Source organism: Lynx canadensis, chromosome B4, assembly GCF_007474595.2.
Source record: "Lynx canadensis isolate LIC74 chromosome B4, mLynCan4.pri.v2, whole genome shotgun sequence".
NCBI lineage: Eukaryota > Metazoa > Chordata > Mammalia > Carnivora > Felidae > Lynx > Lynx canadensis.
The window spans coordinates 77,681,131-77,961,481 of NC_044309.1; the positions used below are offsets into that span (position 1 = coordinate 77,681,131).

The following is a 280,351-nucleotide window of genomic DNA, read 5'->3' on the forward strand; positions in this document are numbered from 1 at the left end:
TTCGCTGATACCAACTGACTACTGTAGCTTTATAGCAAGACTGACAATTGTGTGGTGTGAGCTTTCTAGCTTTCTTCTTCTTTTTTTCAAAATTGCTTTGGCAGGGGCGCCTGGGTGGCTCAGTCGGGTAAGCGTCCGACTTCAGCTCAGGTCACGATCTTGCGGTCCGTGAGTTCGAGCCCCGCGTCGGGCTCTGTGCTGATGGCTCAGACCCTGGAGCCTGCTTCCGATTCTGTGTCTCCCTCTCTCTCTGCCCCTCCCCCGTTCATGCTCTGTCTCTCTCTGTCTCAAAAATAAATAAACATTAAAAAAAAAACCTGATATTCAAAATTGCTTTGGCTATTCTAATCCTTTGGTCTTTCCATATCAATTTTAGAATCAGTTGGTCTATATGTTGCAAAAACTCCTGCTTGCATTTTGATTGGAACTGCATTAAATCTGTAGATAAGTTGAGAGTTGATACCTTAACTATATCGTATATTCCAATCAATGAACATGATGTATATCTTCATCTATTTAGGTTGCATTTGATTAATCAGCATTTTATTGTTTTGAGCATACAGATTTGCACATTATTTTGTTAGATTTATTCTTAAGTATTTTTTTTGAGCTATTTTTAAAGTTTTTGTTTTAGACTTCAATTTCTAATTCATTCTTAGGGTATAGAAATATGATGAATTTTTTATGTTGAATCTGTATTCTACAACCTTGTTAAACTCACTTAATAGCTCTAGAAGCCTTTTTATAGATTATGGGGACTTTTATATAGACAATTATGTCATCTATGAATAGTGACAGCTTAATTTTTTCCTTTCTAATGTATATGCTTTTTATTTCTTTCTCTCTTCCACCCTTATTATAGACTTTACAGGCTTCCAGTAGGATATTGAATGAGAGTAGTGAGAGTAGATATTCATGCTTTCTTCCTGTTCTTAGGGAAAAAGCATTTAGTCTTTCACCATTAAGTATGATGGTAGCTGTTGGTTTTTGTAGGTGTTCTTTATAAGGCTTGGTTCCCCTCTATTCCTAGTTGCTGAGAGTTTTTTCAGGAATGGATGTTGAGTTTTGTCAAATGCTTTTTCTGTATCAATTGATATGATCATAGGATTTTTTTTTCTTCTTTAATCTGTTAATGTAATAGATTACACTGATTGATTTTTAATATTGAACCAGCCTTGCATTCTTAGGGTAAACATCACTTGGTTGTGATGAGGTACTCTTCTATAATGTTGATTTGCTAATTTGTTGAGTTTTACATCTGTGTTCATGAGGATATTATCAGTCCGTAGTTTTGTTTTTTTCTTGTGATGTCTTTGTCTAGTTTTTGGTATCAGGATAATGCTGGTCTTGCAAAATAAGTTAGAAAGTATTTCTGTTGATATTTTTTGGAATAGAATGTGTAGAATTCCTTCTCTTAAGTATTTGGTAGGATTCTCTAGTGAAGGCATTTGTGCCTAGGATTTTTTGTGTGTGAAGGTTTTAACTGCAAATTAGATTTCTTTTTTTTTTTTTTTAATTTTTTTAATGTTTATTTACTTGAGAGAGAGACAGCGTGCGGGGAGGGGCAGAGAGAGGGAGACACAGAATCTGAAGCAGGCCCCAGACCCTGAACTGTCAGCCCAGAGCCCAATGCGGGGCTTGAACTCATGAACCATGAGATCATGACCTGAGCCGAAGTCAGATGCTTAACCGACTGAGCCACCCAGGCGCCCCTAGATTTCTTTATTAGATATAAGACAACTCAGGTTGTATATTTCTTTTGGGGTGAATTTTGATACTTTGTGACTTTGAAAGAATTGTTTCATTTCATATAAGTCGGTGAAATTAACGTACATTCCATGTACTGTTCCCTTGTTACCCTTTAAAAATTTTTTTTACATTTATTCATTTTTGAGAGACAGAGACAGAGCACAAGTGGGGGAGGGGCAGAGAGAGAGGTAGACACAGAATCCGCATTAGGCTCCAGGTTCCCAGCTATCAGCACAAAGCCCGAAGCAGGGCTCGAACTCACAAATCGCGAGATCATGACCTGTGCCGAAGTCAGATGCACAACTGACTGAGCCACCCAGGCACCCCCCCCTTATTATCCTTTTAATGTGTGGGGGTCTATAGTGATATTCCTTCTTTCCTGCCTGATACTGATAATTTTGTGTATTCATTCTTTTCTTTTTTTCTTTCAGTAGAGGCTTATTAATTTTATCCACCTATTCAAAGGACCAGCTTTTTAAAAAAATGTTTATTTTTGAGAGAGAGAGAGAGAGAGAGTGTTCATGAGCATGTGCAAGTTGAGGAGGGGCAGAGACAGAGGGAGACACAGAATCTGAAGTAGGCTCCAGGCTCTGAGCTGTCAGCACAGAGCCTGATGAGGGGCTTGAACTCATGATCTGTGAGATCATGACCTGAGCCAAAGTCGGACACTTAACCAACTGAACCACCCAGGTGCCCCCAGAAAACCAGCTTTTAATTTTATTGATTTTTCTCTACTGTTTTTCTTTAAATTGTTTTCTGTTTATATTGTTTTTCTTATATTTCTTTTCTTCCTTCTGTATGCTTTAATTTACTCTTCTGTGTTTGTTTATAAGTTTTTTTGTTTTGTTTTTTTTTGTTTTTGTTTTGAGAAAGAGAGAGTGCAAGGGGAGGTGTGGCAGAGAGAGGGAGAGAGAGAATCCCAAGCAGGCTGCATGCCCAATGCAGAGCCCGACTCCGGGCTTGATCTCACATGAGATCAAGACCTGAGCCAAAATCAAAAGTCGGACACTTAACCGACTGAGCCACCTGGCCACCCCTCTTCTGTTTTTTTTTTTTTTTTTTTTTTTTTTAAGATGGAAGTTTAGATTGTTTGAGACTTTCTTTTCTAATAGAAGTTTTTAATACTATAAATTTCCCTAATTTCCCTGTAAACACTGCTGTGACTATATTTTACAAATTTTGGTATGTTGAAATTTTATTTCCCTTGAGACTTCCTTTTTGAGCAGTTAATTATTTGGAAGTGTGTTGATGTGAGGTAGTCCAGCGTCTTTCATTCATTGATTTCTAGTTTAATTCCATTATTGTTAGAGAACATACTTTGTATGATTTCAGTACTTCTACAATTGTTGAGATTTGTTTTACCAGCCAAGATATGGTCTATCTTGGTGAATGTTCCATGTGCACTTGAAAAGAATGTATATTCTGCTGTTGTTTGGTGGAATGTTCTATAAATGTCAATTATATCAATTGATTGATGGTGCTGTTCATTTCTTCTGTATCCTTAATTTTTTTCCTCCTCTCTCTCTTTTTCTAAAATGGTGATTTGATTATTTAATTGAAACATTATATTCTACCTTTTTATTTTTTTTAGTTTTTTGAAGTATAATTGACTAATAGGAATTGTGTATATTTAAGGTATACAACTTTATGTTTTGATATTCTTGATTGGTTTTTATTTAGTTGTCCGGTTGATTACTGAGAAAGGAAGATTCAAATCTCCAACTGTAATTGTAGATCTGTCCATTTCTTCCCTTAGTTCTATCAGTTTTGTTTCATATATTTTGAGTCTCTTTTGTTGGGTGTATATACATTTAGTGAATTGACCCTTTTATCGTTATTTCATGTTCTTTCATTCCTGGTGATTTTCCTTGCTTTGAAGTCCACTTTGTCTGATATTAATATAGCCACTCCAGATTCCTGTTGATCATATTTTCATGTATATATTTTCCTCTCTTAAACATTTTTTAATTTTGAAATAATTTCAAATTATTAAAAGTTTCAAAAGTAGTACAGAGTTCCTATGTGCCCTTCACTTAGCTTTCCCTAATATTAACCTCTTATATAGCCTTAGTACATTTATCAAAACTGAGAAATTAGCATTAGTATGAGTACTCTATTAAGTAACCTCAGGATTTTATTTGGATTTCGCCAGATTTTCTAGTAATGTCCCTTTTCTGTTCCCATAATCCAATTCATATTGCATTTAGCATCCTTTTTCTTTTTTTGAGAGAGAAAGAGAGCATGAGGGAGGGGCAGAGAGAGAGGGAGAGAGAGAATCCCAAGCAGGCTCTGCACTGCCAGCGCAGAGCACGACATGGTACTCAAGCTAATGAACTGTGAGATCATGACCTGAGCCGAAACCAAGAGTTGGACGCTTAACCAACTGAGCCACCCAGGTGCCCCTGACAATCTCTCTTCTAATTGATGTGTTTAGACCATTTGCATTTAACATAATTATTGCTTTCGATTCAAGTCTGCCATTTTATTATTTATTTTGTTTGCTCCTTCTGTTTTGTATTTACTTCCCTTCTGTTCTTTTGGATTATTTGAATATTTTTTTTAGTACTCTATTTTAGTTGACTTATTAAGTTTTTTACTATCTTGTATAGTTATTTTAGTTTTGACTGAGGATTACAATATACATACTTATTCATTCTACTTAGAATAGGTATTAACTACTTACAGTGGAATGTAGAAACTTTAGCACCATTAGATTTACCTCTTTACCCTCTTCCTTTTATGTTGTAATTGTCATATGTATTACATCTACATTCATTGAAAGCACCATCAGACATTGTTTAATTTTTGCTTTTTACCATCATTTATATTTTAAAGAACTAAAGAGGAGTAAAAATGTCTATGACATTTACTCAGATATTTATCATTTCTGTTTTATTTTTTTTTTTAAAGTAATGAAGTAATTCTTTTTTTTTTTTTTTTAATTTTTTTTTTTTTTCAACGTTTATTTATTTTTGGGACAGAGAGAGACAGAGCATGAACGGGGGAGGGGCAGAGAAAGAGGGAGACACAGAATCGGAAACAGGCTCCAGGCTCTGAGCCATCAGCCCAGAGCCCGACGCGGGGCTCGAACTCACGGACCGCGAGATCGTGACCTGGCTGAAGTCGGACGCTTAACCGACTGCGCCACCCAGGCGCCCCCATTTCTGTTTTAATGCATTCCGGAAATTCCAAGTTCTCAAGTATCATTTCCCTTCCTGAAAAATTCCCCTTAGCTTTTCTTTTGGCAGATGTGCTGGTAATGTCTTCTGTTGGTTTTCTTCATGTGAGAATTCATTCCTTCATCATTTTTGAAGGCTATTTTCCCTGGATATAAAATTTTAGGTTGACAGTTGTTTTTTCCCAGCACTTAAAAATCTTGTTCCATTGCCTTCTGTCCTCCATGACACATCCAGAATCATTCGCATTATTGTTTCTGTATAAGTAATGCATAATTTTTATGATTATTTTCAAGATTTTTTTTCTTTGTTTTAGTTTTCACCGGGCAAGAATGTCTTTAAGTTTATCCTATTTGCCATGCACTAAGTTTCTTGAATGTAGTTTATGTCTTTTACCAACTTTGGGAAGTTTTTGGCTATTATTTCTTCAGATATTTTTCCTGGACCACACTCTTTCTCCTTTCCCTATGGGCCTTTGATGATTAAGTGTTAGGTCTTCTGTATTGTTCAGCTTGGATAATTTTTGTTGGTTCCATCTTCAAGTTCACTGACTCTTCTGTCATCTTAATTCCACTTTTGATCCCACCCAGCAGATTTTAAAATTTCTGTCATTGTATTTTCTAATTTAAAATGTTCTATTTGGGGGTACCTGGGTGGCTCAGTTGGTTTAGTGTTCAACTCTTGATTTCAGCTCAGGTCATGATCTCACAGTTTGTGAGATCAAGCCCCATGTTGGGCTCCATGCTGATGGCATGGAGCCTGCTTGGGATTCTCTCTCTTTCTCTCTCTCTCTGCCCCTACCCTGCTCATGTGCGCTTGCTCTCTCTCTCTCTCTCTCTCTCTCAAAATAAATAATTTTTTCCTGAAAATCCGGCCCACCTTGGAGCTCATGGGTCTCCTGATTTTAGGCTGGTCCCAATGCTGAGCCCACAACACTAGGGTGGTCAAGCCACGATACCCAGGGAAAGGCTACTATTATTCTGAGGTGGCTTGACAGGGATGAGCCACTAAAACCAACCTTAGCTTTGGAATATACATATGGAAGAAAAGTAAAAGGGAATAATATACCAAAAGATATTGCTCACTTTTGGAAACTAGGTGGAGGAACCTCCTTATAGGACTTAATCAGCATACTCATCACAAGTGACACTTTATGGACGTTTTCTATTGTTCTTGTTTTGGATCTTTCAAAACCTAATGACCTTTGGCCCACCATGGAAAATGTGTTGCAAGCCACAAAAAGCCACGTAGATAAAGTGATGATGAAACCGGGGAAGACAAATTCTAAAGAAGCTTCTGAAATGAGACAGAAAATATGGAGTAATATGCAGAAGGACCATCCAGTGAGTTGCTGGTGGAATTATTCCCGGAATTCTTAGTTCCATACATAGTTAAAGGTAATAACATCACAAACAACTTCCTTAGATTCTTATGTGTGATTGGAAATTCAATTGATGTAGATGAACTTGTTCACTGGAAAATTATAGCAATTTAATAAAACCTCAGTGAAAACAAAACTGTAAAACAAAAAAAATTTTCCCCCCAATTTGGTTCCTGTGTGTGTGTGTGTGTGTGTATGTTCTATTCCTTCGTTGAGATTATGTTTCCATTTACTTCAAGAGTGTTTGCCTTTATTTCCTGGTGTATGATTATAATAGCTGCTTTAAAGTCTTTGATAATTTTATATGTTGGGGTTGGTGTCTGTTCATTGTCTTTTCCCTTGTGTGAGATGTTCAGATTTTTTTGTATCAGTTTGGATTTGTATCTTGGGTATTTTGAATATTATGTTGTGAGACTTTGAGTCTTGTGTAAATTTTATAGAGAATGTTTCTGTTTGCTTGTTTGAGCAGTCCACCAGTCTTGTTAGGTTCAGGCTATAAGTACTTACCTGTCTTCTATGGGCTGGTGTTCAGTATCTGTCCACTTTTCAAAGTATTTGCAGTGCTATTTGTGTCTGTTCCATGTGGGTACCAGTCAGTGGCCATTCTCAGACCTGGGCAGTCGTATACCATTTATTAATAGATGAGTTGTCAAAGCCTTTGGTATGTGTTTAGGGTCAGATACATGCCATGTGCAGCTTAGGGATGAGCCCTGGAGTTCACATCCAGCCTTATTGAGCTCCCTCCTCTTCCTGTTCTCTCAAACTTTCCAGGTCCAAAGCATTCTCCTTTTTGCTCCTCTCACCAAAAAGCTGAAACTTTAGCTTTCTGCTCTGCTTTGAACTTCCTGGAACTACATTTCCTTGAGAACCAAATGGCAAGGGGGTAGAGAAAGAAAACAAGAGAATGGAGATACCCTCTTTGCTCTTGGGATTGCAGTTTCTCTGGTCAGAGAAAAGCTTTTCCTATTCGGCTGCTGTTGTCATTGCCATCACTGCCTATTTGTTTGGGGTAAAGCAGGAGCAAACAAAAGAGAGGAACAAAATCGGGATTTCCTCTATTTCTTTTGACGTTTAGGGGCTCCCTTTCCTGTTGTTGTTTTTGTTTTTTGTTTTGTTTTGCACCAAAAACGGAGGTCTTGGAGCTCTTTCTGTCTGCACCTGGTATACAGTTCTGGGTTTGGGCTGCCTTTGAGTTCAGTCCAGGAAGTCCCAGAAGAAGAAAAAAGGAAAACTCTCTGTTGATTTCATGATACTTTGAGTTTTGGTTTCTTTTCCCAGTCCTCTGGCGATCAGTGACTTTTAAATCCTCAGACAAAGCATGGAGTAGCTGTATCTAGGGATTTTAGTTGAGTTCAGTGGGAGAGAGAGGGTGGAATGGACTTTTATTCCATCTTAACTGGAACCAGAAATTTGGCTTATTTATTAAACACATGCTGAGATGAGGTGAGAAAGGTGGTGGCTTCAAGGAGGGTTATCAGTCGCAAAAGATCAAATGACTGGGTGAACAGGCCTCACGGTCCCTGGTGGAGGAGGTGCCTCAGGGTAAGACTGCAGCATTTTGGGCGTGGTATGCTCTCTCCCCCGTCTTTTTAATTTTAAAATTAAAAAAAAATTTTTGAGTAGATAATGTATTTGCAGGGGAACAAAGAGAGAGAGGTAAGTTTCCTTCACTTACTCTAGCCACCAGTCCCTTCCCCTGGAGACACCCAGTGACCAGTTTCTTTTGTATCCTTGCAGAGATATTCCACACATTACCAAACAAAGTGGGAATAAGTGTGCATATATTAACAAATGTTCTGTACACACTGCTCCATGCCTGGCTTTCTCACTTGATATGTCCTGGAGACCTTTCCATAGCAGTGGCTGTAGAAGGCCTCATTATTTTTAGCAGTAGTGAAGAATACTGTTGAGTGAATATAATATGATTTATCACTAAGTCATTATTAGTGGGTGTTATTGCATCCATAAATGTACATTTATTTTTTTTATTTTTATTTATTTTTAATTTTTTTTTAATGTTTATTCATTTTTTTGAGACAGAGAGAGCATGAATGGGGGAAGGTCAGAGAGAGAGGGAGACACAGAATCTGAAACAGGCTCCAGGCTCTGAGCTGTCAGCACAGAGCCCAACGCAGGGCTCGAACTCACGGACCGCGAGATTATGACCTGAGCCGAAGTCAGATGCCCAACCGACTGAGCCACCCAGGCGTCCCAAATGTACAATTTATTTAGTAAATACATACTCTATTGATTTCAGTCCTTTTGTTATTATAGGAAAGTTGCATTGTATATCCTTGTACACACATTTTATATATGTGAAACAGTACCTAGGAGTAAAGAGTATGTATGTTCATTTAAAATTGCCAAATTTTTGGGGCGCCTGGGTGGCGCAGTCGGTTAAGCGTCCGACTTCAGCCAGGTCACGATCTCGCGGTCCGTGAGTTCGAGCCCCGCGTCGGGCTCTGGGCTGATGGCTCGGAGCCTGGAGCCTGTTTCCGATTCTGTGTCTCCCTCTCTCTCTGCCCCTCCCCCGCTCATGCTCTGTCTCTCTCTGTCCCAAAAATAAATAAACGTTGAAAAAAAAAATTAAAAAAAAAAATAAATAAAATTGCCAAATTTTTAATAGCATGTTGGTGTCTTATTTCATGCTACGGCAAATAACCCATCAACATTTTAAGCTTTGGTGAGTAGAGGCATATTAGAATAGGTAATAGAAGCCTTCATATAATCTTAACTTTAAGTTTTCTAATTCTGGTTAACATCTAACTCTGGTTCTGCCAGGTAATTTACCAAAATCGTGTGGGGAGCAAAAGAAAGCAGATTAGTTGGCATTTACCTTATTTCCTCCTTCTATTTCTATTAAGAGATGTGCCAACAAGCTGTGGAGAAAATAGTGTAAGATGGCTATTTAGTAAACAGCCAAAAGGAAAAATAAATATGACAGTCAAGAGGACTTGGATGGCCCATGATTAGTCAGTTCCTAATCCTCGCATGTTGGTTTGAATTCAGGCCTTTCTTTTGAAGAGCATTTTGTCCACCATGTATTTTCACCTGCACAACCATGCCTATCTATGTCCATGGAGCAGGCTGCTGTCATTTACTATATTTATGGGGGAACAGAAACCATACAAATACAATGATAATTTTTTTCTGATCTCTAGATCAGCCTATGTGATGTGAAAGTTTTATGGAAGAAGCGGTCTTGGAGACACAGTTAATATCATGGGGACCAAAGTGTCATCAGTTAGGGTTTGTTTGTTTGTTTGTTTAGAGGGAGTGTGTGCATGCGAACAGGGGAGAGGGGCAGAGGGAGAGAAGAGAATCTTAAGCAGGCTCCATGATCAGTTCTGAGCCCAGTGTGAGGCTTGATCCTACAACCCTGGGATCACAACTTGAACTGAAACCAAGAATTGAACGTTCAACCGACTGAACCACCCAGGCACCCCAGGGTTTGTTTTTTTACTGGTTTATGGTGTTGGTTTGAAAACAAGGGTTTCAGGTGTAGCATTTTTCTAATAACAGTCTTTGTGACTTTGTATGTAAGACTAAAAATCAGATCAATGAGATACTTAAAATTTTTCATGTTTACTTAGCTTTAATTGTGTTAGTATCTGCTTCAATTAATTTTTTTTTTTAATGTTTATTTTTGAGACAGAGAGAGACAAAGCATGAATGGGGGAGGGTCAGAGAGAGGGAGACACAGAATCTGAAACGGGCTCCAGGCTCTGAGCTGTCAGCACAGAGCCCGACGCAGGGCTCGAACTCACGGACCGCGAGATCATGACCTGAGCCGAAGTCGGCCGCTTAACCGACTGAGCCACCCAGGCGCCCCTGCTTCAATTAATTTTAGTAAATAATAAAATTAGCTAGAACATTAATATGAAAAAAAGACTTTTTAAAGGGAATGAATGGTGTGTTCTTTCCAAGTAGGGACCCTACTTGGGTAAATTATTAAGCAATAAAACTGGTTTGGGTGGCTCTTCAAATAGTCACCTTATTTTAATTTTTTAGGTATTTAACCTCATATTATCTGAGAGATAAGGATGAGCATGTATTCATTATTTGAAGAAATACAATGCAGTAGAAAATACAAAACAAAAACAGTTATCTTGGGAGACCATACACTTTAATACAGTAAAGCAATTATTACATAAAATGTTGTTGGAATTTTGTGTTTGATTTGCCTTCTGAATCTGTTCCATATCAGTCAAATAAAAAAAAAAAAAGAAAAAACAAAAAACCCACTCTCTATGATCAGACACCACTATGGGGCAGACTGGGAAGGAAAAGTCGATGGTTCTTATAATGACTAGCAGGCTTACTGGAAGATACTAAGAAAGGACTCACACACGATATCCTTGGTCTTATCTCACATTGTGGTTTCATAGAGTAATGTGACAGAGGAAAGACTGTCAAGAAACTTTTTATTGCTTAAATGCTGTATCTTTTACTTTTTATCTTCATAAAGTTCTGTGACCTCTGTTTAGCATATAAAGCAAGTTAAGCAAGTGTGGCCCTTGCCAACTATAAACTTATCATATGTCTTTGGGTCTAGAAATTCCCTTTTGAATGCTATTTTCTGACTTTGGATTAGAGATCAGAGCCAGTATACATCTTTCCCAGAGGGCAGCCAATTAATTCCTAGAATTTCATTTTATTTACTAATGTATCTTTTTTCTTTCTTTTTTTTAAAGTTTATTTATTTATTTTGAGACAGAGAGAGCTCTTGCATGCACAGGGGAGGGGCAGAGAGGGAGAGAGAGAGAGAACTCCAGGCAAGCTCTGTGCTTTTAGCATGGAGCCTGACTCAAGGTCTCGAACCCACAAACCGTGAGATCATGACCTGAGCTGAAACCAAGAGCTGATTGCTTGACTGACTGAGCCACCCAGGTGCCCTGAATTCTTAGAATTTTACATCATTACCTTAAACATGTAGTGCTGATTTTCATCCAGGAATACAAAGTGCATTGTATTGATGACCTCTTTTAGATGGTGAATTCTCAAAACACTGATAGTAATAGTATGAGTGTCAGGTGTTACTCACCAGGGCTGATATCTTATGAAGAGCCTGTACAGTTATTTGGCTATAGACTGGGACATTGCTGTTGTCAGTTCATATACACAGTGTTGCTTCTGGAATAATTTAATCTGGAAGTGGAGATACTGGGGTGGTTCAGATCTCTTTCGTTCTATGTCAGAGCCAATCGCAAGTAAGAAGGAAGGGACAGAGTCTTAGCCATGGCCCTTGGCATTTTAAAGGCTGGCCAGTGTCCAGACCAGACAAGGTGAAAGTCCCAAGAGAGGCCAGAGTTCTGCTATGTAGGCCTGAGAAGCCCAGTTAATCTCATCTGAAGGCATGGAAAGGAAGGAAGAAGTCCTCATCAAAGAAAGAGCATGTAGTTCTGTATTTTATGGATTCTACCTCTGGTAAAGAAGCATCTGACCAGGAATGTGCCAGGGGAATGCATTATCTTCATCAACAGAAGTATTATTACAACAAATTTAGTTTACAATAGATAGTAGGTCAAGTGCACTTTATTCCCTCTCTGTAACAGGTGTGCCTAATACTGTGATCCTATACTTTTGTCACACAGAAATTTTGCAGATAAAATATTAATTAGTTTTCACACTAGTTTGATCTTAAACCAGCATTATATTATTAAAAAATCAACTTTTTATTTTGGAATAATTTTAGATTCACAAAAAAGTTGCAAATACAGAAAGTTCTGTATATGCCTTACTCAGTTTCCCCTAATGTTAACACCTTACATTACCATGGTATAATTATCAAAAAACTAAGAAACCAAGACTGGTGCATCATTGTGAAATTCTGGACTTTCTTTGGATTTTAACAGTTTTTATTTTTTAATTTTTTTAAAAAAATGATTATTTACTTATTTTGAGAGAGAGAGAAAAAGCACCGGTAAGTGGGGGAGAGGCAGAGAGACTCCCAAGCAGGCTGTGCTCTGTCAGCGCGGAGCCCAATGCAGGGCTCAGTCCCATGAACTGTGAGGTCATAACCTGAACCAAAATCAAGAGTCAGGTGCTTAACCAACTGAGCCACCCAAGTGCCCCCGGATTTCACCAGTTTTTGTATTAATGTCCTTTTTCTCTTGCAAGATCTAGTCCAACATATCACATTGTATTCAGTCATTACGTCTTCTTAGTCTCTGGTTCCCTCAGTTTCTCAGACTTCCCTTGTTTAGTATGACATTGGCAGTTTTGAGGAGTAACTGGTGAGCTATTTTATCCCTCAGTTTGGGTTTGTCTGGAGTTTTAGGATTAGACTTAAGGTTATGGGTTTTGAAGAATACTGTAAAGGTGAAGTGTCCTCTTTATCACATCCTATCGGCAGTATATGGTATTAACATGACTTACCACTGGTGATGTTAACCATAGTCATTTGGTTAAGGTAATGTTTGCCAGGTTTTTCCACTATAAAGTGACTGTTTTTCCATACTGTATTCCTTGGAAATTAGTTACTAAGTCCAGCCTGCACTTGGGGGGAGGAGGGATGAAAATTAAGTTCCACTTCCTGGAGAAGGTAGTATCTACATACATTATTTGGAATTCTTCTTTTTTTTTTAAAAAAAATTTTTTTTAACGTTTATTTATTTTTGAGACAGAGAGAGACAGAGCATGAACGGGGGGAGGGGCAGAGAGAGAGGGAGACACAGAATCAGAAACAGGCTCCAGGCTCTGAGCCATCAGCCCAGAGCCTGATGCGGGGCTCGAACTCACGGACCGCGAGATCGTGACCTGGCTGAAGTCGGACGCTTAACCAACTGCGCCACCCAGGCGCCCCGAGGAATTCTTCTTTAAAGGAAGATTTATTCCTTTTCCCCTGTTTTTTTATTGTCATTAATTTATATCAGCACAGACTCACGTATTTAGTATATGTTTTGGGTTATAATCATGCTGTGTATTTGGTTGCTCAAATTGGTCCAGTTTTGGCCACTGGGGTCTGTTCCAGATTGGCTTCTGTCCCTTTGACACGCCCTCATTCTTCTGTTACTTGAGCACTTCCTTACTTTCTGGAACTAGAAGAGATTCCGGGCCCATCTTATAGTTTCCCTGTCCTTACTCTAGAATCGGCATCTTAGAAAGGAGGGCTGGTTCTTTTCACTGGAGAAAGCGAGATCTGATAGGGTGTGTGTATCACTAGTAGGTCCTCTCAGAGGATAGAGCTAGGAAGTACACATGTGTATAACCAACCCATGTATGTATAATATTTATAATTATTCCTGAATTGATTCATCTGTGCGTGTGTATTTGTGTGTGTGTGTGTGTGTGTGTGTGTTAAGCAGTTAAGCATAGGTTCACGCAGATATCTGTAACACTCAGCTTATCAAGTGACTGCTGTGTACATAGCATTAAATTTGGTGAATAGGTGATACAAGAGAAGATCTTGTTTAAGCCTTCAAAGGAGTTTGCCATCTTCTAAGGAGGGTAGGTTTTTATAAGCAGTGGTGTAAGGCAGCATTTAGGATTAGCCTGGGTTCTAGTTCTTTGTGTCTGGTGGTGATGATAATGACGGTATCCAACTGATTTGTGTCTGGGTCTTAATCTATAAAGGTGACTGACAACACGGAGAGGTAAATGCCATTAAAAGAAGAATTTATTAACACTTCCTGAGTGGAGGGATGCCACACCACACAGGGCTGCGGGGGAAGCGCCAGGTTTGGTCAGGAGGAGAGAGTGATGAGAAAGCATGGCCCAGAGCCTTTATTGTGTTTTCTATGGGAAAGTCAAGGCAGAGCAGGGGAAGCGACATTGGATTAGCTAGTTTGAATAATTCTGATGGGCTTGGGGATAGAAGGGCCATTCCTCGTTGTCTGGTACCTGGACCTGAGTTGATTTAGGGCAAGGAGAATACTGGCTTGGTGTGTGAGTTGATAAAGGATGTAGCTCAGAGTATGGGCTCTGGATGGCAGGGAGGTAGAAACAACTCTGGTTGTTAGTTTGGCCCTGTGATTAATGGATGACAAGTAGACAAATACAGAATCTAAGAAAACACAGAATACCAACACAACCTTCCTACATGGAGCTCTCTGTGCTTTCCAGCTGAATACTTTAATTCAGTGTGGTACTGACTGCCTACTTTGAAACGGGTATGTAAATGTGTGAGATGAGGTCTTTGCCCTCAAGGAACTCATGATATCAGGGAAAACAGATTCATTCATTCACTACGCATTATTGGACATCTACCATGTGCCAGGCACTTGATAGTCTCTGAAGATACAGGGTTTAATATAATAGATGGAAAGTGCATAACCAAATAGAGTCGGTTTCTCTCCCTTATAAATGTTACTATTTAATACCAAAATACATATTCTCATTTTGTTGTTTCTATTTCCCTCTTACCCCCCCACCCCACTTTTCAGTTGTTTTCTAGACCATACATTTAGATTTAGAGGAACTTAGATTATGGATTTGAGTTTTTACATTCATGAAAAGTATAAGAAAAGGCATATGACAGGTTCTTTTAAGGACCTAGAACAGATTTTTTTTTCCTAGAGCAGACATTTTATTTTATTTTATTTTATTTTTTTAAATTTTTTTCAATGTTTATTTATTTTTGGGACAGAGAGAGACAGAGCATGAACGGGGGAGGGGCAGAGAGAGAGGGAGACACAGAATCGGAAACAGGCTCCAAGCTCTGAGCCATCAGCCCAGAGCCCGACGCGGGGCTCGAACTCACGGACCGTGAGATCGTGACCTGGCTGAAGTCGGACGCTTAACCGACTGCGCCACCCAGGCGCCCCTAGAGCAGACATTTTAAAAATGCAAAACTTTGGGGGGCACTCAGCTGGCTCAGTCAATAGAGGATGTGACCCTTGATTTCAGGGCTATGAGTCCAAGTTCCATGTTGGGTGTGGAGCCTACCGTTAAAAAAAAGAATAAAAATGCAAAGCTTTGTTTAGGTAGTTGTCTTGACTTTATACTGCTGTGTCTCAAAAGCAGTAATGGGCAAGGTTGCACAGTCATATGTGTGGCTAAAGGAGGTGGGAGGAGGGGCTGTGGGAAGAGAGTTAGAAGCTGTAGGCTGTGGGTGGCTCGGTGGGTTAAACATCCAACTTCAGCTCAGGTCATGATCTCGCAGTTCGTGGGTTCGAGCCCCGAGTCGGGCTCTGTACTGACAGCTGGGAGCCTGGAGCCTGCTTTGGATTCTGTGTCTCCCTCTCTCTCTGACCCTCCCCCGTTCATGCTCTGTCTCTGTCTCAAAAATAAACATTAAAAACAAAACAAACAAAAAAACAAATGTATATGTTGTAATGTCTCATACATAAAAAGCCTCAAAATATGGAGAGAATGAATGAAAATATCCCTTTTTGTTTGTTTCTGACATTTCACTCTAAGAAATGAGAACGGGGAGAGATCTTGAACTTATTTTCTGAACTTGTGTAGTATTTAACATCTATAGCCATAACTTAGTAAATACATGCTTTAAGTTTAGTGATGGTTTTGAATGGGTTAGTCTTGGCACTTCACGGAGCATAACAAAAGAGTATCCGTATTTTCTATCTCCTGCAGAACCAAGAGTACATTGTAAGAACTCAGTACATATTTGTTGATTGATTGATACTTGTTGAATGTTTTGCATATCTAAATAAAACCTTTGGGGATTCATTCTAAAGCAGAATATATATAAGGGGACTGAGGAGTTGGTATACAGACTGGGAGAGATCATCATGGAATGGAGTTAATAAAAAAGACTTGATAGAAGGTTTGAGAGAGGTCCTGATGTTCAGCTTAAAGTCACAGTAGGTTTTGTTTGGGAAAGGAAAGAAGAAAGATATGCCTGGATAGGATTACAGGGAGGAATGAGAATGGCACACGAGAAAGTGAATGAACTGGTAGAACAGGAGTGAAGGCCAAACTGGTGAGTTGTTAGAATAATTTTTAAATTGCATTTATTCCCTGGGGCTATACATTTATCAGAGTCAAGCAACCTTCCAGCTTTGTTCTGAAGTGAGTCCTTGTCACTGTGTAGACTAACTCTGCAAGGTTGAGACTTAATGCTTACAAAGCATCTTTCTTCTGTAGAGCCAGTCTCTTAGGCTGCTGATGTCATTAATACTGTATGCAGAACGTCAGAAGTTTTTAGCAGCTTCGTAGCCCAGCTAAGCACCTAGGCGAGGAATTAGCATCCTTTTATGGAGCTGTGCCAAAGTTTGGGTTACTTTCCTTCTAGAGGATAAAGAGGATTCTTACTGTGTAGGGATTCTCACCAGCTGGGGTGTGTGTGTGTGTGTGTGTGTGTGTGTGTGTGTGTGTGTGTGTGTGAGAGAGAGAGAGAGAGAGAGAGAGAGATGGCATGCTGGCCCCCATCTATAGGTGGCAGGTAGAGACCATTTAAAGTGGAAAGAAGGGGCACCTGGGTGGCTCAGTCGGTTAAGCATCTGACTTCAGCTAAGGTCATGATCTCACAGCTCGTGAGTTCAAGCCCTGCGTCAGGCTCCGTGCTGACAGCTCAGAGCCTGGAGCCTGCTTCTGATTCTATGTCTCCCCCTGTCTCTGCCCCTCTCCCACTAGTACACACACTCTCTCTCTTTCAAAAATAAATAAAACATTAAAAAAATAATTAAGTGGAAAGAAGAGCTGAGTATTGGTATCAGCAGACTTGTGTTTGTGTGGAATAGTGATGGCACTTCTCCCCTAAAGAAAATGTTCTATTCTTATCTGGGCACTACAGCAGGTTGGCAGGTGCCCATCTCCTTCATGTTCACCATCAACCTAGTTCTATGTTAGTAAGTACTAGTTATATACTATTAAGTACTAGTCTGGATGATATTTTTGCTGGCAGTCTGGGCAACGCAATGTAGGCAATGCTGCCTGCTCTTGAGAATTTCAGTGCAGGGCTCTTAAACCTAAACATAAAAGCATGTCAAGACATTTCTATAAATGCCCATCTCCTGTGTTTATAGCATAAGATGTTGTTGCTGTCTTCTGATTTTGAAGAGCTGTCTCGTACAACAGGGATATTTGACTGTTGTTGGACCTCAGAATTAGCGTGAGGACTGATAGGCGAAAGCTCGCAGAGGCAAATGGTGATCAAATTTGAGGCATCCGCTTACTTGTTAACAGATGTTAACTGCCTCAGACCACAGTCCTCTGTCCATCGTAGGTATCATAGCAGAGGCTGTCTTCTCTTGGTAGTTTGTAAAGGAAGCGCAAGTGTCATGTGAATGGCTGGGCTGCAGGGTGTCTCAGCTTTGGCACCGTTGACTTTTATTTTTAAGTTTAGGTATTTATTTTGAGAGAGAGAGAGAGTGCGAGCAGGGGAGAAGCAGAGAGAAAGAGATAATCGCAAGCAGTGCAGGCTCTGCACACCGCCAGTGTGGAGCCCAACCTGGGGCTCGAACCCGTGAACCGTGAGGTCATGACCTGGCTGAAACCAAGAGTCCGATGCTCGACTCAGTGAGCCACCCAGGCACCCCAGCACTCTTGACATTTTGAACGGAATACTCTTTGGCATGGTGGGCTGTTCGCATTATAGGGTGTTTAGCAGCATCGCTGGCCTACCGCTAGATGCCAGCGGTACCCCCTCCCCCAAGTGCGACAGTCAAAAATGTCTTCAGACAGGGGCTCCTGGGTTAAGTTGGTTAAGTGTCCCACTCTTTCTTTCTTTTTTTAAAAATATTTATTTATTTTTGAGAGAGAGAGAGAGAGAGAGAGCACACAGGCAGAGAAAGGGCAGAGAGAGGGAGACACAGAATCCGAAGCAGGCTCCAGGCTCTGAGCTGTCAGCACAGAGCCCGACGCGGGATTCGAACCCACAAAGCGTGGGATCGTGACCTGAGCCAGACACTTAACCAACTGAGCCACCCAGCTTGGCTTGACTCTTGTCTCCTCCCTTTACTAGCTTTGACCTGGCCAAGTTTTTAAATCTCACGGTGCCTTACTTTTTTTCATTTTTAAAAATCGTGGTAAAATATACAACGTATAATTGACCATTCTAAGTATGCGCTTCAGTGGTATTAAGCATATTCACGTTGTGGAGCTGCCATCAGCACCCCCATCTCGAAAACTTTCTCTCCTCCTCGCCTCCGGCCGCTGGTGACCACCATTCTACTCTCTGACTCCTCTAGGCGCCTCTTACAAGAAGTAGCAGACCGTATTTACCCTCTTGTGCCTGGCATATTTGAGCATAACCTTTTCAAGCTGCAGCCCCAGTAGCTTGCGTCAGAATTTCCTTTCTAAGGCCGAACAATATTCCACTGTCTGTACGTGCCACAGTGTGTTTATCCATTCATCTGTCAGTGGACACTTGCGTTGTTTCTCCTTTTTGGCTACTGTGAATAATGCTGCTGTGGGGGTTGTTTTCGTCTTTTTGTTGTTGTTGTTCTTTTCATTTAAAAACGGCAAAAAGCGCTTCCTTCGTAGAATCATGGCAGCTATCTGTAAAGGTTCCCCGAGGAGTGCCGGACATTAGCACGTCATAAGTGGAACTTTCCTTCCTCACCGTTTTTTATGCAGCTTTTTCGCTTCTGCTCCTTTCATGTCCCCCCACCCAGTACTGGTAACCAAACCAAAACAGGGGCTAATGGATTTTTTTTTCCTGCCAGTTAAAGTCCTTTCTCGTACTGACATTTTGCAATCAATATTCTCTGAACCGTTTGTGTTATTTCAAGACTAGTGAATCTCCGGAAATTTGATTCTAAGGTTGCCTTAAGAGTTCAGGTTTTTTTTTTAATGGCTCTGAGAGTCCTTCACTAAACTCATTGTCACACTTTTTCCCTAAGATAATTTGTTCCAAAACCTTGCTAATGACAGCTTGCTGTGCCCAGGGTCCTGAGGTCCCTTCATCAAGGGTTTTGATTCATTTGTCATTCAAAAGACTATTGATATCCTGAGGGTGAGTTTTAGATACACTTGGTGAATTTCATTGCTTTGTTCTTTTGACTCCTGCTTTTAAACACCCAGGCTCCCTCCCTCTGTGGGAAGGAATATTTTTGGCTGGCCCTTTTCTGTCTGTGCTGTGCCATCTGTCACAGGGGTCATTGCTCAGAGGCTAGCTTCTTCCCTGCCGGGAGCAGGTGGTCAAAACCCACGGCTATTGACAGGGTCAGGTTGGGGCATCTTACCAATATGCCCCCAAAGCTGTGTGTATAGCCGTTACCCTTCAGAGGAATACGAGAAGGAAAGACCACAAAGTAGGTCTTTTTCCGCATTAAAGAAGAAGAGATGCAGATGTGATCCTAAATTGTTAGTTAATTCCTGTGGTCCAGCCGCTTGTCCGTCTGGTCTATGCTCTTGCCTGTATCTGCCTCAACTGGTTCTGGACTCTAAGACTACTACCTGCGCAGCCTACAGTGTACAATGAAAGAAACATCCATGAAAATTATGGGCGATATAATTACTCAAGCTGATTCATGTCTAAGGGGCTAGAGGTGACATCCTGATCCTTGTCCGAACAAAATAAAATACTCCTGAAATCTTTCAGGGATCTTGGGTGGTAAAGACCTTGGTTTTAAAGTCTTATTTAAAGAGATTGTGCTTCCAACCACTCAAGATTCTGGGCCTGACTCACAGGGGAGCCAGCCCAGTGCTGAGTCACTTAGCCAACTTCATTCATTGATCATGTGCTTGTGCACAGCTTGGTTGCAAGGTGGGAGAGAATTACTATTTTCAAATGTTCCTTCCTGAGGTAGCATGGTCCAGAAGTGAGCCGAGAGACAGGATGCTGGAGTTCTATTCTTGGCTCAGCTATGCACCTTCAGCAAGATACATCCCTCTCCCTACCCCAGTGTGGGGATTAGGGAAATAAAACCAACAAGGCAGATAAGAACAGAGTTGCTTCTAATGGTTTTCCCAGAGAGATTGTAAGGAGGTATGGCCCACAAACCCGTGACTCCCTGGTTGGCCGAGTTGTGTCACCACTGTTTGCTCAAGTAACTTGCCACACACAGCCTCTGCTTGTAAGATAAAGAGGAATTTCACCTCCAAAGATAAGCCCCAGCATTCCTAGTCTTTGTTCTTTTTCAAACCCATAATGCCTGTTTCCCATAGTACTCACTGCATTGTGCTTGGGTACATTCATCTGTTTTAAAAAGCAAAAACGATTTTTCTGTTAAGTGGGGGAATTACTTCAGACAGTGTATAGAACGAATCAGGCCTCAGGTGTGTGGTCTCAGGTTACCAAGATCAGATCCACCCGGTGTAAGGTACGTCGGTTTCTCTGGGGGCTCCCTAGTTCTCCCGTAGATCTGGCGTTTCCACGGCACTCTTCCCCCATGCGGGTGTGCTCTTGTGTCTGGCAGTCCAGGCATAATTCTGTCTCTCACCTCTTCTGATCCCTGGAAAAGTAAACTCTTTTCTACTTAGGCCTTGGGTATTATCCACTCCTTGGGATCCTAACCTCAATATGATGGCATCTCTAAACTCTGCCAAAAGAATTTTTATTTTTAATATGAAATAGTTTCGGCATACAGAAAAATATAGAGAATAATAGAATATTTGCCTTCGCTCTTTTTTGCAATGTAAGAAATCACCATGGATTCATTTGAAGCCCCAGAAGCACCATGTTCACCCCCAGTCCCAACTTTTTTGTCTAAGGCACAGTGCAGAGTGCTTGGCGTCCCTGGAGGAGGCCTGCCTTCTGCGACCTATATTCAGTATTCTGTCTCCTCAAGTGCTTTCACAGCTTCCCTCCCCCGCTCACTGTGACCTTGGGTAAATTGCTGTACCTCTGTGAGCTTTCTATTATATTTCTCATCTATAAAGTGAGAATAATAGCAACGCCTGCCTTTTCCAAGTTATTTTGAGAGCCGAGCGTGGTAACGTATGTAGAAGTGGTTTGTAAAGCACCACGTTTTACATGTGGCGTCAGTCGTCCATATGGAGTACCTACAGCGGTGTTTTCCAAGGCTGTGGGAAAGGGTGCTGGGGGGAGGGAGATGGCCAAGGGAAGGGATGTATCAGGATCCCCAGGGGCTTTTCCAAACTACGACACATCTGCCTTTCACTTGTATGTGTATACACGCACATATGCACACGTACATATCATTGGAAATACTTTGAAGGTGCGGGCCAGGGGAAATCCTCTCTATCTGGACTCCTTTCTTCTATCGTTTACAAGCTTCTCTGTTATTTTCTGACCTATCTCCCACGTTGTTTTGCACTGGAATGGCCATTTAAAAAAATCAATGTCTTAGTCTGCCTCTGCTGAAAGTTCAAATTTTCAATAAGAATCTTCATCAGCTGTTTGGCTACAGAGGTTTGCTTTCACCAGCATGCTTTGCAAAATTCCTGCCAACAATTCTTTATTACCCTGGAATATGTCTTTCTCTCCCTTGTGCTCTGTCTCTTCTACTGAATGGAGTCTGAAGAGGGCTCTCCTGCTGTGCAAGAGTTAAGGATGCCTCAACAGTTCCTTTATAGCACATTAACCAGAAGACAGTCAGGTGTAATTACTGTCTGATCATTTCTGTGCCACTGTGTGTAGGTTTCTTAATAGATCCTTCTTGCTGGTCATTGTCTCTCAGCCTTCCATATTTACTTAATCATTTGATTTTATTTAATTATGGTACTCTGGCCCAAGGTAGAGAAGGGGTACATGGGTGAAGATATTCCTGTATAACTGTAGTAATAATTTCAGTTTTATTATTTAAAATGTTTAAGGGGCCCCTGGGTGGCTCAGTAGGTGAAGTATCCGACCTCAGCCCAGGTCATGATCTCGTGGCTTGTGAGTTTGACCCCCGCATCGGGCTCTGTGCTGACAGCTCAGAGCCTGGAGCCTGCTTCGGATTCTGTGTCTCCTCATCTCTCTGCCCCTCCCATGCTCATGCTCTGTCTCTCTTTGTCTCTCAATAATAAATAAACATTAAAAAAAAATTTTGTGAATGTTAAGATTCAAGTGTGGAAATTAAACATGCTTGTGCTCTGGAACCCAGTAATTGAACTCCTAGGTGTATACATGAAAGGAACTTCCTCATTTGAGCACATGGTCACCTGGACAAGAATGTTTATGGTAACATTGTTGACAATAGCATGCAATTGTTGAAAACAAAGGTTCAGCAACAGTAAGAAGGATAAGTTATAATATCGTCAAACAGTGAACTACAACTGTGAAGCCATGAAAATGCATGAATTAGGGAAATATGTCAAAAGGAATGTGTCATAATGTGAGGTGGAAACATGCAAGTTTTAGAATATCAGTATTTTGCATTTATACAAAATATCAGAACATGCAAAACAATATATTATAAGGGATACATTGTTTAGAGGGCAATAATATAAAATAATGTAAGAAGTGCAAGAGTGAGAAACACCTAATTCAGGATCGTGGTTGCCTTCGAGGAGGGTAGAGAGGAATTGTATGGATAAGAATACAAAGGGGTAACCCAGCAATTGCACTACTAGGCATTTATCCATGGGATACAGGTGTGCTCTTTCGAAGGGACACATGCACCCCCATGTTTATAGCAGCACTATCGACAATAGCCTAAGTATGGAAAGAGCCCAAATGTCCATTGACGGATGAATGGATAAAGAAGATGTGGCATATATATATACAATAGAGTATTACTCAGCAATCAAAAAGAATGAAATCTTACCATTTGCAACCACATGGATGGAACTAGAGGGTATTATGCTAAACAAAATTAGTCAGAGAAAGGCAAATCTCATGACTTCACTCATATGTGGAATTTAAGATACAAAACAGATGAACATAAGGAAAGGGAAGCAAAAATAATATAAAAACAGGGAGGGGGACAAAACATAAGAGACTCTTAAATACAGAGAACAAACTGAGGGTTGCTGGAGGGGTTGTGGGAGGGGGGATGGGCTAAACGGGTAAGGGGAATTTTAAGGAATCTACTGAAATCCTTGCTTCACTATATGCTAACTAATTTGGATGTAAATTTTAAAAAATAAAAAAATAAAGTTAAAAAAAAGAATACAAAGGGGTAAGATTAAAGTTATCTGTAAAGTTCTATTACTATCTGTATGTTTTTTTAATGCCTGAAATATTTCATAAAACAAGTCAACTGTAATAAAAAGAATTCAAAATGTACGTCTTATCTCATTTAGGTTCCTATAATAAAAATGCCCCAGACTGGGTGGCTTAAAGACAACAGACGTGTATTTCTCGGTTTTGGAGGCTAGGAAATCCATAGATGAGTGTGTGGTGAGGGTCTCCTTCCTTTGGTAAAAGGCCATCTTTTCGCTGTGACCTCACACGGTGGAAGGGGCCAGGGAGCCCTCTGGGCTCTCTTTTACAGGAGCCTCTGTCTTTTATAATGAATTGGGGCGGGGTGGGGGGACATATTCAATCTATAGCAATGTATAAAGAGTATGGCCCCAGCTTTGTAAAATTATAAGCAAAGGAAAGATTTAACGGTAGTTCTCTGGGTATGAGGCTCATAGATGGTTTTTGTTTTTTATATTTTCCTAGTTTTCTGCAGTGAAATCTGTATTATTTGTATAACCAGGAAAATAACAATAAATGTTATTTTTTAAAAAAGAGGTCACAGGATATCAGCATAAGACAGTAAAGTAGAACTGACAGCTGCTCAGAGCTTTTGCTCCAGTCTGGGCCTGAAAGCATTTTACAGTGACTTTAACTGGCTGCATAATTTTCACACACTTTCATGTGATGAGTGTTTTCCTGCTCTCTTTGCTTTAAAAAGTTTTCGTTTTTAAGGAATTAGGTTTAGAGGAAAAAACTGCTAGGATTTTTAAAGCCAAAGGATGCTATTTAGCATTGTATACAATCATGTTAAGACAAATAATGATTCTCCAAGACAGACAGCATGGTTAACAAGCTAACCACTTCCTAGTGGGAAGAAAGTCTCATGGGGTTAGAGATAGGCTGAATCAAACCAGAGAAATAAACTTAATGTTAAACTTTTCCGTTTTCCTTGTCCCTGTCACCCATTTCACATGTTCGTGGAACAATCCACCCCATCCCCATCCCCCTCCGCCCCTCATTCTGGGTTATGTGAATCTTTGGTACCTAAGGTACCTGGTATTTTAATGCTGTTGTGTCCCTGCATTGTAATTGGCTGGTAATCCATCTGTCTCTACTGCAGTGTGAGTTCCACAGGATAGGATGCAGGGATTTTGTTCATTATCGAATCATTCCTTGGGTTCCAGCACAGCATCCGGCAAATAGAAGAAAGCACGTAGATAATTCTTGAATGAACAAATGGATGAAAAGGTCACAGCTGAGGGGGACCTTCTGGAAACTGACCCATTTGATGGAAAACTTTAAAGTAGGTTTTTTTGCTCATAGGTACAAGAGAAATAATTGAGTAATAAGAATTTCAGAATTCTCCCTGGAATCTCTAAGTAGAGAAATGAAAAGCCAGAGTTTTAAATGCCAGCACCTTACTAGAAAATAACAAAGGAGGAAGTAGGGAAATGATGAAAGTGCACCCAGGATTGAGATAATTAACAATTAAAAAATTGTTAAATTGGTTGTTCCTTCCTCTTATCGGATTTTAAGTGCAGTTTTTAACTCTTGCTTTAAATGGTCTGATTTCTTAATATAGGTCAGTTGTTTTATCAGTATTCATTTTATAAATACTTCTTATTGAAATACAAGATGCATACAGAAGAATGCAGAAATCATGGGTGTATGCTGATCAAGTTTTGGTGAGTACACCTGTGTATGCAGCAACCCAGTAGTCTCCTCCTGCCTCTCCTGATCACTTACTACGTTTCTCCAAGGGAACTACTATCCCGAGTATTCATTTTTTCACACAGTTTTTGTAGAATGCCTCAACCTATCATAGTCCTGTTAATATGAGGACTCAGTTCAAATTGTTGCCATCTTCCACCTGGTGGTCTGAATGAAGGCATGGTAACTTTAGCCCGAGTGGATGCTTCGTTTTATTGACCACAAGTCATATTCCGAAATTATCACTTAACCTTTAGCACAGAGATCATTGACTATGGTGTGATTAGCAGAAATTTAGTTCAATAGTTGATTTGAGCTGTGGTTCCCTTGATTACTGAAGATCTCAAAACTGTTAGATGCATTATTTAAGGGGTATCAAAGTCAATTTGCCTTCTAATATAGCTGTTGTCTTACTTAAGACAAAAGCTGAATACCATTCTTCCATTTATGCCGCAAACGCTTATCCCATGTCCTACTCTGTTCTTTGTGGACAAAGCCCAGTGCCAGGCAAGGCATTGAGAGGATGCCGTGGTTAATAAGCATCACCTTTGCCCTTGAGGCACGTATAATTAAGGAAAATGAAACACAGACACATAAAATACTATTTGAGGAGAGGATATAAAATACTGAGGGGCAGGAGAAGTTGTCTTGAGTAGGGGGAATATGAACCGCTGTCCCCAGCAAGGTTAGGCATGATAGCATTCTAGGCAGAGGGGACAGCGCAAGCAAAGGTGTGGCAATGGAAAAGTACAGTAGGAGCGAGGGGTGGTTTCGTGAAGCAGAAGCTACAAGCAGAGAATAGCTATTAATAGGCTGAAAAGGGCCCTGACTGCTCATTTAAAGATTTAAATTTTAATCAAAAAGCAGTGGAGAGTCTGAAGATTTTTGAGCAGAAGGGAGCCACGGCCATCAAAGCTAAATTTCATTTCAGTTTCCGATTGCGTCTCTAGTTTAGAACGACTGTACTGTCCCTGAGGCTGCCTGGGTTGTGCCAACAGCTGTGAGGATTAGTCAGTTCATTTGTCGTTGGTGAAGTGGTTAACAATAGTCGGGGTATCATAACAGTTATGAACAATTTTCTGTTTTAATGTCTCCTACAGGATGTTGGCTAGTCCCACCTCCTCTGAGTAGATAGAGAGAACTTGGGACATCTCAGGGAAAAGTGTAAGATTAAATTTTGTTAATGTTATTAGAAATGAGATTAGAAATAGATTTCTCATCTTGCTACCACTGTGCTTGTCCCATTATAACGTTCTTTTCCCGAAACGTCGCACTACAGAAGAATGCAACTGGATGAAGGGCCACACCATGAGTTTAAGTCCTGACTGTGCTACGTGCCGTCTTTGTGACCCCGAGCAAGTCACTTCACCTCTGTGGGGCTGCCATAGGGCGGTTGTGAAAGTCCAGTTGGAAAGTGGTTGTGAAAGCATTACTAACAGTATTCCTAACACGGTGAGCTGCTGTGCTTTCTATTTGGAGGTGATGTTTCATGTGGGCCGTGTTCGTGGATGCTTCTGTGAAGTCCCCGCCCACGTGGTGTCCACAGTGCCTAGCGGCAGTGTGTTATCGCAGGGGAAAAGCAGTGGGGCAGAAAGAAGCGCCCAGTGCCAGGCCACGCCCTGCCGCTTGCCCATGTCCCTCGGATGTAACTGCCTGCTTTTGTAAGCTACCCTGCATTCGTCTTAAGGCACCCAAAAAACTAAACCATACAACCGCAAAACAACAGAAACAAAACACTCAATTCCAAAAGACTTCATGAGTAATGCACATGTTTACCAGATGATTCTTAAAGAGATGAGCAGGAAGAAAGAGGTGCCTGGGTGGCTCAGTTGGCTGAGTGTCCAACTCTTGTTTTCTGCTCGGGTCATGATCCCAGGATTGCTGGATCCAGTCCTGTGTCCAGCTCCTCCCTGAGCATGGAGCCTAAGATTCTCTCTTTCCCCCTCTGCCCCGCCCTGCAAGGGTACGCTCTCTCTCAAAAGAAAAAAAAAATTTTTTTTAAAGATTAGCAGGATGTATCGGACATTAATTCACTAGACTTGCTTAAAGATATTCGTTAGCCACTCCATATAATCGCTGTCCTGTCTCCTGCTTTCTCCTTTTTGTTCTGTCTGCAAACTTCCCAGCCCCAGCTGAAACCCATCTCCTGCATCAGCTGTATTCCCAGAGCTTTCCTGCCTGGCCTCTTTATCATCACCACCATTATCATTATTATATAGTTTCCCCCTTTCCCTTCTTACTCCTTGTTCTGTTCAGCAGTGAGGAAGATAGCTAGTCTCAACAGGAAAGAAATTCTCCCTCCTTGGAAGATGGACAGGGGACCATTTGCTATTTTGTCCCTGGCCACTGGCTGTTGGATACAAAGAAAGTCAGTTAACCTCTCTAACCCTGGATACCTTTTTCTGGGAAGTGGGGTCTAGCATTCGTTTCTCCTTGAACCTCACAAGCGAGGATGAGCTGAGGTAAAGATGAGAAAGTGCTCTATAGATGTTAGAGCGCTATGCAGATAAGAGGTGGCGTTCGTTTGTAGCCTCAACAACTGTTTGACAGTTTATCACTGTCAGCCCGGTCTCCTGAGACTCCTAACAAGTCTGAAACCTTGTTCAGGAAAGATCTATCCTGTTTTTAATCATGGCTGACCACGTTGGCTTGTTTGTTGCGATGATTTCCTCACAGCTCACAGCCAGGCTGCAGCGTATTACTGTATTGTCATTTGTACGACACCGCGAGCTCCTGATATTCTCTCTTCTGCTCCTTGCGGTAACCCTGTGTGAGGAAGATGATTTTATTATCCCCATGGCCATCCCCTTGTCTGTGTCTCCCTGTTTGTAGTCACCATGTGTGAGTGCCAAAGTGGCTGCTTGAGTGGCCCATCTTCCCTTCCCCTGACATCCTCGAAGGAGAGTGAGCGATGCTTCTGAGTTTGGTCAGCACCCTGTCTTCTGATAACCATGTAGTGGATCTACCCTGCTCTCCACTAGTGACGGATGCAGCAAGTGAAGAGCAAAAACCATAGGAGCTCGGCAAGATGTTTGTGGTGCCTATACTCTGACCTCTTAGCCACAGCCAAGGCCTTGGTGCTCCATGCCTTTTGAATGCCATACGGTGTGACCCAGTTTGGGTGTCACCCTTTTTGGCCAGCGAAGCAACCTGTGTGTTGCCTGAGTAGCAAAGCTCCGTGGAAGCTGTCAATTCTCATGGTTTCGTTAAAAGTCTTCCTCTTGTTTGTAGAGCTCTTTGGAGTAGGCGAGTGCTTGACCTTAGTCATTGTCAGAGGCACCATGGTACTGGGGAAAGCATGTGGGCTTTGGAGGGAGGCTACTTCCTGTGTGACCTTGGGAATTACTTTTTCTTTCTCCTTTGAGTTTCTCTTTCCTCATTTGTAAAATGAAGCTGACAATATTTGCATTACTAGATTGTTGTGACGATTAAAGGTAGTGTTCATAAAGTGCCTGGCAATATATATTATCCCAATCTTTATAGTTACTACACCAGCTTTGCAGCTTTGCACATAACCACTTTCATACATTTTTGTATGTCCGTATCAAGTGAGCTTTATTAGTGAATAGTCCCAGATTCATTGTGCTTGTTGTCCAGTGAGCTCTGGATTTGAAAGACACCCAGTCATTATTTTGAGTAATGGTTTTGGGGCCATCCTGGCACTCTGCAGGGGTGATCCGAGACGAGTGAGGTGGACCTTGTGCCCACTCCCTGCATCAGTTAGAGCAGAGATAGTTTTGTCTGTGTTATTGATGTTTCATCTGAGATTTTATTTGAAGAAGACTTCCGATGATTAAAAGCGAAAAGCTTTAACATTTTAATCCAACTTTCTACCGTCCGGTGCAGGAATCTCCTTTACAACAGGAATGACAGATAGTGACTTGGGAGAATGTGTTGTGATACCAGTTTTCTAAGTTCTAAGCTTTCCAGTGCCACATAGTAGACACTCAAGAAGTGCTTAATTGAAGGAGTGAATTCTGGGTCATTGTTGTGGCAAGGATCAACCGAATAGCACTAGACCTCTTCTTAGCCTTCGTGTTCATTCCTTTATTCGACATATAGTTATTTGATGCTAGGTGAGTCAGGACACAGTTCTTTCTGATTGAAGCCTATATGTTCAGAACCTCAGTAATTCTCTCAGAGAAGCCAGCTTTGCTTAGCCTGTCAGAGTCTACAGCAGCTAATTAATTTATGTTTATGGAATCATAGAACTGAAAGGGATCTTCGAACAGGTTCAGTGAAGGGAGGAGAGTGCTGATAAGAAGTAGCATGGTGAAATGGTTAAGAACACAGACTCTGAAGCCAAGCAGCTTGGGTTTGAGTCCCACTCTGTGATCTTGGGCAAGTTTCTGAACCTCTCCATTTCAGTTTCCTCGTCAATAATGTGGGATTGGGGGCGCCTGGGTGGCTCAGTCGGTTAAGCGTCCCAACTCTTGATTTTGGCTCAGGTCATGAGGTCATGATCTCACAGTACATGGGTTTGAGCCCCACATCAGCATCTGTACTGATGGTGCGGAGCCTGCTTGGGATTCTCTCTCTCTCCCTCTCTCTACCCCTTCCCCGCTCGCTCACCATCTCTCAAAATAAACATAAAAAATAAACTTAAAAAGATAATGTGGAATGATAACAATAAGTACTTCACAGAGTTGTTGGAAGGATGAAAAGGGTATAAAAGCTCTTAGAACTGTGCCTAGAGGATGTAGTAAATGCTCCGTGTTAACTATAATTATCAGTAGTATTATGATCATCATTATTTTTTTTTTTAAACTTTTTTTTAACGTTTATTTTATTTTTGGGACAGAGAGAGACAGAGCATGAACAGGGGAGGGGCAGAGAGAGAGGGAGACACAGAATCGGAAACAGGCTCCAGGCTCTGAGCCATCAGCCCAGAGCCTGACGCGGGGCTCGAACTCACGGACCGCGAGATCGTGACCTGGCTGAAGTCGGACGCTTAACCGACTGCGCCACCCAGGCGCCCCTATGATCATCATTGTTTATTGTGGCCTATTTCACATGCATTATCTCATTTAACCCTTAAATGAGGAACTGGAGGCTCCCTAAGATTATGTAATTTGCCCAAGGTCAATTAGTTGACAAACTATAGCACTGGCTTTATGAACCCTCTTACTTACCTCCCTCCTTTTGTAAATAAGACCAAGGCTTGGATAGGTGAATTGAATTATTAAGGGTCATACAGCTGGTCAGTGACAATATCCAAACTGTAATCTCAGTTTCTCACTCTTGGCCTAAGATTGTTTCTCTTTTGGGGGTGTAGTAGAGGTCTTGATCTGATGTCATAATTTAAAAAAAAAATCTCTATAGCAAAGGTAACGTTAGCTGTCCAGAAGTAGTATGATTGGAAATTGTCAAGCGCTATAGAAGCATGTGGGTGAGGGTCTTAACCAATCATGGAGAGCAGAAACCTCATAACCCTTATTATATTCAGATGCCCTAGTTCTGAAGATGGCAAAGATAAGGCCAGCTGTGAAATATTGTGACTTCTAAAATCTGTATAACAAAAAAGTATACGCAGACAAAAGCACAACACCCCTACAAGGCCGGTGTTACCCTAGTCCGTACCTTCATCCTCACTTGTCAAAGTTGTTGCCAAGTCCCTCAAGCATTTCTACAAAAAAGTATACGCAGACAAAAGCACAACACCCCTACGAGGCCGGTGTTACCCTAGTCCGTACCTTCATCCTCACTTGTCAAAGTTGTTGCCAAGTCCCTCAAGCATTTCTACCATCTCTTTCTCTGTTGAGAGTGAAGTCCTCTTCGTCCCTCAGCTGACCTTGGCAGGCATGCCTCTGGCTGTATATAATCTATAACGGAATGTAGATATGCCTACATATTGATCCTCCTTAGCCACCTTTTTATTATCCACTTTTGCCTTTTTTTGGTATCAACTGAAAAATGAACATTTATGAATAGTATTTTGTGTCACTGACTGCCCACCAAAAATTTATTTCCACAGTGATGCCTTTGTTCAGCAAGATTTAGGCAATGATTTTTCAGACATTGTTTTGGCTTTTTATTTATTTTATGAAGATTGAACAAAGTGAGAAAAAAATTAAACTGATGATACAGGTGGTATTAACTAATATTTACTGTGCACCTTTTACTTGTTAGACACTGTGTTTATCCCTGTACTTTCTTTGTCATTTTAGTAGGGCTGATAGTCATTATATAGTAGAGATAGAGCTTAAAACCATTGGATTTTGGGTCAGAGGCCGTGAATCTCTAACCCAAATCGTATATTCAGTGGACTTGAGCTGATGAACTCTGTCCAGTTGTAAAGGAAAAGAACAACATGAACCATGAGATGTGTTGACTTCTTATCCTCAGTTATATAATAATTTTTAAAAATAATAATCTTTTTGTGTGTACAGCTACCTTCTCCCTCCACCCCCAACCATATTTCTTCATATGGAAGGATTTTTCCTGTTCCCACCTGGCCCAATAAATGCTGATGGGAGAGTGTGTAAAGTGAGTTTCATATCTGGGCTCTAGAGTTGTACTGGAAACCTAAGACACTTGGAATGAAATACAGCTTCCCAAATGTTTTGGTCTTCCTTAGAAGTATGAGCACCTTTTAAGTGACATTTCTTTTCTAGATGCTTAACAAGTATCTATAGTTTAGTTCTCTGAAAAACATGGAAGCAATCCAGTGGAAAATAAGACAACATCTGCTCTTTCTTTGGACCACTGGGGATGGGAGGAAGGATCAAGTGAGTGGAGAGGAGAGTCTCAATATGACTATGAAAGGAAGGCATAGGAAATTGAGGTTAAAATCTAACGTGCATGTTGGAATTGAGACCAAAAGAAGTAGAGAGCCACCAATCGCAAATTTCAATTGTAATGCCATGAACAAGAAAAAAATTGTTTGCACTGTCACTTGAATCAGGAGACTAGTGAAGGGAATGGCGATAGATGTGGGGGCAACAACCACAATCTACAAAGGGTTTAGTGTGTGGGGTATAAAGGGAAAAGGCTCCTGTGCCTTGTGGAAGAAATAAAGGAAACATGGAAAGCCAGTTAAATTTGAAAAAAAAAAAAAAGGAAAGAAAAGAAAATTGGCGATAGGGGATAAGTGATGAAATTGAGGAAAGTTTTGACTTGTAGTGTCTACAGGGCCAGAGAGGTGAAGTCTAATGACCTCTTGATTGGGCCATAGCTTGAGAAGCAGAGAGAAGAGTAGGCTTTATGGTTGTATGGATCTATAGACATGGCGGAATCCTGTCTTCATTTTGGGCTGATGGGACCTGCTCCGAGAAACATTTGGATCCATTTACAATCATGGTAATAATTGGTTTTGACCTTATTTAAATGCCTTTTTACATCAAGATATTCAAGTACTCAAAGTGTAAGTGCTTCACAAGCCTTTCCTGGTAGAGTTATTTATGAATCCTGGATGTATTTATCATGGTCAATTTTATGTTTATATCCATATTAGGCCTCTTTCAAAATATTCTGTAAACAGACCGTTCAAAGGGTATCTGCTGGAAGACATAGATGCAAATCACAGAAGGGTGACTGTCTTAAAGGGATTAGGAAGACACCAATTATTGAGAATCAGAGGCAGAAATAGGTCAGCTTTGGGAGAGTTTGATGAGTGTGAGGCTTAGGAAGAACAAACCTCAGAGTGGCCTCATGAGGTGGAAAGCCTGTGTGACAGAATGCTCAGGGCCGCTCTCCGTTAGCACGGGTGCTGACTGTCACCAGGGTGAGCCTGGGCTGTTAAGATCTTGTAGGAGGGAGAGCCAGATTTTGATGCCATCAAGAGAGGGTTAGGACTGCAATTTTTTATGTTTCAAATGAGTAAAATGAAGGTTTGACCAAATTGTTTTTATTTCAATTTCTAGAACTGTTATATGAGTTCCCAAAATGAAATCTGTAAGTGACAAAGAAAATTGGCAGCCTAGCATCTAGTTGTCACTTGAGGAAGGAGGGGCCTAGGGAGTGGGGACAGTGTAAACTCCATCCATCTGGCTGCATTTTTCTCTTGGGTGGTTAGAGCCGCCCACCTTCCTCCCAGTGCAGTGCTGCAGTGCTCCTCTGGCTCATCCCACCTGCACCATACATCAACATGCGGAGAGCTGGCTGGCAGTCCTCGGAGGCTAGCTCGTGTTCTCCACCACACTCCTCTTCTTTTAGTTCGTGGGGTTAAGTCTTTCCCTTGAACTTCAGAACTGCATATCTACTGCCTATCAGTGTGGCTCCATTTGGATGTACCAAAGCAACTCAGACTCAACTCTTTTAAGAGTCAAATCATCATCTCAACCCCCAAGGTGTGCGTCACATCTTATTCCCCATCTCACTGAATTTTACTACCTTCCCTCCATTTGCCCATGACAAAACTCTGGGCCTCTTTCTTGATTTTCCTTCTCCTTCACTTCCCACTTCAAGTAGTCGACAGGAGTGTGGAGTATCCTCCCTACTGCTGCTGCCTGATTCAGGCTGCCGTTGTCTCCCACCGGAATCACTACAGCAGTCTACGTGGTCTTCTTCACTCAGATCATGCTCCTCCCCCACCCATCTCCCCACTGCCCACCTCATTCTATACACTGTAGCTGGAATAATCTTTCTGAAATGCAACTTTGATCAAGTCATTCCCCATTTTAAAACCTTCAGCATCTCCATATTGCCTTCAGGATAAAATCAGAACTCCTTCCCATGATAACGTCTTTGCCTTCCAGATGTGGCACCTGCTTATCTGTTAATTTTCTGAAGCCGGCCTACACTGAACTGTTTGCAGTACCCAAGTGACTTGCTCTCCCTTGTCTGAGGTCTCTGGTACATGCTGTTTCTTCTTCCTGCAAAGCTTCTCCATTTTCCTGTCACCCCCTACTCCACAAGCCATCCTTCAGGCTTTAGCTGAGATATCACTTTCTCCAGACAGCCTTCCCTCATCTCTCCAAACTAGATTAGGGGTCTCGCTTGTGTGTGTCTATAAAAACCTGCTTTACTTTATTGGATTTATCATATGGTACTTTGTCTGTTTACTTGTCTACCACCCCCAGAAGACTTTAAAGGTCCCTAAAGGCAGGGAGCTACATTGATCATCAGTACAGTTTCTGGCATATGGTAGGGAGCACAGTAAATTATCATTTGCTTTTTTTTTTTTTTAAAAAAAAGTTGTGATAATGGGGTGTCTGGGTGGCTCAGTTGGTTAAGTATCCAACTCTTGATTGCGGCCCGGGTCAGGATCTCACAGTTTGTGAGTTCGAGCCCTGAGTCGGGCTCTATGCTGGCAGTGCGGAGCCTGCTTGGGATTCTCTCTCTCTCCCTTTCTCTCTGTCCCTCCCCTGCTTGCACTCTCTTTCTCTCTCTCTCAAAATGAATAAATAAACTTAAAAAAATAAATAAAAATAAAAAGTTGTGGTAAATACATGTAATATGAAATTTACCACCGCAAATGTACAATTCAGTGGTGTTAAGTACATTTACATTGTACGACCATCACCACTATCCATCTGCAGAACTTTTTCATCATCCCAAACTGAAACTCTGAACCCATTTACATAATTTCCCATTGCCCCCTTCCCGTTGCCCCTGGTAACCACTATTCTACTTTGTCTCTATGTATTTGACTGTAGGTACCTCATATAAGTGGAATCATACAATATTTGTCTTTTTGAGTCTGGTTTATTTCACTTAGCATGATGTCTTCAAGGTTCATTCATGTTGTAGCATGTGCCATAATTCCCTCCCTTTTTAAGGCTGAATAATATTCTATTGTACGAATATGGCACATCTTTTCTGTCCATTCATCTATCCATGGACATTTGGGTTGCTTCCACCTTTTGGCTATTGTGAGTAATGCCACTGTGACCATGGGTCACAGAAAGAAGAAAACTATTTGAGTCCCTGCTTTCAATTCTCTGGGTATAATCCTACAAGTGGAATTGCTGAATCTTGTGGTGATTCTATATCTAATTGTTTGAGGCACTGCCATACTGTTTTCCACAAGGTTTCCAGTTTTTCTATGTTCTTGCCAATTCTTGTTAGTTTCTGTTTTGTTTTGTTTTGTTTTGTTTTGTTTTGTTTTGTTTTGTTTTAGAACAGCCATTCTAGTGAATGTGAGGTGGTATCTCATTCTCATTGTGGTTTTGATTTGCATTTCTGTAATGATTAGTGGTGTTGTGCATCTTTGCATGTGGTTATTGACTGTATGTCTGCTTTGCAGAAATTTCTATTCCAGTGCTCTGTCCATTTTTTTAACCAGGTTGGTTGCTTTGTTGTTGAGTTGTAGGGTTTGTTTGTTTTTTTTTTTTTTCAACGTTTATTTATTTTTGGGACAGAGAGAGACAGAGCATGAATGGGGGAGGGGCAGAGAGAGAGGGAGACACAGAATCAGAAACAGGCTCCAGGCTCTGAGCCATCAGCCCAGAGCCCGACGCGGGGCTCGAACTCACGGACCGCAAGATCGTGACCTGGCTGAAGTCGGACGCTTAACCGACTGCGCCACCCAGGCGCCCCGGGTTTGTTTTTTTTTAATAAAGTCTGAGTGTTAATCTCTTATGAGATATATGGTTTGCAGATACTTTCTTCCATTCTGTGGGTTGCCATTTCACTCTCTTGAGTGCCCTTTGATGCACAAAGTTTTTTATTTGATGCAGTCCATTATATCTGTTTTGTTTTTGTTGCCGTGCTTGTGGTGTCCTATGCAAGAAATCCTTGCCAAACCCAATGTCATGAAGCTTTCCCTCTACATTTTCTGCCAAGAGTTTTATAGGGTTAGCTCTTACATTTAGATATTTGATCCATTTTGAGTTAATTTTTGTATGTGATGTAAGATAAGGGTGCAACTTCATTCTTCTTCATGTGGGTATCTAGTTTTCCCAGCACCATTTTTTGAAAAACCTCTCCTTTTCCTCATTGAAGGGTCTTGTCACCCTTGTTGAAAATTATTTGACGATATATATAAGTGTTTGTTTCTGGGCTGTATATTTCATTGGCCTATATGTCTGTCTTATGCCACTACTGTTGCGGGATCACCCCCTGCAACGGCCAAGAAAGAATTCTTGCGATGTTGTATGGTGCAACTTAGTTTGTTTAAGTAGCATGAGGACAAGAGTCCCTTGGACAGAAAGAGCTGCACTTTTGCTCAGTGAGGCTTTGCTCACGAGGCTCTGTGACGCTTCATGCTCAAGCAGATGGGGACACGCAGGGAGTATTAGATCATAAATGTCTTCTTCGAATTTCTACTCATGAAACTACTTTCACAAGATTTCTCTGGTGCTTATCGTTCAGTTCAGTATCAGCTGTCAGTGAAATTTACAGGCTGTCATGAGACCCTTTAAGAATGTAGCAACCAGCATATATGTGATCCTTATCAGAACTGTGCAGGCTGTAAGTCAGCCTTCAGGGCTAAAGATGAACATTTTTCTGCTTTTATCCCTCATCAGTACCACACTGCTTTGGTAACTGTATCTTTGTAGTAATTTTTGCTATCAGAAATTATAAGTCTCCCAACTTCGTTCTTTTCTTTCAAGTCAGACAAGTGTTTAATACTATTTGCTATTTGGCCCTCCTCCTAACATTTTTTTCTTGTGTACCCTTGCCTGTGGTGTTTCCATTAGCAACTCCTCCTGCATGACTTCTCTTCCTTCATCCCTGTCACAACCACTCCAAAGCCAGTTTTCTCTCCCTCTCCTATATCCCTCTCCCCTTAATTTAGATTCATTTCTATTTGTAGTTACAGACCACAGCTAATGTTTTAAGATCTTAATCCTACTGGATGACCAAGAGAAGGGAATCCTAACCGTCTCTTTCTCCCAACTTTGAGTCCAGTTCAGTCTCTTTCAGAACTCTTAGGGTTAAAAGTGGCTTTTCTTGTTCCTTTGTCATCTGGGCTGGCTGTCTCATTGCATCACTGCCAGACGAAGAAAGCTGAGGCTGGGGTGGTCTGATGGGCAAGGTGTGCTACCCAGGAGACTGTGCTATGGTGAGAAGAGTGTTGTGTTGGAGGCCAAGAGACCTGAGTCCTGGCCCTACATCTGTCACTAATTAGCAGTTAGATAACTCAGCCTTTCTTGCTTCTTGCAAAGTTCTCTTATCTGTAAAGTAAGGCAAGTTGGACTCGCTGGTCTCTAAGGTTCCTTCTAAATCCAAAAAGTTTATTTTTACTTTTTGCAACACAGTTTCCTCAGGAGAAGGAATTTAAGCTGGTTTTAAGGGACAGCTAGAACCTTGAAGAGGAGGAAAGAATGACTTCAGGAGATTTAAAACAAGAAAATGAAAAGTATATTTAAGAGTCAATGAAAATAAGTGACCAGTCCTTTCTTTTTTTTTTTTTTTTTTTTTAATGTTTATTTATTTTGAGGGTGTGTGAGCAGGGGAAGGGCAGAGAGAGAGGGAGAGAGAAAATCCCAAGCAGGTTCCTCTGCACTGCCAGCACAGAGCCTGTCCTGGGACTCAAGAGATCATGACCTGAGCTGAAGCCAAGAGTTGGACGCTCAACTAAGCCACCCAGGCTCCCCAGTGACTAGCCTTTTATTGAGTGATACTGGGTCAATGAGATATCCATGTAGGGAAAAAAAAAAAAAAAAAAAAAAGAACCTTGACCTCTAGCTTATATGTAAAAAAAATCAATTCCAAATTATTTGAAATCTAAATAAGAAAGGTGAAACAGTGAAGCTTCCAGAAGAAAACATAGGCTAATAACTGCATGACCTTGGGATAGGCAAAGATTTCTCAGAACAAAGAAAACATGAAAGAGAAGATTGATAGGTTGGATTTTAGCAAAATTAAGAACTACTGTTAATCAAAAGACACCATTAAGAAAGTAAAAAGGAGAAAAGCATTTGAAATATATCTGACAAATGACTTGTATGGAAAATATCCAAAGAACTCCCACAAATCAATGAGAAAATACAGATGATCCAATAGAAAAAAGTGGCCAAAGACTTCATTTCACAAAGGAGGATATCTCAATGGTCAATAAACATATGAAAAGGTGCTCAATACCATCAGAGAAAAGCAAATTAAAACTCCACTGAGCCAACAAACACGAAAAAAATGCTCAACCTCTTTAGTCTTTAGGGAAATGCAAGTCAAAACCCGTAATCAGACACCACTCACACCCACTAAGATGGCTGTAATAAAAAAATTTAGAAAAGAATTTAAAAAGGAAAATAACAAGTGCTGGCTAGGATATGGAGAAATTGGATCCTTACATTGCTGATGAGAATGCAGAATGGCTCAGCCACCGTAGGAAAAGTTTGGCATTTCCTCAAAAAATTAAATATACCGTTACCATATGACCCTGTAATTCTACTCCTAGGTGTATACCCATAAGAGTTGAAAACAGGAACTAAAAGAAGTACATATGTACACACTATTCACAATAGTCAAAAAATGGAAAGACCGCAAATGTCCATCAATGGATGAATGAATAAACAAATTATGATACGTGTAACGAAACATTACTCACCCATAGAAAGGAGTTGAAGTCCTGACACATGCTACAGTGTGGATGCACTTCAAAAACGTGATGCTAAGTGAAAGAAGCCAGACCCAAAAGGTGACTTATTATATAATTCCCATTTGTATGAATATCCAGAAAAGATCAACAGAGACAGAACACAGACAGACAGCTCCTGTTGCCAGGAGCTCAGGACAGGGGTGGGGGTGGGGGGGTGGACAGGGAGAGAAATGAAGAGAAACTAATAGGGTAAAGCGTTTTACTCTGGATTGATGGAAATGTTTTGGAACTAAATAGACTTGGTAATTGCACTACACTGTGAGTGTATTAATTGCCACTGAGTTGTTCACTCTGAAATGGTTAATTTTATGTTATATAAATTTCACCTCAGTGAATTATTTTTTACGAAACTGCAGTACCTCTATATATACACATTAGAATGGGTGGAAATAAAGAAGACTGTGATTTTTTTTTAATGTTTATTTATTTTTGAGAGAGAGCGAGAGAGAGCGCGCACACATGGGAGGGGCAGAGATGGGCACAGAGGATCCAAGCCGGCTGTGTGCTGACAGCAGAGATCCTGACATGGGGCTTGAACTCACGAATCATGAGATCATGACCTGAGCTGAAGTTGGATGCTTAACCGACTGAGCCACCCAGGCGCCTCACCCTCTTACATTTCTATTGGGAGTATCACCAAAGCTAGACACACACATGGCCTCTTCTGACCCCAGCATTCTACTCCTGTTTATATGCTAAAAAGAAATGAACACATATGTTCATTCACCAGAAGACATGCACAAAAACATCCTTAGCAGCTTTTGTCCATAATAGCCTAAAACCATAAACAACCTAACTGTCTATCAACGTAAAATGGATAAATAAACCATGCTGTGTTCATATGTGGAATACTACCCAGCAATAAAAAGAATGAACCACTGGTACATACACAACGAAGATAAATTTCACAGAAATGTTGAGTGAAAGAAGGCAGACCCTGAAGAGTATTTTATATTCTACTTATATGAAGTTCAAGAACAGGCCAAACTAATCAATCTATGGAGATAGATGTCAGAACAGCCTTTACTGGGCGTGGGTGGTGATGGTGGTTATTGACAAGGGAGTTCAAGAGAGCTGTCTGGGATGCTGGAATAAATCTTCTATTACTTAAGCTGCATGGTGGTTACACAGATGTATACATCTGTACAAAGTAACCAATCCGTGCACTAGAGATCTATATACTTTATTATGTTCCACCTTTAAAAAAACCCTAGAAAATCAAAACAAAAAACAGTCACCAGTGTAGATGTTCTTGCGGGGAAGCAGTAGAAGAGAATGTTTGAGAAGCGTAAGGTTGTAGAAGACCTTGAATGGCGGTGGAGTGGCATGTGTGGGTTGTCTCCTCTGACAACCTGAGGCCTGAGGGAGGGAAATGACATAATGGAAGCAGAGATGTGCCTGTTGGACTGAGGCCTGGTCTACAAGTGAGGCTGTTGCATTAGGACCCCGGTGAGGGTGATGCTGTTGAAAATGGAAACTCAGAAGAAAGAAGGATTAGTAAGGCTGGTGACTGGTTGGGCAAGGACAGCAAAGGGTGACAGAGCAGAGATGACAGATTCCGTGCTAGATGGCTGGAAAAACGATGGTTCTTTTTTGTTTGTTTGTTTCTGATTTGTTTTTATAAACATCTTTTTAATTAATTTTTTTTTTTTTTGAGAGAGAAGAAAGCGCACACCAAGTGGAAGAGGGGCAGAGACATATGCGTGAGAGAGAACCCCAGGCAGGGTCTGCACTGTCAGCGCAGAGCCCAACGCAGGGCTCGATTTCAAACCCTCAGTGAGATCATGACCTGAGCTGAGATCAAGACTCAGATGCTTACCTGACTGAGCCACTCGGCCCCTCTTGTTTTGCTCTTTAAAACGATGGTTCTCATAACAGAATTAAGAAAGCCAGGAGAAAGAATCAGTTTGGGAAGTCAAGAGATGAGTGGTTTTATATACTTTAATTTTGAAGTGGTGACAGGCAGCTGTGGGGGTCAACAGAGCAATTGGGACTGGTGCTAGAAATCTGAAAATCACCCAGGTACAGATTATTTGGAGTAGATGAGATCCCTGAAAGAGTGTTGCAGAGAGATTGCAGAAGGCTAGCCCCGAGAGAAGAGACTGTAGTTGTGGGTAGAACCAAGATAACGTACAATGAAGATCACTTAAACCAAATGGAGAGAGAGCAGGGCAGGAGATATAAAGGGAGAAGATACAGAAGTAGGAGAGGAAAAGTGAAGATTGAGAATGTGAGGGGGAGCTGGGATCATTGAGGGACCATGGTGTTGGAGAAGCCAGGAAGAAAGGTGGAGAACTTAGCCTTGGATAGGGTGAGCGGTGAAGAACCCAGGTTGTGCAATGCGGTCACAGAAATTGTCAGCATTCAGTCACTTCTTGCGTATTTGTTTTCAACTGAAGAATAGTTGATTTGCAATGTTAACATTACTTTCAGGTGTACAACATAGTGATTGGACAAATCTATATGCTCACCATAAGTGTAGCTACTATCTCACCATGCGATGCTATCATAGTGTCACTGACTATATTCCCTATGCTGTGCCTTTCATCCCCATGATGTATTCATTCCATAGCTGGAAGCCTGTATCTCCCCCTCCTTTTCATCCACCTTGCCCATACCCCCATTCTCCTCCCCTCTGGCAACCATCAGTTTGTTCTCTATGGGTCTGTTTCTGCTGTTTCTTTAGATTCTATATATGAGTGAAATCATATGGTATTTGCCTTTTTCTGTCTGACTTAATCTCACTTAGCATTAAGCCCTTTGGGTCCACCCATGTTATTGCAAATGGCAAGGTATCATTCTTTCTTAGGGCTAACGTTACATTATATATATAATACGTATATTATATATATCAGAATATGTTTATATATACATATATATATATATATATATATATATATATATATATATATAAACTTCTGTATCCATTCATCTTTCGATGGACACTTTCCATTTGGGAGCAACTATTGCAATATTTGTCCTCCAGGTAGGAACCAGAGTTCAGAATGAGTGTGACTGTGGGAGCCAAGAGGTCCCAGGTATTTAACCTAATTATGGGTTTCAAGAATAGTCCCATTTTTTGTGAAAGGGATACAAAAGTAGTTTAAGGCACCCTCCATGCTCTCTGGGAATTTATATGGTGCAGTTCAACAATGACTAAGAGCCCAAACAAGTATGAATAGGATGTTTTGAATCCTGATTTACCCGTTTCTAGCTATGTAACTATGGGCAGGTCTCTGTGTCTCTTTTCTCATCTATTAAAAGGGGAGAATGATGATATCTACCTCGTATGTTGTTCTGGAGATTAAATGAGTTAATATAAGTAAGGTGCTTGGAACAGTGCCTGCAACATAGTAAGTAGTGGATAAAGGTTAGCTAAGATCATGGTAAAGCTATAGCAGTCAAGGAGGAAAATTCGTGTGGAGACAATTCAGGGATAGAGAGGAAGGAAGGAATGAGAGAAAAGGAATTCTAGTTTGAGGGAAACATTGCGAATAAAGTCTTAGAGCAGCAAAAGCATTGGCATTTGCGTGTGATTTACTCCATGATCCAGACCGTTCCCGCTGGGGAGTAGCGGGGGTTGGAGTAGGACAGGAGGGTGGGTGACTGACACTGGTCATAATAAAAGTGGGAGCCGGAGAGTCAGAGCTCTTTGGCTGTGATTTCTATCCTGGCCCTGTGACTTTGAGCAAGTTGTCTCATCTCTTAGGACCCCAGGGTTCCTAATCTATAAAATGAAATGGACTGTATCTCTAAAATCCTTTGCATCTCAGGAATCCTGTGCTTCACACGTGAGAATGATTTCTTTGACCCCATGGTCTATGGAATAGTGGGGTTTTTTTCAGCACAGTGTGAGGCTCTCTGGTGTGTGTGAGGGCGGACTTGTGGTTCTGGCCTCATTAGTCCCATGCTGTAAGGGAGTGAGCTGACCAGCCCGTATATAGACACTACACACTGCCTCTGCAACACTTAGCAATCACCACCACTAGAGAAATCTGGGATCTCTGCGGGTGTATTTATGAAAGGAGCCCTGGGGTATTTCACTCTCAAATTATTTAGAGTTAACTCTACTACCATCCTCTTGAGGAGCCTTGAGTTTTATGGGTACTTGCCTTGAAGTGGACCCTGAGGGCTAAGTAGGAGGGAGAGAACAATCTTTAGCCTTTCTAAAAGAAGTTCCCCGATTGTCTCTGTGGAGCTCACAAAACTAAAGGGAGAAAGCAGCACGAGGAACACCAGATGAGATGCAGGTACAACCCTAAAGCCTTCGTGGTAAGACTCACCTGCTCAGGTCCTTTTGTGACAGGCACCAAGCATGCGTACTTTTGATGTTAGGGATTCCCCTGTTTCAGGGCGTGTTTTAAATGACCCAGGACTCTGTGTAAACATGGAAACGGACTTTTCAGATCCTGTGCTTAGATATCACTGGCTCTCGTGTGGCATTACTTCATTTTTCCTTTTATTTTTTTTTTTAATTTTTTTTCAACGTTTATTTATTTTTGGGACAGAGAGAGACAGAGCATGAACGGGGGAGGGGCAGAGAGAGAAGGAGACACAGAATCGGAAACAGGCTCCAGGCTCCGAGCCATCAGCCCAGAGCCTGACGCGGGGCTCGAACTCACGGACCGCGAGATCGTGACCTGACTGAAGTCGGACGCTTAACCGACTGCGCCACCCAGGCGCCCCTCATTTTTCCTTTTAGAAGAAAAACTTGGTTTGTTCTGTTCTTACTTCTGTCCTTCCTGGCTTGAGCCCCTCTGGGCTGCGTGCAGGCCTTTCGGCCATCATTCACCCTGTGGCAGTGTGGTGCTGTTGTTTCAGAGGAAGTTCTCTGAGATTCCTCCACCAATTGCTCCCCTCATCCCCACCCCCCACCCCCGGTTGTCCCTGGCAGGATCTTGGTCATCAAAGCACGCACTTCTGGACTTCTGTACCAGATGGATTTTACACAACTTGGTGGATTGAAAAATAACTCGAAATGGAAGAGCCAAAGCAAATGGGAGCTATTTTGTCTGTATTTTGTTGTGCCTCCAAAGTTTTGAAGGGTTTAGTGTTTTCAGAACCCGGAATCTTGAAAGAGTGACAGTTTGCCCTTGCGTTGTCTTTGGAAGAAAGAGTATCTCTGTAGGGAGTAGACTTCCAGGACAGGAGGGTGACTTGAGCATCATAGGAGGATTCCAAAGCTGACACATCCCCCTGGGTAATGTCAAATATGCCTTACTAGTTTAGATTAGAAGTCCGTTGAGAGTATGGGATGTATGTTTGTGGTTGTGTGTGGTTTACAAACAGTGAGTTGCATGTAAGTAACAAACACAAGCAATTTAGGAGCCTCCCATCTTTGGATCTCCCTGGCTGACCATTCCCCTGAGAGGGGCTTATGAGCATCATCTCGCCCATTCCCGCCACAGATTTTCTGAAGAGCAAAACACCCGTGTCACAGAAGAAACTATGTGTTGCGGAGGTTGTGAATAAAGGTCGAGAGGGAGATGGTTTGGTCTGGCCTCTTTTTAGAGCAGCGATTGATTACTGCTGTCTGTGTTGCCGTTTCTTCCAGAGCTGACCTGTCCCGGACGCAGCATAACTAACGAAGCTGCTGCAGGATGAGAAGATGGCAGCGCGGCTGCTCGCACCACCAGGCCCTGATAGTTTCAAGCCTTTCACCCCTGAGTCACTGGCAAACATCGAGAGGCGCATTGCCGAGAGCAAGCTCAAGAAACCGCCAAAGGCCGAAGGCAGTCATCGGGAAGACGATGAGGACAGCAAGCCCAAGCCGAACAGTGACCTGGAAGCGGGGAAGAGTTTGCCTTTCATCTATGGGGACATCCCGCAAGGCCTGGTTGCAGTTCCCCTGGAGGACTTTGACCCATACTATTTGACGCAGAAAGTGAGTTGGAGGAGACGGCAGTGCGGCTTCAGACACCCCTTTCCTAACAGGCTTAGGGGAGACGGGGGAGGAAGAACTGTCCCTTTGCCAGAGTTTGGATAAGTAGTTAATCCTTTGTTTCGGTTCTGGTTAATGGGGTTTGTTTTTCAGTGTCATTGCTGCTCAGGCTCATTTGTGGGCCTTGACGCTCCTCGAGTGTGTTAATAAGGCTTCAGTTTTTGGCTCCAGGCCAGATCAGAAAAAGATGAAAACAGATTCGAAAACAAAAACAAAAGAGAACATAAATGAAACGGGACTATTTAATAGAGTCCAAGAAAGATGGCGTACCGAAAGATGATGCAGCCAGGTAGAATCTGTCTCCCACACCCACTCAGAATTCCATCTTTACATATAAAGATGATGTAACTGTTACAACATCAGCAAAGCCTACTGTTTTGAAGGAGATGATGGATTTGTACTCTGTCGGAACTTCCTCTGTCCCTTGGTGACATTAGATCTTAGCTGCTGGGGACAGGAATAGTAGAGGGTAAACCAAACTGGGCCCGTGAGGAGACCAGGTCTTTGGCCTTGTTACTCAGTTGTCCGGCTTGAGCCAACACTCATTCTTACATTAGAGTCAGCTCTGTTACTCTTGCCCGTAAGAAGCACAAGTGAAATAAATACTTGTCTTCATTTGGCCAAGAGTTTCAAACTCCTCTAACAAACATTTGACCCAACCGTGGGCTTCTTTCTCATGATTCTCTTTTGCAGCAAGGCAACAGGTGGAGAAGCAAAGCCCCCTGGCTAATCCGCCAGCCAACTACTTAGCCATTGCATACTGAGGACTGACGCCAAACACCGTTCTAGGGATCCCCCATTTGACAAAGGTCATTTAAAGAATTAGATTGAGAGGTGTTTCCAGATGAGGGGAGAAAAGGCTGTGTGTGATAACATATTCACAAATATAAAGCTTAACTCAACTATCTATATTAACAAAACTGCCCCATAAGCTTCCCTTAACTAAATTGTCCTTCAGGCTCATAATTTGGAAGAAATTTTAGTTTCTTGGCTTAATAACGAGACAGAAGTAAGATGAGACCAGTTGATCTCTTGACCCAGCTGTAGTTGTGAAGGCGTTTTTGGCTCAGGATGGCAAAGGCAGTTATGACGTTGTCTACACAAGATGGTCCTTCACTCACTTCTCTTGCAACTCAGGATATAAGTGCCAACAGTGGCCTGTATCCTCCACTGGGAAATATAGAAAGTTTAAGAAACGAAGCATGAAGTGATGTGAATAACAGTCAACCAGAAGTAAGAAATCCTGACTCTACCATAATGCACCATGTTTCTGATCTATATTTCTCTTTTCTCATATGTGTATTGTTCAAGATGCCTCAAATAGTTTATGGGAAAAGCAAGTTATAAATAAAACAACTTCCCAAAACTAGTTCATGTCCTTTTAGCAAGATGTGTCACCTCTTTGGGCCTAAATTTTCTCATCTAGAACTGAGAAGTTGGACAGACTTTCTAAGGACTTCTTCACATCTCAAGTTCTGGAGCTGAGTAGTTTTCATAAACTTTCATTGATTTGCTCAGTTACTCTTCCCTTCTTTAAAGTCTGGCTTTGTAATGTGGGCCTTTGCCGAGTGGGGTAGATGGGTGAGGGAGGAGGCAGGCTTTAACTTTCTGGGTTAGTGAACAAGGGAACGTGGAATCTTGGGCTATTTTTAGAAGAACATTTCATCCCATTGTAAAATTTTGAAATATTTTTAGAAATGTCTTCTTACACTTTCCTATCCTTGCATCCAGTATCTTAGTAGAGGTACAAAGCAATGACAAATCACAGGGTTTAGGTTGTGCCTATTTAGGTGAGTTGGCCAATGGTGTGACTTTTTCAGAAAGTACTCTTAGTGCAATAAATAGATATGTAAAGCCCTTTGGACCCTGGCCTTTCAGGCAGCCAGAACTGTTTTGCTTTTATTTGAACTGTTTATCTTTCCAACTCAAATGCAGATTCAATCTCCTTTTCTTAAACCCGACTTAATATATGAAGAATACACATCAACAGGGCCCAGTTTTCCTTTGCATGCCTTTTCCCCTGGTGTCTGCCCTATAGGTAGCCTCTTTTCTCCTAATGCCTCAGATTTCAGTGACCCTGGATTGGGAGTGAGGCCTCAGAGAGGGCAGATCTCTGGCCCTGATTGGGTGTCATTCCCTGGGTAGGAGTGTTGGTGGAGCTCCATCAGGAGACTGGTTCTTCATGATAGACAGGATGACTTCAGGCTTTGGCCTCACCACAAGGGTATATAGTTTGTGGAAAGGATAACTTTAATTGTATTTTTTTTTTTTTTTTTGGTGATCATTTTTTTTATTGTGAAATATACCACCATGCAGAAAAGTTCATAAAACATAAATGCATAGCTTAATGATTGTTATGAAGCAAACAAACTAACACTTGTGACAAGAAAGAACATTAGTAGCACTTGGGAAGTATTAATTGTCCTTATAAGCAAGGGATGTTTTTGTTCAAGATTTTATTTTTAAGTATTCTCCATACCCAACAAGGGGCTCAAACTTACAACCCCAAGATCAAGAGTCGCGTGCTCTACCGACTGCGCCAGCCAGGCACTCCAAAGCGAGGGATTTTTTAGTTGATTAATAATGTGCTGGCTCAAGTTTATTTGCAGGTCTTCCCTGGCATTACTAATACTTCTTACTAACTAGGCCTTTCACTAGGCCAAATTAGCAAGGTCTCCTCTACAAGGAAGCACACTGGGAACTAACCCACAAATCAAAAAATCCTGAGAGTAGAAATGACTTTAAGAGGACATTCCCTTATGTTTGTGTTTCATGGGCTGCCTTAAATAATTCTTCCCAAATAGAATTTCTTTGCTAAATGATAAAAGTGGATTTCTTTCCCGTTTCCTCATAGGTCTCCTTTTCTACCTAATTAATCACTTTTATGGCTCTCATTGACACCGGTGTCTCATTTCCTTCCCTCTGTTTTAGAGGGTGAAGGAAAACTACTTCCCCATTCGTAGAGTTCTCATTTTTACCCCCTTGCGGATTTCACACTCTTCCAGGGACACGGGGACATAAACCTGTGTGTCGTATTTTTTAAGACACTCTTGTACCAGCTGGTGCTGGTTTGAGCTATCATAAGCTACTTCAGGCCCTCAACAGTGTTGTGCATGTAGCATTTCACTGACTTTCCCAGCTGGTCCCTGAAAACAGTCTAGATGATTCTCTCTTTGGGTTTCCTCAGACCTCCCAGTGTTACAACATTTTCTTTGCCTCTTGGGACTTTGTTCTAATGTCTCCTTTGTTTGGCTTTCTTGTTTTTCAACAGTTGCTTGCAAAAAATAGAATTTCGGGGATGTTTATATTTATTTATTTGATTTTTAAATAACAATAAGTTACTTACCTACATGGTTAAAAAGTCAATTAAAGATATTTGGTAAAAAGTCTCCCCTAATCTCTCCCTCATCTGCTCACTTCTGTCTCCCTGAACAGGTGACCACTGTTTTAGTAGGATCTTCCCGAGTTTCTTTATATATGTATATTCAAAACCAAATAGGTACTCTAAGAAGCTTGAACTTGCCAAAATGTCTTTGTTCTTGTTTTTTTTCTATTTTCTTAAGACTGTTGAAGTCTTTCTTTGTTTTTTGTTTTGTTTTGTTTTGTTTTTTTTTTTTTTAATTTTTTTTTTCAACGTTTATTTATTTTTGGGACAGAGAGAGACAGAGCATGAACGGGGGAGGGGCAGAGAGAGAAGGAGACACAGAATCGGAAACAGGCTCCAGGCTCTGAGCCATCAGCCCCAGAGCCCGACGCGGGGCTCGAACTCACGGACCGCGAGATCGTGACCTGGCTGAAGTCGGACGCCCAACCGACTGCGCCACCCAGGCGCCCCTGTTTTTTTTTTTTTTGAGAGAGAGAGAGAGAGAGAGAAGCACACAAGTGAGCAGGGGAGGGGCAGGGGGAGAGAGAGCATCTTAAGCAGGCTCCACAGCCAGCACAGAGCCCGACATGGGGCTCCATGTCACGAACGTGAGCCCGAGCCGAAATCAAGAGTCGGACGCTTAACCGACTGAGCCACCCTGACGCCTCTCTCCAGTTCTTAATAATAACTTAGTGAATTTCAAATGGCTACATCTATTCCAATAACCATCTTAAGTGGGGCAGCAAGAAAGTGTATGGATTAAGTTGAAAAAGGCCTTCAGAGTTGACTCCTACTCCCTTTCCCATTTCTTAAAATTGGTAATTGCTCTGTGTGTCCTTTTCTGTTCAGAAATATAAATGTAAACAAAAATCGAAATTATAGGATGGACTGATGTGCCTTTAAATAGGGCTCGTTCCTATTGCATTAAATTACATGTTGTTTCTCAGAGTTCAGTGTACCTTCAACTCTTCCTGTCTCTTTTCCTGCAAATTGGAGTCTACCCAGAATCATAGAAAATTAGAATATTGTAGCCTTAGATGTAGGCTGGTTCATCATCCTCCTCTTATAAATTTAATGGGGTAAAGTTCTTGTCAAAAGCCAGCACCCGTGTTGGTGGTAGAGTCAAAACTAAAACCCATGCCTCCTAACTCTCAGTTTATTACAACACGTTTCGAGTTCTCCGCTTTTCTCATGTTTTGTTCATCGATACTCCACTCCATTGGCTGAGTCCTTCTGGAGCTAGGTAGGCAAATTTAGAGACAGGAAGAAGAACCTGCTTTTTCACCCACATCCCTGATCATCCCTGTGGTTTTATAACCTTTTTCAGGATGGGTCCTGACAGGTACAGTGCTTCTGAGGGGAAGGATGGCCTTTGTATTAGCTCCAGGATTTTACCTTCTCCAGTGAAGTTGCTAAGTCGTGCGGCGGGTCTCAGTATCAGCACTGCTGCCACTATTCAGCTGGACATGTAATCTAAAGGCAACTCATTTAACCTCTCTGTATGTGTTTACTTTTAAAGGGAAGAAGATCTCCCACCCGTCCCCAATGACAGAATGGGACAATGAAAACAGCACCTAGCTGGAAACATGAAAACTTCCATTTTAGTTCTTTCTTTGCCCCTTGTTTGCCTTTGGGTAAATCACTTAAAATCTCTGGGGCTTCAGTTTCCTTACCTATAATAAATACAAGATAAGAGTTGGGTCTATATCTATATCCTTCTCATTGTGTTTCACACATGTGTCTGTCACTGTTATGTTTTAACTGGAGCAGACTGCTTTCTGTTTCCCTAGTGCCCCCTGCCTCCTGGTCTCCATTCCCTCCTCTCAGAATGTGGGACTCAGAATGTGGTCTCCATTCCCTCCTCTCAGAATGTCCTTCAACTTCATGAAACTTTTGACCCTCGACCCATTCGTCCAAGGCCCTCTTCTTCCTTACAGCCTGACTTGATTCTCTCTACCAGAACTGATTCTACCTTCTGAATTCCTGTGCTACATTAAGATCTTTAGCCCTACCTTTACTAAGAAGTGGCTTTTAGATTTAATTCAGGTTAGATATAGGAGGCATCCTGTTCCCAGCAATGTTTACAATTTTCTCCTTACCCACACACACACAGGCACACGCACATGTGCGCGCATACACACACACACACACACACACGCGCAGTCCCATGTGCTCTTGGCAGAAAATCCTTGCTGAATCTATTTTCACACACTTTTCAACAGGTGTGCAGAGCAGAGACAGGCCGCTAAAGGAGAGTTTACGTCCATTAGGTGTGGTTTGAAATTTTGCTAATGAAGTGTTGCATTGCCTGCTCTTGCACAATAAGGCTAGATGCACCTTTCCATTCTAAATAAAAACTGCATGTTTTCAAACTTTATTTTGCTCAAAAAAACCATTTTGCCACGATATTAAAAAAAAACCAAAATGGTGTTTCTGTTATTTTATTCACCGGACCAAAGGGAGGCAAATGCTTATGCACCCGTGGGAGGCAGGCCATTCTCAGGGTGATGGGTTAATGATGTGCATGTATGGGGCTCTTTTCCACTCTCCAAGCAACATTCTCTAGAGGGGAAGGAATTTAGTTGAACATTCCCAACTCTAGGTCCTCTTTAAAACCTTAGCAGTAGGGGCGCCTGGGTGGCTCAGTCCTTTAAACATCCAACTCTTGATTTTGGCTCAGGTCATGATCTCATCATTTGTGAGTTCGAGCCCCGTGTCAGGCTCCACGCTAACAGCACAGAACCTATTTGGGATTCTCCCTAGCTCTCGCTCTCTCTGTCCCCCCCCCCCAAAAAAATAAATAAATAAGGTTTATTTTATTATTTTTTTTAAAAAACCCTTAGCAATAGACCCAGTGTTGGGAAATCTTATTTCTGACCCCCTGCCCGTCTAATTCCAGGTTAACATGTATGTAACTTAACCACTCAGGGAATCAGTTTCCCTAATCCTGGAAATTAAGATTATAGTATTGCACCTATTTCGCCAGGTTGTTGTGATGATCTTGACTACCCTTTACAAAATGAAACAGCCTGTTGCTCCTACCCCGCATCAGTTTTCTCTGTAGCACTCAGCAACACCAGCCATATGTTTATTTGTTTGTTGTTCATCCTCTTGTCTGCTCATCGGCCGGAGTAAGTGCTCAATCCCTATCTGTTGAATAAATTAATCTTAGGAAACATGCCTACGAAAACACTATGTACTTTTCTGAGTGCTTTGAACATGAAAGGTGACATTATGATGTTTTCTCTAATGAAAATTTTCCCATCTACCAAAATGAATTGAACTCTATAGGGAGAAGAGGCTGATTACCAGTGTATCTTTTCCTTTCCCAAAGAATTAGTTTCCTTTAGGGGCTGAGGAAGTAGATCCTGACATTTTAGAGATTTTCAAAGGGCTGGATGACTATTGTTCAGCGCCACCAGTCTTATCTCTCCTCTTGTAGAAACTCAGAATTGGAAGGAACTTTATCAAAGGTCATGGGTTGATAGCCTCCTCCTAGTGCTTGAATCTCTTCTTGGTTTGTTGGTATCAAGTGTGTATTATACAAAGGATGCCACTTCCTGAATATTCTAAGTTGTCCTGTCACGTCTGCCTTTACTAAGTGTTCTTGCTTCTTTCTTGGCTGGGTGACTTGTGTCACCCTCCGTGTATTCACTGACTATAAAGGAAATGAGAGAAGCTGACATTGGAATATATACTAGTTTGGGTTGCCTCATAAAAGAACAACCCGCTTATTCAACAAATACTTCTTGAGTATTCCTATATGGGAGGCATGGCAGGGGTGGAGCAGTCTGTTCGATTCTGTTGGGGAAACAAAGATTCATGAAGTCCACTCTTCACCCTGAAGTAGCTTATAACATGGTAGTGTATAATATACTATTTTTGATAAGGGAGCCCCAGAAAGGGCCTTACTTACCTCATTGTAATTGTAGTATTTGAATCAGGCTTTGGAGTTTAGAAAAGAAGGATAGACTGAAACATTGTAGGCAGAAAGAACAATATGAGCAAAGGCTCAGAGACCAGGGTGTAGGACAGTGGAGGAGAAAGCTGAGGGGTCTGATTGGGCTGGAATGTGGGGAAATGAGTGAGGAGCCTTGGGAGATGAGGCTGGGAGGGGAGAGCTGGAGCCAAATCACGGTGGACTTAGTGTGAGACCAGGAACTTTGGTCTTTACTTGACAAATAGTGGAGAGCTACTGACGGTGTCAGGGACTGAGGAGATGTGATTGAAGCTGTGCTTGGGGGAGGTGAATGTGGCCGTGGTACGTACGGTGGACCAGATGGAAAGAGAACTGGGACAGAGACCAGCCGTGGGGTAGTGAGGGTCCAAAGTGTGATGGTGGAAGTGAAAAGTAAAGGGAGTGGATGAAGTCAAGAGGTGTTACAGAGATAAGTTGATAGGATTTTGTGATTGATTGTGGAGGGCTAAGGAAGAGTCTAGCATTCAGTCATTCATTTGATAATCTGATAAATTGTTATTGAGCGTTTTCTATGTGCCCAGGCTCTGCTCCATGCCCTTGGGAACAAAACAGACGATCTCTTTATGCTACTCCGGAAACTTAGTTTTTGTTGGGGAGACAGATAATAAACAGGTAAAGAAATCCATCATTACATATAATGGTGAGTGCATTAAAGATAATACGGTCCAGGTACTTGAGAGGTTGTGGTGCTCTAACTTGGTATGGAGACTAAACTTGGAGAATCCAGAAGAATCAAAGGCTACATGCTGTCTAAATACTCGGTGTCTTAAATGGGCCTTTAGCAAGCACTAAATTATAATCTTTAAAAGGACCCATAATGCCGATCTTCTGAGTTACTTAAAAGCCAGGATTGTCACTCTGTTGAGACATTTTGCCAGTCTTCGATTTTTACATAGGCAGGGGTCCAGTACATTTCAGCATCAGTGTGAGTCACCGGGCCATCTGCAGATAGAACCTAGCATTTTCTCCAGAAAAGAGCCTCAGGTCTTCTCAAGTCCTTGCACCAGTAGCCACATTAGTGAGAAAGACACCTTTTACCTGAATTCTGGAATGTGTGGTGTGTTATTAGCTAATCACCTTAGTGATAAAATTCCACGTGATTGATTGATTCCACTATCAGAGGGATTAGTCTCTGATAGTTTTTTCCAGGGTGTGAAACATTTTTGTTTTAATAAAAATTGACCCGTCAAATGACTGATTTAGTAATGACCATTGAAATGTTGGAGGATGTCTCAAAATCAAGGTGATATCGATCATCTTCTGATGATAATTAACCATATTTTAAATCCTTTCTTCGTCAGAGAGTAAGCCCGTAAAGTCCTTATACAGAGGAACGCTTCTCTTACTCATTGCTTCCAAATTCATATGAGTTGTAAATTCTTTACATATTGTTCGTTACATATAACCCTGTTTGACACCATTCAAGATTAGGATTGCCCCCTTATAGGACAATTTCTGCCACCTCTGAATCTAGCAGTAGAATGTTCCATATAAGCTCTGGAGAGGCACTCCTGTTCCAGAGACTTTGTTGGGGCTACAGACTTTGGCCTATGGATTCAAGTTTAAATAAAAGATTCCCCCAATTTCAGAGGATGAAATCTCCTGTCTGCTGTTCAGGGTCAGTCCCCATCCAGGGGACTTTCTCTAGAACTTTCTTTAGAACTTCCCTCTCTCAGTTTTCCTCTCACTGTTCTGTGCTGTGACACTGTTCTGTCAGTCTTTCCCTTTTCACACATGCTCCTTCCCCTCAGCTTTAAACACTGTCAAAGCCTCTCGCACTGTAATGAGCCCTTACTTGACCCCACATCCCCAGCTAGTCTAACCACTCTTCTCCTGCCATTGAAACTTTCAAAGAGTAGCCTTTACTCAGCATCACCACCTACAAACCTCCCACCCGCTTCTTCACCCGCATCCTCCCTCTCTGCTGGCATTCTCAAGATAAGATCCTCTGTGATGTCAAATTGCCAAATTTATCGGATGTTGTTTCACTTCTTATCCCACCAGAGCTCTGTGCTGTGTTGGATACTGTTGATTGCTCCCCAATTCTTGCAGCTCTTTTCTTTACTTCCTGCATTCCTGGCTGCATTCTCCTTATATCTCAGACTACTCCTTCTCTCCCATTTCCCCCTCCTCTCCCTTAAACGTTGGTGTTCTCCCGGGTTCCGTACCTGGCCCATGTTCCTGGCACACTCTCCCTGGGTGATGTCACCTATACTCTCAGTACTCCTGAAACTGTATTTCCAGCCTAGAACGCGCCTTAATATTCAACACCTTGCCAGGCATCTCTCTCTGGATTTCCTGCAGGTAACTCAGTGTGTTCAAAATTGAACTCCTTTCTCCCCTTAAACCCACTGCTTTCATCTGCTATTTTAGTGGATGACACCAGCTAAATTCTGGATATCATTATTGATTCCCCAATTTTCTGCAGTCCTTAAGGGTGACCAGTGTTAGGGAGCTGTCAGTAGAATGTTGCATATTTTTGTAAGTAAGAAAATATGGTGGCTCAGAAATCGTAATTGTTCACATTTCCTCAGCTGGTGTGTGGCAGAGCCAGATTTAAGTTCCAGGGATGTAGGATTTAATATTCACGGTCTTTCTACCACACCATGCTGTCTCTATGGAGTATATTACAGACTGAGTTTTTGTTTTCTACTATCATTTTGAGATAATTTTCTGTCATTTTACATTGCCACAATATGAAGCTAGTATGTGGTGTTTTGGGCGTTTTTTTAAGTGTATTTGTTTACTTCATGCTATATCTTTAGCATTGTATCTAAAGACATAGAAAAGATGAGAAGACTTTTCAAACTAAAACAATTCTTACGGGAGGATGAGCTAAAGGGTGGAAAAGGTCAATTAGGCACCTAGCAGAAAGTTGTGTAAAGTTATAGGTTTGTTGTATAGTTAGTATGGTATCCTTTCCTCAAGTCTAAGAGATTCATTCATATGCTCAGTAAACACATGTGAGCTCTCTACCTTATGCCAGATGGGCATCGTATTCTGCACTCTGCTTGCTGAGCTGAGAAACAGTGGTTGGAAGCTATAGCCCTGCCTTTAAGGATCTCAGGGTCCAGCGAGAGACAGAGATGTGTAAACAAAAGCGACAGTACCATATTAACTACTCTAACAGGAGTAGGTGTGGAGTGGAGACACATAGGAAGGAAGGATAATTCTGTTTGAGACAGTGGAATGGGGCCATCTTCAGAGAGGAGGTGATAGTTAAGCTGGACCTTAACGTATACCATATAAAATATGGTTTTAAAAAATCCACCTGTTGGAAAAGAGAAGAAAGAGTAAGTTTGGGTATAAAGACCGGTGCCTGAAGAGGCAGAGAGGCATAGGAAAGGCTGAATTGTTTCACACCGTGAGTTTACTTGTGACTAGAGCACTACTTTGGCTATGACAGGAGCCAAAGGTGGAAAGGCAGGTTGGATCCCAGTGTGTGCATACTAGGCAGCTTTTATTTTCTCCTCTTTCCAGAGTTCCTAGGTTTGACATAAGCTCTGGGGCTTGTTTTGAACCAGTGCAACCATACAAGTGTCTCCTAGTGACTCTGGAGAATTGCTCTACCTTGTCCTACTGGCTTCTGCCAAGTGTGTGAATACCAACTAATGTGAAAGTCCTTAGACTCTCCTTTTTTTTTCTTTAATGTTTTTTTTTATTTTTGAGAGAGAGCAAGACAGAGTGGGAGCAGGATAGGGCAGAGAGAGAGGGAGACACAGAATCCGAAGCAGGCTCTGTGCTGACAGCCCAGAGCCTGGCATGGGGCTCGAACCCACGAAGCATGAGATCGTGACCTGAGCTGAGACCGGACGCTTAACCGACTGAGCCACCCAGGCACCCCTCTCCTTTTTTTTTAAAGTTTATGTATTTACTTGAGGGAGAACGTGCATGTGCATGTGCATGCACACACTAGCATGGGGAAGGAGCAGAGGGAGAGGTAGAGAGAAAATCTCAAGGAGGCTCTGCGCTGACGGTGCGGAGCTCAGAGTGGGGCTCGAACTTGTGAACTGTGAGATCACGACCTGAGCCAGAATCAAGAGTCAGATGCTTAGCTGACGGAGCCCCCCAGGTGCCCCATGCCCTTCAAGTCTCCTGACGGCCAGCCCGTGTTTGTAGCCAAGGATCAGGAGTGGCAGTGGCAGCATCATAGTCACGTTTATTGTGTGTTTATTCTGTGCCGGGTACTGTAGTAAGTACTTTTTGTGACTCTGTATTTCATTCTCACAACCTGATAAAGTAGCTAGTGTCGGTCATTATCCCTGTTTTATCAGTGAGAAACCTGAGTCTTAGCAACCTAAATAAGTTGACAAAGGCCCTGACAGCTAATAAGCAACAGAGCTAGGTCTTGAATCCAGGTCTTTGTTGTATCAAAGCCTCTATAGAAACCTCTCTGCTGCTTTCTAAGAAAGAAGAGAGCGAGAATATAGAATATTCTGGAATACGAATACAGTGACTAGAGGGGTTAATACACTTTACATAATAAGCATGCATTTTGCTTTACCCCAGAGCAGCTGCAGTCTGTGTCCCCTAAGAGGGTAAGGGGGAAGAAGATCAAAGGCCACCTCCTCTTGAAGGGCAGTGAGGAAGAGAGGCCATGTAGGAGGTTCGGAGCTGCCCGGCCTTGGGGAGCAGCATCATGCTGGCTCAGCGCTGGAGCAGGTACACAGCACTGCTGTTGTGCCAGGTATGGCTTCCTGCGACCAGGATATGGGCAGGAAGGGTGTCAGCTGCTCCCAGTGTGGGTTGGAGGGCACGAGGTTACAAGGTCAAACCGAATGAGAAAGTGTATACAGAAGCACCTGGAAAACAGCAAAGCCACAGATAGATGTGGCACCAGCATTGCCTTCATCCGGCTTCATTTGGGGGAAAGACCCATAACCAGCTGCTGTGATCTCTGAGGCACATGCAGGGGCTTTGCTTTTTGCCGGAGTTAAAGGTATTAAGTAAGAGAGATTCCTTCGTTGACCCAAGGATTGGACTAGATGACTTGGGGTGGTGAAAAGCGTTCAGGACCAGACGCCGGGAGACCTGGGACCTGGTAAACCTCAGCTCTGTGGTGTCAGTGTGCACAGAGCTCTCTCTGCTTGCTTTCTTGTCTGTAAAGTGAGGAGTTAGATTTTTTTGAAGCTTTTTAAAATTGCCGTACGGTATGACAATTAAGATCAGAGACTCTGGAGTCAGATCGCCGCAGTTCGATTTTAAGTTTTGCCACTTAATGAATAATTGTGCGGTCTTGGGAAAGTGACTTGACCTTTCCACCTCAATTTCATCATCTGTAAAATAGTACCTACCCATTGCTGGGTGACAGATACTGTATAGGCATCTTAGTAGGGTGCCTGCCACATAGTAAATGCTTAATGCGTATTCACTGTTACTCTTCAGGTAAGTTCATGGTATAGTTATCAATGACCCAAAGCAATAAAAACATAAATTTGGGATTTAGAGGTCTCTCTTGCTCAATCCTCAGGGTAGTGGAATAGAGACTTGGAAGATGAGGGCTCTAAATATTCATAGTTCATTTTTTTTTTTTCAACGTTTATTTTTATTTTTGGGCAGAGAGAGACAGAGCATGAACGGGGGAGGGGCAGAGAGAGAGGGAGACACAGAATCAGAAACAGGCTCCAGGCTCTGAGCCATCAGCCCAGAGCCTGACGCGGGGCTCGAACTCACGGACGGCGAGATCGTGACCTGGCTGAAGTCGGACGCTTAACCGACTGCGCCACCCAGGCGCCCCTAAATATTCATAGTTCAAACAGAAGTACAAGCCTAATCAGAATTTGTCCGTGTCTCATGTCCTGCTTGAGTTCAGTATTTCTAAAGGCAGCTTAGTACCAGGACACAGGTACTGAAAAAATTCAGGCCAGCCGTGCCTTTGCTGGAGCCTTTCCTGAGGCATACTGGGACTAAAGTTGTGATTTCACCTGAGGGGCCCGCTAAGCAGATTGGGATTAAGAAAGGCATCTGGGGGCGCCTGGGTGGCTCAGTCGGTTAAGCGTCCGACTTCAGCTCAGGTCACGATCTCACATTCCGTGAGTTCGAGCCCCGCGTCAGGCTCTGGGCTGATGGCTCAGAGCCTGGAGCCTGCTTCCGGTTCTGTGTCTCCCTCTCTCTCTGCCCCTCCCCCGTTCATGCTCTGTCTCTCTCTGTCTCAAAATAAATAAACGTTAAAAAAAAAAAATAAAAAAAAAAAAAGAAAGGCATCTGGACTCTTTTCAACATGAGGTAGTTGTTTTGACAGTACAGGCCATTTACTTCTGAACACCTTCCTGGTCTGAAGTAGAATCTGTTTATTTTTTTATTTTTTTAAAGATTATTTGTTTATTTTTGAGAGAGAGAGAGAGAGAGAGAGAGAAACAGGAAACGAGCAGGGGAGGGGCAGAGAGAGAGGGAGACACAGAAGCAGGCTCCAGGCTCCAAGCTGTCAGCACAGAGCCCGACGTGGGGCTCGAACCCACGAACTGTGAGATCATGACCTGAGCCAGAGTCGAATGGTTAACCGACTGAGCCACCCAGGCGCCCCTAGAACCTATTTAGATTCAGCATAATATTTTCCTTTATTAAAGCAGGGAAACTTTGAGAGGACATTTGCTTGTTGCCTGCCATATTGGCTCTATAGCTAGAAGTCAAATGCCAAACCACCGTTGACCAGCGGATACCTGACTCCTGCCCTTACTACTGCTGTAGCTGCCCTGCAGATCAGCTGTATTTGTATTATTATTGGATAGAAGACCACTCTGTGCATGCACACTCTGAAAGCAATAGGCAGAGAGGATTTGCCCCTGGTAGAAGTTACCGGAATTAACAGTTTGAGTTAGGCAGGAAGAGCTAACAACTACTGTAAGTCAAACTGGCCACTTGCCTGGTACAGAAGAGGTACATAGGTCTGGGAGAATAAGGTATATATGTTAGGTTTAGGCAGGCAAGAATTGAAGGCTAGAGAAGGCAGCTAAAAACAAGAGGGTTGGGCAGTGCCAGAGATCAAAACAGTTAAGATCTACGGCCCAAACTCTGGGAGACAGTCATAAGTCAGTGTCAGTAACAGCTATAGCTAGATAGACTCAGAGGACATTGGTTTTCAGCTGCCTTCTTGTTGGCTCAGTCTCTGGGCCCCTCAGTGTTCATTACAGCCAGAAGGTCATCAGGTACCTGCAGGTTACCTTTGCCTTAATTGAGATGATGACCTCACAGGAGAGGGAGAACTTGGTTGAGTGGAGAGCCACTCTCCTGAGCCGTGTGTCCCACAGCAAACCAGGGGCTGGGTAATAAACCTGTCTCTCTAAGAAGCTTTCTGTTCTGTGATATAGTCCACCCTGTGTTGAGCACTCTTCTCTGTAATGTCCTTTCAATCTATACTTTTTGTGTGATTAAAAAAGTTAATCTGATCCTGGGGTGAGGGTGAGGAAATGCTAATAAGTTGGCTGCACTGCAGTGCTTTGGTAACTGTGTAGATTTATTGTATTGCATTTGCAGTATGCTAGGATTTGTGTGGCATGTGTAGGAATGGGCTCGTACCTGGTCTTACACAGTGTCCCTTTCCCTTATCGTAGACCCGGAAGAGGATACATCTTACCCTGAATTAGCAGTCGTGAAGCTCCTCCATCCTGCGCTCCAAGCCCCACGTTGCTAATTGGAAATGAAAAGCCTGTGCTTTTCAGAAGGTTCATTTTATGCCCGAATGACATATTTATTAATTCTCCATGCCATAACTCGTTAAGAGCTGTTCCACTGCTCTTAATGGGCCTTGTGTTCAAACGCATTCAGTGGCTGTTTTTATAAACTGATATTTCCCCTTGGGCAGTAAACCACAATTCAATTTCAGTTTTCCTTTTAACTCGTTTACTTCACAAAGATCTAATTTAAGACAGATTAGGTAAAATATTATTGGACTGCATGGACACCAAGTTATTCTTGCTTAAGAAGTATTCTTGTAAGAATCCAACGCCTGCTTTTCCTTTCCACTCATCCTGGGCTTTGAAGAATCCAGTGTTTGAACAAGGGACGAATCTCCTTTTCTGGATTCTCATCAGCAGTTTAATGATGATTACTGAGATTTTATTAGCCACGCATGGGGCATGCTTTAAATATATATATTGTTTTAGTTAGCCCGTCACCAGTCAGTCCGCTTCATTTTCTCTCTTGTATGCTCTGTCCTGCCGAGAAGAGGGCCTAAAAGCCTGGCAGATAGGGCAGGGGAATGCGGCCTGTGGGCAGCTGTGCCGTGGGGCTGCTCCCTGCTGCCCCCTGCCCACATAAGTGTAGTTCTCAAGATAGTATCAAATGCTGTTGACCCTGAACTTGACAGAGTATCCCATGAAGGAGCAAAATAACCAATTCAGGAGAGTTCCACCAAGATGTAATGTGAAAGAATAAATAATAATAGGCTTTCTCCTCCAAAGTATGGTTTGCTGCTTTGTTATACTTAATCTTGGATGCTTCTGCGTATTTTCTAAATCAGAGTCACAGATGTCAGAGCAGGAAAGGACCTGGGCACGCCCATCAGGCAGCCCTCTCTCTCATATTATAGACAAGGAAAATCGGATCCAGAGAGATGCAGTCCAGGCCGTACAGCAAGGTAGAAGCAGTTGAAGCAGGAGAACTTAAGTGTTTTAAGACAAGTGTTTTGAAACCCCACTGTTTTAGGGACCTGGGAGGTGACCTGGTGGTTCCCAAAATCCTGGTGAGCACAGATTCCTCTGCAGCTTATTGCATCAGAACCTCTGGGGTGGGACTTGTGAATTTGCATTTTTTAAAAAAGCTACTCACATAATTCCTATGCAGCCAGTCTGGCCTAGGTCTGGAACTGGTGTTAGTGTATAACAGGGATCAATCGCCTATGTCCCATGGGTCAGGTCATCTCTGCCATTTGTTGTTGTGTGGCCCGTGAGTTCACAAGGGTTTGTACATTTGTAAATGGTTATGGAAAAGTCAAAAGTCACAATATATTGTGATGTGTGAAAATTACATGAAGTTTAAATTTCCTTGTCCATAAATAAAGTTTTATTGAAACACAGCCACTCTTACTTGTTTACATATTGTCTGAGGTTACTTTTGCACCACAGGGACAGGGTTGAGTTGACTGTATGGCCCACAGAGCCTACGGTATTTACTGTGTGGCTCTTTACAAGTCAAATTTGCTGACTTCTGATATATACTATTCTATTTCTCATATAAGCACCACACGGACCAGTGTCAAAAGGGAGATTCCTAAACTTCGAGAACTTGTGTTAGTTCAAACACCATATTGTTTTATGCTAAATATGCAGTTATGAAAAACTGCATATAAATTAAGTATATGTAAATAATTATTTTTTTTAAATTTTTTTTAACATTTATTTATTTTTTGAGACAGAGAGAGACAGAGCATGAATGGGGGAGGGGCAGAGAGAGAGGGAGACACAGAATCCGAAGCAGGCTCCAGGCTCTGAGCCAGCAGCCCAGAGCCCGACTCTCACGGACCGCGAGATCGTGACCTGAGCTGAAGTCAGACGCTTAACTGACTGAGCCACCCAGGCTCAGTAAATAATTATTTTAACAAAAAGTGTGTTTTATGGTAATACAACTCGCTACTTGAAGTATGGAAGATTCCTCTTCATTTCAGGAAATTTAGTGTGGCTTATGTGTTTGTTTCTCTTTGAATAGAAAAAATACCTTGTTTTTCTACTTGATGAAGATCTAGGATGTAAATATTTAGAAAGGAGTGCTGATAAACTATTTATTCTGTGTGCAGTGTTCAGTACGATTCATTATGAAATTTCTACTTCACATTTAAAACATTCTTAATAAAGCCCATATACCTATAAAGCTGTAGTTTTAAAATTCACTGAAGATCCCTACTTTCCTCGCCAGCTCTTACTAATTCAGGATCTTAGCTGCCTCCTGGTTTTTCTTCAACCAAAGCTAACAGTTTCAGTGTCTTACTGTCTTCCTTTTCTTTTGCCTTTCCTTCTTGTCCCTCACCTCGCACATACAAGCATTTGTTCATTAATCAGGCAGCAGAGATTTATTAATGTGCAGATGCTGACTCTGCGATAGGAAGTCCCCTCGGTGGCACCTCAAGACCTGTCTTTCCACCACGATCAAACTAAAAGATAAGAGGAACGGAAGGTGCAGGGGACGTTACTTTTAAAAGTCCTCTTCCCTGTCTTCTTCTAAGGCAGGTGGGTGATGTTGTCAAGGCCCGGCCTGGTGGTTTTTAGATCCTGGGACATGGGCCAGCACTTCTTTCATTGTTGCTTAGGCTTTTCTGTAGTGTACCCCAGGGGCTCACATTTCTCATTCACCAGAGAATCCATCCCCCACACCAGTTTCATTCTCTGCCAGATTGCCGCTAAACTGCCTCTCAATCTGGCACAGTAGAAGCTGTAAAGAGGCTCTCAACTTGGCATAACATGCTGCTCTGGGCTGCGTGACCTTCAATAGGTGGTGTCCCTCTCCTGAGCTTTTGTAAAATGCATAGAGGATAACAATCCCTCCTCAGCCATACTTCACAGGAATATTATGAGGTTGAATGGGGAGGTTATTTGAAAGGCTTGGCATTTTCATAGAGGGAGTTGCTATAGAAACAGAGGCCTACAAGTACTTCAGAGAGGGGGTTTCGGGAAAGGCCCCGGGGTCTTTGTTTCTTTGGGTAGCCAAAATATGGAAGACCCAGCCTCTGACCTGTTTTCAGCCTAACCCTGGGTCTACCGCTCCCTCTTGCTTTTAGGATTCGGCTTCCCTGCAGCATGCCCTGCCGGAGCCAATACCCTCTAGTAACAGGAAGAACGAGTTCACACTGCAGTCTCTAGGGATAGTGAATTGAGCATTTCCAGAGTGTACGTGGCTCAATACCAGCACTGCTTTTCTACTTGGGAGAGAAAGGCGTGACTGCCAGATTACCAAAGGAAAGAACAGAAGATGAGAGGAAAGGATGTTTTAAAAAATAATAATCTGTCAGCAGCTGTTTATTGGGAGTGCGTGGCATGGGTTGAGCCTTCTCCTGGAACCGTGGGAGGAAGTATGAGATTGATTCCTGCCCTCTAGTTTCAGGGGTAACTGTTGGGGGGAGGCGCCGGGAAAGAAGGGTTAAAAAAAAAAAAAGGCAGCCCAGTCAGTTAAGTCAGTTTGAATTTAGCTCAGGTCATGATCTCATGGTTCATGAGTTCAAGCCCCACATCAGGCTCCACGCTGACAGTGCAGAGCCTGCTTGGACTTCTCTCCTCCTCTCTCTCTGCCCTTCCCCCACTTGCGTGCTCTTTCGCTCTCTCTCAAAATAAATACTCTTAAAAAAAAAAGTTCAGAAAAGGGAGAGGTCAGAGTCATTGGGGATATTTCATTAAAAAGTGGGACCTCAGGGGCGCCTGGGTGGCGCAGTCGGTTAAGCGTCCGACTTCAGCCAGGTCACGATCTCGCGGTCCGTGAGTTCGAGCCCCACGTCAGTCTCTGGGCTGATGGCTCAGAGCCTGGAGCCTGTTTCCGATTCTGTGTCTCCCTCTCTCTCTGCCCCTCCCCCGTTCATGCTCTGTCTCTCTCTGTCCCAAAAATAAATAAACGTTGAAAAAAAAAAAAAAAAGTGGGACCTCAGGGTGAAATTCAAAATCACGCCTCCTTTCTGGGAAGAGGGGGTATATTTGGAGCGTGTGCCGGAAGGAGCAGTATTGGTAAGGCCTTAGCTCTTCAGCTCCTGATGGGTACATAGATAGATGTTAGTGGTATCATTCTTTAGACCTTTTTATATGTCTTACACTTCTTAAAATGGTTCACTGTTTTGTTTTGTTGCTGTGGTGTGTTTTTTACTGAGATATCATTCACAAGCTAGACAGTTCGCCATTTTCAAGTGTGCTTTTCATTGGTTTCTTGTTCACGGGTTGTGCAGTTGTCACCACTATCTAATTCCAGAACATTCTTGTCACCCCAGTGAGATCCATTAGCAGTGACTCCCCCATTCCCCTCTCTATCCAGCCCTAGGCAGCCACTGACCAACTTTTTGTCATAGATCTGCCTATACTGGGCCTTTCATATAAGTAGAATCCTACAATATGTGACCTTTTGTGTCTGAATTCTTTTCAGGATTTTCAAGGTTCACCCATGTTGTGGCATGTATAATCCTTAATTTCTTTCTGTCTTTCCTTTTTTCTGGGTCCAGATGTGTTTAGTTTCCAAAAAGCTCCTCAAATCACTCTGAAGTTCAGAATGGGTTAGGAACCACTTTTAGCTATTACTATTCTTAATTCTACTATTTGGCTTGGAATAAAGCTAATTTTTAAAAGTTTATCAATAACACCTTACTAGACACTCTTCAGGTAATAATGTATGTATTTTTATTGTGGTAAAATAAATGTAACATAAAATGTATCATTTTAACTATTTTTTATTAAAATTTTTTAAAGTTTCTTTATTGGGGCACCTGGCTGGCTCAGTTAGTTAAGCGTCCGACTTCAGCTCAGGTCATGATCTCACCGTTCGTGAGTTCGAGCCCCACATCGGGCTCTGTGCTGACAGCTAAAAGCCTGGAGCCCACTTCAGATTTTGTGTCTCCATCTCTCTCTCTGTGCCCCTCCCCGCTCACACTCTGTGTGTGTGTGTCTCTCTCAAAAATAAACGTTAAAAAAGTAATAATAAAGTTTATTTATTTTGACAGAGAGATAGTGCGAGTTGGGGAAAGGCAGAGAGAGAGAGGAAATGGGAGAGAATCCCAAGCAGGCTCCATGCTGCCAACACAGAGCCTGACGTGGGGCTTGAACTCATGAAACCAAGAGTCAGATTATTACCTAAGCCGAAACCACAAGTCAGATGCTTAACCAATTGAGCCACCCAGGCGCCCCTTAACCATTTTTAAGTACCCAGTTCAGTGATATTAAATATATCCACCATGTTGTACAATCATCACCACCATCCATCTCCAGAACTTTTTCAACATCCCAGAGAGAAACTTGTATCCATTAAATGGTCACTCTCCATTTCCCCTCCTCCAGCCCCTGGCAAACTCCATTCTACTTTCTTTCTCTGTGAATTTGCCTATTCCAGGTTCCTCATAGAAGTGGAATCCTATATCTGTCCTTTTGTGTCTGTCTTATTTCACTTAGCATGATGTCTTCAGGGTTTATCTGTGTTGTAACATGTATATGAATCTTATTCCTTTTAAAGACTGACTGACATCCCATTATATAATGATAGACCACATCTTGTTTATTCATTCATCATTGATGGACATTAGGGTCCTTTCTGCTTAGTAGAATTTTGAATAGTGTATTAATGAACATTCATGTATGAGTTTTTGTGTGAATACCTGTTTCTAGTTCTTCTGGTCATACACCTAGGAGAGGAATTGCTGGGTCCTACGGTAACTTTGTGTTTAACTTTTAAAGAACTGGCAAGGGGCGCCTGGGTGGCGCAGTCAGTTAAGCGTCCGACTTCATCTCAGGTCACAATCTCGCGGTCCGTGAGTTCGAGCCCCGCGTCGGGCTCTGGGCTGATGGCTCAGAGCCTGGAGCCTGTTTCCGATTCTGTGTCTCCCTCTCTCTCTGCCCCTCCCCCGTTCATGCTCTGTCTCCCTCTGTCTCAAAAATAAATAAATGTTAAAAAAAAAATTAAAAAAAAAATAAAATAAAGAACTGGCAAACTGTTTTCCAAGATGGCTGTACCATTTTACAGTCCTGCCAATAATGTGTGAGGGTTCTAATTTCTCTATATCCTTGCCAGCGCTTTTTCTTTTCTATGTTGTTGTTGTTGTTGTTGTTCATTATATTCATCCTGGTAGGTGTGAAGTGCTGTCTCATGTGGTTTTATTTTCATTTCCTTAAAAACTTTTGATGTTGAACATCTTTCCTTTTGCCTATTGGCCATTTGTCTGCTTTTTCTAATCTGTTTTAACACTAGATTGTCTTTTTACTGCTGCTGAGCTCTAAGAGTCCTTTTCTATTTTGGCTGCTAGATCCTTATTAGATTCACAATTTGCAAATATTTTCTCCCATTATGTGGGTTTTTTTTTAACTTTCTCGATAGTGTCATTTTGCACAAAATTTTGAATTTTAATGAAGTCCAATTTATCTCTTTTCAGTTTGGTTGCTTGTGCCTTAGGTGTCACAAATATGACACCATTGCCTAATCCAAAGATGTGAAGATTTACACTTTTGTTTTCTTCTAAGAGTTTTATCATTTTAGCTCTTACATTCAGGTTTCCATTCCATTTTGAGTTAATGTTTGTATAAGATGTGAAGTACAGGTCCGGATTCAATTCTTTTGCATGTGGTTACCCAATTGTCTGAGCGCTAATTATTGAAGGCTACTCTTTCCCTTTGAATTACCTCGGCACCCTTAAAAAAAATCAATTAACGTAGATGTATGGGCTCATTTCTGAATTCTCAGTTCTGTTCTATTGATAGATATGTCTATCCTTATGCTAGCACCACAGCCTTTTTTTTTTAATGTTTATTATTTTTGAGAGAGAGAAAGAGAGGGATAGAATGCAAGCAGGGAGGGGCAGAGACAGTGAGAGAGAGACGCATAATCTCTGAAGCAAGCTTTAGGCTCTGAGCTGTCAGCACAGAGCTCGACACAGGGCTTGAACTCACGGACCGTGAGATCATGACCTGAGCCGAAGTCAGACGCTTAACTGACTGAGCCACCCAGGCACCCTGCTAGTACCACGGTCTTGATTACTATAGCTTTGTAGTGAGCTTTGAAACAGGGAAGTGTGAGTCCTCAACTTTGTTCTTATTTTTCAAAATTGTTTTGGCTATTTTGGTTCCCTTGCATTTCTATAGGAATTGAATATGGATTTTCAACTTGTTAATTTCTGCCCAAAAAAAGCAGTTGAAATTTTGATTGGCGTTGCATTGAATTTGTAGATTAGTTTGAGGAGGATTGCCATCTTAACAACATTATGTCTTCTAATCCCTGAACACAAGGTGTCTTTCCACTGGTTTGGGTCTTTTTAAAAAATTTCTTTGAATGATGTTTTGTAGTTTTCAGTGTACAAATCTTATACTTCTTTTATTAAACTTATTCCTAGGTATTTTGTTCTTTTGGATGCTCTTGTAAATGGAGTTGTTTTCTTAATTTCTGGATTGTCTATTGCTAGTGTATAGAAATACAACTTACTTTTATGTATTTATCTTGTATCTTGAATCTGTGCTGAACTTGTTTATGAGCTCTAATAGTTTTGTGTTTTGTTCTTGTTTTTAGTTTTGTGTCTGTGTATTCCTTAGAGTTAACTGTATACAAGACCATTTCATCTGAAAACAGAAATTGTTTTACTTGCTTACTTGCCTTGCCTAGAACATCCAGTACAATATGGAATAGAAGTGGTGAGAGGGACATCCTTGTCTTGTTCCTGCTCTTTGGGAGGAAGCTTTCAGTCTTGTCATTAAATGTGATGTTAGCTGTGGTTTTTTCATAGATGCTCTTTATCCGGTTAGGGAAGTTCCCTTCTATTTCTAGTTTATTGGGTGTTTTTATTATGAAAGAGCATTGGGGGGGCACCTGGGTGACTCAGTCAGTTAAACATCTGACTTCAACTCCAGTCGTGGTCTCATGGTTCGTGGGTCCAAGCCCTGTGTCAAGCTCTGTGCTGGCAGCTCAGAGCCTGGAGCCTGCTTTGGATTCTGTGTCTTCCTCTCTCTTAGCTCCTCCCCTTCTTGCACTCTGTCTCTCTTTCTCTCTCTCAAAAATAAAGTAAACATTAAAAAAAATGAAAGAGTGTTGGATTTTGTCGAATGCTTTTTCTGCATCTGTTGAGATGATCATGCAGTTATTGTCCTTTATTTTATTAACGTGTTGCATTACATTGATTTTTCACATGTTAAACCGTCTTTGTATTTCTGGGATAAATCCCACTTGATCATGGTGTATAATCCTTTTTTTAATGTTTATTTATTTATTTTGAGAGAGAATGTATGAGCACAAGTCAGGGAGGGGCAGAGAGAGAATCCCAAGCAGGCTCTGCACTGTCAGCTCAGAGTCCGACACGGGGCTCAGTCTCACAAACCATGAGATCATGACCTGAGCTGAGATTGAGTCAGATACTGAACCGACTGAGCCATCCAGGCAACCCCTGTAATCCTGTTTATATGCGGCAGGATTCAGTTTGCTGGTATTTTGTTGAGGCTTTTGTATCTATATTCACAAGGGATATTAGTCTTTAGTTTTATTTTTTTTTCTTATGGTATCTTTGTCTAATTTTGTATCAAGGCAATACTGGCCTTACAGAATGAGTTGGGAAGTGTGTCATCTTCTGTTTTTTTGGAAGAGTTTGCGAAGGATTGGTATTAATTCTTTAAACATTTGGTGGAATTCATCAGTGAAGCCATCTGGTCCTGGGCTTTTCTTTGTGGGGGATCATTTTTTTAATGCAAGGTGCAGAAGAGTATTTATAGTACAATCCCATCCAAGAGAGAGAGAGTCTTTTTAAGGCTGTATCTGTGTGCTTGTATTTACACAGAAAAGTTCTGAAAAGACATACAAAAAAAGATATATAAGCAGCAAAGCTTATCTTTGGGTAATGAGATAGAACTTAAGTCTTGTGCCTTGTATGTAATTACAAGCATGGACTGCTCTACGTTTTTTAAAAAGCCTACTTAACATGGCCAACATTTGACCATCTGCCCTTTCATCCGCTAGTGAGGTGTTGGTGCTGTGTACTTGCCCCCGGCCTTGTCTCCTTAGGAACTCAGTCTGGTGGGGCCCCTGTACCTCCGGCTTCACAATCTGCTGCACCCCTTCTCTGTTTATCCTCCAGCAACCCTGAATTACTTGTCAGTCCCCCCAAAACAGCCCGCGGTTGTGTGCTACTGTGCCTCCATACATACTATGCTGTTCCCTTTCCCTGCCAACCTTTCGCCCTTTATCTGCCAGCCCTTCCCCCGTTATCCTTTAAAACCCCTTCCAGGAGCTCCTGGGTGGCTCAGTCAGTTAAGCATCTGACTCTTGCTGTCAGTTCAGGTCATTCCAGTTCCGGAGATCGAGCCCCACATCGGGCTCAGTGCTGAGCATGGAGCCTGCTTGGGATTCTCCCTCTCCCTTTTTCTCTGCCCCTCCCCCGCTTGCACTGTCTGTCTCAAATTAAGTAAATGAACTGAAAAAAAAAAAAAAGAACTTTCCAAATACTAGTTACCTTCCTTTGTGAACACCTTCCAGCTCACTCTCCTCCCTTTCATTCCCTACCCGAAGGGAGAGAAAACCCTCCCTCCTGTTGCCTCTCATACATTACACGTATTTTTGTTATTGAACGTTGTGTTTACCCTGCATCATAATTACTAGCTCACATGTATGTCTTCTCTAAAAGTACAACTTTATACAGTTTCACACAAAATAGATGCTCAAAAGTATTTTGATTGAATTGAATTCGTGAGACGAGAAAAGCATTCTGGGTCGGACAAGCAACGTGAGCAGAGGCCAACATTTCGAGTTATTGTAATGTGTACTCATTTGGCCAGACAGGAAGATTCGTGGTGGAAAATATGGTTGAATGAATTTGATAAGGGTGATAATAGAGGCTCTTCAAAGGCAGATGGAATTGGGGCACCCGGGTGGCTCAGTCAGTTAACGTCCTACTTCGGCTCAAGTGGTAATCTCACAGTTGGTGAGTCCGAGCCCCGCGTCGGTCTCTGTGCTGACAGCTCAGAACCTGGAGGCTGCTTCGGATTCTGTGTCTCCCTTTCTCTCTGCCCCTCCCCTGCTCATGCTGTCTCTGTCTCCCAAAAAATGAATAAACGTTAAAAAATAAAAATAAAAAAGGCAGATAGAGCAGACTTGGTAGGTATATATTGGTGGAATGAAGAACTCTTCTCACTTAACTTCAAGTCTTTGCTTACATCTTTTTTCTCAGTAGGCGTACCCTGACCATGTCCTTTAAAACTGTCACCTCTGTGTTCCCTCGTCCCCTGACCCCAGCACTCCCCTTCCTTCATCTTCCTCCTTCTTCCATAGCACTTGCACTTGTATATAATTTACTTGTTCATTGTGTTTATTTGTAGTCTGTCTTCCCCATTGGAATATAAGCTCCCCACACCATGGTAGCCTTGTTCCCTGCTGTTTCCCAAGCCCCTAGATCGTTGCCTGGAACGTAGTAGGGACTTAGGAAACATTCGTGGAGTAAATAAGTCCTATATTAATGAACTTCAGCACCTTGTCCAGAGCTGGCCGAGATACAGCCCTAGTACAGTTCAAATGGCTTATTTCTGAAAGAAGGAAAGAAGTTTACAGAAATGTATGAAACTGCTAAGACAGTGCCCACTGTGTATTATGTATATAATCTGGGGCAGGGCAGGGGAGGGAGGTGAAGGTAAGAGAGACGTGGAGCTTTAAGGTTTCTTGCCTTAGAAACCAAATTGGGAAGTCAAAAGTGTAAGTATATTTGAGTTTATTTATTTCTTGCCTAGAAAAAAATGTTGTTTCATGTGGTGATTAATTCCCATGCTTTAATAATTTCTCTTTTTCTTTCTCCACAGACCTTTGTAGTATTAAACAGAGGGAAAACTCTCTTCAGATTCAGTGCCACGCCTGCCTTGTACATTTTAAGTCCTTTTAACCTGATAAGAAGAATAGCTATTAAAATTTTGATACATTCATATCCTTTTCACAAATGTGGAGTGCAGAAGTTGCATGCTCACTGCTACACGTTTCTGAACTTTGACAATCGAATTGTATATTAAGTATTTTATCAGTAGTGTACTTGACTATCCCACCAGTCAGAAGTGTGAGTGAACTTCTTCCGGATCCTGAGCTGAGCTTCAGTAAATTCTTTTTTCCTAGGATGATATCATGGGAGTCTGGAATTTCGTTGGTATCGTGAAGAGAGACAAATTAAGATGATAACCTGTAACTTTTTAAAGCGCTCAGGCTTCAGTAATTTTATCCTGAGCATATGATTCAGTTCTTTAGCGTAAGTCCGATATTAGAATTTTTGGGAAGGCTGCTTCGTTGAGCGCAAATAGTTGAATGAATGCTTTAGAGATCTGCCTTGTATATTTCTGATCTCTTGAGCAGTGGGTATGGAAAGTGTCTGAGATAGTCTCAGATTAAATGGCCTCCTCGGTACAGAGGTTTAGATCTAGATTGTAAGACTGATATGCATCTTTCTGGTATTTTTACTGCCCTTAAATAGAAAATGCCAATTTACTCATGTGGCCTGCCTTTTTTTTTATCTTATTAATATAGGAGAGCATATGACAGATAAAAAATTATGTGATGGGTTTAGCTACTTTGCATAACTTTAAAATTTTATGGTTGGTGTTGAATCTGTCAGTGCTTAGTCCTGTGCTCCCAAGGATAGTGTATCCTCCAGGTAAGATGAGGAAGCAGCAGTTGCAACTTGGGCAGATTGGTTTGCTAATAAGCTTTTGCCACATTTTGTTAACTCTAAGAATTTAGTAGCTTGATTCTGAAATCAGTGGTTTACAACTAACGTAGTTCTGAAATCTAAAGGTTTATAAGAAATAAGTAATTCACAATGGACTTCTTCCATTTTTGCTGGTTTAGAAGACAATGTCTTCTGTTATGATTCCCGGAAGAAAAACCCAGCCGTAAGAAGTATTTTTTGTTTTTGCAACTCCATTAGTAGAATGAAGATGGTGAATGCCATTAGCAAGAGAGAGTGAGTTAGCAACAAATGAGATATGGCTTCTCTGCTGGGTAAAGTGACAGTTTGAGTTTGAATAACTCCCATGCTGACCTAAAGGAGTTTATTTTTTTCTCAGTAGACAAGAACAGAAAGGGCTGAGAAAAATCTTGGGTGGACTGAAAAGACATCAAAGTGGTTTGTTATCCATAAGCATTCCTGGGCGCTTTCAAACTGATCAGATGAATTTACCCCATTATCTAATTTTTAGGGGTACAGCAGTACAGATGTCCTTGAAATCCTTGCCCAACAGGCCATAACTGGTTTCCCAAATTGTGCAAATGCCACACATAGTGGCTGTAGCATTGCCCTCCAAGGACAACTCAGCCCTTTGGAGAACTAGGGAGAAAAGCGAACTGTTACGTTCTAAACCCGAGCTAACGTAACGTTGTATATATCGACTATACTTCAATTAAAATTAAAAGTAAACCATTAATTGCATGTAGATTTTCAAGTAAGTAGTTACATAAGGTAAATTAATAAATGAGTACTGAATAATACAGGTTCGATTCAATTTACTTTGTCACCTGATGACTTTGGCATCCAGTAGACGGGTAGATTTCAGGTTACTGTGTATAAAGGTATTTGGAGGCTTATTCCATAGCTGAGGCTAAAGTGGCAAGAGGGGGGAATGTTTTATCCAAAAAGGGTAGAGCAGTGACAGGCTTTTTGAAAGTGGCCTTCCTGCTGTGTCCACCCACAGTTCTCTGGTCAGGTGTAGATACATATGGTGGCATTCTCCTTTCAGGTTACCGATTTAATTCTCATGATACCCAGTGTGAAACGTGTTTGCTTTCTGAGGAAGAAAACAGGCCAGATTTTGTACATTCTCCCTTGACTCTTTTCTACAGTATTTAGCATGATCATTATGTGCACTATTTTGACCAACTGTGTATTCATGACTTTTAGTAACCCTCCTGAATGGTCGAAGAATGTGGAGTAAGTAGCTCATTTATTAACTTGTCTGCCTGCTTGTTTCAAGGATTTCTACTCACCGAATCTTGCTTTGCACAGTTTAAAAAATTTTTTTTTTTTTTTTAACGTTTATTTATTTTTGAGACAGAGACAGAGCATGAACGGGGGAGGGGCAGAGAGAGAGGGAGACACAGAATCAGAAACAGGCTCCAGGCTCTGAGCCATCAGCCCAGAGCCCGACGCGGGGCTCGAACTCACGGACCGCGAGATCGTGACCTGAGCTGAAGTCGGACGCTTAACCGACTGCGCCACCCAGGCGCCCCTCTTTGCACAGTTTAAACGTCAAGGGAAAAAAATTGTTGTTGCTGTTTTTTTTTCTCCCCCCCACTCTTTACTTCACAGAGAGGGGGGAGGCCTCATGTGGAATTTAGGAACTACCCTTAGAGGCAAACTCTAGAAAGAGAAAGAAGAGAAAGTGTGCTCTGGAAGTTACTGCCCTTCACTTCCACCCCCTGCTGTGCTGGCCAGAGCCTTTGACCTGCTGCCCCAGTGCCATCTTGTGCCCTCAGTTAGTCCCTCGTGGCACTGCCTTCTTCTCCAACATGAGGTCTCCTTTTTTTTTTTTTTTTTTTTTTTTTTGACTTGTCTAAAGTTAAAAATAGCTCTGGGGCCTCCTCACCTGGTTCAAAATTATCACCTACTAGATGGTACCCACAACATTCCAAAATTCTTGGTTTTGTGTTTCGGTAAGTTTCCTTCAAAAGCACCCCTTCCCCTTCCTGCCATTCTTTCTGCTGCACTGGCCGTGCCTATTCTGTTTTCTCTCTGTCGGTCGAAGCTGCACTTTAGGCACCGTTACCTTAAAAGATTCATTCAAAGTTTCTGTCTGTTCAGAACTTACCTCGAGCTATCCGTTTCTTTGACAGGTACACATTCACAGGGATTTATACATTTGAATCACTAGTGAAAATCATTGCAAGAGGTTTCTGCATAGATGGCTTTACCTTTTTGCGGGATCCGTGGAACTGGTTAGATTTCAGCGTCATCATGATGGCGTAAGTTGTCTGCTTACTTTATTGACTGACATTCAGGGTGTGATTACGTCTATGTGGTTGTATGCGTGGTTGTGTTGGTTAAGGGCACGTTTGTGGCCAGCTACAAGCAGAGTTAATGGGTAACCATGCAAGGCCACACAGGCTTATGCCTGGGATTCTTGCTTGTGAGGGCTGGGCAGTCTAGGCAGTGACAGCATGTCTATATGGAAGAAGGTAAGCCAAGGCTTTACAGCTTGGAAAGGAAGTAGGAAGTGATTTTTCCATTGACATGCTCTCGTATTTTCTTCCCCCTTATAACACTAACCAAGGTTTGCACGCTGATCACTATGGGGCCTTAGTGAAGACTTGAAATGTTTTAGGTGTAAACCTTAATTAAGCTGAAAATCCATTTCCTGGGTATGTTATATCGCATGTAATTTCGTGAGGCTGACCCAGATGTTGGAGACTTCAGAGCACATTTTAGAGTTAAAACATGAGCCAAGGTATCCAAACTGGTCACTTCCTAAGGAAGTACTGACCAGAACTTCAAACTATTGCGAGATAATAGTATAATTCCCCATTAGTATGCTAGCTGCTCTGGGTAACTTGTTCATTGTTGTTTTAACAGTGAACACGTATCTCTTTGGGAAACTTAGCTGATGATAGAAGAGTGATAACAGACTTTATTATTTTTATCTTCAGGTTGGGAAAGCACTCTCTGGTAGAGTAGGGTATAAGAAGGGTGTTGTATAGGCTGTGTGTGTGTATGCAAATGTGTGAAAGGTTGAGTGTGTTTGTATATATACGGGCCTGAGCATCAGAAAGATGTATTTCACCTGGAAAATGTGAATGAATGAATGGTATGCATTGAATATTTGAAACTGCAACTTTGACTTTCTGTTATTTTAAGGCAACTTCTAGCTTTCCAACATTATGAGTACACCTTGGTGTTCATTTAAAATTTAAGTGTCTTTTGCTAGGCACAGAGCTGGTGACAAAACGGGCGCTTAACACACTCTTTGCTTTGATCCCATGATCCTGAGCCCTGCTTTTGTATGTCACAGGCTATAACTTCATCTGTAGGCATGACTGCAAAGATAATGCATACAACTCTTGGATAAGTCATATATATAGACAGGCACTTTTGCCGTTGTCATCGAGGGAGTTATTTGAATGTAAATTTGTTTTTATGGGGATTCTGCTGCAGAAATTTGTCTCCTTTTTCTAAGAAATTGTTCGCAAAGCTTGGGGACATAAGCCTTTGATACCTCCTGGCCTTCCTTTTTGCTAAACATAATGAGTGGACTGAGAGTAGTCATTCTGATTGGGATCTACACAGCCCGATGCTGATTAAGAGAGTAAGCCCCCCAGAACCTCCCGGTTGTATCGGTTCTTTCAAATATTCTTTTGAATTCTCCTTGCCAGTTGGAAAAAAAAAAAAAATGTGTTCTTTAAGTGTTTATATTTTGAAATTTTCTTTTTCAACAACAACAAAAATTGAAATCATAGCTTGTGTGTAAGACCCTTTCTTCCCCCCCATTGTCAAACCCTCGCCCAGTGGTACCATTACAAGTTAACTTTGGTTTGATTCTGCAGGTATATAACAGAGTTTGTAAACCTAGGCAATGTTTCAGCTCTACGCACTTTCAGGGTACTGAGGGCTTTGAAAACTATTTCGGTAATCCCAGGTAAGATGGCCCGGGGTTGGTGTTAGGTGTGGGGTTAGGGCCCTGACGTGACGTATTGTACTTTTTGTTTTGTTGTGGTTTTGTTTTTTTCCTTCGGTGTTTTGTGTTCGTGTCTGTGTTTGTCATTTGTGTCTGTGTGTGACCTCCCTTACTACAGATATGTGACAGAGTTTGTGGACCTGGGCAATGTCTCAGCGCTGAGAACATTCAGGGTTCTGCGAGCTTTGAAAACTATCTCTGTAATTCCAGGTGAGAAAATTTACACACAAGACTGACTGCCTCATCTCCTCTTTCCCCTCCATTCATTTGTCCACCACATTCTAAAGCTGGCGTCAGCACAATTGGTATGGCCTTGCACTCCGCATGTTTCTCCTGGGAGACGTTCTCTGGGATGGCCCTTTGGTCGTAAGGCAGTTTCAGTGATGACGCTTTGCCAGGCATGCAGCCCCCATTCCATGCTTTGAAAAAGCACGTGCTTCGACATCATTTGGATCTTACAATATGTGAAAAAATTGTCACAGAGCTAGCTGTCTCTTTGAACATAAATCATGTGCTTCCTGGCCTCATGGAATTACAGTAATTTAACATTCACTGTCATCCCATTGCTTGTGATTTCTAGGCTTCCTGTCGCATGGTTTGCTGATGGGATGTTCTTCAATGAACTATACTTTTACTGTTACTGTGTTAATGGAATTATTTAACCCCAGAAGAGACTTACCCGTTGACTAGTCCAGTATTATAGCCAAATTAAAGAGCCTTGGAGTTAGGGAACTGAACTTTAATAATCACTGTCTATCACATTCTGTCGCTGTCTGTTTCACTGGAGTAAGAACCAGTGAATACATATATATTCAGAGACCATTTTCAAACACAGATCCCCATGAATGCTTGTGCAGATGCTGTTAAAAACAATCCAAGGTAAGATAAGATACATACATCTGAATGTCTGGGCAAACAAAAAGGACAGAAACTTGAGAAGAAAAAAAAGGAATCAGTGGGTGGTTGAGAGGTAGTTAATCGACAGTCTTTTTATAATTTTTGCCTTTTTCTTTTTGGTGCTGTTTGCGCTGGCCCAGTGGTTCTTAACCTTTGGAAGGGTTTGGATCCTTTTGAGAATCAGGGGAAAGTTTGCAGGCCCCTCTGAAACCCATCTGCGGACCCCAAGCTAAGGTCCTTAATTTAATCTAAATCCTTACTACCGAGTAGCACTTAACTGTTTTTTCTAAAGACTGGTTTTGACTGGAAGGAAAGATATTTTAGTTAGTCTTGCAAGCCTGAGATATACTGGCAGTAACACAGCAGAAATCAAGACTGTATGGTTGCTGATTGGACTTTGGTTGTGTCCAGGGGTTTTCAGGGAAGATTCCCAAGAGACCAAGCTTTTTAGTGCAGCTTTGTAGGAACAGGGACGTGAAGAACAGAGGCGTCCCATTCCTGGTGTCCCGTGGCTCTTCTTGTGGCTGACTCAGAAATATTCCTCTTTTCCCCTTTTCAACTTTATCTAAATATCAGACACAGAGAGAGGGAAGCACAAAGGTAGAATCCTGGAGAAGGCTGACTTGGAATGTGGCTTTCTGAGAACCTCAAGGAAGGTAAACCTCAGTTTCCCCATTTACAAACTTGGGCCACGAAGTGGGCCAGTAAATTCGGGCCCTACTAAAAATGAATACCTTTGTATTTAGCAATGGGAGCTTTCTCCTTATCAACTAGAGGCTGGGTGTCCATGAGAGTATATTCTTCGTGGCAAAAAACCACAACCCCGACTTAGTCAAGGTTCGGTTCCTAGCCTGCGACAGAAAGCGCAGTTCATTCTGTGGGCAGCCTCATGAAGCTCATTGATGGTGGTTTAACCCTTAGGCAGGTGTTGTCTTATTTTTTAAGGCATCTGGAGCACCAAATCTTTACTTTCATTTTTCCTTTGCTCTCTTTCGTCTCTGGCCTCTTTTAAATATGATCCCATGTTTTCTGCTCACTTCCCCCAACGTACTCTGCAAGGCATCTGTCTCTTTATGTTCTTGTGATCTCAAAACTTCTCTTCCAGAATTAAATTGGAAAGCTGCATTCTGTTCACTAACTAGGGCAGCAGATGCTATCTCTGGTCTAGCTCTTAGCTTCTGTCTCTGCTGTATGGGTAGCTTCTGACCACAGCATTTCTGCAAGATAACTCTTGACTGGCCTCACATTATTTATCCTCACTATTAATCAGTCTATCTATAAAATATATTTATAAGCACATTTCTGTAGTGTTTATAAGTACTGGTAGGGCTCCATAAATGATTTTGTGTAACAATTATTATTTAAAGAAGAAACCTAAACTCAAAGAAAGGGCTTGTGTCAGCGTTTAGACCTCAGCTTGATGATTTGAAATAGATTCCCAATTCCTGTTTCTAGAAGCACCGCCACTCAAGCTGGCTTTGTGAAGTTAACTGGGATGGAGAAGGACTTTAAGGGATAATAAAGCCAGTAATAGGTCTCTGTCAGTGAGTGGTATAACTGATACTTGAATTAAAGTGTGACTTTTTGTCCCAAATCCTTTCGTTCCCTATACTACTTATCGAGGGCTATTGTCCTGTTCCTACCTGCCTGTTACCCAGGTCTCCTTTCAAGGTGGGAATACCATTGTATGAGTTAGTAGACCTGACACCATTTCTTGACTGGAAATCTCAGTCATTTTTTACTCTATTGTAGAGCCAGGCCTCAGTTCCCTCTTTGTGAAAGCCATCGTCCTGCACACCAAGTCTTCTCCGGGATCACTTCAGTGGGACTGCTGATATTTTTGCCTGTTCCTGTTCCCAGTTTGACTGTAGGCTTTTGCTGAAGCTGCCAGAAACAGCAGCAAGAGCAACCACAGAACTGACGTGGGGTCTGCAAGATCCCCCAAAGCCCCTGGCTCCCTTCATGAGAGTTTTCCTGGAGAACTCACCCACTCACCTGGGCTGCCACTGCCTTCCCTCTTAGCACCTTTGGTAGATATTCTGACTGTGTCAGAGCAGTCAGGACTCCCAGGAGATGGGGCAGTGCACTGCCTCAGTTAGCTCCAGCCTTTTGGATAAGAGGTGCTTTGATTTAGAGCCTTTTCGTGGCTTAGAAAACACCAAACCCACATTCTCACCCTTTTTATTTGCTGACTCAACATCTAGACATGCATCACACATGGTTTGCCTTTTGCTTCAGAGAGCTTGGCTTCAAGAACAGTGCTTGAAAACTGCATGCTGGAACGGTCAGTTACAGGAGGAGACCCTTCCTTTCCACATTTCCTTTGGTCTGGAATTTGCCACATTCAACTTGACATTGAAGTATACTATGTAGAAATTTATGTCTTAAAACTTTGTTTTTGCTCTATATTCATTTGGGGCCCAGGCGGAAAAATGAGCTTCTGAGTGACTTTGTCAGAAGTTTCATCTTCTCCATTCTTTGACCGTGTGCCACAGGACTGACCTGCCCAAAGACAGGGTGGCCATCTCAAAGCAGGCGTCTGAGGTTTTGCCTACAGAGTAGCATTTAATGGTGTAAATAAAATGGGTTGGGATGGCCTTATTTACCAGTTGCTTCTCATTTCTAGCATCATTTCAGTGACTCCTGAAAAGCACTACGTCCCTATTTGCCCACACTGGTTTAATATCATTTTGCTTTCTTTAGAGTTGTAATTTCTTGATTACTTTTCTCTTTGATTTTTCATTTCTGTGCTTTCGTTTCTGTTACTTTCTCTCCTTACCTGTGGTATCAGAGAAGAAGTAGGAAAAATGATGGGCCCTTTTTCCTCCCACCCCAGTATTCACAAAGAAACCATTTTCTTTAAGTGTATGCATTATGAATATGGCAATTTCTGATGCACAGTGAAGGGGGAAAGTGTTTTCAGACTATATTTAGCCTCATTGTTTCCTTTACAGTATTCTAGTTATTAATCCAGTTGCTTTTATGTTTCTCCCTTTCCCACATTGCTTCTCAGAAAAAATAGCCGAAGTTTAACATAGTGGCCCTAAGTGGGGAAACACTGAAGTCTCGTAGGATCCCACCGATCCACCTTTGGGAGCTAGTTTAAGTTTTGTTGAGACCTTGTGATATAAATCTGGTGTTGAGTAAATAAATCTACTGCCTCTAAATCTCTCCCAATTTATTCCTGATCTACAGAACCTTCAATAATATCATTGTAAGGCTTGAACCTGCGGCAAGAAAACTGACCTGGCACAAATTTACCCTAGGACTTGTCTGGACCAAGCCAGACTTCAGGAATTGGGGAAACTTATTTCCCGTGGAGTGAGAACTCCTCGTTACCGCTCTAGAGACCCGTGCCGGTGTGAATTTTGTAGAATTAGCTCGCGTTGCTTCAAACCAGATAGATTTTTCAACCTGAGCCACAAACCAGGAAATAGAAATTTACTTTATTTACAATCTGGCATCACCATGGTGGAAGATTTTGATCCTAGCATGCATGGCTGATTTCTCTGGACTTGGCACGTAAGCAGGCTTTGTTCACTTGTTCAGGAGATGGCTGGACGTCATGAAAGGTAACAGGAGGTTCAGCGGTGCCTTTGGACATAGAGGCTTCATCTTCTCCTCAAAATTCTTTAAATGGCCCAAATTCCTCTCTGATAGCTGACATTTCTGTACATTGGGTCCAGCTGTCTTTTCCTGATTTACAGTAAATGTATTAACTGCTTCTGCTCAAACACATCCCAGTGCTAGTTAAAGTTAGCCTTTTCCAAGAGTTCTCGCTGTCCAATTTGCCCCCACGTGGCTTCTGTTGTGCACTCTGTTGTGTGGGAGTTGTTTGAAGGAGCATTCTGCTCTGTTTTGGATAATCAGTTTTCAGTCAGTATCTTGCTTGTTCTAGTATGTGGTGTTGTGAGCCAGTAGAAGAAGCAAAGCAACTTCTCCTCACAGCCAGCACAGTGGCATTTTCCATTCTTACGTGCATCAGGTTAGAAATTCCACCAGCAGCTTCTTACTTCAGTGACCTGCATTGGTGATAGCAGGACGCATTTTTGCCTGACTGCATTTACTAGAGCGTATCAGTCACTGCTGGCAAGACTGTAGAGCTTGAGTTCAAGAAATGCATTCTGTGAAAGCCTATCAGGTACATGAAAAGACGCTCAATATCACTAATCATTAGGGAAATGCAAGTTAGAACCATAATGAGATATCACCTCACACATATTAGAATGGCCATCGTCAAAGAGACAAGAGTTAGCAAACACTGGGCATGGATATGGAAAAAAGGGAACCCTTGCACATTGTTGGGATTAGTAAAGTGGTGCAGCCACTATGGGAAACAGTATGAAGTATCCTCAAAACTTAAAAATAGAACTACCATATGATCCAGCATTTCCATTTCTGGGAATACATCCAAAGGAAACGAAAACACTAACTCAAAAAAGATATCTGCACCCCATGCTCATAGCAGCATTATTTACAATAGCCAAGACATGGAAACAGCCAAAGTGTCCATGGATGGATCAATAGATAATGTTGTGAGATACACACACACACACACACACACACACACGCATACACACACACACACATACATATATACACACACACACACACACACACACACACACACAATGGAATATTATTCAGGTATAAAAAATGAGGAAACCGTACCATTTGTGACAACATGGATGGACCTTGAAGTATTATGCTCAGTAAGATAAGTTGGACAGAGAAATGTATGATCTCACTTATGTGTGGAATCTAAAAACAAACTCATAGAAAAAGAGATCAGATTTGTGGGTACCAGAGGCAGAGTGTGGGAGGAGGAGGAATTGGAGGAAGGTGGCCAAAAGGTACAGACTTCCAGTTATAAGAGAAAGGTAAGTACTAGGGATGGAATGTGTAACATGATGAGTATAGCTAACACTGCTGTGTGATATATAGGAAAGTTGTTAACAGAGTAACTGCTAAGAGTTCTCACCACAAGGAAAAATGTTTTTCCTTTTTTTCTCCCCCCACCCTCTTTTTATTGTACCTATATGAGAAGATGGATGTGAGCTGAACCTACTATGGTAATCATTTCACATCATGATGTATGCCTTAAATTTCTACAGTGATATATGTCAATTATTTCTTAATAAAATTGGAAAAAGAAAAAGAAATGCATTGACAGCCTCATCTCCCTAACTTGGCACTGATTTCTGCAAATATGGTCATTCACAGTCATCAACCCTAATGGAAGGAAGAAGAGTCTTGGCTGAGGCCAGATGATCCAGTGACCATTTACATTTAATATTGCTGTGTAATTGTGTGTCTGCCTCGGGATGCTAACATCACACTAAATCACCTTTCTTCCTGTGGGACCTGGATGAGAATCTTGGAGAGTAAACTTTTTAGATGGCCATCGGTAGTGTTATTTAGTGATTATTGTTGCTTAATTAAGATTTGTTTCTCTGATCCCCTGTATACCTGAATGCCATTTCCAACTTGAGTTTCTACTTGAAACTTCTTGAAAGCTGAAAGAACTCTTACCAAGGAGTTGATCTAAAGCTCAGACTTCAAAACAAAACACTTGAATTTTTTTTTTTTTTTTTTTTTTTTTTTTTTTTTTGCTTTCTTGACTCATGTTTACAGACTTCTTCGGCAATGACATCTGGTTTATGGAGAAAAGATTTGAAACCAGCTGAGTGAGAGCATGTAGGTCTATTCCCAGGAAAGTGATGAGTTCCACGTATGGTTGGTGTATTAGTTGAACATCTTTGGTTGCAAATGAAAGGATATATGAGTACTTCAGGGAATCTAAGGGTTGGAATGCTTTTGGGCTTCTGGAAGCCCGTGAAACCAGAATGCAGTCAGAAAGCTCCAGATACCAGGAAGTACTTTGTCTTAATGTCTTTTTCTCTCCCTGTGTCCATTTCCTTTTTCTATCTCTTAGCTTACTAACTGCCTTTACTTCTCAGGCATATCCTAACATAATGACAGAATAAGGCTACCACTTAGTTCCCAAATTTATGTTATCATTCCTTCTACTTGAAAAGGCTACTGGACTATCTCTTGTCCCATTCTAAATTCCAGGAGGAGCGGTGCCTGGGTGGCTCAGTCAGTTAAGCATCCAACTTCGGCTCAGGTCATAATCTCACAGTTCGTGAGTTCAAGCTCCGGATCAGGCTCTCTGCTGTCAGCTCTGAGCCTGCTTGGGATACTCTGTCTCTCTCTCTCTCTCTCTCTCTCTCTCTCTGCCCTTCCCCACCCCCTCAAAAATAAACTTAAAACTGATTGAAATTAAAAATAAATGAATGAATAAATGGAGAAATCAATCAATCAATCCTGGAGGAAACGATTGGGATTTAGATCAGATGTCCACCCTGACGTCTATAAACTACTAACAGAAGGTCACTTCCTACATACAAGATTGCTGAGAGCCCAGATTCAGAAACGGGATTGTTTGAGCCTCGTGGCCTGGAATTTCCTATTATACAGGCCTGGAACTGTCCAGAGAGTCCCAGCCCAGGAAGATCAGATTAGACTCATGCTAAATTGTATGATTTTTAAATTTTTATTTTATTTTATTTTATTCATTCATTCACTCATTCATTCATTCACTCATTCATCGAGAGTTCCCAGCCCAGGAAAATCAAATTAGACTCATGCTAAAATTTTATGGGTTTTTAAATTTTATTTAATTTTATGTATGTATTTACATCACAAATGCATTGGTTTGATTATTTTTGTAGTATTTACTCATGTCACTAATATGAATGACAGCTTACAGCTCTTTTCTCAATTCATTTAAAATGGAAATAGAAATGACTTTGAACAATCATCCCATGTTCACATAAGTGTTTGTCTGAACCATTCAGGGGAGATATTCTGAATGATATTAAGCTCTTCTTAAAGAAGTCCAGGAAGAGAAACTACAACCATTCTTCAGTGACTTATTCAACTGTTTTTTTTTTTTTAAATCATGCTTTGACTTTGAAAACAGAGCTTTATAATTTTAGGAACCTAGAATTGAATTATTGACCCAGTATAGACCCACCTCAACCGAGCCAAATACAGTGAAGGACTTTTCTATTCCTCAGCAACTTATGAAAATAAGACCCATAATACTGCAGCAACTTTTACATCTTGATGGTTGCCTTCTATTTTATACCACCAGTATCTTCTTACTTGCCTGTGTGACTATGATACAGTTTCTTAGGGCCTTCAAATAAAAGGTTGAAATTTCAGCTACTTAGTCTGAAAGAATAAATATCTCTCCCCTATTCTGAAAGACTTTTCAAGAAGATTCTTCAGTTTTTCCTCCACTGCCCACTGCCACATACTGTGTATGGAAAAATGAGACTGAGGTGGAACCTTGAACTTGTTCTGATGTACAGTGGGTTATAACTAGTGGCTAAGCCAGGACCAGAATTCCTGGTTTCTGATTCCCTATCTGGTGCTCTTTTTGCACAGCCTTATGAGGAGAAAACAATCAGGTTAGAAATGTCCTGTGTCCTGTGCCTTGAATGCAGACAAGCTTTTCCTAATCCTTTCGGTGGCCACAGTCTTCATGGAAGGTCTGTTCCGTAAGAAAGCACAGGCCTTTGCACACTTTTGTATCTCTGCAATCTTAATTTGTAGCTCTTTTTTCTTTAACATCTCTTAGAATCCTTTCAGGTTATCTGTGTGAGAGGAAAGAAAACTTATTCATTTGCTCTTTCAATGAAAATATATTAACTGAGGGGTGCCTGGATGGCTCAGTCAGTTAAGTGTCCAACTTCGGCTCAGGTTATGATCTCATGGTTCGTGAGTTCGAGCCTTGCGTCAGGCTCTCTGCTGTCAGTGCAGAGCGCACTTTGGATCCTCGGTCTCCCTCTCTCTCTGTCCCTCCTCCACTTGCATAACTATTACTGGACTTGTATAGAAAATTCTATCAAATCCAACTTTAAAAATTCCAGGTGGTTACTTGCAAAATACAGCAGAAAAACCCAATCATGCTCCCCCCCCCCCCCCCCATTCGGTCACCGTACGAGGTTAGCCACGTAGTGTCATTATCCCAATCATATCTTTCTGAGGAGGGCACCGCATGTGTAACAGCGATAGCTTGCCAGTGTCAAGTGCCAGGCACTGTACTTGGTATTTTACATTCATTTTCCTATTTAAACCTCACAACAGCCCAGTGAAGCGTTTTGGTAATACCTTTTTATAGATGAGTAAACTGAGGTTCAGACAAAAATAGTTAACATTTGCGTCTTTGCCGTGTGCCAGGGGCTATGTTAAGTACTTAAATGAATTATGCTCAATCCTCACAACAGCCCTAGAGGTTCAACTATAATTATTCCCATTTTAAAGATGAAAAACCTAAGATTCCAAAAGGTTAGGTATATTACTCAGGTCACACAAGTAGTGGTATAACTTAGTCAAGAGCAGTAATTACATACCTCACTTCCCACTCCACAGCCAAGATTAGGATTTCTCTTGAATTTCAGTCTGGTTTCCTGCCTTTGGAAGTGGATCAGGAGTATGATCCCTCTCGAGGCCTATGTGTCAAGGCACTGGGTTTGCTTCCCATCTGTCCTGGTACACTGGCATCCCTGGAGTGCTCAGTATATTTTTGGCTATGTCCTATGGATGGCCCGATGCCTAGACGTGCCCGGGAGAGCCTCACACAGAATCCGTTTTGACCCAAACATCATGAACCCACAACCATGTTCTCCTGTGTCTCCTATCATTAATAACTCCATGTGCAGTTAAGAAAGCTACCTGCAGGTTTAAATTTGAACCAGTGGCTTGCAGTTAAACCTCAAATTCAAGTGGGTTATATGTTTTTTATTTTGTTGTCAATCTAGGACAGAAAAAAAGGTCAGTTGTAGAGAACAGGGCATATGTGTGATACAGAGAAGGTATATTCGTAAATGGAAAGACGAACCATAAATACTGGGTTGACAATAACCTTTTCAATATATTGGCATTACCAGAGCTCTTGGGAAAATATTTATCGTACTTTCTTACTACTTGGCTTTTAAACTTTCCAGTAGTTCTCTGTCCAACCAGGAACCCTCCTCAATCCCTGTTTTTCCCATTTGTTTATTCAGCAAATATTTACTCAGTACCTGCCATGAGCTAGGCAGTCTAGATACAGCTGTGCATGAGACAGACATAAATAATTAATTATAACCGTGATAAATGCTACAAAGTATGAGGTATTATTAAATTATTAATAATAATGGAGGAGGGAGAAGAATTGTAAAGTCCAGGAAGGCTTTCTGGGGGAATTGATATTTAAGCTGAGCCCAAAGGATGAATAGGAGTTAGGCGGGTAGGACAGGGGAATGGAAAGGATGAATAGGAGTTAGGCAGGTAGGACAGGGAATGGAAGGAAGCATTCCAGGCATAGGGAACAGCCTGTAGGAAGACTATGAGGCAAGTAAGAGCCGGATTCATTCGAGGAGGTAAGCAGCAGTCAGACTCAGGAAAGTATAGGAAGAAAAGAGTCGCATGTTGGAGAAGGAACTTTCTTTTTCTTTTTAAAAATTAATTGACTCAAGAATTGATACTTCTGGAATGACTGATTGTTGACCCATTGTTATTCCCATGGCATAAGAGATAAAGTGGCCATGGTTCAAGGGTGGTGCTGTGGGGAGGAGTAGAAGCCAGTAGCCAAGAGGGAGGCTGGGGGAGGTGGGGAGGGGTATGGGGTGACTCTGATTCTGAGGCTTCTGTCTCCACAGGCCTGAAGACCATTGTGGGTGCCCTAATCCAGTCAGTGAAGAAGCTGTCAGACGTGATGATTCTGACAGTGTTCTGCCTGAGCGTTTTTGCCTTGATTGGACTGCAGCTTTTCATGGGAAACCTGCGAAACAAGTGTGTTGTGTGGCCCATAAACTTCAATGAGAGCTATTTGGAAAATGGCACCAGAGGCTTTGATTGGGAAGAGTATATCAATAATAAAAGTAGGTGGCCCTTTTCCTGCAAGAAGTGAAAGACCAGTCTTTCTGTAGTTTATGTGGCTCAAAGCCATCACTGGGCTTTAAAAGTAGTTGGGCTGGAAAGGAATCCAGTGCTACTGAAGCAACCTGAGGAAGTTATTCCCTTTCCTCGGGGTAGGACTGTGTTCAGAAACGCGCTCTGGTTTGTTTGTTTTTTTTTTCTCTCCTTTTAAAACTGAAAATGAAACTATAGCTTTTTTGCAGGCACCCCTAAACTTTTGCTTTGAAAATCAGGCTCATGAGTTTGATAAAAATACCATTTGCTCTAGTTCAGTAAAACCTCAGATATTTAAACATTTAGTTCAGAATATGCGTAGTAAGCTCTCTTAATATTACTAAGACTGTCATAGTTGGTCTGGTGTGGGGAGTCAGGTAATCTGTAAGTAACGATTTGAGCCAATTATAGTTGAGGAGTTTTAATAATTTCATTTCAGGAACCAAAGCACTTGGGTCTTACACTAAGGAACATTTGGTGTGATGGTATTTCTATAAAATGGGGAGTGGGGCACCTGGGTGGCTCAGTCGGTTGAGTGTCTCACTTCGGCTCAGGTCGTGATCTTGTGGTTCATGAGTTTGAGCCCCACATTGGGCTCTCTACTGTCAGTACAGAGCCTCCTTCAGATCCTTTGTCTCCCTCTCTCTCTGCCCCTCCCCTGCTCACTCATTCTCTCCCTTTCTCTCTCCCCCTCTCTCTCTCTCTCTCTCTCTCAAAAATAAATAAACATGAAAAAATTTTTTAGTAAAATAAAATGGGGAAAAGTTAACAATACCACTATTAGTCACTCCTGAGAAATAAAGGCAGTTAAGTAGCTGTAAGAAAATGTTGCAAAGGGAATTTCAGGAACACATACAGGAAAGGGAAACATGGCTGCTAATTTAATATAGGACATGGTAATGTGATCAGTGAGGATTTTCATTTGTCTTGGGTACAGAAGAAGGATGGAAGGCCAAAGTTGTACAAAGGAATAAAGAACTCAGAAGACTCACTTCTAGACCCCTTAATTTCAAGTCCCAGAAACTAGCATGAAGATTGGAGATATGAGGGGAAGTCAAGTGTCTGTGAAAAGAACATTGTATTAGGACTCCTAGTAGCATTTTTCATTTTTAAGTATATATATGAAAATGATTAATGGGAAAGAATTTTTATCAGGTTTTCCTCTGTCAGAAAAGATTTATATGAGCTAAAATCAATAACTGTTTCTGCTGGGGCTAATTAGGAACAGTGAAACTTTATTCTCTCATTCACTTGTATCTGCCTTATTCATTTCCTGCCTCTTCAAACTTTTCTAGCAAATTTTTACACGGTTCCTGGCATGCTGGAACCTTTACTCTGTGGGAACAGTTCTGATGCTGGGTAAGTAGCTCACCTCATTTTGTTCTTGTCCCTTGAAATAATGTGTCAGATGAAAATGGGCAATATTTTCACTTTTCTTTGTGCTCATATAGTAGATCCTAACTAGGTCTGACGTATTGGTTGACTCAGATTTTCTTTCTGTTTCGTATTTGTCCATCCAAAATTGGCATTTCACTAGGAGGTGAATGTGCCTATAGTCTCAAGCCAAAATAAGAAATGTAAAAGGCTGAGAAGGATAGAGTCTGCAACACCAGATATCTTGCCTGTCTCTTGTAGATTTCCCCTCATTGTCTTATGCCACAATTAAGAACATCTATAGAAGGGACACTGTCTTGGTGACAGATTAGTACCAAGGATGACCTAAAACATACTAGGCCTGACAGCGTGGGGAGGGAAAAGAGTAGCAACATAGTCTTTTTTTTGCCATTTTTAAAAAATTGTGAGAAAGTACACAGAACATAAAATTTACCCTCATAACCATTTTTACGTGTTCAGTTCAGTGGCATTAAGTACCCGTTAACTACTAACTCCCCATTTCCCCTTCCCCTCCCATTCCACTTTCTGCCTCTATTATTTCGACCACTCTGAGCCTCTCATGTCAGAGGAATCATTCAGCAGTTGTCTTTTTGTGACTGGCTTTTTTCGCTTGGCAGGATGTCCTCAAGGTTTACCCATGTTATTGCATGTATCAGAATTTCTTTCCTTTTTCATGTTGAGTGATATTCCATTGTCTTTAAAAACCACATTTCGTTTATCCATTCGTCTGTCGGCAGACACTCAGGTTGCTCCCATATTTTAGTTATTGTGAGTAATGCTCCTGTGAACACAAGTTGCCACCAACATAATGCAAATCTTGATTCTGCTACTTTCAGCTCTAAGACTTTTGGCAAGCCATTTCACTTAGGGGAGCCTCAATTTCTTCATCCATAACACGGAATCAATAAGTCCTGTGCTCGCTTCCTTCAAGGGCTATTGCAATGATGCAATTAGATGACATACATGAAAGTGCTTTGGAAACAGAAAGTCACATAAATGTGAGGGTGTCACATCATTATCCAGGGTGTATTGGCCCTCTAGGAATTGGTGTTTTAAGATGACCGTGACAACTAGATGTCCATTTAATTTCTGTATCTAAGTCAATACCAGAAGTTCCATTGAAATACATATCAGGTGAATCTAAAAGCAAGAGAACTGGTAAAAACGAGGTCACTGAGATTCCCAGTGTGACATAGGTTGTCTTGGTGAGTATTAAGAGAACAAAGGTGATGAAGAGGAACTTCTAGCTAGCCATTTGTCATTTGGGATCATAGCCAAAAGGAATTTGCTTGAATTGCACATTGGTATGAATCTGGGACAGTGGTTCTCAAATTTTGGTGTGCATACGAATCACCTGGCGTGCCTCTTTAAAATGCAGATCCGGGAGGGTGCCTGGGTGGCTTAGTCAGTTGAGCGTCGACTTTGGCTCAGGTCATGATCTCATGGTTTGTGAGTTTGAGCCCCGCATCGGGCTCTGTGCGGCCCAGTGCAAAGCCCGCTTCAGATCCTCGGATCCTCTGTCCCCCTCTCTCTGCCCCTTCTCGACTTGCACTGTCTCAAAAATAAATAAACATTTTTTTTTAATGCAGATTCGTGGCTCCCATATCTAGAGCTTTTATACCTAGGTCTGGGTAGGACATAGGAATCAGCATTTTCAAGAGGGAAACCTGGCGATTCTGATCCTAGGCTGTCCCCAAGACATCGTTTTTTGAAACGTTGACCTTTTCTTTTTTTAACACCTATATTTTGGCCTGACTTTCTAGATGGTTATTTGTTATCTCCATAGTCCTAGAGATGACTTATAGTTGATGACTGGGTAGAATGATGTTGAAAAGCCCTGAAATTCCTTTTCTTTTCTCAGACAATGCCCAGAGGGGTACCAGTGTATGAAAGCAGGAAGGAACCCCAACTACGGTTACACAAGCTTTGACACGTTCAGCTGGGCCTTCTTGGCATTATTTCGCCTTATGACCCAGGACTACTGGGAAAATTTGTATCAGCTGGTAAGTAGTACTACCTCTCTTTTGAGTGCTTTTTCTCTTTGGTGACAGGATTTGTATGAGGGTATGGGGTTGGGGACATTCTGTGTAAGAGACCTTCAGGGAAGGCATTGTACAGGATCTTAGGATATTATTTCTCGGAGTCAGCTGACTTACAAAATTAAGTGAATTCTCCCAGCTCTTGCCCCTGTTTCTTTAGTGCCCAGTCATGTAAAGCTTGTAGAGGCTCACAGCCTTGACAGCCTTTTGCCTGGCCTGGGAATCTGCTATCTCGGTTTACTTCCTGTTGTTTCACCAGACCATCTGCAGTGTTTCTCTGCTCAGATTTTTGGCTTAGGGTGTCTTTTTAAGGCATATCAATTAAACATACTCTACAAAGCACCATGCTAGACATTAGAAAGATGAGATTTCTATCCACGAAGACCTTGGATTCTAAACATAACATTTTTGAGATTTGTAACATATGTGGACATATGTTATACAGACAGGTTGTGACAGATTAAAAAAAAGGTCTGCCATTCTGTTGGGCTATATTGGTGACTAGGCAAGTCATTTAACTTTGCTGGTGGTGATGGAGAAGTAAGTCTAGGTGATTGCTAAGGGTCTTCCAGCTTGGAAATTCCGTGATAATTCATTGTTTTCTATTTGACTCTGGTGTTTGGTGATGCCAGTTCAAGAGTAAGAGATATGTCTCCTTCAGGCCTGAAGGAATGTCTCGAAGGGAAGCTTCTTTTTTCTTTTTAATTTTTTTAATGTTTATTTATTTTTGAGAGTGAGAGAGCCAGAGTGCAAGCAGAGGAGGGGCAGAGAGAGAGGGAGACACAGAATCTGAAGCAGCTTCAGGCTGTGAGCCATCAACACAGAGCCCCACAGGGGACTCAAACCCACGAACCATGAGATCATGACCTGAGCCGAAGTTGGACACTTAACTGACTGAGCCACCCAGGCACCCCTTGAAGGGAATCTTCCAATTCAGATCCCGTAGGACAGCTTAGAGTTCTCTCAGGTTCAAATCTTTCTTGTGAAATATTTGTGGTTGATGCTAAGTTCTATTTACTATTTGTAGTTGAAAAGAATAACAATGGGGGCGTCTGGGTGGCTCAGTCAGTTAAGCGTCAGACTTCAGCTCAGGTCATGATCTCGCCAGTGAGAGTTCGAGCCCCACATTGGGCTCTATGCTGACACCTCAGAGACTGGAGCCTACTTCGAATTCTGTGTCTCCCTCTCTCTGCCCCTCCCCCGCCTCTCAAAAATAGATAAACGTTTAAAAAAAATTTTTTTAAATAATGATGAAAACTAAGTAAGAGTAAGTCGCATATACATAAACTAAAAAAGTGTTCTTTGACGTCCATTTGCTCACAGCTAGTGAAAGGACTAGTCCTAGGATCCTCTTTCCTACTGTTTTCTCCATTGTTATTTATGCCACATCTCTCTTTAAAAACCCACCCTATTGCAGAAGGAAAGGAAGGATGTCACTCAAGATGGGGACTTCCTATGACTTGGACCCGATCCCTAAGATGGAATTTATCTGTTAATGCTCTTTGAGGACCAATAGATAAATGAGCTGAAGTCTTGTATTCATTTCTTTATACTTGTTTTAGAATCAGCTAATGAAGGCAAATATAATTCTTAGCTCGGAGCATTTTTCCCTTTAAAAACAATCAAGTATTTTTCCATGAAGGGAGTATATCAGGAGTACTCGGAAAGGGAAGCGGACTTTTTCTGTCACAAGGCATTGGAGGTACTAGCGATATTTACTCTGAATTGAGGCTGGAGGAAGCCATTTGGCCACTGGGGATGCTAAGTACTCTGCAGTATTGAAGGCACACCGCACAACAAAGGACTGTTCTGTCAAAACTGCAGTGGTGCCCCTGCAGACGAACATTATCCCACGAGGTAGTTTCAGCCTGGTTCATTTGATGCATAGGACTCAGAAAATGGTCTTCGTCTTCACAGACCCTGCGAGCTGCTGGGAAAACGTACATGATCTTCTTCGTCTTGGTCATCTTTGTGGGTTCTTTCTATCTGGTGAACTTGATCTTGGCTGTGGTGGCCATGGCTTATGAAGAACAGAATCAGGCAACCCTGGAGGAAGCAGAGCAAAAAGAGGCTGAATTCAAAGCAATGTTGGAGCAACTGAAAAAGCAACAGGAAGAGGCACAGGTTGGTGATCGGTGCTTTGCGATATACAGTCCTTCCTGCCAGATCACTGTGACTAAGGCCCTATCTCATTGCCATTGCAGTTGATCTTTTTGAGGCACGTTGTCAAATAGAAGCCATTGATCTGATTAAAATAACCCAAGTGACAACCGCAGATGGCTGGCCCAATTATTCCATTTGTCTTAACGGCCAAATAGTTTGTTAACATGATCTCTACTTGAATTTCTCAGCTGTTTGGTGTTCAACTGCTAGGGTGGCTGGGCGGGGGAAGCAAGTGGCCAGAGCAGTATATATAGTGCTTCCTATAAGCATAGCCTTTTTGTTGAGGCCATCAGTAGGATCTCCTTCATACATTCTCTGCGATCATGAAAATATTGGTTGTAACTGAAAAGAAGATACAGGTAAAGGAGTAAAATAAAATTTGAAAACCAGTCTAGTGATCCCACCACCCTAACGCTTTGCTTTCTGATTCTTGTCCAAACATACATGCGTTTTTACACCGTTGGGCCCATAATGTGTATAATTTGGTTTCTTAGCATTCATTTTCAGAGTTGTCCAGAAGAAATCTTTTGGTACCAAGAAGGCGGCCACGTTCTTGTCAGAGATACTTCAGAGAATAAATCCCTGAGTTCCTCCCCCTGGTTTCTGCTCTGATTACACAGTGTGTGCCACAGTGTGTGTGGCTGTGTGCCACAATACAGATCAACCAGAAAATGGAGATAGCCAAGTCCTGGCCGCAGTCTCCTCTCTGGGCTGGTTCGCCCTCCTCCTTTTTCCCTGCTTCCCCTATCCGTGGGAAAGGAAATGAACTGCCCTGATTGCTTGGCTCCTTGCAGCTCCAGTTAACTGCTTCTGACTGGCCTGTCACTGTGGCTCCCCCCTCCAGGCGGCAGCGATGGCCACCTCTGCCGGCACGGTCTCAGAAGATGCCATAGAGGAAGAAGGTGAAGAAGGGGTAGGCTCTCCTCGGAGCTCCTCTGAAGTATCCAAACTCAGCTCCAAGAGCGCCAAAGAAAGACGTAACAGGAGAAAGAAGAGGAAGCAGAAGGAGCTCTCCGAAGGAGAGGAAAAAGGGGATCCTGAAAAGGTCTTTAAGTCAGAGTCGGAAGACGGGATGAGGAGGAAGGGCTTTCGGCTGCCAGACAACAGAATAGGAAGGAAGTTTTCCATCATGAATCAGGTAAACTATTTGCACTGGGTCAAATAAGCCTAAGAAATCTCCTTTTCCTAATCTCACTTGATTCTCACATTCCCCCCTTTTGCTCTACATTTTCCAGCCCCTTCCCTGCGTCCTCAGGCCTGTCTCTCCATGGTCCGTACTATCCTCTAGAGGGAGCATTGTGGGCGTGTTACGGCTGTCCTCTGCTCCAGTCCTGCCCTCCCCTCTCTGCTCTGGGCCAGCCCTAGGACCGTGTGATCACCTCTGGCAGCCTTACTGCAGCCGTAAAGTCCCTTTCACACCAGTAGGCCTTCCATTCTACCCCTCTCCTTAAACGTTGGAACATCAGAATTTAGCTTTCAAACATCTCTGTTTAAGAATTGCATGTAATTGTAGGTTAAAGAAAAAAAGAGTCCTGAAACTCTAGGTCACCTTATTTGAGTGTGGCAAATTCTAGTAATTAATTATTCTAGATATATAATGTCATGCTGATAAATTAGCCTATGGTAGGGTAAAAGCCTCCAGTTGTACCCAACTTTGATAAATGGGGAAACTAAGAGAAAGAGAGAGGAGAGCACTTACGGGTAATTACTGAGCATTCTATTACTATAAATATCACCACATAACACCTATTTTTGGATTTCAAAGAACACCACCAAAATCCAATCCTGAGGCCATTAAATTCCCAATTTTAAGGAAATGCTAGAAAGTTAGTCCGGTATGAAATAGATGACAGTTACTGGTCTTCTGGCAGCGTACCCTGTGTCTTTGCTTGTTTCCGAGAGGTGACCATTGTGCCTCTCCCTAACACCTCTCCCCTCCCAGTTCAGCCTCTGCCAGTCCTGTTCACTTGATCACAGCAGAATCTCTCGTGTCCATCCCCCGCTTCCCATCTTATTAACTGTATCTTAGTTCACGTGTATTAGTCCGTTCTACCTCAGTTATATCCACTGCGGGTTTGTTTCCTCTGATCATTCTCCCTCTCCTTTATATTGTATATACTGTCAACAGAGCACTTCCTAAAACAGAGCTCTCATTATTCACCACCAAGCAGTTATGGAGTGCCTACCATGCATCAGGGATTATGCTGACTCCCAGAGATTCACGGTGATTAAAACACTGTCCCTCTCCTAAGGAACTTAACAGTGTAGTGGAGCGGCCACCAAAACTTATTTCTATAATACCATGGATGGTTCCATGTTTTTCCGTAATTGAAATAGGCTGGAATGTTTTAGAGGTCACGGGATGTACCGCAACGTGGAGGTTTGGCAAAGACTTTCTCGGGAAGGTAAATAAAGGATAAACAGGAATTAGGTAATGTGTGTGTGTGTGTGTGTGTGTGTGTGTGTGTGTGTGTGTGTGTGTGGATGAGGGAGTAATAGGGCAGAAGAAAGGACATTCCAGGTGGGGAAGAAAAGTATGTTCCAGTTTAGACACCCTATAACCAAGTAGAGAGGTCTTTTAGACACACAGATAATCAAATGACATCTTTGGGAAGAGGTCCTGAGCCGAGACCTGGTGACTGGAACCGTGAGACTTGATGAGGTGCTCAAAGAGGTTGTGTCAGGTGAAGGAACAGTGGGCTAGGGGCTCCACCTCTGATGTTCATGGGCATCGCAGATGGAGCTCATGAAGAAAAACAAATGAACAGTCATGAGAGGTGCTGAGAGGACCAGTTCAGTGAAACCAGGAGAGCACAAAGATTGGAGAAAGCAGGCGAGTGGTCAGTGGATTGAAAGTTAACAGAAATGCTTCATGAGATCAGAATTGGAAATAAGCACTGGATTTGGCAATATAAGTCACTGAGCACTTTAAAGACACACTTCAGTCCAGGGTAAGGATGGATGCCATATTAAGTGAGAACTGGAGACAATGAGTGTAGACATCTCATAAAAGCTTCTTGAAAGCTATGGGTGGAAGGTAAGTATTTTTTTTAATCTGCAGTGGGGGAGCCCAGAAGAAGGGGAAGTAGAGGTCGAAAACGGAGTCGAATAGAAAAGAAACTGGAGCACAGTCTTGGAAGACGTGAAACTAGATAGAGTCTCTAACAGGAAGGGGCTACCTTTTACCCGAAAATGTCAGGACATGCGGGTGTGGATAAGTTTGTAGATAGGGAGTAGGAAGTTGAAGAAGATGACACTGGAATGTCTGTAGTTTGCAGTAACGTAGGAAATTCAAAGTCCTATTGAAGGGAATGAGAGGTTGAGTTTAAAGTTTATTTATTTTCAAGAGAGAGTATGCACACAAACAGGGGAGGGGCAGAGAGAGGGGCACTCTCAGCACGGAACCCGACTTGGGGCACGAACCTATGAACCGTGAGATCATGACCTGGACCCAGGAGATCATGACCTGAGCTGAGATCAAGAGTCAGATGCTTAACCAATTGAGCCACCCAGGCGCCCCAAGAGGTTGAGTTTAAAGAAATGAGAGGGGTGTTTAAAGAAAATATTGACAGTGTAGAATAGTTATTACAAAGAATAGGAGAGGAAATTACCCTAAACAGATTCAGTCTATTTACCAACCAAGTGCCAGCCCCTAGTTGGAAATTATAGTGCTCCCCGCTCCTGGCCTTTTCAATCCCAGTCACTGTGCCCTGTCAGCCGCCCTGCACTTAGGCCAGAATGAACTACTAGATGCTTCTCATCTACGAGGTTTGTTTCCTACCCTCAGATTTGCTCCAGGAACCCCCTCTCTAAGATGCCCTATTTTTCTTGCTCTCAGTGTCCACATCATACTTCCTCTTCACATCCTTCTCTCAAAAAACCTTCCCAGCCCTCCCCGACTCCACACCTCAGTGGGGATTACCATTTTATCTTTCCATTATGTTTCCTACGTATCTCTTTATGTGTTGCTTTTTACTCCTACTATTCTTTCCTCTCTTAGATAAAGTGCTAAAGGCAAGGCATGCATATGGCTAGTGTTCAGATATTTGTTGGACAGATGAATGGGGGACTTTTATAAATCTGATTTCACCCCTTCTGGGACTTCTTTGTGGCCTAGTGCCATCTCGGTCTCACCTTCACCTCACCTTTCTCCTAGTTCTGCCTCTTTTGGGGAAAAGTATGATTGCAGCTTCATTGTAATCCAACCCTTGTCTTGAGAGTCATCACTGAGCTGGTTAATGAATACCTTAGTGCTGTTATTGAATGGTCTCTGATTAATCTATTGGCTTTAGCACAGAGTTGCACTGATTGCTCCCTAGCTCAAAAAATAGAACTGGGCTTCTGAAATGTCCTGCTTTGCATGAAAACGTTCACTTCCTCTAATTTCCCCATCTGAAAAAAAATTGTAGATTCCTAGAGGCCGTGGCTGTCTGCCAAGACTTGCTTAGAAACCCTACATGGAAGTAATAGTCTTTGTCCCAGGACTCTTCTGCAGTTTCTCTGATTTTATCTGGAAGAAAGACTAAAACTGAGGCCTAGAGTCGTTAACTTATCTAAGGTTATATGGCTAGTAGGTGTTTCAGTCAAGATTTGAACCAGGTCCTTTGGACCACAGAGCTTGTATTCCTGTACATGACCATGTGCAGCCACTCCCTCCCCACTCACCTCCACACATCTATGGTCATCTCTTCTGTTGGCCCACCAGTGAACATGGCTTCAGTTCAGTTTCCTGTGTTGCCAGATCTGTAGAGAGCCCTTAAGACATCTACCCACCCAATCTCCTACTCATTTCTCTATAAAATTACTGCTCTGGTTTTAGGGCTTAGGACAGTTTATAAATACTAAGTTGAATTCAATTTTGCACAGTGTTTTAATTTTTCTATTACAGTATTCCTCAAGCTTTTTGGTCTTAAGACCCCTTGATATTCTTTTTTTTTTTTTTTTTTTTTTTTTTTTTTTTTTTAGAGAGAGAAAAAGAGTGAGGGATAGAGGGAGAGGGAGAGAATAAAATCCTAAGCAGGCTCTATGCCCAGTGTGGAACCCCATATCTGGCTCAATCTTAGACCCCAGGATCTTGACCTGAGCTACACTTGATCTTAGCCAAAAGGTTGAGAAGTGATTGACCTGAGCTGAAATCAAGAGTTGGATGCTTAACTGACTGAGCCACCCAGCTGCCCCTAGGCCCCCTTAATATTCTTAAAAATTGAAGACCTCAAACTGCTTTTTTTAAGTGTGCTTTTAATCTATATTAGAAATTAAGAAATTTAATAATTAAATATCTACAATATGTAATTTAATAATTACTATTAAATTAAGAACTTTAAAAATATTAAACATGTTTATTTACTGATTTACCTAAAAATAATAATGATAGGGGCGCCTGGCTGGCTCAATTGATAGAGCATGTGACTCTTGATCTTGGGGTTGTGAGTTCCAGTCCTACACTGGGTGTAGAGATTACTTAAAAAAAAAATAGGGGCGCTTGGGTGGCTCAATGGGTTGCACATCCAACTTCAGCTCAGGTCATGTCTCACAGTTCATGGGTTTGAGCTCCCCGTCAGGCTCTGTGCTGACAGTTTGGAGCCTGGAGCCTGCTTCTGATTGTGTGTCTCCCTCTCTTTGCCCCTCCCGCCCCCCCACACCTCTCTCTCTCTCTCTCTCTCAGAAATAGATAAACATTAAAAAAAAGGATATGTTAAAAAAAATTTGGGGGGTTGACATATTTGAAGGAAATCTAGTTTCGTATGGATGTAATTAGAAAAGGGATGGGGCACCTGGGTGGCTCAGTTGGTTGAGTGTCTGACTTCGGCTCAGGTCATGATCTCGCTGTCTGTGAGTTCTAGCCCCGAGTTGGGCTCTGTGCTGATAGCTCAGAGCCTGGAACCTCCTTCAGATTCTGTGTCTCCCCTCTCTCTGCCCCTCCCATGCTCATGATCTCTCTCTGTCTCTCAATAATAAATAAATGTTAAAAAAAATTAAAAAAAAAAAAAGAAAAAGAAAAGGGAGGAATAGGGGTGCCAGCGTAGTTCAGTCGGTTAAGTGTCCGACTTCAGCTCAGGTTATGATCTCACAGTTCATAGGTTCGAGCCCCATGTTGGTCTCTCTGTTGTCGGCACAGAGCCTGGAGTCTGCTTCGGGCCCTCTGTCCCCCTCTCTCTCTGTCCTTCCCCTTCTCACTCACTCTCTCAAAGATAAACAGTTTTTTGGGGCGCCTGGGTGGCGCAGTCGGTTAAGCGTCCGACTTCAGCCAGGTCACGATCTCGCAGTCCGCGAGTTCGAGCCCCGCGTCAGGCTCTGGGCTGATGGCTCGGAGCCTGGAGCCTGTTTCCGATTCTGTGTCTCCCTCTCTCTCTGCCCCTCCCCCGTTCATGCTCTGTCTCTCTCTGTCCCAAAAATAAATAAACGTTGAAAAAAAAAAAATTAAAAAAAAAAATTTTTAAAGATAAACAGTTTTTAAAAATGAGAAAAAAAGGTGGAAAATTTAAAAGCCTTTTCAGATAATTATGAATATTCATCTTTGATGCTATTCCAAAACTCAGCGCAATTATTGTTTTTTCAGTGATTAGTTGCAGTATAGAATTTGAAACTGTAAGTCTGTTACATTAAAATCCTTTGCTGTATTTATCACCATAGATCATTAACTCATGAGTGATTAGTAGCATCATGCATTGATCATTTAGGGAATATCTGTTCATTGAGTTACACACATCTTCCAAGTACTGCCACACACAAGTTTTAAAAAATCACATACATTATTATCACTAACAGCTCATAAGAAAAGTCTAAATACTGTGAAACTGTCATGCTTCCAGAGTCCACTCAATACTTGTGAGAAAATGAAAGTGATAAAGGAAGATATGATCTTAGTATTGTTATGAAATAGTTTTGACCTCTTGATCCCCCTTAAGAGGGTCACAGGACCCCCAGGAGTCCCTATACCACACTTTAAGAACGAGCTGTTTTTCACTGCTTTCTCCTCTAGGGTTTTGATGGTTTCCTGTCTCACATTCAGGTCCTTTATCCATTTTGAGTTTATTTTGGTGAATGGTGTAAGAAAGTGGTCTAGTTTCATCCTTCTGCATGTTGCTGCCCAGTTCTCCCAGCACCGTTTGTTAGAGAGACTGTCTTTTTTCCATTGGATAGTCTTTCCTACTTTGTCAAAGATGAGTTGGCCATACTTTTGTGGGTCCAGTTCTGGAAAAAGTGAAATATGGCATGGACATAGAACATTTAAATCAGTAACTTATCACATCCTAAGGATCCCAGTCATTGTTAAGCCTGGTCCCAACAGACAGCTGGCATGGATACCCTAAAATCCTCAGTTTTTCCATGGGATATGAGGGCCACCTCCTCAAATCGAGAACACCCCATAGCCATTCTGCCGAGCAAACACCTAGACCTAAGGTAGTATTTCTAGTGAACTGTGATGTGTGATGCTCCTGGTCGGTGGACAAGAAAGATTTTGAAAACAGAAGAAAGGTAAGGCCCACCCATTTCATAAAGTAGCCTGGATCCTGGGAGTTAATAGAGCCAAGAGTCCTGGGTCATCACTGCAACCCTCTAGCCCAGGGAAACTGAGACCGGTGACAGGCTGGGCTGGCTACCCTCAGGATGTATCTCCTTAGAGAATGGGCTAGAGCAGGATTGAATATTGGGTTCTCTTTTCCCCTTCCACATTTATTACCATCAGCTGTTTTGCCAAGAATGGAACAGGGAACTAAACAGTAAGACATAAATTATTTTCTTTTAGTGTGTACTGTCTCGGGATCCTGATTTCTATGTGTTTGTAGGTCACTAAATTGATCATTATCTTATCACTTTCCTACTGGTTAAGAATAGATCTCCTGTAGTATATATTTCCTACTAGGCTGCAAGGTTTGAGAGGACAGGGACCATGCTATATGTCTTCTTTACAACTGTATCCACATCACTTAGTACACAATAGGTATTTAATGATCATTCGTCGAAGAAATGAAACCTCTTTCCTAATGTGGAGACCTAATGTACCGTGTAGTGTGAGCAAAATCACAGATTTAGTCCAGGGAAGCTTGCTATGAGAAGCGAAGCAGTGACCCAGTGCAGGTGTGGGATAATGCTAAGGTGTGGGTGGCTAATTTACAGTATACAACCTAAGTACCTGTTCATTAAATTAAGCACTGCACCTACGATGTACAAAGCACACCAAGAGATACAAAGATGAATCAGGCAGTGTGACCCTCTGAAGAGCTTGTAGTTCGTCAAAAAGGAGAGCTAGGGGCGCCTGGGTGGCCCTGTCGGTGGAGTGTCCGACTCTTGATGTCGGCTCAGGTTGTGAACCCAGGGTCGCGGGATTGAGCCCCGCATTGGGCTCCGTGCTGAGCATGGAGCCTGCTTAAGATTCTCTCCCTCTCTCCCTCTGCCCTTCCTCCATTTGCATGCGCACTCCCTCTAAAAATTAAAAAAAGGGAGAGAGACAGAGAGAGAGAGAGAGAGAGAGAGCTAAAAGCATATATACAAAGAACTGTAGCAAAAAGTAGAGCGCAAGTACTGTGAAAGAGAGGCTCCATGCTGTTGAAGGGTGAAGGAAGTTTGTTGAGGAAGAAGGTGAAGGGCTGGACCATGGACAGTAGAGAGAATCTCCACAGCTGGAGGTATAGAAAATAAAGACCTGGAAGCAGCGTGGCTCAATGGTAAGGTATGTGAAGGGAAAGGGTAAAAGATAAAATGGAAAAAGTAAATTAGAGTCAAAGCTGGGAGGATTGATGAAATTAAGTGTGAACATGGGATTTAACAAAGGAGCCCAAGAGTTCTGGCCTTATTTCTCTCCAGTGAGCCTTACAAGGAGATACATACGCCGAAGACACTGTTTGTCAACATCTAACACAGAACCTCAGAGTTCTGTGTTCCACTGAACTGAACATGTGGGTAGAAGCTCAAAGATATTTCCCATCGCTCCCTCAATCCAATCTTGGGATCCTACTGTAGTACTTATGGTTTTTACTTTCTGTATTTTATGATGCTTTGACATTTTAGGAGCCTTGCTAGCTGGGGAGAGACTGCCCCTCCCAGTGCAGACTTAATTCCTGGACACTGAACAACTTGCCTGGGAGTGTGCCTTTCATATGCAAATGGATCAATCCAAACCCTCATCCCCAACTTTATCTAAAGCTCACATGCCAAGATATACCACACCAGTGTCGCCCCTGCCCTAAATCACTCCAAGGGCCAGGCATTGGGCAGCTAGGACCAGTCCTGTAGCCCAGAGCCTATTGAAATTATTCAAACTGCCCAATCCTGGACTTCTCAGATGTGCCTGCTCTGCCTCACCTGTTCCTGCCAGGGAGACCACCATCCAGGCTCTGAACCATGCTTTTCCCTTGCTCTTCTGCCTCCTAACTGACCCTGCTACCTCCCCAGGAGGCCCTGCATGGCATGGCATGGCGTGGCATGCCCCCTTCTCGTGGGAGCTGTGACTAATAGACTCTTCCAAAGGCAGTTGTCTCTATGTCTGTCACCTTACCGTTTTTCATTAGAACAAAATCATGTGTACAATAGGAAGGCACTGCCTTTGGCGTAGAACATTGCCCTGAGGTATAAAAATTGAGGGGCAGGGGGGATGCCAAACAAAGAGACAATGGAAAATATTTGGGTCTTTAAGTTTTCTTTAACCAAGGAAATTTAAATCCATTGTAAGTCTTTCTGAATTTATCTGTCTTATACTCAGGGCTGTTGAGGTGTTTTAAAATCAGGAATTGGGTGGATGTCACTGGGATATATATTACTACATTTATTTAAAAGGAAAAATAAGGTCTGGGGTGCCTAGGAAACTTAGTCGGTTAAGTGTCCGGCTCTTGGTTTTGGCTCAGATCATAATCTCACGTTTGTGGGTTCAAGCCCGGCATTGGGCTCTGTGCTGACGGCATGGAGCCTGCTTGGGATTCTGTCTCCCTCTTTCTCTGCCCCTCCCCTGCTCGCTCTCTCAAAAATAAATGGATAAACATTTAAAAAAATTTTTTTAATTTTAAAATGGAAAAATAAGGTCATAATTTTCAAATTAAAAAAAACTCTGGGTTGGTCAAGTGGTTTGACAGTAAGGACTGGCTTGTATCATATAGTGGATATTTTTATAAATGAAACAGGCTAAATCTGTGGCTTTAAGGTTTTGATGAAAATATCTTGAAGGCATGTGATAAGATAAAATTATGTTATTAAAAAACTAATGTTGGAAAAATTAATGTTGGCAGTGATAATATTGAAAGTAATGATACTTTGATTATTCCACCTTTTTCTTTTGGGTTAGATAAGGTTCCTTTAAGAAAAAGAATAACCCCTGTAAGAGTAACCCATATAATTATTAATAAAAACTTAAGCCTTTTTTGGTATCCTCAGAAAACAAGACATGGAATATTTCTAACAACTAGGTAACAAATTTGGCAAGTTGGTTGGTTTATAGTTCTTTGCTTCCAATAAAGTTGAAAGACTACCTAATTTGACTGTCAGCTGATTAAGATAAATTTTGCTAACAGCTTACTATGTGATTTTGGCATATAATTTGTAAGGAGTTCAAAGAATTGAGTGACATTGCTACAATAAAATTCTTCTGTTCCCAGATACTATTTGTGTGAATAAGGTTTTTGAGCTCTTAAAATCTAATATTAGAAAGGGAAGGGAGGGTTGATGTTGAGCCATGTTTGATTCTAGTAATAAATAATACAAATATTTCAACCCCCAAAACACCAATTTTAAAAACTCATTAGGAGATACATTTTAATAAAATACCCTTTTTAAGCTTAATAATTACTTATAAAATGTATATTTATGAGCTGTCAGCACAGAGCCCGACATGGGACTCAAACCCATGGACCGCGAGATCATGACCTGAGCTGAAGTTGGATGCTCAGCCGCTGAACCACCCAGGCGCCCTGTATTTATATATCTCAATCAATTTTATTAATAAGAATTATAATAAAAAATCCAGGAGAATTTTTTTATGTTTATTTCGAGAGAGAGAGTATATGCTAGGAGGGGAGGGGAAGAGAGAGAGGGGGAAATAGAGAAAGAATCCCAAGCAGGCTCCATGCTGCCAGAGCAGAGCTGGACTCTGGGCTCGAACTCACCAACTGTGAGATCATGACCTGAGCTGAAATCAAGAGTCAGATGTTTAACGTACTGAGCCACCCAGGTGCCCCAATCCAGGAGAATTTTTAAAAATTCTTAGAGACTCAGGATCACGGGAAAATTTTTAAATTTTAAGTACAGTTATTTATAATTTTTTGTTGCAGAAAGTATTCAAAGGTGATCAGTAAAATGCGGTAAAGCATAACAATATGCATTAGCACACAATTCTCTAGGGAATATGGAAGGGAAGTATGAGATGAAGGAGAAAAAGAAATGAGGAAAAATTTGTAAATGGTAAATAAAAGTTTCATTTCAAAATGTCAGCGCTGGGAATTATATAATTTACAAATATTTAAACTTGTGATAAAAAAAAAATGTTGACTTTAAAATGGAATAGGAGGAGAGCCCCTAGGTGGGTCAGTCAGTTAAGCATCTGACTCTTGATTTTGGCTCAGGTCATGATTTTAAAGATGATGGAATCAATCCCCACCTGCCCCCCCCACCTCCGCCCCCCCCCCCCCCCAGCACAGAGCCTGCTTGGGATTCTCTCTCTGCCCCTCCCCTGCTCACATTCTCTCTCTCTCTCTCTCTCTCTCTCTCTCTCTCTCTCTCTCTCTCTTTCTCTCTCTCAAAATAAATAAACTTTTAAGTTTAAAATGGAGTAGAAGGAAACATACATAATATTCAACTGAACAAAAGCTACTTCAAGACTATTGTTGGCATACTACTTACCTCCGGGGCATGTACTCATTGAGAGAATAGCACTTTTAATAATGATAGAGCACTTTTAAATTCTCTCCTTTTTGCCACGTGTGGCTTGGAGTCTAACTTGAGTAAAGGCACACTTCAGGTGAGCTCATAGTACTGCGAAATAGACACACCGATGTCTTTCCCCGTGGTTAGCTACATAGAGCACAGGGTAAAAGCATAGTTGTAATGCATGGGCAAACAGGAGTAGAATTTGTGTATGGCTACCTGCTCAAAGCCAGATGCATCTCAAGGGTATGGGGCAAGAAGTGAGTGATTATGGGTGTAGACAGTGGTATAAACGCAACCTCCAGAAGTGCTCTCTGGAAACAACGTGTGTTCTCATACCAGGAATGCAAGGGTAGGGCCGGGAGGGGGAGGCAAACCGCCCTTGCTGGGCCTGTCCGGGGTCAGCCTCCCGTCTCACGCCGTCTCTTGTGTGTGTGTCTCTCTCTCCCCGCCCCTGCAGTCACTGCTCAGCATCCCGGGCTCGCCGTTCCTCTCCCGCCACAACAGCAAAAGCAGCATCTTCAGCTTCCGAGGGCCTGGGCGGTTCCGCGACCCGGGCTCGGAGAACGAGTTCGCGGACGACGAGCACAGCACGGTGGAGGAGAGCGAGGGCCGCCGGGACTCGCTCTTCATCCCGATCCGGGCCCGCGAGCGCCGCAGCAGCTACAGCGGCTACAGCGGCTACAGCCAGGGCAGCCGCTCGTCGCGCATCTTCCCCAGCCTGCGGCGCAGCGTCAAGCGCAACAGCACGGTCGACTGCAACGGCGTGGTGTCCCTCATCGGCGGCCCCGGCTCCCACATCGGCGGGCGGCTCCTGCCAGAGGTGAAAATAGATAAGGCAGCTACCGATGACAGTGTAAGGAAGTAAACACATAGACCGAGGCTAGGCATGGCAGTCTTTCCCGCGCCCTCCTCTCTTCTCTCCGGTCCGGCCGCTCGCTCCCACGCGCTGTCCCCACTCTCTCGACTCCTGCCCCCACTGCCCCCCACCGTTTCTGTCTTCTCCCACCTGCTTTGTTTCTGTTGTTCTCTTCCGCCCCTCCTTCTCCCTTTTACTTTATTCCCTGCTCTGTCTCCCCCCACCCATCCCCTCCCTCCTTGTTTCGGACTACTGCCCTTCCCCATCCCCTCTTGGCTTTACTTTACCTCTTTCTCTCCATCTTTGCAAGTCTCTGTCAGCCTACCTGTATTCCTTCCCCCGCCCCCACCCCCCCCACCTGCTTTGACTGAATGCCTCTGGCCAGCGGATCCTGCCCGGATGGAATGAGAATGGCATCCTGCCACCACCAATGACCAAGTCTGAGCCGGTTTGGAACCACCATCGCTTCTCTCCCTCCCATGTCCTCTCCTTATAGGGAAACAGCCTGGAATTTAAAGCTTTTATCTTTCTATTAAAAAACAAAACAAAACAAAACAGCAATATAGTTCAGAATAATTTTCCAAGTCTCCTCTGTAAGAATGAGGTGTGATTTTTCCAAAGAGGAATGTGCATACATGATGCTGTCGGCAGGAGGTTCGCACCGGGGAGAACCAGGCAAGGAGAGGTTAGGGAAGCCAGTGCAGAACTGGAGCTAGACATTCAAAAGCATTTGAAATGGAAAGAAATCAAAGGAGGGGGAAAGTGGGAGGTTGGGGCAAGAACACATGGTGCATGGGGGAGGAAGAAAAAGGGAAGCAAAGGATGAATTTTAAATGTAATCAAATGTCAGGCTCTGGAGGAGCTGCATATAATAGCTTCAGAAAATCACTTGTCGAGGGGTTTGGATAATGGCTCCCCTCTTTGGGAAAAGCCATCTCCTAACATTCCTTTAAATTCTAAGCTGTTTATACCTTCTTTCTAGTTTTAAATTCTTATAACCTCAGCGATCCCAATCCTCTGTACCTCTAACTCCTTAACCTCCCTCAGTCCTTCCTTAGCTGGCATAGACTCCTTGAGATGGCATGCCAGTCCATCTTGTCCTAACACTTCAGTTTCCTCTAACACAGCACGGAGACAGCCGGTCCTTTAATTAGCATGATGCATGTGTGGAGGAAAAGTGGACAAAGTGGAATTATCCACAGTGATCTGTTTTTAACGTTTCTGGATGCCTGTTGACCGTACAGATAAAAATTCAAAAAGCAGTTAGGATGTGTTTGACACTGTCTTTTCTCTCCTGCCTTTTCATTTCATAGTAAAATAACTGCCCGTGCTACACACACACACACACACACACACACACACACACACACGTTTGTATAGCTCTTTAGAAGTGACAAGTTACTTTTACATTCATTATTTAATTTGCTCTGAATAAAAATTCTATAAGGCTGGCAAAGTGGAGCTCATTATCCCTGGTTTTAGACGGGGGGTAGTTTCAGAGAATTTGGGCTGCTTAAGGTCACATAGCTCATTATTGATAGAGCCAGAGTCTTAGGGAAAACTCAATCTTCCATTTCTCAGTTCATTTTAGTGTCTTCTCTGTATAGCCACATGGCCATTTTTCTTCAAGAAAACTCTTTATTTAACATCAACTATGGTAGGAACAATAATAATAACAAACAGTGGTTCCAAAATTCCCCCAAAACCAGGTAGTTGGCCAAAATAAATACTATAGACGTGATTATCTTTACTTTAAATGTAATTTTTGATTGTCCCTAATTCTATATCTAGACGTAAATATTTACAGTCTGTTATTAGACAGTTACATTATCTGAAAAAAACAAGGTAATGTGTCAACAGATAACAAGGGTTGTGTCAGCATGGACAGTACAGTTCTGGCAACTCAAATATTAAAAACCAAATTTATTTCTGATATCCTGGCTTTTTTTTTTTTTTAATATTTAAGCCAAATCATACATCTTGCTTTTTTGTTGAAAAGCAGGTATAGAAAAGGTATCCAGGAAGGAGGAGATTGAACTTCAAGCTGAAGGCACATGAGCAGATTTGGGGGTTTTGTTTTTGGTTTTCTGGCAGCTTCTGTTAGACTGTGTGGGAAAAAAACTTGAGAGGCAGTTGAGCAGATGGCTGTGGAAGCAAGGCTCTGTGCACTGCCTTACGTTGTGGCCTCCACAGAGTGCTGCCTTTGGAGTTTTGGGGGGCCTGCACCCTCCACCCCCTGTAGGCCCTTAGGAGATTCTTTGCTGTGGTCCCAAGCGATGATGGTGACAGATTTGAGGATTCCCAAGGCCAGGAGGGCAGATCCCAAAGAGGCAGGAAGATAAGATAGGCACGACTATTTCATTCCCAAAGGCTTCATAACCAGGAAAAGCTGTATTGTTAGAAGCCATAAAGAAGTGCTTCTCAGCTGTTGATGGCGTGGGGATATGTGTAAGTTATAATAATAGGCCAAAAAGACACAATAAAACAAACCCAGACTGCATAGACCGCGTGTGGTATGATATCAGATCTATAGAAAGACAAACTACACACAGAAAGAGGATGACTAATCAGAAGTTGCCTTTAGGAGGGGAAATTATCGGTGGCTTTTTTTTCCCTTACTCTTTTGTGTTCTTTACGGCTTTCTACAATGACATAATAATTATAGCTACCATATGGGTTCTTGCTATAGTATGCTAAGCACTTAAATATATGCACGATCTCATTTAATTCTTACAACCATCCTATTTGGTAGGTGGCTTTATCCTATTAAACAGATGAGGTTCAAAGCCTTAGTGACTCGTGGCAGTGGAGCTTGAACCAAGGTCTTCCTGATGCCAATGAGACCTTCCTGGCCACTTAAATATTAGCTCCTTTGGGAAGTGGGAAAAAAAAAAAAAAAACATTTATCATTTATCTTAGAGGAATGCAATATATTACTAGTGTTGTATGCAGCCCAGGCCACATGAGCAACAAATACCTCCTTAGGCTAAGATGTAGCAATTCTTACTGTCAAGGAGTAAAGATTCTGCAGTGACTGTCTGGTGATTGTGTGGATTTTTCATGAGAGGATTAATAAACTAAGATGTTTTATGTGGTGGCAGGGGGGTGCGGGGGGGAGAATCACGTTTGGGATGTGACTCCAGCCATGGATTGATTTGCCTGTGCCTGAACCACGAGAGTGCTTCCCAATGTGTGCTCATGCTTTGTGGAGCATTGCAGGAGCCGCTGAGGCCCAAAATTTCAATGGTTTGGGAGTTTTCACTTTTGCTTTCTGCTGAAGCAGAGGATGAAGGGACTTTTCCCATGCCTTCATCTCTAAGCTGGAAAAGTAGGTGAGAATCTCACCACTCATAGAGAAAGCAGGTGCTGCTGACAATCCAAAAATCAGACGTAACTCAGAAACCCTGTTGTATTAGCTTACAAATATATAAGTATTATCTCATTTAACGCCCACAGCTGATAGACACTACTGTTGTCTGCATTTCACTGAGGAGGTAACCAAGGCTTAGAGAAATAACGTGGCTTGTCCAAGATCACACAGTAAGCGGCAGACAGAATTAGGGCTTGAGTGCAGGCAGTCTGGCTCCGGAGCACTGGCCAGTAACCAGTGCGCTGCACCAGCTCTAAAGCCTGAGTCCTTCAGTTTATTTACTGATGTGATCCTGGGAAATTAACATAACCTCTCTAAGCCCATTTCCTTATCTGTGAAAAAGAGATAAAAGGACCTTTGCTAAAGGGCAATCATAAAGATTAAATGCAATAACATTTATAAAATGTGAAGCATATTATTTGGTCCATTCTTGGTGTTCAGAAGCCAGTTTCCATTTCTTTCCCTCCACTCTTTCGGCCTTTTTAGTCCTGAGACGTGGACGTTAGGATTTCTACTGAATTGCTTGACTTGGAGAGGGTTGTATTCCTTCTAAGGAATACCTTAAAGATCCTTTGTCTGAGAAGAAGAAATTATTGTACAACTATTTTAAAGCAGATTACTACAGGGGTGCCTGGGTGGCTCAGTCGGTTAAGCTGATGGCGTGGGGCCTGCTTGGGATTCTCTCTCTCTCCCTCTCTCTGTCCTTACCCTGCTCGCGCACTTGCTCTTTCTCTCAAAATAAACAAACATTAAAAAAATGAAGCGCTCTAAATTTTAGTTCCAAGAAAAAGGTAACTACCTGATAAATTTCCATTCATGTATTTCCATGGGAAGGCGATTTGGTTGTGCTTCCTTGGGCAGATCGTAGAAATGTGGGCAAAATCTGCCATCTGCAGGTGTTATAGGATATCTCTTTGAGAAGTACAGCTACAGTTGAGGAGGCTGGAAGTCAGTGGCTAACTGTCGTAATAAACGTTGCATTTGGGTTGAGAGAAATGGAACAAATTTGCACTGAGTTTCACTTTCAAAGAATGTAATTGAGGCTCTCTGTTGCTTCCTCTGTTACTGATAGTTTTACATGAAACCTCCTTAGAGGCTGAGTTCTAAAAAGGCAGAAGCTCCTGACTTTAAAACGTTGTGAATTCTCCTCTTTTCCTCCCCAACAAAGTGAGACCAAACAAACAAACAAAAGAAATAAACACCTCCACTTACAGGAATAAAAAATGACCTGAGGAGATAGGGAAGGGGAAGGAAAGAGTATGTGATCTCTCCTCTGGTCCTCGGGTCTCAGCATGGTTGAAGGAGGAAGCCCTCTCCCTACCTCCCAAGTGATAAGAATTGAGTAGCTAAGCCAAGAGCAGAGACATCCCTGACAGAATCCCGAGGAGATTCTGCAGTCAAATGCTCTACCACTGAGCTATACCCTCCCCACCCCCCACCCCCACTATCCCAAGGAGATTCTGGAGGAAGGGTTACTCTGAAGCTGCTGTACATGGGAGAGCCTTCAGTTGGCTAGAATCTGGCACAAGAAACAATAGCCAACAGCGCTGATGGGAATGTAAAATGGTGTGACTGCTTTGGAAAACAGTGGCGGATTCTCAAAAAAATTAAACATAGAGTTACCATATGATCCTAGGTAAAACTGTAAACAGGTGTTCACACAAAAACTTGTACATGAATATTCATAAAACCATTATTCATAATAGCCAAAAAGTGGAAGCAACCCAAGTGCCCATCAACTGAGGGATGGATAAATAAAATGTGGCATGTCCCTATTATGGAATATTATTCAGCCATAAAAGGGAACGAGGTATAGATACATGCCACAGCACGAATGAACCTTGAAAACGTTATGCTCAGTGAAAGAAGCCAGGCACAAAAGGCCACATATTACTGTATATGGTTCCATTTCAGTTTTTTTTTGTAATGTTTTTATTTATTTTTGAGAGAGACTGAGAGAGCATGAGCAGGGGAGGGGCAGAGAGAGGGACACAGAATGGGAAGCAGGCTCCAGGCTCTGAGCTGTCAGTGTAGAGCCCCATGTGGGGCTTGAACCCACGAACTGCAAGATCATGACCTGAGCCAAAGTCAGACGCTTAACCAACTGAGCCACCCAGGTGCCCCCACATGGTTCCATTTATATGAAATGTCTAGAAGAGATAGATCTATAGAGACAGAAAATAGGGGGATTGGCTGCAAACAGGTACTGTGTTTTTCTTTGGTATGATGGAAATGTTCTGGAATATACTGTAAATATACTAAAAGCCACTGAATTGCACACTTTGAAACCATTAAAATGGTGAATTTTATTGTAATGTGCATTTTATCTCAATATTGTAAAAGTTGAAAAGAGAAACAACAGCCCAGACTTTCAGTCCCAGCTTTCAAAACCTCACCCGGGGAGGAGGGATTTCAGGAACTACCCATCCATCTTGGATTCCTGTGTACCCTGGTTTACTTACTACAGATTTATTTTTCTCTGGATACTGTCTTAGCCCCCAGTTAGTGCTTAGCACTTTGAAGTAATGTTCTTCATAAGTAGTTTTAGTTTGTATCATCTCAGGCAGCTAACAGTGATGAACACATGTTTGCTCCCTCTCTCTCCGTTAATCAGTCACATCTGATGAATACAGAGAGACTGCATGTTCTGACGATGACCAGGCCATATATAAAATAGGACTTTCGCCCACGACGTGCCCGAGAAACCAGCCCCCTTATCTCTGGTAAACAACCCAGGCAGCCAGCCTGCCATAAGTCACACTAGTAAGGAAGCCAGTCTGCTATCTCTTGTGACAATCCAGGAAGGTGTGATACCTTCTATAACAATCAGCCCCAGGTGGTCAGGGCTTGATTAATAACTGATGAGTTCCCTAATTTTTGTTTCTGTGTTCACCTTCGGACCCACCCGAGAAAGCCAAATATGCACCCCTAATCAGTCACCTAGGATGCCTTGCTTCTAGTTAGCCCAACTGCAGCGGCCTCATGCCAACAGCCTTGAAGTCCAGGCACACCTAAAGCCTTCCCTTTTTTCCACGCGAAAGCTTTCCCACTCCCCTGCCTGCCTTTGCGTCTCTGGCAAAACGCATGTGATGGTGGCTGACTCCCCATCTTAAGCTCAGAATAAATAGCCTTTGCTTTTCTCACTTGGTTGATCTTCCTTTATTTCCATAATACAAATAACATTTTCTACGCATTTACACACTCTTTCGTATTCTTTCTCAAAGGAATTCTACTGCACGATCAATATCGCAATAGTACACTGGGTAACCCCCACCCAAGAGTTACCAAAGGTGTGGGAACAAAGGTGGTGGAGCAGGAGCTGTCTGGCCAGCAGAGAATTGTCTCCTAAACCCCTTTGTACCACAAGACTCTCCCAGAAAAGTACGTTTTCCTACTCGATCCCCTCACCTCTCCGAGCAGCCTCTTCTGACATGTATCAACATAGATTAGTTTGCTTTCATTTTCGAGGGCTCGTGCAGTAGGTCTTTTTTTATTTGGCTTCTTTCACTCAACAAGATGTTTTTTTGAGCTACATCCGTGTTGGGTATCAGTAGTTCATTTCTTGTTATTGATGAGTATTGATTGATTGATTGGGTCCTTCATTGTATAAGTACACTCCAAATTGTTAGTCCATGTTCCTGTTGATGGACGTTCACGTTTCCAGTTTTCAGTAGTATGAAGAAGCTTGCTGAGAGCATTCTCGTGCAACTCTTTTGGCAGATAAATGTTTTCATTTATATTGGATAACTACCTCAGAATGAAATTCCTGGGTCGTATGGTAAATGTATGTCCAGCTTTGCGAGAAACTGCCAAACAGCTCTCCAAAACAGTTACACTATTTGTTTTTAATACTCCTACCAACAGCGTATTAGAGTTCCAATTGCCCCCCATCCTAGCCAACATTTGGTGATATTAGTCTTTGTTTTAGCATTTGAGTAGGCATAAACTGTTGCCTTACTATGCTTTTAATTTGCATTTCCCTGATCAATGATGATGTGCATCTTTTCATGTATTTACTGGCTTCTCATAGATCTTTCATTAAGTTGCTTATTTAAATCTTTTGCCCAGGGGCGCCTGGGTGGTGCAGTCGGTTAAGCGTCCGACTTCAGCCAGGTCACAATCTCGCGGTCCGTGAGTTAGAGCCCCGCATCAGGCTCTGGGCTGATGGCTCAGAGCCTGGAGCCTGTTTCCGTTTCTGTGTCTCCCTCTCTCTCTGCCCCTCCCCCGTTCATGCTCTGTCTCTCTCTGTCCCAAAAATAAATAAACGTTGAAAAAAAAAATTTTTTTTAAATAAAAAAAAATAAATCTTTTGCCCATTTTGATTTTTTTATATGTTATGGATACAAGTCCTTTATCAGATACATAACCTTTTAATTTTGATGACATCCAATGTATCAGGTTTTTTTTTCTTCTAGGAAAATTTGCCATTACCCCAAATTGTGAAGTTATTTTCTTCTCTAAATTTCACAGTTCTGGGTTTTACATTCAGGTCTCTGATTCAGCTCAAGTTAATTTTTGTGTATGAAATTAGAAGGAGTTGACTTGGTTGAATATCTAGTTTTTCAGTACTGTTTGTTAAAAAGACTTTTTGGGGCGCCTGGGTGGCTCGGTTCATTAAGCGTCCAACTTCAGCTCAGGTCATGATCTCATGGTTCGTGAGTTCGAGCCCCTCATCGGGCTCTCTGCCGTCAGCACAAAGCCCACTTCGGATCCTCTGACACCCTCTCTCTGCTCTTCCTCTGTGTGTGTGCACACTCTCTCTCCCTTTCTTCTCTCTCTCTCAAAAAGTAAAACATTAAGAAAATGTATTAATACAAAAAAAAGACTTTCCTTCCTTCACTGAACTGACTTGGCATCTTGGTCAAAAATCAACTGATGTACATGTTTGGGTCTGTTTCTGGATTCTATTCCATTCCCTTGATCTATTTGTTTATGCTTATAACAATACTATGCTTGTCTAATTACTGTAACTTTATAGTCTTGAAATGAGATAGCATAAGCCTTCCAAACAAAAAATATTTTAAAGATCATGAAACAATCTCTTAAGAGATTAATTTGCTTTTCAGATCTTTTTAAAAAGATTATTTTGCTATTTTTTGCTATTATTTTGCTATTTTGCTAGATTCTTCATGTGTCTTTATATATTTTAGAGACTTTTTTTTTTTTTTTGGTCAGTTTCTTCAGAAGAGCCTAGAATTTTTATAGTGATTGCACTGAATCTATAGGTCAATTTGGGAATATTGGGCATCTTAATTATATTGAATCTTTCAATCTGTGAATGTGCTTTTATTCTCGTTTATTAAAGTCTTCTCAAGTTTCTCTCAGCAAAGTTGTATAGTTTGTAGTGGAGGTCTTACCCATCTTCCATTAGATTTATTCCTTGGTATTTGTAGTATTTGATACTGTTGTAAAAGGTATAATTTAAAACCTTTTTATTTTCAGGTATTTGTTGTCAGAACATAGAAATACAGTTAGTTTTTGAATGCTATGACCTTATAAATTAACATCTCAGTTCTATTAGGTCTTTTTGTTGCAAATTTCATAGGGATTTTACATGCACAATAATATTTTCTGTGACTAACAGCAACTGCAACCTTTATGCTTTTTATTTATTTTTCTTGCTTTATTGCACTAGCTAGGACTTCAGATACAAAATGCATAGAAATTATGAAAGCAGATATTCTTCCTTGTTTCCATTATTCATGGGAAAAGATTTAATGTTTCAGCAAGAATTATAATGTTGGCTATAGGTTTTCATAGATGTTCTTTATCAGATTGGAACTGCCATGTTCTATTTGTGGCTTGCTAAGAAATTTTATTATGCAGAGGTGTTGAATTTTATCAAATGTTCTTTTACTGCATTTGAGATAATCAGATATTTTTTTCTCTTTTATTCTGCTAAAGTGATGAATGACATTGACTTTTTTTTTCTAACGTGAAACTAGCTTTCCTGGGATAAATCCTGTTGGTCATGATGTATTATCTTCGTATATATTGGCGGGTTCTCTTTTCTCAAGTTTTGTTAAGGATTTCACATCACCGTTCATGAGGAATATTGGTCTCTGATTTTCTTTTGTTGTAATGTTTTTTGTTAGGTTTAATATCAGGGTTATGTTAACTTTATAAAACAGGTTGAGAAGTATTCCTGTCTCTATTTTCTGAAAGAATTGGTATTAGTATTGGTATTATTTCTTCTGTAAATGTTTGATAGAATTCACTTGTAGAGATATCTGGACTAGAGTTCTCTTTATTGTAAGGTTTTTTTTAATTAACAATTTCTAATGTGGGCTATTTAGATTTTCTGTTGCTTCTTCTATCAGTTTTGATAAGTTGTATTTTGATAAGTTTGTTCATTTTATCCAAGGTGATATGACTTGAAGTTGTTGGCAATTATTCTTCCTTTTCTTTTTTTTTTTTTTTTTTGTTAGGTTAGCCCACTTAAATTTTTGGGTTTATTTATTATGATACTCTATCTTATTATACTCTGACTACTATAAATATTGTACAGAAGCCTCCTTTCTTATGATGGTTCAACTTAAAATTACGATATATTCTTATTATCCCAATAATGCCTGTAGGAGTTGTAGTAATGTCCCCATTACTATTCCTGAAAATGATAATTTGTGTTTTCTATTTTTTTTTCTTCATCAGTCTTGCTAGAGAATTATCAATTTTATTAATCTATTTTTAAAAAACAACATTTGCCCTTTGTAATCGTCTATTGTTTGTCCATTTACTAATTCATTAATCTCCACTCTTATTTTTATTATATTCTCTCCTCTACTTACCCACAGTTTAATTTGATCTTTTTCTTATTTCTTAAGGTGGAAATTTAGAGCATTGATTTTACATCTTTTATAGCAGTTAGTGCTGTAAAATTTTCTCAAACCATGGTGTTAGCTGCATCCCATAAATCTTAATGGATTATTTTCATTATCATCAAAGTATTTTCTAATTTCCTTTGTGATTTTAGCTTTGATCTGTGGACTTTTAGAAGTCTGTTGTTTCATTTATAAACCTAAGGGGATTTTTCTGGATGTCTTACTGTTACCACAAGACTTTTCAGTGGAACCAGTTCCTTGGATCTGTGGTAGATGCTGTGGCCTGTGTAAAAAGGTGACATAATGAATTCTCTTTTTACCCTGTAAGGTTCCCTAAGTATGATCTTTGAAACTTCCTTTTCTTGGTGTCTTCTTTATTTCTTTCTTGAAACTTAAGATATGTTCTATAACATGCCTTAGTATAGAACGAATTTTAATGTTGTTATAGAGGTTGTCACCACATATCCCTGTTACAGTTTATTTTCATTTTACGTAGAAAGATATAAATAATCATTGTTCCATCTTAATACTAAGTTTGGGGATAAACTTCTCTTTATGTGGAGTTTTTAATCCAAGCTAAAAATTATTTTAGCTTTCAAATAGATACCACTAATAATCTAATGATTTGACTAGTTCCTTTAGACAGCATTTTTATTAACTTTGTTTAAGGTTAATGTTACTAAAGTCTCAAGAATTTATCTCTTGTTATATCCAGCAAGTCCAGAAAACAATAAGATATACTTAGAACCAAAGTAATTTTTTTAAATATATGAAATTTATTGTCAAATTGGTTTCCATACAACACCCAGTGCTCATCCCAAAAGATGCCCTCCTCAATACCCATCACCCACCCTCCCCTCCCTCCCACCCCCCATCAGCCCTCAGTTTGTTCTCAGTTTTTAAGAGTCTCTTATGCTTTGGCTCTCTCCCTCTCTAACCTCTCTTTTTTTTTTTTTTTCCTTCCCCTCCCCCATGGGCTCCTGTTAAGTTTCTCAGGATCCACATAAGAGTGAAAACATATGGTATCTGTCTTTCTCTGTATGGTTTATTTCACTTAGCATAACACTCTCCAGTTCCATCCACATTGCTACAAAGGGCCATATTTCATTCTTTCTCATTGCCATGTAGTACTTCATTGTGTATATAAACCACAATTTCTTTATCCATTCATCAGTGGATGGACATTTAGGCTCTTTCCATAATTTGGGTCTTGTTGAAAGCGCTGCTATACACATTGGGGTAAAAGTGCCCCTATGCATCAGTACTCCTGTATCCCTTGGGTAAATTCCTAGCAGTGCTACTGCTGGGTCATAGGGTAGGTCTATTTTTAATTTTTTGAGGAACCTCCACACTGTTTTCCAGAGCGGCTGCACCAGTGTGCATTCCCACCAACAGTGCAAGAGGAGAACCGAAGCAATTTTGAAATGCAGTGTCATCCTTCCTTGATGAATCAGCCAGTCCAGTAGATCTTACAGTACCTTAAGAGTCAGCATTCTGAAAATTACCTACCATGTACTGTAGATCCACAGAGAGCAGCTCAGTAAAAATTTAGAATGAATAAATGCCAGAAACAAGAATATCCACCGTATGGGGCCTTTCTGTGTTCATTTTTAGACGATTGTCATTTTTAAAATGTAGGAGTCTAATCGGATTTATTAGGTGTCATGAGTATCAGGCTGGGAATTGGAGCAGAAAGTGGCTCACCAGAGAAATATATCTTATTATGACCTGACAGTAATGGTCAACAAGTCGTTGTTACATTTGCAGTTGTTTGTATAGTAATACAGCCAGGGATTCCCAAGGAAATCAGTTCTTTTTCTTTTCCATTTCTTCTGTAGCTCTGTCAGACAAACAGAACAAAACCCAGTGGTAAACCAAATGTCTGAATCCGTGAAACAGCTTGATGAAACGCTGTAATAAGATAAATTATGATGTGCCAGATACTTTTTTCTGTACGGTTCTTAAAATCGAAACATACCTAAGGACAGAAAGCCTTTCGGATGTAGCTCTCCAGAGACAATTATTTTCTTTTCGAAACAGCTAGTGTCATTCTGGTACTGATCAGACTGACTTTTCTAGCTTCATATAAACATGTATCCTCCCTGTCCTCTGAGAAATGGTGAGTGTCTGTCTTCTTGCCTTCACAGTGGAAGGGACAGCCAACATTACCTGGATGATGTGTTATAGTGGACGGCATGGTTACTTGAAAGCTAGCTTTTAATCCACTGCATTGAGCCTGACCTAATGTAGCATATGCAGGTTGGCACAGAGAGCACGGGCAAGGGACATTAAGAAACGCTGTGCTATAATCTCCCCTACCAGCATTCCCCACAATGGAACTTGTAAAAAACAGTTTGTATGACACGCTGATGGTGTTTTCTGCCCTTTTTGTTTGGGAATTTGAACATTGCAGGTTAACTTACAAAGTAGACTGTAACAAGGGCAAGATAAACATATGTAGCGCTATATATTTAGTTAAAATAGTGAGGGATGCCTGGGTGGCTCAGTTGATTAAGTGTCTAACTTTAGCTCAGGTCATAATCTTACAGTTCGTGCGTTAGAGCCCTGTGTCAGGCTCTCCTGACAGCCCAGAGCCTGAAGCCTGCTTCGGATTCTGTGTCTCCCTTTCTCTGCCCCTCCCTCACTTGTGTTTCTCTCTCTCTCTCTCTCTCTCTCTCTCTCTCTCTCTCTCTCTCTCCCTCTCCCTCTGTCTCTCTCTGTCTCTGTCTCTCTCTCAGAAATAAATAAACATTAAAAAAATTTTTTAATAAAATAGCAAAACCCTTACCATATTTCTTTACCGGGGCTTGGGGGAGATTTGGGGTAGAACTTCAACTTGCTAACATTCAGTTAGGCCCAGGTTTGACATTTAGAAGTGACAGTTTGAGAGAGTGATGGTGCCCCTGCCCATGAAGGAAGCAACATCTATAGCATTCAGTGTGATCAGGGACTTGGCCCTTTAATGAAATGTCGAATAGAGGTGAATTCGACTTATTTTATCGTGTGGTCAAATTCTAGCCAAATGCTGTGGATATGAGACTGAGATGGGAAAACGCAGGTTCTCCTTCTGATGTCATTGCCCCGGAAGATGTGGTCTTTGCACCGGGTGCGTGGAGTTGACCAGACGAGGCGTTTGGGTCCCAGCCAGATTCTTTGGTTAACTGTAGGTTTGTACAAACTTAACCTGGTCATCTCATCTGTAGCGCTAAGGATGATCCGTGGTCATGTTTCACTCTGCTTCTTGAGGTTAATAGGATTGTAGGATCAAAGTAAAAAGATGTTACAAAGAGCATATGTTTGTGCTCACACTCTGGGCAATTTGTCCAGTATGACCCAGCTTTAACCTTTATAAGACTTTACTCACCTGATTTACTCTTGTTTTCAGGCTACAACTGAGGTGGAAATTAAGAAGAAAGGCCCTGGATCTCTCTTAGTTTCCATGGACCAACTGGCCTCCTATGGACGGAAGGACAGAATCAACAGTATATTGAGTGTTGTTACAAATACACTAGTAGAAGGTATGTGCCCTTGATGTCAGCCCAGACCACCAAGATAAAAATACGTCCTGTGCACGATAAATATAATCCCTGTCCCTTGGCCTGACTTTTGCAAAAATTGACTCTGAACTTTAGGAATAGTCTACTTGTTATAGAAACCAGCATCCCATGTCTGCATGCAGAGAATCAAATAAGGACTTCAAAGCTGCTGCCAGCATTGTATACAGATAGATAAGAAATATGAAGGAATGACATTTAAGAGTGAGCTAGCAGATCTGAAGAAGACTGTAATTGTCACGAGGGGCCAGCAGGGTGATATGAGGCACGAAGGATATAGACTGAAGTGTGAAGATACGAAATAATGGAACCCCCCCTCCTGCCCTCTACCCCAAAACATACCTTCCTCTTTTCCTTTTTAGCACCCTACAACCCTTTTGCTTTTCCCTGAAGGACTAATGTACTGTGCATTTTGATTGCACCTAATTCTGCCTCTCATCAAACACCCCCACATACCCATAAATATATTTGATGTGTGAATAGGTAAGCTGAAACCCCTCTTATTCCGGCGCTCTGTGCCACAGGAAAAGAGCAGCCGCTGTTGAATCATAGCCTATCTGCAGGAGTGTTGCTGTCAGTGCCTGAACTTCGTATTAGGTGGCTCCTCCGTGACACAGCCTGGCCTGCTGAGGAATGTCAGGATTTTCCATTACACCACAGCCCCCCAGCGGGTGTCCCATCTGTCCGGTTGTGGTCTGTATTCTAGGCTCCCCTTTCTTTCGTCAGACGTAGATTCCATAACTGGGTTTTCTCTCACAAAATTCTGACTGATCCTGCATGAATCCTCTTCTCTTGATTCATGTTGCTTTAGCTGAGCTGTCCCACTGTAGATCCAGAATATTCTTGAAGCCTCAGACTGCTGTTCTTCAGAGTTCAAACCCCCAGGCTAACCCCACAATACCCAGAGGCCCTCCTTTTGTAAGGAGAGTCAGAATTGTCCTGGTGTCCTTGGAACAAGTTATTTTTTGAGTCATTTAAGCCCAATACCACTTCTACTCAGAGAAAAAGAGTTCAGCAGGGGTGTCTGTGGTAAAGGGAGAACCCCCAGAAAGAAAAACCCTTCGAGTGTTTCCCTTCTCACATGTGAGCAAGGAGTTAGACTATACCTGGACTAATCTTGAGACTGTATCAAGCCAAAAAGAGTATTGAATTAACTATTACCAGCTGCCTCCACACTTCCTTTATGTCTGTTTTCTTTAATTCTCATTGAGGTCGTTGTCTGAGAGAGCATCTTTAAACTTTGTGGTTTATACTTTGAGGTTATAGGTAAATAACTGCAGAACATAAGAATCGTAAGCTAAGGGGCTCCTCCTGGGTGGCTCAGTCTGCTAAGCGTCTGACTCTTGATTTCAGCTCAAGTCATGATTTCACACTTCACGAGATCAAGCCCCACGTCAGGCTCTGCACTGACAGCATGGAGCCTGCTTGGGAATCTCTCTCTCTCCCTCCCTCCCCCTCCCTCTCTCTCTCTCTCTCTCTCTCTCTCTCTCTCCCTCAAAATAAGTAAATAAACTTAAAAAAAAAATCCAATCTAAGAAACACTAGCTTAAGAACCTTGGCTAATTTTATTCTTCACTTGGAGACAAGAATGGGATTTCTCTGGGAATCTGTGGAAGTTGAGAAAGACAAATGAACCCCCTCCAACAGGCATATTTTATTACTGGCAAAGACGTCAGAACAGCAGAACTGTTGGTGTAGAGCAACAATTTTGTAGTTGATTACTACAGTGGCCTAGCGCAGGGTCTAGTCAAGGTCAATGCTCAAGAAATGTTTGTGGGGCTGAACCTTGCTGTGCTTGGTCGGTGCTGCGGGCTTCCTGTCAGAGGCCTTGGTGCTTCTATTCCTCTACTGAGTTGGATAGAAACACTGGAGTGGTAGCTCTGCCTTTTTCTTCCTCTTCTCCCTGTGCTCTTCCTTCCCTTCCTGTTCTGCTATACTCATTCTCCACCCTCCACCCACCAGCACACACATGATAAAAAATAGATGCAGGGGTAGCTCAGGGGAGAGAGACAGTCATAGTTGTGTTCCTGAGTAGGAAGCCGTCCCAGCTTTTTCTCCCTTTTCTAAGTCCTAATGCTCACATAGCCTTTCACTGCTCAGACATTCCACTGTCCCCTCCCCTGGTATTCAACTCGCTTTGTTAAAGCCGAGGAGACAGAACTGCTATAAGCAAAGAACAATGAATGGCTGGAACTGAAGAATTTGAGAGGGAGTTGAAGGGCATTAAGAAACTCCATTCCTATTTCACCGCTGGCCCCTCTGTGTTTAATGATTGCTACAGCATTCAAAGCCAGCGTTGAATGAATAATTGCTCCTGCTTCTCAGGCCTTCAGTTCGGAAACTCTGACATTATTTTAATTTTTGGATTACCAAACCAAAGAAGCAGGCTTCTACCTACCGATGGCTTAGAAACCACAGTGGAGCATTCCAGAATCATGTAAATAATGAGAAAATCCTGCCTGCTGTGTGTCACACCTAGCCCATTGGCAGACATGCTCACGCGGATCCAGTAAAGTCAGCAGAATTCACAGTCAGCAGAGCCATCAGCTTGGGGATATTTCAGAGGGCTGGGGGTAGGGTGTGGGCAGAGAGCAGTACGGTCTCACTTCTCAAAGCAGCAAGGCTGTGGGAGGCGGGGAGACCGTTGGCGAAGTAAGAATGAAGACGTGATGATAGTTGGCATTCTTGGTTCTCAGGTAAAACAGGTTCAGAAACTCCTTATAGAGGCAACTGGCCGTAGCTGTTGCTGCCATGATTCGTTGATTCACTCTTTTGTTCAACTGACAGGCAGCATCCATACGATTGCTTATTTGCTATCCGCCTTTCCTGGTGTGGCTGTAAGCTCTGTGAGGACGGGGGCTCTTGTTCACCAGCGAATTCCCAGTGCCTCGTACACTGTAGGTGCTGAAACATTGTTGAATTGGACTGAGAGAAGCCCTGCCTTCAGAAACCTCACAGTCTGCTAACCCCACCATCTTGGTGGAATTGCGAGGCCCTCTCTGAAAACACCTCCCAGTGCGCCTGAGGTTGAGACTACGGTAGCCCCTCTGAAAATGTACAGCAGCAAAGTACGGGGAGCCCCACAAACCTTTGGCTATCTCGTCTTCCCCCAGACCAGATTCTTAGCCGTGCCGGGCACGTGGGGCCAGTAACAGTTTACAAGGTTGCGCGTCACTCTCTAAACCTTTACGTTCACCTAATTGATCTTTTCTAGCTCGTAAAGTTCCACGTTGTCTTACTGTTTGTGGAACGGAAAAGATCATACTGAGATCTTACCTGAGACAATGTGGATATGATCCCTAGTATCCCTGTAGGAATCTCCTTCGTGCCCCGTAGGGTAGGGAAACCCCTCTTCAGTATCTGGCAAAGACTGGGAGCCTAGTGCACTCTACAACAGTACAATTGTATCTCCTGTCAGAAACGTGAACAGTCGCTGCCTCAACCTCCACGTGCCAGTGAACAGCAGACATTTGGAGAAGGGAGGAGATTAAAAAAAGGAACGGAACCAAATTTCCAAATATGTCCTATAAGAATTTATGGAAATAAGAGAACCTTTTCATTTTCTTTTTTTGGTTAGAAAACTAAATTTACCTTGGGAAGGGAGGGAGTTCTATGAGGAAGAAGCCAAAGCAAATTTTCTTCACAGACTTCCTTTCCCACGCAGACTCCCACGTGGCGCTTACTGTGGCCCTTAAATCTGAAAAACCAAGGCAACCATTTTCTTAGCAACCAGGGAGCCAATCAAAAACCCAACCCAAGCACCCCATCTGAAATAAAGCCATCACCATGGGTACCATCCAGCTGGTTGGCAAAAGGGAAAGTAGACTAATTTCAGGCAGCCATCTTGTTCTTGGTGAAATGTTGGGAAACTTTTATTCATTCCCTGAGTGATTCGATTTGGTCAGCAGAATTGCGTTGGGGTGTGGGGTGGATGCGGTTATATCCAACCCGTGGAACCAAGACCTGGCCTCTAAGCATTATCATGCTGATAGGTTTTCAAAACTACATCTCTTAAAGAACATCCTCCTAGATCAAGATCCTTGGGCTATTGTAATCCAAGCTGTTCTAATTCCTACTTAACTTGAGGAGGGCTTTGTTACCCAGGGCCTCCTGCCTAGAATGTTGTGGCTGCCAGCCGAATGGCTCTCTGCCTTTATGTCTAATGGTCCTTTTTCATCTTCATTTTGTGATGACCCTAGAGGTCATCTTGGTCCGGTGATATTCCGTCCGTGTCTATCAGAGTCCCAGGATCCTGGGGAAGTGCCTCAGGGAAGGAAGAAGTCCATCGGGCTGAGCTTCAACTAGAGGAGTTCCTGGTTTATCTGTGTCATATATTGGGGGCCACATAAGATCTTGTTTGAGACCAACCAGTTCTGTTTCTAAAAGAGAAAGAAGACAAGAAAAAGGAAAGAGGAAAGAGATGGAGGAAGGAAGGACGAAAACAGAGAAGGGAATGATGAGGGTGAGAAAGTACAAAAGGGCAAGAGAGAAGGAGAAAAGAAGAGAGGGGGGACGAGAGAGAGGAAGGGAGGGAAGCGGGGAAAGGAGTGGGACTCCCATGCCCAACTCGGTCGTGAATTGTGAACTCATTGACTTGCGCTTCTGCGGGAACGTAAGAGACACACTGCACATAGTAGCCCGGCGGCCAGTGCTGCTTCTTTTCTGCTGCAAAGATAATAATAATAGCAAATGCTTCTCACTGTATGCCAGGGTGTTCCAAGGCACTTTATATATATCTTAGCTCATTTAATTCAGCAGATTGAAGTAATGTACTCAGGTTCCCACAGTTAGCAGTGTCTGAGCTGGTATTTGCACCCAGGTATGTCTGGTTTCAGAGTCTATGCTTTTGATTGCTTCTCTGGTAATAATTTAGTGATACAACGTATAGTGTAATACCTGCCATTTATTGAGGACTTGCCTTCTGCCAGGCACTGTGCTGCCTGCTTTACGTCCATCAACTCACGCAGTCAGTGGATGAGGATTACAGGACTCGTGTCGTCCTATAGCCTTTTATAGTAAGTGTCATTTCAGATGAGGCAACAGAAGAACAGAGGAATCGGTAACTTGCCTGACATCACACGTTGCGAGTGTTGAAGCCAGTTGGACCAGGGAGTCAGACTCCAAAGGCCAAGCCCCTAACCAGAATGCTGTGCTCCCCAAATGGATGGATCACACTCTAATTTACAGCTAGATGTTGTTAACAACGAAATGACCCGGTATTTCCCATGCCTCCTCTTTGCCTTCAAGAGAAATGAAATGGAAGCGGGAGGACCGCACAGTTAGGACAGTCAGCACTCAAACCATCTTTCTTCTCGTGGTTCATAGCAGCGATGACCTTAATGACTCAGTGAGGAGGAGTAGTGGCTCTTTGAAACCCTCTTTGTTTTCTCACCGTGATCGAGGGCCGCCTTTGTTCTTTACTCACTACAGAACTGGAAGAGTCTCAGAGAAAGTGCCCACCGTGCTGGTATAAATTCGCCAATACTTTCCTCATCTGGGAGTGCCACCCCTACTGGATAAAACTGAAAGAGATTGTGAACTTGATCGTTATGGACCCTTTTGTGGACTTGGCCATCACCATCTGCATTGTCCTGAATACCCTGTTTATGGCAATGGAGCATCATCCTATGACACCGCAATTTGAACACGTCTTGGCTGTAGGAAACCTGGTAAGACGGAACATTCTCTCCTGATTTTATGACCTGAACATGTTTTGCCTGTAGGACATCTTTTTTCTGATACTGGAAGCTGGAGCTTAGTTGAAAAGAAAGTAATAGTTAATTGGAAGACAAATGCTTCCACATATGGCGCAGCCCCAGCCACTTCTGCTCACTGTTGTGATCCCGTGGCTGTTTCCTCTTTCTGCAGAACTTTCAAGACGTCATTTAGGAGCTGTTGGCAGAAACCCAGGCATGGTGACAGAATGGGAGGCATGGTGCAGTGGGTTGGTTTTGGCAACCTGAGCCAAGGACTTGGGGAGTTTTTTTCTCATTCCCTTTCTCACATTGCTGCCTGCAGTGTTCCAGCACACCATTTCCCCTTTCACCTTCAGTAGCAGGCGCCACAAAATATAGGGGAGCTCTTTTGGTGCATTAAACGCCAACTATAAATTTGCCTGCACTGTCATACCTTAATTATCCATATGGGGCCCATCTCGGGGAAACTTTTAATTCCAGGCTGGTTTTCCCCTCCTGCCCAACTTCTGGGCTCTAGTCCAGTTTCTACCGTTAGTTGATCTGTGCCAGATTTACTTTCATGTTAGCTTAAGTCATATATTTAACTTATTACATTATTTAGAAGATAAGAATGAGTTGGTTGTTTTTTGTTTTTTGTTTTTTAATAGGTGACACAGTGTATTCTAAAGTCAAATAGTTGTGATTTGGGGATTGTCTGTTTTATTTCTTTAGTCCAAAAATCAGGAGTTGATTGAATTTTGATAGATGGGAAAGAATTAGTTGGAAAGGATCCTCTAGATCTCCTGGGCTTCATTATTCCTTAGGAGTTTCACCACAAGCAAGTCAAATCTAATTGTTGCCATTTAACTTGAGTACGATCTCTGCCTGATGTCTGTCTGTCTGTGTCTCTCTCTGTCTCTCTGTCTCTCTGTCTCTCTCTCTCTCTCTCTCTCTCACACACACACACACAGTTTTTACATTAAGTCCAAATAAGTTATTAAAGTGTTATAAAATCATTTTGAGTTCTGATGATGAAAACACATGTGACAAAGGAGACCCTTTATCTGGTTAGTCCTTGCAGCCCATCATGTTCCCTGATACACATCCAAGATAATTCTGTGGTCTTTCCACTCTGCATGTCTGAGTTAGGGATCCTTGCATCAGGCTCTGCACTGGGCGTAGAGCCTGCTTAGGATTCTCTCTCTCTCCCTCTCTCTCTCTGTCCCTTCCCCGCTTGTGCTCCCTCCCTCTCTCTCTCCTCTCTCTCTCTCTCTCAAAATAAATAATAAAAGCAAATAAAATTTAAAAAATAAAAAAAGTAATTCTTCATACCTCAAATAGTTACAATTTATTTTTACCCAAACCCCAAATATTGGCAGTACACTAGGTTGAAATAACATGCTTGCCGACCTCTGTCATGGGCATTTCCCCCAGGCCTCTGGATGCCATTCATCCCATTGAAAGGCAGCAATGTGTCATTGTTGATTTTCTCTTAGGAACCAGAGTTCCCACAGTATAAATATTCCATGGTCAGTTAGCCAGTGCTTACTGTTGAGCATTTCCCGTGTGTTCACCAGAACCAGTGGTGAATTCAGTCTCTATTTAGCGTGTGAAGCAGGCTACCATTTCTATGTAGAGAAACCTTCCATGGGTTTATGCCGAGGGTAAAATGTATGTCAGGGATCGATTAGCTGCCCTCACTTAGAGTGATGTTCCCTCTGTAGATACTTAGCGCGCACTGTGAACTTTGATTTCTGCTTCGCTGGATCTCTTCAGGGAAGATTCTCTTTCAGTTTTAGAATACCACATCTTCAATTTAGAAAAGTGGGGAACCATGGAAAAGTACAGGGACGTAAAACCTTGCGAGCCATGCATCCATTTTGATTTCTGTCACGCCATTCTGTTTTGTTATTGCTATACATTCATTGAGTCTCTTTCCCAACAGCATCTGTAATCTAAGTATTTTTCACTATTTTCAATTCTGTCTTCAGACTACATCTTCAAAGTTTTCCTTAAACTCCTTCGTTTGTAAAATTGGTAACCAGGTAGTTGCAAGGACTAATTTATTACGAGTTTAAAACCCATTAACGTTAAAGTCCTCCTCTAAAATCATAATATTCAGTAAGAGTGGGGTGTTACATGGTTAGCTTAGAATGAGGGCACAGCTCTTGTCGAGACTGGCATTCATGGGATTTTACTTTCTTACCACGTGTGATGTTATTAAGTCCTGTGGGAGGCCGAAGGCACTGGGAAACACAGGGTGCTCTGAAGGGTAGAAAAGTGGGCGTCAGGTAACTCAGGGAACAAGTCGTTCTCGTACCCAATAATCTTTCAATCCAGTTATTACGTCATTGATTATCACATTTAAAAAATCAAAAGGAAGCACGAAACTGTCCGGCAAGGATATATTCCTTGAGGATACATTCACCCAATAGAATTTTATGCAACTTCGTAGCAACATGGACTGAGTTGTGGTAAGTGAAAAACAAGACCCAAGGTATTATGTACTCTATGATTTTGCAATTCTGTCAAAATATACACACATTGGGAAAAAAAAAAAAAAGGGAATACATAAAACTGATAGTTGTGTGCAAGATGGAGACTCTAGTTTTTTCCTGTATTTTGCACACTTGTGACAATGTTCTGTTGCTTTTACAATTTAAAATAAGAAACCCTGCAGCGTGTGTCTAAGTTTGATAAGACACATAATATCAAATCAGGGATACTGTATTTTTTAATATAATTATAACTCAATTAATGATTTTTTTTTTAAGGCAAATGTCCCAAGCACAAACATTCAAAATGACTGCTGACCCTTTAGAAGGAGTCCCCTATGTGGTATTCCTATTGCTTAAAATCATTTTGTTTTTTTAATGTTTATTTATTTTTGAGAGAGAGAGAGAGACAGAGTGCGAGCGGGAGAGGGACAGAAAGAGAGGGAGACACAGAATCTGAAGCAGGCTCCAGGCTCCAAGCTGTCAGCACAGAGCCCGATGTGGGGCTTGAACTCACAAACTGCGAGATCGTGACCTGTGCTGAAGTTGGACCCTTAACTGATTGAGCCACCCAGGCGCCCCTGCTTAAAATCGTTTTTTAAATGCATTCTTGTACAGTGTAATTTGGGTGGTTCTGGCAATGACGATGTAAACATTGGGACTGAGTGCTTGATTCACGAGGGAGACAAGACTATCCTTTATCGTGTGGTATAGCCTTGGGACATTGAAGGATTGGTGTCCTCAGATGCACAATTTAGCAAGGCTGGGTCTTGAGGCTTCTTGGACATGTATTCAAAGATAATGATAAAGGCATTCTCTTTCTATTATTTCTTTTTCTTACCCCTGCCTTCCCCCTCTTTAGGTTTTCACTGGAATTTTCACAGCGGAAATGTTCCTGAAGCTCATAGCCATGGATCCCTACTATTATTTCCAAGAAGGTTGGAACATTTTTGACGGATTTATTGTGTCCCTCAGTTTAATGGAACTGAGTCTAGCAGACGTGGAGGGGCTCTCGGTGCTGCGATCTTTCCGATTGGTATTCCATGTTTCTCCAACTTCTTTTTACATTTCCTGTCTTGTACCTACTAAAAAAATTTTGCACAAGTTAGTCTGATGATTAAAAGAATCCTTAGCTATATTCCGCTCACAATTCCAGTTGGCGATTTATTGGCTTAGATACTAAAATCTTGAAAATTTTTCTGCTAAACGCCTAATATAGAAGTTAGTTTTTAATTTCAATTAACAAACAGAAATCCATTTTAGGAAGTTCCTCAGAAAATAATGGTTAATCTGACAGATGAAAAAGAAAGACTCTCAAGGACTATTCTGAGGTCTAAGTTGGATTTGGTAATAAATCTGTTTCTTCGTCTGAACTCTCCCCGAAATGGCAAGGATTTCTCCTTGTTCAGAGATGTGTCTCATTTCTTCTATCATGGTGACCCCTTCCAGAAAATGAGAATGAAATAATAATTTTTAAAACTATATTGAAATTAATGGTTGAACATTCAGGTTTTTTCCTTAACACTAGCTGAGAAGGATTCTGTAATATATTTGAAGAAGTTAATGTTAAAATTACTAAAATGACTCTGACAGAATAGTTAATGATGTCCTCGAAAGAGCTTCCCATAAGCATAGGCATAAGTGATGTCCTGATTAAGTCCCTTAAGAAGCTGAGTTACTTTGAGGGTATCCCACTCAAACAAAGCATCAGAACTGGGGGGCTTAGGTTTTTCTCTTCCCATTGGAAAAAATTACCTAAGCACCTGTAACTGAAAGGATTTCGGGTTTTTTCATCAGGATACTCAGCGTATTTAAGAAGGAAGATTGGAATAAAATGGAACTTTTTTTTTTTTAATTTTTTTTTCAACGTTTATTTTTTTGGGGACAGAGAGAGACAGAGCATGAACGGGGGAGGGGCAGAGAGAGAGGGAGACACAGAATCGGAAGCAGGCTCCAGCCTCTGAGCCATCAGCCCAGAGCCCGACGCGGGGCTCGAACTCACGGACCGCGAGATCGTGACCTGGCTGAAGTCGGACGCTTAACCGACTGCGCCACCCAGGCGCCCCTAAAATGGAACTATTTACAAAACAGAGGTCTCACTCAGTCCAGGTCACACATAGCATCTGCCCGGTTTCTGGAACCTCTGCTTACTAGTCTGTGGTTAGGATCCAGCCCACAGTAGACGTTTTGAAAATAGTTCTTATAATCTGGAATATGAGATGAAGGAATAAGAGTTAGAAGCCACCTTAGCACTAATATTCCTAATAATTAAAAAGCCAGTCAGAAAGGGAAAAAATGTGAATGACCCAGATAGTCACACAGAGAAACACCTGGTAGCTCTTGAGCTCTCAGATAAGACTCAAGCTTTGAAAGGAAAAAAAATGTTCCAATCAGCACAGTTGCCTTCTACCAGAATTCCCCTTATCTCATGTGTTAGTCATTAACTCAGGATGTCTGGAAATTATCTCATTATTATCATTTCATTCATGGCCTTTCTTCATTATACTTCTCAGACTATTAGCTAAGACTTGTAAATCATTCCTTATAAAACACAGAAACTTCATGATTGCAGATAACAGAAGTTCTGTCCTCTGAATCAATATCATGAGAGTCCGTTCTCATAAGATGTTTGATATATGTGGAACTGCCCCTACTCGAGTGTTGTGCTTTTCCTCCAAATTATTCCAAGTATATCACAAAGTTTCATATCAGCCATTGGTTATTTGTTATTTTTTGGCAGACAAAAAGAGAGATTTTAGAATTTTTAAATACGTGTTTTTTAAAAAGAGGCAGATGACTTATTTCCACTGTGCCTACTATTTTGATCTTTTGCTTCACTAAAAATCACATTTTCCTTGATATGTTCCTTGAGAAGTCAAGGCAAAATCAGTAGGAAAAGGATATGTTCATGTATGGGTTTTTAAAAAGTGGACTGACGCAGGGACCAATACAGAGGGCTAGAGGCAGTATTCTTGGTTCCTGGTTCTAAATCTTTCACTTACTCTGAAGTTCATCCGTTTTCCCCATCTATGCCTCATGTTCTCCCACTGTAGTCTAAAACAGAAAGTCCTGGGAACTTCCCAAGGGTGCTCAATAAATTGAAGCTGATCTTACTGACGTTATATGTTCTTATTTTAGCCATGTGGTGAGAAAATGGATTCAGTATCATCTGATTTTTGTTTGGGTTCTTTCCCCCTTAGCTCCGAGTGTTCAAACTGGCCAAATCCTGGCCCACCCTGAACATGCTGATCAAGATCATTGGAAATTCAGTGGGTGCCCTGGGCAACCTGACCCTGGTGCTGGCCATCATTGTCTTCATCTTCGCCGTGGTGGGGATGCAACTGTTTGGAAAGAGCTACAAAGAGTGTGTCTGCAAGATCAACCAGGACTGTCAGCTCCCTCGCTGGCACATGAATGACTTTTTCCATTCCTTCCTCATTGTCTTTCGAGTGTTGTGCGGGGAGTGGATCGAGACCATGTGGGACTGCATGGAAGTGGCAGGCCAGGCCATGTGCCTGATTGTCTTCATGATGGTCATGGTTATTGGCAACTTGGTGGTTAGTACTAACTTGTAGAATTTTTCGTTTTTTGCCCCGAGCATCTTACGCCAGTGGGCTTGGTCCTACTACATTCCATATCTGTGCTAGTTTTTATTCTTTCTTGGCCCAAGAACCCTAAGGTGCAAATGAAGGAAAGGAGACTGCTCCTGAGTCATAAGCCCCACAACCTGTCATCCCTTTTTCATAGTTGTGGAAACCAAACTCAGCAAAGTTAAGTGACTTTTCCAAAGTCACACAACTGGTAAATGTCAGGGCTTGTATTAGACCCTAGACTACAAAGTCTTTGCTCTTTCTACTTCAAAAGTTTCCCTCACTTAAATTAGAATTTCTCAGCTTGACACTGTTGACACTTCGGGTTAGATCATTCTTTGTTGTGGGATTGTCCCATAGATTGTCGATGTTTAGCAGCATCCCTGACCTCTACCTTCCACTGGCCCGTAGCGCCCCACAGCCTAAGCGGTGACAACCAAAAATGTCTCCAGACATTGCCAGCTGTCCCCTTGGAGGCAAAATTACCCTCCCCTGTGAACCACTGATCTAAAACAACTGAGGGTTTTATCTCACTTGTATAAATGGCAAGTCACGTTTTTGCCTTATTCTGATCTGTCTGCTGTCTTTTGCCTCTGTATATAGAATATTCACCAACAGAGATTTTGACACCATCTTTCTCCAAGAATGATCTGAGGACTAGCCGCAGTGAGATCACTTTGGAGTATGTTAGAAATGCAGACGCTTAGGCCCCACCCCAGAACTACTGAATCAGAATCTGCATTTCTAACAAGTGATTTCCCCAGGTGATTCACCTGCTCACTAAAGTTTAAGAAGTACTGATCTTGCAGATCAGGCCCAATCCCACTCGCAAGGATAGAGCGAGAGGGACCGAAAGAAGGCAGACCCGGATGATCCCCCGTCGGCTCATCCAGAGCAGCTCTCCCTTCTTATGCCACAGAGAAGCGTGCCAGTAGAGGCTTCCCGCTCAGCAGCCTCTGAACCAGCCGTGCCACCCTATTCCCTCCTATGACATGTGACAGCGGACACCATGGTGTGTCTGTAATCCCTCCCTTTCCTCACTCCCGACCACCTTTCCCTCAGTCCTGCTCCCTCTGGCCTTCCCACTCCTTCAGTGAACTCAGCTGTTGCCTCCTGATCCATAGTGGAATCCACATTTGTCAGTGCTGACCTCGCTGCCCTTTCTCCCTCCTCCTATTCTCAGTTGTCTCAACACCATCTCCCCGTGACTCTCTACAGATACCTGAGCACATGACCAAATCCAGTATTATTTCTGCTTCTGATGACACCTTTCCAGGTTCCCCTTTGCTCAGGCCTTCTGCCCACCTAGTCTCTAGGAATCTATAACTGTAAGTCTCTTCTGACTCTCTTCTCTCCCTTCCCAGTAATTATCTGATGCCTTTCATACATCTCTCTTCCTGGTATTTCCAAGATCTGACCCATCCTTTCCATTCCATTCCTGTAGCCCGTTCAGTATTTCTAAAAGTCTGAAGATCACAGCCACCCAGGTTTCACTCATTAAAAAAGACTTGAGTCCCAGGCCCTACACCAGATCTCCTGAATCAGAATCTTTCAGGCGAGGCCAAGGAAATATGTATTTTTTCATGCATCCCACCCCAGGAGATGTTCATGCGTGCTAAGGTTTGAGATTACGATAGCCTAATCCAGACCCTTATTAACTCATACAAGTGACACTCTAACGCCTGGTCTGTCCCCACCCCCACTCCCGTATGTTGCTGGTAGGAATGGTTTGCTCAGATTTCTGTCATTTTTATTCCTTTACTCAAAGACCAGTAGGGGATCCAGTTAAATAAAATTCAGATCCCTCAGGCTGGCCTTCAAAGCCCCCTCCAAATCACCCCCATTTTACCAACGATATTCCTTTGTAATTCTACAAATGGCCCAAATAATTTGCATACATATAATTCATTTATTGTTTCCATCCCTCCCACTCTACACGTATTGTCATCTCCACCTAAAATGTATGCCTTACTCTTCTCCAGAAGTATGACAAAGTAAGGGCCAACTCTAAATCAAGAAGTGAACACCTCTCCCAATATTTAAAGTAAGTCTTAATAAAAATAAATTAATTAATCTTAATATCCAGTATGGTAAAATAGGATATTCAAACATAAATAAAAGCTTGCATCTGAGGGCTGGACACTTAGATATCCAAAAGATTGCAAAAGTCACCACCACTGTCTTATTAAAGTATTTTATTTTGATAAATGTTAGGAAACTAAGCTAGGCTCTCCAAACCTAGCTGTTTTTCTAATGTGGGTTCTGCAGGTGAATACATAGCATCTGTGCCCTCCTTGATCCTCCCAATAAGCCATGTCCATTTTTTTTCTTCTGTTTGGGGGAATTTTCTTTTTGCTTTTTGCTTTTTCTGATTATAAGAAAAGTCTTATATTTGGGGGTACATAGGTATGTATGTAAAACTATAAAAGAACCAAGAGAAGAGGTGCTAAACTTGCATTACAATCAAAACGAAACAAACTGCCCACTTGGTGGAAAAGAGTATGGAGGATCCTCAAAAAAGTAAAAATAGATCTACCATATGATCCAGTAATTCTACTGTTGGGTATTTACCCAAAGAAAACAAAAACACTAATTAGAAAAGATACCTTCACCCCTATGTTTATTGCAGCATTATTTACAATAGTCAAGATACAGAAATAACCCAAGTATCCATCCATAGATGAATGGATAAAGATGTCGTATTTGTATACAATGGAATATTACTCAGCTGTAAAAAGAGAATGAAATCTTGCCATTTGCAACAACATGGATGGAGCCAGAGAGGATTATGCTAAACGAAACAAGTCAGAGAAAGATAAATACCATTTAATTTCACTCATAGGTGGAATTTAGGAGACAAAACAGATGAACAGACGAAAAAACACAACAGGCTCTTAAATAGAGACAACTGTTGCCGGCGGGGAGGTGGGGGGAATGGGTGAAATAAAGAGGATTGAGAGTACGCTTATTGTGATGAGCACTGAGTAACGTGTAGAATTGTTGAATAGTATACCTGCAACTAATATAATACTATGTTAATTACACTTCAATAAAAAAACTTTTTTAAATGCCCACTTAGTTGACATGAGCGTTTAAAACAGTAAGTGGGTCAAACCGAACACAACAGAAACTCTTTGTGCCTGTCACATGAGTCTGTGGGCTTCCAGTCTGTAATCCTAGTCTAGTAGATAACTCTACCTAATACCATCTGCATTCACTCTCCTTTTCCCTGATGCCACTGGTACAGGTGCTGAACCTGTTTCTGGCCTTGCTCCTGAGCTCCTTCAGCGCAGACAACCTGGCAGCCACAGACGACGACGGGGAAATGAACAACCTACAGATCTCAGTAATCCGGATCAAGAAGGGGGTGGCTTGGGCCAAACTCAAAGTGCACGCCTTCATGCAGGCCCACTTTAAGCAGCGTGAGGCCGATGAAGTGAAGCCCCTGGACGAGCTGTATGAAAAGAAGGCCAACTGCATCGCCAACCACACCGGTGCAGACATCCACCGGAATGGTGACTTCCAGAAGAATGGCAATGGCACAACCAGTGGCATTGGCAGCAGCGTGGAGAAGTATATCATTGACGAGGACCACATGTCCTTCATCAACAATCCCAACTTGACCGTGCGGGTGCCCATTGCTGTGGGCGAGTCTGATTTTGAGAACCTCAACACAGAGGATGTGAGCAGCGAGTCGGATCCTGAAGGCAGCAAAGATGTAAGGTCCCAGCCTAAAACCCAACTTTGACTCCGTGTGAGAACCAGCAGGGTTCTGTCAGCTCCCAGGACTGGTTCGGATGTGGGCTTGGGAGAGAGATTGTGGAATGGCCAAGTAGGTTTGAGAACCAACCCTAATGCCCAGTGTCATTCTAGTCCTTCCCTAAGTGACCTAGGTCCCTGAGATGTTCCTAGATCTGTCTCCATTGCTGCTGGATCATCTCAGTCAGTGGCTGAAGCAAACCCTGGAGGACGTCCCTGCCATTAATCTGAGCTGTAGCACTGAGACCAACCAATAGTCACATTTTGTTGAGGGCAGATCACTGTAATTTGTGAGCGGCTTTAATGTTCTACCCAATCCTGACAGAAGTTTTGAGGGCCATCTGGTAATTGTGTGCCCCCCGTGAGCGGGATGATGCAGAGTCTGTAGTAAGAATTGGGAAGAATTCCAGCTGGTTCAGTCTGGAGCAGTCAGTGTGGAGTGGAAGCATCGCTGCAACGTTCTCCAGCTCTCTTTCCTTTGCAAATCTAGAAACTGGATGATACCAGCTCCTCTGAAGGAAGCACCATCGATATCAAACCTGAAGTAGAAGAAGTCCCAGTGGAACAGCCCGAGGAATACTTGGATCCAGACGCCTGCTTCACAGAAGGTGAAAGGGGGCAAGGGCAGCGGTGGGCATGTGGCACTTCGTGCTGGTCCCAGATTTCTGCCAGGGTCGGTGGTTGGGTAAGGGTGGGGACTCTGTGGCCATTTTCAAGAACTTTGTTCCCCACTTGATCATCTTGAGGGAGGTTGAGATTGTTTCCCTTGATTCTTACCTACTCTCAAGTTTCTGTTCTCAAGCACTGAATTGTCCATTTTCTCTCGGCACCAGCCCAAAAACTTCCATTAGAAAGGTATGTTCCTGGGGCGCCTGGGTGGCGCAGTCGGTTAAGCGTCCGACTTCAGCCAGGTCACGATCTCGCGGTCCGTGAGTTCGAGCCCCGCGTCAGGCTCTGGGCTGATGGCTCAGAGCCTGGAGCCTGTTTCCGATTCTGTGTCTCCCTCTCTCTCTGTCCCTCCCCCGTTCGTGCTCTGTCTCTCTCTGTCCCAAAAATAAATAAACGTTGAAAAAAAAAAAAAAAAAAAGAAAGGTATGTTCCGTCACGGCTGCGCGTGCCTCCTGATTCCCCTTTTCTCCTCCTTCTCACTGCTTCTTTATAGGACATCTTCCCAACTCCAGAGGGCCCTGCCCTGCTAGCCTTGCGGCATAGCCCCAGCCCTGCCACCCTCCATGTCTGAATCAGACATTCTGGTTCAGCCCCAGTACTCCCAGCTGTGTGGTAGGGGCCTGGGAGACCAGGGCCTGGGGCAGGGGGGCAGGTCTGGGCGGGGCTCACTCCCACGGTCTGACCCACCTCTCCCGCTGGTGCCAGGTTGCGTCCAACGATTCAAATGCTGCCAGGTCAACATCGAAGAGGGGCTGGGCAAGTCTTGGTGGATCCTGCGGAAAACCTGCTTTCTCATTGTGGAGCACAACTGGTTTGAGACCTTCATCATCTTCATGATTCTGCTCAGCAGTGGCGCCCTGGTGAGTCCAGGGGAGAAGGCAGGGAGGGACGGGCTGGGGAAGGCTTCGTAGGGACTAGCGGACCAGACTGGAGGGGGCCCAGGCCCGGTTCCTCTGGGAGCACCGACGGCTGTGGCCCCAAGGATAAGGGTCTGCCAGAGTGCTTTGGGCTGGTGTTTTGAGCCGTTGGGATTAGAATTCACTTGTCCACATCTTCATCTTCTTTACACTCCGCACGATCCCTCTCACATCTAAGACCCCCTCTCTATCAGGATGAGAGCATAAACTGCCAAGTATCTTCACTGCTTCGTTTGCCCCATTCTGAGCGGCTTCCTAAAATGAACTTCCCCTTTTCACCTTACACCCCAACTATCTTGTTCTTGACTTTCCAGTCACCCATCTTCCCTCACACCCAGCTGGATCTGGAGAACCCTGGCATTAGCAAATACTTGAAGGAGCCAGGTCTCTGTATAAAGGATATTTATATTCCCGTCGCTGTAAGTGCTCATCATTAATCCGGGACACACACAGGCTCCTCCCCTGCTGGAACTAATTATCTTGGCCTTTGCTTTCATTTTAGCTGGATTATAACTGTGGAGACCTGGACAGGGTCAGGTGTGAGAGAGCCATTTCCCAGTTGGGTAGATTTGAGGACAGTAAGGACTTAGAGACGCTACACATTTTCCTTCTTTGAGTTAAGGGAAAGCTGAAAAATATAGAACTTTGAAGTGCTTTTAAAGAAGGCAGGCACAGGGCACCTGGGTGGCTCAGTCAGTTAAGCGTCCAACTTCAGCTCAGGTCATGATCTCACGGTTCGTGAGTTCGAGCCCCGCGTCGGGCCCTGTGCTGCCAGTGCAGAGCCTGCTTGAGATTCTCTCTCCCTCTCTCTCTGCCCCTCCCCCTACCTCTCTTTCTCTCTCTCAAAATAAACTGGAAGAAAAAAAAAAAAAAACATAGCAAAGTGAAGCCTCAGCTAAAATGTCTGAGAAAAGACAAGAATGGGGTTAAAGTGGGACTTCAGAGGGAGGGCCTAGAGCCTCCAGTGACAGGAAGCTCAGTCTTGTACATCTCTCGTGTACTGGGTGACAGAACGGATCTCTGCACAGGGAGGTGAGGGGGACGTTGACACGGAAGCCTTTGAGGTTTTCATAGAGCAGATGGGGTCTATTTGTACCCAGACCCTGAAAAGGACTTTGGGCCCCTGACCACTGCCCCCACTGCCCCGTAAAGAAACTGGAATATCTGATGTCCTTGTGCCTCCATGTTAGAAATGTATCTGCAGGCAGCCCGATTCTGTCCTTCCTTCCAGAACTGTCTGGAGTGAGACCTCCCGTTGCACGACACGGGACTTTTGTGCCACTTGTAGCTTTCTCTCGTGCTTCAGGACTCCCTCTTCCCCCTCTCCGCAGCCCACCACCCCACTCGTGGGAATGCTCATACCTTCATATCAGGGAATTCCCTCGTTCCGGGACTCCAGGGAGAAAGATTTTCTTCGCTTGGGCATCTCCCAGCCCTGTGACCTTCCCCCTGTATCGGTGGCATCCAGGGCTGAAAGGAGAAAAGATTTTGTCATACAGACAGAGAGAGCATTAGCAAGGACACAGAGAAGCCAGAACCCGCATACGCTGCCCGAGGAAACCTAGAACGGCGCGGCCACTCTGGAAAGCTGGTTGGCAGTCCCTCAAAACCTGACACCTCCAGTCCCCTGTCAGCTGGAAGTTCCACACCTGGGCCTTGTACCCTAAAGAAACGAAGACAGGTCCACATAAAAACTTAACGCATGCACGTTCACAGCAGCACAACGCACAATAGCCAGAAAGCAGACACACGGCGTCCGTCAGTGATGAGGGTAAGACAAAGCACGATAGAGCCACACCATGGGGTATTCTCCATCCACGACAAGAATTGCAGTCGTGACGCCTGCTGCAGCGCGGAGGACCTTGGAGGCCGCTGCGCGTGGCGTAAGAAGCCTGTCACCGAGGGCCACATATCGTATGACTCCGTCCATGTGAAGTGTCTGGAATGGGCAGATCTGAAGAGAGAAGGTAGCCTAGTGGCTGCTTGGACTAGCGGGAGACAGGGAGGCTAGAAGGTGGCGGCGGGAGGGTGTGGGGTTTCTTTTAAGAAGCCCCGTGGGGCCGGGCAGTGGGGCGAGAGAGACAGGAAGGCGATGACGAGGACGACAGGCCGGCCTCAGGCGGAGGAGCTGCCGGGGCAGTGGGGGGACTTCCGGTGTCACGTGCAGCCTTCAGGCACGTCAGGCAGCTGCTGCTTCTCTTTCAGGCCTTCGAGGACATCTACATTGAGCAGAGAAAGACCATCCGTACCATCCTGGAGTATGCCGACAAAGTCTTCACCTACATCTTCATCCTGGAGATGTTGCTCAAGTGGACGGCCTACGGCTTCGTCAAGTTCTTCACCAACGCCTGGTGCTGGCTGGACTTCCTCATCGTGGCTGTACGTGTCCTGCTTTCTACTTCCCACCCCTCCCAGCAGGAAAACAAAAACAGGGATGCTCCTCCCTCCAATGGCCACGGTTGCCTGGGGACGTAGATGTCGGACAGGAGGTAGACGTAGGTTTGGGTACAGTTCCTTTCAGGGCACTCAGATCTTAACTTTGGGAGAGGGAGTGCTGAAGCCCCTACGTTTGCTCCAGGGACTAACCACCCAGCTCTTTGCTCTGGTGGTTTGGCTTCAGAGGGTCAGAGATTAGGAATGGGGGGAGGAATCACTGGTGTCCGCGCCCCTTGCTGTTAGGCCGGGAACAGGAAGGTTCTTGCCCCACACCAGCAGGACGTCCTCTTTCCGGTGCCAGGAGAGGGGCGAGGATGAGGTGGGTGCTGCTGGGGTACAGGTTGGCGGGGTCGGGGGGAGGATCTCGGCAGGCTCTCCCACTCACCATTCCTATGGACGCTCCCGTCAACTCAAGGCTTGTACCAGACTCCTCTGAACCAGTCAGTCTATCCAGAAGAGACAGAGTTCACACCAGAATACCCCGCCCTCTTCCCACACGTTGCCATTTCCACAGTGGTGCTCAAACTTAAAAGAATCCTTTTTTCCTCCAGGTTCCAAGACCGTCTCTCCAAGGCTTGGTGGCCTCTGATCATCTGCAAGGCTTGGTGCCCATTACCTCCTGTGTTGTTTTTCAGGGTGGGAGCTGCATCATCTGTAACTATTTCTCACCCCCTCCTCCCCAGCCCTTGTACCTTGTTGGCGCTTCTAACCATGATGAATGCTTCTTATTCTGTGTAATCACTGAAGCTCTTTTCTTCTAGCCAATCAGCATTTGAAAGAAAGGGTGAATGGGAATTTCAGGACCAGGGCCTATGGAGAATTCACTTCCTGCTGAGGGCTAAGTGCCAAGAAAGTGGAGTGTTTGGAGGCTGCCTTGGCACATTTAGAATATAGGTTTTCTCAGCTGTCTAGTAAACTACCTGTAGAGTGGCTCTGGGATCCACAATAGAGCAGCATGGAAGTCTCCCTCTCAGAAAGCAGGAGCCCAGCACTCAGGCACCAGAGATCCCTGCTCTATAAACGCATTCCTGTTCCCACACGGTGTCTGCAGCTTCCGTGGCTAAGGACTCCTTCCAGGAGCTGTCACTCTGCTCCCATTTGCATTCCCTTTTCAGAAATCAAACCTTTGGGAAGATGCCCAAATGAGGTGAGGAAGTCACCCTCTGCCCTTGAAAGCAGCCAAGCGAGTACTGCCCCGGAGGGTGCCAACATGAGACCCCTTCAGCAACTATTGCCTGTACCTTCCGATGGAAGGGTTCTTCCCCCCACAGACAGAAAGCTTAGGTTCTAAGAGTTAAGGAAGGGGCTTGAGATACGGCCCAGAGAACTAAAGTGACACTGGGCCAGCTCTCTTTCCACAGAACAGGACCACTTGGAGTCGGGTGGGACACCTGTGGGAGTCCTAGAAAGCCCCTCATCTTCTGGGCCTTCCAAGAATTCAGATAGATAATCCACTACCACACTTCCAATAGCCCTCAGGAAGCTGTGATTTAGAACAGATCTTCCCCACCACGACCTTTACCTCTTGCCCCTGCCCCAACCTGAGCTACTGATTCTCTTCTCTCTGGGGTGCACAACCCCAGAAGCCAAGGCTATTGATCAGGTGTCCCGCTTTCCTCTGGAACCCAAATAAGCTGGTAAAAGCATTGATGGTCCTGCACATCACCATTTATTTAGTAAGCACTCTTTTTTTTTAATGTTTATTTATTTTAGAGAGAGTGAGAGACAGAGCGTGAATAGGGAAGGGGCAGAGAGAGAGGGAGACACAGAATCCAAAGCAGGCTCCAGGCACCGAGCTGTCAGCACAGAGCCAGACGCGGGTCTCGAACTCACGAACCGCGAGATCATGACCTGAGTCGAAGTCGGACGCTGAACCAACTGAGCCACCCAGGCACCCCTCCACTTTAAAAAAAAAAAAATTTTTAATATTTATTGATTTTAGAGAGAGTGAGAGACAGAGCACACTTTTATCACTTTTTTATACTGGGTGGCAGAGAAATGGACAGACATGTAGCCAATTGACAGCAGTCCATAAACTTCCCAGCTTTGGGGAGTTGCCGGATTCTTACATTGCCCTGAGACCTGACAGCGGTTCCTGAGAACATCTCTGTACAAATGTAAGCCAAATACCATTCCCTGTGTAGAGTTGTCCCAGAAGCCGGAGTGGGTCACGAGGGGCAGGCAGGCATGGCCCCCACCTCTCAGGCGCTCACACCAGCTCGCAGGACCACTCTGGCCTCATTCCAGGCTTATGGGAATCCAGCATTCTGAGAACAAGGCTCTCTCAGGACCCTCCCACCTACTGACTTCTCTTGGGCAGGATGGCGCATTTAGTACCAAACGTTTATTGAGCACACAGAACGTACAAAGCCTCCCGCCAGGTGCTGTGGAGGATACAGAGAGCAGAAGATATGACTACTTCTCTCTAAGGGCCTGAAAACACAAATAACCACGCACGAAGCCACATGTGCTGAGTGGGAGCAGCCCCAGTCCATACTGTGGCTGCCCTGTTTGCCACTCCTGAGTTCGACTTGGAAATGCACAGTGAGGCCCAGAGGACACCTGCACAGCTGGAACGATCAGGGTTTTTGCTGTCTAATGCCTGTGGCATTCTAGAACATCCAGCAGACATAAATTTTAGGTCCTACTCTAGCACCATCTATGAGAGACTCTCTTCCTCCCATGTCATCCTCCAATGACTAGATGTCCGAATCTGTTACTCAACACTATGTCTGTGTCCCTAATGGAGTCTCATTCCTCTGTGTCGCTCCTTAAACCTGCTAAGAGTACTTTTTAGAATCACAGGGATAATCCGGACAACTTTCAAGGTTAATTCTCTTTGGTTATAAGCCATGTGAGTTCCCAAACAGAGATAGTATTTTATTTTGCTCAGGTCCTTGGCTGCACTGGAGATCTTGTCCGGTAGAAGAATTTTGTCATCTTTCCCCCAGGGAAATTTGCCACATCATACCCGGAGGCTGGCCAGCATATCAGTTCCAGGGATGGGAACTTTCAGAGACCACTGGTCCTGAATTCAGACTATTACAAACCTTCTCCATTTGAAAATGTCCACATCATTTGGAAAAAGTCACCCAGTGTCCCCTTTTTTTCCATTCCTGCAGCCACCCTGAATTTCGACTTCCCCTCAACTTCTTTCTTTTTTGCAGGTTTGATTCTTTCCTCAAAGTATACTTTCAGCAATGATCTGATTACCTCCAGTGAGAGTTGAACATGGGGACTCGAAGGATTGTCAGAGCACCCGCAGCAGCTAAGGAATAGTCCAGATAGGACCCTTGCTGACCCTGCCTTGGGAGATCTTAGCTAGATTAATCAGTTGAGCAGCACATCATCTCAGCACTGTTTGGAGCCAGCCTCCAGACTGGCATCTGTACCTCCATCCTTCTCCCCACCTCAGGCCTCTCTGTTATCAGAGTAACCACCCCCTTGAAGAGCCGGGGTCTTCCTGCCGTGTGTGGGGCCCAACGCCCCTCAAACCTCAGTGTTTTGCACTCTTTACGTGGCATAGTTTCTCAGGATGAGGTCGACTCAGGGGTATTTTGAACTCAAGACACTTGGCCGGGATGGGATAGCTCACCTTCAGATGTACCTGTTAAGGCCTAAGAATCTGGTGATTTTAGATTGTTTGGGGTTAAGAGTCGGCTGCACCTGGCAATAATTGGCAAAAGATACCTCCATGTAGATTCTTAGTGATAATGATAAATGGAGGCAAAATGATTGTTTGGTGCTACTGTGTTCTAGATAAAGCTTTTGAGGCCCTTGTTTTAGACAGAAATTGAACTGTGAACCATGTACCCTTCGAAGAACGTGAGGAAGTAGGCTTTAATAGTACCCAGATTTGCTTTGGGTACTGCCCAGGGCTCCAGGGAAGATCCCTACACTGATGGATTATGAGTCTGTGCATAGATAAAGGGCCACACCCCTTTTTAAAAACAAATCTTTGAGTCTGCTCACCCTTTCCCTCCCTAGGTCACTGACATCCTACTTCTGCCTCCTGCCAGTCCTGCCACTTAATTATAAAAAAAGAAAGGATGGAAGAAGGAAGGAAGGAAGGAAGGAAGGAAGGAAGGAAGGAAGGAAGGAAGGAAGGAAGGAAGGAATTATTTTTAAAAGGGTTCTGTACAGTTCTGAGATCCAGAATGAAAGCCCTTGGGTAGAGAGAAAAATCAACAACCGAAACCCAGTTATCGTTTGTTTCCATTTTTCTCCTCTAACTCTGCTTTCACGTACCAATTTAGGCTGAGCAGGGCTGTAACCACCATTTCCCAGGAGAGGGAACTTAAAGTTGATGGATGGGAACATCTGAACCTATCCCAGAATTGGGTGGTGCAGGACAAGGGAAAGACTGTTCCAAGAAATGCAGAGGCCAGACATTTTAGGATTTGATCAGCTAAAGGTAGTTTCCTTTGGTGGGAGGTTGGGTTGGGTCAGGCCTCCCAGTTCAAGCCTAGGCAGCCCTAGTATGCTTGGCATCCAGTGTTCCGGGACCACGTGGTAACAGCTCTGAGCTCCCTGGTAGAACACGGTGAGTTTGTCTCTGGAAGAGCAGGAGGGCATTTGACCGTCACGACTGCAGGCCTGGAGACCTGCAGACTTCTCCCCAGCCCGGCAATTTAGTCGACTCCATGTTATTCAGATTCCAACAGTCCTCTCGAGATAACTTCATTTCCCTGCCAGGGGGAGGGGTGAACTCTCTGTGGAGGAAGGGGCTCTGGCCTGGGAAGCAGGAGAGTGGGTCCCTCCCTGTTCCTGGCTCCAGAACTGCCCATGTGACACTGGTGTATGGGTCTCAATTTCCTCACCCGTAAATGTTTTAAATTCTTCCAAGAATCCTACCAGCCATTTTTCTAATGATGAGAGCAGAAAATTGTCCTGGAAAGGACAGACCCGAGTCCAGTTCCTTTGGAGCTGTTCTGGAGAGAAAGAATGGGGATCACAAGGAAAAGCATGGGTTCAGTTTTCAGACTGCCAGCCTCCCCACCCCCTGCCCAAGTCCTCACGGCCGTGAAGGAGTCATGGTTGTAGTTCAAAGATGGAGGGATTATTATAGTTGAAAGTGAGAGAGAAAAAAATTGCTTAAGTGAGTTCTCGTGGGGCCAAAACTCTGTCTAGAAATCGCTTCCTTTGGTTCTTTTTGTCCCGGGAACTGCCAAGCCAGCCGTGGCGCTTACTGGACGTGTTTCCTTTGTTGATGTGGTAACTCGTCACGTTCTCCAGCAAATGGTTTCTCGCCAACCAGCAGCAAGAGAGCTTGTCCCTGTTGGAAATCCGCGGTGAATGAGCTGAGGCGGGGGCAGCTTGTGTGGAGTGTGTGTATTTATCTGTATTCTTTTCCATAGGTACCATTAAGTTTGTCTGGCTTAATTTAATGGCAACTTCTGGGAGCTGCAGAGGCTGTAAAGGGCGAGGGTAAGGTTTTTGTCATCTGTTCAGGCTCCTCTCCTTCCAATGGAACGTCCTCATTCCCCCTCTCCCTTCAGCCTCCTCCCTTTGCCAACCTGTATGTATGTTCTACTGCCTCCTCTCGAGTTTCTCTTCCCCTTGTGTTTTTTCTTCTGCCTCTCAACCTCCTTTCCTTTCAGGTCGTTTGAGTCCAAGTTGAAGTAGGCAGCTGGTGTTACCCACTCTCTCTACCTGGGGCGGGGGGGCCCAATCTGTGTAATCAGTGCTAGGGGCTTTATTCTAACACTCTGGAACCTCTTTTCTTTTTTCTTTTCTTTTTTTTTCCTTTGTTTTGTTTTGTTTTGTTTCCTTTTTTGTTTTTTGTTTTTCTCTTCTGTTTCCGTGTAGGTCTCTTTAGTCAGCCTTATAGCTAATGCCCTGGGCTACTCGGAACTAGGTGCCATAAAGTCCCTTAGGACCCTAAGAGCTTTGAGACCCTTAAGAGCCTTATCACGATTTGAAGGGATGAGGGTAAGAAACTAAGAGCAGCTGATCCTTCTGCATGCTGATGGAAACTGTTTACGCATGCTAGAACTGATCACATGGTGGGAAGATCATTCAGACACGAACTGTGATGCAGCTGCTGATTTGATCCTCCACTCTCTCCCCGCACCTGCCCTGTGCGAGGGGGTCGCATCAAGCTGCCTCATCACATTAATATGGGCCCCACCCCAACAACGTGCCATCGCAGAACATGTTAACGCTGGCTGTTCTCACTCGGCCTGGCTTACCTGTAGCACTCGGGGCGGCTTTCTGGGCTGTTGGTTTTAATAGGGAGAATCACCAGGTGCAAAGAAGGGGAATTGTAACCCACAGACCCACTGAAAAGCAGAGGCTGCAGGCAGGGTGAGTGCCATATAGGGGCATCAGCCAGGTGGGGACTATGGCCTTGCAGTCGCTGAGAAAGCATCTGAGAAGGGGCTGGAAGGCATGACGGCAGGCCTGGAATTGGGAATGGAGCGGAATTTGGCATAGCCCTGGGAAAAGAAATGCTTTTCTTTCTATTCTGATTCCTCTTATTGCACCTTGTTGTTCTCAGCCCAGTCCCATAAGGACTGGCAGCCTCTGTCTGATAGCAAAGCTTTCCTCCTCACCCCCCCCACCCCTCTGTCCACGCTCTGTGGTCCCCTATCCTGACACAGTCAAAAGGACAATCAGGTACGACACCAGATGACCATCAGCTAGTTCTCCTGAAATTTCTGCTATTCCTGCTTTGGTGATACTCCACCCGAATCCCAACGGGGCAAGGTGCTGTCACCCTGCCAACTTAGGAACGAGGCTCCCTCTTGCTGTCTCTCTTGATTCAGAAACACTGCGCGTGCGTGTGCATGCGCACACGCACGCACACCTTAAAAAGTCAACTTCCTAAAATCAAGTGGGCAACTGGCTTTTGGTGGTGATAGTTGTCCTGTGGTAATCAGAGAGGTCTGTTATACTTAACGAGACCAAGAAAACTCGTTTCGATTCAGATGTTGAATACATGCAGGAGAGCAAACCAGAGGATGTGTTTTTAAATGACGGAATCTCAAAATGTAGGAATAAAAATTAAATGGTTCCCGTGGTCCCCAGGGAGCAAGGCTAATTGGAGAAACTAGGTACCAGGACAGTGCTCCTCATCTGTGCGTTCCTCATCTGTGATCCCTGGCCACCGTTCCACAGAGCCACCCACGGTCGTCCAGGAAGGTGGAAATTTTGCTGCGATTTGGGGGTTTTATTCTGTTTGTTCAGTCAAATGCTTCTCACGACAAATTGCGTTTCTTCGGTAGCACAGTCACAGTGTGCTTTACTGGGTATAAGCTTTCCGCAGCCCGCCTGAAAGCATCCGCAGGGAGGTCGGTTCCACAGCCACACAGACTTACTTTAACTTAAAAAAACAAACCAGAGTTTGGGAGTGTCTTTCTCCCACCGATAAGCGAGATTTCAGAATGTGTGCAGTAAGGTCTTTGTTATGTTCAGGCCAGGTTTAGGGAGAGAGAGTATAGTTCAAAGTGTCCAAGTCTTCAGACGTAGGATTGCAGTGCTCTCCCCTCCTCCCCTGCCTCCCCACTTTTTTCAGAAAGGGCTGGTTACAGTTTTTAAGTAAGTCCCATCAGTTTTGTTAGAGTGTTGATAATCTGTTTCGGTGACCGGGATGCTGAGGACCTGAAGAAGGCTGTTGCAGACAGTACTTGCCCCATGGCAGCCGAGCCCAGTAGCCTGTGCCCCTCCACAGCCCCCAGCAGTGATCCTGGGCCTCCTAAAACCAGACCGGTAATACCTGAAGGAAGCCCAAGAAAAAAAGTCCCCAACTGACCCTTGCTACTTTCTCCATCTGATGCTCATCAGTGCCAGTCCTAGCCCATGGCAGAAGTAGTCCGCGTTGACCAGCTGGTGCCAGTGTGCTCAGGAGGAATTTATTCCAATAATCTGGTCGCGGGAGCCCTTTTGCTGGCCACACCTCTTCCCTCTAGCCCCTCCCCCTTCCCTGGACTCACAGTTTTTATTCCTTCCAAACTTTCGGTTGCCAACCTTCAAGTCGTTTAGCAACCCAGAGGTCCAGAAGCGGTGATCAGAAGAGCAGAAAGTTTTCTTTGAAAAAGCATTTGAGAGTGCAACCTCTACCTCAAGGTTTTCTCAAGTAAGATAATTTGAGCAAAGACCAGTTTGAACCCAAAGCCAGGGTTTCCAACAATGAGTGTTCAGTATAAGGGCAGCTCTGATACAGGATCGTCATTTGGTTTGGTTGACCCCGGTCAGCCTCCAGCACTGTCCACCTCTGGTTGGGTGGCGGAGAGGGCTCGGGATCCCATCCTGCCCTGCAGTTTCCCGGCCCTTCTGCAGAAGAGTAACTGCAAGAAGAAAAGATTGAATCTGCCTGAGCTTATAGTAAGTGTCCCAGCGATAAACAGAGTTAGGTGTATACGTTTTATATGAAAGTTACTTTTCTATGGGGCCGTATGTTTTCCATTCTTCGGTGTGGGTTCTTCCATACCAACGCTGAGAGATTATCCTTAGAAAATAAGAAATCTTAAATAAGAAATCTTCTCAAACCAAATACCATCAATGCAGGTGGGCTCCACTGTCACTGTGCTGCTCCAATGATCGGCTCAGACCTTCCTTTGGGAGGAAACATACAGCCCTAGCCTGTCCTGGGACAGTCTTTCCTCTCTCCTTCCTCAAACCAAACACCAGAAAATTGAAGCACTCGTGCTATTGGCAAAGGAATACTTAATGTAGTTCTTTGCTTTTCTCTCCTCCATAGTAATCTCCATTAAAAGACTGTGCTGTGCTACTAAATTTTTGAGGGTACATAATGCTATGAAACATGCATGCATTTTTGTTGATTGTCAGTACATAGTTGTCCATTAAAGCCATGTTCCCTCTGCCAGATATTAAAAGCCGTTTGACAGATTTTTATAGTATTTAATGAACAATAATGTTCTAGGCATCATGAGAAGACACCAATGCTGTAAGAATTAGTATCCGTAGGAATTTTTTTCGTCAGTCGAGTGAGATTTGAATCAATCATTAAGTATAAATTTCCATTGGAAAAAATAACTGTGCAGATTGCTAGAACCAAGCTTTGAGTAATGTTTCTGTTCCTAGTTTTTAACAATGAAGTCCATCATAATTAAAAGCAATGTAGAATAACGTGGGAGTTATTAAGGACCCATTTATGAAGTGACTGCCCGTGGAAACTTGAATTGTCATTTACATTTACCTATAGTGTGAGAGTTCAAGAAAGCGTGGTTTCTTGCCCTTTGGTTGCTGAGAATATCAGCACAAGGACAATTTTATGTGGAGCACAGTTCAACAGTTCCCACTACTAGCTAATGTCTACAGCCAGGAAGAATTATTAGTAAATTTCATCAACTGTTTACTATTCAATTCCTACAACTAATCTAAGAAGTTTTTCTTTGTTTATAATGAACAATTGAAAGTACATTTACATCGTGTAAATGGGTTTTATTGGATTTTATAGGATTTTTATGTCCTATGTATCCGAGAACAAGGCTCCATAAATACTTCCATCTATTGATTCTTTTAATCCGATCTATGAGTATAAAAGCGGGAAGAGGTCACTTTGTTAATTAGCTGATTATTCTTCCCTGCTATAACTATTACTGCATATTTAACTGTAACGCTTTGTAACTTTAACACTCTGTAGGACAGGTTAGACTGGGTTAAGATAGAAGACTTCGTAGAGGAGGTGGATTCTGAATTGAGATAAAATGCAGCATTTCTAGGTTGCAAATCTTTTGGGGCTACTTCCCTGCTGTACACTCATGATGGTCTAATAGGTCATGATCTCTCACCTAAGCTCTCTTGCAAAATGCTATCGCATAGACTTGAGCTTCTGAATTCTTGATAATCTACTCGCTTACTGTCCGAGAAATGATTATTCCGTTTATAGATCATCCTCCTCTTGCCTATTCATTCGCACATTTCATTGCTTTCTGGTGCTCCACCAAAGGGTGAGAGCAACTATAGAATGAGGTAAAATTCAGATCTGACCACCCGCCAACTTTGGTAACATAAGTAAATAAATATGAATATTATTCTCCAAAATAACATTGGGGATTTTCCAGATTTCAGATATTCTGGCTTGCCTCCCTCAAAGTAACGAACAGTGGAAGGATCACCATTTTATACTAATGACAAAGCTATTAAATCTAAAAGAGATTTCTTGGTCTAAGAATTAAGAAATAACTACCTCTCAATCTAAAGGCCTTCATCTGTGAATTGGAGAAACACAAAACTAACATTTTAATCCAAAGGAGAGTGACTCCTCAGTAGAATATCTTTGCCTTTTTTATATAGGACAGAACAGCTCTTCTCAGCCACACATTCCTGTGAGTGACATTGCAATGTAAGGCAAGAACAGAAGAGAAGGAAAACCCGAACCCAAGTCAAATAGAGCCCAGAGCTGCCCCCTGCCGTTCCTTCTGCATCACAGCCCTTTTGGCCCTTTTGATGCTGTGCTTATTGGCAGAGTGCCCTTGCCTCTTCCCTGCTGATGCCGCAACATGGTGACACTTCTCACCTCCTTCTAACAAACATTAGAAAGCTGCGTTTATATCCACTGGTTTTATTTTAACTCCATTTTAATTTTCCTAGGATATTAGAAAAAGAAAGACACATTCTTCCCATTTCAGGGTCGCCTTTCTGGGCCTTAGCAGTCCCGCTTAAGACAACAGCAAGTAAGAATCAGGGCAGAATGAACACCAGCCTTGTTTTCTGTCCCAGCCTGCTGAAGTGCTATTTTTGGACGCCCCTCTGAACTCCCCTAGTGAAATCTGCCGCACAGTAGGAGTGTTGTCTAGTTAGTCTCACCCATAGTGTGAATCAAAATCAAAGTTAAAAACAACCCAGAAACTTTGATTCCTGAAGAGTTTTTTCCCTTTGCTTTTTTTCATTCCTGAGCTTAACTGCAGTCAGTGATTTTTAGCAATATGCTGGTTTTGGGGTTTCAAGAGCAGCGATCTAACCCAAAACTGTCCAGAAAACATAAGTCATTCCTATTTCGAATACATTGTGAAGAGTTGAGTCCGGCCCTGGATTGAGCAGAGAGAGATCAATCAGCATTAGCCAAACAGGGGTGACTCTTAGATTTCGAAGCCTACCAATTCAGGAAAAAAACTGAAGAATAGTAAACCTTGAGTGAAAAATAGATCTGTTCAGATTTTATTTTATTCTGTTTGGTAGAGGGAATATAGCTTTTTTTTTTTTCTTGAGCCTGCAAAATATGCATGCTCAGCTATTGCCTGAACTAAGATAACTGGCCTTGCATAAAAGAGACTTTATGTACCATTGACTGATTCCCTGCTAACCCCAAAGAGTAGTTCTCTGTGATTTTGAACAATTCTACCTTGTTTTGCAGAGGGGGAATGTCTGTTGAAAGGCAACTGGTGAGCTTGAAATCAGATTCCCCACGGGGGCATATTTTACAAGTTGGCAAGAAGGGAGACTAGACTGAGAAATAATTTTTTCGGTCCCAGGCCGGAGCCTGGGAGAGAAGACCTAGGTCAACTCGGGCAGGGGAATTCGCGTTAGGTGAAATAAATACGTAATTTACTGGAATTCGTCAAACTACATCTTACAGATTTAGAAAATTTTGGTCCTACTTGTGGATCTGTCCTGTTACCCTGACTCCAAAGGGAACACGATGTTTTTGTAGTCAGAACAAGCCACACAGTATCATTCCCCTCCTGGAAATCAAAAGAATGTGCTTGCTCTTACTTCCAACACTCAGCGACCTCCCCCTTCCAATGCAGGTGGTGGTGAATGCCTTGGTGGGCGCCATCCCCTCCATCATGAATGTGCTACTGGTGTGTCTCATCTTCTGGCTGATTTTCAGCATCATGGGAGTTAACCTGTTTGCGGGAAAGTATCACTACTGCTTTAATGAGACTTCTGAAATCCGATTTGAAATTGAAGAGGTCAACAATAAAACCGATTGTGAAAAGCTCATGGAGGGGAACAACACCGAAATCAGGTGGAAGAACGTGAAGATCAACTTCGACAACGTTGGGGCGGGATATCTGGCACTTCTTCAAGTGGTAAGTGTTGCTCTTTTCTTCAGTCCTGTGAAATTCAGACAGCTAGCAGAAATCGCATTTGGCTCCTTCTCAGTCCGACATTCAGAATCAAGATTACTCTTAGTAGGTCACAGACAACAATGCCATTTCCCACACCAGTTCCAGGGAGACACCTTTCCTGAGAATTCTGACTTCCCCAAGGCCTCAGTCAAAGGGGATCTTTCACTGTGCTCGAGAGCAGACTCCTGCTCAACAGCAAACAGATTCCTGCAGAGAGATCAGCTTCTCTCTCCAGGACGGAGTATGTATTTAAGGAGAAAGGAAAAACAAAAAAAGAAGGTAAGTACATAGACACAGCCCACCACCAAAAAAAAAAAAAAAAAAAACAAAAACAAAAAAAACCCAATTTTGATTTAGCAGGATATTCCTGTATAACAGCTACACTAAACTAACAAAAGAAAAGGATGGTTGCAGTGCTAGGATGCTGCCGCCCATGTCAGCTCCATCCCGAGAGAAAAGTCTCAAATTCATGCATCGCGGTAAGAAAGGATTTATTTTAATTATGTAGCGTGCCATCATGTCTAGTTTTCTCTTCCACCCTTACCAGTCTTTTTTGGAATGTTTGACAAGACCGTATGATGCAGGGAAAGCCCCTAGGCTTTGGAGTCAGACAGATGTAGGTTTGAGCCCCACTCTGATGTTTACTGGATATGTAACCTTGGACGAAATACTCGACTTCCCTGGGGCTGTTTCTTTTTCTTTTAAATGTCGGGAATAATACCTTGCACCGCTGTTAAGAGGATTCATGATAATTTATTAGAATTTCTCAGCAGAATGCCTGGCACATAGCAGTACTTAATTAATGGCATTTGCTATTGGGTATTTTTGTTACTGTCACAACGGTGCCTACATCATATAGCCGTTGGGAGTATTAAATGGGATAATGCAGGTGAAGCCTTCAACTTGACCTTACAGATAGTGAACACTTACTGTTAGCTAGTATTAGGAGGCAAAGTTAATAGAATAAGCAGTGCTTTATCCAGAGGCTTTTGTTGTTTTATCCCAGTTGGAGAAATTGGACCCACAAATTGAATCTGAATCAGAGCAGCTCCAGGAGAGCAGTACACATCAGTCAGCCAGTCAGACATTGTATTTAGAGTCCCACCAGGTGCAAGGTGCTGTGCATGGCACGACTCAGGCCATCTGATCAATAAAGAACCGCCCGTGCCCTGCAAAAAGCTTTGAATCTGGTTGAATATATAAAGCAAATTGAACAATAGGAAAACATAGAGAATACTGGATTGCTTAGCCGTGTTTGTTTCCAGAATGAGGCTAGGTAGAGTAGATTGAAGGAGAGTGGGTTAGGAAGGGCTGCTCGGGAGGAAGCCAGGATTGCCATTGCCATAGGCTAAATGTGTATAGTAGTAGGGGGAAAGTTCTGGCCTTGTTTTTGTGTTTATTTTATTTTTATGTTAATGCAGCTTTGAGGTTTTCAGACCCCCCCTTGCTTATTTAACACCATCGTAAAAAAATGACTCCTCAGTGTTAGGCTAAGTTCTCAGGACCCTCAAGTGGAGTCCCACCACTCATTCATAAATGTGAGTTTGCCCCAGCTCTAGGCAACCTTCTCAGACCCATTTTAAAGACCTTTTGTGAAAGTATTCATCCAATTACCATTATCAACGTGTCTCTCTGCCAGACTTTGATGTTATTTTCAGGGACTTAGACAAAGCCCCCTGGGGACCCGTGTTAACAAATAGGAAATTCTATGTCCCCGTGAGGCTGTGCCCAAACTCCAGTCTTGTGTTCTGCTGAACCTGAGCCTGGCCTCTGGGACCCCTGCCTAGACTCCCACCTACCCCCTAACAGGCACAGTCTAATGACTGACTCTGTTTGCCAGGCAACCTTCAAAGGCTGGATGGACATCATGTATGCAGCTGTAGACTCCCGAAAGGTAAGGATACACCTGGCGAAACCACAGCCTTCTTAGGCGGTTAGAAAGCAGGCAGCATGGTGGCGCTTACCAAGAGAGAGCGGGTCGGGACTCGTATTTGCTTGTTTGACCGATTGCAGATTGCTCTCCTCCTCTCAGTCAGTCATCACTCCCTTACACTGGCTCTGGATGATCAGGCTGTTGCCTTTTACCCGGCTGGCTGGCTCCGGTGGCGCCATCTCCCGCTGACAGAAGTGTGGCTCCTGGGGGACAGCCCTCCCCCGCCCCCTCGCCTCACGATTCGCATATTCACCCCACCAGTGCTCCCCAGGGCAGGGCCTGCCGGTGTGGCAGAGGGAACAGGCAGAGAGAATGTAGAGCGCCCTCTCCGCAGCTTGTACAGCAGCTCAGGTGGTCAGTTACGGCCGATGGCGTTGGCATGTCGGAATCCCCCACCTGATCCCACTCCAGGAACTGATGCTCTGCTTTTTCCCTCCTGTCCTTTGCCAGCCTGACCAGCAGCCTAAGTATGAGGACAACATCTACATGTACATCTACTTTGTCATCTTCATCATCTTCGGCTCCTTCTTCACCCTGAACCTGTTCATTGGTGTCATCATTGATAACTTCAATCAACAAAAGAAAAAGATAGGTCTCCTCCCCTCATTACCAGTGGCCAGAGGTCAACTCAGATGAGAGGCACTTCTGTCCCTATCTCTAGAAAGAAAATGCCTCTCTTTCTCTAAAATGCACATCATCACCTCACTGTGGCCCCGGCCCCCTAGACGTTAGCCCCCGTCCCCAACTTTTTCTCTCGGGGGCTTGATTTCACAGTATGTGGTTTACCACATTTACTTGCGATTGTTGAAGCCTTTACTGGGTTTGGCATTCAACCAGAGGGAAGCAAGGTCAGAGAGGGTCTAGTGACGGGTGAAGAGGAAAGTGGCAGGTGAATAGCAAGAAATGGAGAGCGTCTGGACTCGTAATCACCTGTGGTAATCCCTGGGCACCCCTAGCAAACTGGGGTTTGAGAGCCCGTCCTCGGAAAGTTCACTTACTTACTGCTCCAGATGGTTAACGATTTTCCAGAACAAACTGAAGCACTGACTCCTGTCGTCCATTTTACGAAACAAGACTGTGTCAAGGAACTCCCCACGTTGCTTTTTTTGCACTCGGATTTCTGAAGGTTTAATATCGTCGGAAATAAACTAGTCCCAGGCTAGTAACCGGGACTTGAAAATCCTTTCATTTTAAAATGCTTTTTTGTTTTTTACAATTTTATCAGGAAAGCAGGTCCAGAAGATACGTACGAACCAGTGAGGCGCAAGCATCTCTGCCCTCGGGTGTCCCCTGCCTGAGGGCCTACAGATGGATAGTCCATCTCCCTCATGCCCGGCCACTGGCAGGTCTCAGGAGTCCCAAGCCGAGGACAGAGGCTGGCGCTCCTTTGAATTAGAATAGTTGTCCTTTGGGGCGCCTGGGTGGCGCAGTCGGTTAAGCGTCCGACTTCAGCCAGGTCACGATCTCGCGGTCCGTGGGTTCGAGCCCCGCGTCGGGCTCGGGGCTGATGGCTCAGAGCCTGGAGCCTGTTTCCGATTCTGTGTCTCCCTCTCTCTCTGCCCCTCCCCCGTTCATGCTCTGTCTCTCTCTGTCCCAAAAATAAATAAACGTTGAAAAAAAAAAAATTAAAAAAAAAAAAAAAGAATAGTTGTCCCAAGTCTACCTCATTAGGGGGCTACTAGCCAAACTGACCTCTGGAGAGGTAAGGGGGTAAGGCCCCCCCTCAGTGCTTAGGGTTGAACCTTAGGTCCAAACCACAGCATGTGAGAGCCTATTGTAACAGTTCGTTCTCTTCTTTCTTCCTTTACTTTGGAGGTCAGGACATCTTCATGACTGAAGAACAGAAGAAGTACTACAATGCCATGAAAAAGCTGGGCTCAAAGAAACCACAGAAACCCATTCCCCGCCCCCTGGTGAGTGCAGGCCAAGGGCCGAGTGAGACCCCATACAGAAAAGACACTGGTAGGGTTATTGCAAAGGAAACAAAGGGGTAAGTGATGAGCCGCCTGTGCCCTCTGATCCTCTCCCAGCTGCTCCGCCCAGAGGACCTGGGGAAAACAGCAGAACAGAGATAAAGGTACGGGATGCCTTTGATATTTGTGCTCGACCTTTCCTCTGAGACTTCCTTGGGCGGCAGCAGAGAATCAGCATGTTATATAACCACGTTGGCTCTGGCACTGGTAGAGAGATGTTTTAAGAGACAACTAAAAATTAACAAAGGACAGTGAAAATGAAAGCTGACCTCTTTCCTACCAGTACAAGATAGGGCGTGGTCACTGTCTTCTCAGTTCTCTACCCAACAAGGAAGTCTTCCCAAGAGAAAGTAATACTCTGGCTATTTGTGGGAGCAGAAGAGGGTGAAACTAGGGGTCTGATGTCCTGGTTTTCTGTCTCGAACCAAGCCTTTTGTAAAACAGACTCGGGCACTGGGATTCCGCTTTGCCCTTCTGGTGGTGGCCGTTCCCTTGCTTCAGAGCAGATAACTGCTCCTGAAGCCATATTCCCAGTGGGGTGGGACATAAGCCCCAGGCTCAAAGTTCCATCTTCTGTAACTTTCATTTAAAGTAACTTTTTATTTAAAAACGGCACAACCCTAAAATAAAAGCTTATCTGGCAATAAAAGTAGAGCCCTTTGAGTCAAGAGTGGGAGTCCCAGAGCATTTTCCCTACGTAGCCCCACACCCTGTGCCTGGCTTACTTGCCTCACCGACTTCCAAGGGAAAGGAAACCCTTGGTTTGAAAACCGACACGTTAAAGTGATCCTGAAAGTAAGCATCAGTTTAAGTGCCTAGGTTCTTTCGGAAAAAAAAAAAAAATTCAGGGAGATTTTTTGAAAATTTATTTATTGAAATTCAAGTTAGTTGACAGAATCAGGGCGATCTTAAAAAAGCAAATGTTTTTTATATTTTTCCCTGATGTCAGTGTTTCCATCCTATGATGGAAATGAGACTAAGGGGAAGGGAGAGGGTTAACATTTCTGAAGTTCCGTTCAGTCCCTTGCACACAGGAACTTGAGTATATTTTCGTCCACTCTAAAATATGGTAGGAGACATTAATAAAGAGTGATCGGCCCTCATTCAGCAAATAGTTCTAGATCCCCTCCTGCGTTCCAGGCACTAGGCCCAAAGCGATGAACAAAATTCAGACCCTGTTGTCAATGGAGCTTATGATACAGAGGGGCTAGAGGTAGTAAGTAAGCAAACAGCTACAATACATTGTGGAATGTTGGGAGAAAAACAACATTCCGTGGAGGGCCGTGACAGAGAATGTGGAGGCTTGGGGTGGGGGATCTACTTGAACAGAGTAGTCAGAGAAAGGGAAGTAGGGAAGGACTACTTGGACAGATGAGAAGGAGCCAGAATGTTAGGGGAGGAGAACCTGGAAAAGCAAATGAGGTTCTAAAAGCAGAAAGCATCAATCAGTATGGCCAAGTGGTAATGGCCGAGAGGAGGGGGCATGAGGTTAGCTGGATGAGGCTGTGAGAGGCATCTCTCAGCCAGGCTAACAATAGGAATTTCGTTGCAAGCCCAATGGGAAACCGTTGAAAGGTTTTGAGTCAAGAGGGATGTGGTGCATTTATGTTTTTAAATAATCACACTTGCTACTGTGTGAAGACCATGTTGGATGAGGGCAAGAGAGGAAGCAGGGAGACTAGTCAGGAAACTTCCAGAAGTCCAGACAGAAGGTACCGGTGCTTGGGCCGGAGAAGGGCCGACAGAAGCGGGGTGACGTGGGTGGACTCAGGAGAATCAGTAGGACCTGCAGCACATCAAGGGGAGAGGGAGAGGAAAGCAACAAGGGTGACCCTCGGGTTTCTGGCTTGGAGACTGGGTACACGATTGAGATGGGAGAAGAGAGGAGTGGGTTGGGTGAGGGGCAAGGGAAGGACTTGTTAGGTTTGAGATGTCGAGAAAGCAACACAGGAATTCAGAGGAAAGGATTTAAGAAAACGACGTACAAAGGTGCTATGTACGCAGTAGGAATAGATGAGCTCTCCTGGGGAGAGAGTAGAGAAAGAAGAGTCGAAGTCAGGGAAGACATGGCCGGCAAAACGGGCTGAACAGGAGCAGTCGGCGAGGCAGGAAGACACCTAGAAGTGTGTGATGGCGTAGACACGACACAGAACAGAGTGACAGTTTTAGAAAACTCTTGGGGAGGTGAAGACTGATGTCGGGGTCCGTCCGTGCTCCTGATTTCCTGACAGAGCAGCGGGATAGAGCTGGCCAGAAAGGCGACTCCTCTGACGAACAGGATGGCGGCTTCCACAGTCCGCTCAGAAAGGTTCTCATGAATGCTCTTGTATCTTTCCTCCCCCTGCCCCCAGAACAAAATCCAAGGTATCATCTTCGATTTTGTCACCCAGCAAGCCTTCGATATTGTTATCATGATGCTCATCTGCCTTAACATGGTGACAATGATGGTGGAGACAGATACACAGAGCAAACAGATGGAAAACATTCTCTACTGGATTAACCTGGTCTTCGTCATCTTTTTCACCTGTGAGTGTGTGCTCAAAATGTTTGCCTTGAGGCACTACTACTTCACCATTGGCTGGAACATCTTTGACTTTGTGGTAGTCATTCTCTCCATTGTGGGTAAGTGGGACGGGAGAGGGAAGGGGAAGGGGACCTGACTGGCCTTGAGCATGAGGTTCCTGGGAGAGCAGCCGCCTCCACGGGTGTGAAGTGCGGGCCCCCTACTCTCACGGCTGGAGCCCGTGTGCATCCCTAAGTCATCCCGTGGGCGTGCCCAGTGGGTCACGTGGTCAGTGAGTCTCTTCTGTGTGTTTGTGTGGATTATAAATTCCCTGGTTGAAGGGGGGGAGACGATTGATTTCGATTTGGCGGTTTGCTTTCAAGGAGTGTAAAGTCAACAGGGGAGGTAAAAGAAACGTAAAAAAAAAAAAAGAAAGAAAGAAAGAAAAGAACCGTGGCTGCAATAGCAGTGGAGAAAGGAATGGCAAGAGATTGTGAGGCTGAATAGTAATGAAAATGGCCTGAGGGCATTCTGGTGGTGAAGGCGGTGCTCATTTTACTGAGGTTTTCCTGTGTGCGGGTATAGTTTGAGAGTTTCTTCACTGGCATGATTATCTCATTTGATCCTTATGATGGCCCAAGAAGCAGCCTATTTTTTAATCTTCTCTAAAGCTGTAACTCAGAACTTAAGAGGCTGGATCTTAACAGCAACTGTGTGACATTTCGCTTCAATCTAAAGGCATGGAAGGGGTGATACCCTGGCAGGCAGAGGAAACGGTATCTTATTCATTGGCCTCCCAGAACGTTTCCTTGCCTTCCTAAGAGGCATCTCAAATGGTGAAACACTGGCTTGCTTCCAGGTAGGTTTAACTGGCATAGGCTGGCAGAGAGAGAGTGCCCGAGGCCTGCGGGAACCAGCCCCAGAGCTGGTGGCCAGTCTGGCTTAGCAAGGTGGCCACTGTGGGCTCCCGAAGGCAGCCGGCCTTCCCCTTGGCCTGTGTCAGTTTCTAGTTCTGTCCTCTGCAGCAGCACGTCCAAAAGCATGCTGTTGCATGAAGCATTAGCCCCATTCTTCTCCCCCGCAAGAAAAGAACCCCATGATGAAATTACTTTGGGCAACACTGTACGCTGAATTTCCCTTCAGAACGTCACAGAGCACGTTAGCCTATAGAAGGTTTTCGAAGCCCTGTAGTAAAGAATTGTTGAACACACCATCCTACCTGTATTTAACCACAACACCCTCTTTTCAAGTAATGTGAACGGTATCTCATGTTTTAATGGAACTACTATGTGCCAGTCACCTTTTTTTTTTTTTTAATTTTTTTAATGTTTATTCTGGGGAGTCGGGGAGGGGGGGCAGGCACAGACTCCGAAGCAGGCTCCGGGCTTCGAGCTGTCAACACAGAGCCCGATGTGGGGCTCGAACTCATGAATGGTGAGATCATGACTGAGCTGAAGTCAGACGCTCAACCGACCGAGCCACCCAGGCGCCCCTGTGCCGGTCATCTTTCTAAGTGCTTTACTTGTTTTCACACCTATAGTCCTCATGGCAACCGTCTGAGCGTCATGAGGAGCTGAGGCACAGAGCAGTGACCAAGACGTGAAGCTAGTAAGCCAGTGAGCAAGGGTTCAGGTCCAGCCCCCAGCCTCAAACCCCCACTCCTAACCTCCCCCGCAACCTACTTTGGACAGTGTCGCCCTATAGCCCAGAATGTTTTCTGCCCACCCATCGTTGAGTGCGATGGGAAACCCACAGACCAAACCATGCATCCTATCCTCAGATGATATTCAAAAATAAAGAGGAAGAATAGTTTTGGTTTTGATGATTGGGATTTTTTATTAAATAGTATTCATTTGTTCAGAAACAAAAGAATAGAAATTATCATTTTAAAGTAAGAGGAATCGGGATAAAACTAGCCCTGGAACCTCCTAGAAGCCGCCTTAAGTGATGTTCCTGCTGCCTGGAGTGCCGCCCACCCATCCTTCTCCCTTCTTCTCTGGGGACAAGTATACATTCAGCATATAAAATCAAAGGGTGGCATCTTCTTTCTGAAGCCCCACTTGCCCACCAGACATGGAATGCAAGTTTTACAGATGTCACCTGACTTCTTACAGTCACCGGTTATGACTTAATTGAGACATTAAAAAGAAGAGAGTTGAGAATTCATCTTGGATCCTGGCTGAGGTAGAGATTTTCTTGAAAGCTCGAATACCTCATGGAATACGAACTCCAGAAGAGGCCCCAAGAGGCTGTCCAAACTTCCTGCATCTCATCCCTTCCTGAAAGTTAAGATTCCGTCCCAACTTAAAAAACTCAGATAAGAGTTGGGGGTGGGGAGCAGGTGGCGTGCTTGGCTGGCTCAGTCAGTAGAGCATATAACTCTGTCTCGGGGTTGTGAGTTCAAGCCCCGCACTGGGTACGGGAGCCTACTTGAAAAAAAAAAAAAAAAGAAAAGGGTTCAAATAAGGGGATTACATAGGCTTCTGTAGTTCACTTCACCAGTATTTATGAATCCTTAGGGTTGAAAGATGTTTCCTTATTCAGAGTAAATCCTTCCTGTCCTGTCAGTAGAAACTCATGTTGTCTCATCAGGGCCTTGACAGCAAGAGAAGGCACTGAAGAAAGCATGTCATTGCCATCCCTTCAGCTGCCGTGTCGCAACCTTTGCGCGTCCCCTTCCTTCTGTGGTCCCTCTCTGGGCTCCCATTATTGCTGTGCAGTGTTAAAGGCAAGTGGTCCAGCTGAGTGGACTCCTGACTAAACATAAACAGAGAAAGGCCCTCTCATTTTACGTGGTCACCCTTGACTTTCACATCCCACTTATGCCTTGACCTTTTTGTCTGCCAGTGCTGTTTCTGATCTGTGGCTGTAAGCACAAGTCTAGAAGCTCTGAGTTAAAAGCCACTTCTGAGAGGTCCCTTTGGTTTTCTAGGCTACTTTGGCGTAGAAAGGATAGGGACATGGGACAATAAGAAACCAAAAATGTCTTTTCAGAGCCAGGCAGAAGATACTTGGACAATTGGCATCACAGCGAAGTAACTAAGACATCGCAGCCAAAGGGTCATGAAGTCATGGGTGGCGCCGGGACCTCTCATCCATTGTCTGTGGATATGGAAATTTGCTAGCATTTTGGAGAGGAATCAGTAACACCTTGGAAAGCCACACACGCACAAACCCAAGGAAAACTCGTTGTCCTTGAATAAGAAAACATAAATGAGGACCTATGCATGAAATGGAGTACGGTTCACCAGTGAAAATGAACAATCCAAAATTCTCTTAACGCCAGAGATCAGTCTCACAAACATAGCGCGAAGTCTGAAGACCAAGTCAGGGATCCAAAAAACTTGTTCTAAAAAGATAGATACGGTAGAATTCTTTCAGCACGGTAGGCTGCCGGGATGCTGTCTGTCCGTATGTATAGTAGTTACAGATTCATACACAGCGAAACGAAGAAACTGGAATGGTACATACGCACCATCTCCAGGATTGCGTTTGCTTTCGGGGATGAAGGGAGAAAGCAAATTTGGTAAAATACTAGCGTCTGTTAAATCTGGATGCCTGGCGCATAGGTGTCCGTTTTAGTGTTTCCTCTGCTTTTCCGTACGTTTGAAGCATGTGACTTTCTTTTCTCATCCTGAGAGTTCAGATTGAATCGTTAGGCACTGACTCTGTGAAGTCCTTTGAGCTTAAGGGCTCCAGTGCCAGGTGACATAAGTAACGAGAAAGGGGTCTCCAATCTCAGTAACATTTCTTCTTCTGCCCTCTTAGGAATGTTCCTGGCTGATATCATTGAGAAATACTTTGTGTCCCCAACCCTATTCCGAGTCATCCGGTTGGCCCGTATTGGGCGCATCTTGCGTCTGATCAAAGGCGCCAAAGGGATCCGTACCCTGCTCTTTGCCTTAATGATGTCCTTGCCTGCTCTGTTCAACATTGGCCTTCTGCTCTTCCTGGTCATGTTCATCTTCTCCATCTTTGGGATGTCCAATTTCGCATACGTGAAGCACGAGGCCGGCATCGACGACATGTTCAACTTTGAGACATTTGGCAACAGCATGATCTGCCTGTTTCAGATCACGACGTCGGCCGGTTGGGATGGCCTCCTGCTGCCCATCCTGAACCGCCCCCCTGACTGCAGCCTGGATAAGGAGCACCCGGGGAGTGGCTTCAAGGGAGACTGCGGGAACCCCTCGGTGGGCATCTTCTTCTTCGTAAGCTACATCATCATCTCCTTCCTGATTGTTGTGAACATGTACATCGCCATCATCTTGGAGAACTTCAGTGTGGCCACAGAGGAGAGCGCGGACCCTCTGAGCGAGGACGACTTTGAGACCTTCTACGAGATCTGGGAGAAGTTTGACCCCGACGCCACCCAGTTCATCGAGTACTGTAAGCTGGCAGACTTTGCAGACGCCTTGGAGCACCCTCTCCGAGTGCCCAAGCCGAACACCATCGAGCTCATTGCCATGGATCTGCCGATGGTCAGCGGGGATCGCATCCACTGCTTGGACATCCTTTTTGCCTTCACCAAGCGGGTCCTGGGGGACAGCGGGGAGTTGGACATCCTCCGGCAGCAGATGGAGGAGCGGTTCGTGGCATCCAATCCTTCCAAAGTGTCTTACGAGCCCATCACGACCACACTGCGGCGCAAGCAGGAGGAGGTGTCGGCGGTGGTCCTGCAGCGCGCCTACCGGGGACATTTAGCAAGACGGGGTTTCGTTTGCAAAAAGACCACTTCCAATAAGCTGGAGAACGGAGGCACACACCGGGAGAAAAAAGAGAGCACCCCGTCCACAGCCTCCCTCCCGTCCTATGACAGTGTAACGAAACCCGAGAAGGAGAAGCAACAACGGGCAGAGGAAGGAAGAAGGGAAAGAGCCAAAAGACAAAAAGAGGTCAGAGAATCCAAGTGTTAGAGGAAAGCAAAAATTAGACATTGTACAGATGTAAAACTTGCAAGCGAAAGATTGTTTACAAACTTCCTGAGTATTATCAATGCAGGACAGCTGTGGAGACACTTTAACCCGAAGATCTATACCAAACGTAGTCGGCTTACCATGTAACACGGTTGCATCTTGAGCAGTGACCTGCCGAGGGCAAAGGACCCTGCTCCCTGGACTCACAGATTTTCTAATGCTTGGGCAGGTGGTTACTGCATGTTCCACATCAGTCAATGCAACTTAGGACAAAACCAACAGGATACGAAAACCAGAGGAGAGGCTGCCGGGACCAGCATATTTCCGTTGCAGCCAAATGGATTTTATTTTTTCATTTTGGTGATTCTCAGAAGCAGAAAGCATCACTTTAAAAGTTTGTTTGTTCGTGCAAACTGTATTTGCATTCTTACATTAGTTAAGCTAAGCAGCACACAGGAAACACACACACACACACACACACACACACTCCCATCTAGCCCGTGTCATTTAATTGTCCGTTTCTTTGACATAAACTGCATCTTCTCCACATGGCTTCACGTGGTTTGGAGATGGGTGGGGGAAAACAATCAGGTTTCTTCAGGCTGAGGAGGACTTGCTCAGGCCGATTCCAAACATTGTGCTCGTTCACTGCGTAGAAATGATTTGCATGATGGCATGCCGTGATCAGAAGTCATGCATGAGAACCATACACCACAGGACACTACTAACCCTGTCCCCTGCCCTGGGTCAGCCTTTGGACAGGACCCAGCCCTGCACCGTTCACTGTATTCGGAGAACAAAATGGTAAGCGTTCCATTCCACTGCAATTCCTTACGAATTCGTAGAAGTCTTTCATACATCTTCTGGGTAGGGAAACACAACCAACCGATTGACCCCACCACCACTACCAACAGAAAACAGACCCAGTCCAACAAGCAGATGGATCCGTTGTGTGTATATGTTTAACAGACATCTCTAACATACAGCCATTGTTGCCCATTTTGAAAGATGAACTATTTAATGCTGCTCGGTGTCCCGTCCACGGGGAAACTTCGATCTCGAATGGCTTTGTATTAATAATGTCACTGTAAAACCAAATCCTAGGGCTAAAAACAAAAATCAAAACAACAACAACAAAACCCAGTTCATTTGTATTGCAATATTTATGATGATTGTTTAGCCTTCATGCTGGAGAACTGACACTTGTTTGGGGCAGAGGTACAAGCGCTGTTCAAAGTGGCATGGCATCTCTAGGGGGTAATTTGGGGAACTTAAGCTTTCACGGGGGGGGGGGGTCTGGGGTGCTCGCTTCAGGTAGTGTCACGTCCTGCTGCACTGTGGCTCTCTCCGGGCTTGGGTCCAGCCAGAGAGGGGTTCGGATATCCTGAACGGGCCTCTCCCTCGGCAGAGGGGTTGTCACAAGCTCACACACTGCATGATGCCTCTTGTCTCCATCTCGTCTTTCCACCAAGCAGGGCTTCCCTTACTTGCAGAGGCGGGTGAGGGCGGCCGCACTGGGGCTAACGGCTGTGGTTCCTTTCACGTTCTAGCGAACACATAGTCACTGGTGGGACCCGAGGTAGAGATGAACCAAGCCCACGTGGTTTCCTTATCGCACCGATTCTCATGAGAAAGCGATTCAGTACTAATTCCTAAGCTGTCGCAGCTTCCCCCGCCCGGCACGTCCCCTTTCTAGCCCGTCGTGCCGCCTGCTTAGCGACCTGCCCGCTGTCATCGGAGGGTGGCTCTGGGGGGAGCGTCCTGTCTTCCGTCCCCTCTCCCGCTTTAGGGAAGACGGTTTTTAGTCCAGGGGCTTCTCATCTGAGGACTAGATCTCAAAGCCAGGATGCTGCAGTTGAGTGTCTCAGGAAGTCGATACAAAGAATGAGGAGAGACTTTAGCATGCGAACTAAACCAAACTAAAATTCCTCCTGCACCATAAAGTAGAGGGGGGGGCTAAAGACCCCCCGCGATCAGACACACCAGTCTGCCTTGTAGCAGAAGCACTCGGTGGGACCGCACCACCCACCCGACTAGTTTTGCGTACGACCAACACAGCGAGGCAGTAAGCCGAGCTTTCTGTCTTCTTGGACCATTAGAAACTCTGCCCGGCTCTCCTAAGCCTGCTTCTGCGGCCTCCTCCGTAGAACTTTCGTACTACACGCGACCCAGGTTGGAAAAGCATTTCTCTCAGTGACCCTGCTAACCGCTAGGACGAATGTATAGTAACATGTACAGGCGACGTCGTCAACAGCACAAAACAGAAGCTGACGTGTGTGGCTATTCTTTTTAAGAGAATTATAAATACTGTAATATATCATTTTATTTTATCGGCATGCCTTTTTGTAAATACAAATTAACAACTTATTAAATAGGAAATGGCTTCTGGCTTATGCCATTGTCATGTTTATTTTTATTTTTTATACTTTTCTTTCTTCTTAGAACTTAGATGCTGTCAGCCAATGTACATCCCCAAACCAGACAGACAGACAAAAAATTTTTTATTGCTAATGGTCTTTTCCAAAACAACAAAAAAATATATATATTTTTGTTCCAATGTGCAATAAATTCTAACCACTTCTATGCAAGATTTGGCTACACTTCATCATTGTTCTTAGGTCTTGAGATGGGCAACAGAGCTAGAAGACCCCGCTCGGTACCCCAAGTGCTCGTGCTAGTGATGTCATTAAGCTACTAGAGCATATTAATGAGATTTTTTTCTAAGATCTGCCCTTTTCCCTCCCCCAGACCCCCAGCAGCTATCTCCTCAGTAACACACACATGGGCCTTGGTATCTGACACCCATCAGCCAGCTTCACAGGGAAGAAGCCACCTCCACTCTTAACTTGATGTTTCAACTTTTTTTTTTTTTTAACTTTTCCTACCTTCTTGTCCCTCACCCGCCGCCCCTCCGCCCACTCGCTCACTCACTCTCACTCACCCACCCTGCTCCACACTTCTTCGGTAGTAAATGACACCATCACCAGCAGTCTACACCCGCAGTTAACAGGCATTGAACTGAAAGAACCAGTGAGGACGTTTTGGTACGCCCTCGCCGGGTGGGTAAGTGGCAACGCTTTGCCAAATATTAACGAAGCCAATCAAAAAGCAGCAGCAGCCACAGTATCACTGCACATATATATATATAGATATATAAATATAATATAAATATTTATTTTTTGTAGCCAGGTCCTTGGTGCAGTATTTATACTCCACAATTCACCTTTAAAAAAGGACAAAAAGCAAAAAGACGTGTGATGCTGTTAACTTAAAATGCAGAGCCAAAGCCACTGAGCAGCAGCTGACACGGTTGCTGGTTTGTGTGTGCAAAACACCTTCCCCTCTTCTTCCCTTAACCTCCTTGCTGCTCAGGCTGAGGAGACTCCGTAATTCAGAGGGCGAGAGCAGCGAAACCTTCCCGAGTCAACGTGACCTACTCCCACTTCTCTAAATGAGCCACTTTCGGTGTCGGAAGTTGACTGGGGAGAAGTAAGCAGAAGCTCCCGGTCAAAGCCCCTGGAACGACAGTGCCCAGAGTTCTTTTCTTTTCCGCCGCAACCCGTGTAAATTTGTAAAAGACCACTAGTGAAGATGAGTGTATTAGTGAATGCATGGAGGCCAACACTGCTCTAAATGAGACGTGATACAAAGTACATCACTACTATAAGCCAAGAGGAAACAAAATAAAAATGACCCTTTTTACTGTACAAGGGAAGCCTGTCTTGGTGTCCGTCTGTTGCTTGACTCTCCCGATTCTTGAGTCCTGGGAGGGGTCTGGGAATTGGGACCTTAGCACGTGTGGGGAAAGGAGGGGAACGGAAGGGAGAGAGATCAGGGTCTCTCGCTAAGTTCTGACTGAGAAGTAGAGATTGGAGAGAAAAGCAAGGTCCTGCCCACCAACCCCCCACCGCCCCCCCCAGACCCCCACTCACCCATTGCATGTGATGTTCTCCCCACTCCCGGGCCAGTGCTTAACCGTCCACAAAACCCCTTCTTCACCAGTCCACCTGGCAGAGCCCCCCAAGATGATGTCAGCCAACCCAGCCGGGCTGGCCTCACTTCTGCCTTTCTCACCAGTACGTTAAGGAAAGAGCTATGCCGATGCCCCAAAGCTCGGGCGAGCACGATGCCCAACAGCCTCCACTCTGCTAGCTAACGCTGGGCCCTGCCCTCCATCACCCCAACACATACACCAGCAGACTACGGCTGGTCTCGTTCACATCCGTGCAGGGGAGAGGGGCACCGCTCCCCTCCCTCACCCTGCCCTGCTTTGGGGACATCCCTCTCTAGGCCATGTCTCCTGGTCCAGGAACACTCTCAGGAGGATTCTGAAGTGCCCACTCTAGTCTGGCTGGTAGGTCAGTCCCCATCCTCCTCCCCTCGGCCCCAGCCTCCAGGCCTGCTGTGGAGGTGAGATCGCCATGGGTTACGACTTTGTGACTTGAGTCCTGGGCGTCCTCTGCAATGATGCCTATTTCTTTTCTCAGATGTTGCCCAAAGTCTTGCAAAAAGCTTCGTTCATTTTCAGGTACCCCCACCCCCTAAAGAATCGGCTGCAACTAGCCAGCCAGGGGGACATCAGGAGAGAGGAGGAAGTCTGGGTCGGGAGGGGCCCAAGGTTTGCACAGAGTCTGCTTTGTGGCTCAGCTCTGTGCCTTCTTGGATTCCTTTTCCAAGATGTCCTCCATTAAAATGCTCCTGAGGCACCCCCTGCCCCTGCCCCCCACTGCTGTTTGCTGTACATAGAGGCTAAGTGGGGTGGGGTGGGCGGGTGTGCACGTGTGATGTGTGTGTGTGAAGAATGTATATAGGTAAAGGGGAGCGTGGTCCAGTGGTTCCAGAAAAGGGGCAGAACTCCTGTGTTCCATCCCCAGCTCAACCACTGGCTCGCTGTGTGGCCTTGGGCAAGTCACTTAACCTCTCTGTGCCTCAGTTTCCTCATCTGTAAAATGGGGATAATAATACTGACCTACCTCACAGGGGTGTTGTGAGGCTTTAACTAAATGTTTTGTAAAGTGTTTTGAGATACAGAGGCAAAGGCACTAGGGAAGGGCAAAGAATTATTTGGACTTAAGGAAGATGAAATGGTACCATAAATGCTGCTATTCTGAGAGCCATTTTAAACTGCACTGCTCCAATCACCCCCGCTTCTCATCACCAGGACAGCAGGTCGAGAAAATGTCTTTCCTTTCACTTGCTTCTGGGGTTTGTGATTATTCTAGACACTTAATTTTTTTCCCTCGCTGTATCTCCTTCCCTCACCACCTCGACTTGTTCCCTGTTCCGTTTACGCGGAAATGGCAGAAATGCTTGAGAAATGAGAATGCATAAGTGGATTGGAAGTTTATAGTCTGAAATTTCAATTTTACTTTGTACTGTACATCTTTTTACTTTAGAATTTGCAATAAAGGGTTACGTCAATCTTGTTTTCAACTCTCCTCTTGGACTGGCCTGTCATTCTGTCACTGCTCTCACAGCAAAGCCCCTCGGCCCCCCGGGGGGGTGGACAGACCCTCTCACCCAGCAAGACCCCACGGCTGTCCTCTTTGCCCTCCCCCGTGACAGGGGACAGAGTCTAAGGGCTCATCCAGGCTCAGCTCCTTAGATGGGCTGGCAGGGCCCTGGCCACTCAGGTGGGTGGGAAAGCTTTGGGGTTCCAGGTAGACCTTCAGGGGTCTGAGTAGAAGAGCAGCTTGGGGGCAGCAGCCCCTGAAAGTGGGGACACCACCTCTAGCTGTGCCACCCCCCCTGCACACTCCTGCAGGGCCTCAGAGTAAACAGAAACCCCGCCTCTTGTTCAGGTCGCACCTGGTTTGTCAAGCTCCCTCTGGGGAGTCACAGATCACTCCCTCTGGGATTCAAACTCTCAGCTCAGGCAGCTCTGGGTTCAAAACCCTGACTATGCCACCGAGTAGTTGTGGCCAGTTTCTTTATGTGTAATGGAGATCATACCTGCTTTTCTTGGGTTCTGAAGATTTTATCAAATAACGTACGCAACCCGCTTAGCACAGGGCCTGGCATACAGTTGGCACTCAATAAATGGTAGCTCTCGGTGCAAGAGCTACTGCGAGATAAGAAGGCTCTAAGGCTGACAAGAGGGAGGGCCTGCCTCCCACCCCGGTACCCTAGCACCCCAGCCCCTCCTCTCCCACCGGCAGTCCCGCCGGGTGTGCGGCCATTTCCAACAAACCAACGAATGCTCCCTCCTTTGCGTATTTGGTAACGTTTATGATACGGGGAAGACGGCACTCTGCCGGGGCTGCGCTCCCGTTTTACGGCCGGGGGCACTGAGGCGAGGGGGGACCGGCCCGCGTGCATCCCGGGCCCTCGACGGCTCGAGCTGCTTTGCAGACAGGGGCGGCCTGGGTGGCCGCCCGCCGCGCGCCTGGGCGGGCCTGCGCCGGGGAGGGCCGGGGCCGGAGCCGGGGCCGTAGCCGTCGCCGCCCGTGAGCCACAGCGTGAACGTGATGAACAGCGCCCCGGCGCCCAACGCCCCCACGAAGCCGGTGAGGAGGCCGAGCGCCAGCGGCCCGACCCAGCCGGCGGGGTTGCGCTCGTACGGTGCCTGGGGCAGACGCTCCACGATCAGCTGCAGCTGGTCCCAGTCGGGCTCCGGGAAGGCGGCGCGGCGGGGGCGCGGGGGCGGGGCCGAGGCCGGGGCCGGAGCCGGGGCCGGGGGCGCGGCAGGAGCGGGGGCGGGGCCGGGGCCGGGGGCGGGGCCGGGGCCGGGGGCGGGGGCGGCCGGCGGGCGCAGGTAGGCCTGGCCGAACTTGCGCAGCTGCAGCGTCGCCTGCTGGTGGAGGTTCTTGCCCAGCTCCCGGGCCACGTCCGGCCGGCCGCAGCGCCGCAGCGCCCGAGCCACGCGGTCCCAAGAGAGGGTCGGGGCCTCGGCCGCCAGCCAGTCCGCCAGCCTCTCCCGGCAGCCGTCCGACACCTCCGCGGACTCGGCCGCCGCCCGCTTCCGCCGCCACAGCCGCCACAGCCTGCCCGGCGGCTTGGACGTGGGCCCCGGCGTCTCCGCGCGGGCCAGCCGGTCCTCAGAGAGCCGGGCCAGCTCGGCCTCGACGTCCGGCTCGGGCACCTTCAGGAGCGACTGGAAATGGTCGCACTCCTCCGGGGTCAGCAGCTCGGCCAGACGGACGGCCGCGTGGGGGCCCATAGCGTCCAAGGCCCCCGCCGGGGCCAGCGCCCAGCCCCAGAGCGCCAATGCCAGGGCCCGGGCCCGCGCGGCCGTCGCCGTCCACGTTGCCATCGCCGTCTGTGACCCGACTGGGCGGGGAGGAGCTCAGAACCCCCATGGTGGGGGAGGGGAGCCTGACCCGGGCGGCGGGGGAGGGGAGAGGGCGGGGCTTCCGCCGGCCGGGACTGGGGGCCAGGGAGCAGCTGACACTTGGGGCTTGGTGCGAATCTCCCAGCACCCAGAAACTAGGAATCAAAAGGAATTGGAGTTTTTCAACGCCCAAGGGTAGCGGGGGGGGGAGGGGAGGGGAGACCCAGTCCCCTAGGATAGGATAGAATCCTGGGCCCTTCTATTAAAATGCCTGCCCAACGCCTGACTCCCAGCCATCCCACTAATGCCTCTAACTTAGCAAGTCTCCCACATCTCTAATAATCCATTTGTAACCCCTCAGCCTCCAGCACAAGCCCTAGACCCCTTGCTCCCCATTATCCAATATCCAATCCCTAATTCTCGGACTACCAAATATTTATAGACTCTACCAATTCCCACCCTCCCACAGGTACCTCCAGACCCTCATCTCCTCTTGTCTAGATAAGGTAAGCTATTCAAGTGCCCACTCCCACTGCACACACGCTGGGGCCCCACTCACTGGCCTTGTTTCCTGAGCAACCTCGGGTCTGGCTCCCCTTTGGCTCTTGGCCCACACGCTTCTGCCCTAGTCACTCCTCAGCCAGAGTGGGTCCTTTCTGGGAAGCCCTCTCTGACCCCAGCACACACCCTTTGCCCCTCTCCATTAGGAATCCCTCTTATTCTCTCCTGCAACACACCGCTGTTCTGCCTTTTTACTGTCTCCTCCATTCGGCTGTAAGGTCCTTTTGTTGTCCCTATAGCAACTAGTGCAGAGTAGGTGTTCAGGAAAGATGTTTTCAATCAGTGTGTGTGTGAATTCATGACTTGCAAATCAGTCCCTGTCCAAACACGCACCCATGACCTTCATCTCAGATCCTGGGCTCTTCACAGGGCATGAAAGTTCCTCCTGCTAAGGTGGTACAGTCCCAAGGATCTGTCCAGCCTCATTTCTCCCCCGAACCCCCACTCCCCCCACTCCTGCCCTCACTTGATGCTCTTGAAACAAATCACACCCGTGGTGGGTTCCAGCCTCCAGTTTCGTTGGGCTGTACCCCCTCCAGGAAGTTTTTCTGACACACCACCACCACCGCAGGTTAGAATCTCTTCTGGGCATTGAGATAGCCTATGCATCCTCCATTGGGACACTTATCTGGAAAATCATTAATTGAAGGACTTATCCAGCATTTGTTTAGTGTCTTCCACGTACCAAATACTGTACCAAACGTGAGAATATACGATTTTCCTATGATCCCTTCCCAGCAGCTTTTTCCAGTTGTATTTTCAAATGATGCATTGTGGGGGCGCCTGGCTGGCTCAGTCAGTAGAGTGTGTGACTCTTGATCTCAGAGTCCTGAGTCCGAGCCCCACATTGGGTGTGGAGCCTACTTAAAAAATAATAATAATCAAATAATCAATTTTTGAGCTTTTCTCACCCTGTATTGTGGGCTCTCCAGAACAGCAGCTGTGCTTACCCATTTCTGTATCCTCAGGGCTACACAGTGTCTGCACAGTGTCTAGGCCTCCAGGGGCCAAGACGGGTTGGTCTCTGAGTCCTGGGGCAATGCCCTAGAGCCCCCCTTATCCAGGCACACAATTGTTTCTCTTATGGGGGAAACTGCTTTGCAGGCTCTCCCCTCGGGCTTGCTTTGCCTCCTGAAAGCCCAGGGTGGCCCTGAGCCCTGAGCCCCTGTGCACATGTACTGTAATCTTTGCACTTGGGTGCATTTTCAATAATTTTGCTTAGAGCATTCAAGGACCTCAGGAAACTGTAGGTCCGCACCTCTGACAGGTATCTACGTACAACTTTTTCAGCAAGGTCTTCCTTCCTTCCTAGTTTTCTCGGGCTCCATTTATGATAAGCTGGCAGACAGAGTTTGGGAATTGACAGATGGTGGTGGACAAAGGGTCCCACGCGACCCTGAAGACTGGAACTAGGCCCTTTCCATAGCCTGCCCTCTGCCCCCTTTCCCTCCCTCCAAGAACAAAGTCTGATCTTAGCTCAAGCCAATGAGGGCCGCTGTCCACATTCTGGGTGCACCTTCCTCTTCAAGCTGCCCCCTTTTCTCCAAGCATTCATTTATTCATCCATTCACTCGTTCACCAAATGTGTGAGCCCTTCTTTCCCCTCATACCTTGGGGCTCTGCAGATAGGAGTCAGCCCCAATTCTGAGCCTCTGGGAGCTCATAACTACAGGAGGGCCTTCCCTATCCAGGGGCTTTTCACCTGGTAGCCTTAGCGCCCAATACTTGGTAGGCACTTGCTGTGCCAAAATGAGGAACGGGAGACCCACAGTAATGGTTTGCTGAAGGACTAGAAACGCCCACAGGACCACATGCCCGGCAGCCCTGGATGCCCAAGCATTCCCCAAGGGCTCCCCACATCCTGCTGCCCCCAAGAAATTCTCTGGAAGCCACATGTCATCGCTTTAATACTGTGTAATACTTTCTTTTAAAATACAGTCTCTTCTGAGGTAGACAGACCACAACTGCAGAGCATCATCAGACAGGAGATAAATACGTCCATGTACAACACGCAGCAAAATGAGGTAGAAATGGTTACAGCTGGAGGAGAGGAACCCAACCCCAGTCTGGGTAGAGGAAGAGGAGGACCAGCTTGCCGAGTCTGTCCTCCCCACATCCGTGCCCCTGGATTCTTTGGTATGCCCCCCCCCAACATTGCCAGAGCTGGACCTGCCCTTCCCCCCACCTGCCCCAGTGCCCATGAGGTAGGTGCTAGTAGACTGGGGGCTGTCTCCTTGTGCAAAGCTCCCCAAGGCCAGTGGAGGAGGCAGTGGGGGCCCTGGGTTTCAGTGAGTTCCTCCCCCCACCCCCAGCTGCCTGCCTCTTGAAGGGAAGGCTGAGATCCCAACCCCACTCCCCGGGGCCCTCCACCCCCACCCCCATATACATACACACACCTGAGAGAAACTTCTCACGCCCTGCACCCTCCAAAGGGCCCTTTACAGCAGTGCAACCCACTGCTGCTGAGGCACCAAAGCCCTGCAGTCAGCCAGCTCCGAGGAGAGGAGGGCCAGAAAGACCAAGGATGAAAAGCGGGGGGGGGGGGGGGGGGGGGGGGGGGGGGGGGGAGGGGGGGGGAATAGAGCAGCTTTCCCATTAGCAGCCCTAGGCCAGCACAGGCCCTCGGCACCTTGGCACCTGAAATGTCCCCTGTGGACACCCTTCCAGCAGAGAGTGGGAGATGGTACAGAGACTGGAGGAGCTGGAAGGGTGAGCAGGGAACAGGGAGGGAGGCTGGGGTGGGAGAGAGAAGAGGTAGGGTGAGGGCTTGCCTCCTGCTTTGGATCAAAGGTCAGAGTGGTGAAATGGGCTCCCTGAGGGAGAGAAGCCCTATCAAGGGAAAGTTGCTGGGAAGGACAGGAATATTCTTCTCACAAGGAAGCCCCCCGCACCCGCCCCCTCCCTGAGGCTGGCTTCTGGTGGAAAGTTTGGGTGGGACTCCCACCCTATCATCAGGGAAACTCCTAGCATCAGGGAAAACCAGCTTGCCCATCCCCTTCACCCTCTGGAAGCCACTGGGGCTCCCAACCGAGGACCCTAGGAGAACGGGACAGGCCCGCTTCCCCACAGAACCTTCTGTAATTGGTGCTACTTCCTCCTTGGAGCCTCCCAACATACAGGGAAGCTGAGTCTGTAGTCAGTTTTGTGCCCAGCCAGACTCGTGGCCACACGGTCTTCTCTCCCGAGGGAATCCTAAGTTATAGAAGATCTCTGCCTAGGGAAGGGCCAGGTGAGATGACCACTCTGGGGACTTTCTGCCTCGGACGCCTTCCCATTTGGGTCCTCTCTTTCTGGATCTGGGACAGGGAGGGGGCAAGGGCCTCCCTCTGGATAACCCTAAAGAAACGAACACTAAGCTGGAGAGTGGGGCTCAGGGGGAGAGCAACAGGACCTACCTCCTCTCAAATCCCACAACCCACTCCCCCACACCCCTGCCTACAACCTTGGACCTGGGGAGGAAGCCCTAGAAATACATTCCGCTTCTGTCCCAGGAAGAGCAGGGGTGTCCGTGGGGCTCTGGGCCTTCCTCTCCCGTTACCCACAAGTTTCACTTTCTGAGTCTTCTGGGAGAATCTGTTCCTCGGGAGGGGTGGGGGGGCAGGGAACACACAGGAGAGCAGCCAAAGTCTAACATTCTTTCTGAGGTCAGTTTCTTCCTGAGTTGTCAAAATAAAACGAAAAACAGCAAATTCTACACATCTTACAAAAATAAGAGGCCTAAAATATTAAACAAGCTACATTTCTGGGACTTCCCCCTCAAAAACAAACAAACAAAAACCCTTCTTTGGGTGTTTTGTTTTGTTTTTTGTTTTGTTTTGTTTTGTTTTGTTTGTTTTGCTTGCCTTCCCCCACCCCCCAAGGCCCAAGGATACAACTGGGTGAGGGATAATGGGGTGGGAGGGAACTCCCCACACCCTCCTCCTCAGCCCCGGACTTCCAGATCTCCTGCAAAGGGACACTGCATTCTTTGAATGAGAAGGACCAAGGGAAAACAGGCTGGAGAGCAAGGGATGGAGACAGAAGCACAGAGGGTGATAGATGGAGAGATAGGGGAGGGAGGAGCAAAAGAGAAACGGGGCCAGCATATGAGGGACAGGTCAGTAGTGACAAAGCCACGGAGAGAAAAAACTACGCGAATGCAGAGAAAGGGGGGGGGGGGCGCATTCAGAGCGCGAGGAGACAAAAGGATTGTGGAGAGGGCGCAGGAGTTCCTTAGGCCCCGGGTGCCAGCCCATCCCGGGTCGGCCCGTCGGCTGGGCAGAGATGGCGAGCTTCCCGTCCACAATAAATAGGAAAAACCTGAGTACACAGCGCATATGGCATCTATCTGCCTAGCAGAAGCATTTTCCTTCCTACGAAAAAAAATCCACCGGCAGCCCCGCCCCTCCCCCAGCCCACATTCATCACTCCGGCACCCTCCCAGCCCGGTTTGGTTAAAGACATCCCCCTCCCGGACGGAAGGGCTGGGAGGAAGGGGCGGCTGCTCCCGCGACCTCCCGGCGCGCCGTCAGTGTCCGGAGCCGTACATTTTGTCCCATTCCACGTACGAGTCCAGGTCCTTGGGGGAGGCCCTAGGGCCCACCTTGGCGAGCGCTGCCTCCAAGTCCTTGTAGGAGAGGGGCCGCTGCAGCCCCGGGAGGCCCGCCCCGGCCGCCGCCTGCTGGCACAGCTGCCCCAGCTCGCCCCCGGAGAAGCCCTGGGTGCCCTGCACCAGGGCCGCGAGCTCCCGCTCGTTCAGCGCGCAGCCCTGCTGGGCCAGCGCCCGCTGCAGGATCTGCCCGCGGGCAGGACCGTCGGGCAGCGCCACGTAGAATCGGAGAGCGAAGCGCCTGCGGGTGGCCTCGTCCAGAGCCGCGGGCCGCGAGGTGGTGCCCACGACCAGCACGCCGTCCGCCCCCGCGCCGCAGCCGCCGTCCAGGCAAGCCAGGAGCGGCGCCTGCAGCGCGCCCGCGGTGGCGGCGCCGTCGTCCCGAGCCGAGAGCAGCGCGTCCAGCTCGCTGATGAGGAGCACGGAGGGCGGGCGGCAGCGCGCAGCCGCGAAGGCGGCCTGGAGGAGGTGCGCGCCCTCGGCGGCGCCGGGCGCGGCCAGCGTCGCTCCGCGCAGGCGCAGCAGCGTGGCGCCCAGCTGCGTGGCCAGGCAGCGGCTCAACAGCGCTTTGCCCGCGCCCCGCGGTCCGAAGAGCAGCACGGTCCGCGGCGGGCGCGGGCTGCCAGGGTAGGCGGGCGGCCTGAGCAGCGGCCACACCAGCTCCTCCTCCAGCGCCGCCTTGAGCGCGCCTTGGCCTGCCACATCTGCCCACTGCACCGGGGGCCCGCAGTCCACCATCTTGCTCGTCACCAGCTCCAGGGCCCCCGGGTCCACGCCTTTGGGGGGCTCTCCCGACGGCACTCCGAAGACCCCGCGGGGAGCCGGCGCCGGAGCGCGCTCCGGGAACTTTTCAAAGGGCTCGAGTTGCGGGCCGTAGACGGGAGAGCCCAAGACCTTGAGGGGGACGCCGCCACCGTACTTGACAGACGCCTCCTCCGCGGCGCCCGGCGGCTTCGGCCGGAACCCGTTGCCCCGACAGTCGCCGTTGTCCGTTGCGGGATAGGAGGCGCCGTCGGCCGCCGGGGCCTTGGCCGGCTCGTAGACGTACTTGCGGTAGCGGCCCTCCGCGCCCTCGTCGGCCGCCTTGCGCTTCAGCGACACGCCGGCCTCGGCGCCGGGAGCGGCCGCCTGGAAGCTGTAGGAGGTGGGCGCCGGCCGGGGCGGAGCGGGCGCGGGCAGGGGCGTGGGCGCCGCCAGGCCGGAGGTCAGGTAGGGGGCCGGGGGCGGGGCCGGGGGCGGTGGGAGAGCCCCGTATCCGGGCTGAGCGGCGTAGCCCCCCGCGGGGTAGTTGTACAGAGGCCCCGACGGGCCGTAACCCGGCGGAGGCGGGGGCTGCAGTAGCGCGGCGGGGGGCGGCGGGGGCAGCGCGGCGCCCGTCTGCGCGCAGTAGCCGGGGGCCAGGTACCCCCCGCCGTAGCTCGCCGCGTACTCGGGCGCCGCCGACGGGCCCCCGCACGCATTGCCGGCGTAGAGGGGTTCAGCCAGGTTCCCGGCTAAAACCGGCGAGCCCCCGAGGCCCCCGGAGCCGCCCCCACTGGCCGACTTCGTTCCCGGGAGGCCCTCGTGGAGTGAGGCCAAGGGGTAGGGTGGCTCGGGCCCTGGCCAGGGCTCGGGGTCCCCCTTGGCGCCATTGAGGAAGGCGGCGTCGCCATAGCCGCCCAGCGCGGGGCGCTCGTAGGGCGAGTCCAGGACCCCTGAGTACTTCTCCGCGTAGCGCTTGAGGAGGTTGGAGGCCGTGAGGGCAGAGATGTCGTCGTGTGCCCAAGCATAGTGGCAGCGCTGGCGACCCCCAGGGGGCAGCTCCAACTTGTGGGCCGGCGACGGGGTAGTGGAGGAGACGTCCAGGTGCTGCTCTGGCCACTGGTTGAGGGGCTGGGCGTGTTCCGGTGTCCAGTGCATCTTCGACAGAGCTGCGGGCGAGAGGGAGAGAAGCGCCTAGAGAGGTTCCGCAGAGCCTCTGAGGACCCACCACCCGCCAGCCACAGGCCAGGCGGCTTGGATGGCAGCTTGGAACGGACTGCTCTCCACCACCCACCGTTGCACCCTCCCGGGCCACCCTTCTCCAGGCACCAGCTACACAGTACTTGCCTTGCCCGGCACTTTCCAGGATTAAAGTTCTCTGAAAATACTTTCCTCAGAGAGATCTGGAAACGATATGTTTGACCCTAACTTCACCTTAAAGGCAATATGATGATGATTTTGTCCCAGCCACGGGAGCGCTGCCCTCTAGAACACCTGGTCCTTACTTCCAGCCCTAATGGAGTCAATGGTCAGTCGATGGGTGAGACACCCCACCCCTGGGAATAGTCAAATCCAGGTGGGGCTCAAGTAATGCATGTTACAGGCGCTAGGCATTACAGAAACACTAGGTTTGTATTAAGATGAATGGCCCCCCGCCGTTGGGTACTCTGTGCACCTCAGCCCTCCCCGAGGTTCCAGGGCCCTCTTTGGGCCGGAAGTCAGAGATTACAGCGTCTGTAGGCAGTGCCTCATGGTCCTTAGGAAACCCCAGTGGCTGACCCAGAAGCGTTCACTTCCTTTCCGCTTAGTTTCAGTCTCTGCTTCATGAAGTCAGAGCACCTGGGTTCCAGACCCATCCCTACACACGCTCGCTGTGTGCCCAGGCAGGCACTGCCATCTGCCTCATTCCCAAAATGTGTTTCACCACAATGCAGAAGCGTTATTTAGAATAGACAAATCACATTCCAGAGAAGAGGGGGGACAGTTAGTACACGTCATGGAAAGTGCGTCACAGATTTGTTTCTGAGCTTCCCAGCAACCGAAAACACGTTTCAAAACAAAGAGCACCAACCATACTCAAAAGAAGCAAAAATGTTGCTGGCATAGAAATCTTGGAACATTTTTTCATGGACCTCAGGAAGCAGACCTGCGAGATGTAATAAATAGTGTCCTCTTAGCCATGTCATAAACATGGCACAAATGTCCCCCACAAGTTTCTTACCCTAGTCCTGAGCACCAGTCAAGGCATGAGCCAAACACTGGTTGGTAAAGGATTCAGGGCCTGGGGAACAACTCTTCCCAGGCACATGTCTCCAATGGGCTGGCCTGATCTGAGGATTAAATTTCAAAGGTGAAATGGGCCCATGGCATGCCAGAGACCATTTTGATAATGATTATTTCTCAAACCTAAGCTTTTGATAAGACATGTTAAACTTACAGGTTCAATATTCTGTCTTCAGATTTTTATTGAGCGAATACTAAGTGTTGTGCCAGGCAAAGGGGCAGAATGAAAGGGTTAGACAAGTAGACCACATCCTTTATGAGGTGGGAAAACAGAGGTGTATGCCAGGGGCTCTGGGGCTCAGGGAAATGTGCCACGCCTGGCTAACAAGACCTCAGCAGGGAGGTGGTGTCTTTACTGGACCTTGAAGGGCGAGGGACCAAGTTGGCCAGGCAGGCCAGAAGGTTCCAGCACAATGCGTTCAGAAAGCCAGGGCTCTGTTAGCTTACTCGCCCTATTCCCTTCCTCAAGACAGTCTACTGCCACCTTCCGGAAAGTTGTCATAATCTACAAATCTGTGTCCATGGGGTGAATCATGCCCCTTGAGAAAGGCTTGTGTTCAATGTGCAGCCTGCATAACTCTATAAACTGCAAGCCTGGAGGGGGTACCAAGGAAAGTTGGGTCACCAGAGCCTTGTAAGTGGGGGGGGGGGGGAGTGGTAGAAAAGGCTGCAGATCGTCAGGTGGCTCTGGGGTTCTCTTCAGTTGCCCTTTCTTGCAGCTGCTTGTTGGCAGCACGACCTCTGTTGATGTCACCACCTCCTACGGCTAGGACCTGCTGTCAGCAGGACACTGTTTGAAAGTGAAACTGTATTCTCGGGGCGCCTGGGTGGCTTGGTCGGTTAAGCGTCCGACTTCGGCTCAGGTCATGATCTCACGGTCCATGAGTTCGAGCCCCGCGTCGGGCTCTGTGCTGACAGCTCAGAGCCTGGAGCCTGTTTCAGATTCTGTGTCTCCCTCTCTCTCTGCCCCTCCCCTGTTCATGCTCTGTCTCTGTCTCAAAAATAAAATAAAAACGTAAAAAAAAAAAAAAAAAAGAAAACCTTATAAAAAAAAAAAACAAAACTGTATTCTCATTCCCATTCTCATTCCCACCGCCCTAAGGGAGGCATGAGCCATAGGTACTAAAGCTAAAAAGGGAAGTAGACCTCTTTGAGGTGGAGAGGAGAGCCGGGCCACCAGTGGCAAGAGGTTCAGAGCAGAGACGGCAGAACTGACTATGAGGTCCCTGGAGGGCAGATACGCATCTCTCCAGCCCCTGCTGAGAGGGGTCTCTGGAGAACAGAGGCATTACCTAGTGTCAGAGGGGGTAATGTCCTGGGACATCAGAAATCACAAGTGGTTCTGGTTTGCAGGGTTATACGATGATGGAAGCTCAAGGTTCTACCAATGCAAATACTATGTTGTGACATGGACCCCAAACCTGTTTGTTTTTCTATTCTCTGTTATCTGTGCTTTGTCTTCTTAATACGGAAAAGGAGACTTGACCTTGATCACACTTACCACCCCCCTCCCGCCCCAGCATGCTGGGGAAAAAGCAGGGCCCTTCTCAGAAGGACAGAGACACAGCAAGGAAAGCTCTGGATCTGGACTTACGAAAAACTTCCTTTGCCCCTTCCCAAACCCTCTGCTCCCCGCTTCTCCTGTCACAATGGTGTCCTCCCTGCCCCTCTCACTCAGCTCCTGCCCTGGCCTGCAGCAATCTCCACTCAAGGCCTTACCCTCAAGACCAGCATACTCAGGCCCTGGTCATCACCGAACCTCTCCATCTCAGCAATTGTGGACTCAGGGAACCCACCTCCAGCTCTCCAAACCTGTCCTCCCAGCCTCACACCTACTATCCTATTCTGGGCTTCGCCCCTTTTAGGCAGCTCCTAGTCCCTCTCTAGAGGGAACCTTTCCCTGGCAGCTCATGCCACCTACCTGGTCTCTCCCCTCCATCCCCTCAGATACTGGCCCTTCCATTCCAGGTAATTCTCTTCTCATTTTAGCCAAGGGCACAGCTCCCTCACCTCTGGCCTTCCGTTTCCACCTTTATCTACATCTACATCCACTTTGTGGACCGGTAGGGACCTTGTCACCATCAATGAACTACTCCACCCCTTGGCTCCCTCCCCACAGCAAGCTTAATTCTTTCCCACCTTCAAAAAGACCTCCTGGACCCCAAGTCCCCCACTAGCTACCAGCCCATCCTTCTGCCCCTTCTCTTTCACCATACGGCCTCTACTAGAGGTCCTTTAGACCACTCATTGGGGAGCAGAGGACCGAGTCAGCAGGTTCTGCTGAACTTAGTCACATAGACTGCATCTGGAGACTTCCTCTCACCTCTTCCAAGGGAAAGAACAAAGGTCTGGCCACAAACTTCCCAAGGAGTAAGCTCAATCAACCAACCCAAGGAAAATGAGAGGACAGAAATTTGCAGGGAAGGGAAGGAGGTGACATTGCCTGACCACATAGGCTGAGGGTGCTGGTCTATGTGAGCCTGAGGACATACCCGCATGCACACACGTACCGCTGGGAACACCCACAGATGCACACAGCCACAGGCCCACGTGTATAGACACACAGTCTCAAGCTTTAGGAGCAGTATCAGTTGGGTGCCTCCTGATACACCCACGCCCACAACAGCCTTGACTTCTGCCCCTTCCTGACTCAGAAGGGTGGGGTGGGGGAGGATAGGGGGGAGACCATGCTGTCTCCTTGCCCCCCCCCCCCCAGGCCAGTTACAGCCCTCCTCTTCTCACAGTGACCCTGGGCCTGCCTGTGGCCCAGCCCACAAGCTCCTGCCATTCAGCCTCCTGCACCTGGAGTGGTCTCCTTCCAGGTTCATAGGCCACACTCCAATGCTGTGCATCAGCTGAGCTGGAAGTAAGGAAAGGCCCTGGGGACTTAGGGTAAGTGTGCGCTCTGACTCCGCGAGACCTGGGTTTGAATCCACGCTCAGACACTATGTGACCCTGAGCAGATTACCTGACCTCACTGAACCTCTCCATCTGTTAAAATGCATAACATATCCTTTGAAGGGTGGCCACAAGATTTAAAAAGGTAATGTATAGGGGCGCCTGGGTGGCTCAGTCAGTTTGGTGTCCAGCTCTTGGTTTTGGCTCAGGTCAGGATCTTATGGTTCACGGGTCAAGGCCTGAATCGGGCTTCACGCTCACAGTGCAGAGCCTGCTTGGGATTCTGTCTCTCTCTCTCTCTCTGCCCCTCCCCAGCTCATGTGCTCGCTCTCTCTCGCTCTCTCAAAATAAATGAACATTTTTTTAAAAAAGTAATGTATCGGGGCGCCTGGGTGGCTCAGTTGGTTGAGCATCCAACTTCGGCTCAGGTCATGATCTCACGCTCCGTGAGTTCGAGCCCCGCTTAGGGCTCTGTGCTGACAGCTCAGAGCCTGGAGCCCGCTTCAGATTCTGTGTCTCCCCCCCCCTCTGCCCCTCCCCTGCTCATGCTCTGTCTCTCTCTGTCTCAAAAATAAAAAAGTAAAAATTTTAAAAATGAATAATAAATAAATAAGTAAAGTATATAAAATGTATATGTCCCATGTAGGATACAAAATTGTGTGATAAATGGTACGGTTAAGAACCCAAGCAGTGGCCTAACCTTGCTGAGTGACTCTGAATAACTCCCCTGGGGGTTGGAGGAACTTGGAAAATGTTCTGTGAGGGAAATTCCTTCCAGCTTTGATATGACAGATTAGTCCTCGTGCCATCATCAACACCAGAGCACTCCAGCACTAGGCTCAGAGAGCCAGCCCCTTTTCTGTGGCTTCCGTGCATTGTCTTATGTAGCCCCCACAATGGCCCTATGAGACTGCTACTATTGTCATTGTCCCCACTTTACAGATGAGGAGACTGAGGTGCAGGGAGATTAATACATCCCAAGGTCACACAGCTGTTACATAGCAGAGCGGGATTCAGACCCCAGCAGTCTGACCACAGAGCCCAGGCCCTTACTCTTGGCTGCACTGCCTCCCTGGTCTAGCCCTTGGTTCTCCCAGCCAGAGAAGAACCTGACCCTGTGATGGCCTTTATCATGCTCATCTTGTTCCTGTGGAAGCACGTTTCTGTGTTTGCCTGGGAATGTGGCTGTGCCTCATGTGCTTTGCATTTATCCTTCAAATCCAGCTGGAAGCACCTGCCTGCTGGGGGGTCCCAAGTCTCTTGTGCTCCCCAAGCAGGAGAGGATTCATGTCCTCACCGCAAAACAGCCCGGGAGGTGTGGTCCTAGGGGTCACACCCCTAGGCTGGGCGGACAGGTCTTTCTTTGGGTCTGTGACCTCCCCCGGGACTGGCTAGGACCCTAGTGAAAAAGAACTCCCTGTGGCTGCACTGTTTGGGAAGTAAGGTCACGAAGCTCTATCTCTGCAGACCCCTGAAGACGCCGGGGCCCTCTTCCACGCAGGAGGGTGGAACACCATTGGACTCCACCCAGAGAGTGCGGCCTTCAAACTCACAGGTGACTGATAGCAATGGCAAGAATTACTGGATGGAAGGGTAAGTGAAGAATCCCTTAAACTCCTCCCCCTTGGTTTTAGGAAGTCTTCCAGGATGGATGAGAGACTGGGCCTTCACAAATGGCCAAACCAGTGCACCAGTCTCAGTCCCTATGGGCCGTCGCCCAGGACACTGGTGCATTAGGCCTGACACAGGCTGCGATAGTGAGTGTGATTTATAATAAGAAACATATATTTGGTCTGTGTCCACTGTTCTGGCTCACAGTTCCAAAACCCCTTGCGATGTCCTAAGTGTAAGAGCGATGGTAGCACCTTTCCTTATGGAATGGTCTTGTCCTCAGTCGCTGGAATTGCTTCAGAGCCATGAAGGCAAAGTGGGTGGGGTATTCAAAGCCCCAAGGTAACCTAAGGATGGAGGCCGGTTGCCTGAAGAACAAGCCTTGGTTAGGGGATCACGCCCCACATCTCCCCACCCAAGGGCGAGGGGCTAGAGGTGGAGCTCAGTCCCCAACAGCCAACGATTTATTCAATCGTGGCTATGTGAGGAAGCCTCCACAAGACCCCAAAAGGATGGGGTTTGGATCCCTTCAGGGCGGTGAACACATGGACGTGCTGGAAGGGCCTGGAAGCCCCACGCCCCTTCCCACACCTTGCCGCTTGCCTCTCTTCCATCCGGCCGTTCCTGAGTCACACCCTGTGATAATAAACCGGTGGCCTAGTGAGTAAACTGGTTTCTTGCGTTCTTTCAGCCCCTCTGGCAAATTAATCGGACCCAAGGAGGGAGGGGGCCATGGGATTTAGAGCCACAGGTCAGAAGCACAGGTGACAGTCTGGACTGTCGACTGGCATCTGAAGTGGGGCAGTCTCGTGGGACTGAGCCCTGACCCGATAGGATCTGATGCTATCTCCAGGTAGATGTTGAGTGCAGTTTGTAGGACGTCCAGCTGGTGTGACGGAACTGGTTGCCATGTGGAAACCCCCCCTACGTGGGTGTCGGAAGTGGAGCATGTGGCAACGTAGGGTGCGAATAAAGGAGAGATATGCAGGGAGGGGGTGTTTTCCCTCACACAGGCCTGTAGACCCTCCTCTTCCACCCCTACCCTGGCATCCCAGGCCCGCGGACACCCTCCACGGTTGCTGTGACCGAGGGCAAGACACCTAGCCTCTTTAAGCCTCCTTTTCTTCAGGCGTCAAAGGACAGTTGATTGAGGCAGCGGACAGCAAACTTTTCTCCCACTAGGAACCCTTCCAAGCCAATTTTATACAAGATGCCATGGGAGGGGACCCCAACCACGCAGTGCCAGCAGCCCCCTCCGACTCCCTGAGGAGGCTCCTGACACCCCTCTGGATCTTACAGAAATTCTCTGATTCCAAATGCCATTACCCATGGACAGGGCTGGGGGCAGGACAGGGGAGGAGGGGCAGCTGTGTGGCTGCTCCAGACCTGAGTGGAGCAGGCACAAGGCCGTCCTCCTGGGCAAGCTCCTCGGGCTCCATTATCTCAGCCTGGGACAAAGAGGCTGGAGTGGAGAATCCCATTGTTGGGCCGCCTATGGAAATCTCATTAATCTATTCACCACGGCTCCCACAGGCCTTTTGTCCCAGGCTTTTTGTCTCCTGCTCACAACTGGTGCCCCGGGGGTCTCTGTCCGCCTGGCAGAACTCGAACTGGGCTGTCCCCTCCCTCCCCCCAACTACTGGGCCCTGCCCCTGCCCGTTCGTGCCAACCCCAGTTACTGCAACAGGAGAGGAGAGGGAGGGGCGACGAGGGGAGCCGAGGACTGGTCACCTGCCACAGCCTTGCACCCGCCACACAGGAACCTCTGCCAGAGAGCAGCCCCTAGCAGCCAGACCGCCAGAACCCTGCCTGGGGAGCCCCCCTGGGTCCCGGCACAGGGCCTAGCATGGGCAGGGCTCAATATATGTTTAGGGGATGAGCCAAAGGAGGCCAGAGAGGTGGCTGCCAGACTTCATGTCGCTAGGGCTGCAGCCTGTTGTCCACAGATCTGCAGTCTCACGGAGCCAGCAGACACTCTCATGACACCAGAGGGCCAAACTGGCTGTTAGAGATGCAAAATTGGGGCAAACTGTGACCCACCCTCAGGGACTCTATCCTCTAACAGGAGAGAGAAGGTAAAAGCGGCCATGGCCAAAAGAAAGGGAGGGAGGGAAGAAGGGAGGAAGAGAGAAAAGAAAAGAATGAATTCTGGTGGTTCATAGACAGTTCAGGCTATCTTTGGTGGGCCGGGGGATCATGGCAGCACTTAAATGTTTTATTTGTTTTTGATAGAGCACGAGCAGTGGAGGGGCAGAGAGGGGGACAGAGGATCCAAAGCCAGCTCTGCACTGACAGCAACGAGCCCAATGCAGGGCTCAAACCCACGAACCGTGAGGTCGTGACCTGAGCCCAAGTTGGATGCTCAGCCAACTGAGCCACCCAGGCACCCCTCAGGGCAGCACTTAAAATGCGTGTGTGAGGATGGAAGGCTTGGGGTCTGTGCATGGACTTGAGGCCAGTGAGAAGAGGAAACGCTGACAACATGGGTTCAGCCATCACTGCCCACAAGGCCCCACCTAAGTAGATAGTATTTATAGATGACACTGAGTCCCGGGGAGGAGATGTAGCCTGCCAAGGTCCAAAGGGGCCTCCTCCCTCTGGTTGGTGTTTTCCCACCTCTACAGACTGTGGTCAGGCAAGGATGTAAATTGGAGATCAAGGCTCGGCTCTTGAGATCTGAACTCTCCCTCTCTGTCCCCAAGCTCAATCTTGCACTGGAGAATGGTAAAGAACTTGTAGCTGGTCAGGGCAAGGGGAGGTCCACGGAAAGATGAGGACTGGAGCACTTGCCATGAGCTCGAGGAGTGGGAATGGTCTGGACAGGTATGTTACTGTCAGGATGATTCCCTTTGTGGCTCAGGGCAAGTTCCTGTCCTCCCCGTTTACTGTTGGTGAACATCACAGGCCTCTCTGAAGCCAGATTTTCTCTCCACGCACAGGACCTAAAGAAATCTAGAAAAAATCAGCACTGCTCATTCAGGCCTCCAGACTGTTGCCCACACAGTTGCACCTGTCAGAAATGCCCTCCCGGGGCGCCTGGGTGGCGCAGTCGGTTAAGCGTCCGACTTCAGCCAGGTCACGATCTCGCGGTCCGTGAGTTCGAGCCCCGCGTCGGGCTCTGGGCTGATGGCTCAGAGCCTGGAGCCTGCTTCCGATTCTGTGTCTCCCTCTCTCTCTGCCCCTCCCCTGTTCATGCTCTGTCTCTCTCTGTCCCAAAAATAAATAAACGTTGAAAAAAAAAACCTTAAAAAAAAAAAAAAAAAAAAAAAAGAAATGCCCTCCCTCTGCCAACCAACCCTCTCCCATCCTCAGGGCCATGGCGGGGCCTCCACTTCCATACATCTTTCCTGGCCACTCCAGTCCTAAGGACGCTTTGCCTTCTTGGGTAAGCTGGACAAAGCCCCTCTTGAAGCCCTGCTTGAAGCCCCTCTGGGCAGCAAGAACAGAGGACAGTCCTGCTCCTGTGCACTGATTCCATCCCCTGTCAGTGCTCTAGGCCACTGTCCCCTTAATCCTTTCCCCACTAGAGGATCCTCTCATCAGCCTACAAACATACTGTTATTTCTCCCATTTTAAGGCGGGGGAGGGGAAGAAAGCTCAAAATAATCTCTTGACCCCCCCCCCCCAGCTACATCTCATTGCTCTCTGCTTCCTTTTTTACCAAAACAGTTTAAGAGTTGTCCGCACAACTATTTCTGGTTCCTCCCCTTGGGTTCTCTCTTGAATGCCCTCCCTCCAGGCTTTCACACCCAGCACTGCAGCCACCTGCGTGCAGGCCACATTGTTAAATTGGTGATCAGTCCAGGGGTGCCTGGGTGGCTCAGCCGGTTAACGTCCGACTTGGGCTCAGGTCATGATCTCACAGTTGGTGAGTTCGAGCCCTGTGTCAGGCTCCGTGCTGACAGCTCAGAGCCTGAAACTTGCTTCGGATTCCGTGTCCCCCTCTCTCTCTGCCCCTCCCCCACTCATTCTCTCTCTCTCTCTCTCTCTCTCTCTCTGTCTCAAAAATAAACTTTAAGAAAAGAATTTAAAAATAAATAAATTGGTGATCAGTCCTCACCTCAGCAACAGGAGCCTCAGCAGATCATCCCTCCTTCCGGAAAATTCTTTACTGGGCTGCCCAGCCCCTCTCCTCTTCAGCCTATTTCATTGCCCTCCTTTCTGTCCTCCAAGCCTTCTTTACACATTAACTCCTTGGAGACCCCATTCAGTCCCGTGGCCTTGACCAGTGTCGGTACATTGAGGATTCCTAAACATGATGGTTCTGCCTAGATTTCTCCCCTGCACTCCCCACTGGCACATTCAACCTTCTTCCTGACACTTAACTGGCATAATAACATGTCTAGAAATCAGACCTCTCACTTCCTCACTGCTCCCTAGCTCCCCAGCCCCGCCCTGGTCGATCTACCCTGTCTCAGGAAATGGCAGCTTCATCCTTACCAGTTGCTCAGGCCAGAAAACCTGGGACCATCTGTAACTTCTCTCCCTCACACCTCAGACCAGCCAATCAGATTGGCCCTTGCTTCAAAATCTATCCAGAATGCAACCATCTCTCACCCGGATGCCTGCAGCAGCCTCCTATCCCACCTCCTATTTCTAGCCTTGTCTCTCCGTTCTCTGCTTTCTCAGAATAAAAGCCCATGTCCCTGGGCCCTGGCTGGCGCAGTCTGTAGAGCATGCGACTCTTGATCTTGGGGTTGATCTCAGGGTTGTGAGTTTGAGCCCCCACATTGGGGGTAGAATTTACCCCCCCCCAAAAAAATAAGCCAGCGTCTTCACAGGGCCCCACCACGTCCCCTTAGCTCTCCCTCTCCAGCCATTCTCCCCTGGCTCCTCCACTCCGGCCACACTGGCCTCCCCACACAGGTCTGCTCCCACCTGTACTCGCTCATACCCTCAGGTCTCTGTACGGTTGTCACTTCATCACACACTGGCCGCCTCAACCTGTTGTTCCTTGTAGCACTCACCATAATCCGCCCTACTGGTTACTCTGCTGAACCCACTAGAAAGTTCCTTGAGATCAGGGAAACAATGCTTTAAAAGTTCCTGTGTTGCTATTTGTTTCCTTCTCTTCCATCCTCTGCCCCCAAGCACCTAGAACAGCGCTGGGCACACATTAAGTTGTTTTTTTTTTTTTTTTTAATGTTTGTTTATTTTGGAGAGAGAAAGTGAGAGACAGAGCACGAGCCAGAAGGGCCAGAGAGAGAGGGAGACGCAGAATCTGAAGCAGGCTCCAGGCTCTGAGCTGTCAGCACAGAACCCACGAACCACTACATCATGTACGACCTGAGCCGAATTCAGACACTCAACCGACTGAGCCACCCAGGCACCCTACACAACAAGTTTTTAATAGACTATACAATGTATGGATGGATGTTTGAGCCAATAGATGAGCAAAGAGGCCGGAAATCGCCTCTGTGTCCAAAGAAAGACTGAAAGGGTAACTCCGTCTGAGCCACATGAAATGGTGAGGGTGGCAGGAGGCAAAGCCAGGGGAGACTCCTTCAGGAGTGGATAGGGAAAGGGTGTCCAGAGCGATCTGGCCGGAGTTGAAGGGCACCCAGCTGAGCCCCCCAGGACCCCACCTAGCCTTTTTAAGAAAAATCTTCCCCTTCTCTCTTCCCGAAGTTAGGCCTCTGGGAGAGGACAAAAGGGGCACTGGAATTCCCATCAAAGGCCACTGGACACATGGTAAAGAGATCAGGACCCTTGGGATCCTGCTTCCTCGAGGTAGTGAGGCCTCCCCGCCAGTCTGGCTCCTCTCTGGGGTGGGAGGTGTGTAGGGGGGTGTGCTGTGGCCCTGGACTCCTCATATGTCAAATGCCAAACAGCAGGAGGTCAGCCTGAGCAGGGCTGGCCAAGCAGCCCCCATCTGGGCTGTGTGTGTGTGCACACACGCGCTGGGGGGAGGGGAGAGTGTAGAAATCCCTGCCTGTGTCCGCGGTCAGGGCCACAGACAAGCTGCGACCATCTGTTGTCTTCTTGAGAGGCCAGTCCAGGGGCCTAGCGTCCTTGAGGATAAACCATCGCTTTCTCCCGGCCTTCTAGTGTTTGCAAAGAACTTTCACAGTTACCGTTTGCTTTCACCCTCACATCTTGCCTGCCAGCTAAGCGTAGTCTCCCCATTTTACAGAAGGTGAAATGCAGGCTCAGAGAAAAGGAGTGATTCTCTCAAGGTCATAATAGCTAGTAAGAGAGGAAGCTGGGACTCTCAGCCCATTCTGCCAGCCCCTCCCTATCCCAGCCTTGACCAAGGTGCCTGGGCACCAAACACTCAGGCATAGCCCTTCCATCCATCCGTGGCTCACTGTTCAGCTCCAGCTCCAGCTTGCCCCGTAGCCCCCTCTTCCAGAAAACCTTTAGGACCGACACCACCAAGGAAGTTCTGAAGATGCCTCTAAGTATAGAGCTCTGTACAGCCACTCCTTTCCCACCCTGGGCTATTGATCTGTTGGTTTGACCCCCTCATGTCCGAGAACCTCTTAAGGGCAGTGCAGCCATACACAGGAACAGATGATTCCCTAACCTCTTGGGGTCCACCCTGGGTCTGGGGAGAGAGCATCTCATGCTGGGAGGAGCCCTACCCAAGGTCGCACAGCCAGGAAGGGATTTGCACCCAAGAGCTTGGCTTCACCCCTGATCAGAGCCCTGAGTCCTGTGCTGTCCAAATCACAGCCACTAGCCACAGGTGGCTATTCAAATTCAAATGTGTTACAATGCATGAATTACTTTTAAATGTAAGTCATTTATTATCATTTATTAATTACCAAAATAAAAAATGTATTATGAAAGTGAAGTTAAGTTTAAATTTCGGTTTCTCAACGGCTCTTGCCACACCCCAAGCGCTCCACAGTCATGTGTGGTAGTGGCTGCCATTTCGGACAGTGCAGACACAGCACATTCCCGTCACTGCAGAAAGTTCTATTGGACAGCGATGCTCTAATCCCAGCCAGGGCTCCATTCTGCAGCCAGGGTCCTTCCCACTACAACCGGAGCCTCCAAAGCTTTCTCTTGAACTTGAATGGAGCCTCCCTTCCTAGGGTCTCCAGGTAGACTTTGCTGGGACTCAGACTCCTTTCCTTAGGATTTCTGGGAAGTTTTCTGGCTAGGCAGGGCTCCAGGGGCCAGGAAGGGAGGGCTGACTAGCTGGACCAGCCCCTCCCCACCAGCCCACCCTGTCCTCAAGCTCAGGGCAGGAGAGGAGGGGCAGGCTGAAGAAGAGAGGACGGTAGGACAGGACAGTTTGTCATCTGGCCCTTCGGGCTGCGCTTCCTTCCCTCCACACCCCCTCAGCTGCTCAACACCCCTCCCCTTTGCCTACCATCCTCATCCTCATCAAATCCCAAGGACAGATGGGGGCCGGCTGCAGGAAACGTGACCACAGTGAAAGCACTCTCAAATGGCAACAGAGTCTGGGGGTCACAGTTGTGTCCCCCGAGGCCTGGCCTGTCCCTCATGTCCGGCCTCTGTGGGCTGGGACTGGGCTAAAGCGAATTTCAGGGAAGGGGGAGGGTACTCAGGAATCTTAGAGGGAGGTTTAGGAGTCTGTAGGTGCTGGATTATTCCAGCAGACACAGCCCCAGTTAAAAATGCAGTCACTCATGTGGTCACTCATCCATCCAGCCATTCAACACACCCTGAGTAAGTCCCCACCACGTCAAGATGTAATAAGAGGATGGAAAGATGGACAGGTGGGCTCCCCAACCAGCTTGACCAGGTAGCTTGTTCTGGACTTAATCCTCTGTTCAGGCTAGATGAAGATCCTTTGTCTCTGCCCAGTGGTCTGAGCAGGATGGACACCCCCCAACCCCCTCCCTTCAAACAGGCGCACATGCACGCGCATGCACACACACACACACACACTCCCAGCTGCTGCCATGAACCCCCCCTCCCATGGTCTCTCTGGCCAATCACAGCACTGAAGGGTAAGTCCCATTGCCCAGCAGCCCCCAGGGAGTGTATTAGCACATTTGAACCGCTCAACCTGCAATGACAAAGCCTGGGGCCTTGGGAGGAGACACAGCAGGAGGGGTGGGGGCCTGTGGGGAGCTTTCCTCCCTCCTCTCCCAGGGGAAAGCTCAGGAGTAGATTAAGCATTCTGGGGCACAGAGGAATTTGGGGGCCCCAGCTCCAGCAGTGAATAAGCGATCCATAAAATCCCAATTTACACACTCACTGATCAAACGGCCCATCTACTACCCCAGGAGGTTGGGGGTGGCTGCTGGGCTTCCCCCACTCTTGCAGAAGGTCCTGGGGAGCCTGGACCCGGGACACAGGCTCCCAGCGTTTTATCTGCAGACTCCGTCCCACCCCCAAGCTCCTAGAGGGGCATCCGTCCTAGGGCCTGGACCAGCTTGGACCGCTGTGATCCGGCGGCCTCTGGGGGAGGAGGCTTGCCTGGCGGCCATCTTTGTCTGCCCTCCGCGAATAACAACGGCTATTTCTCTCCGGGGCTGCCCCGGGGCTGCCAGGGCTGACATCAGTTTCATCAGAGCTGCTAATCACTTTTCCAGCTCTGAAACTCTCCTCCCCGCCCCTTTCTTTCCAACAGCCCCTCCATGTTTCCTCTTGGCCCTACTTCTGGTGCCGTCGCTGCTGGGGCATGCTCTGATTCCTTCCTTCCACCGCCACACCTCTCCCCTCCCCCTGGCTAGGAACACCGCTGGCGGCGGGGTGGGTACCGGTTCTCTATCCCTAACCCACCTCCCTGGACACACCAGGTAGGGAGAACTAGCCTAGTTGTTACCCTTGCCCCTTCCTCCAAAATAAACACAATTTGTCTTCACCCGCCTAAATTGTGTTTGCTTCACTTAGCTAAGGCTGCCTGGGATTTCAGCAACAGAAGACCATTCTCATTCACAAACATCCTCTTTGATTTATTTTTTCAAAAGTTTATTCACTTATTTTTTAGAGAGAGAGTGAGCAGGGGAGAAGCAGAGAGAGAGGGAAAGAGAATCCCAAGCACGCTCCACACTGTCACCGCGGAGCCGGATGTGGGGCTCGATCTCATGATCTCATGAACCGGGAGGTCATGACCTGAGCCGAAATCAAGAGTCGGGCGCTTAACCGATTGAGCCACCCAGGCGCCCCACAAACATCCTCTTTTAAACCACGCGCACCCCTGGGAGCTTGCTGGCCATCAGCCACTCAACCCTCGCGAAGGTTAGCAAGGCTGATTGGCTCTGCCTACCGCCTGCTTGAGATGAGCTGCACTGAGCAAGTACACATTTTCAGCACATTTGACAGTAAGTCTTTAGGGCAGGGAATTGCTTTAAAGGCAGCAGCCCACTCTGCCACGCCCCCTTCTCACCGCCTGCGTACATTGGGTGTGGACTGGACTTCAACTTCTGAGCCCAGGGGATGGGACAGGAAGGGAGGGAGGGGTCACCCTATGGAGTGCTTTCCAGAGGGCTCAGGAGGTCAGGCTGTCTCCCAGGGGCCCCTGCATGCTGGGCTGGGGCTAGATCTCCACGATGTCCGTCAGCCCTGGCAACAGGCTGCTAGACAAGGAGTGTGGTGCAAGTCAGTTCTACAGTAGGACTCACTCCTTCCCTTCCTTTAACCCCTCCCCGCCCTGCTTTCCTCACCTTCATGGGCTGCCTCCATGGACCCTCGAATGCAGCCTGGACCCATTAGCAGCTGGAGTCAGGCAGGTGTCTGAAAGGCTGACCCAAGGCGGGGTCTCTGCGCCCACCCTGTCAGGCCTGGGGTGTCCATCTGGGGGTCCAGGTCCCACCTCCCTCCCGTGGTTCAGATGGTGCAGGAGTCAAGTGTCAATCTCTGTTTCCTCTGGTGTGAAATAGGGGTGGGGCGGGGGGGGGGGGCACCCAGCATCTCCCTCACGGGCTGCCCTGAGGGCAAGGAAGGAAGAGTGGTACTTTTAAGACTCTCCAGAATGGGACCACGGCTTGGGGCAGGACCTAGGGCAGGCTCTGACTTGGCCAGGTGCTTCAGGCTGGGTAGAGTAGGGGAGGGGGCAGATGCTCTCTGAGGCCAAAACAACCCAACAGACGTGAGGGACCCCAAGGAGAGAAGTTGTGCCCTGAGTGGAGAGCACCGACCGGCAGGGTGAAGTCCCTGTCCTGCCCCTGACTGGCCTTCGGGTGGGTCTGAAGAAGCTGTGGGGGACCTGAGCTCAACGTCACTGAAGCCACAGCTTCCTAAGACATCCTAGCCTGGCTCCTGGCCCCTCTGACCTGTGTTCTGGGCCAGCTCTCACCAGCTCCTCTCCTGCTGATAGAGGCAGGAGCCCCAGGGCCCTGCCACACCTCCTACCCCCACCCCCACCCCACCACTCCGAAACTGCCCGGGCCAAGGTCACATGCCTCTTCACGTCCATCCTGAGGGCCCCCCACACCAGATCCAACTTCAACCTGAGCCACACTTTTCATCGCGCCTGAGAATCTAGAGGATAGATGAGACGCTTTCGGGCCTCATGGATGCCCACCAAGACCTCAGACTCCATGTGCCCAGAGAAAACATCTCTGTCTTCTCTCCCCAGAATCCATTCACCCAGCCTGGACTCCCTGGAGTCCTCGTGTCTCTCTACCTCTTGCAGCCTCCTTGCATCTAGCTGGTCATTGAGTCCCCTTCACACTGTCTGAAATGACCTGCAGCAACCCCGCCTCCCACCATGGCTGGCCCCACGTCTGGACTCCCTGTCTCTCCCCCCTAACCCTTCTTCTGGACGGCCGCCAGGGGTTTCTACAGGCTCAACCCTTCCCTGACCTCAGAGGGGGCCTCAAACCCCTTAACCCAGCGCCAGAGGTGGCTCAGTGTGTCCTTCCTCCAGCCTCAGGCTCTGCCATTCTGGACCCCTCCAGCCACATGGGTCCATTCTCCGGGCAATACACACTCATACTTCTAGGCCTTTGCTCCATGTTCCAAAATGCCTTCTTCCCAGTTCTGCAGTGGGGGTGCTCCCACACTGTTATGTCCCTTTGGTTTTGTTTTTGCTTTGTTTTTTGTTTTTTGGTTTTTTTAACTAGGCTCCATGCCTAATGTGGGCCTTGAACTCACGACCTGAAAATTGCATGCTCTACCAACTGAGAGAGCCGGGCACCCCTATTATGTCACTTCGATACTGTCGCTGGCTTCTTCTTGGGTGCCCCGAGCAAGTGCCCTGCACTTCTGTCCTGCCACTCAAAGGCCTTATTTGCAGTTGTCACTGGTTAAAATGGGCTCCCCATTTCCTCCCTGCTCAGATACCCCTGCCCCTGGGCCTTTGCACAGCACTTTTCTAGTCCAGCAGCCCAACCTTTCCCTGCCTGCCCTGTCCTCTCCCTCCCAAAGTCCTTTCCCCAGAAAACCTTCCCTGATACAATGGCCGTGGGAAGAGCAGGGCCTGTGGCGTTCTTCCTACAGTAAGTACTTGTTCTAGATAATTCCTCTTTTCTTTTTTTAAAATTTCTTTTATTATTTTTTTTAAAGTTTACTTATTTCTGCGTGGAGGTGGGGGGTGAGGGGGAAGGGGGACAGAGAGAGAGGGAGGGAGAGAATCCGAAGCCGGCCCCACACTCCGTGAGGAGCCGGACGTGGAACTCAAACTCATGAACTGTGAGATCATGACCGCAGCTGAAATCAAGAGTCAGACGCTTAACCGACTGAGCCACCCAGGCACCCCAATAATTCCTCTTTTTTAAAGATTATTTACTGGGACGCCTGGGTGGCTCAGTGAGTTAAGTGTCCAACTTCGGCTCAGCTCATGATCTCACGATGCGTGGGTTCGAGACCCGGGTCGGGCTCTGTGCTGACAGCTCGGAGCCTGGAGCCTGCTGTGGATTCTGTGTGTGTCTCTCTTTCTCTGCCCCTCCCCTGCTCGTACTCTGTCTCTCTCTCTCTCTCTCAAAAATAAATAAACATTAAAAAAATAAAATAAAGATTATTCACTTAAGCACAGTGGTTTGCAGGGGTGTGCTTCCCCACTCACCCCACCGCCGCTAGAGTCAGCCCCTCTCTGAGCCACTCAGCCTCTCACCACAGTATGGAGACAGTACCAGCCTTGTATGCACAAAGCTTGTGAGGGCTTCAATGTGCAGACACTTGGATGCATCAAGCTTGTGCTCCGAGGAGGCCGTGGCCCCAAGGCCGTCAGGGTTGGGTGAGACCCTCCCAGAGTCTGTCTCCTCATGGGTCTGTATCTGGGGGCCCTCCTCCCTGGGGACTGGGCCCTGGGTGGGTGTGGGTTGGAGGGTGCAGTCAGGGCTCCTGATCAGTGTTCAGTCATAGGCCCCTTTAAAAAAATTTGTTTTTAATTTTTTTTAACGTTTACTCTTGAAGGAGAGAGATAGAACGTGAGTGGGGGAGGGGCAGAGAGAGAGGGAGGCACAGAATCCGAAGCAGGCTCCAGGCTCTGAGCTGTCAGCACAGAGCCCGACGCGGGGCTCGAACTCAGGAGCTGTGAGATCACGACCTGAGTGAAGTCGGTCGCCCAACTGACTGAACCACCCAGGCAACCCTAAAAAAAATGTTTTTAAGTAAGCTTTATGCCCAGTGTAGGGCTTGAACTCACGACCCCAAGATCAGGAGTCACATGCTCCGGGGTGCCTGGCTGGCTCAATCGGTTAAGCGTCCAACTTTGGCTCAAGTCACGATCTTGCAATTTGCAAGTTCGAACCCTGCATCGGAGGGCTCTGTGCTGACAGCTCAGAGCCTGGAGTCTCCTTCAGATTCTGTGTGTCTCTCTCTCTCTCAAAATAAATAAATAAACATTAAAAAAAAAAAAAAGAGTGGCACGCTCTACCAATGGTGCCGGGAAGGCACCCCAGTCATCCACCCCTTTTGCCGTCTGGTAAACCTGTGGTCTGTTCAAAACCACTTTTTCAGCGCGCGTGGGTGGCTCAGTTAGTTAAGCATCCAACTTCGGCTCAGGTCATGATCTCCCAGTTGGTGAGTTTGAGCCCCACATCGGGCTCTTTGCTGACAGCTCAGAGCCTGGAGCCTGCTTCCCATTCTGTGTCTCCCTCTCTCTCTGCCCCTCCCCCACGCACTCTGTCTTTCTCCTTCCCAAAAATAAACATTGTAGGGGCTCCTGGATGGCTCAGTTGGTTAAGCGTCTGACTTCAGCTCAGGTCATGATCTCACGGTGCGTGAGTTCAAGCCTCACGTTGGGCTCTGTGCCTCACAGCTCACAGCCTGGATCCTGATTCAGATTCTGTGTCTCACTCTCTCTGCCCCTCTCCTGCTCGCACTCTGTCTCTCTCAAAAAAATAAACATTTAAAATTTAAAAAATAATAATAATAAAATTAAATTAAAAAAGAAACATTTAAAAAATAAAATAAAAAATTTAGGGGCACCTGGGTGGCTCAGTCAGTTGAGTGTCTGACTTGATTTTGGCTCAGGTCATGATCTCACCGTTCATGGGCTGCATTGGGCTCTGGGGTCTGCACTGACACCAAGTGCGGATCTTAGCTGCCCCCCTCCCCTGCCCCCCTATAGCCCAGGAGCCCACTTGGAGTCTCTCTCCCTCTTTCTCTGCCCTTCCCCCACATCTGTGTTTGCATGCACTCTGTCTCTCACACACACACAAAATAAGTAAACACTAAGAAACAAAAATAAAAAATAAAAAAATGTAACAATCACAATAAAACTAAAAAAGACATGAGGCTACAAAAGGAATTAATAACATTAGAATACAGTTTCACCCATGAACTCCTCAGGGGTCGAAAACCACAAGTCTCAGCCCAAAAGACAAGATAGAACCCCCTCTCCACCCACCACCCCTCCCCTCGGCCAGGTTTAAGATCCAAAGTTGACTTGAGTCAATTTGGGTGGCATGTGACCTCCAAAAAGGGGGTGTGATCCTTAAGCTTTAAGGACTGGGTGGATCCTATGTTCCTAGGGCCCCAAATATGCTGCCCCCCCCACCCGTCATGCACGGGGGTGGGTGGGAGACACATAACCAGGCTGAGCAGAGGAAGCAGGCCCAGGCCGCCCACCCAGGCTTCCCCAGTAGCCACCCCTGCCCCCCTCGTAGGCCCTTCCCAGCCCTGGGGGTGCTGAGCTGAGTAACTCCAGCTATGCAGCCTGGCCGGTCTACCTGGGCGTGAGTGGGCAGGGCTACATCCTCAGGGGGGTGGCCCCCCCATACCCGCAAGGCCACAGGAACAGAGGTGGAAAGAGAAACTGGGGAGAGGGTGCTAGGCAAAGACTGACCCACCACAACAGCGCCTTCTGTCTGTCTGCTCCTGTACGGGATCCTAGCACGCTCTCCAAGCACAGTTCTAAGGGACCTCTGCAGAGTAGTTCACTGAATCCACAGAACGACGCTGGGAAGCAGGTACAGCTGTTAGTCCCGTGTTATAGAGGAGGAAACTGAGGCACAGTCCGCTCGGCTCAGTCACCAAGCTAGGGCGTGGTGACACCCACGGGGGCTTTTCAGCCCAGAGGCTTCTCTGCCTCTCCTGCCAGAAGCAGTTGTTAATGTTCCCATTTCACAGCTAAGAAAATGGAGGTATCAGTTGATTCCCACCATCCTCATCGGCCTCCCCTGCCCCCCTGTAGCCCTCTTCCCTTGGTGCTCCCATCCGCAGCCACAGACCCCAGAGCTCAGCACATTCCAAAGCGGTTCCCGTGGGACCCTGCACCCTTGCAGGTCTGAGCCCCCAGCCCTCAGGGGAGTGATCAGAGAGGAGCAGGACAGCCACGGCAGGAGGTGGGGAGTGTTTACTCGGGAAAGAAAGATTCCGAGGACCCGTGTCTCCAAATCCCTGACCGACTGTGACTGTCGGGCGGCTGGCCGTGTGCCTGTGCACGGCCACTCCACTCCCCACCCTCCTCGAACGAGGCGAACCGTCCAAGAAAGAGGTTTGGCTTCGTGTTAGCTGTCTGAACGAGCTCCCCATCCATAGAGGCATTCAGCATGAGAGGCTCTCTGTCCTGAGAGGGGCACTCCGGGCAGGCTGAAGGGCTCCTCCTTCCTCTGTGCAGGTTTTCTGGGGCCTCCCCACTTGCATATCTAATAGGCCAAAGCCAACAAGCCACGGGACTGAACTCCCGGCCACCCCACCCCCACCCTCCAGCTGCCGTCCCCACCCCATCGAGGCGCGTCCATCGTTTTCAACAAGGGGCTCACGTCCCTAAAACTCCAGCCTGAACAAATAAAATTTTTAAAATAAAGATAAGCAATAAAAACTTTAACAAAAATTAAAAATACACGAGGCTACAAAAGGAACTAATAACATTAGAATACGGTTTTACCCGTGAACTCCTCAGGGGTCGTAGACCACAAGTCTCAGCCCAAAAGACTGGATAGAACCCCCCTTTTCCGGCCCCACCACCCTTCCCTTCAGCCAGGTTTAAGATGAGTCTGTTTGGGCGGCATGTGCCCTCCAAAAAGCTTAAGCTTTAAAGACTGGGTGATCCTATGTTCTCTGGCCCCGAATATCCTTCATCCTCCAGGATGGAAGATATGACCTAAGAATGGCCACCCCACACAGGACACAGTCAGTCTGGAAAAAGAAGAGTACGGGTCAGGCCACTGATGGATGCCGTCTACACAGCTGGGTGGAAGGGGTGAGTGCCCCCATGGCCAGTGTTTCCAGGGAGCCCCTCTGCCCCCAAAGAAACCGACTGGCAGACCGGGTAGCTGTGGAACGCACGATGCAAGGGGCGGGGTGGGGAGTCTTTCTTCAGTATAACCTGAATCCCACCAGCTTTCTTTCCTCACTAGCCTAGAAAGGACAGATAGCCCCAGCCTCTTGAGCATCCATGGGCCAAATAGGCCAGTCAGCTGCAGGGGGGACATTCCCAGCTTCCTCCTAATTCTCACTGAGTTGGGCCTTCTGTCACCTATGAACAGCCTCCCCCGGGGAAACTCAGTCTCCTTCAGATGCCACCGGTGATGCAGAGCCCTGCGGTCAGGTAGCTGGTCCCTTCCCTGAGTCCCTCCTCTCCAGCCCCTCTGGTGCTCCCTCCACAGCCCTAAGCAGCACCACTCTGCAGTCACTGACCCCCATCCGCACAGGGAAGCACCAGGAACGCAGTCCCTGAAAGCCCAGCCTGTCTCTTTGCCTCTTCTCTGGTGCCTAACTGTCCGGTAAGCTCCTTGAAAGTGGGACTGGGGGCGCCTGGGTGGCTCAGTTGGTTAAGCGTCCGACTTTGGCTCAGGTCACGATCTCGAGGTCCGTGAGTTCAAGCCCCGTGTCGGGCTCTGTGCTGACCGCTCAGAGCCTGGAGCCTGTTTCAGATTCTGTGTCTCCCTCTTTCTCTGACCCTCCCCCGTTCATGCTCTGTCTCTCTCTGTCTCAAAAATAAATAAACGTTAGAAAGTGGGACCGCATCAGACAATCATGGATGTTGGTGAAGAGCTACCCGGACAAACATCCCCGGGGCCTGGCACACGGCCTTGCCAAGGGGGCCATGAGCCTGGCCACGCTTCCTGCTAGGTGCTTGGGGCAGAGCAAACAATGCCAGGGCTGGGGAATGTCCTCTGGTCCTCCCTGGCCACGTGGGAAGCCGAAGGCGATTATGGGAGATCTGCCCTGCTCAGGGCCTGGTGCTTAGGTGCCCAGTGAGTGTGTGGCAAGTCTCAGGGGCCCAGGAATCCCAACCCTGGCTGGGCCCCCTCTGGAGCCTGGCTGGGGTATCCCCAGAACCACAGGACACGGCAGGTGCTCAACACCACGTTACTATGGGTAAAATGCCTCCTTGTCCTCACATCTCCCGACCCATCCCCGATTAATCCCAGCACAGGGCTAGGGACCAGGTGGCCTGAGCCTGCCTGGGCCATGAGGGCAGATAAAGGAAGGTGTGCTTTCACCTCCCAGATTCCTGAGGTAGCCAAGCTGCCTCTCCTCTCCCCCACCTCCTGACCCCCCCTCTCTGCTCTGACTCGACTTTGGAGGGAGCTTTCAAAGATGGCCCAGAACTTTCACACACACGCCCTCTCTTTCTCCTTGCACCTACACAGGAGGTGGTTCTCCAGAGTCCCTGGGTTCTGAGTTACTGAGCAGCTCACCAGAGGCAGGCATGTACTTCAGAGACAAAAGGGCACACTATTTAAAATCAGGGCCTCTGTCACCTATGAACTCACTAGTGTCCTTATCCCCATTTTACAGATGAGAATTTGAGACCCAAACAGAGTGACTCATCTAGGGCAATTATCCATAATTAGTGTCGGGGTCATTGCAGCCCAGGGCTTGGCACCTAGGGTGGGGGCCATGACTGGTCTTTTTTTGTTGTTGTTGTTAATGTTTATTTATTTTTGAGAGACAGATAAGGAGGTAGAGTAGAAGTACGGGAGGGGCAGAGAGAGAGGGAGGCACAGAATCTGAAACAGACTCCAGGCTCTGAGCCGTCAGCACAGAGCCCGATGTGGGGCTTGAACTCATGAACCACGAGATCATGACCTGAGCCGAAGTCAGACGCTTAACCGACTGAGCCACCCAGGTGCCCCCATGATTAGTCATTTTAAACGGGGCCAGGTTGGGGTGCCTGGCTGGCTCAGTCAGTAGAGCATGCGACTGTTGAGCTTGAGTTCGTGACTTCCAGCCCCACGATGGGCATAGAGCTTACTTTAAAAAAAAATTTTTTTTATTAAAAATGAATAAAATAAAATGGGGTCAGTGTCACAGCCCTGTGGAGACTGGCCCGTGACCAGAGGCGAGTTCTCCCATTCCCTGAGAACACCCCACCCCACCTCCAGTCCCCAAGATGAATTGCAAAGGCCGACCCTGCCAACACCTCAGCTCAAAAGGAAAAGAAAGCAAGGCACCCTGGTGGCTCCCATGCAGTCCCCTCTCTTTGGCTGGGTAATCGACAGCAATGACAGCCCTGAGCCCTGTCACCTGCATTCCTGAGCAGCCCTCACAGCACACAGTCATTCAAGACTGGAACTCGGGGCTCCCGGCTCCCGCCTGTTGCCTCATTTAATCCTCATGATTACACTCAGGAGAGCACCATTTCGCAGGTGAGATATGGAGTGTTCAATACTTGCTACTTAAGTGTTCATTACGACTTGAGACACTTATGAAAATGCTCAGAAAAGAGTTAGACTTTCTTGCCAATCGACCATGTTCCTGGGGACTAGTAGACTCCAAAACAGAACAAAACAAAAAAAACCCTGAACATCTTCTCTCCAGGCAACACACTCAGAGACGACATGACCAGCCCTTACCCCAACACAGGCAGCGTGAACCCTTCCCAGTTGAAGGCTGGCCCAGTACCTCAATCGCCACCCTGGTCCCTTGGCCCAGGAATAAGGCCATGAAGACAGCGCTGAGTGTGGAGGTCAGGAGTCCTGGGCTACCAGCCTACCTTGGCCCTCTGCATATCAGAGGGGGACCGGACTAGAGGGAGGTCTTCATGCAGGGTCCCCGTGGGCTTCAGAGGGCCCAAGAACCCTTGGAGGCAGAATGCAAAGGCTAGGGTCAACTGAAAGTGCATTTTGGGGGAACAGCTTTCATCAATCCCTCTGAGGGGCCCGTAAATCAGAATTGTTGGGCGATCTTGAAGACCCCCTTCCAACCCTAGTGCTCTTGGGCTATATGCATTTCAGCAGAAACCCACTCCCCATCCTTCAAGGCTGTCTCCGCTGCAGCTCTGGGAAACTCTCAGGTTTCCTGCTTCTTTGCGGCAGAAGGCTTGCGACCCAAGGCTATGCAAGGTCTCTCCTGTTTTGATCCCCCTCACTAGCCTACCAGCTCCCAGAAGGGAGCAGGGCCAGCCAAGGGCCCCATGGCCGGCCCAGTGTGGCTGGCCCCAACCCACAGCTTCTGTCCACTGGAAGGCGGGGGCTGTCAGTGCTGCGGACCACAGGTGCACCCAGAACTTAGGTCCACCTCTCCCTGCTGCAGTCCTGGAAATTTACTGAGCCACACTTTCTACGGGGAGCCTGGTTTTCATTAAATCAGGGAAAGGAGTCATTAACTGCCAGCCAAGTCAAGAAGAAGCGAAGTTCTGCTAGAAGGCATGGGGAGGGTGAGGGAGACCAGCCTGTCCCCTGCCCTCCCTGGCTGACCGATGGTGGGGGTAGGGGGAGGCAGGGAGGCTGGGCTCCTAAGGGCCCAACAACTGCAGCAGCAGGAGCTGGGGGTGGAGAGTGGGGGCAGTCGTGGCCCAGATAATAAGCAATTGTTAATGTGATCCATATGGATCCTGACTGGCCTCTCTGTTTAACAGGATGATAATGGCAGGGAAAGAATGCTGGTCTGTGGGGAAAGGAAGGGGCAAAGTCCTCCCCAACTTGGGGGGTGGGGGAGGGTCAGCAATGAGGAGGAGGAGGAGGAGGAGGAGGAGGAGGAGGAGGAGGAGGAGACCCACCCAGGGGTCTCCACCCACCCAGGAGTGCAAATCTATTTGCCAGAGTGGCCAGATTCCATGCTTTGCAGGCTGCCCTCACAAAATCCGTTGTATTCAGCCGACAGATATTCACAGAGCAACCACAAGGTGCCAGGCTCTGTGCCAGGCCCGGCGTGGGCAGGGTGCAGGGAAGTGTGGGTTCCATCCCTATCCTCCAGGAGGCAAAGCCTAGTGTGGACTCAGCCACAAAAGCTGAAGGGAGGCACAGGTGCAGGGCTTGGAGAACATGGCAGGAGGAGCAAGTGACAAGAGCTAGGGGCTCTGGGGAGGCTACAGGGAGGAAGTATGGCATCTGAGCTGGGCCTTGAAGAATGAGGAGGTTGTGGAGAGACAGGGACAATGGGGAAGGCATTTGGCTGAGGGAACAGCAAGAGCAAAGGCAGAGAAGCGTGAAATTGCGTGGAGAGTCTGAGATCTCAGCAATAAAGCTGCAGCCCAGGCAGGGGAGGGGAAGGGACCCTTGCTCCATAAAAAGCTGTGGCCATGGATGACCAGGAGGAAGGCAGGAAAGGGCCCTTGGAACAACACACACTGGTCCGGTCCCTCTCCCCTACCCCGCTCCACGCTGTGTGCTGGAATTATCCACCTATGGGATCCTCAGCCCAACCTACTCTTAGACCACAGCCAGAAAATCCCAAAGGGCCTCAGAGGCCAAACTCCATCCTGTGCCTCTCAGCCCCCACTTCTCCTGGGAAGAGGAGACCCCTCGGAGGAATTCGGTTATCTGGGACTCACCAGGGGCAACTCCACTGCCCTACAGAGCTAAATTCCCTTTGGCCCAAGAGCACTTTCCCCCAGAAGGTATTACAGCCAGGGCGAGGGGCGCTCCTCACTGGGGTTGCTGCTGCGGACACCAATAGATTGAAGTGGAAATAAATGAAATGGTGTTAAATATGGGAAAGGGGGATTTACGAGGCCTGTCACCGCGTCCAGCGCAGCCAGCCGGCAAGCCCCGCCCCTTTCTCGCCCACCCCAGGAAGTCGCGCCCCGCCCCCTGCCCGCTGCCCAGCGGCCGCGGGGTCCGCGCTCCGCGGCCGGGTCCCGGCAGCGCCGCAGCACCCAGCCGCCCAGCGCGTGGGTCCTCCGGGGCCAAAGCTCAGCGGAGAATGACGGCTGCTCCCGGCCAGGAGGTCTGGGGAGGGGAACCTCAGCGCGGCGGTATCCAGGGGGGTGCACAGGGCATTCAGGCTGGATTCCGGAGGTTCTGGGGCTCCCTGTGCAGGTCAGGGGGCTTTGGACCCCGACACCATCCCTCCCACTCTAAAGACTCCACAGGGAAGGCTCTGGGCCCCGAGAACCGAGAAGCGCCCCCCTACAGAAGTCCAGAGTGGGCTGGGAACCAGAGCCCGGCTCCCCGCTGCCTGGCCCAGGGCAAGAGCCCGCTCAGCCGCGGCAGCCCGTGCGGACCACAACACAAACATTCTTCCGTCCTCTATTCTCCTCCAAATTAGGTATCCATGGAGACAGGGCCAGGCAGCCTGACAGCCCCACGGCCTAATCCTGATTTAGTGACCGTCCCTTTAACAGCCCACCCACCCGTCCACCCACCCCTGCGCTCCAGGCCGCCGCTGGGCGCAGGCTCCAGGCCGCTCGCTCGCTCCCCGCGCAGACCCTTCCCAGGCCTCCTCCGCCCTTGGAGCCGCTCCGGGACCGCGGGCGCTGGGGAAGGGGGGGGGGCCCACATTTGCTAAGCACCTACTGTGTGCCCATCTTTCTGCGGAGGTCCCTCGACAGAGTGGGTTCCCAGCAAGGGAAGCTCTGTGCAGACCGAGAGGGCTCCTGGAGTGGGCAAGTTTAAGGGGCGCTCTCTAGAGAGCCGAGAGCTCAGAGGGTCCCCCTTGTAGCCAGTAGCCCACGGGTGAAGGTAAGTGCAGCTTTTTGCAACGCCCTGACTCTGAGATGGGGCTATGCTCTCCCCGGCCAGAAGAAAAGAAAGGGAGGGGGTGGGCGTTAGGGGCGCAGGGCCCTAAGTGGCCTCGGTCTCCTGTCACTGCCCCGTCACGATGCTGGGGAATCTCCGGGCCAGGAACCCAGCCCCCACCCCCTCCCACACACACAGGGGCCGCTGGACAAAGACCTGACGGAGTGGGAGGGGCCTGCGGGCCGGCCCTCGGGCTCCGGACACAGGATCCTTCGGGGACCCGAACCCGCAGATCCTGGCTCCCCACCCCCCAATCCCGCAGGCTCCCCCCAGAGCCGGACGCTCGCTATTGCTGCAGCCTGCGCACCAAAGGGGGCGGCGAAGAGGGTGCCCGTCGGCGGCGGAGACGAGAGCCCCCTTGTCGGCCCTCCCCCTCCCCCCGGGAAGTGACCCTCGGCTCCCACGCACCCGCCCGGGTCTCTGGCTAGCCTTGCCCTTCGACCCTCGCCTAGTTGAACCCCGCGCCCCGCAGCCCCCGCCCTCTCTGGCCCTCACACTGCCCCGCGCCCGCGGACAAAGCTCCGGACACCCCGACCGAACGGTCACCACCCCCTGACCCCGGCCCGCCCGCGCGCTCCCGTGTCTGCCCCCGCCCGGGCCCGCGGCCCCGTACCTCGGCATCCCGGCCGGGTCCTAGGTGAGTGTGCGCGGCCTGGGGGGGCGTCCGGCCCCGGGGCCGGGGCGCGGGCCGGGGGCGACAGGCCGGGGCTGGGGGACAGCGGCGCTCACCATCCTGGAGCCGCTACTGCTGCGGCTGCTGCGGCCGCCGCGGCCGGGAGCGGGACTGGGCAGTGGGGGTGGCCGGACAAGGGGCCGCCCCGGCTCCCCCCGCAGGCAGGACCCCCACCCCCACCCCCGCCTCCCCTCGCCCGCCCCCAGCGCCCTCCCTCGCAGGCCTTTGCTCCCCTCCCCTTTCCCTGCTCCTCCCTCCCCTAATGCCCCTCCCTTCCCCCCAACTCCCGCCCCTTCTCTGGCCCTCTCCACCCCGGGCTCCTTCCCCGCCCTCCCCCACCTCGCCCCCGCCCCGCCCCCACCTCCCCTGGGCTCGCCCGGCCCCTCCTCTCAACCCTCCCGGCTTGGCCCCGCCCCCTCCCTCCCCTAGCTCTAAAATAAATTAGCCACAGAGGGGGAGAAAAGAGCAAATGACCCTTGGTGTGGATAGTGTCCTTGCGCCACTCTCCGGCGCGCCCCGGCCTCTCTCGGGCCGTCGAGCGGGAAGTTGGGGTGGGGGTGGAGGCCGGGCAGGCCGGTGAGGGTGGCGGAGCGGTCCCCCGAGGGGGGAGGCCGGGATTGAGTGGGGGCCACCGAGCGTGTCCGCCGGGTGTGAGAGGCTTCCTGGGTCGAAGGGCAAAGGGGAAGGCAGCTAAAGGGGAAGGCAGCCAGCCCGGCCCGCCCCGTCAGCTTGCCTCCCTAGACCCCCTCGCCCAGTACAGCCTTAAGCCCCTTGACCAAAGCCTTGTTGACTCATGCTCTCATCCTCCCGCCCCCAGGTGAACTGAGCTCCTACTGCTTAGGAGACCGCCCCAGCCCAGGATGCAGAGGGTGGGACACACACAGCCGCGCAAGTCCGCCTCTCCTAGTGGCGGCCGTGGTTAAGCCCTAGACCTAGACAGCGGAGGGGAGGGTGTGAGTTCTAAAAGGCTGGGCTCACTGGAGGGCTTCCCCAAGGAGGCGGCATTCACGCTGGGCCAAGCAGGCTGAATGGTGGAAGGCGAAGAGGGAGGATGGATTCCAGACCTGTGGTCCGCTGAGAGGTAGCCTAAGGCGTTCAGGGCTGGGTGCGCTGACTCTGCGCCAAGCTTTGAGCTAGACGCTGGAGACACCTGAGAAGAGTCTCCAAGGCACATCCCTGTCCCCGTGGAGCTCCTGGTCCAAGGGTAGCCAGGATTCTACCGGCCCAGGCTCAGGGCTTTAGCGCTGGTCCAGGTGGAAAAGGGAGGCTGCCGCGAAAGCGCCCAAGGAGGTTGTCTGAGATGGAGCTGGGCTTAGATTGGAGGGTCAGGATACGTTTCCTGGGGGAGATACTGAGTACCCAGTGTCCCGCATGTGGAGGCAAGACTAGCACCCAGGCAGGTTCTGGAACTCACCAAGATGAGGAACTTCTCCACCCCCAGAATCCTCTCCTCCTCTCCGCTTCACACCCCCAGGACCACAGCCTGGCAGGAAGGACAGATGTGTCAAGGCTCACTATGCTAGGGCAGCCCTGGCTTCAGAATCAGACCAGCAGGATAAAGGGAGCCACAGCCACCACCCTAGGGGGGGCTCAACTCCCTGCTGAAGGGACAATCCCAGGGTAACAGAGGTGGAAGAAACTCGTTGGGTGTTTCTTTACTGATGGAGCATCTGAAGCCTGGAGAAGTGACATTCTTGGGGTCACACAGCAAAACTGGATCTAGAATCCACTGTAGAATTTCCACCCCACCTGTCCTGTTCCCCAAGGGTCAGAGGCAAGAGTTAAGAGAGAAGCCAATGTCCACAGGAGCTGAGTGATCTCAACCAGCAGGACTAGTGCCGGGAGGCCAAGCCTGGCATTGCCAGGGCACTGTGGCTGGGTGTCACTGGGGGCCATTCTCCACCAGGCTTCAGGGTGGGGGCGGATGACAGGAGTAAGGCCAGAGGAAAGAACTGATAATGCGCTCCCCTGGAGCAAGTGTTCAGTTCTCCCTCTTCCCCCAGAACCCTCCAGTGCTAGTAGGAAGGACAAGGTTAGACCTAGGGAAGTCCTTCCAAGTAAGATAGCAGGACTGGCCAGCATGCTGAGAAGGCCTTCACTGGCCTCCAGGAGGGAGTGTTCCGCATCTTGGAGGTGCTGAGTTATTTCCGATGAGCAAACTAGCATGGGTCACATTAAGGGGGTTAGTTAGCAGTTGGGGGTGCGGCTGGCCTCTTCACCCCTCTGCCCCCCATCCTGCACCAGTGCTCAGGCAATGAAGTGTGGCTCCCCCTCCCAAGCTCATTAAAGTCCTGTTAATACATCATCCAGCCTCCTGGGCTGACAAATACTCAATCCTAGCAAATGACCCTTCATCATGTCTCTGCCTTGCTCTCCTGGGCAGGGTGCTGGGGGTCTAATCTCTGAGGACTCCCTGCTCACCCCTCTCCTGACTGTCCCTAGTCAAGGGATCTGTGCCCTTGAGAGCCCCCTGCTGCGGACAGGAGTCAGGCTGGTCTTGTGATCAGCTCAGGGGTAGGTCAAGTGCGCAGCAGTGGATTGGATAATAATAGTGGTGATGATGGCAGTAATGCTTGTCTTCTGCAGAGGGCCCTCCATTCTTTCCTAGTCCTTTTGCTTGTATCACATTCAAAGTGGAGAATCCCACCCCCCCAACCCCACTCCCAGGGAAGGCAGGTGCTATGTTTGGGTGTGTGTATACGGAGCATGTGTATATGCATAGGGCGTGTGTGAGTGTGTGATCATCGGGGTCCAGACTTGTAACAAGGCCTTTCTGAAAACATGAAGGAAACTAACCCAGCTGACCCGGGAGAACCAGCGTTGAGAGTTTCAAAGAGAGAGAGGAGAGTTAGAGGGAAGATGTGGAAAGCCAAGAGGGAGGGAGGGAGGAGCAGGTGGGGTGGGGAGGAAGGAAAGAAAAGGGCCCCGGGGAAGGATGGGGGTGGGGGGGAGGAAGGGAGAAAGAAATGGAAGAGAGGAAGAGGAAAGGGCGGAGAGAGCTCTCTTTGTGGTCCTCTGCATGGGCCACTCAGGAATCATTAAGAAGCTGGAAAGGAAGGAAGTGCGTCCTGGGGCTGGTCCTGGGGCTGGGGGATTGGGGTGCGCCCAGAAACACCACACCCAGCTCATTTAGTGCTGCCTGCTAGCCAGGGCTGGGGCTGCTCCTCCCCCCCTTTGTGGGGCCCCAGATCTTCTCTTTCTAGCCCCTTGGCTTTTAAGATTCATCTCTCAGTGCCTCCTCAATGCTGCTCCAGCCCCTTACTCTCTGTTTGTGCGCTCATACCAGATTTACCTTCCCAGTGAGTCCGGGCCAATCCCCACCACAGCCACAGCCAGGGGTGCTTTTTTTTTTTTTTTTTTTTTTTTCTTTTTTTCTTTTCAGTAATCTCTACACCCAAGGTGGGACTTGAACTCACAACCCTGAGATCAGGAGTCACACGCTTTACCGACTCAGCCAGCCAGGCACCCCTGGCCAGGGGCTCTTAAAGAGCCTCCATAAGAACCAGAAAAACTGTCCTTCTGGGCAGACACAGCTCTGTGCCCAACCACACAAGACTTAGGAGGAGGAGCTGGGGCTGGCCATCGGTCCCCTCCTTTCCCTTAGGGGCCCAACTCTTGGGGATCCTGGTGGCCACTTCTAAACCCTCATCACATATCTGGCTCTACCATTTGTTCTGTGAACAGAAGCACCCCCCCCCCCCCCCCCGTGCAGCACAGACCTTGAGCCAGCACCCCAAGCTGAACCATCATCTCCCCATTTACCTTTATAATACAGCCTTGCAGAACCTTTCACTAAGAATCCACACCAATTTAATACCCGAGTCTCTCTCACTGGAGTTATCTTTTCCCCTATTATGCCTGGGGAGATCCTATTCATCCTTCAAAACCCAACTCAGATATTCCTTCTTCTGTAAAGCCTTCCCTAGCTATCCCCCACCCCCAGGAGAGCTGGTAGCCCCTACCCCAAAGCTCTCCCAATCCTTTTTCCTAGGTTCCAGGAGTTGAGCCAATACCCTGCTTCCTAGAGGAGCCCTTCCCTCCTTCTTCAAAGGCAGAAGACTAATCCAGGCCTGACTGGCTCAATCTTTCACGTGCCATCTCCTCTGGACTCCCACTGGGTTTCTCCTTTCCCTAAAGCTTACAAACCCAGGGCAGAATGGGGAAGTGGAAATCCAAGTGGCTCAGAGGTCTCCCCACCCCCACTCTGCCTGCCCTCACTGGGGCTGGGCCTGATAGGAGACTCCCAGCACATCTGGTTGTACTTAAATCACCCAGCGCCCAACTAACTGCCCAGGCATGTCCCCTGCTCTTCTCCCCTCTGTCCTGGCCTCCTCCCCTTCCTAAACCTCCTGGTTCTCTCCTCCAGGATGCCTTCCTTGATTGGCCCATCCCTTGAACTCTCCATCTCTATGGTTCTGGGGTCCAGGGTCCAGGGTCCAGGAGGGTGTGTGCTCAGTGTGGCTCAGTGTGTGGAATCCCCATCCTTTCCAAGCACTGGTCCTCAATACAAACCTTTCCCCGAGGCAGGGAGGAAAGCTGACCAAGGGCCCCTCCTCTGCCACCGTCAGTCAGCCTCCAGGGTGGCTGCCTCCAGTTTCTCCTGTGTGTGTCACAAGGAGTGGGAGCGTTTCTGCCTTTTTTAAAGTTTTGGTTCAGATCCAGACAGAGAGCTGTTCCCACGACAACCCTTGCTGTCAGCCATTTTCCAAAAGGCTTTGCTAATATTAAAGAACCAAAGGGAAATAAAGGCAGACAATACAAGTATCCAAAGACACAGGCTATGTATTACACTATCTGTTAACTAACTTGGATTTAAATTTAAAAATAAAATAAAATACAAGACATGGGCGGCAAAGAACAGGCTCGTGGATGGCCTTCTTCAGCCGGGTTGGATGTTCATTCATTCATTCGAGAGCGGGTACCGATGCCTAAGGACCCTAAGTTCTGGGAAGAGAGACCTTGAACAAAACCCCAGTGCTACCAAGACAGAGTCACAGTCAGTGGAGGAGAAGGACAGTGGACGAATAGAGGCAAGATGCCGGGATGGACACGAGGGGGGCGCGGTGGGGTAAGGTGACCAGAGACTTTGGTTCGAAACGCGGCTCCCCACTTTCCCGCCCCTAGGGGGGGCCACTTCACCTTCCGGAGCCTGTCTCCTCGCCTGTAAAAGCGGGATGACGCGACCTGGGAGGGTTGTGGTGGGATTCAAATAAGATAATGTGTGTGGGAGGCACTTTGTGCGGTGCTCGGTGAGCGGTTGCCATTGTCATTAGGCTCAAACGTTGCCTGTCTGGCGCTCCGGCTCTCGTTCTGATGCTTCCACAGCTGTCTCTGCCCCCTCCTCGGAGGGCAGGAGCCATGTTGGAGAAACTTCTCTGGTGGGGGACGCCCAGTCCAGAGCTGCAGGCAGCGGTGGTCCGCACACACACACACGCATCCACGCTTCTGTTACACAACTGAAACACCTTTTCACAAAAATTAGAACATACGGAGAAAAGCACAAAACAAAAAAATTTTTAAAAAATCAAATGGGGGGGGGGCCTGGGTGGCTCAGTGGGTTAAACCTAAGCGGCTGACTTTGGTTCAGGTCATGATCTCAAAGTTTGTGAGTTCAATCCTTGCATCGAGCTCTGTACTGTCATCCTGGAGCCTGCTTCGCTTCGGATCCTGTCCTGGCTCTCTGCCCCTCCCCCACTCGCGCTGTCTCTCAAAAATAAATATATATATATATATATATATATATATATATATATATATATATTTTTTTTTTTAAAGCATATACCCTTAATCCCACAACCCAGAGATAACCACTGGTTAGACTCTGGAGCAGTTCAGATATTATTCTAGATACCGATATATGTATATATAGACAGGTCTCTACACTATTTTGTAATCTGCTTTTCTCAATAGACAAATATTTTGAATATCTGTTCCTATCTATAAATAAATTTATTACACGTAATTTTTTAACTTTTATTTTTAAATTTTTTTAATGTTGTTTGATTTATTTTGAGAGAGAGAGAGAGATTGAGAGAGAGAGAGAATCCCAAGCAGGCTCAATGGTGTCAGCACAGAGTGCAGCCATCCCACAACCATGACCTGAGCCAAAATCAAGAGTTAGATGTTCAACCCAGTGAGCCAGCCAGGTGCCCCTTAAAGATTTTATTTTAAGTAATCTCTCCACCCAGTGTGGGGCTTTAATTTACAACCCCAAGATCATGAGTCATATGTTGCACGTGACAGGCAGGTGCCCCTATACCACATAATTTTTAATGACAGTTTAATATTCCATCCTGTGGACATACAAGAATTAACAAGTTTCTTTTGTTGTGGGATTTTGTTGTTGTTATTTTCAACAAACAAAAGCTTGATGAACAGACTTATAACATCCACCTTTGTGCATGTCTGGTTAGGATAAATTTCTAGTAATGGGAAGCTAGGAATGCTTACTAAAAAAAAATTTTTTTAATGTTCATTTATTTTTGAAAGAGAAAGAGACAGAGACAGAGCACGAGCAGGGGAGGACCAGTGAGAGAGACACACACACACAGAATCCAAAGCAGGCTCCAGGCTCCGAGCTGTCAGCATAGAGCCTGACGCGGGGCTCGAACCCATGAACCGTGAGATCGTGACCTGAGCCCAAGTCGGGCACTTAACCGACTGAGCCACCCAGGCGCCCCAGGAATGCGTATTTTTAACTTTGAGGAGCCACTAGTCCAGACCTCTGGGTGATGCTCTCATACCTCCTCCCGGCAGTCCTCCCAGACTGGCCTTTCAGTGCTTCCCACAAGGCCCACGCCTTTCCTACTCGCTTCATCCCTTAGTGACCTGGCCTGGAAGCCCTGTAAGATGCTCAGAAAGCCTGGCTAGTGACAGCCGGCCTGGGAGGGGCCCTGGGTGGAGAGCACAAAGCAGGCTTGTCTGGTGCCCGGAAAGGGGCCCCGCCCCTGGGGGCTGCTGGACGAACATTCCTTCCCCCGAAAATGGCTGCTTCGGGAATCCCGAGAATGAAGAAGGCTGGTGGTTTTCCGAGCGCTCCCCACCCGCCCCCAGCAAGTTGTACCCGTTCCCAAAATGGAACGAAGGGGCACTTTGTATTGGGGGCAGGGTGGGGACGGCAGTACTTCTGTGCCTACAGCCCCGCCCCCTCCTTTTACCAGCTCAGATCCACAAGCCTAATCAGGCCTGCCCCGCCACCCCCTCCCGGTGGATCTCGGGCAGGTCCTGCTCCCTGGAAAGCCCCTGTTTTCTCAACAGTAAAATCAGGGGCTTGGGCTTCCCTGGTTGCCAAATTCCCCACAGATCTAAAATGCCTTCGCGCATTGGCTAAGACGAGCACTGGCTTTGGAGCCAGATGGCCTGAGTTCAAATTCTGGCCTGTCCTTTACCCCGTGAGCTGAACCGGATACAGCTTTCCAGTCTGTAAAGAGGGTTGATGATTGACACCCACTCCCTCCTGGTGCTCTCTTGAGGAAGGATGAAACGATGCTGGTGAGACAAGTGGAATCATGATTCAGGCTTAATGCTGACGCCGACTGGATCCCCAACCCAGTCTAGATCTCATGTCCGGTCTAGATTTGGGCCCCTGGACATTTGCCCAACAATTGGCCACACCTGTGGGAGATGAGGGGCAACTGATGTCCCAGGGAAGTATTCCTCTTCCACAGGCCCATTTCCCCGTATAGGAGCCCTAAAGCTGTAAAACTCTAAAGGCTTTGGGGGGAAAATGAAATTTAAAATACAGGAAAACTCCTGTCAGATCATATCTCTTCATTTTTGTCTGGGAAATGCAGGCTTTCCAGTGCAGCCAGCCATTGCTAAGGCGCCATGGGTGACATTGGTTCCAGGCTTTTAATAACGCACTGGAGGTTTAGGAGTGACACGCTTCAGCAGTGAGCAACATGGGTTTCCCGTACGTATTTTTCTTTATGTTTATTTATTTATTTTTGAGAGAGAGAGTGTGAGCAGGGGAGGGGCAGAGAGAGAGAGAGAGAGAGAGAGAGTCAGAAAATCCAAGCAGGCTCCATGCTGTCAGCTCAGAGCCTGGTGCAGGGCTCAAACCCACGAACTGTGAGATCATGCCCTGAGTCAGAATCAAGAGTCAGATGGTTAATCGACTGAGCCACCCAGGTGCCTCTCCTGTACATATTTTTGAGCAGTTTGCCACAAACCCTGACTCAACCTCCTCCTGCTGTCCCTCATATCCTTGTTTCCTCCTTCTTACCACCTCAACCCTAGTCCTATACTCTGGCGAATTCAAATCCCTGCTGCAAGTACCAGAAAACTCCCCTCACGGTGGTTTATGCAATAGGAAAATGTGTGATCACATTTTATCCAGTTTAGATGCCACTGATGTTAAGAAGCACCATTACCGAGGGCACCTGGGTGGCTCAGTCCCTTAAGCAACCAACTCTTGATGTCAGCTCAGGTCATGATCTCACGGTTTGTGGGATAGAGTCCTGCATTGGGCTCTGCACTGACAGCATGGAGCCTGCTTGGGATTCTCCCTCTCTCTCTCTGCCCCTACCCCGCTTGTGTTCACTCCTGCCCCCCCCCTCAAAATACATAAACAAACAAAAAAAAGCACTGTTACTTTATAAAAATACCATTAGAAAGAAAAAACACTGCCAATTAAACTGACACAAGGATTTCTTATCACTTTGAGCTTTTATTTTAGATTTATTTAGAAAACTCTTTTAGATTTATATATATATTATATATATATATATTAATGCTTATTTAGTTTTGAAAGAGATAGCTCCAGCAGGGTAGAGGCAGAGAGAGAGAGGGGGACAGAGGATCTGAAGCAGGCTCTGTGCTGACAGCCCAGAGCCCAATGCGGGGCTCAAACTGTGAGATCACGACCTGAGCCAAAGTCAGGTGCTTAACTGAGCCACCCAGGTGCCCCAGAAACATATATTTTTTAACGTAAATTACTCTCGCACCTACAGAACAAGGAAAACACAGGTGAAACAGATTGGCTAAGGTTTTCTTTAAACTTTATCACATCCCGAGCCTGTTTCCTGGAATCACTTTTCATCTTGGAGCTATTGGTGTCTGTGTTTTTACACATATAGACTCATCATCTGGGCCATCACAAGTTTTGGTGACACAGCATTTCTTTAAAACTGCTCCACTGGACTAATTATCTCTCGCTGTGTAAAAAATTACCCCAAATCTTAGCAGCTAAAAGCAGCATACATTTATCCCCTCCTTTTTTTTTTTAAAGTAGGCTCCACACGGGGCTTGGACTCATGCCCTGAGATCAAGACCTGAGCTGCGATCAAGAGTCCGATGCTTAACCGACTGAGCCACCCACGCGGCCCACAAACATTTATTACCGTATAGTTTCTGTGGGTCAGGAATCCGGGAGTGGTTTAGCCGGGAGGTTCTGGCTCAGGGTCTCTCCTGAGCTAGCACTCAAGCTATTGGCAGGGGACTGCCATCCTGTGGGGCTGGAGAATCCACTTCCAAGCTCACTGACACGGCAGATCTCAGTTCCTACCTGAGTGTTGTCTGGATACCGCAGTTCCTCGCCACATAGGCCTCAGTAGGCTGCCTGTCTTTATGACATGGCAGCTGGCCTCACTGACAAGTGATCCAAGAGAGAGCACAATTAAGCATTCAATACAGAAGCCACAGCCTTTTTATAAGCTGATATCAGAAGAGACATGGCGTGATTTCTGCCCTATACTCCTAGTCATAAAGACCAGCCCAGAACGCTGTGGGAAGAAACGACACAAGCGTTTGAGTAGCAGGAGGTGAGGATCATTGGGGGCCATTTTGCAGATTGACTACCACATCCAGTACCTCCCTCCAGGATTTCCTTCCAAGCCACTGACATCCGTTCTAGAAGTGTTTATGGCTGGCAGATGATCTTGTCAGATACCCAATAAAAGTTTCTAGGTATCGTTCAAGACTCAAAAAGTCCTTGAATGGCTTGTGGACTAAAATATCACAGGATTGGCGTGCCTGGGGGGCTCGGTCAGTTAAGCATCGGACTTTGATTCAGGTCATGATCTCACAGTTGGTGAGTTCAAGCCCCACGTCGGGTTCTATGCTGACAGCTCAGAGCCTGGAGCCTGCTTTGGATTCTGTGTCTCCCTCTCGCTCTATGCCCCTCCCCCCGGTCTCAAAAATAAATAAACATTAAAAGAATAATAAAACACTAATAAAACATCATAGGATTGTCATTGTCCTGTCAGGACATCAGGGAAGTCACCAAAATTTGCAAATGCCCAGGAAGGACAGCTGAGCACAACTGCTGTCTGGCTGACAGCAGATTAAAATGCTATTGATCGAGGGGCGCCTGGGTGGCGCAGTCGGTTAAGCATCCGACTTCAGCCAGGTCACGATCTCACGGTCCGTGAGTTCGAGCCCCGCGTCAGGCTCTGGGCTGATGGCTCAGAGCCTGGAGCCTGTTTCCGATTCTGTGTGTCTCTCTCTCTGCCCCTCCCCCGTTCATGCTCTGTCTCTCTCTGTCCCAAAAATAAATAAACGTTGAAAAAAAAAATTAAAAAAAAAATGCTATTGATCGAAAGATGCCTAATTATTTCAGAAATGTTAAAAACGTGACCAAATGTGCATTTTAGAATTGATCAAATGTGATATTTTACATAACAAGGAGAAACGGTAGCTCCAGAGCTGATTAATTCAGACTCAACACCTTCTTCAGGGACCCAGGTTCCTTCCATCTTCACATCTAACACCTTTAGCATAAAGGCTGTGTCTCTGGATGGTTCCCCTCAAATCACAACATGGCAGATACAGTAGCAATCATCCCGTGTGGACCTAACGATTCCTCTCGGGTGTATCCTTTTAAGAGCAAAGAGACCTTTCTCAGAGACATTCAGAAGATTTCCCCCTTGTCTCATTGACCCGAAATTGTTACTGCCTTTGTGAGTCAGGATTAGGTTTAGTTGCATATGTTAGCAAAACTCAAGAGTAGTTTAAATAATATTGAAGTTTATTCTTTCTCATAAAAGAAGTCTGAAGATACGCAATGCTGTTGTGCTGGCTCCGGCTCCATAGTTTCAGTGTCACTGGGAATTCAGGTGCCACCCATCTCCTGGGATTTCATTCTCAGATTTGCCTCATGTTCCCAAATGGCTGCTGGAGTTCCAGCCATCAGATCCATATTGTAGACCAGAAGGGGCAAAAGCAGAAGAACAAAAGGTTGTTCCTCAACAGAGTCAGCTCCTTTAGGCAACCTTCTCAGATATCCCACAGAACATTTCTACTTACATCTTATTGGTCAGAAGTTGGTCACATGGCCACATCTAGCTGCATGAAAAGCTAAAAACGTTTTTTAGCTGGGCACTGTGTCACTTAAATAAGATTTGACTCTTTATTACTAAGGAAGAAGAGAGGAGAATGGATGGTAGGTGGCCACAATCAGAGTCTCCCACTGTCTTCATGCTTAAACTAACCCCTGGTCAGGGGCACAGGATTACTGGGATTGACGTAGATTGATGTAGTATTTACTTGCGGGGTGGGCATGGGGTTACGTTCCTTGAGAGGTGCATCCCTGAACAAAATCTGAATTCTGTTAATAAGGAAGAAGCAGATGAAGCAGTCACTATTAGTTATTTACCAACAACCATTGCCCTCCTTGACTGTGAACAGAACCTTGATTTTGCTCAGGGACTAGACTGCCATGTTCTTCAGGGGAGGCTGAGCCCCTCTCCAGCTCCAGGGGGTGAATCTTGATTAGTCTTAGACACCTGTGTGAATTCCATTTCTTCTGCCCGTGTTTGGCTTAAGGATGGACATGTAATATGATTTTGGTCTACGACACATGAGGGGATTTTTGTGAGGAAACTTCTGGAAAGGTTTTTCAGAGGCTGAAGGAGAAAAACAGTTTTTCTTTGCCTCTGAATGTTATTGTCTGCATGTGATGTCCAGAACTGCAGCAGCCATCTTGTGACTTTAAGAGAAGTCAGGGTACAAGGACATAAACAACATGATAAGGGGCAGAGAAAAGAGAAAGCAATGTAGCAGAATGCTCACAGAATGGAATCCTGCCTGGCAACAGAAATCAACTACTGATACAGACCACAAAACAGGTGAATTTCAAAAACATTGCCTGAAGCAAAAAAGACAGACACAAGAGTATATACAGTATGATTCCATTCACAGGAAGGCCTAGAATGTGCAAAACTGATCTCCTGAAGTAGAAATCGAATCAGTGGTTACCTGTGGCAGGGGATGAGGGGGGGATTGACCACATACAGACACTAGAGAACTTTCTGGAATGATGCCAGTGTTCTATATCTTTTTTCTTTTTCTTTTCTTTTCTTTTTTTCTAAAGCTTTACATATAAGTAATCTCTACACCCAACGTGGGGCTCGAACTCATGACCCCAGGATCATGAGTCCCATGCTCTTTCGACTGAGCCAGTCAGGTGGCCCCTCAGTGTTTTATATCTTGATTGGAATGGTGGCTACCAGCTGTTCATTCATCAACACTCACCAGACTGTATTTTTAAAATGTGTGCATTCTGCCACATGTAAATTATATTTCAATCAAATTGGTGAGAGACAGAAAGAAAGGAAGAAGAAACAAATCAGAAGGAAGGAAGGAACCTAGGTCTTTGATAACATTGTTGAGTCACTGAATTAATCAACAGCCTCACCTTGGGACTTCTTGTTTGGTAACATAATAAACAATTGTCCTTACTGTTTAGGGTATTTTAAAATTGGGTCTTCTGTAACTTGAAGCCTAATCCCTCTGGTTAAAAGAAGGGAAAGGCACTCAGAGGTCAGGGCCTAGATCCAGCGCCGGGAAACTGTGGGCTCCGAGGAACAGCTGAAAAGAGCAGGAGACTTTGAAGCTCTGTTTCATCCGATGGAGTCTGCTCCTTGCCCCACCACCATAGAGAGCCCAGTACAGCTGGGGGTTTCTTCCTACCCTTCCCTGACCTTCCCCACCCCCATCTGGAAAATGGGGACCCTAGCAATCAAAGGACCGACTCTCAAGCTTCCGGTGAAGATTAATTAAGAGAACACTCAGGAAAGCTCTCTGCACAGTGCCAGGCATCCGGTAAGGGTTCCATAAGGCTCCTGTCCTGCCTCACCTGGCCTGAACCAAGCAGAGGTCAGCAGAGAGGAGGGAACAGAATTCAGAAACCTTTAGGAAACAGATCTCAAGACTATAATTTATTGATGACACCAGGACTCAGGCTTGGGTGACAATATAGACAGGATTGTTTCTCAAGCTTTTGGCAGAGATTATGAGAAGAATCTGTTCTGAGCACCAGGAAGATGCTGGTAAAGGGACATAAGAAACATGGGAGGAGGGGTACATTTGGAGAGTGAAACCAAGAGTGTAAGTTGAGCAGCATGGAATAGTGGACCAGAACAAGGGGTCTGCCACCAACTAGTATGGGATTTGGGGCAAGTTACTGCCTCTCTCCAAGCCCCTCAGTGTCCTCACCTGTGAAATGGGAATTCTGAGAATACTTTCTCCATTAGGTTGCTATAAAGATTAGATGAAACCAGTCAAGGAATATATATATATATATATGTATGTATTATATATATAATATATAACTTTTAATATATATTATATAATAATATATAATATATATTATTATATATATATAACTATATATAATATAATATATATTATTATATATAACTATATATATTATAATACATATATAACTTTATTTATATTTCAGTTAGTTAACATACAGTGCAATATTGGTTTCAGGAGTAGCATTCATTTGGGGCAGGCACTTGGGTGGCTCAGTCAGCTAAATATTGGACTTTGGCTCAGGTCATGATCTCGCTGTTCGGTTCATGAGCTCGAGCCCCGCATCAGGCTTTGGGCTGACATTGTGGAGCCTACTTTGGATCCCATTTCTCCCTCTCTCTCTGCCCCTCCCCCTCCCCTGCTTGCCTGCTCCCTCTCTCTCTCAAAAATAAACATTTTTTTAAAAAAGGAGTAGAATTCAGTGATTCATCACTTACATACAACGCCCAGTGCTCAACACCCAAGTGCCTTCCTTAGTGCCCATCTAGCCCATCCCCTACCCACCTCCCTCCATCAACCCTCAGTTTGTTCTCTATTGTGAAGAGTCTCTTGTGGTTTGAAACAATATATTTCGAGTGCTTAGCATTGTGGTGGTACATAGTGGGTGCTTATTAAATTGTCCACAATAGGGCTCCTGGGTGGCTCAGTCTGTTAAGCGTCAGACATCACCCCAGGTCATGATCTCGTGGCCCGCAAGTTCGAGCCCCGCGTTGGGCTCTGTGCTGACAGCTCGGAGCCTGGAGCTGCTGGATTCTGTCTCCCTCTCTCTCTGCCCCTCCCCCACTCACGCTCTGTCTCTCAAAAATGAATAAATGTTAAAAAAATTTTTTTAAATAGTCATAATAATTTTCATCATCCTTTCAAGTCTTGTCTCCACTGCCTAGGCAGGCAACGTGCTGAGTTGCTGCTACAGTCCTGTATGGAGAGTTTTGAGCATACACTTCATCTTCTACTGCCTCAAACAGGGTGTTCCCTGCAGAGGATTTCCTCCCCTTTTCTTTGACCCTGTCCCTCCCTTCCTTCCAGTGTCTACTCTGACCTCCCTCTTCCAGGAAGCCTTCCTTGACTAATGCCTCCCCTTTCCCTGCCAACCTGTCCACTAGCCTCCCTGTAGGGGCTGGCCTCCCAGCCCAGAGCTCTATCCACTCCCTTTCATTGCCCAACCCTCAATAAAGACCACTCCATTTCAGATAAGGCCTGGACCCATGGGGATGCTTGTCCAGTAAGGGAAAGATGCCCGCTCTCCACATCTCTAGTGGATGAGGGCTCTGAAAGCGGTGGGGGCTGGTGAGGAGGAGGCCACCTGCCAGAGTGGCAGCAGACAGGCCAGCTAAATCCTTGACCTACGATTTAAGGGGTCGGGCATAGTTCAATAGAGCACTCCAGGCTGAGTCCCAGCTCATTCGCACAGGTCATGAGGGATGAGGGGCAGGGAGGGGAGGGGGGCCGTCTCCTCCAAGAGTCCCTTGGATTCATTCCCAGCCCTCTGAGGCATAATCCAGCATCCCGAATGCCTGCAACTCCCATCCCCATCAGTGAAGAACACCGCCCCCCCACCCCAACTCCTCTGAAAGGCGAGTGGGGAGTGGGAGAGGGGACAAGTGGGGGAGCCGGGAGAGCGGTGGAGGGCATGGAATCACAGTGCCGGGCACATAGCGAGGGCTCAATACGGCTCCTGTCTCCATTAACCGCAGAGCCCTTTGCTAGGTCCTGAGACCCAGCAACTTTGCCCTGAGTTCCCAGGTCGGCCCTAGTCTCTGCTCCTCTCCTCCTCCTTTGGAATTTCCCCAGAACTGGGCTGTACTGATTTGCGGGGGGGGGGGGCGGGGGGGTTAGGGGAGGAGATTGTTGAATAGCTGGAATGTCCGATGGAATCCCACGTGCAAAACATAGAGATTTTCCCAGTCATAAATGTCCTGTGGTCAGGCCGAGAGGAAGGCAAAGCTTGGATCCCGGTCTCAGCCGGACCCCCCCTATTATCCACCCACCCCCGGGTTTTCTCCTGGGCCACCGCCCAGGTCGGCCCTTTGGGAGTGTTATGCAAAAGAGATGCAAAGCAAGTCGAGACAGCCGCAGGGATTGGCTGACGCGGGAGACTTTGTCCGCCCAATCCGGGGCCTCGGGCAGCCTGGGCTCCCCCGCACAGGGCCTGGTCCCGCCCATAAATCAGCTCCGTCAGCGTTAATGGCTCCTGACTAATTGCCTGGACTCGGGCTCCGGGCTCGGGTCGCCCGCATTAAAATTCAATCAGGCCCAGCGCTGAGCTATTAAATATTCATTCTGAGAGCTTCCCGAAACCAGGCTGGGGGATGGGGGTGGATTGGGTTGGAGGGACTACCTGAATCCCCAGCTTCAGCGGAGGCCCCCCTCGCGGCTCCTCCCCAACACTCTCATCTTCTGCTACTGCCGCCTGATTTCCATTCTGCTGAGGCAGATTTCTCTTTGGAAGTCCCTAAGCCCTCTCTAGAGACTCTTGGGAGATTGAGCTGCCTGCAGAAGTGTGGTGCTGAGTTACGACAAGGGCTTCTCCAGTCCTCTGCCCGCATCCCTTCTGTGCCTGGTGGCCTCACTCCACAGACCTCTTAGTGCCCACCTTGGGCCCCTCGTCAATGCTGAATCCTTAGGTCCCACTAGCAATGGAATAGCTCCAAGGCAGAGATGGCATCATCCTCAAGAGAGGCCCCTAGGTCCCTGGCTCTGCTAACTTTGCCAAGGGTTTTGTTGGCATTACATTGGCCATCTTCAGTAGGCTAGAGAGAGTTTCAGGCTGGGCAACATGGAGTCTGTGCTGGAAGGGAGGAGGGGGGCTCTGTGCAGCCCTCCTCTCCTCTACCCTTCACCCAGGAATGCAGTCTGTCCAAGCTCCTGGGCCCCTAGCTTGATGTTGAGCAGGCTGCCTGGAAGTTCTCAAGGAGGGAACCCCAGGGGAGGGAGCTGGGCCTGATGGCCTGGAGGCAGCCACTGGCAGTGTCTGGGACTTAAGCAGGAAGCACCCCCCCCCCCATTCATACACATTATAGTTGCAGGGTTATGAAGAGGGTTTAGCAGGTGTAAAGACAGCCATGGCCCAGAGGCTGGAGTGAGCCCCTCAAATAAAGACTGGGAGTTTTCCTAGGCCTTCAATGTTGTATTGAGACATCTTGTAACGCAACTTCAGCTTTGTCCCCTGGGCCAGGGGGTGTATGAATGAGGGGAAGAGAAACACCAGGAAATATGTTAGGAGAGACCTGTTCCCCTTCCGTTTTTTTACAGCAAATCTTCAGGAGCAAACCACCTGCTCCCAGGGCTCTTCCCTTGCCCTTTGGACTGCTCCCTGCCCCTACTGCCTGAGGGCCTGCAGGAAATTAACCCTGCGGGGTATGGAGGAAGCGAAGACTGCCAGAGCCATAGAGCACCCTACAGATGCCACAGTGGAGGATTGGAGGTCCAGGGCGCCAGTTTCTGCAAAGCCAGAAGCAGCTCAGGGCTCTGGGAGCTGTGTGAAGTTCAGGGGATCTTGTTGGGGGAGATACTGGAAAGGACTTCTTGTCCTGCTATTCTGAGAGCATCAAGCGTTTTAGAATTCTTGTCTGAAAACCCTCTACTGTCTCAGAATGTAGGTGCTCTTCTAGTGAGAGATGGGGAACCCAGGCGGGCCCCAGAGCTGGGTACAGGGCCGAATGTGTCTGGCAGCAATTAGGAGGGGAGCTGGGCTGGGAGGCCTCAGACTTGAGCGGGTCAGGAGTGACCTGAGCCAAGTGTCCAATTCCAAAGCCAAACGTCACAGGCAATCCGGGATTTCAGCTCACCCCACGTGTGGTTCCCATTAGGGCTGGCTGGGGTCTTCCTGAAGGCCAGGCGGATTCCTGAGCCCCTCCCCCAACACGACCCCTCCCTCTTCGGGCTGCTTGGAATGTCTTACCCCGTCTTTCCCTCCTTCGGGGTGGCCTGCCACGGTGCAACTTGCAGGATTTTCAGGGGCATCCCACTCCAAATAGGCCTCCCCACCCACTAGATGATGTTTTTGCAATCTCTTAAAGGGGACAAAGGGATAGGAGACTTAAACCCTTAACGCCCCCAGGAAGGGCTAATCCCCAAAGACCCCTACACTGTGTCTGGGAGCCCTCCCTCCTCTCCAGGTCAGCTGCCTTTGTTCAGGCCTCAGCCCCTTTGGTCCAGACACTTGCAACTGTCCCCCCTACCAGGCCACTCCTCCATACTGCCCCCAGTGGGCATCCTAAAACCCAGGCCTGCTATTCAGATCATTTCCCTCCTTACAAAACTTCCAACAGCTTCCCAGCAACTCTGCAGCGGTTGCACGTACATCTGTGTTAGGTGTGTTTTGGACACACACACACACACACACACACACCGTTTTAAGGTTGTCAACATTGAAAAACCTGCAGGCAACACATAAACATCTGCATTTCTTTTCTTGAAAATATCTGACCACACTAAGCTCACACGCCAGTATGACAATAACTGGCTGGGGCCGAGTAACAATTGTGCTCTTCAGAAGGGATCCCTGGGGCTTGCGTGTGCCCCAGTCCCCAGGAGATGGGTGAATGGCCTTTTTATCACTGGGCTGGCACTGACCTTTTTATCTCACTTCCTGTCAGCTTCACTCCTTCTAGCCATTTATGTTCTTGTCTGTCTCTTTCTGTGCAGACACTGTAGCTTGCTACAACAAACCCAAGTCTAAATCCCTTGGCCTAGTGATATGTCACTTCATCCACCCTTCACACCCTGTCCCTCCCATCCCTGTCAGCTCCCCTCCAATACTCTTGGTCCAGGCACATCAAACTTCTCACTCGTCCCCAGACCCGTCAGATTTTCACACTCCCAAGCCTTTGCACATGCTGTTCCTTCTGCCTGGAACACCACATCTCCTCTTCTACCCCCGGTGAACTTCTGTTTCTCCTTGAAGCCCCACCGCAGAAGCCACTGACTCCTAGCGTCTTCTGGACCCCTCCCCGGGGCAGTCCCCTGGGTTGTCTTGATGGTTGTTGTGATTCCCAAATGTCTCAAGCTGCCTCCCCTCCCTGTAAGTGAGAGCCTCTCCAGGAGCTGGGAGTAGACGGCCTGGCATCCCTGGAGCTCACCTGTGTGGAGGAATGGGCCCTCAGGTTGGTGGTGGGAATGGTTGCGGGGGGAGGGGCTGTGGCTCAGCCCCTCTGGAAGCGGCTCTTGGGACAAACACAGGTTTGTTAGAGTTGGCAAGGTTGTAGGAGGGGAAGGCAGCAGACATCGTGTGATGTAAGGTGAGGTCTTGTGGCCCTGGCAAGGAGGGAGGCCTCGCTGGGGATCACGTGGGCTTCTGCACTTGGGGGATTATGTAGACCCCTGGGTGTGTGTGAAGATGTGTTCAGGCAAGTGGGTCCCGGCACCCGGGCAGTAGGGTACTCTCCTCTGCCCTGTGAGCACCCCCAATGCCCCCAGAGCTATCATCAGTGCTGGATAAAGAGGCCAGACAATATCCTCACCTCCTGAGGCTGACGTTGCAGAGAAGTCACCAGAGATGGGCTTGAAACCAGCGAGGCTGCTCCCAAGATCTGTTCCCTGGCTTCCTGTCCCTAGCCCACCCTCCCTCTGCCTGCCTCCTCAAGGCTCTCAGCTGCCAAGCACCTTCCACAGGGCCCACTCCCACTGCCCCGGGGACTCCGCCAGGCCAGACACAAGGCCCGATACCCACCCACCCCCATCTCCCCAGAACTAGCAACTGGCCCTCCTTGGAATCACCTGAGAGGTAGGACCTGGGGATCCCGTTTTTACGGACAAGGAAATGGACTCTGAGGGCTCTGAGGCTCGAAGTAACGGACTCAAGCTCCTCCGAGTGGGGAGTGGGTAGTAACTGGGAGGATTTTCAGCTCGGCCCCTGGTGTCTGAGGGCCAAGTTCTGTCTCCAGCCGCCCTGGCTCGCCCGCCCCGCGGGCTCCAGGCCCCGGCCTTGGGTTCCCCCTCCCCGCCCACAGTCACATCCGTCCTGTTCAGACAGAGATCGATGCGTCAATGTCCCAACGCCGGCCTTAACCACAGACCGGTGCGGACGTCGCGCGTGTGAGTAGAGGCGGGCGGGCCCCCCAGGACCCTTTGGAGTCCCGACCCCGCGAGGGGCAGAACCCGAACGCTGGTTTTCGGTGTCTGGTAAAGCGCTGTGCCTTCAGCTCGGGACCCCTCGGCCCCTCCCCACGAAAGGCTGCGGGCGCGCTCCCCATGCCCACCACCCCCCCTACCCGCAGCACTCGCCCCTAGGAGGGTTCGCGAGGCACCCGAAGCCCCCGCCCCTCGGGGGCCGGGCGTCAGAGGGGCGTGCGGTGCGCGCCCCGGCCCCTCCCCCAGGCGGGGGTGGGGGAGGGGAGGGAGCAGATGGCAGCAATTACTGCTCGGACCCTCCCCCGCCCGTAGCCCGAGGCCGGAAGACCGGCTGCGAGCGCTTTCCAGGGCGGGAGGGGCGGCCGCCTCCGCGGCCAGCTAGCCGGCGGGGGGCGGGGCGGGGCGGGGCCGGGGCGCCGGCCCGGGAGGGGACTTCCTTCCCCCGGGGAACCGGCTGGGAGATTCCCTTATGGAAAGCCAAGCCCCACCTTCCCGTTCCCGGCCCCAGAATGCTTGCAGGCCCGTGTCCCGACAAGCCCAGCGCCCGCAGGTCTCAAAGCTCCTAGGATTTTCAGGTTGGGCCAGTGGTCCAGGCTGGGGAGAGGGGAGCTGTAAGGTTGTGCGGGTTGTGATCTAAACGAGGGCCGGGTGGAGAGGTTAAAAGGGGTCTGAAGTCCAAGCCTTGGGTCTTGGCAGGTGCTGCTCTTCCTGGAGGAAGGCAAGGGGCTTTTTCTTACAAAGGGTCCCGATGAGCGGGTCTGGACTGCCCCTGTTTTAGGACTGCTGCCTGTAGACAGGGGGGAGAGTAAATGGCTAGAGTAGGCTTCTGGGGCTCTGGGGCAGGGCCAAAGAGAGCTGGAGGACACTCGTGGCTCAGGACAGAGATGACTCTACCAATTGAGCTTCCCTGGTTCTTTCTTCCTGAGTTCCTCGCCCATCGTTCCCCTGTTGTCCAGTCCACTAGCAAATTTTGTCCCTTCTGTCTCTAAGATGTATCTTGGATCAGTCCCAGCTCCCCACCTCCTGTGTCTCAGCCCCTATCACCTCCTTGCACAACTGCAAAGTCATCTGTCTGCTCTCTTGGACCCTGACCGTCAATTCACACAGCTTCCAGAGGGACGTTAAAAATACCAGAAAAAAAAAAAAAAAAAAAAAAAAAAAAAGAGCATGTCACTCCCTAACAACCTTGCGTAGCTTCCCTTGGAGGAAAGCCCTAATTTCTTAACACTGCCCCTGCCTATTCTGACCTCTCCTAGTTCACTCTCCCCTCTGCCCAGATGCCACTCACACTAGCTGCCTTTTTTATTCCTTGAACTTGACAAGCTTTTCCCCACCTCTGGCTTCGGTCTTGCTGTTCCCTTTGCCTGGAACATTCTGCCCAGATCCTTCACAGGGTTGTCAGCTCCCCATCAATCCTGACCACAATGCTACAGCAGCCCCACACCCAACTGCCTGGTGTACTGTGTCACTTAACTGTATCTATTTCTTCAGGACTTAACTGCTTTCTGTAATTATCTTCTTCTTTTTTTTTTTTTTTTAATTTTTTTTTTTTCAACGTTTATTTTTTATTTTTGGGACAGAGAGAGACAGAGCATGAACGGGGGAGGGGCAGAGAGAGAGGGAGACACAGAATCGGAAACAGGCTCCAGGCTCTGAGCCATCAGCCCAGAGCCTGACGCGGGGCTCGAACTCCCGGACCGTGAGATCGTGACCTGGCTGAAGTCGGACGCTTAACCGACTGCGCCACCCAGGCGCCCCTGTAATTATCTTCTTTATTCACTTGGTTTGTGGTTTGTTTCACTTACCAGAATGACAGCAGGTGTCTTTCTTATTCTCTGCTAGCACAATGCCTGGCACAGACCTAGGAGGTGCTGAACGTACTTCCCGCATTTAAGGAATGCAGGAGTCCCTGGGGAATGAACTGGATACTAATCCATTTGGTCACTTCGAAGGAAGGGGGCCCCTCCCTGGGAGAAGCCAGCGGCAAATCCCCGTATTCACCTATGTTTCACCTAAATGCCTCATAGATTAGGGCAGGCCTGTGGTTTCCAGTATCAGTAAACTTAGCAGCCAAGACTCATTGAGCATTTACGATGTGCCAGGCATTATTCTAAGTGCTTTACATAGCTTAACTAATTTAATTTGTACAACAAAGTAGATACTAATATCCTCAGCAGAGACATACTAGGACACACACAAGAATGTGTGGTCAGTCTGCAAACACATGCATGTGTCATAAGCACTGAGTTGGTTATTATTGTACAACAGATGGGTGAGTTGAGTAAATAAATACACAGGTGCACCCGGGGCATTTAATAAGTGGAGCAGGAAGGCAGAATGGAACAGGAGGACAGAACGTTAAGGACGGATCAGCATGGGGGGTGGGGGTGGGGGACACACGGCTAGTTTGGGCAAGTGGGTAGAAGAGGAAGTGTAGGGCCACAGCCCAGGCCCGTGCTCTGGATCCCCACAGCACCGAGGAGTATAGCCACAGCCGTGGTGCAGTGGCAAGGGCCTGGGTCCTGGTATTCTGCCCCCCACCAGAGGAGTGATCTTGGGCTACCACTTATCCTCTTGGGGCCACATTAGCAAAAGACTGGGGAAGGCTTACATACTACCTAACTGCCAGAGCCAGCACTGGGATTAAATTTAAAAACGCTCATGAAAGCACTTCATCAGCCACAGAGGGTTATTGCTGGAAAGGAATAGGACAAGGGTGCAGGCTGCCAGCCTGAGAAGCTGGGGGTTGGAGCCATACTTTGGCCCTTCTTGAGTCACAGTCCACTGCTGCGTGCCCCTCCGGGGTGGGCCAGGGTTTACCAGTTGTTGTGTCTTCTGGACTTGCCCTGGTACCGAGTGTGTACTCAGTGGGTTTTCCTGGAGTGAACACGTGTGTTTGTTGAGTGAATGCCCGAGTGAGGGAAGGCCCCGGGGAAGAGTAAGAGAGGAGAATAAATACATGAGTGAAAGGTGGAATAAATGAAGAAGGGACTAGAGATACCTTTTGCCTCGGAGCCTCAGTTTCTTTATCAGTAAAAGACCGTGGGTAAGGCGTGGCCCACCCTTCTCTCTGGGCTCTAGTGCAGATCTGATGAGACGTGGCGGGTCCATGGAGGCCACCCTTTGCTGTCGATGCTGAGCTGAAATGACCAGTGCTCCCCTCCCCCACATCCCTGTCCCCCGGAATTTATAGATTCCTCATTGTCCTGCACAAAGGCCCTCTTGGGGAGGAGGCGGGGTGGGTGAGGAGACTGGGGAATTAAAAAGTCAGAGGCTGAGTAACAGCCAGCCACACCCGAGGCCCCATAAATCTTCCTGGGCTCCCTGTGAGATGGACTTGCTTTGCCCTCACCCCGAGTGGCTTGCAGGGCTTCTGCTGCTTGGGATCAGGTCACCCTCACAGCTCTGAAGCATCACCGTCTCCACCGTGGAGGTGTGAGGCCTGAAGACAAGACCCTGAGAGTGGGGGAGGGGTGGATCCTATTGTTTTATGCCTGTGACGTCAGGAAGTCCTTCCTCCCATCCCGCTCCGCTCCCTTGCTTATCACTGTAATTCTAGCCTGCTGCTGTTGGGGCTGAGCAGAAAAATGAGCCTTGTGTGGGTATTCGGAGTTCCCTGGTGAAGAGGGGTCCGGAGGTCCAGACTCCAGGACGGCAGCAGCCTTACCGCCCCCCCACCCCCTTCCCCTGCCGTCCGGCATCTCACGGAGACGGTAGGAGCCCAAGGTAGAGCTGGCAGATGGTGCAGTGTTAACAGATGACAAGAAAACAGAATTACTCAGCTGCTCTGTCCCTCATGTTCCTGGAAGGGGATGGCCTTCAAACTGGAAAGAGACAATGAAGTCAATTGGGAGGGTTGGCGATGAGAGGGAGGGAGAGAAGCTTTGGGGGCACAGGGAACTGCAAACCAGCATGTGGACGACCTGGCTTGGAATCCCATCTCAGAAAATCACGGGGTGGGGTGCAGAAAGGGGGGATCTCAAGCAGGTCCACTAACCTGCTCAGTGTCTGTGTTTCTCATCTATAAAATGGGTTGATGAAAAACCCTGCCTTACCTTCTCACTGGCTTTTATGAAGATAATGGGGATTTTTCTCTTTATAAAATGGGCTTTACTGCTTGTGAAGATGTCAAAATATAAAAGGTTACTTATAAACTGTAAGTGCCAGCCCCTTAGTTGTTTGTGAAATCATTTTTTTAAGTTTATTTATTTTGAGAGACAGCAGGAGACAGACAGAATTCCAAGCAGGCTCCTCACTATCAGCGCAGAGCCCCATGGGGGGCTCGAACCCATGAACCCCAAGATCATGCCCTGAGCTGAAACCAAGAGTCAAATGCTCAACTGACTGAGCCACTCAGGCGCCCCAGTGAAATCATTTTTTTTAAGTTTATTTATTTATTTTGAGAGAGAAAGAACACTTGAGTGGGGGGGAGGGGCAGAGAGAGAGAATCCCAAGCAGGCTCTTCGCTGCCAGAACCCAACGTGGGGCTTGATCTCACAAACCAAGAGATCATGACTTGAGCCAAAATCAAGAGAGAAATCAAGAGTCAGACGCTTAACTGACTGACTGAGTCACCCAGGCACCACCCCCCTGTGAAATCATTTTTAAACAACAAAATGGAATAGAGTAGAAAACATCATGTACAATGTTATGTAAAACTTTTGCTTTTAGTTCTGTGGATGTTCATGTGTCCTGGGGCCAGAGGTAGATGTATTTTACCGTGGGTGATGGTCAAAAACGTTTGAAATATTCCAAGTAGAGGAAATTCTTCAGTGGTATCTCCAGAATGGAAAGGTGGATGAAGGGAAACGAACAATAAGAAATGCACCAGGAGAAATATAAATGTAGAATGCGGTGGGCCTTGGGCTATGGCATTCCTGGTGGGGAGACCTGGCTTTGAGTAACTTAGCGTAACTGAGATTGGGGGTGGGGCACTTAGGACCCATCGGAGCGCCCTCTTGGTGGGTAACAAGAATCTCTGTTTTGTAGGATGCCTTGGCTCTGAATCCTGAGGACACTGTCCCTGAATCCTTACTAGGCCATGGCCACTGCTCACTCGGCATGGCCCTGAGCTGAGCCAGGAAGGGGCTGGTCAGTGAGAACCTTGAACTCCTGTGCTTGGACCCTTCCCCCCAACACATCCACTAAGAGTGCAACAGGTATGATGTAGTGGTCGTCAGGACCCCCTGCCTGAACTTCACCCATGACCCTCATTCCCACCTCCACCCCAGGGGCCATAGTCCAGTGGTGGTGAACTGGTCAGAAGGGACCCTAAATCAATCCCAGACTTCCCTGGCTGGCATTGAGTTACGAGCTGTGGGTTTTGTGATGTAGATATGGTAAGGGAGGAGGGGGCATGACCTATGGCAGGTCACACGGGACCCCCAGAAGGGGCCAGAGCTGGGGTCAGAGGTCATCTCCTCCATTCTCTATCCCACCATGTTGGGTCCTATCCCATGTCTAGTTCCTAAGCTGGGGTAGGCCATTTCCCTACTGACTGCCAGCCCCCACTATACCTGCCACCAGGCCTGTAGGGTGGGAATAGGGAGCTTGTGCTGGAAAAAGACCCTGGAAGAAAGCCAGAGGTTGAGATGACAGTACATTTGGTTCCATCCCAGTGACTGGCCTGTGCTCCAAACTTGACTCGAGAGTTTGCTGAGCTCTTTCTCTATAGATGTGCCACTACACTTTCCCCAAATCTTCCCCTTCCCTTCTGATTGAATTCCACAAGCCAAGACTCCTGCAAACCCCGGCCCAAAGGATTAGATGGTTGGAGATATGGCATGATGGTTAGGGACCAGATAGAGACTCAAGCCACTGCTCCAGACAATATATGTGATCAGGGCTTAAGAGAGTGTTAGAAGGACAGACGATGGAAAGATCCAGACGATGAGATGAGAAAGATCAAAACTGAAAAGATGGAGAGGAGGTGAAGTCAGGCAGGCAGAAAGGAGATGGACAGACAGAAGGCAGTGAGGAGATCAAGACTGAAGGGAAGGAAGTTGGAGTGGCAAGAAAAGAGCATTCTAGTGTACCCCCATCAGAAGACCCCAGCAGCTAAGAGATCAGAAGGAAGATAACCTGATAGCCTGTACTGTTCCCTCATGGTTAATCCTCAACACTGCCACGCTGAGGCCCTGACTGAAATGTACCTGTAACACCCAGGATGTCATCATATTTTACGCATTAACCAGCAACCTCCAGTCCCCCTCTACTACAATCATCCCTAATAGCAAAGACATGCACGAGGAGGGTCAACACCCAGCCTGGGGAACCGGAAAGGGGGTTAGGAAGGGACAAGCATACAGTCCTCCTGAGGACAGAAGCTTGGACAGGGCACCATGGAACAGCTTTGCTGCAGGCAGAAGGTAAAAGAAACCTCACAAACCTTCTGGGTATCCAGTCAGGTTGGCTAAAGCTGATCTACAGAAATAAATCCCCTGTCTACCATGCTTTGGGACCCAAAATGGGACCCCATCTCCCTCCTCCGGTGCACCTGCCCTGCCAAGACCTTGCCCCTACACCCAACCCCAGGACCCTATGCTATAACCTCAACGCTGGGTTGAGGATGTTCCCCTAATTCCTGCCCAGGGCTGCCACCTGCTGGCTGAGAGTGGCCTTGCAGAACAAGACCCTTGCTGAGGCAGGGGGTGCTCTGTGCTGAACCAGAGGTAGCTTCTCTAGGCTTGGAGGAGGATAATTGGAAAAGCAAAATGTGAAATGAAGTTCCCTTTTACCTAGTTACATGTCCTTGGAGCCTCTCAGCACAGATCAAAGTCTCCTATGCCTTTACAGTCATTGCTGAACAGCACTGGAGGTGGGGAGGGGGAGGCTCTTTAGGTCAGAGGAGAGACTGTCAGGGAACTTGCATTTCCTGAGTGGCTAACACTGTGCTAGATACAGGAGACAAGGATGACCAAGGTGAGGGAAACAGCCAAGAACAAGATTAATGATAACTCATGTGAAGAGCCAAAGTACGTGTCTGACACAAAGCAGGTTTCAGTTAATAGTTATTGAATGAATGAATGAATGAATGGGTGCCGTTTAGAGGCAACACTGAGAAGCGATGAACTCTGTGTACAAGAGAGATTGGGGAGGGGTGCCTGGTTGGCTCAGGCTGTGGAACATGATTCTGGATCTTGGGGGCAGGAGTTCGAGCCCCAGGTTTGGTGTAGAGATTACTTTAAAATATATATACATACATATAGGCAGTTGGGGAGGAAGAGGAGGAAATAATCAGGGAAATCTTTGTGATTCTTTTTCCCCTTTTGTTATGAAGTAATAATGATTTTTTTTTATGTTTATTTATTTTTGAGAGAAAGAGCACAAGCAGGGGAGGGGCAGAGAGAGAGGAAAACACAGAATCTGAAGCAGGCTCCAGGCTCTGAGCTGTCAGCGCAGAGCCCAGGGCAGGACTCGAACCCACAAACAGTGAGATGATGACCGAGCCAAAGTTGGATGCTCAACTGACTGAGCCACCCAGGCGCCCTGAAGTAGTAATTATCTTGGTGGGAGATTCAAACATCATAGAAGTTGAAAAAGGAAAACATGGGGTTTCCTTTCACCTCATTCCTATTCTCCCTCAAATTAACCACTGGCAATGCTTTAAAAATTTTTTTTTCTCAGTGTTTATTTATTTTTGAGAGAGGGAGAGAGAAAGAGCGCGAGTGGGGGAGGGGCAGAGAGAGGGGGAGACACAGAATCTGCGCTGTCAGCGCAGAGCCCCATGGAGGGCTCGAACTCACAAACTGTGAGATCACAACCTGAGCCGAAGTCGGAGGCTTAACCGACTGAGCCTCCCAGGCACCCCGGCGATGCTTTAACACAGGTCATTTACAAGAGTCCTGGGACTTGGCTACATGTTAGAATCACATGGAGAGATTTTATTTTTTATTTTAATTTTTTCTTTAATGTTTATTTTTGAGAGAAAGAGAGCGCAAGCAAGGAAGAGGCAGAGAGAGGGAGACAGAGGATCCAAAGCAGGTTTCACACGGACAGCACAGAGGCCGCTTTGGGGCTCGAACTCACAAACCATGAGATCACGACCTGAGCTGAAGCCAGACGCTGAACTGACTGAGCCACTCAGGCGCCCCTTTTTTATTTTAATTTAAAAAATGTATTTATTTATTTTAAGTACTCTCTATACCCAACATGGGACTCAAACTCATAACCCTGAGTCCAAGAGTCACATGTTCTTCCAACTGAGCCACGCAGGCGCCCCACATGGGGAGATTTTAGAATCCCATCACCCAAGTTGTGCTCAGACTAATTACCTCAGAATCTCCGGAGTGGGTGCCAGGCGTCAGTATTTTTTTAATGTTTGTCTGTTTGTTTGTTAATTATTTAATTATTTATTTTTGAGAGAGAGAGAGAGAGAGAGAGAGAGCACAAGTGGGGGAGGTACAGAGAGAGCGGGGGACAGAGGATCCGAGGCAGGCTCTGTGCTGACAGCAGAGAGCCCGAGGCCGGGCTGGAACTCACTAACTTCAAGATCACAACCTGAGCCAAAGCTGGACGCTTCACTGACTGAGCCACCCAGGCACCCGCCCCTCATACTATTGTTTTTAAAGTGACTAAGTGAGTACAGGGTACAGCCAATGTTTACAACTACTGTTTCAGGCCTCTGTATGCATTTGCATACATGTAAGTAGCCAATCTCACGCGCGCGCGCGCGCGCGCGCGCACACACACACACACACACACACACACACACACTTTTTTTTCCTCTTCAATTAACAACATGTCTCAGGGATATTTTCAGAGTAGTCCATATGGATCTAATTATTTTTTAATGGGGGCATACATAATCTCATGTGATATATCTCATATTTTTTCAAGCCCTTCCTCTACTAATGAACATATAAGTTAGAAAAAATTTTTTTTACAATTAGAAACAATGCTGCAAAGTATATACAGTATATCTTTGCTCGCATATGCAAGTACTGTTTTGGAAAGATTTCTAAACGCAAAATTTCTGGGTTCATGTGTATGTACATTTGTTATTTTGAAAGATGCTGTCAAAATGCTTTCCAAAAATACTTCACTAATTTACATTCCCCCCAACAGTGTAAGCACTTAATATTATTAATGTTTAATTCTTGCTAAGCTGTGGACCCAAAATAATATTTCATTATTGTTTTAATTTGCCTTTTCCTGCTTACTTGTGAGATTAAGCATCTTTACAAATGTTTATTGGCAGTTTGTATTTCTTCTATGAATTAATTATGTCTTTTGCCCATATTCCTATTAGATAGTTTTTTAATTAATTAGGATTAGAGGCAATTTTATTTCCAATAGCATGACTGCCTAGACTCTGGACTGATATTCCCAAGTAAAACAGCAAAAATGCCAGTTAAGGGCCGCCTGCTGGTGTAGTCAGTTAAGCTCTTGATCTCGGCTTAGGTCATGATCTCAATGTTCGTGAGTTCGTGTCCCGCATCGGGCTCTGTGCAGGTAGCATGGAGCCTGATTGGGATTCTGTCTTTCCTTCTCTCTGCCCCCTCCCCCACTTGTGCTCTCTAAATAAATGAATCGGGGCGCCTGGGTGGCGCAGTCGGTTAAGCGTCCGACTTCAGCCAGGTCACGATCTCGCGGTCCGTGAGTTCGAGCCCCGCGCCAGGCTCTGGGCTGATGGCTCAGAGCCTGGAACCTGTTTCCGATTCTGTGTCTCCCTCTCTCTCTGCCCCTCCCCCGTTCATGCTCTGTCTCTCTCTGTCCCAAAAATAAATAAACGTTGAAAAAAAAAATTAAAAAAAAAATAAATGAATGAATGAATGAATAAATAAATAAATAAACAAACTTAAAAATTTATTTTAAAAATGCTAGTTAAAATACAAATACAAATTATTTTAAAAGCTTAGAAGAGCTGGCCAGATAGCAAGAATTTATTAGGTTAAAATCTAAGGGAAGGCAGGAACCCAGACAAGGAAACAAAACATGGAATCTACTTTAGTCCGAAAATATTTGTTGGGGGCGCCTGGGTGGCTCAGTTGGTTAAGCGGTCCACTTCAGTTCAGGTCATGATCTTGGGGTTCACGAGTGCAAGCCCCATGTCGGGTTCTATGCTGACAGCTTGGAGCCTGGAGCCTGCTTTGGACTCTGTGTCTCCTTCTCTCTCTCTGCCCCTCCCCTGCTCATGCTGTCTCTCTCTCTCTCTCTCACTGTCGAAAATAAATTAAAAAACATTTTTGAAAATATTTGTTGAATTTGGCAAACTTGAGCTTCAATTTCCAGTCTTTTTCTTTTTTTCAAGTTTTATTTATGTATGTATTTGTTTATTTTAATGTTTATTTTTGGGAGACAGAGAGACAGAGTGGGGGAGGGGCAGAGAGTGAGGGAGACACAGAATCCGAAGCAAGCTCCAGGCCCTGAGCTGTCAGCACGTAGACTGATGCAGGGCTCAAACCCACGAAACATGGGATCATGACCTGGGCTGAAGTCGGATGCTCAACCGACTGAGTCACCCAGGCACCCCTTAAGTTTTATTTATTCAAGTAATCTCTATACCCAACATGGGGCTTGAACTCACAACCTGGAGATCAAGGGGCTCATGCTCTTTCCACTGAGCCAGCCAGCCACCCCATAATATCCACAGTCTAGCTTTGACAGAGGCAAGGTGAACTTAATGGGAGATTTTCAGAATTTTCCAGCATTGATGAATGACAATTTACAGATCCAAAAGCGGGATAGATACAGCATCTGAAGAAAGATAAACAATAAGAAATTCATGCCTACACGTAAGAGTAAAACTTTATTTAAAAAATTTTTTTGAGTTTATTTATTTTGAGAGAGAGAGAGAGGGAGTGAGTGCGCATATGCATGCGCTTGAGCTGGAGCGTGAGTCAGGGAGGGGAAGAGAGGGGGGGAGAGAGAGAATCCCAAGCAGGCTCCATGCTGTCAGCACAGAGCCCAAGGTGGGCCTCAGACCGCGAACTGTGAGATCATGACCTGAGCCGAAACCGAGAATCAGATGCTTAAGCGACCGAGCCACCCAGGCGCCCCAAGAGTAAAACTTTAGAACACCACAGACAAAGAGAAGATTTTAAAGGCAGCAAGAGCAAAAAGGCAAGCTTTAAAGGAAAGCAAACTTGTTTGCAAGTTTATATGAAAGAATAAAAATCGGTTTTGAAAAAGAAACTCGAACGTGGAGAACCCCACTGTCAGGCAGTCAGACAGACCCCAAAGCTAGAGTAATACAATCAAGGGGACCTTCGCGGAAGAGCAGTCTAAAAAGGTGACGTCAGAGAACTCAAACACAGCGTGAAACATTAAAGAGAATTCGCAGTTCGTATACCATAGAGGTGACACTAGACATCAAGGGAGAGAGAACTGTCTCATAGATGGGGTCATCTCACTAACTGGAGAGAAACGAAGCTGGATTGTACATTAGGCTGCTTGTGCTGCCCAACAATTAGCACAGACTGGATGGCTTAAACAACAGACATATATCTCCTCACGGTTCTGGAGGCTGGACGTCCAAGACCAAAGTGCCATCAGGGTTGGCTTCTGGTGAGAACCCTCTCCTTGGCTTATATACCATAGATTTCTCACTGTGCCCTCACTTGGCCTTTCCACTATCTCACACGGGACAGGGGCAGTGGGGAGAGAGAAAGAAAGGGACAGAGAGGGGCGCCCGGGGGGCTCAGTCAGTTAAGCATCCAAATTCGGCTCAGGTCATGATCTCATGGTTCGTGAATTCGAGCCCTGCGTAGGGGTCATGCGCTGTCACTGCAGAGCCTGCTTGGGATTCTTTCTCTCTCTCTGCCCCCCCCCCCCGCCCCTCTCAAAATTAATTAATTAATTATAAAAAGAAAAAAGGAACAGAGAGAACAGGAGGGACCTTTGGTGTCTCTTCCTTTTCTTGAAAGGACAGCAACCCTATTGGATTTGGACCCCAATCCATGACCTCATTTAATTAAAAAAAAATTTTGTTTACATTTATTTATTTTTCAGAGACAGAGTACAAGCGGGGGAGGGGTAGGGTCCCCCCCCCATTTAATTTTAAGGACGTCCACAAAGGCCCTGTCTTCAAATACAGTTACATTGAGGGTTAGGGTTTTCACATACGAATTTTAGCAGGCACACAATTCATAACAGATCCCTTCTTCACACTGTATATGAGAATAAATTCAGATGGATTAAAGACTATTAAAAACAAAATAGCAGGGGCACCTGGGTGGCTCAGTCAGTTAAGTGTCCAGCTTTGGCTCAGGTCATGATCTCACGGTTCCTGAGTTCGAGCCCCACGTCAGGCTCTGTGCTGACAGCTCAGAGCCTGGAGTCTGTTTTGGATTCTGGGTCTCCCTCTCTCTCTGCCCCTCCCCTGCTTGTGCTCTGTCAGTCTCTCTCTCTCTCTCTCTCTCAAAAATAAATAAACATTAAACATTTTTTCAAATAAATAAATAAATAAATAAACATTAAAAAATTTTTTAAAAAAAGATTGCAGGGGCACCTAGGTGGCTCAGTCGGTTGAGCGTCTGACTCTTGGTTTCAGCTCAGGTCATGATCTCAGGGTTATGAGATCATTCTCCAAGTAGGGTGCTCCATGCTGAGCCTGGAGCCTGCTTAAGATTCTCTCTCTCCCACTCACTCTCTGACCCTCCCCCACTTGTGTCCCCATGCCCACACACTCTCTCTCCCTATCCCCCCAAAACAGGAAAGTAAAAACGAATAAAACTGCAAGATTAATAAAAGAAATGAAGATCTTTGTGATCTTGGAGTGGAAAGTTCTTAAACAAAGACCCAACGGCACAAAGCATAAGGAGAAATTTTGATGACTTTCCAAAAATGTATGTGGTACAGTCGGGACACTTAAAAACCCATTTGACAATGGAGGCGTCTGGATGGCTCAGTCGGTTGAGTGTCTAACTCTTGATTTGGGCTCAGGTCATGATCCCAGGGTTGTGGGATCCATCCCCTCATTGGGCTCGTGGAGCCTACCTGGGATTGTTTCTCTCCTCTCCCTGCCCTTCCCCCACTCATTCCCTCTCTTTCTCTCAAAATAAATAAATAAATACACTTTAAAAAAACATTTAAAAATGGGTTTATTATCTAGAATATTAAAAGGAATTCCTGAAACAGCAATAAGAAAAAGATAAGAAAACTCAACAGAGTATCGGACAAAGGCTAGGAACAGGCGGTTTGCAGCAGGGGACACAAGCATGGCTCTCAGGTATTTGGAAAGATGCTCACCTTGTCGATAACCAGAAAAATCCGGTGTAAAATTGTGATACTACCTTCTAGTTCTGTACCATCCGATTGACAAAAATTAGAAGGCTGGATAATTACGAGCGTGGCCAAGGATGTAGGGAGGCTTTTCTGCATCGCTGGTGGGCACACTTCAGAAATAGGGCGCAATCTGACAATACCTGGTCATTAAGCATATATGTGCCCTGTGACCTAGCAGTCTCAGAGACACTCTCTCTCACAGGCCTACTAGATGCGTTCCGGGATGTTCATGCAGCGTTATTTGTTTTTTTTAATTTTTTTTAACCTTTATTTATTTTTGAGACAGAGAGAGACAGAGCATGAACGGGGGAGGGTCAGAGAGAGGGAGACACAGAATCTGAAACAGGCTCCAGGCTCTGAGCTGTCAGCACAGAGCCTGATGCTAGGCTTGAACTCACGGACTGCAAGATCACGACCCCAGCTGAAGTCAGCCGCTTAACCGACTGAGCCACCCAGGCGCCCCATGCAGCGTTATTTGTAGTGGCAGGAAGTTGGAGGCAACTGGTGTTCAACACTGGAAGAACAGAGAAGTCAAATCTGATGGATGCACACTGTGGAATTAAAAACAATTTTTTAAAATGTTTATTTATTTTTGAGAGAGAGAGCAGGAGCAGGGAAGGAACAGAGAATCTGACGCAGGCTCCGCGCTGTCAGCACAAAGCCTGACGCAGGGCTCAGACCCACAAGCCGTGAGATCATGACCTGAGCTGAAGTCGGACACTCCACCGACTGAGCCACCCAGGCTCCCCACAACGGTGCAATTTTATGCAGCGGGAAGAAGAGGGGAGAAAGACCGAGATAAAAAGTATGCCCCATATCTTTTAGCAAGAGAGCAAAGATTTTCCCAGGAGCGTCACCCATCAGACCGCTGCTTGTATTTTGCCAGCCAAAACTGTGTTACATGGTCACATTTAACTAAAAAGTGATTAGAGAGACGGGGGTGAGAGATGGGGATTGTGCCCTCTGATGAGTGATGTCTAACACATAATCTACTAGATTTCTTTTAGCTGCTGCATAGAATTCCATGGTGTGCGTTCACCACATTTTACTGTCGTGGCTGGAAGTACACAGCCATCTTGTGACCATGAGGAAAAGTCAAGAGACTCCCAGAGAAGGCCCCTGCCATCATTAGTTTATATCAACACCAACAGCTTATCCCTGAACTTCTTAATCTTGTGTGAAGAATAAACCCCTATTTAGTTAAGCCATTTGTGTCAGTTAGGGCTCAGCCGTAGACAACAGAAATAAATCTGGCTGCTGTCAACATAAAGGAATGGAGAAACACGTTCTAGGTTCAGAAACAACTCCCAGCTTCGACAAGCACATGACCTCTGCCGGTGATCGGGAAGCAGCAGTCACTGCTACAGGAAGCCGATGAATCAGGAAGCTGCTCACCAGAGCCCTACTGCATCTGTCCTGATCTGTGACAGCAAAACAGATGTCCCATGGTATTTAGCTCTGTTCCAAATTTATGTCTTGCACAAGAGCAGAAACTAAATCACAGATTCCTAACGCGAGGGAATCGAGGAAGTGTCGTTTTAGTTTTTTTCCCTTCGGTAGTTCAGGAGAAACTCTAAAAGGGAGTTTGGAATCGATGTTGGTGCCCACCACACCCGGAGGCCAGCTTTTGGTTACTTACAAGACATTCCTAACTAGCACACAGCACAGAAAGCAAGGAGGAGTGGATCTCAAAAACAGCGTGGGGTGAAAAAAAAAAAACAGAATGAGCTCTGTCACACAGTTCTAAGGTGTTGGTTAAAACATTCATACATCAGCACTACCTTTTTTATTTTTTATTTTACAGAGAGAGAGAGGACACGATCGTGGGAGAGGGGCAGAGGGAGAGACAGAGAGAATCCCAAGCAGGCTCCGTGCTCAGCTCAGACACGGGGCTGGGTCCCAGGATCCTGGGATCATGACCTGAGGGGAAATCAAGAGTCTGACACTCAGCTGACTGAGCCACCCAAGCGCCCCAACACTACTTAAAAAAAAATTTTTTTTTTAATGTTTATTTATTTGTGAGAGAGAGAGAGAGAGAGTGCGAGTGGGTTAGGAGCAGAGAGAAAGGGAGACACAGAATCTGAAGCAGGCTCCAGGCTCTGAGCTATCAGCACAGAGCCTGACGCGGGGCTGGAACTCACGGACCACGAGATCATAACCTGAGCTGAAGTTGGACGCTCAGCCGACTGAGCCACCCAGGCGCCCCCAACACTACTTTTTAAAAAAAAAATTTTTTTAATGTTTTATTTATTTTTGACACAGAGAGAGAGAGAGAGACAGAGCATGAGCGGGGGAGGGGCAGAGAGAGAGGGAGACACAGAATCTGAAGCAGGCTCCAGGCTCTGAGCTGTCAGCCCAGAGCCCGACGCGGGGCTCGAACTTGTGAACCACGAGATCGTGACCTGAGCTGAAGTCGGACGCTCAACCGACTGAGCCACCCAGGCGCCCCCTAACACTAGTTTTTAAAAAAATTTGTTTAATGTTTATTTTTGAGAGAGACAGACAGACAGAGCATGAGTGGGGGAGGGGCAGAGAGAGGGAGACACAGAATCCAAAGCAGGCTCCAGGCTCTGAGCTGTCAGCACAGAGCCCCACACGGGCTGGAGCTCACAAACTGTGAGATCATGACCGAGCCGAAGTCAGACGCTTAACAGACTGAGCCACCCAGGCGCCCCCTAACACTACTTTTTCTAATGCAATGTACATTTTCAAGGATATATAAGTACCAGTTGGTAAACGGAAGGATGAGAAGAATCGGCTGTAGGGATCAGGGATGAAAGAGAAAAACCAAATAAACTAAAATTTATTTTTTTTAACATTTATTCATTTTTTGATAGAGACAGAGCCTGAGTGGGGGAGGGGCAGAGAGAGAGGGAGACACAGAACCCGAAGCAGGCTTCAGGCTCCGCACCGACAGCACGGAGACCAGCACAGAGCCCGACGCAGGGCTTGAACTCACAGACTGTGAGATCATGACCTGAGCCAAAGTCAGACGCCCACCAGCCTGAGCTACCCAGGCACCCCTCAAATAAACTAAAATTTAAAAAAAGATCTTGTACATGCTGATCGTGGGAGTGATATAAACAGAGGAATATGGTTGGCTCAATTTTCTACAACTGAGGTCCAAAACTGACTGATTAAATTTAATATTTAATATTAGTTTAAAGAATGATTTAATAATTATTGATAAATAATTATAACTAATTTCATTCAATTATCTAATATTAATGCAATTTAAATATTTTGTATTTAATTTACCATACCAAAACTAGTCCATGAAACTTACTATGTCATGGTTTCTTTTTTTTTTTTTTTTTTTTTTGTAAGTTTATTTCTTTCCTTTGAGAGAGAGCGAGCAGAGGAGGGGCAAAGAGAGAGAACCCCAAGCAGGCTCCATCCTGTCAGCCTGGAGCTGGAAGGGGGCTGGATCTCACAAACTGTGAGATCATGACCTGAGCCCAAATCAAGAGTAGGATGCTTAACTGACTGAGCCACCCAGGAGACCCCATCATAATTTATGTACTCCTAATTAGGCAATTCTTTATGTTTTAATTTCCCCAGAACCTCAAAAGAATAGGTCCGGGGGACCCCCGGAGCCCCACCTCCCCCAGTCCCAGCCCCTATTCAGGGAGACATCTGCCCTGCACCCTCTCCTTCCAGCACCCCCTCTTGGCGGAAGGGAAAGGGACTTCGGGCTTTTCGGGGTTGGGTGCGGGACACCTCGCGACCCCTCTCCGCCAGCCCCAGCCTCCGAAGGGTGTGTTTTTGGTGCAGGAGGAGCTGGGGGAGGAGCCACCGTAACTCGGGCCCCGCCCACTCGGGGCCGGCTCCAGGGCGGGTCCGGGTCGCTGGGGGAGGAGAGCACCCGCCCCTCCCGACCCCCCATCCCCTACTAACCCAGCTTGATCCAGCTCAGCCCCGGGGTGTTTGCAGCAGCTCGTTCCGTAAGTCCAGCCATCTGTTACCTGCGCTGCTTTCTGGGGACAGAGAGTCCCCGTCGGGCCGGCCCGGAGACCCGGGGAGTGTGCTCCCGGGAGTCTGCGGGATGCTGTGAGCCCCCGGCAATGGCTGCCTCCCGGGGAACCTTCACACGCCGCCGGGTAAGGTCCTGCGGGAAAGGGAAGACCACCCCTCTCCTTGACTCTCGCTGGGATCCTCCCAGCGAACGCTGCTGCCCTCTTAGGGCCCCGGCCCACAACTTGTCTTCTCATAAGGTGGGTGGGGTGCTGGGACCCCACCCTGGGATACAGGGAGACACTGCTCCCCTCCATTCTGTGTTCTAGATGGCACCCGCGTGAGGCGGAGCGACGGGTCTTCTTGCCCCCCCCTCCCCCGGGCTGGAAGAGGAAGAGCGGCCGTTGTGCCGGGGAGGGCCGGACATGTCGGAGGCATCGTCCTGCCCTGGCAGCGAGACCCCTGCCCCAGGCTGCAGGCTGGGGGCCTTGTACTGGGCCTGTGTCCATAATGATCCTGTCCAGCTCCAAGCCGCATTGGATGGTGGGGTCTCCCCGGAGGAGGCCGTCCAGGTGGATGGCAATGGGAGGGTGAGCCACCCCAGGTGCTCCCCAGGGCAGCTGGTGCAACTCTGAGTCCCCAGCGCCGCTCATTCAGTGCCTGCATCCTTGGGAGGGAGGGAGGGAGCCAGGGTGCGTGTTCCTGGAGGCTGGGACATCTCTGGGAATGGTGTGGATTTAGAGGGCACGGGGACCCCAAGGAGATCCTGGAAAAGAGAGCAGGAGCTGAGCTGCCCCTCCCCCAGACAGGTCTTATGGTCGCCTGCTACCGCGGTTTTGAGAATGTTGTGGCCTTGCTCAGCCGCTGCCCTTTCCTCGATGTGAACCAGCAGGATAAGGAAGGGGACACAGCCCTCATGCTGGCTGCCCAAGCAGGTGACAGACTGTTGACCTTACCTCCTACCATTCCCCCCCCCCCCCCACTTCAGATGGAGCCACAGCCCCACACTTTTTGTATAAGGTTCTCCCACCATGGACACTGTTGTGCTTGGTGGAGGGTGTGTTTGGGGCGTCATCACTCTCTTTCCGGGACAGCTAAGCTCTGTCCTTGGTGCCTCGCAGGTCATGTGCCTCTGGTGAGTCTCCTGCTCAACTACTACCCAGGCCTGGACCTGGAGCGCCGGGACCAGCGGGGGCTAACGGCACTGATGAAGGCCGCCATTCGGAACCGTTCGGAATGTGTGGCGGCCCTCCTCCTGGCAGGTGCGTGGGGTCTGGACCGGGATTTGTGACCTCCGGTCCCTCCCCAAGCTCTCCAGCCTGACACTAAGTCAGCTGTATAGTTGCAGAGAGAAGTGGAGATGGAGGATCAATCTAGGCCAACTTCCTGGAGGAGGGGAGTGTGCTTGAGCTTCTCACAATCAACAAAGTCTAGCTCTTGGATAGCTCTATTTCCATGGTGAATGTTGGTCTAGGGAGGATAGATAACCTAGACCAGCTGGAAAAACAAGAAAGGCTGCTATCTGGAACCAGACTTGGGTTCTGGTCCAGGCTCTGTCACTAGCTGAGTGACCCGGGACAGATGGCTTCCCTCTCTGGGCCTTACCAGTATAATGAAGGTGTTGGCTTTCTCTGGGATGCCTTCCATCTCTGACAAGGCAGGGTTCCAGGGACACGATGATGTGTAGCTGGGGCATGTGGCTGCGTGGGGATGTTCTGGAGTGAAGTTCACACTGTTCGTGCGGTCTTGGGCCTTCACTCTTCCTGAAGTGGGGCTGCCCTCTGTGTATCACCCTGGGGGACCCCTGCCTCCAGCTCTTCCCTTCCCCAAGCCATCTGTGTCTGGGGTGCGAAAGGAGGAACTCCACACCCCTCTTTTGTCCCAAGTTGACTGCTCTCCCCCCACCTGGATTCGAGGGGTGTGCTGATGAACAGAAGAATGGGAAGTGGGAACCAGCAGGGCCCCACTCCACCTGCCCAGAAGGTGCAGCTCGGGCCTCCCCCTGTCCTGAGCAACCTGCACACCACCCCTTTATTGGCTCAGGCGATCTCTAGTCTTTTTTTTTTTTTTTAATTTTTTTTTTTTTACATTTATTTATTTTTGAGACACAGAGAGAGACACAAGTGGGGGAGGGGCAGAGAGAGAAAGAGACAAAGAATCCAAAGCAGGATCCAGGCTCTGAGCTGTCAGCACAGAGCCCGACGCGGGGCTCAAACTCACAAACCATGAGATCATGACCTGAGCTGAAGTCAGATGCCTAACTGACTGAGCCACCCAGGCACCCCAGGAGATCTTATTCTATTCCAGGTTCGGAGACCCCAAACAGGTCCCTCTGAAGTCTTTTCCCCTCTCTGGACTTCAGTTTTCTTCTTTAGTCTTTTTTTTTTTTTTTTTAAGTTTATTTATTTATTTTGAGAGAGAGAGACAGGGAAAGAGAGAGAGAGAGAGAGAGAGAGAGCATGAGCAGGGGAGGGGCAGAGAGAGAGAGAGAGAGAGGGAGAGACAGAATCCCAAGCGGCCTCTGCACTGTCAGCATGGAGCCCCAACTGGGGGCTCGATCCCACGAACCGCAAGATGGCGACCTGAGCCAAAATCAAGAGCCGGACGCTTAACTGACTGAGCCACCCAGGGTCCCTGCATGTCCCACGCAGCCACATGCCCCAACTACACATCATCGTGTCCCTGGAACCCTGCCTTGTCAGAGATGGAAGGCATCCCAGAGAAAGCCAACACCTTCATTATACTGGGAAGTTGGGATCCGGGACTGGTACTGTCCCTAGGCTATAGCCACTGATGGCTCCCGGATTCCAGCTGTGACGGGGTGGGACTCTGGTTTTTCATCTGACCCCAATCAGGCCTGCTGCTAAAGAGTCTGCCCTTCTGCAACTCACCAATCCCTGTCCCATCGCACGCCACTCCTGTGCCCCCTCCCAGGTGCTGAGCTGACAGCGGTGGATCCTGTCCGGGGCAAGACGGCCCTAGAGTGGGCAGTGCTGACTGACAGCTTCGACACCGTGCAAAGGATCCGGAAGCTGCTGCGGCGCCCCCAGATAGAGCAGCTCAGCCAGCATTACCAGCCCGAGTGGCCAGCCCTGCCTGGGCTCGTGGCCCAGGCCCAGGCCCAGGCCCAGGCTGCCCCATCTCTTCTAGAGCGACTCCAGGCCACCTTGAGCCTCCCCTTTGCCCGGTTTCCTCAGGAAGGGGGTGTCCTGGACCACCTTGTGACCATCACGACCAGCCTGGCCAGTCCCTTCCTTACCACTGCCTGCCACACCCTGTGCCCTGAACACCCACCTGCACTGGGCACCCGAAGCAAGTCTGTGCCAGAGCTGCTAGGCACTGCCCCTCCCCCGCCCCCAGATCCCCAGCCCCCCCAGGTAGCCCCTGGCCCCCGGGCCCTCATCGCCTACCAGAGCCCTCAGGGCGTGTTGAGTATGTGCCCTCAGTGGCTACAGCCTAGGGACAATAGCAGCCCCAGGCCCCAAGCCCCCAAGATCCGCCTCTCCAAGGCACCCTCATCGCCCAGACAGCACAAGCCAGAGTCCAGGCCTGGAGAGAATCGAAGGTTGGCCCTTCCTATCTGGAGATATCAGGAGCTCAGGATGGAGAGGAGGAAGCAGGAGGAGGAGGCCAGGCAGGCACAAAGTCAGGGAAAGATGGGCTAGGCCAGGCTGGGAGCAGGTGATTAGGTCCCTCCCTAAGGCTCCTTTGCCCTCTGGAGCCCCTTCTGCTCTCCCATCCAGATCTGTACAAATGATTCTACTCTAATCTACTTAGGAGGTTGTCCACACAGCGCTATTTGCGATACTAAGAGTGGAAACAACCTAAGTGTCCATCAGCAGGGGACTAGCTAAATTGCTTATGGCTGTGATAAGTGTACATCCATATGATGTATTTTATACAGTGGTAAAACGAGTAAGGAAGCTCTTTACGTTCTGATGTGAAACTATCTCTAAGAGGTATTAAGTGAAAGTCATCAAGGGGTGGAACAGCGTGTGTGGCATGCTACTACTCGTCCATGTAAAATCTGCACCAAGATAAACTTGACCAATACAAATATATAGGGAGTACCAAGATGTATTTAAGTACTCGATGAATGAAGGATCAAAGGAGGAAACGAAAAACCATTACTGACAGTGGAAATACGAATCCCGGAATGAGATTGAAAAGTTAGGTACAAAAAAGTTAATTCTTACCCGGCAATAACACCATAACTTTTTTTTTTTCTGCCAGACAAAAATAAATTGCTACTTATCAGTCTTCTACAGGTTAACCTCTTAACTTCCTATAGAAAATCTGGGCCCTAATCAATAGTAAATACTATGTCAGACAAAATTACTTCCCCTGGATGACCCATAGGTGGGGTTATTAGCCAGTGATCTAAAACATCTTGACAAGGGGCGCCTGGGTGGCTCAGTCGGTTAAGCATCTGACTTCAGCTCAGGTCATGATCTTGCAGTCCGTGAGTTCAAGCCCCGCATGGGGCTCTGTGCTGACAGCTCAGAGCCTGGAGCCTGTTTCAGATTCTGTGTCTCCCTCTCTCTCTGACCCTCCCCCGTTCATGCTCTGACTGTCTCAAAAATAAATAAATGTTAAAAAATTTAAGAAAAAATGTTTTAATATCTTGAAAGGCACTTAGTAATTTTTCATGTGTGCCTTATTTAAAATTGTTTTTCATCAGTTAAAAATGTTTTTAAGGGGCGCCTGGGTGGCGCAGTCGGTTAAGCGTCCGACTTCAGCCGGGTCACGATCTCGCGGTCCGTGAGTTCGAGCCCCGCGTCGGGCTCTGGGCTGATGGCTCAGAGCCTGGAGCCTGTTTCCGATTCTGTGTCTCCCTCTCTCTCTGCCCCTCCCCCGTTCATGCTCTGTCTCTCTCGGTCCCAAAAATAAATAAACGTTGAAAAAAAAAATTAAAAAAAAATGTTTTTAATTTTTTATTTGAGAGAGAGAGAGCATGAGTGGGAGAAGGGCAGAGAGAGAGAGAGAGAGAGAATCCCAGCACTCTTAGCACAGAGCCAGGCAGGGGGCAGCATCATCCCGCCACCCTAGGATCATGACCTGAGCCAAAATCCAGAGTTGGGCGCTCAACTGACTGAGCCACCTAGGTGCCCCTCAGGTTTTCCTTTTTTAAAAGATTTTCTTTTTAAGTACTCTCTACACCCAACATAGGGCTCAAACTCACAACCCCGTGATCAAGAAAGAGTCTCATGCTCCACTGAATGAGCCAGCCAGGCACCCCTGGGTATTTTTTCTTCCTCTCTTTCAAGATTCAGAGCCAGCCATCTAGTTGTGGAAGCCAGACTCCCTCACTGGAACCTCCCTGGGAAGAAACATGGCAGTTTGCTCAGGAAGATGACTGAACAACTGACCAAGGGTAGAAGGGAAACTTGTCACTGAATACCTTTTTGAAACTTTTGACTTTTTAAAAAATGAGTTTTATTTTTTAGAACAGTTTTAGATTTACAGAAGAGTTGTAAAGCTGGTACAGGGCTCCCATATACCCCACACTCGGTGACCTCTATGATTACCATGAATGTAGTACATTTGTTACAATTAATGAACCAATATTGATACATTATGATTACAAAAGTCTAAACTTTATTCAGGTTTCCTTAGTTTTTTCCTAATGTCCCTTTTCTGTTCGGAATTCCAGCCAGGACACCGCATTACATTTAGCTGTCATGTCTCTGCCGATGTCCTTCCACTGTGACACCTTCTCAGATTTTTCTTGTTTCTGATGACCTTGACAATTTTGAGGAGTCCTGATCGGGTATTTTGTGGACTGTTCTTGTCATGAGGAGACTAGGGTTATAGGTTTGCAGGAGGAAGACCACAGAGGTGACACGCCACTCTCATTACTTCATGTGAAGGTTATATACCGAGAACATGACTCATCACGGTTGAGGGAACCTCGATCGCCTGACTGAAGTAATATTCGTCAGGTTTCTCCCTGAGATGCTACTCTTTTCTCCCCCTTTCTATACTGTGCTCTTTGGAAGGGAGTCAGTCTATGAAGCCCACACTGAAGGAGCGGGGAGTTAAGGTCCCATCTTCCTGGGGGTGGAGTATCTACATAAATTACTTGGAATTACTCTACCCAGAACGTTTTGACTTTTTAGCCATGTATTACTGAATCTTGGAAAATTAAAAAATAAATCTGCTCTTTGAATAGGGGAGACCACACACACACACACACACACACACACACACACACTGAGGCGACAGCGACCATTAGAGTTAGATAGTGTGTGCTCTCTCCCAGGGGGTTCCGGAGGCGACCACAGGGCACTGGAATGGCTTCAAGGCTAATTTACCATGTCCTGTCCTACCTGTGTGAATAAGGGACTTAAGTTCCCCTGGTCTCCGTTTTCTCATCTGCTAATGGGGAGAAGACAGGGTTTTTTTTTTTTTTTTTTGAAAGATCCATTACATAATGTGGGTTAAAAGGTGCTGTAAACTGCAAAGTGCCACCAAGACTTGAGGTGCTATGGAAGGGCCCTTCGGGAACCGAGTTTGGCTGAGCTGTGTCTGGGCCTCCGGGAGCTAGAGTTCTTTCCTCCCAATGAAAACAGGGAACGAAACTACCATCTGCGGGTTTGGAACAGCATGCTAGTTACATGCTTGGGCTTGGGAGCTGGCCTTGGGCAAGTCATTGAACCTCTCCGAGCCTCGAGGCTCTCACGCATCAAGTGGAGGTAATGATAACATGTCACCGTGGGGCTGTTGGCAGAACTCACTGAGCTGTTGCAGCACTTGGCACTGTCCTGGCCTTGACATCACCATTATCCTATTTAACCTCCACAACCTTCCTATTTCATAGTTGAGGAAACTGAGGCTATGACAGTTAAGCGACCTGCCCAAGGTCACCAGCTGCTAAATGGCCAAGTGGCACTTGGACTTCAAGTCTGTGGACTCTGAAGCCTGTGTCCTTTCCACTGTGACACACGGCACCTGCCACAGCCCGAGTTCCCTGGTCCTCTGAGTCTCTCCCTCCCACTTTTCTTTTTTTAATGTTCATTTATTTATTTTTGAGAGACAGACAGAGAGAATGGCAGAAAGAGAAGGAGACAGAGAATCTGAAGCAGGCTTCATGCTTTAGCGCAGAGCCCCACGTGGGACTTGAACTGATGAACTATGAGATCATGACCTGAGCCGAAATCCAAAGTCGGCTGCTTAACCGACTGAGCCGACGGGCGCCCCTCTCCCTCCCACTTCTTTTTTTTTTTTTTTAATTTTTTTTTTAAAGTTTATTTTTGAGACAGAGAGAGACAGAGCATGAACGGGGGAGGGTCAGAGAGAAGGAGACACAGAATCTGAAACAGGCTCCAGGCTCTGAGCTGTCAGCACAGAGCCCGACGCGGGGCTTGAACTCACGGACCGCGAGATCATGACCTGAGCCGAAGTCGGCCGCCTAACCGACTGAGCCACCCAGGTGCCCCTCTCCCTCCCACTTCTAACCAGCCTGAGTTGTACTAGGGCATGGGGGTGACCACGGCATCTTCAGAACCAGAGAACTAGCCCACTGTCGCGCTCTCTCTCCCGTCTAGCATGCTGGGGAGCTCGACGAGCGGGCAGCGATCTTCCAGCAGGGGGAGCCTCTCCACCTCGGAGACCCACCCTCTATCGATGACCATCTCGGGGCAGCTGGGAGTCCCGGGCCTGCGCCCTGCCAGTCCTCCTCCCAGGCCATTTCTCTCTAATCCTCTAACTGCTTCTGACAGCCTTTCAGGCTTCAGGGGAGGAAAGAAGCCCACGTGGCTCGCTCTGCCTGTGCTGCCCCGAGTCAACCTCTCCGCTAACATCCCAGCTTCTTCCCACGCCAGCCCAGCTCCCGAGCCTTCCAAATGGAGTCCCTGTCAGCAGAGGCCAAGGAACTCTGAACAAGGTCCCTGGCAGTGCCGAACACGCCCCTGGCAAAAGTGCCCTGCAAAGACCAACACCTGGGCTTGAATCCCGGCCTTGACTCCTACTGTCTCTGTGACCAGGGAGCGCTCCCAGCCTCCGGCTCCTCATTTGTAACAGCGAATGGTGACAATATAGAATCTGTACTTCCCAGGGTTGTCGTGCAGCCTAAACAGGGAGAGGCATGCCAGGCACCGAGAAGGGCCCGGCCAACCATCAGTGCCCGGTAAACAACAGGTTTTGTTACTGTGCCGATTGGCAAGGAGTGAGGCCAAGGGGGGCAGCCCCGTGGAGAAGGCCAGCAGACACGTCCTTGGAACCCCATGGCCTCCCCCGTGATTCTAGAATACTACTCTGGCGAGCCCTGAAGTGGAAACACCTGCTCAGCCCAGACAACCTTCTCAGACCAGCTTCTCAGACCCCCCAGGCCCGGAGTACCCCCAGCCCACTTTTCATCCCCATAGTACTGATGGCCGGACCACCTGTTCCCAGCATGTGCACAGGTCCACCCTCACCCTGCCCGATAGGGGCTCCTACGGAAGGGACTGGAAAGTTGGCTTTCCGGACACACCGGGGTATCAGCCAGGCTTGTGGGGACGCCCTTCCCTCAGTCCTGCATGGACAGAACCTCAGCCTGTCTCCCTACTCCCTGGCTCTGTGCCTAGCCCATACAGGCTGAATAAACGTGCGTAGCAACGAACCGCGTTCAGACTCCACCAAGGTCCGGGATGCTTAGAGGGCCCTTTACCGTCTCCTTTCTCCTCTTAGCAGCTGTTCTGGTCCAGGAGCCAAGTGTCCCCAGTCATCCCAGGGCATGCCCCAGGGAAGCCCTGCTGGGTCAGGAAAAGGCAAGGGAGTACATATATGTAGGGAGGACAGAGGGACAGGTGGGAACTCATTCATTGATGTGCCTTTTTTTCCAAACTGGGAAATGCAATGGTTGCAAATAGTTGGAAACAGCTATGCATCTCCCACCACACCAAGCACCAGGCCTGCTGCTTCCCTCCCCATACCTTCCCCCATCCCTCACCTTTCCCTCACCCTGATCCCCAAGGATCGTTCTCCCCCCAGATTTCAGCTGGCCCCACTGAGAAACCCACCTGGTCAGCAGACTTTCAGACCTGCTCACCTCTCTCCTCTTCCTCAGAGGGAACCTGGCTTTTCATGATTAAGGAAGGTATGACATCTGGAGGGAGGACTGGACGGCAAGGCTTGGGGTCAGAGGGACTCTGCAACGTGGATCGGTCACACAGGCAGTGTCACGTGCCAACACACAACAGTCAGCCAGGTGCCACAGGGACCTGCAGGCTGGCAGGCACAGAAGTACACACAGGCTCCCTACCCACCACCGCCCTCCACCAAGCACACGTAAACACACCCTGTCACACAGGCACACAAACACACGGACACACTGGCAAAGGGAAAAATCAAGACGGGGTCCCCCCTTCCTGGGGTCCCATCTCCCCCTCTTAGCCTCTCTGTGCCCCAGCATTCTACATTCTCCAGCCGTCCAGCTCCGTGCTTTGCCCATGTGACTATCCTCCTAGTTGTAGTCTGTCCAACTATTTGGAGTGGGAGTTGGTGGGGGACAGGGAGGGGCAGGACAAAACCTTACCCCTGAGTTCACCCTTAGACCTAACTGAAAAGCCACGGTCCCTCTGAGGTAAAGGAGAGAGGTGAGCAGGCCAAAACCTAAACCCTGCTTTGTGGCTATTTACCGGAGACGAGCCTTGGATACCTCCAAGCCACTATTTCCTACATCCATGCCCGTGACCTGCTGTGGGGCAATTTGGGGCAGGGGCCTGTGGATGGGGGGCCCTGGAATCCGGGCTTGCTGAGGGCCCTCCATACTAGGCTGTCTGCTCCTGCAAGGACAGAGCCTGGGCACGGATGCCAGAGGGGTGGGAAAGGGGCAGGATTTATGGTATTTCCCCTCCAGCTGGAAACAAAGGCAGATTCCTGTGTCCAGTTCCAGCAATCCGGTCCCACCCACCCGCGTGGCTGGAGCTGAAGGAAATCCCGCTGGCCTGCGGCCTCACCCAGCCACTCAGACCCTCTTTCAAACAATCTCTCCCAGCTGGGGCCATTACCAGCTCTCAAATCCTGGGGACCCCCTCCTTGTCCAAATACTAAGCCCTCCCCATTGGGGATGGTCCCCTTAACCCCTCAGACTCTCTCCTCAGGCAGCAAGGGTCCCCTCAGCACCACCCAAGAGCCTACCAGGCGCCCATCCCCTTGCCGGGCAACTCTGCCCACCCTCACCCCACAAATTTGGGATCTGCTTTCCTTTAGGGTGGGCAAAAGTCTCCATGATTCTGGGAACTCCGCTGCCATTCCAAATGCTCGGCCAGACCTTCAGGACACCTCCAGTGATCTTTCAACCCTGCATCCCCCAATAATAAGATGTTCACCTCAGCACGATGTATCTTCCTTTATGGCAGCAAAATTGCAGTTTTAGGGAAGGGTGAAGAGTCTTAATTAGTGAAGAGTCAAGAGATACTGTATGTGGACGAGTCTGGGTGACTCAGTCAGTGAAGCATCCGGCTTCGGCTCAGGTCATGATCTCATGGTTCGTGGGTTCGAGCCCTGCATTGGGCTCTGTGCTGACAGCTCAGCCTGCTTCAGATTCTGTGTTTCCTGCTCTCTCTGCCCCTCCTCTGCTTGCTCTCTCTCTCTCTCTCAAAAATGAATAAACTCCAAAAAAAAAAATTAAAAAAAAAAAAGAAGAAAGAGATACCATGTAGGGAAAAAAAAAGACACTATCTGATACCGATAGAATAGGAACTAAAGTTGAATTATTTAAATTTACAAAATAATAACATAATGATCAATAGTTAGAAGGGGCGCCTGGGTGGCACAGTCGGTTAAGCGTCCGACTTCAGCCGGGTCACGATCTCGCGGTCCGTGGGTTCGAGCCCCGCGTCGGGCTCTGGGCTGATGGCTCAGAGCCTGGAGCCTGTTTCCGATTCTGTGTCTCCCTCTCTCTCTGCCCCTCCCCCGTTCATGCTCTGTCTCTCTCTGTCCCAAAAATAAATAAACGTTGAAAAAAAAAATTAAAAAAAAAAAAGTTAGAAGAGTGAGAAAAAGAAAAGAATCTAAATGGCCTAAATTCTGAAGCTTTAAGATAATGCCTGCCTGGCTCTGCCGGTAGAGGGTGCGACTCTTGATCTCAGGGTTGTGAGTTCAAGTCCCACCGTGGGTGTAGAGATTACTTAAAAATACAATCTTAAAAAAAAAATGCCCAACGCTTTTGAGTTTAGAGACAGCAGAAAGACAAATACCACACGGTGTCACTTATGTGTGAAATCCAAAAACAAAGACAAACTCATAGAAACCACAGGTAGAAAAGTGGTTGCCGGGGATGAGGGGAGGGAGACACTGGGAGAGGTTGGTAAAAGGGTACAACTTTCAGATAGAAGATGAATGAGGTCTGAGTCACCTAACAATATGGTGACTACAGTTGATAATACCGTATTGCATGAAATTAGTGGAGAGTATGGAACTGAAGTTCTATTCACCAAAACAACAACAACAACAACAACAACAACAACAACAACAACAGATAACTATGAGGGGGTAATGGATGTGTTATTATTTTTTGAATGTTTATTTATTTATTTTTATTTAATTTTTTTAATGTTTTATTTATTTTGGGGAGCAAGAGAGAATTCAAAGACAGGCTCCAGGCTCTGAGCTAGTTGTCAGCACAGAGCCCAACGCGGGGCTCGAACCCACGAACAGCGAGATCGTGCGCTGAGCCTCCCAAGTCGGACACTCAACCGGCTGAGTCACCCAGGTTGCCCCCTGATGTGTTATTTTGATGGGAAGAATCCTTGCACAATGTATACGTGTATGAAATCATTTTGATAAACACTTTAAATACCTTACAATTTGACTTGTCAATTATACCTCAATAAAACTGAGGAAAGATGGAGAGAGCTCAGTGCGAATGTATCATTTAGAGTTACCCAGTAAACATCAGAGAAGGGAGTAGTGGAGACTCTGGGAAGGGGGTCAGCCCCAGCAAGAGGGGCCGGGGGTGGGCACAGTTGCTTCTCGTTATCAAGTCCCTCTGCCAGGATCTCATTTCTTTATGTCACCCCGTGCTTATTTGGAATTTTTTGAATTTTTCTTTTTTTTTCAGAATGGTGGCCTCATAGTTCAAAGTCATCTGCAGTGGCTATACATTCATCTGGATAACAAGCCCTCAGGTACCTATCAGTAGACGAGGCAACACATCCTACTCATCTTTGAGCAGGTGGGGAAGCAGAGGCCCCCGTCGCACAGCCAAGCCTCTGATCTCCTGACTTCCGGTTCACGCTCTTTCTCCTCCCGCACAGCTCGGCCTCCCTCTAGCGCACAACCGGACATCTGTGTGGGTTTTAGAGCTGGTAGGGGACCCTCGCAGGGTGTTTGCTTTTATGCTGAGAACGTGGTAGAGGAGGAACAGTCCGCACCTTGCCTGGGTTGTGGAGACAAAGGCTCGCATGCAGACTCCAAGTCCAAGTCTGGACTCTTTCCCCGCGGTGGTGGGGCCGGTTTTCTGGAAGGGTCAGAGCATTGAGGATGCAAGTGGGGAGGGGCAGTCCAGAGGTTGCCGGCCTGCCGAGGTGGAGGTGGTGCTGGAACGGCTTCCCAGCAGAGCCCAGGCTGCAGGACAACTGCCCCTGAGGCATTGTGTGGGCACCGCCTGATCTCAGACTGCTGCCCTGACATGCCAACCCTTTCTTAAGAGGTTCCATCCTGAGATGAGTCATCCTGACGGTTCAGGGATAGGCAAGGAGCGGATGAACCCATCTACGGGACATCCTGGAGGAGGTGGGAAGGAAAAGGAAGGTGACTCTGTCCCTCTGAGTCTGGCAGTCTGGCCCCTGTCTGCCAGCCTCTTCCTGAGGTGCTGGGTGGGTAGACCCTAGCTGCCCTCCCTCCCCCAACCTTAACACCAGCCACATGGCGTTTTTTACCTGAGCTGTAATGACCGGGCCTTAGATCAGACCATTTTCTGAATCTCAGAGCCAAACAAGAGAATATAAAGCTTTGGAAGTACCCGGTTTAAACCCCTCAGTGTACAGAGGAGGAAACTGAGGCCCAGAGAAGGCCCCCGGTTTACTGCTATTTTTAGGACAACATGGTGTTTCTGCTCAGAGCTGAAGGAGACCTAGAGAGATCACTTTTCCCTCCCACTCCAGGCAAAACTCGGGCTTCATCCAGCCCGCAAAGCTCAGACTCTCTTCTCCGTGTTGAATTGATGCACAGACTTCACAGGTATCTGCCCCTCTTCCCTCCTAAAGGAGACCCACAGTTCTTCCTCCTCAGATAGTGTAACCCTGTTCCACTGTTTCCATGTCTCTTACATTAGAAAGATTCCCTAGGTTGGCTCCTCTCACTGTCCCACTCTGCAATTTGAATGAAACAAAGCCCAGCTCACCCTCTGCTAATTCCACCCTCCCCCTCCCCCTCCCCCTTACTTTTTCTTCCTACTCATCCCAGAGCAGAACTGGCTACATAATTTGTGGGGCCCAGTGCAAAATGAAAACACCACGGGGGCCCTTTGTTCAAACATTACTAAGAGTTTCAAGATGGCAACAGCAGAGCATTAAGCCAAGCATGGGGTCCTATGTATCTGCACAGGTTGAATACCCATGAAGTTGGCCCTGCCTTCATGTCAAAAGCAATAAGTGAACTCAACACTCATAGATGGTTCTGAAAGTGCAGGTTGTCCGATCTCCTGCCTGCCTGCTGGACTCCACATCACCTGCCTTCCACAGGTGAGAATCTCCTTGAGATTCACCCCACATACCCTTCCTAGGATCTCCAGGCCTCTCTCTCTGCTTCACACACTATCGGGAAATCCTTCCAAATATCTAAATTCAGATCTCAGCCCTTTCAGCCTGTTTCCTCTTGTTCTGTCCTCACTGAATATGGGGAACAGCTGGTCCTTCTGAGTAATTAATTTTGTAGACTTGGACACAGTTTGTAATTCCTTTTCCCTTTCCTCATTGGGCCTATTCTCCAGGGCTTTCTCCAACTCTGTGTCCCTCCTCCGATGCCTTCCCCAGGTTTTCCGTGTGCTATGGCATGGGTGGGTTCACAAGAAGCTCTAGTGAGCACCAGGCAGGGGCCAGAGGGCTCAGTGCTCTGGAGAGGTTGGGGGACTCTAGCACAGACTGACAGCCCGTTCCCCAGTGCCCCATTGGGCACCCGTCCTCCTCCTCCAAACTTGACCCCTTCCTAGATAACACCCCCCCCCGCCCCGCCCCGCCCCCATCCCCAGCGGCTCTCACCAGCGACTCAGCCCTAGCCATCTCACTGTTTCCGTCCCCGCTGAGTGTCTCAGACCGAATGCTTCCCTCAGGGAAGCCCCCATTTCCACCGCCCAGAGCAGAAATCCAGGGGCTGGGGTTGGCAGAAGTTTATCAGAAGCCAATGCAGGGCAGGGGCGGGGCGGGGGGGGGGCGGGGAGAGTGGGTATGATAGATGGACATGAGGCCATGCTCCGAAGTGGCCGCTATAATCTGAAAGAGCAGATACCGTAATCCCATAGTACTTCCTATTGGCTGCAGGACTCAGCTCCGTCCTGACACTGAAATCTGGGTGTGCCTTGGCTCTGCAATTCACAATGCTCACAAGTTGTGAAGCAGCTGTGGGGTGGGGGCTGGGGAGGGTTTCAGCAGAGGAAGTGAGGCCAGTCAACAACCCATGTGGTCGGAACCTTGAGCTGATGTCTCCCCCAGCCTCTATTCCCAGCAAAGGCTGGGGTGGGAGCCCCCGGGGTGGGGTGGGGTGGGGGGGAGGGTCCCTGGCCCATTTTACACAATCTTCACAGAGGAAGGCACCTTAGAGGTCCGCTTCTGCTTCCAATACCTACTCTTTCCACCTTGGCCCCCAGGCTACTGTCTCCCCAGCCTTTTCATTTATTCATTGAACACTGTCACTGAGGGTCCACCCTGCGGCAGGCACAGCCAGCCAGCATTTTTGGCTGTGCACTGAGATAAGCATCATTTGCCTTCATTCTCACAACAACCCTATGAGGCTGGCACTGTTGACTGTGCCCATTTAGCAGATGGGGGAGTGAGGCACGGAGAGGTACGCAGCTAGCCTGGATTCCCAGACTGCAGGGTCTTTGTGGGTAACTAGGAGGCTAGAAATGAAGTCCTGCCTTCAGGGTGCTCACAGTGGTTGGAGCAAAGCAAGGCGATGACGTCAGTACTCTGAGCCTATGCGAGGGAATCAGGACAGAGAGCAAGTTTCTCTCTGGGGGAGAAGCCATTCTGCTCCCCTCTGCAACTCTTTGTCTGCCTTGTCCCATCAGTGCCCCGACGTAGGCTCCAGTCCCCATCTCCATTTGGTGGGGTGAGGGGCCTGCCTGGAAGGGGGCAGTCGAAGGCAGTTCCCAGCCTCTCCTTCCAATTCTGGCCTGACATTGTGGGGAGAGGAGTGCTTGTCACTGGGCTGTGCTGTGGCCGGAGGGCCTCACTCTTCCCACCGCTGACCCAGAGCAGCCCGAGCTGGGCCTCTTTACCCTGTGCTGAGCGGAGAGAGGCTGCGGAAGAGGGGAGTGAACAAGAGGGGGTGAAGGGGCCAGAGGGAGGAGGCTGAAGGATTCGACCGAGTCGGGAGTCCTCGAGGGCGGGGGGTCGAGGGTGGAGAGGGAGGGGCCAAAATATTTCGGACCCTGCCAGCCCCAAACCCTGCCCTCGCTGCTCTGAGCCTAGTAGGCCGAGGACTAGAGGCCGAGGACTAGGGGCCGAGGGTGGGTGAAGGACAGGTAAATTACCTCCCCTTCCCCCTCTCCTCGCGGTTCTTCCCTCGGTGCCCCCCTTCCAGTCCCGATTCCAGGTCGCCCTCTCCGCGGCTCGCCCTCTCCGCGGCTCGGAGCGGGAGAGGGCGCCTCCCCGTCCATCGTCTCCGCTACCGGCCCTCAGACAGTGCCTCCCGCTTCGACTCTGGCCCCCCGCGGCTCCTGGCCTGGCCACCCCGCGAGACCCCCCGCGGCCCGAGTCCAAGGCCCGCCCCCTCGGGGAGGCGGATGTGGGAGGCTCGGGGCGGGGGCGCCGCCACGATCTCGGGGCGGGGGCGGCCGAGGCGGGCGGTTGCCCTCGGGGTCTGGGAGCCGCGCGGGGGAGGGTCCGGGTCCTGCGGCCCCAGCGAGGGGCGAGCGGGCGGCCCGTCGGCTAGCTGGGCAATAGGAAACGGTTTATTAGGAGGGAGTGGTGGAGCCGGGCCAGGCAGGAAGACGCTGGAATAAGAAACATTTTTTGCTCCAGCCCCTTTCCCAGTCCCGGGAGGCCGCCGCGCCGTCCGCGCCGAGCGAGCCCCGCCCGGGCCCCAGCGCCGTCCGGGGCCGCTCACGACCCGGGCCCGCCGTCCAGCTCTCGCCGTGCCACCGCGGCCGCCGCCGGGAGGGGAGGCGCCCGGCCCGCTGCCCGCAGGGCGGGTCCAGAGGTGAGTCCAGGTCCGCGGGCGGCCCGACCTCGAGCCCGAACGGGCCCTTCTCGGGGCGGATCCCAGAGGACGCCTCACAGAGGTTGCCGTAGGGTCAGTCCCAGCTCCCCACTAGGGCAAGCTGCCCCTGGCCTTCCCCGCACATCTGCCCACAACCCTGGAGCGGGCTGGGCCAAACCTGGGCTGGGAATCAGAAAACTTCTGGCCCCTGGGCCAGTCACTTCTCTGTCTCCTCTCCTCATCTGTAAAAGGGGCAGAAGGATTCCTGCTCTGCTTCACAGGGAAGGGGTCGCGTGTCCCTCCAGGCAGCTGCCTTGACCTGGGAGGGAGTGTCTACTTGCAACCGTGTTGAGCCTCCCCTTGAAGCCCACCTTTCCCAGGCCAGCCTTTGCGGTTCTGCTTAAGGATAATTCCATCCTGCAGACCTCACCTCCAGCCCTGTAGGGTCAGATAATCCCCATGCCATGGCCTTCCCTGGAGATCCAGGCCAGAGGGTTTCCCTTTCTCCCTGTAGGCTGGGACCCCAGACTTTCAGTCTGCCCTGGAGGCCAGTGCTGTTAAGCGCATCTCTGGGCTGCCCCCCCCCCCCCCCCGCCATTTCTTCTTGAAGGACAGGGGCATAGTGGACTATAGCACTCACTTTCTCTGTTAGTGGCAGCTTCTGGCTGAGTCGGGGTCTGTCCTCCCTGATCCCTCACGGTCCCATTTGTCCTAGTGCCTGTCCTCTCATCTCATGGGGTTGTCAAAAATAGATACCATTTATTTGAGTGCTCTTAGATGTACGCTTAGCTATATTTTTCTCATGGAATCCTGGCCACAGTTTAGCAGAAGAGGTTTATTACGCCCATCCTACTGAAAACTAAAGAGGTTCAGACCTGAGTCGCTTGTCCAAAGCTCCGTGGATGGTGTAAATGGTGCTGTTGGGTTTTTGGTAACATTTGTTAAATGCTCACTGTGTGCCACTTAGTACTCGGCTGAATAATTCTACTACATGATACCTATGAAATGAACACTTATTATTTTCATTTTTTGTAGGGAAGCCTAAGCCTCAGAAGGTTTAAGTAACTTGCCCCAAACTTCGTAGTTCTAAGTGGGAGAGGCAGGATTTGAACCCAGGTCTGCCTGATCCTGACCCTGGTGCTGTACTGTGCTGCCTGTGCTTTCTGTCTGAGACCCTAAAATCCAGGTGTGATGCTACATCACGCTGCGGTGAAGGGCCAGTGAAATGATGCAGATGAAAGTGTTTTGTGTACGGTAAGGGGCAGCCTGGTATGAGTAGCTCAGCCCTCTACTGTGTGGGTAAGACCTGTTGATTCGCAGAGTGAGGCTCTTCCAGCCCTGTTACAATTGTCGCTGTGCAGAGCCAGTCCTGCCGCTGAGAAACAGATCGATAACCACCTTCTGAGTGCACCCCTTCTCTGGTTCTCCAACTTAAGACTAAGCCTGCAGCAAGCAGATGATTTCTGTCTTCCCATCTAAACAAACCCTCATCGGGCACCCCATGGTAACAACAGCAGCGTGCAATATGTTCCTGTCCTCAAGATGATCGGGACACCCATGGTGATGATGAGCAAGAAACTTAACATCCCTGAACCTCAGTTTCCCCACTGGATCATTGTGAGGGTTAAATTAGATTAACCATCAAAGTTGAGTACTTAGCAGCACTCAGAGAAGATTAGTTCTTATTATTAAAGATTTCACAGTTGGCAGTTAATGTTTGAAGTTAGTTTGGCATTTGTGATTTCTGGCCAATAACAGTGATGCTTCTGTCAGCAGGAGATCTTTCAGGAAGTTTTGCTTCGAAGTGAAGGGAGGGGCGCCTGGGTGGCCTAGTGGGTTGGGCATCGGACTTTGGCTGGGGTCACGATCTCATGGTTCGTGAGTTCAAGCCCCATGTCAGGCTCTGTGCTGACAGTTCGGAGCGTGGAGTCTACTTCAGATCCTGTGTCTCCCTCTCTTTCTGTCCCTCCTCCCTTTGTGCTCTCTCTCTCTCTCAAAAATAAAAAAATTAAAAAAAAAAAAAAAGAAGTGAAGGGATACTACGAGTCCCCAGGAGTCTGTCTGTGCTAGAGTCAGGTCTCTGGGCAATCAGGGTCACTCTGAGTTTGGACTGGCAGGACTCAGCACTCTCTGTACTTAGCTTTGTGCCGGGCCCAGTTAAAAGCTAGAGAGTCACAGGGTGGCTCATTCAGTTGAGCGTCCAACTCTTGATTTCGGCTCAGGCTGTGCTCCCAGGGTTGTGGAATCGAGCCCCGTGTCCCGCTCCACACTGAGTGTGGAGCCTGCTGAAGATTCTTTTTCTCCCTCTGCCCCTCTGCCCTGCTTGTGCTCTGTTTCTAACATAAAAGAAAAGAAGAAATTAAAAGGAGGCGTTAAAGAAACAAAAAACAAAACCAAAGCTAGAGAGTCACAATTTTACTCCACTACATTCCCAGGATAAGACCAGAAGCGGAGTCTGCAGATGTTGTCAGGCCCTCCCTGTACCATTGTTGAGCCTGGGAGGCTTGAGAACAAAGCCCTCACTCCACCCTCCCTCTGCAGCGTCTCCAAGTCCCTGGCTTTGAGGTTTCACTAGTCTGTCCCTTCTCTAGTTGGTGGGGGGGGAGTGCCTGGTGGGAGTGAGAGTCTCTGTCCTCTGCACCCTGCTCCCACTCACCCAGCAGGGCCCTCCCTGCACAGAGAAATGAAAACACATACAGCAGGTTTAGCACTGTGTAGGACACATTTCTCAAGGGGTAGACCCATGCAAACGGGTCAGAATTACCTGGAGACGTTTTACAATGCAAGTTTCTTGCTGGTCCCGGGATGGACTGAATCAGAATTTGGAGTGTGGGTGTGACCAAAGAATGTGCACTTCCAGGGGGTCCTGATGCATAATCAAGTAGGTAAGAGGGTACCGTGAGGCACTGTCAGAGAAGTGGAAGCTTCGGGAGAGGAGATTTTATCCTGATCGCTATCCACCCTTTCCTTCCTGCCCCGTACCTTGTCCTTAGCTGCTTTTTGGGCAAGCAAAGGCTTCCACAGATGGCTTCCCACCCCTGCCCCAGTGGGCAAATTCAGCTTGTTTGGGGGTCCTTCTCCAGCCACCGGTCCCCCTGCCGAGTGCTTGCCGGAGTCCTCACTGCCTGCCAGGAGGGGCAAGAGACAGGAGGTCAGGCAGAGGCTGGGGACACAGCTGCAGCAGCCCAGGGCTCCGTTTCCTCCCCCAGCCCTGGGCCTCTGGGGCAGAGGAAGCCCAGGCAGGAAGGCTAGAGCTGCCACCAGCCAGAGAGGCCCATGAACCCCCCCTCCCCCCCGCCCCCGTCCCCAGCCATCCTGCCCTGGGAGCCTCAGTACCATGGATCTTCATTTGGTACCATTCTTAGACTATGGCCCTTCTGAAGCCCATGTGGCCATACATCCAGCCCTACCAGCCTCACTGTGTTATGCCAAAAGACCCCCTCTGCCCCAGCTCCCCTCCCCCCCCGCCCGCCCCAGCCTGGTGGTAGCTGCTCCTGGGGACTGGATCCCCAGGCACACACCTGCACACTCTCCACCACTCAGGAAGTCCTTCTTGCTGTCTGACTTCAGTCCTTCTTGCTGCAGCATCCATCCTTCTCTTCTAGTTCTAAGCCTTTGAGAAATGAAGAAGGGGGTGGCTTCTGAAGCACAAGTTGGTTTGGGACCTGAGTTGGGGACTATCATAGATCAGAATTACTTCCTTTTTTTTTTTTTAAATATTTTTAACATTTATTCATTTTTGCGCGTGAGAGAAACAGAGTGTGAGCGGGGGAGAGGCAGAGAGAGAGAGAGAGGGAGACCCAGAATCGGAAGCAGGCTCCAGGCTCCGAGCTGTCAGCACATAGCCCAGTGAGGGGCTTGAACTCATGGACCGCGAGATCATGACCTGAGCTGAAGTCGGACACTTAACCGACTGAGCCACCCAGGCGCCCCAATCAGAATTACTTCCTTAACATTCTCTACCAAACTTCTGGAAAAGTTCAACCTTAACTGGCCGTGGAAGGTCAAACATTCAGTGTCTAAGTATGTTTCACTTCCCCTCCCACATCAATGGCACTACCCCCACCCTTTCCCAGGACAGCAAGGAGAGAGGAGGAAGGCGGCCAGGGAGTGGCTCAGAGAGGGCATCTTATGCTCTGGTGAAATTGTAGAGAGGTGTCCTCATACCTGGCCTGAGACAGCGCTGTCCAAGTTTGTATGGTTGTTACCGCCCTGAGGGCTCAGACCTCGGCTGTCGCCTGGATTGGGAGACAGAGTGGGGAAAGCACTGGACTGGGAGTCTGGACACTTGGGTCGCACTCCTGGTGCTGCCACTGAGTCCTGTCTGACCTTGGACAAGTCTTCTGCCCTGTCTGAGGCCTAATCTCCATCTTCTCTAAAATAAGGAGCTGGGTTTTGTGGTTCACAAGGTATCCCCCTAGAATTCTGTCACGGTGTGTCCCAGCCCCGTGTGTCTCCTCCAGACCTTGTAGCCACCCCAGCCTGCCCTGAGAATAGCCCTGAGCTCCCTCCCTGCTGTGCGTGACTCCTGCCTGTTCTATCCAGACCCCAATCTAAACAATCTTGATTCCTGTTCCCAGTTTGGCGGGACCCTGAATGGCAGGAAGTGAAGACAGGAGCCTGTTTATGTTTGAGGCAGCCAGGGCTAGGGGGATGGCGGCACCGGGAAAGGGGTGGGTAAGAGGCAGAGGACAGGAGTGGGGGGTACTGCTAAAAACACTCTCCTTCCACCCTGGCCCTGTGCCCTCTGTGCCCTCCCATCTGAATTCAGGAGTAGGGGTAAATAGCTAGGAGTCCCCCAAGCTCTCTGTCACTTAAATATGGCTCTCTACCCTTTACCCCTAACAGGATGGTTTCCATGGGGAAGTGAACCAGGACTTCCCCTGCAGGCCCCGCCCCAAAGCCAGACACAGGGAGTAGGGAGGAGGCCTCCCTGTGCCCCCCCCCAAAACTCCCAGTGATTTCCTCTAGGTGGGAGGGACCCACAGTTAGCGGCTGAGAACACCAAAGGGATCACATTTCATAGATGTTGCTGTACCCCCTCTCTTCTCCAGGGACCATGACCTTGGACTCCCTCAGGAGAGGCTTTCTGATGCTACTGATGGCCTTGGGCTTGACCCAGGGTAAGTACTTAGGGAAGCAGATAGGGGACAGGGTCCTGGATAGAGAAAGGACCTTGCTCCTGCTCTTGCTGGGGCTGAATTTGAGGAGCTGGGGAGAGGGGGGCACCTAGGAGCTTGGCTGGAGAGTGGGAGGCAGGCTCAGTTAGACTAAATGCCCAGCTACCCCAACCCTTCTTTGCTGTCCTCCTGATCCAAACCCACAGGTTGGTGCTCTACCAGCCTCCACGGTGGGAACCTCCACCTGGGGGTGCAGAGGGTGAGGACATTGGCAGGGGGCACCTGGGAGACCCCTCAGGGTTGGGGCTGGGGGCCAGGGCTGGGCCTAGAACTGGGAGGGAAGGTCTTAGGATCAGGGAGGGGACAGAAGCCTGGTTCTCCTAGTGTCTGGGGGGTCAGGTTCTGGAGGGGAGGATAATCTAAGGATGGGACTGGAGGACCAAGGTCTCAGCGGGTGTGTTTGAGAGGTCAGAAGGGAGGGGCAGTGGGACAGGCATGGCTGTTAGTCTCTGCCTAGGAGTTGGGCCCAGAGTGGCTGAGCCTCCGCTGTGTCTCGCAGGAGACCCTGTGAAGCCCTCCCGGGGCCCGCTGGTGACCTGCACGTGTAAGAGTCCAACCTGCAGGGGGTCCACCTGCCAGGGGGCCTGGTGCATAGTAGTGCTGGTGCGGGAGGAGGGCGGACAACCCCAGGAGCATCGGGGCTGTGGGAGCCTGCACGAGGAGCTATGCAAGGGGCGTCCCACCGAGTTCGTCAACCACTACTGCTGCTACAACCCCCTGTGCAACCAAAACGTGTCTCTGGCACTGGATGGTACGTGTGGCCACCCCAGCAACCCTTCCCTGTCTTCTTAGTCCCTGTCCTCCCTGCCCTGCCTCCAGCTCCTGCTCTGGCCAGGAGGGCGGGGGAGGAAGGACCCTGGGATATACCTGGCAGAGTGGCCAAATGGGGGGGAATCTGGCTTGGTGGAAGCTGGGCCTCAGTGTCCTCCCCGCCCCCTCCACCAGCCACCCAGACTCCTCCAGAACCGCCGAAAGTAGACGGCCAGCTGCCTCTGATCCTGGGCCCTGTGCTGGCCTTATTGGTCCTGGTGGCCCTGGCTGCCCTGGGCCTGTGGCATGTCCGGCGGCGGAGGCGGGAGAAGCAGAGGGGTCTGCACAGCGATCTGGGCGAGTCCAGCCTCATCCTGAAGGCGTCGGAGCAGGGGGACAGCATGCTGGGGGTACAAGCCCGGGGGTGCCTGGGACCCCGGGGGTGGGGGTTGGGTAGACGGGAGCCAGAGAATCAGATAGGAGCCAGACAGGAGCTGAGAAAGACTCAGTCACAGACACTCAGAGATCTGAGTCGGGGTGGGGGGTGGGGGGGAGATGCCCCTGGGCAAGGGAGGAGCCTGTAGGGACACAGCAGCGGGGGGCCCAGCTTAAGGAGGAAGAAATGGGCTGGGCCAGGTGGGGGCAGCCTCTCAGTGGCCTCTCTATACCCCCAGGATCTCCTGGACAGTGACTGCACCACGGGCAGTGGCTCAGGACTGCCCTTCCTGGTGCAGAGGACAGTGGCGCGGCAGGTGGCCCTGGTGGAGTGTGTAGGTGAGCAGTGGGTGAGCCTGGGCGATTGGACCGAGGGCTCCCATGAGCGCACAGGAGTGAGCAAGCTCTTGTCCTCTGAGTCTGGACCTCTGAGGCAGGACCAGGCCTGGGTCCAAATGGGAATTCTGCTGGGCAGGGAGTGGCTTAGAGATGGGTCAGGGCTAGATCCTTCTGTAGGTGCTGGCAGGAACAAGGTTAACGAGGGTGGGCCCGGATTAAGTTAAACATAAACATTAGAGGTTCTGCAATTGGGGTCAGTGCAGAATGAAGATGGGGGCTCTTCTGGGGATTCCCATGCCCAGGGGCTGTGTGTGCCCAGTATGTGACCCTCTCCCACCCCTCTGGCCATCGGATCAGGAAAGGGCCGCTACGGCGAGGTGTGGCGCGGCCTGTGGCATGGTGAGAGCGTGGCCATCAAGATCTTCTCTTCAAGGGATGAACAGTCCTGGTTCCGGGAGACCGAGATCTACAACACGGTGCTGCTCAGACACGACAACATTCTAGGCAAGCGGGGAATGCTAAGCCAGGCCGGGGTTCTCAGCACCCCACCCCCCCACTCCAGGCTGGAGTCCCTGGGCCTCGGGACAACCGACCTAATCCTGAAGGACTCCCGTCAGCCCTCAGCTTCAATCGCTGACCCCAGCTTCCTCTCTGACCTAAGCCAGACCTGCCTCCACCCCAGCCCCAGCCCCAGCTTTGCCCTGACCCGATCAGTCTGGCCTCCCTTATCCCTAGCCCCTTGCCTGAGCCACCCGACCCTCTGCCCACAGGCTTTATCGCCTCGGACATGACTTCCCGCAATTCGAGCACGCAGCTGTGGCTCATCACGCACTACCACGAGCATGGGTCACTCTATGACTTTCTGCAGAGGCAGACGCTGGAGCCCCAGCTGGCCCTGAGGCTGGCTGTATCGGCTGCCTGCGGCCTGGCACACTTGCACGTGGAGATCTTCGGCACGCAGGGCAAACCGGCCATCGCCCACCGGGACCTCAAAAGCCGCAACGTGTTGGTCAAGAGCAACCTCCAGTGCTGCATCGCCGACCTGGGTGAGCCGCCCGGGTAGGGCGGGCCCTTCGCGGGGCGCGGGGTTCGAGCACTCTCCCCCTCACTAGGTTCTCTGCCTTTGCCTGTTCCTGAGTGTGGCGACGACTCAACTACTGATGGGCGCTTTAATCCCTCCAGGCATGTGTGTTGTCTCATTTCACCTCTGCGAGAGCCCCACAAGCTGCCTTGACGCTTTGCAAGCCCAGACTCCTTCCAGCATACCGCTCTGGCTCCAGGAGTTGGGAGAAAGGGGCAGGGCTCCAAGAACCTGGGTTCTCATCCTGGCTTCACTGACTGCATGGCTCCCCTCACCGGGCCTTGGGGTTCTGCTCTGTGAAATGGGCATAATTACACCTGCCTTGCCTGCTCACGTCTCTCTGGGTCCTTGGGCACCTAGGAGAGCTACACGAGCAGAATATAACCGGGGCAGGTGGTTCTCCCGGTGGCTGCTGTCTCCCAGCCCGCCGCAGGGCAGGTCTCCATTCGCCTGCTACTCTATGTCTCACCATCTCTCTCCATCCCCAACTTGCCCCCCGCACCCCAGCCTCCGGGGCCACTCTGTGGGCTTGGGCGAGCGGCAGGAGTGACAGGCCTGGTACCCACAGGCCTGGCTGTGATGCACTCCCAGGGTAGTGATTACCTGGACATCGGAAACAACCCACGAGTGGGCACCAAGCGGTACATGGCCCCCGAGGTGCTGGAAGAGCAGATCCGCACCGACTGCTTCGAGTCCTACAAGTGGACAGACATCTGGGCCTTTGGCCTGGTGCTGTGGGAGATCGCCCGTCGGACCATTGTCAATGGTGAGGGCCCACCCCGCACAGGGTGGAGAGAGAGGGATGGGGCAGGTGGATAGACAAGCAGACAGGCAGGAGACAGGGGCTTCCTGCCATGGCTGGTGCCCGTGGCATGAGGGTCGAGTTGAGTGACCGTTTAAGGTGTGGCTCTGCAAATCTGTGAGTCTGGCTGTGAAATCTTGGATAAGTGATAGCAGCTAACTTTTATTGAGCTTAAATATGTGCCACGTGCCTTGCTATATGCACGGATGATCTTCTTTAATCATCGTGTGTTGGCAGGAGGTGGTATCACTTAGTGGTTAAGGGCATGGGCTGGGAATCAGACTGCCTGGGTTCAGTTCCTGATTATTACCATGGGCAGGTTACTTAACCTCTCTGTGCCTCCGTTTCATTTGGAGATGAGAATAAAAATAGTTTCTAGTATTGGCGCCCGGGTGGCTCAGTCGGTTAGGCGCCCGACTTTTGTTTTCGGCTCAGGTCATGATCTCACGGTTCATGAGTTCAAGCCCCGAGCCGGGCTCTGTGCCCTGCTTGGGAGTCTCTCCCTCTCTCTGCCCCTCCCCCTGCTCACGTACTCTTTCTCTCTCTAAATAAGTAAACATTAAAACAATTTTTTTAATAGTTTCTAATTGAGATAATCCTAGGACAGTATCTGGAGGTATTCTGGGGCTCAGTAAATATTAGCAGCAATTTATTGTAATAACGAATACCTGACATGGTATCATCCCCATTTCACAGATGAGGGTACTGAGGTACAGAATCTCAGCTGGCTAGAGGCAGTATCGGGTTCTGAAACCAGGCCAATATGACTCTGGGGCTAGTGCTCTTTATCACTGGGCTACTTAAACCTCTTTGGTCCTTGGTTTCTTTGCTATAAAAATGCAGGATATAATAGTGTTTGCACTGCCTGCTTATCGCTGCCTCATTATTACACATGGGCGCCTTTGGAGGGGCTAGGAACAGTTGGAGGGACCTCAGCCTTGCTGGGGCAGACCTGTGGCTGGTGCCCTGCAGCCCTGGACCAGGTGGGGAGGCTTGTCAGTCTTTGTGGAGGCTGTCTGTTGGGAGGGATTGCCGGAGGTCCTGACAGGTTGGGGCCAACCTCAGGATATAACTGGAGCTCCGTTCCTTGGGGACAGGGACATTCTCATTTCCTGAGCATCCGCTAGGAGCCAGCCCCATGCCAGCCTTCTTTTACCCTCAGCGCTGACTGGTAGAGAGAGGCCAGAGTGGGGCCAGTCCCTCTGGGAGACTCTGGAGGGGCTCAGAGTCCTGCCCCTTCAGACGTACACTCCCAGAGTAGGCTCTGAACACTAGGGTTGGGGAAGGGGGCACCTGGAAGGAGCCGAGACCCCCTGGGCCAGGCTGCAGGCAGGATGAGAAGGCTGGACCGGCCAGGGCCGCAAGGGAGGCTGACCGCAGGCTCCTGGGGCAGAGGGAAGCTCTGTCAGCCCCACACAGATTCGTGGCGCATTATAAACACTGTAATCTGGTGTCAGCCCCGGCACTGATTAAAGGCCCATTAGACACGCTCAGGCCTCTGCGCAGCACTGATTAGGGCTCGAGAGGCGCAGGGGCCGGCCTGGAAGCCCGCCACGGGGAGAACAGCTGGCGCGGGCCCTCCTGAGGTTGTGGCTGTGTGGCCACGGCCCCCAGCCTCAGGCTGGGAAGCAGGGGGGCCCGGGGCGCCTTGTCTAGGTCTGGCCTCTTCTGCCTGTGCTGTCTGCAGCTCCACAGGCATCATTTTCAGAAGGCTCCTCCTCAGGGACAGTGAGGAGAGGTAGTACTGCCTGCTAAGGGGTCAGCGAGGCCTGTGCTGTGTCTGAGAGTGGGTGGGTGTTACTTGGAGCCGGGTGAAGATCCCTTTCTCCTTGTGCCACGTCCCTCCACACCCCGCAGCAGGCCAGCTTCTCTCTCTTAAGTATAGCTTGGAGGTCAAGAGCACAGGCTTTGGTTAGACTTCCTGGGCTCGAATCTTAGCTCGGTCACTCACTGCCTGTGTGATCTCAGACAAGTGTCTTAACCTCTCTGGCCTCAATTACATCGTTCATAAAGTGGAGCTAATAGCATGACTTACTCAGAGGGTTGTTGTGAAGATTTAATGCAGTGCAGTTAGGACCGTGCCTGGCACAGGGAACGTGCCCAGTAAACGTTTTTATCGGGCATCTGTGATGGTTGGGGCCTGGGAGCAGTGCCCAGACCCCGGGCAGGAGGCAGCCACGGAAAGACTGAAACAAGGTCTGGCCTGGCAATCCAATGAGACGAGTTCAAGTCTTTTTCTTTTTAAAATACTTTTATATAGTTTATGTATTTATTTTGAGAGAGAGGGCAAACATGAGTGGGGGAGGGGCAGAGAGCGAGAGGGATAGAGAGACCGTCTCAAGCAGGCTCCACACTGTCTGTGTGAAGCCTGATTCGGGGGCTGGAACTCACAAACCATGAGATCGTGACCCGAGCCGATGTCAGACACTTAACTGAGTGAGCCACCCAGGTGCCCCAAGGTGAGTTTAAATCTTGACTCTACCCTTACTAGCTGTGTCACCTGGGGCTCAACGCCTCTGAGCATCGGTTTCTTCATCTGTAAAATAGGGGTAACGATAATACCCATCGCGTTGGGTTGTCATGAAGGCTAACAAAAGGAAGCATTGAAGTGTTTATAGCACAAGGCCTGGCACATGGCGAGTGCAAAATTAGCAGTAATTATCATTATTGGTGTACGTATCGATTATGTCATAGCATCCCTCTCAGGGGTAGCATGGGTCAGACACCTGGTTTTCCGGACCGTGGAACAGAAGATGGGCAAGCCTCTCCTCAGGGTGGTGTGGGGCCTTCTTGGGGTGCTGAGTGACTGTCCCCCCCCCCCATCCTCAGGCATCGTGGAGGACTACCGGCCACCCTTCTATGACGTGGTGCCCAATGATCCCAGCTTTGAGGACATGAAGAAGGTGGTGTGTGTTGATCAGCAGACCCCCACCATCCCCAACCGGCTGACCGCAGACCCGGTGAGGCCTCCCTGGGGGCTGGGATGGCACGGGGCGGTGGCTCACGGCTAGGACTTCTGGCCCCAGGAACTTGTGCCTCAGGTGTCTGTTCACCTGGATCGATTCTGGAGGGTGGATTCCAGGGTCTGTCCGGGGGTACTCTGACCTCCCACATCCGTGGCCTGTGGACCCCTGAAATGTTGGATTTTCAGAACCCTCCATTTTGCCTGAAAAGGCAGAGTCTCTCTGCCACGTTTCTTGCTATGGAGTTTTTGTTGTTGCTGTTTGTTTTCGTTTTTTTCTCTAAACACTCCACATACATATATAAGACACAGGCACATGTGTATGTAAACACATACAGGCATGCACATGCTTCTACATAAACATATACTCACAGATACATATGCATGCACATATATGCCAGACGGTTGGCCCTGTGAAGACAAAGAACATGTCTCCTTCGCTGCCTTGTATCCCAGCTATCTATCACAGTGCCTGGCTCAGAACGCCCAACAAATGTTTATTGAAGGAATGAATATGCATGTATATACATACATGTACATAGACACGTGTTTCTGCACAACATGCGTATCCATAAAAAGCCACGCATAGGCAGTGCTGTGCACACACACATCACATACACTCCCTGTCGGGAACCAACTTGAGTTCTGAGGCAGAGGTGCTGCTCGTTCAGTCTCAGACCACTCAGCTTCCTGGGACCCTTCTCCAGTATCCACAGGGCCCTGCCAGGGAGTCCCTCCCTCCGCACTGGAGTCCAGCCGTATGGGGCACGTGGAGGCTCCGAGGCTTGCATGTCTCCCCTTCCTCGGATCTTGGCGGAGGTGGGGGGTGGGTGGGGGTAAGGTGTTCCCCAGACACTCTTCACCGAAGGGGCCTGAGTGCCCCCGAAGGGCTGAGTTACAGCTCTCTTTCTGTCCCGCCTGCCACCTTCCACCCTTCGTCACTCCACTGTCTTCCCCTTCCATCTTTCGTCTTTCTCCTCTCCTGCCCTCCGTTCCCTTTCTTACCACTCTGTCTTTCCTCTGCCCTTCCTCGATGCTCTTATCTCCCCCATCCGGTCCTTTCTGTACCGCTTAATGTCCCCCCATTTGGGCGCTGCCCCCTTTTCACCACCTCCTTTTCATCTTCCCTGATCTGTGTCTCTGATTCCTCCCCTCTGCCTCTCCCTGTCCCCCCTCCCCCCACAGGTCCTCTCAGGCCTGGCTCAGATGATGCGGGAGTGCTGGTACCCCAACCCTTCTGCCCGCCTCACGGCTCTGCGGATCAAGAAGACACTACAGAAACTCAGCAACGGTCTCGAGAAGCCCAAAGTGATTCGCTAGCCACAGGCCTGAAGCCTGACTCCCCTGTACCTGCAGTGCGTGTGGGGTGGGTGGCAGACGGTGGGTGCCCTGTCTGGGTAGAGGTGGCGTGAGTATGCGTGCTGGGGAGGAGGGTGCCCCTCTCTGGGCCGCTGTGCCTGCCTGCCGGCTCATCCAGCCAAAAATATAGCTGGGCTGAAACCCGATCCCCCGCCGTCTGGCCCGCGCAGAGCAGCAGGCTCCCTGACGCCTGGCTCTCTCCCCACCCTCACGCCCTGGGGCGCAGCCCCTACCACCCCCAGGATAGGATGCAAAAGAGGCCCCAGAGCCAGGGTGGCCAGGCCAGGGAATCCCAGTCCCCGGGCCCAGAGCCTAGGCCTGCACTTTACCCCCTGCCCTCAGTTAACCCCACTGCCCCACCAGACCTGCCCGGGTGACACAGGGCCTTGTCCAGCCTTCAGTAGACATCCTGCCCTGCCAGGTCTCAGCCTCTGGCACAAGCCCGACAGACACCCAGGGCCCGTCATTTTCTCTGTGTGGGTTTCTATCTCAGCTCTATGAGGCCTGGGGCCTCTGTCTCCGGGACAAGACCCCACCAGCTGAGCACCAGCCGCCAACCATCTGGGAGAGCTGGGGCCCGGATCCTGGGCCCCTCCCCCACCTCCATCCTAGCTGCCTTATTAGGGCATTCCACCCAGGGAGTCCTGCTGCAGGTGTGGCAGGGTCAGAGGACAGTGCAGAGGTAGCAGGTCAGACGGGTGAGGCCCAGGACTTTCGGACTAACTGAAAGCTTGGCTTTCAGAAGCCCAGCACAGCTGGGGAAAGACTCAGCTGGGAGTCAGGAGACTCAGGTTCTGGTCCTAGGTAATTGCTCTACGTGACAAGAATGAGGCCTTCACTGTCCCAGGACCTTCACTGTCCACAGTCCTGATGTCCTCTGAGGTTTCTTTGAAATTTCACCCGGTGTCAGAGCTCAGTTCATCAGTCCCTTCTGCTCCTTTTGCCCCCCAGCCCCTGGCAATTTGACTCCAGATGGGGATTTGAAAAGAACTTTACCTGAGGCCACGAGTGCCTGAAGGGCCTCCTAGACTAATTCTACAAGCTCCAGTTCCTGCCTTAACTCAAACCAGCCACCATCCTTGGGCCCAGACAACCCTGGGCCTTTGGGCACGCAAGCCGGCCGCTCACCCCACTCTGTGGCTTAGCCTTCTCTGTCCAGGACTGAGAAGGGCTGAGGGCCGGCTTCCTGCAGGGCCTCTGAGGCTCAGAAGAAATTTGGCTCCAGCCAGCAAGCCTCCAGCACCCAGGTTCCTGCTCTCCACTGGTCCCTGGCCCAGGCCCACAGTCTTGGCCAGACCCCAGACCGTGTGTGTCTAAGAAGACCCTGATGGCTGTGGAGAAACACGTGGAATGTTCAGCATTTGGCAATGTCAAGGGTGTATGTCCATGTGATGGAGAGGTTACCCCAAAGCCTGGGCTGGTGGATGGGAGGTAGAGCCTCAGGTTTGTGGGGTGGGAGGGCTCAGGCTAGGGATGAGGACAGTCCCAAGCTCAGAAGACCTGGCCTCTCAGCCCTTAGGACAGGGAAGGACCCACCATTCTCCACAGGAGGTGACAAAAACAGCCTCCTTCCCTCCCGCTGCAAATGACCCAGCACCCCCCCACTTCCCGTCTGCCCCCACCCAGGGGCGGCTTGTGTGCACCGTGGCATTTTCCCAGGCCTGGCTCCCTGAGTTGTGCAAGGCCCGAAGGAGAACCAGGAAGTGAAACTGGTGAAAACAGAAAGTGAGAGGGACCTGTTAGGTTCTCAGATGATCACAGGGCAGTTTACTTCCCAGCAGTTTTGCGTCTTCTGGTTACTGGAACCCGCTCAGCCCAGGAGTCAGTCCTCCCCATGACAGATTTTATCTCTGCTGGATTTGGGAGCAAAGAGGTTCCTCCTGGGACTCCAAAGGCAGCAGCTCTCCAGAGGCTGGAAAATGCCTGAGGGGGTGAAGGTCTGAGGCGGGAAGTGGAGTGACAGGGGCCGGCTAACGGCCAGTGGTCAGGGATGGAAAGAGGCTTTGGTGAGAGCAGAGCACCCGGTGCTTCCGTCTGAATGCAGGAAGGTGTGCCAGGGCCCAAATTACAGCCTCTTACCTGGAGATCCTGCTTGTGGGAGCACTCAGCTCGTGCTCAGCACACAGTAGGTCCTAAATAAACCATGGTCCAATCTCGAGCTCCTGCTGAATCTTGCTAAGCTGGTTCCTCTGCAGTGGCTCGTCGCAGAGGGAACCAGAAGGGACAGGGAAGGAGCGGGTCCCTGAGTATCATGCCCGGTGTTTGCCCTTCACGCACAAGTCACAAGTTCGCGCAGGATCATTCCCCCCACGCCTGCCCGCGGCCCAAATCTCAGTTCTGCCCCTGAGCAGACAGATCGAGGCATCCGCCACATCGCCCTCTGCTGGCCAAAGGCTGCCGGGCGGCCGCCGCCCGCCCCGCCCCGCCCCGCCCCGCCCCGCCCCGCCCCTGCGCAGGCACCCGCGGGCCCTTCCCCGGGCTGGACCGCCTTCTGCGCGTCCGGCGTGCACGTGCGTGAGCTGCGCCGGGTCTCAGTCTGCAGGGACTGTCCCCCGAAAACCTAGGAAGGCGCTCTTTTGTGTCTTCACTCAGAGGCAGCTTGGACCCGTCTGCCTCGATTTTTCTCTGTTCTCAAGTCCCTCCCCAAATGGGGCCCCCACCTTGCCGGGAGTCGGCCCTCACCCCTGGACTGGTAAGGAAAGGACCTCACCATCCTCGGAGACCCATCTTGGCGTCCTGGACTTGGAAAACACCTCCCACCACCCCCAACCCCGGGACAGTGGGGGCAAGGACGTGCCATGTGGGAGAAAGGTACTGCAAGAAGTAGAGAAGGGACTCGTCCATCTGACTTCTCAGCCCAGAAAAATCTGTGCCTTTGTATCAGAGGCCCTGTTAGGGAACCGCAGAAAGGGTGCCCTGATTGTATCACAGAGGACCGACCCTATGTCCTGCGGCCCCCCAGTTGGCCTTATGCCTAGAGCCTGCTACAGCCTCCCGGTGCCTGTGTCCATGGAGCTCCCCACAACAGACAGTGCCCTCCTCCCCAGAAGACCTCTCAGACCAGCTTTGTGGAAATTGGAGCGTTCCTGGTGTCCCACAAAGGCAGCCTTTCCCCTCCCTGTGGCCACCCGACCTGGTCCTTACATCTCCACCCTGATGTCCACATTGTGGTTGGCTATGGCTGGGGTGGGACAAAGGAGGATTGGCTCATTGCCCTCCAGGGGTAGAAGAGTCCTTGGGAGGTCACCGTGCCCTTGGGAGGTGCCATGTAGAGCCTAGGGAACCTGCCTGCCTGTGGAAGAAAGAAACCCATTGACTTCTTTAGTGTTTTGCTCTACTTTCCTGGGGGACCCCAAACTCTAATGTCCTTACCTGTGCGAAGAGGGAGAGGATTGTCTGTGTAATAAGGACCCTCCCTAGGGGTGATGAGTGCCTGTAACATGCCCAAGTGGGGGGGTGAAGGTGGTCTCTAGAGCATGGGCTTTGAGGCTGAGGACCAACCTTCCCCTGCCAGGGCCTCGCGGTACCCAGGCCTTCAAGGACAATTCTCCCTTCCTCCCAGTCACCAATCTCCCTCAGGCCCACCCCACATCACCTTCAAGGAGGGTGCTGTGCTTCTCCAACTCCTCACTTGCATCAAGATTAACAGACCAAGACGTAACAGTCCTCATGTGTAAAAGACCCAGGCCTGGGGCTGGAGTGGAGGGGTGCCCGTCCTGAGTCCAGTCTCCCAGGTTGGGGACTGATGCGAACTGCCGTCGTCACTCTAGGTGGGCGACTCTTGGAAGGAGCTGCTAACACCAGGGCCACATTCAGTTTGCTAGAAATAGAGACAGAGGGCTTCTTGACTTTGCATATAATTTGCATAATGTCATAGACACAGTCTATTTTCAGGCAGATTTCAGGTTAAAGTGTTGTCACTGCTGCCCTGCGGGGTGTCACGTCTGGATGAGTCTCTTCTCTGTTCTTTCTCACCCACCCACTCTTACTGACCTAGATCCCAACTGGAGGCGCAAGTGGTGAGGTGAGAGGGAAGAGTGGGGTTGTCCGGGGAGACACAAGGACAGGGCAAGAGGCACGCTGGAATTTCCAAAAGCAGAGTGTGGCCTCTCAAGAGCAACTGGTAGGCAAGAGGGCCAGGAAGTGGGCAGCAAGGTGGCCCAAGCTCTGTTCTACAGAAACCTTTCCTGTCTCTCCTCACCAGGGGAACAGCCAGTTCTCATACTCTTGGTTCAGTCGTCTGCCAGTCTGAAGAAAGACGCCTAGATAAACCTGTTCCTCTGAGCCACCCATAAAGCCTTGCTTGGCCCAGATATCCCTCTTGGGCGTTTATTTTCAGCACCAAGATTTGATCTTAGCGTCCCGTGAAACCTGACCCTCAGTCTGTCCCTCTCCTGGGAGCCCCGTCTGGGAAACCAGTAGCCTGGAGTGAGGATCCGTGTTTTTTAAAGCCCCTGGCACATAGTAGGAGGTTAATCAGTGCTCGAGCCCCTCTCCTCCCTTCATCTAGAAGTCGTGCCAAGTACCTAATTGTCCCAGGCCTGGAGGCCCAGCACAGGTGCCATCCTCTGAGGGCTGAAGGCAAACACAGTAGAAGGGCCAACTGGGGCGATTGTCATTAAGTCGTCTGTGACCTTGGTAGGTCATTTGGCCTCTCCTCAGCTAGAAAGGAGGGGGTTTGTGGGTTTTAGGGATAAGGGCAATTCTTACTTCATGGCTTGAGCTGTTTGGTGACTTGTCCTTGGTCATGGAGGGCTAGAGGTGGAGCCCCACCCTCCTGCAGACCTTTGGCCTCAGGGCCGGTCTGGTGTGCTGTCTTACTGTGTAGACCTAAGGATTCACCAGGTGCCAAGGCCAAGAGCCTTACTGGGTCCTGGCAATCATGAGGCCGTTCGGTCAGGCTGGACAGCAGCAGCGCATTACCCAGAATTCCCAATCCCTGGCGTCCAGTCCCCCTGGACCTGCCCTGTCCCCTTAGGCAGGCGTTTCCTGTTGATAAGAAGCTCAGTCACAAACACTGATAAAGAGATGAAAAAAGGAAATTGACGGGCTTGGGTATAATGGGCACTTCGTCTGCCTTTTCTACCTTATTCCTTCTCCCGGTGTTCCTCCCCCACTGCTTCCCAGAACTGAGGGGGAAAACATGCCCCCCACCTCCACTCTGGGCCCTATTTTGTAGTTTCCAGGAATTTGGCCTTACAGAGCCCTTAGAAGCAGGACCTAGCTTGACCTGGTGGGGGTGGGGGCAGGGTCAGAGCTCAGAGGCAGGAAGCACTGGGTGCTGTGAGGCCCCCTAGCCTAGGGAGAAGGGCAGGGGCAGCAGGAAGGAAGGACGGTCAGGCACAGGTTGCATCTGTGACCTTCCTCTCCCTCCTCCCCACAGAGGCCTGGCTCCAAGTAGTGGTTATAGGTGGCTGCGTAGTCTATAATTAGTGGATTTTCCATAATTTTAGTCTTAGGCTCATTACTGGGAAATCTCATTAATTTTGACTCTACCAATTTGGAATCTGTGATCCTTCAGGACAAGAAGCCGGACTGATGTTCAGAAAAATGAAAGCAAACAAGCTTGCAAAGCATGCCAGTCTGCCCTCTTTGGGTCTGGATTTGTAAACTCAGCTGGACCAAGGCAGTTTTTCTCGAGCGCCCCTGCCCGCAGTTAAGATGACCTTTTGCCAGGTGGGTGATGAGGTTTTTATCCACCACTTAGGCTTCAAGTAGGGGTTGCTCACGGACAGAGGTGTTCTAAAGACTTCTGTTCAATACTTCTCTTTTCTTCCTCCCCAGAGATGTAATTCCTTTTTTTTTTTTTTTTAACGTTTATTTATTTTTGAGAGACAGAGAGAGACTGAGCCTGAGCGGGGAAGGAGCAGAGAGAGAGGGAGACACAGAATCCGAAGCAGGCTTCAGGCTCTGAGCCGTCAGCAGAGCCCGACGCGGGGCTCGAACTCACGAACCGCGAGATCATGACTTGAGCCGAAGTCGGTGCTTAACCGACTGAGATGTAATTCCTTAATAAAACAGGCAAACATAGGAGTGGAATAGGTGGTTCTCTGAATGGCCGGAGTTTAAAAGGAAAACCACAGCCACGTGCCACTTGGTGACTTTCTCCTGAATTCTGGACCGTTTCCGGTCCTTGTTCCCACCTGACCAGGGTCTTCCCCTGGCTTCGGTCCCTCATATCTTTCGTTGCACTTCTGATACCTGAGGAAGGAGCAGAGTAGCGAGGAGCAACGGTTTTCATCCTAGTCAAGATTCCAGCTGGATTTCTTTTTAATAATTCAACAAATTTATTCTTAATTTTGTATGGAAGAATATAAATTCCTAACAACCTGTATCAATTTCCCCCTTATTTTAGGTGACTTTTGGAATAGTTTATACATTCACATGGTTCAAAACCAAAGTGCCAAAAGTCTCCCTTCCATCCTTGTCTCCCATTCCCTGACCCCCAGAGAAATTACCAGTCTTAGGTTTTTATGCTTCTGTCCCTTCAGAGTTTATATATGTAACGTATGTATTTTTAATATATATATATTTTTAAATTTTTTTTCCAACGTTTTTATTTATTTTTGGGACAGAGAGAGACAGAGCATGAACGGGGGAGGGGCAGAGAGAGAGGGAGACACAGAATCGGAAGCAGGCTCCAGGCTCCGAGCCATCAGCCCAGAGCCTGACGCGGGGCTCGAACTCACGGACCGGGAGATCGTGACCTGGCTGAAGTCGGACGCTTAACCGACTGCGCCACCCAGGCGCCGCTATATATTTTTAAATTAAGCAAAGAGTACTTTATTTTTTTTTAATGTTTATTTATTTTTGAGAGAGAGAGAGACAGAGCATGAGCGGGGGAGGAGCAGAGAGAGAGGGAGATAGAATCGGAAGCAGGCTCCAGGCTCTGAGCTGTCAGCACAGAGCCCGATGTGGGGCTCGAACTCACAAACTGCGAGATCACGACCTGAGCCGAAGTCAGACGCCCAACTGACTGCGCCACCCAGGCGCCCCTATATTTTTAATATTTACATATATATATCTATATAGATATATATGTGAACTTAATATGGAGCCTGTCCCACTCTACCTTTTATACAAAAGTAGCATATATTTTTTTAAGTTTATTTATTTTGAGAGAGAGAAAGCATGAGCGGATGAGAGGCAGAGAGAGAGGGAGAGAGAATCCCAAGCAGGCCCTGTGCTGTCAGCCTGGAGCCTGATGCAGCGCTCGAACCCATGAACTGTGAGATCATGACCTGAGCCAAGATCAAGAGTCGGACTGTTAACAAACTGAGCCACCCAGGCGCCCCCAAAAGTAGCATGTTATATACACTATTCTACACCTTATTTTTTTCACTTAATAATATATCTTGGAAATTTTTCCATATTGGCAGATAGAGAGCTTTCTTTTTCTTCCTTGCCTTTTCTTCCTTTTCTTTCCTTCTTTCCTTTTTTCTTTCCTTTTCTTTTCTGTATTCATTTTATTCTGCTGTTTATTTTTTTTTTATTAAAAAACTTTTTTAATGTTTATTTTTGAGACAGAGAGAGACAGAGCATGAACGGGGGAGGGTCAGAGAGAGGGAGACACAGAATCTGAAACAGGCTCCAGGCTCTGAGCTGGCAGCACAGAGCCCGACGCAGGGCTCGAACTCACGGACTGTGAGATCATGACCTGAGCTGAAGTCGGCCACTTAACCGACTGAGCCACCCAGGCGCCCCTATTCTGCTGTTTAAATGCACCTTATTTAAACCAGGCCCCTCTCTCTTTTTTCTTTTATTTATTAAAAATGTTTTAATATAATTTATTGTCAAATTGGCTTACATACAATACCCAGTGCTCATCCCAACAAGTGCACGCCTCAATGCCCATCACCCCTTTTCCTCTCTCCCCTGCCCCCATCCACCCTTTGTTCTCTGTATTTAAGAGTCTCTTATGGTTTGCCTCCCTCCCTCTCCGTTTGTAACTATTTTTTTCCCCTCCCTTCCCCCATGGTCTTCTGCTAAGTTTCCACATATGAGGGAAAACATATGATATCTGTCTTTCTCTGACTGACTTATTTCACTCAGCATGATACCTTCCAGTTCCATCCACGTTGCTGCAAATGGCATGATTTCGTTCTTTCTCATTGCCACGTAGTATCCCATTGTATATATAAACCACATCTTCTTTATCCATCCATCCATCCGTTGATGGACATTTGGGCTCTTCCCATAATTTGGCTATTGTTGAAAGTGCTGCTGTAAACGTTGGGGTACACGTGCCCCTATGCATCAGCACTCCTGTGTCTTTTGGGTAAATTCCTAGTAGTGCTGTTGCTGGGTCATAGGGTAGGTCTCGTTTTAATTTTTTGAGGAACCTCCACACTGTTTTCCAGAGCCAGTCCCCTCTATTTGGAGGTTTGGTTGTTCCTAATTTGGGGCTGTTACAAACAATGCTGCAGCAAGTAAACTGGTGTGTACATCATTTTGCTTCATTCAAGTATATGTGTAGGATAAATTTGAAAAAGTGAAATTCCTTTGGGATATGTGAATCTGGCCAAGTCAATTCTGATGAAGTGAGAAGAGGATAGACTTGCTCCAGCAGATGATAAGCCATAGTAAGAGAAGTAGAATAAGACCAGACAAGTGGACAGACAAATGGACCAGTGGAACACAATAAAGAGCTCAGAAACAGAATCATAGACACCTAAGAACTAATACCTAATAAAGGTGACATCAAAATTTAATGAGGGGCACCTGGGCAGCTCAGTCAGTTGAGTGTCAGACTCTTGATTTCGGCTCAGGTCATGATCTCATGGTTCGTGGGATCAAGCCCCAAGTCAGGCTCTACTCTGAACATGGATCCTGCTTAAGATTCTCTCTCTCTCTCCCTCTGCCTTTCTCCCCCACTCTCTCTCTCTCTCTCTCTCTCTCTCTCTCTAATTGAAAAAAAAAAGATGGCGGACTGAAAGGAGATATTTGCAATCCCTAAAACTTTAAGGCATTATTGTCTATAATATGTAAGAAATTCCTGGAAATCAGCAAGACCCAATAAAAAGTGGGCAAAGATGTGAAGAGTCAGTTCGCCAAAAAAGAAGCCCAAAAGACTAACAATACAACTCAAACTCACTAGTGAGGCAAGAAATGCACACTTAAATGACACAACAACTGACATCTATCAAAATGGCAAAATTTAAAAAAGTGAATAATGCCCAGTGTTGGCAACGATGTGGGGAAATAGAAACTCTTGTGTAATTCTTATAGAAACGTAAATTGGTATAGCCTTTTTAGCGTTACTGAAAATGGGTGTGTCTGTCCCATTTGGCCTTGTGATACCATGTCTGCACCCATACGTCAGTAAAGTACTCATACAAGTCCAAGAGGGGACACGCGTGAGGGAGTTCAACCCAGTGTTGTTTGTGGTAGCAGGGAGCTAGAGCCAACCTTGGTGTCCATCCCTGGGGGAATGGCTAAGTAAAATGTTATAAATGAATATCTCAGAATATTATGTCATCCAATGAACCAAATATACATACAGTAACATGGATAGATCTTTTAAAAATTTTTTTCAAGTTTATTTATTTATTTTGAGAGAGAGAGAGAGAGGGCATGGGAGGGGCAGAGAGAGAGAATCCCAAGCGGACTCCACGCTGTGATAGCATGGAGCCCAATGCAGGGCTCAAACTCACAAACCATGAGACCATGACCTGAGCTGAAATCAAGAGTCGGCCGCTCAACTGAGCCCCCAGGCACCCTGCTACATGGATAGATCTAGAAAACACAGAACTGACGGGCAAAAAGAGAATGAAAGTCATAGCACAATGCCTTTCATATAAATTTAGAATGAGTAAGAGAACCACCAGATGATCCAGCAATCCCACTTCTGGGTATATACCCAAAGGAACTGAAATCAGGATCCCAAAGATATTTCTGCACTCCCATGTTCATTGCAGCATTATTCATGATAGCCAAGACCATGAAGCAACCCAGCTGTCCATCGACAGACAAATGGATAAAGAACATGTGGTATATTGGGGCGCCTGGCTGACTCAGCTGGTGGAGCATGCGATTCTTGATCTTGGAGTTGTAAGTTCAAGCCCCACGTTGTGTGTAGAGATTACTTAAAAATAAACTCTCCTAAAAAAAAAAAAAAAAGACGAGGGGTGCCTGGGTGGCTCATTCGGTTAAGCGACTCTCAGTTTCTGCTCAGGTCATGATCTCCTGGTTTTGTGAGTTTGAGCCCCACGTCGGGATCAGGGTCTGTGCTCATGGTACAGAGCCTGCTTGGGATTCTCTCTCTCTCTCTCTCTCTCTCTCTCTCTCTCTCTCTCTCTCTGTCTCTCCCCCGCTCTTGCTGTCTCTGTCTCTGTCTAAATAAATAAAAAAAGATTGGTGGCTTAGTCGGTTAAGCATCCAACTCTTGATCTCAGCTCAGGTCATGATCTCATGGTTCGTGAGTTCAAGCCCCATGTTGGGCTCTGCACTGTCAGTTCGGAGTCTGCGTGGGATTCTCTCTCTACCCCTCTCTCTGCCTCTCCCCTGCTCTCTCTGTCTCTGTCTCTCTCAAAATAAATAAACTTTAAAAATATTTAGAAAAAGAAAACACAGTATGTACACTCAATGGAATATTATTCACCCATTAATGAATGTTAATATTTAAAAAGGAGGGACTCCATGGGGTGCCTGGGTGGGTTAGTCATTTAAGTGTCCGACTTCAGCTCAGGTCATGATCTCACGGTTCCCGAGTTTGAGCCCCATGTCGGGTTCCGTGCTGACAGTATGGAGCCTGGAGCCTGCTTTGAGTTCTGTGTCTCCCTCTCTCTCTGCTCCTCCCCTGCTCACTCTCTGTTGCTCTCTCTCAAAACTGAATAAACATTAAAAAAAAAAAAAAAGGAGGGAATCCTACCATTTGCAACAACATAGATGGATCTGGAGGACGTTATGCTAAGTGAAATAAGCCATATATGGATGGACAAATATGACAAGGTGTCACTTTTTGAGGAATCTAAAATAGTCAAACTCATAGAAGCAGAGAGTAGAGTGGTGGTTATCAGGGCTGGGGGGAGGTGGAAATAGGATGTGAGTAGTCAAAGGTACAGAGTTTCATTTCTACAAGATAAAGTTCTAGAGCTCTGTGCAGTATACAGCCTATTGTTAACAATACTGTGTTGTATACTTAAAAATATGCTAAGAGGGTAGACCTTATGTCAAGTGTTTCTATCCCCCCCACACAATAATAATAGAATGCATGCATATTCAAAACAACGCCACAGCCTTCACAAAGATGTGCATGTATTTAAGGACATGAACAAGTTCACCACAGTGCCTGGGGGGTGAGGGGAGCAGGTGGATGGAGATTGGAAAAGGGAGTGGAGAAAGAGATAGAAAACAAAATCCGAGAGGTGCCTTGCAGCCTTGCACAGGCCGCTTGCACAGATGATAACATGTGACCGTGTGACTAACCTGAGGCCCGTTGTGGGGGGTTGCGGGGGTGGTAAGGAAACAAAACCCACAACCACGGAGCTTTGGGGTTCTGACGGCCATTCACGAGCCTGCGATCCCGGACGCAGATCAGCACGGATACTCAGCTTCCCCATCTTGAAATGGGGATAATACATAAGGTGGTTGTGAGCAGGTTGGGCAAAGGGCCAGGCCAAAATTGTTCAACAAATAATACTACCAATACCAACAATAGT

At 47.4% G+C, this 280,351-nt stretch overlaps 5 protein-coding genes, 1 non-coding gene and 1 pseudogene across 11 annotated transcripts; 4 read left to right on the forward strand and 3 right to left on the reverse strand.

Moving 5' to 3' along the window:
• Positions 1-6,420, forward strand: part of LOC115518702 — a 9,735-nt pseudogene extending 3,315 nt beyond the window's left edge.
• A 37,559-nt stretch (positions 6,421-43,979) lies between these two features.
• On the forward strand, positions 43,980-166,239 carry SCN8A (sodium voltage-gated channel alpha subunit 8). 3 transcript variants are annotated; one of them, XM_032593975.1, is made up of 26 exons: positions 43,980-44,304; positions 70,136-70,254; positions 72,154-72,243; positions 73,146-73,274; positions 74,850-74,941; positions 85,591-85,812; positions 87,139-87,202; positions 89,100-89,241; positions 91,195-91,401; positions 92,285-92,578; positions 103,754-104,116; positions 117,729-117,861; positions 123,328-123,566; positions 126,930-127,103; positions 129,268-129,624; positions 132,905-133,375; positions 133,907-134,024; positions 134,791-134,945; positions 137,208-137,381; positions 143,247-143,369; positions 149,153-149,437; positions 151,317-151,370; positions 151,860-151,997; positions 153,218-153,322; positions 155,734-156,004; positions 159,654-166,239. In XM_032593975.1, exons 1-26 carry the CDS (start codon positions 44,029-44,031, stop codon positions 160,799-160,801), a joined length of 5,943 nt encoding a protein of 1,980 aa, XP_032449866.1. In that variant the 5' UTR covers positions 43,980-44,028; the 3' UTR covers positions 160,802-166,239. The 3 variants fall into 3 exon arrangements, with proteins under 3 accessions (XP_032449866.1, XP_032449867.1, XP_032449865.1); XM_032593976.1 differs by lacking the exon at positions 74,850-74,941 and adding an exon at positions 75,099-75,190 and having other exon boundaries at positions 103,754-104,149; XM_032593974.1 differs by lacking the exon at positions 74,850-74,941 and adding an exon at positions 75,099-75,190.
• A 788-nt stretch (positions 166,240-167,027) lies between these two features.
• LOC115518703 (transmembrane and death domain protein 1-like) lies at positions 167,028-168,053 on the reverse strand. Its single transcript, XM_030322259.1, has 2 exons — positions 167,535-168,053; positions 167,028-167,411 (listed from the first exon to the last, which is right to left on the reverse strand). Exons 1-2 carry the CDS (start codon positions 168,051-168,053, stop codon positions 167,028-167,030), a joined length of 903 nt encoding a protein of 300 aa, XP_030178119.1.
• Positions 168,054-172,416: 4,363 nt separating this feature from the next.
• Positions 172,417-175,288, reverse strand: FIGNL2 (fidgetin like 2). The gene has a single exon (XM_032593977.1). It carries the CDS (start codon positions 175,117-175,119, stop codon positions 173,140-173,142), a length of 1,980 nt encoding a protein of 659 aa, XP_032449868.1. The 5' UTR covers positions 175,120-175,288; the 3' UTR covers positions 172,417-173,139.
• Positions 175,289-206,038: 30,750 nt separating this feature from the next.
• Positions 206,039-206,111, reverse strand: TRNAR-CCU. Its single transcript has one exon. It is a non-coding gene; the product is annotated as a tRNA-Arg (tRNA).
• A 34,113-nt stretch (positions 206,112-240,224) lies between these two features.
• On the forward strand, positions 240,225-243,746 carry ANKRD33 (ankyrin repeat domain 33). 2 transcript variants are annotated; one of them, XM_032593735.1, is made up of 4 exons: positions 240,225-240,371; positions 240,558-240,698; positions 242,371-242,772; positions 242,967-243,746. In XM_032593735.1, the coding sequence occupies exons 1-4, from the start codon at positions 240,251-240,253 to the stop codon at positions 243,119-243,121; spliced, it is 819 nt and encodes a 272-aa protein (XP_032449626.1). In that variant the 5' UTR covers positions 240,225-240,250; the 3' UTR covers positions 243,122-243,746. The 2 variants fall into 2 exon arrangements, with proteins under 2 accessions (XP_032449626.1, XP_032449625.1); XM_032593734.1 differs by having other exon boundaries at positions 240,242-240,371; positions 240,558-240,674; positions 242,371-243,746.
• An 11,990-nt stretch (positions 243,747-255,736) lies between these two features.
• Positions 255,737-270,849, forward strand: ACVRL1 (activin A receptor like type 1). 3 transcript variants are annotated; one of them, XM_030322653.1, is made up of 10 exons: positions 255,737-255,783; positions 260,838-260,906; positions 261,463-261,714; positions 261,909-262,123; positions 262,388-262,487; positions 262,845-262,991; positions 263,258-263,533; positions 264,137-264,334; positions 267,200-267,330; positions 268,518-270,849. In XM_030322653.1, exons 2-10 carry the CDS (start codon positions 260,843-260,845, stop codon positions 268,650-268,652), a joined length of 1,518 nt encoding a protein of 505 aa, XP_030178513.1. In that variant the 5' UTR covers positions 255,737-255,783; positions 260,838-260,842; the 3' UTR covers positions 268,653-270,849. The 3 variants fall into 3 exon arrangements, with proteins under 3 accessions (XP_030178513.1, XP_030178512.1, XP_030178511.1); XM_030322651.1 differs by lacking the exon at positions 255,737-255,783 and having other exon boundaries at positions 260,773-260,906; XM_030322652.1 differs by lacking the exons at positions 255,737-255,783; positions 264,137-264,334; positions 267,200-267,330; positions 268,518-270,849 and adding an exon at positions 263,670-264,128 and having other exon boundaries at positions 260,768-260,906.
• Positions 270,850-280,351: the final 9,502 nt, after the last annotated feature.

Excerpts from the sequence above, each read along its gene's own strand:
- SCN8A (XM_032593976.1), top strand. The coding sequence starts at position 44,029 with ATGGCAGCGCGGCTGCTCGCACCACCAGGCCCTGATAGTTTCAAGCCT. Across the intron at positions 123,567-126,929 it reads TCTTGGCTGTAGGAAACCTG|GTTTTCACTGGAATTTTCAC; the intron begins GTAAGACGGAAC and ends CCCCCTCTTTAG. Across the intron at positions 129,625-132,904 it reads TGGTTATTGGCAACTTGGTG|GTGCTGAACCTGTTTCTGGC; the intron begins GTTAGTACTAAC and ends CCACTGGTACAG.
- LOC115518703 (XM_030322259.1), bottom strand. The coding sequence starts at position 168,053 with ATGGCAACGTGGACGGCGACGGCCGCGCGGGCCCGGGCCCTGGCATTG. Across the intron at positions 167,412-167,534 it reads TGCGCCCGCCGGCCGCCCCC|CCCGACTGGGACCAGCTGCA; the intron begins GCCCCCGGCCCC and ends GCCTTCCCGGAG.
- FIGNL2 (XM_032593977.1), bottom strand. The coding sequence starts at position 175,119 with ATGCACTGGACACCGGAACACGCCCAGCCCCTCAACCAGTGGCCAGAG.
- ANKRD33 (XM_032593734.1), top strand. The coding sequence starts at position 240,251 with ATGGTCGCCTGCTACCGCGGTTTTGAGAATGTTGTGGCCTTGCTCAGC. Across the intron at positions 240,372-240,557 it reads CATGCTGGCTGCCCAAGCAG|GTCATGTGCCTCTGGTGAGT; the intron begins GTGACAGACTGT and ends GGTGCCTCGCAG. Across the intron at positions 240,675-242,370 it reads CATTCGGAACCGTTCGGAAT|GTGCTGAGCTGACAGCGGTG; the intron begins GTGTGGCGGCCC and ends GCCCCCTCCCAG.
- ACVRL1 (XM_030322651.1), top strand. The coding sequence starts at position 260,810 with ATGTTGCTGTACCCCCTCTCTTCTCCAGGGACCATGACCTTGGACTCC. Across the intron at positions 260,907-261,462 it reads GGCCTTGGGCTTGACCCAGG|GAGACCCTGTGAAGCCCTCC; the intron begins GTAAGTACTTAG and ends TGTGTCTCGCAG. Across the intron at positions 262,992-263,257 it reads CAGACACGACAACATTCTAG|GCTTTATCGCCTCGGACATG; the intron begins GCAAGCGGGGAA and ends CTCTGCCCACAG.